This window comes from Catharus ustulatus, chromosome Z (genome assembly GCF_009819885.2).
Source record: "Catharus ustulatus isolate bCatUst1 chromosome Z, bCatUst1.pri.v2, whole genome shotgun sequence".
In the NCBI taxonomy this organism is placed as follows: domain Eukaryota; kingdom Metazoa; phylum Chordata; class Aves; order Passeriformes; family Turdidae; genus Catharus; species Catharus ustulatus.
In genome coordinates, this window is record NC_046262.2 from 52787912 (window position 1) to 52991068 (window position 203157).

Here is a 203157-nt window from a genome sequence, read left to right on the forward strand (position 1 = left end):
TTTTTATGGTTGGTTGGTTGGTTGGTTTTGGTTTTTCGTACAAACAAAACTTGGTTTGTTTAAAACGATTCCCCCAGATATTTTCAAGTATGACCTCATTTCTTTTGAATACTGTAGCAGATAAACAGGAATGTGGAAAAAACCCTTGATTCATTCTCTAGACATACTAAGCCTTGCTTACATGTAAGCAAGGGGTTTGCAAAAGTTTAGAGAGAAGAGCAATTTAAATCAACAAGTCCTTCTAGCAAAATGATGAGGAAAGTTCTGATGAAACTTTGCCAAAGTTTTCAGACTGAGACGTCACTTAGTCCAAACCACATGCTCACCCACACTTCACCACACCTATTTGAAATTAATGATGTATGTCAAATTTCACACGACCCAAGCTTCAGGACGTACAGTTTCTACACAATCCTAACTCTTCCTTTAGCACAAATGGAAGACTCAATCTGAAAACTGTAAAGAACTTTGAAACTGGAGGCTGGTTTATCATGGTGGGGATACAGCAAGCTCAGGAGGCACGGCAGCGGTCACAGCTTGCTCCTGTAACAAGAGGGGACAAGTAAGAACCCAAAAATATTTCTAAGATAATAAACTAGTCGTGAGGGCAGCGGCCGCTTCAGTTTAAGGATTAACAAGTGTACGTGTCCTACGGCTTTGGGCTCAGCCAGCCGGGTGCCGACGCCACCCCCGCTGCAAGGCAGCGCACAAGGCCGCGCCGCTTCCGCTTCCCGCTCGGCAGAGCCCAGCGCTTCAGGAACGGCCCGGGCACTTCCAGCGGGCCAGGCTCGGGATTCGCCCCCTGCCCCGCCGCTCATCACGTGCGACAGCCAGGAAAAAGCCCCAATGAAAGCGCTTTAACCCGTCTTTTGAGAGAGAGCTCCGGGGCGGGGCTGGGGCGGGAGTGGCCCCTCGGCGCCTGCGCGCGGTTTCGGTTCGTGCGGCGGCGGCGTGGGGAGCGCTCGGAGCGGGCCGGGTGCGGCGGTGCTTGCGGGGCCATGGCTCCCGTGCTGAACCTCAACAACGAGGTGAGATACTCGAGGCGCCGGTGGGAGCGGGCCGGGGGGGGCTGGGGCCGGGGTAAGGTCAGCGGCGGCGGGTTACCCTGCGAGCGAGCCGCCTCGGGACCGACGCTGCCCGCAGCCGGCGTGGCTGCCTGGAGCTCTAGGGAAGGCCCCAGGTGGATGCAGCCGTCCCTCGGCCTGGCGAACCGCATCCTGTCGTGCTGGAGCTCAGTTGTGACAAAAACAAACATCCCGTCGGCTGAAGTTAAGCTGCTTGTAGGTGGGTAGCCACGCGATTTCGACACGTGTGCCTCGCTGCGACATCCTGTCCCTGGGTGCTGCTCCATCGCGCCTACCCTGCTGTGTTCGTGTTCACATTGGGGTTTTACAGGTCATCTGGCGGACTCACTAAGGCCCCAGCTGCCTGTCTCCTGGATTGCAAAGACACTGCCCTAATTTCTTGAACATGGAGGGACTGAAAATGAAAAATTAATGGGTTACAGCTAACTCCTTGTTCTGTAAGAAGTTTGGTGTTTCATATTTATTTCAGGTTTTTTTTCTCTCTCTCTTTATGGCATGAATTCGGTTATGTGTGTTTCGCTTGTTTTGGTTACATACTTGCAACTCATTGTGCCCAATAAGCCTGTCACAGCTAAAGGAGCCTCTTTTTAGGTGTTGTACCAACAGCTTAGAATAGCTGGCAGTTCTGCTAAGCATGTGAGGTATGAGCACCTGCACTTGGCACTGTACACTTTCAGTATTCCTACATAATTAACAGCTCGATTGCAGTTACCAGCAAAACAAAAATTACTTTGTTTTAGGCATGTAGAAACTTGGAGAGGGGTGCAAAATAGTTTTCCTGGTCAAGAATTTAGTGAAGTGTAGCCTCTTCATCAGGAAGAATGTTTGATAGTACATAAAATTGAGGTAGTCTGTAGTTTTTGGTTCTTGCTGTTAACAGGTGTAAGGTCAGAATGAGTGATTTGACATTGAAATATACCTATAAATCACCAAGGAAAGAAGAGGGTGTTTCATCCCTTGTTGTAGTGTGGACTTCTTGTGATTGATGTTTCACCACAAAAACGCTAATATAACAAGGGATGAAAACAGAGGCATTATTTAACCGAGGAGTTCTTCAGAAAAAGAGTACAATAGGTTTCTGTACAAAAAATTGGAAGATTTCAGTAAGGTCACTGGGAATGTAATTTCATCTTATACTTCAAACATAACCTTCTCCTAAGAGGAAACCGAAAGTTCTGGAGGAGGTAGCTTTTACCAGTTTCTACAGAAAGTAAACACTGTAACAGTAGGTCCATCTGAGATGTAAGGTGGGGCAGAGACTGAAATACTGAATGCCATCTCTTCGAGAGGGACAGAATAGTGGTCTGGCTAAGAGCAGGATGGAGACCTAGCTTGAATAAATTATAAAGTTTTCCATTTCTGTGTGTATATCTTTTTGTAAGTGTCAGAGCTGTATTAACTAAAATCGGTGTTTAGTTATAAAATGTGAAATAAATTATTTTACCAATACCATGATATTTCTTATCTCCGTTAACAGATACCCTCTGTGTATTTGTTACAGAGGTGCCCTTGTAAAAAAGCATTTTAAGAGAAAAAAATCATATGTTCCTCTAATAAGAGATGAAATAGGGGAATTTTATTAGGACGATGTTTAAAGTAATAATTTTTTTAAAATGCATTCTATTAAATAATATTTCTTATGTATTCTTCCTATTTCCTAAGGAAAAGCAAATTACAAAGCAACTCTATTCTGTGCACCTTCAGCTTTTCGTAATCAGACAGTACTAGGGATTATGTGGGTTTTTCCTCATTAGGCCATATAAGTAGGAATGATGGTATTCCTTGCAGAGACAACTTTGTGACCCTTATATAGCTGGTAAACTTGTTTGCTGGATTTACAGGAGTCCAGTATCTGAAAGGGAGCCTACAGTAAGGCTGGAGAGAGACTTTTACGCATGTGGAGATAGTACAAGAGACAACAGCTATAAATTCAAAGAGAGTAGATTTAGATTAGATACTAGGGGGAAATTCTGTGCTGTGAGAGTGGTGAGACACTAGTGTGTGATGGCCTGTGATTATTTGGATGCCCTGTCTCTGGAGGTGTTTAAGGCCGTGTTAGATGCACTCTGGATGCGACCTGGTCCAGTGGGAGGTGTCCCTGCCCATTACAGCAAGCTTGAAACCAGGTTGTCTTTAAGGCCCCATTCAACCCAAACCATTCTTTGAAATTTTCTGATATTATATTTGCATATTTCTGGTTTCAATTCTAGCAAAAAAAGGCTTGTGCCATGTCCTTAAGAATCTTAAAGAATTCTAGGATGATGGATTTAAGTTTTTCTTACCAATTCATATTTTATTTACAGGAAGAACAAATATTCTTAAGATCAGTTTTTCTCAGTGATATAAATTGGCGCTTAAAGTTAATTGACCTTTATTTTAATTACTTACTGGTTTATGATTGATATTAGTAGCTAACAAATAGTTAACTTATAACAATAGTTATAAGTTATACTTGTTCTGTAGTGTCTACAGTAGTGTATATGTGCTTTGAAACTAGAGCACATTTAATTGCATGGTGATTGAATAATGATGATGAAGAAGAAAATCCTCCAGGGAATTGAGACAATTAGTGGGCTGTGATGCCTGTGTCCTTTCTGAGAGCTTTTGAACTCTGGCTAATTTCAGAGAAATTGGATAGGACTGGAGACCTCAAAAGTTGTTGGGCCTTGTGAGTTTTTAGATCATAATTTAGTTAAAGAATTGTAGCTCCATGGAACAATATTCTCCCAGCTGTTCTGATCTATAAAGAAAAAAGAACTAAAATGTTGTACTGTTTAGGTGACAGTATGAATGAGAGATTTAGAGTAACTGTATGATGTTAAGGACCTAGGGTGAAAAGAGGAAATTACAATTGTTGTGATGAGGTGAAATAAGATAGGAAATAATAAGAAACCAATCATAATCAATAATTCACAAATAATTAGTTTAGACTGATTTCATTTATCTTTCTTTTCATGAAAAGTTCTTTATAGCAATGTTAATGCTATAAGAAAACATCACACTATTTTCATGTTAACAAGTAGGACTTGTGCCAAAAGTATAAGAACATTTTCTTTTTTTTATCCAATTGAATATATACCTAGATAATAACAGAGAAAAAGCAAGGTCTTGGCAGAATCCACAGTCAGCAAGGTCCAGTGATCTTAGGAAGCCATCTTGCTGCTGGTAAATATGGTACAGTTTCAGTGTTTTTTCAGACTGCATGTCTGAAAAATTGAGATGGAAAAGGGTTAAGAAACACAACTTTTTTTGTAATTCGGGCATCGTATTACTGTATGGAATTGCTGCACTTTGATTACTATCCAAGGAAGAATTGTGTGGGGGAAGGAGAGAGGGTGGATGCAAAGAAAATAAAAAACGAAAAATTGGAGCAAAGTGAAACAGTGAAGGCTAGTGTTTTTAGGAAAGAAGAAAATGCAGTATTCTGACCATTTTTATACTCATTGCATTCATTGAAACTAAGGAAAACATAAGTCTTAGAATGAAATTTCAGTTTTACAGTTACATATTCACTGCATATGGTCTTACTTTTGGGGGTTTATCTGAATTAAGCCTAATTTTATTCTCCAATTGTACTTACTGTAACAAGCATGCAGGCTGAAGGAATCGTTTTAAAAACCTGTTGCTGTCTTGTTTCCTATTTTAAAAAGCTTTCTAAGAAATTTCAGGTGTCTTGCCACAGAATAGCTTTGAAAGTTAAGCTTTTCTGGAAACATTTGCTAGATGGCAGCACGTAATCGTCAACTACCATGGACAAGGGCAAGTTTAAAGGGGGATAGCTCATGTTTAGTGTGAAAAATTATCCTGTTGATCAGCAGTACACAAGAGTATGATACAGAAGCTATTGAATGGGAACCCTACAGATTTCTAGGGATTTTTTTCAGAACTTGTGCTTCTTAAATTATGTTGTTCGGTTTTTACAGTCATAATCTGCTATCAATATTATATTATTGCAACAAATACAACCTTATATATATACCCTCCTTTTTTTTTCTTTTATTTTTTTTTGAATGGTATTCTGTTTGCAGCTGCCTCAAGTAGCTATGCTGCAGAAAACTCATGAAGCTAATGAAATTATGTCTGTATACAGTGTTTAAAAAAATGTGTTCTGATGTGTACCTCCATGAATGCTGTAATGGCTAAAATTGGATATTAGTAAGGCATCATATTATATAAAGCAAATTCTTAGAGTTGAGCGTCGTTTCTGTCTGTGGCACGTGTGAAAAAAAATTTCCAAACTTGGTTGGATAATGAAATTTTGATATTAGGTGATTTTTTCTCCTAAGTTTGTAATAATTAATCACATGCGGCCAAAATAATTTTTTCTCTGTATTTAACAAAGCAACAAGTTTTAGATAATAAAAGCTGATGTCTGCATAAGGCTTGTCATCCACAACAGATGGATGACAACAAATTTTTTTTCCTAAAATCTAGGATCAAGATAAAATGAGAGAATGATGTGTATGCACATGTATTTTTTAGCCTGCCAAGCAAAGTGCAGAATTAAAATTTTTATGTAGGGAGCTTAGTAAGGAAGCTCAAGGTGATCAATTCCTTTCATAGTGTTTTGGGTCGCAGCACTTTGTATTAATACTCTACTGGCACCACTCAGCTCTTCTGTTCTTCAGCTTTAGGGCTGACATCCTGGCCTCAGATTTAGCTGGGCAGCAGTTTAGGTAATGGCACATGTAGAAAGCAGTCTGGACATGTGAATTAAGAATTTATGTTGGTGTATGGCAAAGTAAAGTATGAGTTGCTGATAATGAAAAAAATCAGAAGCCATGAGGAGTAACCTTAGGGAGAAGGACTGACATACAGTCTCTGGAAGTCCGAAACTGCAGTCTTGAGTTTTAGCTGTAGTTTAGTGATTATATAGAACTGTATATGTAATTATAGAATCTTCTATCACAGAAGTAAGTGTATATTTGGCAATGCTTATGTAAAGAATGAGTTGTCTTGGTGTAGCAAGGGTAGGTGTTGGAAAGGTAGGAAAGATTAGGGAGGTGGAAATTTGAGTGGGTCCTTCATTCTTCCTGAAACTAAATTGATTTCTGTAACCAAGAACTACCTCATGATTTTTGTAAGGTGCAATAAATGTGAAAGATCTGAGTATTTACCCATGGTAGTCCTTAGTGTATTATTATGTATTTCTAGTTTTTATGCAGTATGTCTGGCATCCTTGCATAAATATTTTTGAATTGATAATAAAATTAACTTAAAGTTTTTTAGTCTTTGAATGGTCACCATTTTTGCAAGAAGCATTCTGTACAAAGAGAGTTTAAGACTTCACTCTGGTATTTATTTGCAGTTACTTAAGATCTTCCTTATTTTCAGTGTTCTTCAGCATATTTATGACTAGCTTGTCACTCAGACGTGATGTACCTCTCTAAGAGATACGGTTATCCCTTTAGGATGACAAATTGGACATACAATTTAAAATCTTATTTATTCAAGTGTGGTTTTTTACACACATTTATTCTATAAAAACCAAGAGAGTTTTTAACATTGAAGTGCTTTTCATATAAGGCTTTTTGTGGAGAATTGCTTTGCAGTTCAGACAGATGACACCTGCCCCTGAAGAGGTGTGATTCTCCAACCATGGTTTTGAAAGCATCTGGACTTGCTGCTTCTCAATGGGGCTTCTCACTCACCCATTCTAACCACATGGTCTTGCCTCATTCTTCTGTGATTATGAGAAGTTTGTTGCTAGAGTAGTTTTCTACTACAGATTGATGGTGGCAGCATCTCACAAGTGAGTGGGAGCAGGATCTGAGATGAGTGGGATGGGCACAGACGTGGAGAGATGAACTATACCACCACAGTAACTGAGCTGATTTGGTTGGCTGATAGAGTTGTGCTGTTTATCATCTTGCATGTTTCTCTTTAAGTAGTGGTTTTCTGTGAAATTAACATAGGATTTGGGGAGGGTATTGAACCAGCAAAACCTAAAATAGTGTGATACATAATGTGCAGTTATGTTGTCTGGCATGTTTGTTACAGAAGTTAACTAGTGGTCAAGGTTGAAGGCAGGAGAATTAGAGAGTTCAAAGGGGATGCCAAAGGCACCCATTTATTTGTCTAACCTTGATAGCTTTACGTAATGAGTTCATGTGAGAGTAGTTAAAAATCAGCTTTAAAGAAGAACCTTAAAATTTCAGTGGTGTCTAGGTATACAGGTGCCTAGGATACTCTGTGCTCAGAATTGAAGCTGTGACTGGATATTGGAGCTGCCAAGATTGTGCCAACTTTATGACAAGATTATGACAAACGGACAATTTATGATCTTAAATACTTCCTTGAACCTGGTCATACAGTCTCTTACATGTCACTACATTTATATTTATTTTTTAGGGAAACGTGGCTAAAGGGGAAAAAATGGTCTCTTATCTGTTGCAAAAGAACAAGTTGCACTTCGGTAATAAGTAAAGGAAAATGTAATATTTGAATTGTATTTCCAATGGTAATTAAGAAATTAACACTTGGGCCTTTGTGGGCTTTCTTTAAAAATGCTTTTCACTATTGTGGGCAAGTTGATGTGAGCATTCAGGTTTTTAGTGTATTAGATCCAAAGATCCAAATGACTTCTGTTACCTGAGGTATGTTGTGATATTTTAAAGTGTATTACTAAACCTTCCTTATAGTGATGAAAAAGAATCCTAGATTAAAACTTTCAAAATAACACTGGGAGTGCTGCAGACACTACTGTGTCTGCACCGTTGTACAGATACTATTCGGAATACTGGGCAGCTAGTCCAGTGCAGTGATCCAGCATCTCATTGGAATAAAGTAGTTACCCCCCAAAGACTTATTTTTACACTATCTGCTGAACTGTGTGGTAATCGAGGAATCCCTTGGGGCAATTTGATACTTGTGTCTGCTCTCTTTGCCTAACGGGGGAAGTGAGACTTGAGGTGAGGCATCTGACCAGTTACCTGGTATTGGACTGAGCTCTGAAATGTCTTACTGCTCATAACTCAAAATACAATCTTGTCCTTTAAGGCATGAAGCTCTCTGATGGCGGAAAAATTTTAGTTTAATGGCTTACTTGTTATAAAACTTTCCAGTAATTGAGAAAGCTGATGTATAGGTTTCCTCAGTGTGAAGTGAGTTGAATCCTGTGAATCTCAATGACCAGCAGAGTGCACTAATCACAAATATTAACAAATACTGTTTCTGGGCTACTGTCTGGCAAAGAAGGGTGATTTTATGGAGTGAGGGGAGCCTGCTCATGTATTTCTCCAGTGGGAGCATTTCCGTAGGAAAAGTCCTTGACTGTGCTCCAAGGGCTGCTTATCCAGCAATTAGCATAAAATACATGAGCTCTCTGAAAGGAAAAACTGGAACTCAGAACTCTTCACTCCTGAGAAAATACTTTTTGTTGGTCTGTAGATATGTTCTCTTTTGCTATTTTCTCTGTGGTTTATGAGCTGTATTTCATCCAGCACCTATACAGTATGCTGGCCAAGCCATTTTCTTGAAGTAGAGGTATTTACCCTAGACTCCTACACTAGGTTTTTCAGTTCTGTTAAGTGCCCCAGCATCTAGACTGTTCCTCAGATGGTGGAGGACACCAGTTTTCATACTCTTCTGAGCTATCTGCTAATATGGTTCATATATATCACAGAGTCTCTGTCCCTTGATCAACTGAAACTGGCTTGAAGTTCATCTGTGTCCACTTCAGAATTATTCTTAAGGTTGAGTGGCTAGCTCTTGGATACTTTTGAAGAAGTATGGGTGTCTAGGATGCTTTGTGGTCAAATTGAAGCTGTAGATGACTATTGGCACTGCCAAAATCTGTGTATCCCTGGCTTGCACATGATCTTAAATACTTCCTTCACGTTCTCTTAAATGTCACTAAAGTCAGTCGTCTTGGAAAGGCATGTAAACAAGTTATGAGAACTGAGAAAAGATAAATTTCTGCACGATTCAAAACTAAATAGCTAATCTTTTCCATCAGTTCATTTCTTAGTATACTGGCAAATCACTACGTTTATTCTGTATATTACAAGTCTATGCAAAGTTGGAAAGCAAACACGGCTTTCTTTTTAAGCTCTGGAATACTTGGCAGCAGTTATTTTAGTTCTGTGGAAATGCATGTAAAAATTCTTGCATTAGTTGTGTTACTAATAAATAATTGTAGGCAGAACAGTTTCTTGAAGAAGAACATTGTGCTACATAGGGCTTGATTTCTGCTTGAAACAGTTCAAGTGTTAAATTGCTGACATTCTTTTACAGACCATGTAAATGTCCTAAGGAAAAAGTCTTTTGAAAGCTTATGAAATTTCCAAACTTATACTCTGTGAGATAAAATTCTGAGGAATTGTGGCTTTTTTTTTCCCTAGGAACTGTTCCAGCAGCTGTTTCTAAAGTTTCTGGAGTTGCCACATCATCAGTTTTACTAATATTAGCAGCAAATTCTGATCTCCTTGCTCCTCACAGAGATTTTTTTCAGCAGATTACTGAAGCAATTAACCATGGCTAACAACGCAGTATTTTTTACTTTGGACAGTATTGTATACAGCTGTTATCAGACTACTGTACTTGAGGACAGTAATGAAAACTTTTTCTTAGCTCAAGTGGTTTATATAAAGTGTGTGTGGTAGGCCACGTAGGCTAGTAAGATGCTCTCATAAAACAAAAACATCTGTGGTTCCTTGGTGTGGTAGTGTGCAATAATGAAAAAAACATGCAAACGGTCATGGGAAACTTAGTAACTTTTACTTTAAAGGAACTATGTGGTACTTGCAGTACACAGTGTAGTTTTTTTATTAAATGTAATTTATGACTATATATGCCTGAGTAAAACACAATTTTAAAATGGTTCTGTTACAGTAAATGTGCGTAATTGCTTACTGCTGTCCTTGCAGAGGTCTTTCATCAGCCTTTACATTGCTGGTGTGGAACTTGTTACTAAATGAAGAAGGGAGCAAGGCTGAAATGCGTGTAGAAGGGAAGATGTGGTGTTAGACTTTTTCGTAATAGAATTTGGAGGTTTGGGGGAGGAGATGTTCCTAGAAGGAGAATAGTAGTCAATTGTGAATTCATTGCAAATTGCTCATTGGTATGCAATGTTAAAATTCTTAACAGAGAGGTAAGGTGGCCAACTAAATTCAGTGACTCTTGAATGTCTTTCAAGTCATATAAAGTAAAGGGATTTAAAATTCTTGTACTGATTTTATATGAAAAGATTACCGTTATGTTATTTCCTTTGGAAAGAAGGGTTACAATGATACCTGTTTATTCTTATGGCATTTAATACCAAATGGCACTGTGCATAAAAATGAAGCTGAGGCAGATTGCTCTCTTCAGGTAGCTGGAAGGAGATTGTCCTGCTCCAGGTTGTGAGGTGGGGATTGGTCTCTTTTCCCAGGTAACAGGACAAGAGGAAATGGCATCAAGTATTGCCAGATTGTCTCTTAAGGAATATTTCTTCAACTAAAGGGTTGTCAAGCACTGCAACAGGATGCTCATGGTAGTGGTTGAGTCATCATTCCTGGAAGCATTTAAAGATGTGTGGGTGTGGCACTTAGGGACCTGGTTCAGTGGTTGGCTTGACCGTGTTTGGTTGATGGTTGGGCTTTATCGTCTTAAAGGTGTTTTTCAGTGAAAATGATTCTGTGGATGCTCTTTGCTGTTTTATGAGAAAACATGAAGTTGTGCACAGGTATGATAATGCAGGAAGAGATAAGTGGATAAAAGCTGTTTGCACAAGAACTTGGTAAGAACTGTTCTGAAGAGAAGGTGGTTCAGAGGAATGAATGGTGGATTTCATTCAGAGGCAGGTGTCACTGAGGAAATGCTGCAGAGGTTGTGAATAGTACAGGGGAGCATACCTGATCAGATAGGAATTCCGAATAGTATAAAACAAAAGGGCATTTAAGGTGATTGCTTGCTTGTGTGGGGGAGGTGAGAGGAAGGGAAGAGGGAAGGAAGGAGCTTGTAAGTACAGTAATTTCATTTTGGTCTGAACCCGGAAGTGCACCTTATACCCCGAAGTGCCTTATATATGGACAAAGTTCAGAAATTTGCCAATCTGGAAGTGCGAGCCTGCAGCAGCACCGAGCCGAGCACAACTGGCCCCGAGTGGGGCCAGGGCTGCCCCCCGCAGCAGCCCCAAGAGGGGCTAGGGCCAACCGCCCTGAGCCAAGCCAGTAAACCCCATGATCCTGAGAGTCTGTTACTAATTTGTTACTTTGTTGCACGTGGATCCTCACTGCAAAAAAAAAGTGCACGTTATACACCGGTGCGCCTTATATATGGACAAAATTTGGAAATTTACCAACACCCGGAAGTGCGCCTTATACTCCAGTGTGCATTATACTCCAGTGCACCTTATACTCATGAAACTACTGTATTTAAATATTAGAACAGACAAAAATGATGGGTGGGTGATGAGTTGTGTTGAACAAGATGAAATGAGGAGAGCTTTTAAGGACGGGAAGGGGGAAGTCAGTTTGGTAAGAAAACGCTAGAGACTGAAGAAGGTAGCAAGCTTCAGAAGAAGAATATCTTCCAACAGAGCCAGCACTTGGTGTGGAAGAGCAGTTATCAATGGCTAGACAATGAATGTACCACTGGCCAGACAGGTGAGAGTACAGTAATTTCACGAATACAAGCCGCACAGACTATAAGCCGCATCTCTGGGTGTTGGCAAACATTTCGTTCTTTGTCCATAAATAAGCCACACCTGAGTATAAGCCGCTCTGTCGTTCACAGTGAGGACCTGCGTGCAACAAAGTTGCCAATTAGTAACAGAACCGCGGCAGGGTGGGGTTTACTGGCTTGGCTCGGGCTGTGCAGGCTCGGCCCGCTCGGGGCTGCTGACGGGGCCAGGTGGCCCAGCCCGGCACTGCCGCTCTGGGGGGCCACTCGGGGCCGGCCGCCGCCTCTGGGCTCGCTCGCCCTGGCCCGTTGCTGCCCCGTGGTGGCAGGCAGGGACGGAGCCCCCCTCGCTCACACAGCGGCGGAGGCGGGCGGGGACAGAGCCCCCGCCTCCTCCCCGGGCCGCGGCGATGGCGGCGCGGGGCCCCCCCGTCTCTCCCTCGGGCTGCGGCAGAGGAGGGAAGGAGGGAGCTCTCCTGCCTGTCTCCCCGCCCCCCGTGCTGCCTGCAGGGAGCCAGGCTGCACCCATGGCGCAACAGAGTAACAATTTGTAACAATCGCGAAATGTCGGCTTTTACCGGCAGGTGCTCAGCTCGGCACCCTGGCTGGCACTTCTGAGGTTGTAAATGTCAGAAAATTATTCGCATATTAGCCGCTCCTGAGTATAAGCCGCATTTCCAGTGTGGGAGCAAAATTTTAGTCAAAATGGTGCGGCTTGTATTCGTGAAATTACTGTACTTGTTCTGTCACAACAAAGATGGTTTTGCAAGAACCTTTAAACATCACTCCAAGTTGTTAGTAAGTAATACTGGGATAACTGTGTACAAATCTCTTGTAGATTTGGCATTTTGGCAGCTAAATGCGAACAACTTGTGGAAAGGTATTTAAATTAATGAATAGATGTCAAACATCTGGCAGGGATATTTTAAGTGCTTTATTCCTTCTGCTTTTCATACTTGTCCTTTTCCCCAGTTTCTGTTGATGTCATGAAGAAACTTCTAGGAAGAATGCAGATAATTAGATTATTAGATTTTAGGGGCTTTTTTTTAAACACTGACTTTCCCATGTGTTTTGTGTTTATGAAAAATTCTCATCATTAAATAGTTTTGTTTTTTTTAAACTCATCTGAGGGAATAAGAAACACTAACTGGGGTAGCAAGGTGATTTTCCATTCCCACTAGCAAGAATTCTTCCCATCCTTCTGAAAATACTGAAGAGTAGTTTGTATGGTACTGCCACTTAATTTTTTTTTGTGTAAATCTATATCAATTGACTAAGAGAAAGTTCTCACAAAAAATACAAGTTATAGAGACATAATAATGGAAAGCACTTTGAGGGATGAGCAGTTTTTCTGTGGGAAGTAGGATAGTATTTCAGAGTTTATCAGGCCAATAATGCTGTGGCATGTTTAAAGCCAGTGGAAGTTTACCTCACATTCTGGTGATGTTCATAGTCTTTGGCTGAATACTCATCCTGTTTGGAAGTGTAAGTCAGAAAGATCTGTGATGCAAATTTGAATTTCCCTTATAGGAGGTTTTTATCAGAGTGTGTTTCCTGAGGCCATGTCTTTTGCTGGTCCCTGGCATACCCTAGGTCTGAACAGGGTTAGTGCTTGTACTCACTGGATGCATTTTAATACTTACTTTTTATAAGCATTTCAGACGTCTGTGCTAGGGGCACCATAAGACAGATGAAAAGTTGGACTTGTTAGTCTATTAGTAAAAGGAACCTCAAACTTCTTAAAATAATTTTAGGGTTGGTAGCATTTTTTTAATAGGACTGTTTTTTTAAGAAGGCAAAAGTATCAAATACTTTGAAAGTCATAAACCACAAACACATCTTTTCTGTTCCTTCCCTATTTTCTTGTTCTCTTTTCTTTTTTTAATGAAGGATTTTTTCTTCTAAAAGTGTGGATACTAAATCCTTATTATTTGTTTCTAATAGCTTTTTTTCCAGTGATAAGAAGAAAGAAGTTACTTCTCTTACCACAGTAAAATCAGTTACTTTCATAATGCAAGCTAAATGTACATTTATGGTCAATCTAAAATTGAGGGGTTTTTTTTATTTTTCAGATTTAGGAAGAAATGGAAGATTATTTAGTAGGTATTCCTCCAACTTCATTGCTCCTCTCCTGGTGCTGTTTTGTTTCATTTAATGAACTTAAAACCATTTTTCCTTAATTATTCCTTCATGCTGTATATTACTATATAATAATAACAACTATATAGACTATATAGTGACATTGAAGTATAAATTTTGAAATGGATGAGTCTTACAAAATGAGTGCTTGTATTGAATGGCATAATAATAGTAATAATAATGCATTTCCTGGTAATATTAACATACAAATAATATTTGTCAAATATTGCAATGCTGATGTTAGTTCACAACTCCTACATGGCTGCCGGTTTTCACAAAACGTGTAGGAGCTCTAGCATGTGATGATGTGTCAACCTTGATTTCAGTTTAATAAGCCCAAGAGTTACCAGAGATGGATACTGACAGGCAAACTTTGCTGACAAACCTAATTTTCTCAGAAACCAGGCTAACAAATATGATTTCAGATTACACAGTTTTGATGTTCTGCTCTTTCAGAATAGCTGAAGAAAGTTTCAACATAGTAGCACTCAAGACTTGGAGGTTTTTTGTGGTGATTTAGGAGGCCATACTACTGTTTATATTAGCACCTCAATCCCAAGCCAAAGCAGTCACACCACCAAACACAGCTCCAAATTGATACTGGAATCACTGAGGTTGAATTTCTGTATTTGTTATGGGGAAAGGTTCTTACCCAATTTTGAAACAATTTTCTTTTCATGATGGCAGTTTTACTCTACAGGTTTGTGTCATGTTTGTGACCTATATAATTAATGCAAAAAATTACACAGATTGTTTGTGAGTCATTGTAGTCAAGCTGTCACAATTCAGATTTAGCAAGTAATGTAGAGATTCATAATGTTACCTTGTGATCAGTGCTCTTTTCCAGCTGCTTTTTAGAGGTTCACCATTTGAAGAGGGGTAAAAGACCCCAGTGCACTTACTATTTATTCACATGTGTTCACCCTCATAATTCTTATGTTACTATTGCAGCTTCTGATGTTGCTCTCTTTCTGTAAAGTCAAAGCTTAAGGAGGCATGAAGTTCACATGTGACTTCTTAGCTAGAGCTGTGGTCTAATTAAGAAGTCTTAGACATCAAAGTCCATTGATTTGAGCTTGTCTGTATTGCATGCCTTGATCACATCCTCCTTCAACATTCCATGGAAATATTTTTAGCAGAATGATAGGTGGGGGTTTTCAAACTTCTATTCAGCTGATCAATTAAATACAGAGTTAGAAATTACCTTCAGATAGTCCTCTGTTTTGGAAAACAAGTTCTACTTCCATGTGGTTACATAAGCAATGATACTTATATGTAATATAGCATCATGAGGCTAGTTTATTAGAGTTATTTCTTATCTGGACGTTTACAACTGCTGATGTGTATTTAGGATTCAGAAATGTGTCTAGCCATCTCATGATCCTGGTTTGGACTTGAATGCTTTTTGAAGTACTGCATGGAGTCTGACTCCATCCAGTGAGACACTGACTTTGAAGCAGTAAATCCATTAAATTTGGTCTTTGGCAATGATCAAGTAATTCTAGGCTAGCCTTACTCCCTCCCATCTTAGATACTTGGAATTGCTTTTCAAAACCTTTTCTAGCATTTCTGAGTACTCACTGTGGTTTCCACTTGGAGAAATTGTGCTAGAAATGACAACTGTTCTCCATGCAGGAGGAAATAGAGTGCTATAGTGAATAAAGAAACCCATATTTCAGTGCTTCAATTGGGAAGGTACAAAGAAAGCAGTGTAGGAGACTCTGGAGGAAGAGTTTGACAGTAACTCACAAGGGGTGTGTGCATTTTTTCCTGTGAAGAAGGTGGAAATTTGCCCAAGTGGGCGGTGTGCTTTTTTTCATTCATCTTTAGCAAACCCCTTGGGAAACCTGACAGAGGCCTGAGAAGCTGCAGGTGTTTTCCTTTCGGTATGCTCCAGCTAGCAGTGGCATTTCTGCCTGCTTTGGGCAGCAGGGTGCAATAAAGAATTTAGCTCATGTTTCAAGAATTTTTGTATTTTCTGATAGTTGTATTGGGATAGAATTGAATCCACTTGATTCAGGTCTGTTCTCATGTAGCTGCCAATGGCAAAGGCAAGATTAACAACGTGTTAATGGCACAAACTGCCTGAAAAACTGTGTTCCTTAGCATGGTCTAAGTTATTGTAGTCTGATTTGTTGTGGTCCATCTCTCTCTTCTGTATGTTCTTACTTTGCTCTTTTGTACTGGAACTACCTAACCATTTAGGTGGCCGTAAGGGAAAACAGTTCAGGAAACTGATCTGGCTGAAAAATCATGTTGTTTTGGTTTTTTAATATATTATTTTTTGCAGTATATATTTGTATAAAAATGTTCCAGAACTGAACACTGATACTCTGCACAGACGTGTTTATCTTGTTTCTTGCTGCCTTTGCCACCCTATTTATATATTATGTTTTTATAATGCAAATGTATGAATCTGTATTAAGTCTTTCTGCCTATTTCATGTATATAAAATACATACTGTAATACAGGGGTTCCTTTTGTAAAAAAAGAAAAAAGGCATTTGGCAATTGCTAACTTTTCCTAAGAATCTAAAAATCATTAGATCTTTCAAACTGGCATTCCAGATAATAGAGAGAAATATTTGTAATGAAGTTCCAGAAACATTTTTTCGCTTAGATTATTCACTCAAAAGATTATGTACTATTGTTAGTTCTGGCTAATGTGTGATCCAACTGCAGGTGTTTCAAATTTTAAAACTCTGTGTTGCCAAATGACACCAAAAATTAACACTGAGAATACTCTGTTGCCATGGTAATTTCTTGGTTAGAAGACTGCCTAGCAACTATAAAGTGAAACCAATGCTTTTGATGTGCCCTAAAGTAAGGAAGGGAAAGATCAGTGAGAACTGACACTTAACTGCATTCTATGATTTGTTGGTAGATATTGGAGAGATCTTGAATATTCAACTTAAATGCATTTCAGTTTCTTCTTATTGTTTGGTGTGGGTTTTTTTTTTTAAGCTGGTTTTCTTGCTTTGATACTTGTTGATGTGTAATTTAAGCAATTTGTAAAAATTTTTTTAAATGACCACTATACAAAACACAAGTAATTTGGTGTATTTTTAGTGACTTCTGTTTCTACTTCAGCAGCACTGTTTGAACTTGAAGGAGTTCAAAAGTAAATATGTTACTGTGGTGAAATCTAAAAGCTGTGTACCTATGGGCATATATAAATAATTTTTCCTTTTGCTTTGAACCATTTGAGCCATCCTAGTAGATCAGGCTTGCATTTCAGCCTCCTAGGGTTCTCTTGGCATGGTGGGAATGTATAAGGACTGAAATATATCCTCCTGTACCTGCAATTTCATCTTTTTCCTGTCATTCATTTACTAGACTCATTAGCAATATGATAGGCTATATTTAAAGCAGACTCTTCCTGGACAGAATTAACAGCCTTGGTTCTTGATGGTTTCTCCCTGTTATCCCACTCTCAGGTGTGACCCTCATGTCAGATAAATCTGTTAGCCTGGAGAGTACAAGAAGAAACTGAAATGGAGAAACAAGCTTAGAATTACCCTCTTTTTTTCCGAGTGATAGAAAAGACATAAGAGACCTTATTGTAGCACAATTAATTTGGATGTGTCTACGTAAAATTACCGAACACTGCTTTAGGAACACCATCTTCAAATTGTAAAAGAAATATTTTTGCAGTTGTGTCTGCAGAATTGTCTTGTTGAAGATAGTGTTCATATAGGAGAGACCTTACCATGATGAGGGAGAGGCTGGAGGCCTCTGTTTAATGGATGGGTGTATGTCTGTTCAATGTTATGGATATTTCACAATGTTACAAAATCTTAAAGTTGCATTTTTTTTAACTAGATGAGGTTAAATTCAGTGTCCTTTCTTGAAGAGAACAGAATGATTTGTCTTTTCTGGTTGCTTGTACCAGAACTAGGACTAACTAGACTGTGTGCTGGCATAAAGCATAAGTGGATGAAGAAATTCTGGTCTGTCTAGTGCTGGTTGTTTAAGGATTTAATAATTTAAGTGCATTATTGGATCAGGACCAAAATATTCAGTACCTCATGGGCTGAAACCCAAGAAGAACAGTTGTATGTGTTTCAGACTGCTCTGAAGAAAAGGACATGTCCATCAGTTTATTGGCTTAAATGCATTTTGGATAGCTGGGGCTGACTAAGTTAACTTCTGTTAACTTTAGTTAAGAATTTAAGACATTCTAGGTCCTTCAGGTATTTTCATTTACAGTATTAACTTTTGTATGTGGCAATGTAAAAAAAACCCCAAAACTTTCCCTTCACAGTTGTTCTAGTATTTCAGTGTTTTTTGAATAAAATACATTCAAACCAAGCCATAGGCAGAAACATATTAGTGCTTCTCTTAATCAGTTGGATTTCTTTTTAAATAATGGTTTGATTTTGGGGGTTTTTTTGGTCAAGTACAGTTGATACTATAGTTCAGAGTAGACACGTACCTTTCTTGATACATCTACAAAAAATATAGTCACACTTTCCTTTATTTTTTCTAATTGGCTGAACACTAGCTTAGTTTGGAGTCATGTTGCTTGTACAGACCTCAAAACAAGTTTCAGAAGTGGCCAAGTATAACATTTTTTTCTAATGTAATGTTCATTTGAGAACTTTGCTGCTGTTGTCTTAAAAATGTGAAGGCAAATATCTTTGACTAGTCATGTGAATTTGAATGCATAATTGTACCTACACTGTCTTTTTATCCATGTTCCTTGACGTGTTTTTCTTGCTATCCCTAACATGAGGACTGTTTTGTAGTAATGCATGCTTTCAGAACCTAAACTAGACTTCTTGATGTTGTTTTATCTAAAAGTGCCTTGCATTTGTCTAAAAGAGACAACTATTTTCAAACAAGTTTTTTTGGAACAGCTTAATTATGTGAGAGGCTCTTAAAATAACTTTCTATTCTGTTGCATGTGTGTTTTGTCTTGTGTTACATTGTACGATTACAGTGTCCCGTTATTTTAAAAGGGATGATGTCTGTGATCAGAAGCTCTTTCCAGACAGTCTGCACTGATTTAGGAACTGATTCAATGCTTCCAAGACTTTTGTTAGTCAAAATTAATTTGTGACTATGAGTGAAATACCAGTGTCAACGGAACTATTTCATGAAAAAAAACCGAGAGAATACTTAGAGATCAGAGATACAATTTAGTTATCTTGTATCAGTTTCATTTTGGGCAGGAGAAGGGCTTGGACACGCTGAGGATTGGGAAGATCTGACTGAACTACCACACAAAAAAAACCCTAGGAATGTCTATTAACCCTTTGGAGCCAGGTATAACTCGTAATAGAAAGGCAGAGTAGTCTCAGCTTTGAATTTTGGGTTAAATACCATTCTTGTAATGTTTTTAAACACCCACTTGTTATTATTCACTAGAAATCACACTCCCGGTTTGATATGTACTCTCTGGTGTCTTTGTACTGTGTCAGTGGTACCTATCCATTAAAGTTGGGGCTGTTTTCATTGCCAGGTAAGTACTGGGAGCATTGTGCCAGGTATCACTTTAATGTAGGCTGTGCTTAAAACTGGCAATTCCTGTTACAATCTTCCTCAGTAATGTGCACTCCTTGGAAAAAGTGGGTTATAGGATGGTTTCTAGTTCTTGTCTGGCTTGTCACCTGCTGATCCCCTGCTGTGCTCTTTGTTTGCCCTTTCAAGAAAGGGCAGCAGCATCTACCACCTGCATATGGCTTGAAATGGTTTGTGTGCAGCTGGCTGGCACACATGCTTTGTGGCAGTGCTTACTGCAAGTGGCAGGCTCTTGGTTGATGGATGTCTCTCTTTGTGGAATACCATCAGTCATAGATTTTTTTAAATTTCATCTTTGTTTAGCATCAGTAGCTATATAAATACATTATTCTTTGAAAGGGCACAGTGCCAAATGGATGGTTTTTGTTCATAACCACAGCTTTTGAAATATGCTTATATGGATTCATGTTAGTGTATGTCACTACCTGGGCTTGTTTTTAAAAGTGAGTTAATTTTTTTTATGATTTCTTTTGTATTTAATTGTTATGTAGTATATATCTATTCTTACTTTGGTATTATCTGTTGTTAATAGTTTGTGAACACAGATGTTTGGTAGCATTAATGAGTAGAAATGGCTTAATTGTCTCATAAATAGTATTTCCCAACAAAATAAAGAAGTGTCTTCAACAAAGGAAAGCATCTCTTCTTTGTTCAAAGAAATCCTTGAAGTGGTTATTTCTACATACAGCTGCAGACTTCCTTAATTTCCAGGAATCCTAGATCCTATTGATAGAGAAAATTGTTTGGTTTGTGTTTTGCATATTTATAATTTTTCTTTTGTGCTTACTGTGACTGCTGAGTAGATTAAAAATCCTTATTGCTTAGTCTTAAAGCACAAAATCTGATCCTGACTTACACAGTAGCCTTTCTATGTTTCAGTGCAAAGAATTCTCCGTTTCTTACTGTCTTTTCTTGAATTATTAATAAAAAATACCTTATTATGAATAAATAAATTATTTTGAAAGTCATCACTCTTCTTGGGGAAGTTTTTCTTGGTTTGGTTTGGTTTAGTTGTTCTGGTGGTTTTTTTCTACTGATGGCAAAGTTGCCTCTCTTACTTGGTAGTAAAGAGACCAGGACCCACCCTGGTGGTCTGAGCCCCATTGTTTCAGGCACACTGTAAATCTGAAGCTTAACTTTCTTGATTTCTTTCCCAAAAAGCTGACTGCTTTCTTGAGAACGTTATGAGTACTTCCAAGAACAGAGTTGATGCATACTGTCCCGTGTGAAAGAAGTGACTGGATTACATAAATTGATATTCCTCGTCTGCCAAAGAGCGAATACCTTCCCTCATTCCTGCTGTCATGTCTATACAGCCTTCATTGGCTGGCAGCAGAGGAGGCTGAAGTTTGGCTCTTGTAGGCCGTGGAAACATGCTGTGTGTGCATTAATATTTCTACTAAAAAATACCTGACAAAATATTTTTGAGAGAAAGTTAAATATACTTCATGTACACAGTAACTAATATGTAAAGTATGAGTTCCTTAAATTCCAGTATGTTTCTAGCTTGTGGGTGTTTTTAGTGGTTATTAAAAAAGTAGAGAATAAAAAAACAATATGGAAACAACTCCCCTCCCCAGACATTCTGAGGCATACCCAGTTTGCATGTGACATTCCAAACTCATTGAACGTACATAATATCAAATATCAGCCAGAAGCTGCATTATTTTCTTTTTTTCCTTTTAGAAGATGTACTCTAGGGACCTGTGATAGTCTCATTCAGTGTCTTATAAAAAAGAAATACCTGTGTACCTTGATGGCAGATGGTGATGTTATGAGTTTCTTCCTTAGCATGTTAAAGACTTGCGCAGTGCTGCTTTGCAGCAGAAACTTGGCACTTGGTGTTTTTTACCATGTGTTTTCTGCTGTTACCTGAAGTAGAAATGCTTTTGTAGACCTGTGTGTACAGGTACGTTTACTAGGGTAACTATGGAAAGTACTTTGCTGTAACAAGTTTTGGAACGAGAGACAACTTGGTTGAATCAATAACCTAAGCTACAAACATAATCAGCTATGCAAAGTATGTGTTCTACTTTCCTTTTGCTTTTTTTAAATATCATCTTTATGGTCTCTGCACAGGGTGTGTATGAACTAGCCAGACTCCCATCACAAGTGTGATGTACTGCTTTGTGAGCTTTGAGGATTTTTTTGTTTGGTTTATAGTACTGACATTCCTCATTTACCTGACTAGGTAGTGCTATCATCAATCTCTCTTTTTGATGTTATCTCTGAGAAATTACAATAGAAATCTAATGTAAAAGAACTTTATTGAGAAAGAGGCGAAATTTCAACCTAATTTTGAGACTTATTCCTCTAGATGAAGTTAAGATAAATTTGGCTTTTGTTAGGAAGACAGATTTTTTTGTTTGTTTGTTTGTTTTAGTATTTCATGTTAATCTAAGTTCAACTGTTAAGTACAAAATTTTAATAGACATGATAAGATATATATGAATAAATAAGGAGGAAATTGAGTTGTAAATAAAAAGGGTCACTCCCTCTGTATCTCAAACATTCATCATTAGACAGCACCTGGGCTTAAGGTTTTCCATTATGGAATTTAATTGCAAAAGATTGGACAGTTTCCTTTGTTCATCCTATCCATCTAAAATAATAATGAGAATTCTCTTTCTTTGTTATTGGAGTGAGAATTAAGACCAAAATATCATTGCCAAACTTTTTTAAAACTGCCTACTTTAAATTTGATAACAGAGTACTGGGTAGGATGGCAAGTTGAGACAGACTGTAGTGAGTTAGAAATCACTTGGATTTTTGTTTTCAATGAAAATGAATTCAAATACATAAAGAGAATTTAATATCTCAAATTCTGTTCCATAATAAATAATGTTAATTTAAAAGTCTTAACACTTCAAGATGTTTCTTAATGAAAATACTTTTATGCACCAATAGACTTAATGTACTGCTGGTGTTTCACCGAGACAAAAATAAGTGAAGGCAAAAGGTGAGAATTTTCAAATCTCTAACTCAGTCTAGCTCTAAGAATAATATTAATGTATGGCTAGCTGGGAATGTCTTGTCTTCTGGTTTGACCTCAGACGCATTTTTAGACTGGTGGTAGCTCTCCCTCTGATGTTTATGGAAGCAATTTGATTTTAATGGAAATCTGAATTCATTTGAAATGGGATTTGGTTAGCAGGGAAATGCATTCTATTTTCAAAATAGTTCTCTTTGTTGAACTAATTTCTAAAATTTAAGTCAATGTAATGAATGTGTTGTATATGGAACGTAATCAAGGAAAACACTTTATAATGTCTTCCATATTTCTCACAGGTTGTGAAGATGAGAAAAGATGTGAAGAAGGCCAGAGTCCTCACTATTCGCAGACTAACCAGACACATCGGGAAATTAAAATCTAAAAAGTCAGTTTTGAATAATTGTGGGGTTTTGTGGTTTATAAATGAGGCAGTATTTTAATTGTTTTCACAAAGTGGAAAAATGGGAGAAAAATACACTACATTTAAAACTTAAGGCACTAAGACGTACATTCTATTTGTCTTTTACCATTTTAGACTAAAAATACTAACTAAAAAGACTTTCGTAAATAGAATTGGGGTTAATTTTTTTAAAAGGATTCAGTGTATTGGAAGGTAATCTGAGTCAGTTACAGAACCTTTTACAGCATGCCTGAAAATGTCAGATTTAATCTTTTAGATTTTTCTGCCATCAAATTTAAGTTGCACTAAGTTTTTTCACTGTAGATGTCTTCAGGATTGTGTAGCAAAAATACTTTGTTTGCATAGATAACAGGTAATTGATTTTTAGTAATTACCATTAATCAATTCTTATATCAACAGTTGAAACAGTATTTTGTAGGTTATTTTTAAAGATTACTGGCCTGAAATAACTTATCATGTGTCTTAGAGATGGTGTGAGTTACATCCGTTACTATGTTCATAGTGTAAATTGAGCATGATCTCACAATTTTAGCAAGTTGTCCAAAATAAGATGCAAACCCAATGAACTTCCATATTTAAATATTACAGATCTTAAAATATAATTGTATTTGAGACACTGATGTCACCTATTCTTGATTTGAATAGTAGTTTAGTATTTTCTAATACAGTAACATTTGTTTTTCACATTGTTCTGTGAAATCCTCAGTGTTTCCTCTGTTTTTGAGTACAGCAAAAGCATTAGGCTATGTTCAGCTCTTTGCTAAAAATGTTCATTTGCCAATAAGGGATTGTGTTTATGTATCATCTCATGATCTTTTTAAATTTTGCTACTTAGTACTGCCAGAGAGCAAATAATGTATTTAAAATGAGATTTTCTTAATAAATACAGACTTCACTTGCAGGGGTTCAGAAGACTTGAAATTAAAGAATCAAAAACGAGTTGAGAGATTAATAGAAGAAATCCATGCCATGAAGGTAATGCCATGTTTGGATAATTCAATATTAGAGAAAATTATTTAGTAACTAATAGCTTTATCTGTTTTCTGCGGCTGCATTACTGAAACTCTTAAGTATTTTCTGAGTAAGCTTGAACATTAACACAACTAACAAATTATGAGTATTTGCATTTGTCAAGGTGTTAAACAATTCAAGTCTTAAGCATTCCAGGCTAAACATGAGTTTGCTGAGCAGTGTGTGGTGTTGAGAGTTTTTTCTGTAACAGTTAAAGCTCAGAATTTAAAGCTCTTGTGCCGCTCAGGAGTATGGGGAGGCATTTTGTGTGTCTGGCAGGACAGTATCCTCTGTTTGCAGAACTGTCTGTTCTGCAAGCTCTAAATATCATGCCATTTGTATTTGGTTCTGTAATAGTTTCAAATTGTAGCTTCAAGGACTGGTTACTCTGGAGTCAGATCTTGTAATTTTCAGCCTTGCTGTTAATTGATACAGTGTTTATATCTTATATGTTATGACATCAAGAAAATGCTTCAGAAATTTTATAACTTCATAATGATTTGTGCTAATCTCTCTATTTTAGTTGATACTACATGAAATTATGTGTGGTGAAATGAGTTGTGCTCAAGCTCGATGATCAGAATACATAAGAGTTATGTATAGGTTGTGATAAATGTTTTCTCACAATATGACTTTTGATTGTTTCCTTGATAAGTGTAGTTGATAACTGTCACTCTTACTATTGTATGCTGTTCTGGGAGGTTTTTGTTTGTTTTTAACATTTCTGTCTTTCTTTCCTCAACCTTGCAGAGATCTTAGTCTTCAAAAAAAGCTAATAATAGGAAAGGCTTCATTGACCAATTTAGATGTGCTTTGTGTGAGATTGATCAGATAGAATCTAGCTTAATACTGCCAGTAAGAGTCTTCATAAACCAGTAAAGGGAAAAAGAAAATGAGCAGCACTGCTCAAACACCATGACAATAATATTGAGGCACTCTGCATTACTGATTTTCCATCAGTCTTAAACTTGGTCTTGTATTTTGCTCCTTTTCCTTTCTGTCCCTTTTTTTTCCTAATTTTATTTACAGTAATTTCATGACCATAAGGCGCACCGGACTATAAGGCGCACCTCCGGGAGTCGGCAAAATTCGCAACTTTGTACATTATATAAGGCACACCGGACTATAAGGCGCACTTTTTTTGTACAGCGAGGATCCACTGCCAGCTCCCCCCACACGGCTGACAGCTGCGGCCTGGCCTGCCACTATCGGCTGCAGCCCCGCTGGCCCGGCCTGCACCTGCCAGCTGTGGCACCACAGCCCCGCCTCCCCTTATCGGCTGCGGCCCCGCTGCCCCCAGCACCGCGGCCCCACCTGCCCCTATTAGCTATGGCCCTGCTGGCCCCGGCACCATGGCCCCGCAGGGCCGCCCTCGGCTCAGGGCTGTCCTCGGCTCAGGGCGGCACGGGGCCGCCCACTCCCTCCCTCCCCGCACAGCTTCTGCTGGCCGACGGCCGCCCAGTCCCGACCCCCGCCGCGTGGCCTGGCTCATGGCTCACACTTCTGGGTTGGCAAATTTCGCAACTTTGTACGTTATATAAGGCGCACCAGACTATAAGGCGCACTTCCGAGTTCGGACCAAAGTTTTCGTCAAAAGGGTGCACCATATAGTCGTGAAATTACTGTAAATTAATGCCAAGTATGTGTGTCTCAGTTTCTAGGTGAATGATGAAGTGGTCAGGTGTGCTGGAGCACTGAGCTCAGAAGCCCATGTTTTGTGGAGCTTTTGTGAGTGTTCTTGAGAGGGTTTCACTGCAGAATTTGTTCTGCATCCATTTACCTGGAGTCTTTGTTTTGTCCGCATTGTGCTTTTCATTCCAGGATTTGGCTCATGGAGATGTCTTAAAGCCTGCCTGCACTCAGGACTGTATTGGCCAAATACATTCAAGTGTTGCTTCAATTGGCATGAGTATGTAAAGGGCTTGTAAGTGGTAGCTTTAAGAGTGGTTGTCAGGGGAGAGTAGATTTGTAATCAAGAGAGGTGAAGGCAAATTTTGCTCTGAAATAGATTTTACAAAGGCAGCAGTCCTCAAAGTAAGCAGCTGAGAAGGAAAAACTCTCCTACTTCTTGGGTAGATAACTGGTAAATGCACTTGGTTATCTGAAATTTTAAGTGGTTTAATTTGATTTTATTGTTAAAAAAATGCACTGTTATATTAATATTTTAATAGGAAAAAGGTTGGTTACTTGGAGATTTTTAGACTAAAAATGCACACAAGTTGACACTTACTTGCTCTACAGTGTATTTGTTTCTTAGATGAAAGAAAAACTCCTGTTCCTTATGAATCACAACCTAAAAGGCATTGGTTGTTTACATATTTTTTCAACCACTGTTGATTTCTGGACTAACAGAGATTTTTAGAGTTGGCATAGAAATATTCCTCATTCAGCATGGAAAATGTAAAAAAGACAGCTTTCACACAAACTGGTAATGTTCTTTCAGATGAGTGGAAGATTCTATATTGGTGAAACCTCACTCCTAGCAACCTTTTGTCCTAAGCTGTTGATCATAAAGCTCATAAAAACATGTTCACGTAACTAAAATTATTAATTTGAGAATTTTAAGCAAAGATTGGTCACAATAGAAATAGAAAGTGATCTGTAAAGTTGCAGTTTAGATCAACTAAGGTTTGAGTTATTCTAGATTATTTAGCAGTTTCAGTGTGTGGATATCAAACACATGCCAGAGGAAATTCAAAATCCTTTCAAAATTGATGGGCTGTGTGCAGCATATAGCAATTTTTCATGTTCTGTTAACACCAAGAAGTTGTTAATGAACTTCTCCTCACATATAAGAAAAAATGTCTCTTTTCTCTTACTGAATGATTAGTCTTGAGGAGTTGCAAACTGCAAAGAGCAGTTCAATTGAAAAGACCAAAATCCAACAAAATAATTAAAGCAGCCGAAGTGATTTGGAGCCAGAAAATAGATATTGGACCAGAGTTCGATAGTACATGTACTTTCAGGATAAAAGATTTATTGAAGTGGTAACTTACAAGTTTTGGAAATTCTTTACTGGTTGGAGGCTTGAAGGTCTTCTGTAGGTTGAAGAAAGTAGTAAAATTTTTTTTCCAAGTTCTTCCCTGTTGCCCTAGTGTCATGGTTTGACACCTGACTAAGCACCAGGCACCCTCAAGAAAAACTGTTCGCTCATACTCCTCTGCTATAGTTGAGCAGAGGAGGGGGAAAGAAACTGGAGGGCTCATGAGTTGAAGATTAGGAGAAAACAATCCAGGAGCAAAACAGGCTCAAAACTTAAAAGGTATAAAGAAGAAAATTGTTAACAGAATTAAAAGAGGATAATCAGAACTGAAATAAATCTTTAGAACACATTTTTCTTCCCTTTGGCTTCTTCTTTGCCACTGACAATGCAGGGAATAGGGCATGGGAGTTTTGGTCAGTTTTTCACTCAAAATCTTCAGTTTGCTTAGGGAAAGAAGTCTCTTCTGCTATGCCATGGGATCCTTCCCATGGAAAACAGTTCTCTGTGAACTCTTCCAGCGAGGTTTCAAGTTTTCACAAGTAGCAGTACCGCCCAACCTGCATTAACATGAGTCTTTCCCACGGGCAAAATGGTTTTCCCAAACTATGTGGCATAGGTCATTGTAGTTCATGGGGTGTATGTAGTCTTTTAAGGATAAGTGCTCTAGTTTGGAAGGGTCCTCTTTTTCTGTCTCTGGAAGCAAGGGTCTGGTCCCTCTGTTTGGATTTCCTACTAGATTGCAGCTTTTCAGCATCCACCTGTTCCAGTGTCAGCACCTTTTCTCACAGGCTGCAGGTGAATCTCTGCATCCCCCCCAAGCACTTCATGATTTAAAGGAAAACTGTTGCATTATAGTAGTCACCGCAACTTGTAGAGGAATCTCAGCTCTGATGTTTGCAGCACCTCCTCTCTCTCCCTTCTTTCACCAGCCTTAGTGTTGCCATGTTGTTCTCCTCATGTGTCCTCACCTTTTCCTTTTCTCCAATTCAGAAGAAAATTGTTGTCCATAGGTTCATTTGTTCTCATGTTCTATCAATTGAAAGGTTCTTACAGGGTTTTGCAGCACTGAAAGGCTGATCCCATCTGGGCTCAGTATATTGGGAATTGCTCTCTATGCCCCTTGCTGTCAAGCCATGCCAGCACCATGCAGGCAGTGGTGGCCACTGTGGTGCTGGCACCATTCTGTGCCTCTTTTCATGCAGGGCACCAAAAAGGAGAGCCCGCTGCTGCCCCCTCTGCCCTTCTACTTGCAGCACTGCTGGCTAAGAGCAGCGAAGCAGGCAAAGTTCACTGCAAGCTGTGCCGAGTGGCATGCCACACGGCCCTGGCAGCCACTCACAACACTGGAATGGCCCTGATGCCTCCTCACCCCTTGGAAGAAGAGAATGGACTGCATGCATTTTTTTTCTTTCTTAAATATGTCGTGGCAGACACATTACCTGCTTCTCTAATTCGGTCAGCAACCCCTCTATCATCAGAGCCTTCAGGGATTGGCTCTGCTGGGCATAGCAGAAGCTTTGAGGAGCTTCTCAGAAGCCACCCCCAGTAAAAGCCGTTGTGTTAAACCAATGCACAAAGACATCACTTTCTAAACATCAGTCCTTTTTCTTCCATCATCAAGAACAGACCCAGACCTCCTTTCTCCTTATTATATATCCAGAAGAAAAATAAAAACTGCCTGAGGACTGTTGGCAGCAAAGTCTTTGAAAGGACTTTATGTATTCTGATGACCTCAGAAGGCATTATGGAGGATTCCATTTTACAGGGAATTTGTTTCAGTCTCGGGGAAGAAAGACTGCAGTTCTGCAACCTTGACACAGTTGTCTGTTTTACTGAAGTTTTTGATGCAATGGCTTAAGTATCTCTTACTCAGAAAAAAAAATCTAATGGTTTGAAATCCTAATGAGAGAATTCTTTGCTTTCTTAAGAATTACATTTCTCAGTTCAGCTGCCTGTAAACTCACAAACCTTTTGAGCCTGCAGCTCAACAGGATTTTCCTCAATGAAACAAATTTGGACTTTCAGCTACAAGATCTTTACTAACTGTGGTCTAATACAACAGGAAGGACAAAATGCTTGCTGTTACTAGCAGTTGTATCCCTAACTCTCAGGGATGCTATTTTCCTGTCCTCCAGTAAATTCTGAACAGACAGTGCTGACATAATATCACTTTAACACACTGTTTCCTAGGGGCGAGATGGTATAAGATGCTTTTACTTTTTAGTTTTAATAGAGTGTCCATGTCTCTTTTTAATATGCTCTACATAGTCACGCATGCACACTTCCGCATGTATATTGAAATCTATGAAATGTTGGTTCTGGGCTGTGTTGAAGAACCTTTTGTTACTTAAATTTGCAAGTAGTATATATTGTATTATTGTTAGAGAGACATTTAATTTTTTATTCTCTATATTTTAATTCTTAGAACTGAAGAATAAAAAAAGCCTTAACTGGAAAATACAATTAAAAGTGTCTCAAGCCTAACAATCAGAAGTAAACATTGTGAGAAATGAGAGCAGTTGCAAGTTCCAGCTACATGGATTCAGGAACTGGGTTAATTGTTTGCAGGAGTTCTCAAAGCTATTGGAATTCACTGGTTTTTGAGTTCTTCAGTTTTCATTTTTCCAAAACTGTATAAAATATCTATTCAACAATTCTTGAAAGATGGGGAAAAAGAATGGTATCCTTTCTAGTTCTCTACTATGGTACTACTTTTATGAAATACAAAATTGTTTTTACTTAGGGGTATTGCTTTACTTGTTTGTCAGGCTTGATGATACTATCAAAATGGACTAATTATCCATGGTAGAGTACTAGTTTCCATATTTAAGAAACTATTGTTTTTTTGAAAGTTTCTTGACAAAAAAATAATAGACTGTCTAGTGATTTCTTAGCAATATGTAGCTTATCTTGAGTTGGAATTTCTTGGCTGAAGTAAGATCTTAATATAATCATGGTTTCTTTCATGTGTCTAGGAGTACTTTTGCCTTTATCTTACAACAAAAACCTTGGCATTATGGAAGATGGTCTTATATCATGTTTGGAGGATGCCCATTAAGAAAATATGGGTAAAAGGCAGTTTGCAGTGCTTGAAGGAAAAACGCCTTCTATTTGTTATGAATGAGCAGCAGTTGGTTTCAATCATTTTCAAGTGTCTTGGAAAGATATGTTCTCTATCCTGAAATTTATCACTGGAGAAACGCATTAGTTAATACAATGAGGGTTTTTTGGTACACTTAAACCACAGTATTTATCACTAAATAGTGAATAGTGAATTTTGTACAAGAGATGCAGGAAAAAATAATGCTTTACAGTATTTTCTCTCTTATATTCTAGCAAGATCTTAACAAAAGTAGACTTAAATTTGAACTCCGTTATTAAGGTTTTGAAAGTCAAATTATTTTACTAATTTTTATTATTATTTATTTATTATTATTTTATTATTTATTTATTATTTTGAAGTTTGAAGGGTATTTTCACACTCATTGTCCTTGGAACAACAGTCATTCACTTTGCGCAAAGTAGTAGTGGTAAGGTTGAGAACAGTGCTGCATTAGTGATGAGCTTTGTAGTAGGTCAGCTTAAGGACTTTATAGGTCTTTCTCTTAGTATGACCCTTTTGTATGACATATTTATATCCGGGAATACCAGACTTTTTCGTAAATCTTCATGTTTTTTTCTAGCAGTACTGTTTCCTTCCTTGGTTCATGGTTTCAGCTTCTGTAACCTAGCTTTCAGTTAACATCTCACTGAAAAATTGTCTTAAGTCAGAATGGGAGTTAATGCTCTTTTTCTGCTCTTTTTCTGCTCTTTTTCTGCTCTTTTTCTGCTCTTTTTCTGCTCTTTTTCTGCTCTTTTTCTGCTCTTTTTCTGCTCTTTTTCTGCTCTTTTTCTGCTCTTTTTCTGCTCTTTTTCTGCTCTTTTTCTGCTCTTTTTCTGCTCTTTTTCTGCTCTTTTTCTGCTCTTTTTCTGCTCTTTTTCTGCTCTTTTTCTGCTCTTTTTCTGCTCTTTTTCTGCTCTTTTTCTGCTCTTTTTCTGCTCTTTTTCTGCTCTTTTTCTTTCTCCTAGCACATGTTTCCAGTAGTCTTGCATATTTTCTTGTAAAATAGGTAGCAAACATTCATCCTAATGTTACAGAATCTTTAACCTTCAAAAGTTTTTGTAAGAGTAGTGGGAAGTGCTTAAACTTCAGTATAGTCAGCCTAGAAACAGTCCTTGATGCTTCTCAACAAAAGGCAGAGGCAGGGGTTGTTCAGCTTTTGCAATGGTGTGAACCAGATGCCACATGTAGACCATTTCAAGGGGAGGAAGAAGGGGTAGAACTTAGTTATTCAGCCCTGCTTCAGTGGAGCAGTGCAGATCCTTGCTTTGGTGCATGTGTCTGACTTTATCTATGTATGATGCATTCATCTGCAGTAATGCAGGAAGCCTGGGGCTTTGATTTTGTGGCAGATACATCCACATGTGCATTGTGCAGGCACACATGTGCGAGGAGTCAGGTGCTATTAGGAAATACAGAAGCTTGCTGCTTGTGCTCTCAGCAGCACATTCTACTTTATCATTGGCAGTTCGTGGCTGTTCTGGACCATGCATGCCTTTTTGTTAAGCAAACTGCACAATAATTCAATGGCTATCTAAAATTATGTCAAGGTTGAAGTAAAAGCTCTCCCAAGTAGGGAACACAATGTAAAGACCACTCAACATAATGGAGAAGAAGGAGGTGTGGATAACACAGTGTGTTCCTGAGCCCAAACACAAGCAGGAGGTCCCCCGAAGGTAGAAGCAAGAACAGCCAACCTGTGAGGAATGTAGAAAACACTGTGCCTGAATGCACAGAGATGATGTTATTAAATACAAAACTGTTGGATTTTCAAGTAGTGAGGAATGTGAAGCTCTGCAGGAATGGATTCTGTAGGTACACTGAAGCAGAAGTAAAGCTAAAGGAAAATGCAAGTCCATAGCTCAGTGTGGAGATACGGTGAGCTATTTAATGTTCTTTTAAACTGATGAATAAGAAGGAGGAAAGAACACCTCATCAGGAGCCTACATAAATATGTCTCCTCTTGCATGGTAAAAATATATTGAATGAGCAATCTCAGCATGAGAAAGCTGTAGAATATGATGACTTTTTTTTTTTTTCTATATTGCAGGCATACACAAATATTTAGTTGTAAGAAGGAAAGAAAAATTAGTGTGGGATCTTGTGCTGTACAGTTTAAATTTGAAGCAAGAAAAGAGCTGACAGCCATTCTTACTGTTTTATTACATTATGATAGTAGAAGTTTTTTGGCTTTTATAACATACTGAAATACTGAACTGGATTACATAAAAAATGGGCTGCATTTCTTAAAAATAAAAGTCAGTAAAAATATCATCAACTTCATTTTGAAAACTTTATTGTTGACAAGATACTTAAATAGAAGCAGCTATCGTGTTTTTTTTTCTTATGCATTAGAGTCCTAGTTACAAAGTCCAAACAGATCACAAGGGCACCTGTTTGTTGGATTTGAGCTAACTTAAAAATATGGTTTGCAGATGAAGCTTTTTCTAATCAAGTCTTGCATAAGAATGTTACTATATTTTTTTTTGTAAGGATGCAGAATATTCCGTTTTCACTGTTTGAAAAAATAGGGCTTGCAGAAGAGACTTCATTTATTTTCTGAATTCTGTTTATTTTAATAAAGAGACAACCTTTGCAATATTATTAAAAAATAATGCAATTCCTATGCCTTTATGTGAAAATTGACCAGCGACAGCAAAACAAAACATCTGCTATTAATCAAACTAATAACAGAAGTGTCAACTTGTTTCTGCACTTATTTTGAAAATATTTGTGCATATTCAAAATGGATACTTTTTTTGTTGTTGACTTCTTTCATCATCCTAACGTGCATTTCATTTTACTAAATCAACTTGGGCCTTTTATTAAAGGTCTCTGTAATTCATGAGAACCTGAAAAAGAAAATAACATTTCTGTAAGTACTGCATACCTTTCTTTTGTATTTTGATCATCCTATGCTGAGGTGTAGTAGTTCATCAAGATAAGATGAATCTTGTGAGACTCAGAGGCAATTGTAATTAATTTCTTGCTATATACTAGCTGGTCTTTGTACTTAATTTATTCTGGAGAAGTGAAGAAATCTGCAGTAAACAGTGAATCTACTTAGTATGGTGGATCAATATTAAACTGTCTAAATTTCCTGAATCAACTGTCCTTTTTTGTCCTCTTTCTTCTGAAGAAATTTTCCATAGAAATTAGCTCTTTTGTTCTTAACAAATAGAAATTCTTCTTTAATACTAGGGTAAAGGTTTTATTCCTATTTCTTCTAATTGAACAGTTTGTGGTGGGAAGGGGGAAGAAATTGCAGTCAGTATCTTCATAGTCGCTTGGAAATTAATTAATTCAGTATGGCAACTGCAGCTGCTATGACTCGTTATTCCAACTGATCCTTCTGTGTGTAAAATCTTGTTTCCCCCATGGCTACCTCCTGCCTAAAGAAAAGAAAAATGATGAAGTCTGTTTGAGAATGTAATGCTAATGTAAATATGACTTCAGTGCTGGACGGATGTATTGGCACTTTTATTTAAGTGAGGATTTAGTGAACACGTGGATAAATAGTAAGAAGTACAATAATGGTACCTTTAGGAGATGAAAGTCATGCCTTGCAACTAAGTGGGAGTTCTTTGAAGGAGTAAATACAAAGTAAATATTGTTGATTAAGTCTGTATATTGTTTTGTATTTAAAAAAAAAGCCATTGTCCAGCTTTCACCAAAGCCTCTGGTGGTTTTATGTGATTTTAGTTGGGGTTTTTCTTTTTTTAGAGCTATTCATGAATATAAATTTTCTTTTTTTAGTCGTAGAGTTAAACATAGTAAGCAAAAGAGAAGAATAGATGCTTGGCTTTCGTAGTGTTGGAAAGCTAACAGCGGAGTTTTGTGCAGATCAGTGCTGGAAATGATTCAGAAAAAGTGAATGAATGACAGAGCTTGACGATTCCAGAATTTCTGGTAGTGAAGATACTAATACTAAAACACTGCAGAACTGATCAACTGGGCAACAGAATGACTGAAGAAATTCAATGGTGATAAATGCTAAGTAGTACTTGTTGTGGTGGTAAGAATTATATTTCCAGTAGTTAATTTTTACTGGATTGAAAGAAATTGGCTTTTGCCATACCACTAGGAGGTGGATGTTGGAGTTACCATAGATAACTGTGAAAATGCTAGATTGCTGTTTCTTGTCTTCAGACAGAAGAGATTCTCTTCCTATTTAAAATATTTATTTTACTGTATACTGCATAAATCATGTTTGTGTATGTAAAAACCAATCAAATAAACTAGTGAAAGTGTAAAGAAGAGTGTCAAGAATGATCAGATATGGCACAGCATCTATGTAATGTGTGACAAAATTGGGAGAGGATTTGCCAAGGATACAAGGTGTACTACCGATGTTGGAGTTTTACACAGGAGTTGTCCTGGATAGATATTGTGTACCAGTATTTTACTGAGGAGGTTTTAAAAGCTAGTTTGAAAATCTGCATATACTAAAAGCAAAACTTTTTTTGCATTTTGTTACAGTCTCTTCTTTACACCTTTACTCCTTAGCTTGGGCAAATCAGCATCAGGTTTGTCTTGCTGAAGTTTCAAGATCTCCCTAATTCATTTTTTAATCCGTGGAGCTTGAAGAAAGGAGTGGAGGAGAGGTGATTTTCCCGGAGACACTGCATATTGGGAATAGGAATGGAAACAAGAAGTTCTTTTTTTCTGCATAGTGCCTAATCTTTGAACTCTTATTGCCCTCTGGAAGATATCAAAGGGGTTGTGCAAATGAGGTCTGTGTATTCACGTGCTTCTGCTTCACACTGCGTGTCTCCGGGTTCTTCTGTCCTCACCGTTTGTTTGTTTCCGTCTCTTATTTCAAGCAGAAGGCGGCGGTTCTTAGGCGGGTCGCGCCCGTTAGCGGGTCGCTGTCTCGTATTTCGGGAATGCCGAGACACGCAGCCCGTCCTGTCGCTGGCTGCCTCGGCGGCGCCGTGCTGGCTCAGGGCGCTGCCGGGCGGGAGCGGCGCCAGGGGTGCGGCGCGCCCTCTGGTGGCGGCGGGCGGCGCTGCCGGCTCGGTGCCGCCGACAGGAGCCCGAGCCCAAACCCGAACCCGCGGCGCTTCCAGACAGCGCGGGGCACCTGGAAACGTGTTAACCCTCCGATCGCATGTGGCTGTTGTTTTAATATTCGGAAAGCGACGTGGAACAGACTGTGTCAGTACAGTGAAATTATGGTTTGCACTACACTGCAAGTGAGCGCTGTCGTTCAGAGCTAAGGGATGTTTGAAGCAAAAAGAATGCTCCAATAATGATGACTTTTGGCATCGTGCTTGCTGTGCTTCTAAACTTGTTTTGCTTCTCTTTATTTGTCATTTTTATGTGCTTGTAATTGTAGTTTATTTTCATAATACCTTCTACTTCTGGAATTGTCACATGATTGCAGACTTACTAATTGCTTTCTGTATGCTATAGTGAAAACTGCTCTCTGAATGTGACTACTGAATCAGATGTGAACCTCCAAAATGAAACAATTCATTTAATCTAATGGACAGAATAAAATGCCAAGTTCACAGTGTTCATCTCAGTAGACTGATGTAATTGTTGGCATTTGACTTGCATACCTCTTGAAATATTAAATTAGTTTATAAACGTGGCAGAAAAGAGCAGCCTATACTTGCCAAATAAAGTTTGGGTATTTTACAAGAGCTCAAACAATTAGCCATGTTAAGTGTTCTTTTGGAGAGTTGTATTTTTTTCATTTTGTTGTGTTATTAAAGTATGAATAAGTAGTCTTTTCCTCAGCTGCTTGTTCTGCTTTTAGAAGAGGTTATGCAGCATAGAGGAATGAGGGTATTTAACTAGAGGAATGTAACCATTTATGCAAAACTATATTTATAGGAATATGGCGTAGTTTTGTTAGATGGGTATTCTTTGTAACTTTAATTTTCCAGAGAACAATGAACCCAGAAAACTCTAAAATTTTGTATTGTGAAACTTACTAGATGAAAATTCACAGGTTGACACTGAATTTCACTTGGATCTAAACTGAGACAGCAATACTGTAGACATTTAGTAATGTTTAAAATTGGTGCCAGCAAAAACCTGACACCACTGTAGTTTACAAAAAGAACAATTGCTAGACAAGTTACCCTTGAAATACATTCTTACATTCCCAATGATTAATTGTTATTGTGGAGGGGGGTTTTTTTTGGTTTTTTGGTTTGGTTTGGTTTTTTGGTTTTTTTGACAGGTTAGGAATAGTTAATTCACATCAAAATCAATTGTCTTATGTTCATCTAAAGTGAGGTGTTTCTCAAGCTTCTGATTTTTTTGGGAAGGTTGTATTCTGGTAATTTCCTCTAGTAATGTCTTTGGTTTTGTTATTTTAAAATATAAATTAAATTCAACTGTTTTTTTCTTAATCTGTTTTATAGTATTTCTCTCAAAGTTGTTCTTTATCCAGCAAGGTTGAAAATTAATGATTTTAAGAAAGATTCCTTTTTTACTTTATATTAACATCAAAGACCAGTTAAAACAAAATTTAACAAAATTCAGTAGAACTTTTCAAAATAAAAGGCAGTTGATAAAACATGTAAAGTCATTGAAAATGCATTGAATGTCTTTGGTGCCTACTTCAAGAAAATTAGGAACTGTACAACCATTTCTTCTTTCACTTTTTTTTCTCTTTGTAATACAGACCTTAGATAATTTATGAATTAAAAAGTATAATTACTTTTGAACATCATTATAATCCTAAACCCAAGTGATACAGGGGACTATATTTAAATTATAATTACTTAACCTGCCTCCAAGTAAACAGAAAATATCTTCATTTCTACTGGATAAAACCTCTGTTTTCAATATATGGTGATACAAAACCAAGTCATCCAGTCAGGATGCTGGCAAAAGCTTTGTTGGCTACACCAGTGTAACAAACAAACAAAAAAAAATACCCATGGAATATATTTTTTTTGTGCTTTTGCTTTCTTGTAGTTGTCTGTCCTTTATGACACAGGTATGTACAGTAAAACTTGTCTTCCATGGAAAGCTACATCTCTACATATGTATATTTTTGGACATTTATCAGACTTGCTGCATTGAAGGCTAACTTCTTGAAGATTTTTAGTAAAAGAATATGTTGTTTCGGAATATGTGCAAACTTCTGAAATAGAGCTTGAAAAGCATTTAGTTTTTTATTTGGAATCTGTTAGTACTTATATGTCTTTGATAGTGAGGAACTTCCACAACATGCAGAGCATTGCTAGTTGGAAAGACATTCCTACCCCCATTGTAAAGTTCTGAGAATAAGGATTACATTAGTAATAAGCTGATTTGTTTTGTTTATATTAATTTTGAGTGCACACACACTTCTACAGACAGCCTTTACTTCACTATATTACATTATATTAGATAAAAAGGTCTTCCCAAAGACCATGGACCCTACAGTGGTTACTTACTGTCTTTTATGGTCTCTTACCACATGGTAGAGCCCTGTGTTTTTTGAAAAGATTTGCATATTAGCACCACTCAGATTCTGTGTCCTTCTGTAATTTAAAAAGCAAGAATTTATGAGTGAGTCACTAAAAAAATAATGAAAATAGCTCCCAAAAATAGATTCCTTTATTTTTTCTATCTGAAAGGTGTAGGCTCTGGCATAAATGTGTGCAAACATTGAAAATCCTAAATGTTGTCTTGCCAGGAAGAATGTCAAGTCAAACTGAATGAGGCAGAGAGATCTTTAACCTTAGTGTGAGTAAATTAGGCACACCTTATTTTTATTTCTTTTCCTGTGAACTTTGTAGCTGTTTCTGTCTTTGTCGAGTATTGAAAGTAAATGGGTTTAATGACATTTTATTTAAATCCAGCACTAACTGTGTAGTAGACACAGCAAGGCCCTTCCCTATGTGCTCTGCATGGATTGTTGTAACAGAGGGGAGCTGAGGTGTTGAAGTCTCCCTCAGGCCACATCCTCTGCCCTGAGCACCAAGTGTGGTTCACCCAAGAGCTCCAAGAACACATCCCCATTTCAGCTGCATGGGCCGCTGAGTGGGCTGATGCTTTCAGGATGGGTAAGTGCAGGTTTTTTCCCAATGAGAGTGAAAAAAAAAAACACCAAGAAAGTTTTTAGCATGGAGATACATAGGTATTTACGAGATTCATGAAGGATTGTAGTATTCTTAACAAATGACTGGGCGGTCTTCATAATTTTCTGTACGTCAGTCAGCACCATCCTGGACTTCCTGTCAGATCAATCTACCTCCCATGAGAATGTTACTGGCCCCCACTGGATTCTCACCTGTGGGTTGAAAACCTCAATCCTTCTCAGCAGGAAATTCTTGGTGAATGTGCAATGCTTGCACATCCACAGATGTGTCTGTTGTAAAAGGAGACTTGCTTTAGAAATGCAATGAATGCAACATCTTAATGATTACCCAATCTATTTCTTAGCACCAAGTAAAATAAGTTGATCATTTGAGCATTCTCATATTGTCATTCAACCAAGTGGTATAAATTGTTACTGGGAATTGTCACAGTCAGCAAAGCAGGAAAATCATTAAAACAAAAGTGAATGCTCAGATGAGAAATGTTTTACTGCAGAAGGAGCAGTTTCGAACAAGTAGCAAGTACATTGAGTTTACCTATCATCATAGGACAGTTAGGGAAATCTGGGAGAAATCAGTATGCCTCTCTGGAAGGATTTTATGTAATTCACAGGTGATGGGTAAAGATGAGAGTGATCTGGATTGCCTGGATTCCATTGAGGAAAAAACTAAAGCCAAATGGAAGATGAAATTTCAAGGGCTAAGGCTACAGACTCTTTGTCTAGGATTAGACTTCTCTTCTTCTGTGCAATATTACCAAGAGAGATACTGCTTCCCATTTTATTCCTGCTTTAAAAGTTGTAGTTAAAAAATGAGAGCAAATACAGAAAATACTTAGAGACCTTACATATCTTTGAACTTTTATTCTGTGCTACATGAAGTTCAGGACATCTAATTACTCAGAAAAGAGCTTGAGAGATGTTTTGCTAATAGCTCATGAAGACTGGCAGTAAGGCAGCTATCTAAAGTAGCTTAGCTTGGATTGTGGCAAAAATTAGGGATTTTATAATAAAGCAGGTATGTCGGTGTAGCACTGATTTGTTTAATAAGCTTGCTAATAAGTTTAAAGTACACTTAACTAGACAATGTCATATTTTACTTACCAGATCAATTTTTTGTTATTCTGTTTGTTAATTTTATCCAAATTCTTCTTCTGGTAGTACTGTTCATCTTGGCTGCACATCTGGTAAAACAGGGACTTGAAAAGATAGAGGTTTGGGATTTATTTTTTCTATTTTTTTGAATAGGCAGAGTGCCACTTACTTTGGTGTGGCGGTCCACTAATGTGACTTACACTGGAAATTCTTCTGTGTGTATTTAGGTCACAGCTACTGACAAGGGATTTGGATTTATAAAGTGCTAGGGGAAGAAATATCCGTTTTCTTCATAATCAGTTTGATAATAATCTGTTACAGCGCTGCATTTGTGGAAAACATGCCTTCATAAGTTAAACACATTTGTGCTCTTATAATGGATTTTGTTTCTTTTTGGAAACTGGATAAGCTTTCAGGTGAACCATGTCTGATTTATCTCACTACTTTGAAGATATCCCATTTTTGTGTGTTTTCACAATGGTAGTACTTACCCATAAGTCTAAGGCTACTTCTCTTCTGAATGAGTAAAATACTGAACTTCTAAAGACTATGGGGAGCAAATTGGTTTTGACAAGAAGACATACATACTGTGAGGGGAAAAAAGAGCTGAAAAATGTTCTGAAATTTTTTTCTCTTATACCTTTCTCCTCACTAAGCAACCTAGGAAAATAACAGAAAGTACCAAAATCAGACTGAACGCTCTGGAAAAATAGAAGAAACTTTATGAGAAAGTATTCTTAAACATAGGCTTAAGAGTAAAAATTACGATTATGTTTTAAAAACTGAAAGTGTATTAATGGGTAGCAAACTATAGCTGAGATTTCATCAGAAATATGACTTTTGGTAAAGATCATCTGTTTCTCTATACCCTGATTCTATTACTTATATTTTGTAGAAGTTTCACCACTTTAGGATGAAAGTCATCTTTTCATATGAAGGGCTTAAAACTTGTACAGCTAAGAAGATGCGAAAAAATAATGATGAAAAATAATGAATGTTATGATAAAGATAAAAAATAGTAGTCAAAACAAAATTGAAATCATGTTGTATTCAGTAGTCTGAGGACTCTTAAATTGCTTCCACAGGCCACTAGCAGACTGGGTTTTTTTCTGAGTCATCTAAAACTGCCTGAAACAGCATAGCTGGGAATACATATTGTGTTAAAAATCTTGCATTTCTGAAATGTGTTGAAGCCTCATTTGACAGTGAGTTTTTTTTGTTGTGCTGTCTTGCAGAGGCTATTCAATAAATAGTATTTCCATGCCTTTTAAATTAGAACCTCTGTCTTACTCAGCATCACTTGTATAAAATGTCATCTGAGCAGCCGCAATCAATGTAAACATGAAATCGTATTTTCACATACCATTTACGCTTGACATACGTCTCTTCCATATAGTCTTGTCTTTCTGTGTAAGACAGTTATGTTTTATTTAAAAAAAAAAAAAAAAATCCCAATATTGATGTTTTAAGTTCTGTGAGTACTGGGGAGAGCTCACTGCCTCCTGTGCACTGTTCAGAGATGAGTGCCTGCCCCACAGCTACCTCTTCCCTGTGCCCCAGTGCTCACTTTTCCAACTCAGGGTGGTCTTTGCCTGCCCATACTTATTTTTTCCACAGAGTGGTGTTTCAGTGTAACTTTGTATGCAGTGTTGGCTTTGTGTGCTATTACTAGTTCGGTTATCTCTATAGCTTGCAAGATGTCCACCACTAAAGTCTACCCTGTATTCCACCTCTCCATGGAGCTTGTCGGGTTTTTGTGTAACTGCCCTGATGATCTGTACAGCCACTCTACAGCTTCTTGTGTTATCTATCACAGCCAGCAATTTTCTTATGTCCAGTAGCTTTTCACATCCTGTTTATTTATCTTAATCTCAAGCCAAGGCCTGATCCTCTGCCTGCAACCTGGCAGGATCAAGCTGGCTGACAGATCAGTTCTGACATTGCTCCGGTGTCCACTGGAGCAGCTGCCTGGGCAGTGAATGACTGGAGGGGCATTGGTCCCACACTATTGGAAAAATTGAGTCAGGCTGGTGCTACTGCTGCCATTCCTTTTCCACCTCTTTCCAGTGTTATCTTGGCATTCCAGTGGCCATTGTGGGCTCTGCCTTGGCAGACAGCGGCACCATCATTGTGCTTTGTGTCATGTACATCAGCCTGCAGAGAGTCTTTCCTTCCTTGTGTCCCTGTCTCCAAAGGATTTCATGACAGAAGTGGAGATAGGGGTGCAGTCTGTAAGTGAAAGAAAATTATCTCTTCCATTGTTGCTTACTGCCCATTATCTGAGCCACTAATGCCAGTAGTGCTGGCAATATATTACCTCCAGTAGTTGTCTCTCTCCCACGAGAGAAAACTTGGTTTCTGCAGGGAAAGAAGGGTCTCTTGATCTCAGCAGTTTATTATCCCTCCATAGGCAGTCATTATATCAACACCTTTTAAGGTTTTGGCTTGGAGTATTTTTAGACATTTGGGAAATCAGGAATGATTTTCAAGGAGAAAGAGTATTTGCATTGATTGGTAGGAGGCCTTTGTCTATACTTCCCTAATCTGGGATTACTCTTTGCATACTTCATAAAGTAGTATATATATCTTTTTCCCTCTGAACTTTAGTATTCCTTGTTCATTGGAGCATAGGATCTCTCTTGGAAACCAACTGGCACAGGTTATAACACCAAGCATTAATATGATTGCAGAAAGCAGCTGTGAGAGTATCTGTGAGAGTACTTGGAAGGCAGTGAAAGTATTCTCCATTAGGGGCCTCCAGAAGTGGATTTTCTCAATGCTGGAGGGATAGAAAAGAAAACAGGAAGGGATAAAGAAAAACAGAGAGTAAAAAAGCTGGTGGGAGAAGGCATAAACAGACAGGGACAAAGACAAATCATCTCCACTCACTAATAATGGGCCATTAAAAAACTACTGATACTGCTCTGCAGAAGGCCAGCCTTGGCTTTGTAACTGATAAGGGACAACAGTAGGAACATGAGGATTTGGGGATATTGGGAGGACCTCTGAACTACACAAAACTTATTAAACAACACTTAGAGGGCATAATTGGGAGTGGGCATTTGAGGGGCCAATCTCAGCCAATTTTGGACAGTAAATGTACCTGACCAAGCACTGTGGCAGATCAGCACTGTCTGTTATCTTTATTTCTTTTCTTACCTGTTTGTAATCTCACTTCTTTGTTCCCTGCCTGCAAGTACTGTAAGGACTAGGTGCCAGCTACTGGGGGTATAGGGCAAGCAAAGGGAGTCAGAGTGCATAGCTGAGCTTCACTACCTGTCAGTTGGAAAACAACTGCAACATCTGTGGACCTGGGAGAGACACCTCCAGGTCTCTGGGCACACTGAGCTGGGCTGCACCATCAGGGCAAGAGGAATCCCGGACTGGTCTCAGAGATGCTGGAGAGGGCATCCATTTATAACATCCCTTCGCACAATTGGAAAGAGGGTTCCATGATAGATATTCAATGCTAAGGTTTTTCTTGTGAGTCAGGTGCATCTCAATGTTGAGAAAACTGTGCTGGGAAATATACCACTCTCTCCTTTTTCTATTTGATTGTCTGTTGCTGATCATTGATAGAGACAGAAAAAATATATTTATTACAGTAACTTTACTCATGTGACATTTACAAAACCAAAGTTCTCTAGAAGAACATTTAAGTCAAAAATTCTTAGTTTGCCTTAAATCTAGGAGAAGTGAAGGACATCATTTATAAATTTGGGGATTTAAGCCTGAACAGAAGGTTCTTGGCCTCATTCTATATCCTAGGGATTTCAGTGTGACTTTCATGACTTTAAATTCCAAAGTGTAATTCATTCTCCAGTATTATTTGTGATTCTGCACTGTCTTGGGAATTCTGCAGTGTTGTCATATCAAAATTAAACTGACCATTCTCATGGAGAGATGGCTGAAGTTTGTCTGCCTCTGCCCTGAACCCTGTTGCTGCATTTAAATCCTAAGGAGACAGGAAATAGGCAGCTTTATTTGGGATGATGATCATAGGAATTATATTTTGGGGTTTTTTTAATAAACCAACAGCTTGATTTAATGAATAATATTGGGTTCCAGAGCTTCATTCATAACCCCCAACCTCCTATATGACAGTAAACATGTCACTTAAACAACATGTCCTACTTTCACCATCTGTGAAACACTTTGGAAAGTCATGGAAAACTGACTCATAGGTCTTTTCCATCTCTATTAGGTCATCCTACTGTTCATCTGCCAGTAGAAGATTGTTTCCTACATCCACCAGTGTTTTTCCAGTGTGGATCGTGATTGGGCTTCCACTAGTATCTTTGGGAGATGATTTTGCAGATTTCTAGATCTCATTGTCAGGAAGCTCTTCTGACATTCACAGAAAGGAGGAGGCGGGGGTTGTTGTTGTTAATTTAACTAAGTTCTGTTACTTTTCCCCCATTATTATTGTTAACATAATAGGTAATTGTTTACAGTTAATAGATAATTGTTTGCAGTTTTAAGACGTATGGAATTCGTGCAGCACCTTAAAGGTCTAGATAAATTGCAAGTCTCTGAAAAATATCTTACCTATGCAAAGAAGCAAAACATAAGGTTTTGAGATGTAAGGTATGACCTTTTATAAGAAACCAAGCTACTTGTTTCTTCCTGAAATTATGTCTAAGGAGGTGTACAGACTGCTCCAGATTTAGGACAGAAAAGGGATAGAATATGGAATATGGAACTTAACAGTGGAGTAAAAATGAAGGTATTGGAATAGGTTTCAAGAATGCTTAAGCTGGGAAAGAAAGAAATTAACAAGTACAATGTAGTTGTTGAACATGAAAGCTATCAGAATAAGTAAATTACTTTGTACAGAATTTTAACTTTTCAAAATGTGTGAACATTATTTAGGTCTGGCATAAGAATAGTTAAACTGCTTTTAAAATGGCCATCTGGGAAACAACTGGTATGTAACATGATTTTTGGTTGCACTGCCTGACAAGGAAAATAATGTTCAGTTAATTCAGTTGATGAGGTTAATAGAGCATTTTGTAATACAACCTACATAAAGCATACGTCTTAAAATAGCAAGAAATCTGTCGTGGGGGCATGTTTCATAAAATATTCAGCTTTTAACAAAATCCACTCGTCCAGGATTTTCATTCCTCTATTTCAACTGTCAATGCAAATGTTTAAGTCCAGGAATGCAAACTGCATGTTCAGTCAGTCTCTTGAAAAAAATATTGTCTTCTTTTCTAATCTCAGCTTCATTTTCATTGTCTTTAACTTATATATTCATGTACATTGATAAGTTATGATGTAATTGCATCACAAGATAAGACAGGAATTTAAGACCTTCTAAGGTTTATTTGTAGTACAACAGTGTGGACAATTGAAATATTTCTGTGAATAAAACCACCCATTCTGCATACTTTGCTGTTGAATAATCCCCCTTGCCTCCAGCACCAGTATATACAGTCAGGTTATGTGTAAGGTAGTGTTTTGGAAAGTCAGTATAAATGTAGTGTTTACATACACTCAAAAAATTTTGCTACATAACAAACTGGTTTTCTTCCTTTAAGGGATTAGGGAGGTGCCGTGGTTAGAATGTTTGTAAGGAAGATGAGCCATAGAAAGACTTCATAAAATCTGATCATCTGAATAAACTTTTCTTTTGTCTACAGGAAATAAAACCAGATGAAGTTACCAGACTTGCTCTTAGGACAGAAGTTAATTTTGAAAGTGTCTGCAAAAAGGTAAGACTTACTGGCTTTTGTTTTCCTTCCCCTGCTTCTCTGAGTGTAAAAAGGTGGGTGCATGTGTAGGTTCAAGTACATGGATTTGACACAGTGTGTTCTGTTTGTTGCATTGTGTCTTCACTGTAGCTCTTCCTTTTCATGGGACGTATCTACAGAGAAATGAATAGCTGTCTAGTATGAATTGTCATTAGTCTGGTGGGCTAATCCCTAGTAATTGGAACAGAATACCAAGAAGCATAGTAGTGATTTCTTAGTCTTTATAAATAGATTTGTTATGTTTATGTAGTATATATGCATGATTCAATTAGTGTAAATAATCTAAGTAAGCTTTCAGCAACAGCTGGAAAAAGGTTCTCGATACTTTTAAATGCAGAGAGAAGTTTCCACATGAACAAAACATGACAAACATTAGCTTGAAATCAAAGAATAATTCTAACAACTCTCTGGCTCATTCATTTCAGTGTAATGTTTCTCTTGAAGCCTGCTGATGTAGAGTATAAAATATTAACTACCTAACTAGTGATGTCTGTAAAAGGTTAAATGAAGACATAGAAAGAATTATGAAGACACTCATTGAAAGGAGCAGCTGAGGCTGAGAGCAGTACCATTTTAAAGAACGTGCTACATTATTGATGCCAGAAAGCAATTCTGAGTTTAAAAATGTCAATACATTAAGTTTTATGGGTTTTTTAGCTTTATCCTTAATTCCTGTGGGTGGTCCACTGAGGAGGGCTGAAACCTGAAATGTTTATAGTACACAGGCTAAGTTTTAATGTAGAAGTGGGTCATTTACTCCTGTAATGGCATCATTAGTTTGTAATATTACTCTGCTGTTGCATATTGCAGTCATATCAGTGTGATGTAGTTCAGTTATTAGCATAGTGTGCAGCAAGCTTTTCAGTGTTTTATGTCAGCAAAATCAAGTTAATAGGAAAATAGAATAGGAATTTGGTGTTTCTGGAGAAGCGTTTGGGTAGAAACATCTTAACTGATTTCCTTTCTCTTAATGATAGAAGAGAGTAAGGAAAAGGTCACAGATGCAGTGATGTGAAGCTCAAAAGCATTCTTCTTTTAAATCTATTTGACCAGAATTTTCCAGACTGAAGATGAGGTAGTCAGAAAGTGGTTACTGTAATGTTAGAAATGGGGCAGACGTGAAGATTTTGAGTGTATGAGAACAGGTGGAGAGGGTTGAAGAGGGATGCTAAATTCAAACAGTGACATTTTGTCACTTAACCATAGGAGATTCTTCTGCCAAGATTTCGAATTCATCAGGCTTATGCTAATCTCATAAAGCGAAGGAGCACCAAAATGCAATTATTGATGCTATTTTTAAAGGAGTTTGTAGGTTTACCATTGGAATTTTATTTTCCAAAGTGGCAATTTTATTGGTGAGGATGCTTGAAGGAATATAACTAATCTTACTTTCACCCCATTTTTTTAATATATTCATAGTCACGACTGATGGTGTTCTTCTCATGTTTACTTTAAATCTTAAAATAGGCTTTAATTTAGTTTTAATTCTTGAAAACCTATAATGCAGGTATTGTTCTGGAATTGTTTTGGGGTTTTGATTTGTTGTTTGTGTTACAGTAATTTCACAACTCTAAGGTGCACCCTTTTGACTGAAATTTTGATTGAAACCCACAAGTGCACCTTATAATCCAGTGCACTTTATATATGGACAAAGTTCGAAAATTTTCCAACCTGGAAGTGCAAGCCAAGCGGTGAGCCAAGCTGCACAGCTCTGCATGGCTCGCACGATTCTGTTTCTTATTGGTCACTTTGTTGCACACAGATCCTCGCTGCAAAAAAAAAAAAAAAAAAGCGTCTTATATTCCAGTGCGCCTTATAGTCATGAAATTACTGTACTTTCTGCCGCTGGCCCTGTTTTTCAGGGAAATGGAAGTCTGTTATCTCACAGTTTTTAGTGGATGGAACATACATTTGAAATCAAGCTGATTAATGAATGAATGCTGATGCTTTTTTAAACCTGTAACGGGTTTTAACTTCACTACAGTAGAAGACAATGTACAATTGTGTGACAAGTGGTGGCTCTGCCATCATAACTTCATTGGTTGCTTTTGGTTAGCCATAGCGTATCCCCAGCTGATGAAGGCATCCCTTCTGTGCTTAAACAGAAGTTAGATCTCCAATATTTATTTCTTACTTTCCTGCAGTTAGTCATTAAACATGCAATAAAAAATATTTGATTTTCTATCCTTAGCAATATTCTGTAGTCTCATGAAATACAGACCACACTGTTTACCTTTTCATTAACTTGAATTTCAAAATATTTGAAGGAAAACATCCTGTGGCTGTTTTCATTTTCAGAATAGGTTTGTTTTCATTGACAAAAGGCGATCTGCTTTTAATTTACTGTGGAATGCTGAATATTAGTTTTGCATAGTGGTTATGCAGTGAAGATACTTTTTTAATTGCTTTTGCTTACTGAGCTTTTATGTTCCATTACTGCTTCCCAGCATTTTTCAGAATAAGCTAAGCATACTTCTCTATTTAAAAAGAGATTGCATATGTTTCAATCAGGTATAATAAAATTGTGCTAAGTGTTTAGCAAGTGGCAATTTGCTGGGATTTCTTACGCTTTAGATTTCAATATGACTGTATTGTTAATAAGCAGAGCAGATTTATCTAGTTGCAGGGAGTGTTGGCAAGAGTTACCAGTCCCATGACACGAGACTTTTTATAAAAGCATTACAAGAACCAGCAGGTGAACAATTCTTTGTGCATGTCTGCTGAAATATTTTTGATCCATCTGAATATTGTTGCAGCTGGCACCATTGTTACAAACAGGTGATAAATTCTGTTGTAAAAATTGTAATAAATGTTACCATGCAACTTTAACCAGGCTTTATATTGTTGGTTCTATTAACAGCTGTTGAAAAACAGAACCTGTATTTTGTAGGTTTTCTCCAAGTCCTTGTGCACTTTTTGTACCAAGTTTTGCGTTGTCTGCCACAAATTATATTTGACAGACATTAGTAAAGTTTCAAAAACATGTCACAGAGCTCATATTTTAAGCCTACATTTGCACATTTTGAGCTGTTGCACACAGCATGTATTCCTGCAATGTATGGGAAGCTTGATTCATCAGTGTTGTGCTCCAGGACGCTGAAATTATAAATTAGAAGCTAATCCCAATAATGCTGTTCATTACAAGCAGAAAACAAAACTGAACATTGGCCAAGTCTTAACTGTTATCTTCAACTTGTTGCTAACATAGATTTACGATAATCCAGATAGGTGCCATTAGGCGGGATAGATAAGTTAATATGTATTGATGTTTTTTCAAGTATTAGAAAATTATGTTTATAATCTGAGCTGTTTCCTCAGGAAAAGTGGACATTGGTCTGTCCACCTGCAAACACCTTCATCATAACCACAGTTGGTTTTGTTGCCCTTTGCTAAGAGATACTAACTTACTGTGGCATCTCATTTAGCTATTCTTCCAGTAAGTTTTTGGTGTATAGCTCATGAAGGAAAAGTCCCTGTGTTTTAAATACTTCAGAATGACAGAATTCCAGTATAATGGAACTCTACTACAAGCAGTGGTATGTCATCTTGCCTTAAGTCAAAATACTACTGATTTTTTCTAAAGAATAAACTCTATATGTTTCAAAATTCAGCAACTGTCTTATTTGGGGAGCAGGGTTGAAACAGAAATTAACTATTGTATTTTAGTTTGAGTGAAGAATAGAATACCGGTATACATAATTATCAGAAATTGAATTGGGCATGTGTTTCTGACTTACAGAACAGGCATTCACAGGTTATAAATACCACCCATATTTTTTGTTTCCAGATGCAATCTTCACATATCCTTAGGAGCGTGATATTCCCTTCTTTTATATTGATCTTAATCTCTGGTCTTTGAGAAGAATGTAATTTGTCCTATTAAGTCTTGTATTTCCCCCCATTGCTCAAATCGTGTTGTGTTTGAATCATGCAGATGCTTGTCTGCAAAGAGCATTCTACACAGCAAATTTTGAGTACAGTAATTTCACGACCATAAGGCGCACCGGACTATAAGGCGCACTTTTTTTTTTTTTTTTTTTTTTTTTTTTTTTTAAGCGAGGCTCCGCCCCCAGCTCCCCCCACGCGGTTGCTGGCCAAGGCCCTGCCCCAACCCGGCAGCCATTGGCCCCCGGGCCTGCCTGTATCCACCATTCCGTGCGGCGTCCCCGGTGCTGGAAAATGCCCGCCACCGCTCCGTGCAGCATCCCCGGGGCCGGGGAACGCCTGCCACCACTCCCTGCGGTGTCCCCAGGGCCGGGGAATGCCTGCCGCTCCGTGCGGCGTCCCCAGGGCCCCGCTGCTCCGGGAGTTCCCTGGTGCTCCAGGTGCCCCCATGCCGGCGGGATTGCCCCACGCCACCACTGCCCTGATTCCAGCGGCTTTCCCACCCTGCGCGGCGGCCGCGCTGATGCTAGCAGGTCCCCCCACGCGGAGCACCTCTCCCTTCACATCCTGACGCTGCTACGGGACACCTCTCCCCTCACAGCCAGGCACAGCCCCGCGGGGCTGTTCCCTCCTCACAGCCCCGGGGCCGTTCCCTCCTCACAGCCCGACACGGCCCCGCCAGACCACTCCCTCCTCACAGCCCGGCACGGCCCCGCGGGGCCACTCCCCCTCACAGCCCGGCACGGCCCCGCGGGGCCACTCCCCCTCACAGCCCGGCACGGCCCCGCGGGCCCACTCCCCCTCACAACCCAGCCCTGCTGCGGAGCCACTCCCCTCGCGGCTTGCACTTCCGGTTCGGCAAATTTTGCCACTCTGTCCATCAGATAAGGCGCACCGGACTATAAGGCGCACTTCCGGTTTTGGGGGAAAATTTTAGTCAAAAGGGTGCGCCTTATAGTCGTGAAATTACTGTATATTGTGATCCTCAGAGTTTTTGGCGGGGGAACATCCCTCTGAATCGCAAGGTTGCTGAAAAGCTTGACACAGTTTCTAATCATGCTGAGAAATTTTTTGTGGGACAGCAATGTAAGTCATTAGTAGCTTTGAGAAGCCTTTTTTCCTTTTTTTCTTTTCTTTTTTCCTAATTTAAGGGCTGGCAAGCTTATTTTGGATTGTTTCATGTACAGGGACCTACTTTGTCTTGTTTGGGATTTAAATGGAATTCAAAGATTTTAGAAACAGGATCTCAGGCACTTCATGAACAGCCATAGGGAGACATGCCAGGATTTAACTGAGGAATTGTGTACACAATATGAGTTTGATCATTTAAAATCTAAGCTGCCTCATGAAGACAACTAGGCTTAACGTGATTTGTAGGGTTGACATTAGTGCTGTGTATCTTCTGCTGCAGATATTTTTAACGGATGCCCAGATGGATATATTACACTTAGAAGTTCTGGGGTGAATTAATTTAATATCTATGGCATTTACCTATTGTTGTGGGCTGGGGGAGGTTTAGATTTTCCCATTATTATGTTAAACTAGCCGAGGTGGCTTCTCTTTTAGCCGTTTAAGTGCTCAAGACAAAAGGATGGCTGGGTGGGCCCAGATTTTCTTGATTGCTGAAAGTGGAGTGCTGCTTTTGTCCTTCGGCGGGTGGGGGGACACTGGCAGCTCACCAGCCGAACTCGAGGAGAGAGGTTGCTTTCTCCGTGGTGGGATCAGGCTCTTAGGACTCAGACTGATAAAACTTCCTGCTTCTGAGAACAACGCTGAGAACTGGGACGTCCACGGTGAGCAGAGTGTTTTCCTCACCCTTCTCCCCACCTGGGACGGCCGGTGCCACCTCGCTTCCCTGCTCCTGCAGCAGCCGCGACTGAGAGGCTGCCCTGCCCTGCTCCATTGGGACTGTGCGGACGAGGAGGGGCATCTGGAAAAAGGACGAGGAGGGGTGACTGGAAAAAGGGACTGAGACTGAGTTTCGTTCTGTTCTGTCACTGTTTTTTTCTTTCATATAGCTGGTGCTGTTTTTGTTTGTCTAGTAAATATATCAGTGAAGAACTGTTATTCCAAACCCATACCTTTTCACCTGAGAGTTCCTGAATTTCCTTTTCCTGGCAATACTGTCCCTTTAAACTAGGACAGATCTTGGCGCCCAACGTGGGGCAGACGAGGTTAAGGAATAACAGTTCTTCAGTTGCCTGAGATTGTCTTTTTGTGTGCTAGCAACATGTGGTCCAGCAACATGTGGGGGAAGAGCCCATTTCCATTGTTAGGGTGATGGGGGGATCACAGGAATTGTCTTTGCTGGAAGCTGAGGTGAACCTGACAGGGGAGGGGTGGCAGAAACATCCGATTGTAACTGGCCCAGAGGCTCCATGTATTCTAGGCATAGACTTTCTCAGGAGTCACTATTACAAAGCCCCAAAGGGATACAGATGGGCTTTTGGAATAGCTGCTGTAGCGGTAGAGGGCATTAAGCAGTTGAACACTTGCCTGGACTGTCAGAAAACCCATCTGCATTGGGACTCCTGAAGATGGAAGAGCAACAAGTGCCAATTGCCACCTCAACAGTGCACTGCCAGCAGTGCCAAACGAATCGAGATGCCGTGATCCCCATCCATAAGATGATCCGTGAGCTGGAGAGCCAAGGAGTGGTCAGCAAAACCCACTCACCCTTCAACAGCCCCGTCTGGCCTGTGCACAAATCTGAAGGGGAATAGAGATTGATTGGGACTATCGTGCACTAAATGAAGTGACTCCACCACTGAGCGCTGCCGTGCCGGACATGCTGGAGCTCCAGTACGAGCTGGAGTCCAAGGCAGCACAGTGGTATGCCACCATTGACATTGCCAACGCATTTTTCTCCATTCCCCCAGCAGCAGAGTGCAGGCCTCAGTTTGCTTTCACTTGGAGGGGCGTGCAGTACACCTGGAATCGTCTGCCCCAGAGGTGGAAACACAGCCCCACCAACTGCCATGGACTGATCCAGGCTGCACTGGAAACGGGTGAGGCTCCAGAACACCTTCAGTACATCGATGACATCATTGTGTGAGAAAACACGGCAGTGGAGGTATTTGAGAAAGGAGAAAAGATCATCCAGATTCTGCTGAGAGCTGGCTTTGCCTTTAAAAAGAGCAAAGTCAGAGGACCTGCCCGAGAGATCCAGTTCCTGGGAGTAAAGTGGCAAGATGGACGGCGCCAGATCCCCCCTGAGGTCATCAATAAGATCACCGCAATGTCTCCACCAACCAGCAAGAAGGAAACACAAGCTTTCCGAGATGCCATAGGCTTTTGGAGAACGCACGTTCCTGAGTACAGCCAGATTGTGAACCCTGTCTACCTGGTCACTCGTAAGAAGAATGATTTCCACTGGGGTGCTGAGCAGCAGCAAGCATTTGCCCAGATCAAGCAGGAGATCGCTCATGCAGTAGCCCCTGGCCCAGTCAGGACAGGACCAGAGGTAAAGAATGTGCTTTATTCTGCAGCCGGGAACCATGGTTTGTCCTGGAGCCTGTGGCAGAAGGTGCCTGATGAGACTCAAGGCCGACCTCTGAGATTCTGGAGCCAGAGCTACAGAGGGTCTGAAGCCAATTACACTCCCACAGAGAGGGAGATCTTGACTGCCTATGAAGGAGTGCAAGCTGCCTCAGAGGTGATTGGGACGGAAGCACAACTCCTCCTGGCACCCCAACTACCAGTGCTGGGGTGGATGTTCAAAGGAAAGGTTCCCTCTACCACCACGCCACCAACGCCACATGGAGCAAGTGGATTGCCCTCATCACGCAATGCGCCTGCATCGGAAACCCAAATCACCCTGGGATTTTGGAAATAATTACGAATTGGCCAGAAGGTGAAAATTTTTGTCTCGCCGATGACGAGGAGCAAGAACAAGTGAGCCGCGCTGAGGAAGACCCACCATATAACCAACTACCAGGAGATGAAACATGCTACACTCTTTTCACCGACGGCTCCTACCGCATCGTGGAGACGAACTGGAAGTGGAAAGCAGCCGTATGGAGCCCCACGCGACAGGTTGCACAAGCTACCGAAGGAGAAGGTGGATCAAGTCAACTTGCTGAAATCAAAACTGTTCAGCTGGCCCTGGACATTGCTGAAAGAGAGAAGTGGCCAAAGCTCTACCTTTATACTGATTCGTGGACGGTAGCCAATGCTCTGTGGGGTTGGCTGGAAAGGTGGAAAAAGGCAAACTGGCAACGTAGGGGAAAACCAATCTGGGCTGCTGATGAGTGGAAAGACATTGCCACCCGGGTAGAGAAGCTACCTGTGAAAGTTCGTCATGTGGATGCCCATGTCCCCAAGAGTCAGGCTAATGAGGAACACCGACACAATGAGCAGGTAGATCAGGCCTCAAAGATAGAGGTGTCAAAAATAGACTTGGATCGGCAACACAAGGGAGAATTGTTCCTGGCTCGATGGGCCCATGACGCCTCAGGTCATCAGGGCAGAGATGCCACGTATAAGTGGGCACGAGACCGAGGGGTGGATCTAACCATGGACAGTATCTCTCAAGTTATCCATGACTGTGAGACGTGCGCTGCCATCAAACAGGCCAAGCGGGCAAAGCCCCTCTGGTATGGTGGGCGTTGGTCCAAATATAAGTACGGGGAGGCCTGGCAGATTGACTACATCACACTGCCTCAGACCCGCCAAGGCAAGCGCTACGTGCTGACCATGGTGGAAGCCACCACCGGATGGTTGGAGACCTACCCTGTGCCTCATGCCACTGCCCGAAACACCATCCTGGGCCTTGAGAAACAGGTCCTTTGGAGGCATGGCACCCTTGAGAGAATTGAGTCAGACAACGGGACTCATTTCAAGAACAGCCTCATAAATAGCTGGGCTAGGGAACACGGCATTGAGTGGGTGTACCACATCCCCTACCATGCACCAGCAGCTGGGAAGGTCGAATGGTGCAATGGCCTGCTTAAAACCACCTTGAAGGCACTTGGTAGGGGGACTTTGAAGAACTGGGAAAGTAATCTACCAAAGGCCACATGGTTAGTGAATACCCGAGACTCCACTAACCGAGCAGGCCCTGCCCAATCTGAGTTCTTGGGAGCACCAGATGGGGATAAGGTTCCAGTGGTACACATGAGAGGTATGCTAGGGAAATCTGTTTGGGTGAACTCTCCCTCTAGCAAAGACAATCCTGTCCGTGGGGTGGTTTTTGCTCAAGGACCAGGTTGTACCTGGTGGGTGATGCAAAAGGATGGAGAAACCCAATGCATACCCCAAGGAGACCTTGTTCTAGGGTGAACTATCTATGATACTGTGTCTGTAACTGCATGTATGTATATAATTTAAAGGTTCTAATTTGATGTAGTATGTTAGCATGGAAAAAATTTGGGGTGGATAATGTTGTGGGCTGGGGGAGGTTTAGAAATTTTTCCCATTATTATGTTAAGCTAGCTGGGATGGCTCCCCTTTTAGCCGTTTAAGTGCTCAAGACAAAAGGATGGCTGGGAACTGGGACGCCCACGGTGAGCAGAGTGTTTTTCCTCACCCTTCTCCCACCTGGAACGGCTGGTGCCGCCTCGCTCCCCTGCTCCGCGACTGAGAGGCTGCCCTGCCCTGCTCCATCGGGACTGTGCGGATGAGGAGGGGCATCTGTGACTGGAAAAAGGGACTGAGACCGAGTTTTGTTCTGTCACTGTTTTTTTCTTTCATATAACTGATGCTGTTTTTGTTTGTCTAGTAAATATATCAGTAAAGAACTGTTATTCCAAACCCATACTTTTTTGCCTGAGAGTTCCTGAATTTCCTTTTCCTGGCAATACTGTCCCTTTAAACCAGGACACCTATATATATGGCTTAAATGAACTTGGGATGAGGAAACCAACCGAAATTCTAACAGTAATATGAAAGGGTTTTCTGTGATTTATTGAACAGGACTTTGACTTACTCACGTGTGAAAAGAACATTTCTGTTTCATCTCCCATACTTCTTGAATTCACTCGTTCTCTGGTATGGGGGTAAGGAAGTCCTTGGACAAAAAGGAAAGAGGTGAAAAAGTGTTTCAGCTCAGGACAGACAGGAAGAAGGAGGATGAAGTTACAAGGCTCAATATGTATTAACTTTATTTCTTTCAAAAGTGTTTCAATCACATTGTCAAAATAGCATTTGTCAGACTCATGTCCTTTTTAAATTATGCAGGTGGTGGCCCGCATAATTAAGTCTGTCAATTCACAGCCTCTCAGTCATAAGTAAACAAAAAAAGAGCAAGGGTGGAGTAGTCACAATGCTAATTTTGTTCTTTTTAGATTTATATTGAAAAAGTTTTTCACTCCAGGTTTTTCAGTATTTGAAAGGCAGTTTATGAAAAGCTGCACGCTTTGAGGCTTTAATTAACAGTGAATAATTAATTGGAGCAACGGGTGTCCCTGAATAACTCACTAGATGGATACAAGACATTGTTCTTGCTGAAGGGATATACATGACATTGTTCTACTACATGCACTTATTTATTAAGGAAATTTTAAACTTAGTACTCCTAATACTTTTGAACTTTGTGGCAGGAAAAGAAAGATGTAATTTCTGAATCAAGTAGAATTTTTGATTGAACACATCTATGTATATAGAGGAAGAGTCATCTGTAATTCCTAATTTTCAAAAATACAAGTGTTTCTCTTTCATTTGATCATCCTAAATGTACATTTATGATCTTTACCCTCATTTATTTTAAAAATGTACTTCCTAGTGGAAAATATCTAAACAAACCTCTCTGCATGCACTGTAGATTTAATCTGAGGAAATGTACTAAATCATAAAAAGGGCCCCTAAAAAGGGTCTTTTGCCTTTTAATTGGAGAGTTGCTGCTAGCTTCAAAGCCTTTGGATCAGACACAGAATAGTTGCTGTCTTTCGTTTGGGGTTTGGAGGATTTTTCCATAACCTCCTCCCTTCTCCTCCCCCCAGCCCTCCTGAATACACAAACATACTAATTAGGATAGATGTTATTATTGACATAAAACTTCTGTTTCTCTTGTTAGTGCCTTTAATAGTAGATTCTTATATATTTGGATTTTTAACATTGCTTTTAGAAATATTTTGTTTGCAGCACATAAGCCATAGAGGCAAGACTATTGTATGAATCAATTTTCTTTGTAATACTCATGTGATAGTCCATAAGTGTTGTGTAATATGCTTATCATGAATATGCTGTAATTTTGTGGTTTGATTTTGGCTATGTGGGGGCAAATGTCTGGTGTTTTTCAGGGACCCATGGAAAACTTCATTCTCCTTTTTATCTAAATTTTGGTTGTTACACTCTGATGATTTAATAGCCTACCTAGATTTCGTAGATAATCTCCCATCTCACTCCCCATCCCCTTCTCTGTAAGTATTCATTACTGGAAACATTATGTTATTTCCTTTTGCTCCAGAAGGAATGTATTGCCTTACTAGGTGTATGGATATTTCTATTCTCAAACAAGATGTTTATGCTGAAATAGTAAAATAATAATATACAAAAATTAGTAAAATAGTAAAATAATCATACACTATTTATTTTCTTACGTGTTTCCTACCTTCCTATCTTATTTCAGTATGAAACAATAGATACATAATTTTCTTATTAGATGCCAGATAGATATTTCTCTCTGTAATAAGTGCATCTGTCAACGTGTTATATTTTTTGGAAATGCATTGCATTAATTTAATAGTACAGTTTCCTGCATGACAGACTAAAATAATTGTATTTATTCTGGGCATCTGTGTTAGAATTGAGTTCTTTTTGTCCTGACTACTTTTACTCAGTTGAGTGGAAGTTACACTAAATGTATGAAGCCACAGTTTCCTGAGAATTTTCCATGTCAAACACCAGATGTTAGTGTTACACAGGAATGTCTGTGGTCTTCCTAAGATTACAGATGAAGTGAAGAATTTTGCATTCATTGATGAATATCACATTCAGGTGTAAATACCTTCTCTGTGTAATTAATTGTTCTTAGTTTTCCTGAAATTCCTCATCTCCAAATTTGATCACTTGAACTTCAGGCTGTTTAGCATGGCCTTTATATATGCCAGGCTATATTTTAGAGCCTAGAATCCATTGTAGTGGCTGCAACTGAAATTTTATGTCAGTATAAATGAGGTCTGTCAATCTACAAATCTCACTCCAGTCTCCTCCCCACCTACTTGGCTTTGCAGTTGTCCATCTGTCTGCTAGCCCAGCCAGTATCAATCCCTCCTCAGGCTTCCAGTGGGAGAGTACAGGGTTGTACTGGGTTCTGTCCATTTCACTCCCACCTTTGGTTAGCCATTCCTTCCCTGCACCACACTCTTCCCTAACTGTCTATGGAACAATTTGTAGATGTCTTCTCCAGTTGCCCCTCTGCATTCAAACTGGTCTGCTGTACATACTCCACTGTAGTACCACTGTTGGAGAGCAAGGATGCTAGACCAAAGCTGGCATCATCTTCAGCACCAGAGTAGCAATTGCAATTTTACAGAGCTCAGTTTAGCCACAGCTTTGCTTTTGTTCATTCTGGAAGGAGTCGTCTTGTAAGATCAGTATTGAAATAAACTGTTAGTAACTTTGGCAGTGTTTCAGAGATATTGTTTAACTCTGACACAAAAGGGCTGTCTCCTTTCAGATTTTAAATTACTAGTCCAAGAATCTTTCTACCACTCATTTATATTCCTGTGAGGCTGTATCTCATAATTTTGTTGCCTAGCTGAACAGTTCAAGTTTGCTAAAGTGCGATCTTGTCCCTAGACAAGGCTCAGACTCAGAAGTGGTGTGATTGCCTTTGATTTGAATGTGCTCTTTTCACTTACTTGATGTGCCAGACCAGAATGTGGGCAAGCATATAATAATTAAGAAAACTCAGAGGAAATTGATTGATGTTTTTGTGAGCGATACTTGGCTTGGTTCCCCAGGTAATTCAAACACAATAAATATGCTTGTGAGGATATAATAGATGAAAAGATGGGTGGGAAGAGCAGTGCTGTTAGAGTCAGATACACCTGTGGTAGTGGTGTCATGATGCATGGTGCTGCACATACACACTGCTGTTCGTAGTCAGTCCCAGAAAGCTTTATGTTACAGCACTCACAAAAAACAAGCAACTCGTAACTTTCATTTCTATTTTAAATGAGTATTTGAGTCATGTATGGTCAGTATCTTACTAGATATCAGCTGTCATGGGAATGATAGAAGAGAATATTAGAAGTAGTCTTGTTTCTATGCTTTCTTTGAAGAAAATAGAGGAAAAGTGGCATAACAGCAGGTATTGTGGTTGATTTGGCCACCTTTTGGTTTTATTTGGTTTGGTTTTTGTTGTTTTGGTTTTGGTTTTTTTTTATTAAAGGAAGGCCAAGTTACTGATGGCCACAATCTCCTTTTTCAGAATATTGTCCAGACTTACACACAATGCCTATGAGATAGAATATCAGTGCCCGGATGGCCAGGAAAAGCTGGACATGAAGGATGACCTGTGGCATAATCAAAATTGCACTGGGCACTTGGCACTGAAAAATTTAAAGGACATAAAAGAACATTTAAAAGCATGAGGGAAGGTTATATGCATGGAGGAACATCAAATTAACATTGACAGCCACAAGGGAGCATGTGGCTACTTTTCAGGATGTCTTTTACAGGCCAAGGACAGAGCAGCTTGATCCAGCAAGTAATGAAGGTAAATCAGACTGGCTACAGTTGGCTGACACCTCCAATACTAAGGTACAGGGAAAGAGCGTAAATTATGAATACTTCCACATTAACCCTTGCACTGAAAACAATAATGGCACGCAACTAGAATTCCTGACGTGTATCATCATCACTGGTAATACAGATACCCTTGTTCAAACAGGTCTCCAAGATACCTAATGCAATTTACCATCTTTATTGGGGTGTGATGTACACACATGAGAGTGGTACTTTTCTGTGAAGCGCTGTAGGTTAACAACTCTAAGGTATTGCCAGAAAAAAAAAGCACTTAGAAGTGTTTTAAATGTAAGTTCCAACTGTCACAAAAGTTTGATACCAGTAATGTACTGCAGGCCCCGGTGAGAATGGTAGTGGTGGACAGTGCTCAGTGAGAATACAGAAGCTACAAATTTAGGACAGATAATAAGAGTCAGTGGTCTCAGTTATTCTTAATTCTTTTGGGTAGTAAAAACAGAATCTTTGAATTGTATCTTTTATGTATCCATAGGGAAAGTAATCAGTTTGTAAAGCTGATCCGCATGAAGGAGCAGGGAGATGGATTTGTGCAACCAAATGACAAAGCAAAATGTTTCCTCTGTCTTGTCATCTATCTGTAAATCCTCTGAGAATTGGTACTCATTGAGCAATTTCAACCAAGGTTCATGTAGCTGGTTTTAATAGTATTAACTAACTTCCAACAGGAATGCTTTTTTTCGTGAGTATATGTATGTGAGAAATAAAGACCAGTGAATCCTGGAGGGGAAAATGGCCATGGTTTATTACATCTTGATCTTGTTTTGAGAAGCACAATACAGCTGGCACTCTTTGATAGCACGAATACACTCCTATCTAGAAGAAAAGTGCAGGAATACAATATAAGGTAGAATTTACATGAGTTTAAGTATTGTTGTGGTTATTTGCTTAAGAGAATTTTAAGTGTTAAGGTGTCTTTAATGTTATATAAACAAGTGTGATTACTTATATTAAAGACTAATAGTTCCTTGGGCATTATTAACTGGAAAAGCTCTTTCTTTGTAGTGTGACTCAGAATTGCATTACAAAATCAGAAAGAAAAAATCTGACATTCCTGATATTTCTGAAAATGAAAACCAGCTGCTGGTATTTTATACTCCTTTAATTTTTAAAAATGAAACTCTATCAGTCTTTCATTATATATCATGTAAAAATAAAGTACGTTATTCTGATTTCTTCCCATCTCTCTTATCCAGGTAAGTTTCTTAAGTGCCCAACTCAGTAATAAGAAATAGATACTTCTAAAAATCAAAAAACTAAACCAAAAGTTATGGACTTAAGCTGAAAGAGCCTGCTTATTAGGAAGCCCATCTATCTGTTGTTAACACTGGAAAACTAGGAGAAAAGTGCTAGAGCCACTGGTCCCTGAAACTGTAGATGTTCCTGAACTATTGGAATTCTTTTCTAAAAAAATTCTCATTTATTGGGATGCCAGTGAACGTAGCTGCTAAGGCCATCCATGTGAAAAGGTTATAGGCTGGTAAAATGACAGCATAAATGTACAACATGTTGCACGTCTCTGGCAATATTGGTAGGTAAAACAAAGTATGGGAAACTGGAGGTAACTAGTGACTTAACGGAAGTATGAGAACATTAAACTTCAAGTGATAATGGTCTAGTTTTTCTTGGGTTTGGAATTCAAATAACTGCCAAATGAGTGGTTCAGTGGTTGCACATTAGGGAAACAGCATGCCAAAGTAATAACGATATAATAGCCTAGAAGATGCATATAGTGAAATGCCTCTATAAAATCTGAACACCCAGGATTACCAGCCATTTTACATTCATTCTCTGCTGATGTGCTCAAGTAATACCTGAAATTACATGTGTATCTGACGTGTGTTTATCATTAGAGTAGGTCTCGAATGCATTAAGTCAATAGACTTAATGACGGAAAATCTACATTTTGGTGCCAGAGAACTGGCATGTTTATATCTGGTGTTTTAATAGTTTTTCAGTGAACTGAACTTGTATTTGCATTGTCTTTTTCAGAAAAAGTCTGAAAGACATATATTTAAAAAAAAAAAAGAGTCTGTTTTTAATCATACACGCAAATTGCAATGTGATATGCCAAGTGCTGTCTTGAGTAGCATATTAGAACCTGAACTAACCCTGGTTAGTGTGTGCAGTGCTTGTGAAGTCTTCTAAGTCATCTGTGCCTCCAAATCCCTGGCTCTCTCAGTTCATTCAACAGTGCTTTGAACAGAAGTACAGTAATTTCACGAATACAAGCCGCACCAATTTGACCAAAATTTTGGTGGAAACCCGGAAGTGCGGCCAATATTCCGGGGCGGCTAATACATTAACAAAATTCTAAAAGCTGCCAACACGGAAGTGAGAGCCCGCGGCAGCCCCAAGCCAAGCTGGAGCCCAGCCGGCCCCGGCAGAGGTGGGAAAGCCTGGCAGAGGCGGGGCCAGCAGTGCGGAGGGCGGGCGGCAGAGCCTGAGCCAGCAGGGCGGGGCAGGGGGGGCGGCAGAGCCCGGGCCAGCAGGGCGGGGGAGCCCGGGAGAACTGGGGCTAGCAGTGCAGGGGAGCATGGCAGAAGCAGGAAGGCCGGCGGGTGGGGCTGCCTGGCAGCGGGGGAAGCCCAGCAGAATCGGGGCCAGCAGCGTGGGGGAGCCCGGCGGTGTGGGGGCCTGCAGTGCCGGCCAGGGCGAGGAAACGCGGCGGCGGTGCAGACGGGAGGGGGCGGCCGGCGAGCCTGGCGGCAGCAGCCCGCCGGCAGGGCTAGCGAACGCGGCAGCGGGGCGAGCGGCGAGCCCTGTGGCGGCGGCGGCGGCAGCCCTGCCAGCCGGGCGAGCGAACGCGGCAGCGGGGCGGTGCTGACGGGAGAGGGGGGCCAGCGAGCCCGGCGGCGGCGGCAGCACCACCCGGCCAGCCCCGCCAAGCCGTGGCGCTGAGCTGGGCCACCCGGCCCCGTCGGCAACCATGAGCGGGCCGAGCCTGCCTGGCCCTGCCCCGAGCCAGTAAAGCCCGCTATGCCGCGATCCTGTTACTAATTGGCCAATTTGTGAAAGCTGCGCACGGATTCTCGCGACGAACGAAAGTGCGGCTAATATTCGGGGTGCGGCTTATCTATTGACAAAGACAGCAACATTGTCGAGGCACCGGGGGTGCGGCTTATAATCCGTGCGGCTTGTATTCGTGAAACTACTGTACATCTCTCCTGAGAGTTTTATCTGAAGACATTAACTTGACAATACTTTAATTATATATGGGTGTGTTCCCTGGTGGTGGTACTTGCAAATGGAAAGGCCTGAGCAAGACAAGGTTTGTCCACAGCGATAATTTTTTCCCTTTATATTCTAAATTATCTGAAATATACCTGATTTAAGTGACGCTTGTTTTTGAAACGTTGGCTGGTTTTGAAGGGTTACATCTGTTTTAAATTTGAAGAACTCAACTACGTCTATTTTCTCTGCTATAAACTTAAGTTCATATGTGCTTATACTTATGGTGCAGTATCGGGCTGCATCTGTCAAGTTGTAATTTGAGGTTTGAGCATCTGTTTTAAAGTGAAATATTGTAATACTGATAGTTGGGTACACAGTTTTGTCAGCTTATTGATGTCACAGGGAGAGTTGAGAGTATCTTAGTTCTGAAACTTCTTTGGTTCATCCAAACCAGAATATTTTGAACTTTTTGGCCCATTATAATAGTTTTAATAATACAGAGCTCATCCCTGTATTACCAATTTATTTGATACCATGAGCTGCATTCAGTCTTTGGAAAATCCCATGGTGCACAGCTGACTCATAGGAGTTCAGATGCATTCAGGTTAGTGAAGTCAGAGAATTCTGTTTACTGCTTGGTTTACAGCACTGCTTGAGTATTGTTAGTCTCCTTTGTGTTTCTGCTCTCTTTTCTATGACAAATAAGTATAAATGATATTTTAAAATTTTTTTCTAAAAAATGGTTCTTTCAGATTTCATTTTTATATTACCTAGCTAAACGCTCTGTTCAGAGTTAATAAACTGCTGCCTATTTTAGTTTTTCAGACCCTCATTCAAGATTGCCAATTACAAGAAATGATCTCAACTTCACATTTTTGTAAAAGTCAATTGTGATTTCAGATATGATATATAGTTGGTGTCCAACTTACTTTGTTTATGATGTTTTCTCCAAATTTAATTTTCTAAAGACTACCTGAATTTTGTGGCAAAGAACTTTCTCACAGCTGCTGCCTGTTACCCAAGTTGTGTTTTGTTTCTATTCCCCTGAATTACATCTTTTGTTTCAGGGTTTCTATTTCATCTTATTTTGCTTTCCAGTTTAATCTCTCAGTATGATTGTCTCTTGCCTTTTTGGGTTGGAATGTTTGCTTGGTTTTTTTTATGTGAGGTTTGAGTGGTTTTTTAGTACCAACTATACTCTCTCCCAAAATTGTTGATGCAATTTGACAAGGTCCATGTATTTTATAACAATACTGTGCCTCAGTTCTTCTAATATGAAAATATATGAAAGGCATATATTTTGTAGAAAGTTATATATTTTTTAAAAGCAAAACCATTTAGACTTTGTACTGCTATACTTTATGTGTTTTATTTTACATTTGTGTAAGTCATAACTTCATGTATTTTATCCTGGTCAATGCACAATTTAAGTTATATAATATTTTTTAGATCACTGATATTGGTTAATAATTTTTTTAGACTCTAACTTAGGGAACACTCTCTTAACTACTCTTTTCCACTTGGAATTTGTCCACAGTTTTCTATAGCGTAAAGTTATATTCAGCATTCTCCTAGGTTTTCTTAAAGGCCAGCAGTGGTTTTAATGTTGGTATGAATTAGACAATCACAACTTGGGGAGGAGTTGTCACAGTGCTCACTTTGTCCTCTTTCATAACCTTAAAAAGTTGTTTGTTTGTTTGTTTGTTTGTTTGTTTGTTTTAACATGCTCGTTGTTTGTGTGGGATGCCAAATTGAGGTGATTATGGACACATAGCCTTACAAGCCTTGGAAAAAATGATGAGTTAGAAGCGTTTGAATTTTCTCACAATCTTGATGTTTCCACTTATGCCTAGAATTGACCCCATTCTCATAAGGAAGTAATTAAGAATCCATGCCTACTTTAATCTTTACTTTTTTCTTCTGACTTTTCTTAATTGAAACAATCATAGGAATTGGTTTTTTGCATAAAGAGAAAATGGAAGGAAGTACAGAAGATTAAGTACATACTTGGGCAGGTCTGGGGTTTATGCCAGGCTCTGCTGTAGATCACTCTGATAGTTTAGGATGAAAGACTCCATTTTTCTTTGGCCATTTCCAAATCTGAAAAATAAGCATTTACTTCAACTTCTTTGCCTGGCTAAATTAATTGTGACAGGTTAGTCCAAAGAAACTCTATTGGTTCTTTTATACTCATATTAAATACGGTCACGTAACATCTGGAGAGTGGTAGGCTTTTTTAAGAGCCTGTGAATTTCTTAAAATGCTTAGATAGTAAGTATTTCTTATCATACCTATGGTAAAGAACAGCAAATCATCTATTTTTGTTTGAATCTATGACCTATTTGGAGCTCTTATTTTAAAAGAAGAGGAGGAATTTACACATCTTTTTGATAAAAGACAAACCAAAAAACAAGACAAGACAAACTTAATGTGGAAAGGAACATGAATCTAAGTGAACAAATCTCTTGGGAAAAGGATGGCTTTGGTTCAGACATTCAAATTAGTGCAATGTAAGTACCTTGGTAGTATTTAGAAGTGTCTCATGCTGTTCCCTGATGCTGGATTCAAGAGTCTGTGGTAGGCAGTGATAAGTTGAGTCAGTGTTGCTGCTGGCAGCCCAAGCTCAGATAGATTTTCCAGACTTCTGCCTTCTGCTGTGTGTAGTTTTACATATGAGCAAAAAGATTGTCCATGTTGCCATGCACCTCATGTTGCCATGGGTCTTTAGTTTCATAATATTCTTTATAATGTTTTATTTTGGGTTTGCATGGCAAGATTATGATAGATGGGTTATAGGGGTGGCTTTTATGAGAAGGGATCAGAAGCTTGCCTTGTGTCTGATGGAGCCAGTGCCGTCCAGCTCCAGGATGGACCCACCACTGCCAAGGCTGAGCCCTTCAGCAATGGTGGCAGCACCTGTGGGATAACAGAGTTTAAAAGGAATGGGGGGATGCACAGGAGCAATTGCAACCAGGAAAGAGAAGAGTGAGAATATGTAGGAGAAAGCCATGAAGAAGGAGGGGAGGAGGTGCATCAGGTATTGGAGCTGAGGAGGAATCAGCAGAAACAATGTGTGAACTGACCCACAGAACATTCCTTATTTCTCTGTGCCATTGGGGTGGAGGAAGTAAAGAAAATGGCAAGTGAAGTTGAGCCTGGGAAGAAGGGAGGAGTGGAAGGAAGGTGTTTTAAGATTAGTTTTTTAGTTCTCATGACCCTATTCTTATTTGATTGGCAGTAAATTGTATTAATACTGTTTTGCCCATTGTGGTACTTGGTTAGTGTTCTCTCCCCATCTGTATCTTGACCCATGAATCTTTCACTATGTTTTTTCTCCTTTGTTCTGCTGAGGAGGGGAGTGATAAAACATCTTCACTGGGCACCTGGCATCCAACCCAGGTCAACCCACCATGGCTTCAAGATAAGTCAAGTAAATATCCAAATACTTTCATGGTTGAATCACCATGATAAAAGAAAACAGTGCAAATTAATATAAACTATGGCAAGCATTGAAAAGAATAATAAACCAGTTTACTTGTGTATTTTGACTTTTTTAAGGAACTATTTCATGTTAATTCTATAGTTCTATCACAGAATATTGTCCTGATGAGTTTTTGCAAAGGTTTTAGATCTGTTAAGACATTTTTTAGCTCCAGTGCACCTTATACTTGTGAAATTACTGTAACTTCTGTAAGAACTTCTCACCTATTGTGCTATTAAGCTTTTTTAACTTTATAACATCTGTACAATCATTTTGAGGTTATGTTGAAAATAGTTAAAGCTTGAGTGAAAACAAAGTAGTAGATTATTATAAAAATGAGAAGTTTTGGCAGATGATGAGTAAATAATTTGTCATCATTTGTCATGATTAATGTGAGACACAGTCAACAACTAACCTCTTGCTGTCAGAAGCTAACAGACAGCAATGCTGCCATGATACCATGAACCACTTGCTTCCCATACCAAATGTAATGGCTGCAAATCATATGCTGTATGTCTTACAGACATAAAGCAAGAGGGAGAACTAGGTGCATTTCACTGTCAGAAACTAACTTCTCTCAAATTCTGTTCCAAAGTAGTATGAGGTCATGGTATGGACTTGGGTGGCAGCCATGATTTGGCACCTTCAACCACCCTGTGACTGCACATTAATCACATCTGCTGTTATGAAGGACAGCTGTAACTAGTTAGAGTTTTATAAAGTTTTTATAAAGAATGCATGGATTAACAGGTTTTCTAGTTGTTTTTTTTTTGATTTCTGCTGTTTTTTAATAGAGAGCTCTTCTCCCAAGCTGCTAAAAGGGTACTGCAATGATGTCTTGTTTTGGCCCAGAATAGGGTGTTACCGTTTTTATGCTTACTCTAGCTAATATTGACTCTTTCTTCTCCTTATCCTGCTTCTCCTTCTTCTTCTGACTCCTCCTCTGACTCTTCCTTCGTCTCTTTTTCCGACTCCTTTTCCAACTCAGACGACTCCTCCTCCAACTCCTCATTATTATTATTATTATTATTATTATTATTATTATTATTATTATTATTATTATTATTATTATTATTATTATTGAGATGTTAACATTTGAAATTAAACTGCATTTCTAGATAGTTTAGAAAATTGTATGACATTCTCCAAGGTTGGTTTCTGTGTCACTATTTTTGCCATATACTGCTTACTTCCCAGTGGGGTTTCTTACTGTCTCCATTTGAATGTCGTCATTTTAAATAACTGACTAATGACTGATGCAGAGCCACAAAGCATTACCAGTTTGGTAGCACTCTCTCCCATGTGAAACTCTAGTTGTTGTCCTTACAGTAATAACATTCTAATAACTTCTAATAACAGCCTTGTTTCTGATGAGATCTGTAACGAGGCAATTCCCTTTTGTGCAGAAATCAGTTGAAGAACAGAAGTATGACCTCTTTCCTATTTTTGATTATGACTATAGCAGAGATGGTACAGACAAAAGTAGTCTTGGAACAGAAACATTATTCAGAATAAAACCATGGTCAAAAGTCTACATTTCATGTTCTCAGATTAATCACAGGTTTCTGCTCTTTAATTCATCCTGAAGCTCTACTGTCTCAAGCATATTACCAAGGCATACCATTCAGCTCCTGCAATCCCATCTACCTTGAGACCATGAGACACTCAATTTCTCATTCTCACTTTATTACCTGCATTTTATGAAGCAGGTTATACCCACATGGCTTCTGCCTGATGTTTACATCACACTGATCCTTCTTTTTACTCTGTGGTGCCAGATCTCAGAACCATTACAAACTTCTGACCCCTGTTCCAGCACATCTCAAAACTTGCGTTGTGAATCTGCTTTCATCTTTGTAAGTTCGTAATGTCCGTTGTCTTCACAGTCATTGCCACTATTTGCCAAGATTGTTTCTCTTATGTGGGGTTTACATATGTGTTTGATAATATATGCTTTTAATAATATTTGCAGAAATAATGTATTATTTACCAAGATAAAGTGTTAGAGGAGACTGCCTTCAGATGGTTTAACCCCAGACAACACTAAGTGCCAGGCAGCTGCTCACTCACTCCTGAACCCATCAGCAGGATCAGGGGAGGGTAAAAGCTAGAAGACTCTTGGGCTGAGATAAAGCAAATAGAGAAAGCAAAAGCTGTGCACAACAGCAAAACAAAGCAATGAATTCAGTGCTTCTTGGGCCAGGCAGATATTTAGTCATCCCCAGGAGAGTAGGGCTCCATCAGACATGACAGTGAGTGATTTGGGAAGACAAACGCCATCACTCCAGAGTCCCCCCTATTCCTCCTTTTACCCCCACTTAGCACTGCTTTATGCACTGATCATTATATCAGACAGCCTGGAATATCCCTTGGGTCAGCTGGGGTCATCTGTCCCAGCTGTGTCTCCTCCCAGCCTCCCAGGCATCCACAGCTTCCTCACCAGCATGGAAATATAAAAGCAGCAAAGGTCTTGGTTTTGTGTAAGCCCTGCTCAGCAATAACAAAACCACCTCTGTATTACTATCCTTGTGTTCAACACAAATCTGAAACACATTCTCATACTAGCCACGATGAAGGAAATTAGCTCTACTCTGGCCTCAACCAGCACAATAACTTAAAATGTCTCACTGCGAAGTGTGACTATATACTGCTCTGTTGCTTTGTTAGCTTTCCAGTGCCTCATTTGCACACTGAAGAAGGAAGAACATTCCTGTAGAAAGTACTAGCACATTCTTGCATTAAAAAATTAGTAGTGCAAAATAATACAAGAAGTAGCAGGAGTGTGTCAGAATAAAGGTGTACAATTCTAGTATCTAACATCCAAGGGATGGGAAGGGGGGGGAAAAGTGTTCTTCCTTGTAAAGACAGTTGACATTTCTTTGTTAAGTTTTTTTTCTGTATTGTCTATATTTCTGTAATGTTTTATATACTGGCAAATACTTGAGGGAAAATAAATTGAGCATAGGCTGTGCCAAAAAAAACCCAAACCGAAGCAAAACCAAAAAACCTATGCACAGAAAAATGAGAAATTTGAGAGAATTTGAATATTGTGCGTTTGTTAGCTGATGAATACCAGTGTGAGTAGTGTTTGTGAAGTATTTTGCTCTAAGGAAAAACGTGTGGTTATTCCATATGGGTTGGCCTATATATGCTTAAAGCCTTTCTATAAATACTTGAATTAAAAGAGACCAGATGTTGCACAGAAGCTGCTCCTGCTGCATTCTGAACTTCATGGTATATTCTTTCAAAACCCACGGGAAGTAGCTGAGGGAAAAAGTGTATTAATTATGTTCAGAAATAGATTTTCCAGCTATAGGAAAATCTCCAAAGAAAATAGCATATGATCTTCAGAAATGTGAGCTTTCTGTCCCAAAAATCTGGTGGCAGCATGCAGCACTGTCACATGGGGATCAAAATTCAGATTTCAAGTTCTAAGAGCTAAGCTAGCCTGGAAATAAGCCTGTCAGTGGCCCTTGGAAATGGACCCATCTTTTGACCTGTCCCGTCTGGCCAGTTTCATAGTTCTATATACAGTCTTCAGAGGTAATATTTTTTCAGAACAATTTTTGACCTGAAGAAATAATGTTGTAGTAGCAGAGACTTGAGAGGAAAGAAAAGTGCTAGAATTCCCACATGATCTACACTTCAAACATGAAATGTGACTGACTATAGACTATGTTTTAAAAGCTCTAAAACTATGGCAAAAGAATTATAAAATGGGATTTGCTTTGCACTGGTTGAGGAAGAAGATTTATGGTTGACGAACTAATGAAATATTTTTGCATTTAGAAGTGCCGACAATGGTGTATTTGTAGTGCCTTCTTTTGCTCTGTTTCCTTCAGACCAAAGCACTGAGACTGACTGTCCTGCACTAGTAGTTGGTGGAAAGATGCCCTATCTGTCTTTATCCAATGAATATATAACAGTTTATAGTCAAGTGGTTCTGCTGGAAGAAAATGGGCATGCAAACAAGTAACATTCACCACCATTCACTTGTGAGGATCATGACAGCTGCTTTAAATGTGAATTGCTGATGTATTGGTTGTGGTGTGTCGTGGTAGTTTGACCCCAGACAGCAACTAAGCACCCAGCAGTTGCTCACTCACCCCACCCCTGCAGGATAGGGAGAGCATTCCAAGGGTAGAAGTCAGAAAAACTTCTTTCTTGGGACGAAGACTGTTCAAGGAGAGAATCAAAGCTGTATGTGCAAGGAAAGGAGAAGAAGGAATTTATTCACTGTTTATCAGCCCGCAGATGCTTAACCACATCCAGAGAGCAGGGCTTCACTTCACAGAATGGTTACTTGGGAAGCTAAATGTTATAATCACAAACATCTTCCCATAACTTTTTGTTACCTCAAGCTTTTATTGCTGAGCATGACTTGAAAAGGACTTTATGTCCTTTTGGTCCATTTGGATCAGCTATGCCAGGGGTGTTCCTTGCCTGTGGTAGGGCCAGAGCAAGAGAAGGCCTTGATGCAAGCACTGCTCAGCAGTAACTAAAACATTGATGTGTTATCAACTCTAAAATGTTTTAGTCACAATCCAAAACACAGCACCATCTTGTCTGCTGTGAAGCATGTTAACTCCATTTCAGGATAGAGCCAGTACCACTTCTACTCGTTGTTATCCACCAGGTAACACCTGTGGCTTGGGCTCCATCTGCTGCAGTGATTGCTGAGGACAGGAGAGGCAGCATGCTCTGTTGAGTTGATGGCGCCAAAATCAGCTCAGGTTGCGTCACAGTACACTCATCTGGTTCTTTATCAATATAATCATCTCTTCATTCTGGTGGCTTCTGCTGTGATGCTTCTGTAGCACAAAGCTGAAATCACAGAAACAATTGGAACATGTATCCATTGCAGTATGACTTTTGTATGACTTTTCTACTCTGTCCCAGAGAATTCCACTGCAGGCTTTAAGAAATCTTCCTGACAGAGGTGTGTTTTACAAATCTGTCAGACCTGCTTTTCCTCCTTTCAAAAAAAACATAAGAAGGAAAGAAGGAAACAAACAATCACACAGAAAATAAACAAAACAGAAGACAACTGTCTTCAGAAAAGTCTTACATACCTTTCATTTTGTTCTTCAAGCAGAGTGATGACAAGAACCTGAAAATGAGAGTTTTTACAACATGTCATATCTGTAATTTCCAGTATATAAAAGAGGAAGTCAGAATACAAGCAATTCCTTTTTTTGCTGTTGTTGCTTGTTTGTTTATTCTTGTTGTTGTTGTTGTTGTTGTTGAACTGAAGCAGGAAGATCATATTTCTTCTTTGAATCAGTTTGCAGAGTTCCAGTATTCTAATTTAAGGTTATTTGTCTGTCTGGTCAAGTTAGACCTTGCCTTTCAACATTTTACGTATATTCCTTCAATATCTGCTATGCCATTTTGCCAACTTTTATGGGATCAATACTCTAATTCTTGCAAGCTGTTGCATTCCTTCAAGCAGAATTCCTTCTACCAGTATAATGTTCTTTATTCAGTGAGTTTGTGATTTTACTTTTATGAAACAGTTAATGTAAAATCAGTGAATGATGTGTCTGGTATGTTCTAAAGAAAACATAAATCATGTTACCCCTCTTCAGTAGTTGAGAAATATCACATGTTGTGCATCTGCTACATTTCTGTTAGTGTTTGGGCAGCCAGATTTTAATGTATTTAGAATTGTAGTAATACATGAAAAATAAAATACTTGTTCCTGGTGAGAATTACATTAGTATGTGTTGTGGCATAATTGACAATCTGTACAAGTTAGCTGTTCTGTTGACTTCACACCTTTGAATTTTTCTTGTGCAGCCAAACTGTACTGCAGTTGAGCGAGCCATGGCAAGACTTGCAACACACCCCACCTTGAAGCCCAGATTTGTTGAACTTAAAGGTATGAAACATTTTATTGAATTTTTTATTATATTTTTTACCATATCTGTAGGTTACTGGAGTGTTACCTTGTTCATACATATTTGTGATGTGAACAAAAGTATAAAACCCATAAAAACTAAAAGCTTCTCTAATTAGCCGAGCTAGCTGCAGTGAACCAAGCCACAAACTTGAAACCGTTTATATGGCTTGAAGTTTATATGATTTTATATGTGACAGCTTACAATATTACATTTATTTAATACAGGGTGTTGAACAAACAGAGCTTATAATGGGAATTCTAAAAATCAAATAGATGTAATGGAGTATTTCTGAATTAGATAGGAACATAAATGCATCATTACAACTGGACTTTCAAAGGCATCTAAAAGGTTTTACAAGGTTTTTCCCTGAAAATTGTCCTCAGAATCCTTAGGGTATCTTTCCTGGCTATTTAGGCTTTCTTTTCTTCTCTTGAAACTGGAATTTTCCATCTAAGATTAATGTTTTAAAGGGTCAAGTCCTAGTAGTAATGTCACCAAGTTACTTCATTAATAACAGAGCCTATCAAACACCTGTTTAATTATATATGAAAAAATCAATATTAGTTTGCAATTTTACAAAGTAGTGCCCTAAGTGAACATGATTATCACCTGCAGATTATTTTTTGAAAAATAAGTTTACGTTTTAGCCCAAATTTCGTAGCGTATTTCATTGATAATATTATCAAGGATTTTCTTTCACCTTCATTAATACTGTGTTCTAAGATAACTCTTGTCCCATGTGTTTGGTAAATAATTCATAAGGACATTCAAACTGTGCTCAATACAACACATATAAGTTGCAAAAGTGTTCTATTATATGAAAATAACTTACGTAAATTCATGTGTAGCTGCAACAAAATATTTTTCTGCCTTCTGTACAGCTGCTGTTAAAGCTTTTAAGGATGCAAGAAAGAACCCAGACAAAGCCACTCCTATGAAAAAGGATCCATCAGAAGAACATCCTGAATCAGCACAACATTCCAATAGCAACTTGGATGGCCAAGCTTCTAAGCAGCCTCGAAAACAGCAAGAATGTGAACACAAAACAAAACCAGGCATGAAAATAGAAAATGACAAGGTGGTTGAAGAGATCTGTGAAAGTGAATCTGAGGAGAAGACTGTGGAAATGGAGAGAGCATATGCTCCAAAAGAACCTTTATTTCAGGCAGTAGAAATGCAAACAGTTGCTCAAAACAGAACAGGAAAGAAACTTGACTATCAAAAAAGGAAAGAAAATATGAGCATGAACAAATTAAATGCAATAAAAGAAATAACTGATGATAGTGACCAAGAGCATCCCAGTGAAAAGGAGTACTTTGATGATAGTACTGAAGAGAGGTTTTATAATGAATCATCAGATTCTGACAGTGACAGCAATGATGATTTCTTCATTGGCAAAGTGAAAAAAAAGAAAAAAACAGCAGCAGTTAATTTTTCTTCAACAAAAGAAAAAGGTAGCGTTCAGAAAAATGTAGTGAAGACAGAAAAGAGTGCAATGTCTGGGACAGCTCAAGATTTCATCATGGAAGAGAGAAAGCCACTTGCAAAAGCAAGCAAGCTGGAGTCAGTGTTCTGCAGTTCTTTGTCTACCACCAATCAGAAATCTCAGAACAGAAAAAGGTAAACCTTTTCCCTATGTTATGTTCTCCATTCTCTCCCTCCTTCATGGTAATGGAAATGTTTGTGATTTCTAGCAGTCTTTCCTAATCAAAGAGAATTTCAGTTCATTAAACCTTAGAACATTTTCACAGAAACTACTCTACAGTATTCTTAAGTTTCCTTAACAATGCATATTTTTTATATTCACAGATTTATGTATGGGATTCCTAAGTAGATCTACACCCAAATTCAATCACTTCTGCATACTTCCCTTTCTACTTTATTAGCACGAGTGGAGCAGTACTAAAGAAGCTTATATGTTATGTTTGAAAAGTTTTTGCATGAGTGTTTTGGTAGTGATGATTCTTTATTCACGGGTGTTTGTAGTCTTGCAATTTTATTGAAAAAGTCTAAATTTTTCTTTTTGTTTTTAGAAATACTAAAGACCAGCCTCTCAAAAATGAAAGAACAGGTATGTATTACTTAACTTGGTAAAATTAGGAGAGAAAAAGCATTATGAAATTTTGTTAGCTCTGCAGTCTATTCAGTATGTATTTGTTTATTTTCAAGTTTGTGGCAAATATTTTAACATTTGTTGTTGAAGTGGTCAAACCTCAGCTTTCATTTGAATCTGTAGATATTGTCTCTGCTATTTTCTGTTTTCTCATATTAGAAATACTTAAGATATGGTTTACAGTGGAAAGTGCTTTTCCTCTGTCAAGCAGTTAACATTACTTGTGCACAGGTAAGGGTACCAGATTGTTATTTCATAAGTAACTCCTTCAATAGCTCCGAATATGGAATATTTTATTCCATTTATATTCTGTGGTACCATTTTGGTGTTCATTGGGTTGAGGATATAATTCCAGTCATATTGAGTTACATTGTGTAACAGTCATTGGTTTAGTGTGAAGAAAAAATTCAGAATGTGCTGAATGTTTGTCTACACAAATTTTGAGTGTCATCAGTATTAATAAATCCTAACCATCTGCAGTCTACCAAATGTCAGTTTGCCAGGCTGCAAGATGAAGAAATCCTTCCTGTTGTGAATATTCAGATGACTGTGTTCCCCATGGCTCATTATGAAATTTTTGAAAATGCCTGCAATCCTAAGGTAGTTTGCGTACTTTTATGGAGGTTTCATGATGTAGTTAATGTTTTGTTTTGTACTTGCACAGGTTTTCTTAGAGATGAAACAAAGCTCAAGAAGAAACCACTTGCAAAAGCTTCAGGGGGTATTAAATGCAACAATAAGAAAGCGCAGTCGGAGCAGCCTCTTCATCCTTCATGGGAAGCAAGCAGGAGACGCAGAGAGCAAACGTCTCAAATTACAGCATTCCAGGGGAAAAAGATTAAATTTGATGACTAGACTGTATGTAAATGGAGGTCCAAAGAAAATTTTTTTGCAACTGCTGTTTGAACTTCTTTTTTGTACTGACCATATCCTTTGCAACTTGCAAAGTTGCAACTGGTATTATTTGCCATTTTGAAATATCAAGATTGTTTCATTCATTCTGTGTCCTGTCTGTTGATTAATGTAATGGCCATTTGGTGTTGGTTCATAAGTCCCATTATGTAGTGCCACCATTCATGAAACGTACCCTAAAGTGAATAAATGGTTTTAAGGAACATAATTTGTCCTGTAAGAATAGTACGGATTCTTTGAAGCGGGTTTGGAAGGCTTTTTTTCGTATGTAAAAAAATGTACTTTATGCGAGAATTTGGTTGTCAAAAGAAAGGTTCTACATATCATCTCAGCTGAGACAAAGTAAAAGATTTGTAAGCTTGAGACTTCATAAATTCATCAGTGTATTGGGTAGCTGGAAAAGTCAATCAGTTGTAAGCATAATATGAAAATTTCTGGAGAGAATAAAATATGCTTTTAAATTGTGATCTCTGTCCTCTGATTATACTGCCAATTTGAAGAACTTAAAAGGTGTCTTATTCTGGTAGATTTGTCTGGATTCTTCAACACGTGTGTCTTGCACTTTCTGAAAGAATGTGAAAACCTGAAAAAACTTTTTACACTAAGAAGCATCTGACTGTTAAGTGCCAGCCTGACATTGGGAGTTCATGTGATTGGGATATGACAAAAATGTTAATTGAATACTTCTTCAGGTGCTTTTCCTACCACCTACTTGAAAGAAATTCTGAACATGTAACTAATCTTTCATAGTGTTATTTATTTAAATATAGTTACCTTTCATTATCAAATTAATTCATAAACTTGGTAAATGGATTGTATTGTTGGACTCTACTATTCATGTAGCATTTTGAGATGCCTAAGGAAAGCCCTGCATCACCCCAAATGCCCATCTAACCTAGTATCTTTGAAAGTAGTCAGAAAGAGATGCTTTAAGGATAGAGGGAGCACACAGTGATGCATCATACAGCATCCACATCATGCAGCATCCATCTCCTCAAGCTTCCCGTTTCACAGCTCAAAGACATCTTGTGATATTGTAGCTTATGGTGTTTATCAGTTTCCTTTCTTCAGATTTGTCTGCTCTTAAATCCCTGCAAACTTGTAGAATATGTCATTCCTTAAGGTGTAGATGGCCTTCCCACATATTGCAGTCTGAAAAAACCCAGTCTATTTTTGTGTCAGCCAAAGCCAGCAGGCTCCTGGGCTGCATTAGAAAATGTTGCCAGCAGTATGAGGATTATTGCCCTGGACTAAGCACAGGTAATACTATGTTATGCGTCTCACCTTGTGTTAAGTTCTTGAAGACTAAACCTTCAAGTTGGTCTATTCTGTATTAATACTTAGGCATGGTTTGCCCCACTTAGTAAGGTTTTCTTTTCTATATACTGAACAAACGTCACTATGTGTAATACTGTATTTAATGGCATTGCCTCCCAAAGGAATGAGAAATTCAAACAACCTTCCATTTTGAAGTGGTTTTGTTGCTGTTATTTTCACTGTAACATATGGAACAGTATTTAAGGCCAGAAATTTCAACATTAAGCACAGAAATGTGTTTGTAGGGTTATATTTCACAGAAAAAGCTATGTATTTGCCTGCTTTCTACAAACTTCAAGATTTTCAGATGCATATATTTTTAAAGCTTTAAATAAAGTAAGTAAATAAATCCTAGATGAATGCCACACCAAACAAAGGTTTGGTATGTGACGTCGCTGCTTCCAGTATAAGGCAAGAGAAATGTCTTTTGGTAGATGTCAGCCGTAAACAGTTTTTCATGGATAGATTACCTTTCTTTTAGCAGATGAGCACCTTATTTAAGGATCAAAAACCTAAAGATTGCAAATAGTTTGGAAAAAAACATCAAGACTTTAAGGAGCCAATGTTGTAAAATGTTTTTTGCATGTGCTTAAAAGATCTAGGAGCATTGGTTTATCTTGGCATTTGAGCAAGTTTCTTACTGCATTATTGGAGCTGTAATTTGTGGCCACAGAATTCTCCCTGAAGGAAGCCTGACTTATCAAAACATCCCTTTTTTTTTTTTCCTTCAAAAATACTTGTGAGCTCTTACTTTAAAGAAAAGAAAAAAGATAACATACACTGAATATGAATGAAAGAAGAAAGATTAGGATACTGGCATTACTTCATATTTTAATGGGTTACTGCTACTTTGTGCTGGTGCTTAATGACTCACCTGGATCACAGCCTTAATATGTTATACAAATGAGTAGTGATGGTGGAGACTTGATAATATCTTTTATGTGTAACTAGGCAATTTATTTGTGAACTGATAAACCAAGTGAACTTGCCTGAAGGTTGTTGATAAAGTTTAGAATGTTTTCTCTTCATTGTAACGACATAACATGTTCAGCATATATGTGATTTTAACTTAACTCATATCTGTAGCACTGTTTAGACAGAGACCTCTCAAAAAATATTACCAATTTATTTTTACAGTGACATGGGAAGTTATTTTTTTCTGTGATGATTAGATTTTAAAATGTTGAGAGCCATGCTTTTCAGTTCAGCACCATACCATAGAAGAAATGTCTTTAGCCAGGTACATGCTGTCATATTCTACTAGGCTGCTTCATGTGCAGTTTTTTTTCACTTCAGGCTCACCAACAAACAATCTCAGATTTTTCAGCCTTATTTTAAGACAATTGCCACTAGTTTAAATGTGATTGGGTATTTTTAATAACAAACAGGTGTATTATTGATGGGACCATTTTGTAGACTTCCAAACAGGCGTAAATATTGCTTTGATCAGTTTTTATGGAATTATTACATCAGGAGAATGGGGCTTGAATGAAAATTCAGTTACAGCAATACTTTCTTGAGTGAAAGTGTTGAGCTGCTTTGTGAATGTAGACTAGTGGTGGATAATTTTGTGATACTAGCAGGAGATCTAATATAAAAACGAGATAGCAGAATGGGGTAGAAGGTAATTGGGAACTGGGAGATGCTTTATTTTTAATAGATTTGAATATACTTTCTGTAATTATCATATGCAATCTTTACTGCATTTTTGTATTTTCACAGATTCTGGTCCACTCCAGGTTCTGTGCTCTAGGAACAGCACTTGGAGAACTTCTCAGTTTGAAGCTCTTAGCTCTAATAAGTAGTAGGATAGGAAACACTTTAAATAGAGAGACATTACACAAAGTGGTTAAAATCTGAAACAATTCTACATTTATTTTATAAATTTTAAAAGATGTTACATTGGTTTTGTCTCCATTTACATGAAGCCAGGAGTGCCAATTAGTTGAAATTTAGGTGTTTGATGACTTAGAACAAGTCTCCAAGGTTTTTAACCATGCTCTTCTGTAATAGTCCCTCAGTGAAGGGACAAGAGATGCTTCACAGCTCAAGACTGTTTCATCAGTTTAGCATACAGATTGAAGAGGCAGCAGGACACTGGCTTGTACATAGAGAAGGTAAAAAACAGGATAAAATATGCTTGGAGTAACTGCATGTGTAATATGTTAGTCAATTTTCTACAGTACATAGACTTCCTACCATGTACTGCTCAAGTGTTCTTTCTATGAGGGCATAGTATTTGGAGCAGAAATTCTGAAAGTGCTTTCTAAGTTCCTGTTTGTACCAAGATAGGTATGGTAAGAAAATTTTGTGTCTAGATGAACTATATGCCTCCTCCTGTTAAGCCTTGGCATGTTAATTCTTTGTAGTGTAGTATGACGGGTAATTTATCATGCCTTGAATTTTTTTATTTCTTGTTTCTACCTTGGCATTTTTTCTGAGACCATGCCAGCAATACAGAATTTTTGTAATTTTCATGTAGAGATAACAACTTTAACTGAAGCCTTTTCACTGAGAGATGAATCTGGCCTGTGCAGTAAGTGTAATACTTCAACAAGTAGAACGCTTGAAACATTTTATTCAAGTCATTTTCACATAAACTTGCAACCATAATATGGGCATGTAACACAAGAATATGAAAGTGCAATGAGGAATACAAAGCTAGTGCCTGAATATTATAAATTAGAGCTCTTCAGATAAAGATGCAAAGTTACTGAAATTAAGACTTCTTGAAAAAAAGTGAAGGAAATAATGAAAAGTCTTCAAGAAAGTTGCAAAAATAAGTGGTGTTTCACTGTATCTGTAGCATTTAGTTGCATAATAAAAACCTCCCAATTACATACTCTTTGGTTTTAATTCAAGTTACAATCTTGCAGCACCTTTTAGGATTTGGAGAAAATGAAAATGCCTTTTTGGCATAATTCTGAGACACAGGATAAACCACCTTTCAATGTCTCATTAATGAAAACTACCCTGCTGGTTTTGAATGAGCACACTGCAAACAATGCATGAATGACAATAGGAAGGTACATTTGATATGTGCATTCATTCTGGAGCAGAGAAAAAAAACAAGTAGACTTCCTAACACAAAAACGTCATCTACACAGTATTTTGGTTCCACTGATGACCAGTCTGTCATTTTTGTTACACTTTTGTCTAGAAATACACCAATATCAAATGTATTTCAGGATTAAAAAAAAATACATAACAAACCCTTCCTCTAATGAGCCTGACACACATTATGTTCCTTATGTGCAATTCTTAAATAAAGATTTTAAATGTGGGAGATTATTGTTTCACACACATTTGTACGTTCTGAGTTTTCAGAAGAAATTGAGCAAATTCATAGTAGGAATCTTAATTTAAATCTGGTTTTGCTCCCACTGAGACCAATGTCAGTATGCTTTTCAAAGACAAGGGAATAAGCCCGATATTTGGTAAAATGGAATCCAAATATCATTTGCTGTAAAAATAAAAGCTTTTACAAAAAGAATTTTAAAAAATGCTTTTGAACAAAAATGCACATCATCCCAAAACCATATTCCAGTATGCAAAAAGTAATGTGTCAAATCTGCAGAGCCAAGATACTGAAAATATTGGTTGGTGCTCCCCTATTTAGAACTACTTCTACACATGCTATATAATAAACACTTCTACTTCTACTGCCGTGTGATTTACTATAGTTAGACAGGGTTGAAGTCACATTCCTTCATTTTTTTTAATCCTAAAATCCCTTGTTTTTCTGTTCATGTCTTAGGCAATTTTTGTGCTATTGTACATCAACGTCATGTTGCTTAACACACATTTCAAAACAAATACAATATTTTGCTACGGAAGAAAAAGCTACATTTTCGTAGCTCCAATATCCCCAATATTCAAAGTTACAGCATTCAACACCTTTCCAAATGAGGCCATTCCCACTTGTTCCACCTACACAGATGCTCCAGGCCCTCTGGCCCCTTGCTGACTTCAGTGGAGTTCTGCAAGTAGTTTGGGCACAGACATGTGAGCAGGTGAGTGTGTCATGAGCGAAGTGTCCCTCCGCTTCCTGCGGCTGCTCCATCAGTTAGTGCTCTCATATCCCACATCCAGCATCAGGCACCATGAGGTATGAGCACACCACCTCTTCCCAGGAAGCAGCCCATGCCCACAGCCTGGCTTCCATTCAGTAGCTTTTGTGTCCTTTGCCCAAGCTGCTCTCAGGACTTTGACCCCAGTTTTGACCTAAGTCTATAAGAAAGGTGAATGCGCTTGCATCCCTTAACACCTCTTAAACTTAAAAACTCTTTGGGCTGAGATTTCAGAAGCCTAGACTTTAAACAGGCCCTCATTTTTGCAGATGTATGTAACAAATGGTTTTCTCATAAATCGAGTTTCCAAATTTTGCTTCTGTTCATTGCCCATACTGGTTACAGATTGCCAAAATGGATCTTGCAGCAAACAGAAAGGGACCTGCAGGTGTAAATCATGTAATTCATGTAATTCTGCACCCTCTCCCACTAATCACCAAATTGCTGATTCTCAGGTCCTTTTTAAGTTCTAATTGTGCAAATTTGTAACCAAGTTATGATTAAGGTGGAAATAAACTTAAATAAATGTACTCAAGAACAGCTTGAAGGATATTATAATTCATCAAACTTCCAAATTAAATCCATAGGGTTCTAATGCATAAAATATTTCCAGATACTGCCTGAAATATTCTCAATAGTGATAATAAAACCTCTCCATACTCCTCAGATTTTTCATTTTTAACTATATTGAATAGCACATTTTTTCCTTTTTTTTTTTTTTAATTTATTGAGCTTCCAATATTTCATTAGGTGTTTTGAACTGCTGATCAAATTTAATGAATATTTTCAGGTCCCATTATTCCAAAAGTAGATTCTTCATTTTACATGATCAGAAATCTTCTGAAAAAAAAACGCCAGATCCCCTTGTGATATGTCATTTCACAGTTTAAAACAAAAATCACAGCTACTGTAGCTTACAGCAGGGTACACTGCAAAAGCAAAATAATTTGGGGATGGGAGGAGGAGTAGTATACCCAGCACCAGTTAAGCAGTTCAGCAAAAACATTAATTTGGGCTGGAAGTTTTTTCCCCTTAACAATGTTGCATTTGGTTCCTGAACAGCCTAAAGTAGGATGTTAAATACACTGACTTTTGCTCTTCTTCTCTATATAGTATATTTTCAACTTTGTTATTTTGAATACTGAGATATACATTTAAAGTCAACTACAGTACTTAAGGGGGAAGCAGGTAGTAGATTTTCTTCACGCTAAAAATACTTTGTAAGAGATTCTGACCTACTTCAGTTTGTGGTGCCACCTGAGTTAATTGCCTACATTATTTTGATGGTTAACCTGCTCAAGTTAGATGTTTTTCACAGATGACCACATCAGGGACTCTTCATCATCTCCAAGAGCCCATTTCTTGACAGGTATCTTTTATCCACATCCAGTTTGCACAAGTTTCTTAAAAGTCCCACCTTGAAAAATTTCTTGGACATATAAAGGTGGGTAAGCTTTTTAATTAATTTTCACAGATGAAAGGTGTATTTCAAAACCCCATCTGTTTTTCTTTCAAGAAAATGGAAAAATTTCTAATGTATTAAAAATGTAAACATAACTTTTCTTTCAGGGGTATAACTGATATATATAATATATATGTATTTCTCTGCTATATGTTAATATTCCTTGAAAACTGAACATACTTCTCTCTTTCATATCAATGTGTCCTAGAAAGAATTTTTAATGGTACTGTAACATTACTCTTAATCTGTTTTTCATATGGTATTTTCTGAGATAGCTGACATTAGTACTTTCTCTTGAGTTTTATTTAATTCATTTTGCATACATTTTTCTACCTTTTAAAATATGTTCCACTCACTCACCAGTAATATTCCCACTGAAGTCTATCATCAAGTAAACTCCAAATTTGAAGGAGCTAAGAAATGGTCCCGTGTTTTTATGAATGAGTTAGATTATCAAAAATTAAAATATCTCTACATGAAGCACCAGTTTCACACATTTCAATAGCAATACAAGTAATGCCAATTGAGATTCTTAAAATCCAGTTAAGTTTTGGTTGAGAAGCAGCAGAAGTGCTTCAAAGTCACATAAGGTGTGTGGGTGTATCTGTGTGTGTTCTGTAGTTTTGTCTCTATAGTGTTTGCATCCTAGTGAAGTTTGTATAACGATACTTCAGTTCAAAACATTTGGCACCATCACATCGATTTCTTGCATCTTTCTCAGTATCTGTTGAAAGAGGAGAAATAATTTTATGCAGGTGAGCAGGCACGCACAGGAAGTGCTAAATATGCACTTGTCAGCCAATAGTAACAAACATTTTGTTCCTACCCCTGCATGAACATGAGAAATACAAAGTGCATGTACATATCCATATATCCATATATCCATATATCCGTATATCCATATATAAATATGGGATGTTAGCCTGGAGGAGAGGAGGCTGAGGGATATCTCTTCTCCCGTGTAACCAATCAGACAGGATGAGAGGAAATGGCCTCAAGGGATGGTTTAGATGGAGTATCAGGGGAAACTTTTTCACATAAAGGGCTGTAAAGAATTAGAGCAGAATACGCAGAGAAGTGGTGGGGTCGCTATCCCGGGAAGTGTTCAGCAGCTGTATGAATTTGGCACTTTGGAACATGGTTTAACCGCGAGCATGGTGGTGATCCAAGGTTGGTCGCTGGACTTCATGATCTGAAAGGTCTTTTCCAACCTTAACTGTTATATTATTCTATGCATTCAGTAAGATTTTCAGAGGTAAGATGGGGAGACCAGAAGTTAAAAGTGTGAAACAAAGTTTGCCTCATTTAACTACTGATTTCCTAATGCAAAGTGAGGAATTAATATTTTACAGGGCAATTAAGCAAGTCACATTAATTCAGTCTATTTATTTCACTGATAGTGTTATAGAAGACTACACTGGTCATCTGCTTTACTTTTCATTTACTGCTCTGGAATTTGTTTCATATGAACCTCTACACAATGTTAATATGCACTCCTTATACAATCCAAATGAAGTCTCTTGATAAATATTTCATATGAGCAACTAACACAGTATTCTGAGAGCTGCTTACCCTGTGTTACAGAAGACTGCTTTTTCTCTGTGTTTTTCACAGATACTAATGTATAGTAGATCTACCAATTTGCCTTTTTGGAGGAAAAAATGTAAAAAATGCAAAATTTTGGCTTTGTTTAAACTTTTAAAGAGCAAAAACTGTAAATGGAGGGTATGTGAAAGAACTGTTTCAGGGAGGGTGGCTGCTGTGTAAGCAGCAGCAGCAGCAGCGAGGTAGCATGCATGTGTGGGATTTTGCAGAATGTCTTAAAGAGCACTGTAGCTGCTCAGTTGCGTATGCATGGTGTAAAAGAATATTGAACGATCCTAGAAAGGTCTTAGTGCAAGTACAAAGAAGGTGTGTGAGCCAGAGATCATCATCTAGCAGACCAGAGAGGAGCAGCAGGTTTGAAGATGTTACATATGTGAGGGCAAAATGCCCACAAATTTTGAAATTCCCAAAACCCACAAAAGAACATACAAAGAGCGGGGAACAGTGACAGAAAAAACAGCAGTGGGGAGGCACTCACGGTGAAATTGTGCAGCCAGAGGCATAGGCATGGTGGCCCGTGTAGCGGATGTCGCAGCGGACTATGTTGTTGGAGTAATCGGATTCAGGCACCAGGTAGCTTGGATTTACGCTCACCTGGAAGGGAGAAAGCACAGTGCTGTCTGCTGCAAAAAAACTCCCCAAAACCCCCAAACTTCCCCATTCCCAATATGCTTACCTTCAGAATGTAATTTCCAGGTTTTACATCAGTAATGTCAATCCACTGGCAATCTATGTCAGCATTGTACGTGTCGTAGCAGCCAGGGCTCAGACCCTTAAGAATGAAGTCAAGATGGATATAAAGAAAGACTGATCTTTAGAAACAGTGACATTCTAGACATTAGGGACACTTAGACTGAAGTTCACTTAACTATCACAGTTCACTTAGAAAATTAACTTAGAAAATGAGTCTTATTTTTAGTCGGCATTTTATTTTATTAAACCTAAGTCTAACATACCACTTTTATAGACTGAGCTTTATTACTACTGGATAAAAAACACCTATAATATTGACAGTTGTTTATCTGTCAGGTGTGGGAACCCAGGACATACCTTTGGATGTCCTGGATGGCTTGAGACCCTGGCAGGGGGCTCAGAAGCCTTGACACAGTGCCCAGAGCCCCTGTGCCCTTGATTTTAGCCCCTGAGAAAAATTACCACCTTTGCATGAAGAATTAAAGTCACAAAAAAAAAGTAGAGTATAAGTTAGTTTATCAAAAGGTGAAAAAGTAGAATTTTAAGATGTTTAGAATAAGGGTCTAGGATTAAGATGGAGGAACCTGGGAGTGTTCTGTTCTTCTTTCTCCTTAATCCTAGCATCCATCTTTTGGGTGATGTTGGCACTTTTAGATTGGTTTAGAGTAGAACTAGACTGTACAATATAGGTGATAGGTATTGGAAGATAATTGTAAATAACGTTTACATAGTTTATAGTATAAAAAGATAATACCGCCCTGAAGGCAGGCAGTGTGCCTGGGGCTGACCTGCTGAACAGATGTCATCTAGTCAGGGAAAGAACTTTTAGATTAGATAAAATAAATAACTTCTGGAAACCACAGAAGATGTCTCCAGACTCTTTCTCCGGTGCTCGGACTGGAACACAGAGACTCTCAACATGCACAGGTGGTTGTCTCGAGCTCCTGAGACACCACTGACCATAGTTAGATATCTGTATTTTCCTATAATCACTTGTTACAGTACTCCTTTCATGTAAAAACTGTTGGTGTTGTTATTTCCTGTTGTTTACATAGGATCAGAATACAATAAAAATTGACAAAAGACTGGAGGTAAGTATTTATAAATGTCAAGTGAATATCTTCTGAGGTCACGAGTACAGACAGACTTGATCACCATGTTGGAACCTCTCTCTACCCTTAGGAATGATGCAGTTTTTTGCTATGGATGTAGCCTGTCCAAGTGTCATCTTTGAATATAGGGTTAAAGGCCATTTTCACATTGACGTTTGCATGGAAATGGTTCCTCTTCAGGCAAACAGTGACACAAGAATCTGAGGGAACTGAAAATGTAGCCTTTATTCCAGATGTACCTTTCTGAAAAATTCTTTGTTGTTTGGAACATTAGTAAGAATCCCCACATATGAATGTTTTGGTTGTTCAAATCTAGTGTCTTTAGCTGTGGCAAATACAGATTGCTCCAGGCAGAGCTGATCTGAGTGCATAAAACCCAAGTCCTGCAGGAATTCCCTCTTGACCCAGCTGGTGATCAGCTCAGACTCTCGCATGTTTGTGCCAAGTCTGAGGCTGGAGGAAAGTTTTACAGTCCAATTACAAACCCCTGAAATATGGGCTTCCAGTGGAAATGCTGACACAGCCGTTGATTCTAGTGACACAAATACTCCAGCTGTAAAATATGTATGTTCCTTAGTTAGATGTCATAGTCTACAGAAGTAAAAAAGGTATTTATAAAACCTCTTCAAAGCCTCTGTGTATTGCAGATCATTCATTATAGTTAAAATTCAAATGTGGACACGTCAGCCAGTGAAATATAGCTGTCATTTCTCTGTGACAGAATAACTACCTTCTAGATTAAAAGCTGCAGAATAAGGGATACAAGTTTATGTGTACGTGTGGCTACACTGAGTTAAACCACAGATCCATCAAAGCTCCGTGTCACGTCTCTGACAATGGTCAGCAGCAGATGCTTAACAAGAAAAGAACATAAGTAATGAGATGTGTAATGTCAGGCAAATTTCTTCCACCAGGCATTTAAATGTATTTAAGGCACAGGGTACCATCAGATTTTTGTGTTTAATAATATTCGTTACTTTGTCTAAATTCTTCTTGAGCCCATGGGGATTTCTGCTCTCTGCAACATCCAATGGCAAGGAATTTAACACTTCATTCATATGTCCAAAGAGCACTCCTCTCTGTTTTAAAGCTGTTGCCTGACACATCTTAAGTTCATATATTGTCAGAAACATAACAATTGTCAGTAAATATCAATCATTTCCTCTTTCAATCCACAACCAGTCAAGTTTTGGTCTTACTTCTGGTTTTCCAGATGGAATAGTCTATGAAATCTCTTATCCATACTATACTGCTGATTAACCTTGTTCTGCTGGGGTTGCTGGTTAGGATTTTTTAAGCTTTTCTTTAGCAGTTCTCAGAGGTGGTGATGCAATATTCCAGCATTTGTCTATCCTAATGGTATGTTCCATTTTCCATGTTCCCCTAATAAGCCCTGGCACCTGGCTTCACGTTTGTACGTGGCCCATCATGACATCCACACAGCTGCCATTCTCTTTAACTGCCTCCCGCTGCATAGGCACAGAACAATTCTCTGAGATCCCCATGCCAGACTACCAGCCAGCAGCTGCAGGTGTCAATGGATTTCAGCACCTTACAGCTTCAGACTGCAAGGGAGGGAACACCAGCTACAAACTCTGACACCAGCCAAGGATGTCAGTTTGGGGAGATGAGCATTGGGAACAGCTTCTTTACTGGTTGTCCTGAGTGCTCTTAGCAAGCCTGACCAGTCCTACTGCCATGAGAACTCATGCTGTGTTTTAATATAGTTGAGTTACCAGTGATGCTACTACTGGTGAGTGTCACTGCCCTTTAATAAGAAACCCACAGTCAACAGCACATGGGTGAATTATAAGTCTCCAGGTTAGTATTCTGGTCTCTTTAATGGGGAATTCCAGAAGCTAATTGGGGCATCAGACAATTTAGGGTATCGAGTGATTGGCAGTTATCCAAATACAAACTAGGGAGGGGAAAGACGCTTGGTTGTCTCCAAAGCAGCTCCTACCTGTGTGTGTGCTGTGCATGCATAACGCCTGTAATATCCATAATCACAGGAAGTATCTTCAAGGCAGAAACTTGCTTTGTGTCCTTCAGCAACTTTTCTATGTGAGCTCGCATCCAACAAGTCATAGTGGCTGAATTCATCCATGCTGTGATAATGTCTGTTAAACCATAGATACATCATTAGAGATGGATCAAACATTATCAATAACATTTTCACATTCCTATTTGATCTACATCCTGTTAAATCTGGACAAATTTTATTTACTACCCAAAACTTGTGTGTTAGTATACTTTTCTACTACTGACCACTCAATTATTTTCATTACTCTAATTTTCAAGTACTACATGTCATCATCTCTAAATAAACAACAGGTTTTAATTTCGTACAGGAAAGATTCCATAGCAGCACTGTTTTTCCAAAATTTTCTGTTTCACCTGTTTTCCAATAAAAATAGCAAGTATTGAGTAGTTCATATTTGAATTGAACATCTTATAAGTGACTTTAACCAGAGTTTTGCTAGGAATGCTTACCTTGCATACTATAAATTCCATGAAAGTTTGCTACTTGCTAGCAAAACCCCAACAATTTGGTTTCACATTTCCATGGCCCCCAGAGAATGTAATACATTTTTAACATTGTTGAAGACAAAATCTGCATAAAGAAATCAGTTTCTGTGTACAGGCAATGCAATTTTCATTCAATATCAACTATTTTTGCAGTCTGTACTTAATGCTGTCTCTGCTTCAGAAGTGTGTATGCTTTTGATTTGGGCAAAGTGATGTATTTTTCTTGCTTTCACACAAAGTGACTTCTTGCTCTTATTGTGGAGTTTTAACACCACATATTCTTGCAATTTCACTTTTTCTGAATGTATGGGAAAATAAGCTATGTATTTTCTATCTGCATTATGTCTTTGCAGCATTTGGCTGCCATTATTTTTGAATGCTTTCAGCTCAAGAGGTAGGTGAAAAAGGCCTAATTAAACAAAATTCAAATGTATTAGAAAAACAAAGCAGCACAGAAGTCTCACTAGCAGGCACATCCAGAACACTGAAACAGGCCCACAGATGATGATGACTAACATTGAGCTAGCCAAAGGAATTGGCAGTTAGAGTTCATTTCCAAATGAGCTTGCTTCGCTGTTATGGAAATGATCACGAGAGTTGCATATTTTTTAGGCAGTGTATTTTCTGTCCAAGAACTGAATCAACATCAGAGATACTTTGCATCTGGACAGTGATAGCTGGGCTATTGTGGCACAATAAGAAACTGTTTTTCTACAAATGGAAAACTTCAACTAATCTCTACCCGTTTCATGCATTTATGCAGTTGTTCATATGCATCCTATCATGCAGTTTGTAAGTGTGAGGGTTGGGGGATTTTTGTTATTGGTGAAGATGGGTTTTTTTTTCAGGGATAGAGGTTAACTAAAGCATTTGTGAAGGTTTTTTTGTTAGGTTTGATTTAGTTTTAGCTTTTTGATGCTTGCAAGATTTATAAACTGATAATATGAGTCTTTTTTGAAAGACTTTGTTCTAATGATACTGATTTTTCATTCAATGCCTCATTCAAAATCTCTGAGTCTAGAGAGAAATATTCCATTGGCTCAGAGGCCTTCAGATCAAGCCCACATTGCATGCCATTTTTAAAAGAGATTAGGTTATCATTTATGTACCTGTAGCAGCAGAGTTGTATTTTAAGTAAGGTGGAAGTAATTGTTCTGAGTAATTAGTATTTTGTAACTGCTCCTGCTGAGAAGTAGCAAAAATTGGAACAAGCCTGCAAACTCCCGCATATGAGTTTTCTGGAAAGGTACAAGTTTGCAGTGTTACCTGCTCCCAAAATGTTGAAAATGTTCTTGCTGTGTTTCCAGCAAGGTAATAGCAATGTTACTATGTCAAAATATCATCATATATATATATATATATATATATATATATATATAATTGATAATGGGATCAGTCAACTCAGTAGCTTTCCTTTTCCAAATTGATCAGACCATTCCTTGTGAAGAACTAGCTCATTAAATTCAGTTCAGGAAGCATGGGTCACTGTTTAAAATTTTAGGGAATATGCTAGTAAATGTACATTTTAGGTTTCTATTTATTTCAGCGTGGTTGGGACTTCTATTTACTGATTACACTTAAATGTAAGTGGACTACGTGTAAAATAAAATTACAAAGTGCTACTGTAAAATCTCATTTCAGACTTGTATTTATATTTAATCTACACATTTTAAGAGTTGCATACATATGGATAAGTTGTGTATCAATCTTTGTTTCATGTGTCTGTATAAAGAGTAATTACCACTACATACAAAGAGTAATTACCACTACATAAAATTAATCAGCTAGTAAAAGGCTAAAGTTTCCCCATGGCTTCTCTCTGCTTCTCTTTAGTTTCAGAAGATGTCCCCTTTGTAAGGGACAATTTGTTAGTGAAAAGCATAATTAGAAGATGCCATACTGAGCACGTCACTCACTGGTGACAGCTGTGCCACTCCCATGAATAACGGGGTCTGCTGGGCAGAAAATCCGATGTGCCTTGATTTTTCACTCTTTGGGGGAATCTCAGGAGCACCCGGTTGTCATAGTCTCTAACATCTGCTCGGTAAGCTGAACTGCAGTGATGCAAATCAAAGAAAACACAGGAAAAAGCCATAAATATGCAAGAAATACTAGGGAAAATGCTTTATATTGTCTCAGAAGAAACTGATAGCAGAGATCTTTTCAGGCCCCATAACGCCTCCTGCATTGGAGATTCACATAGGAGTTCCATATGATGTGGAAACGCCTGGTGTCAGACCAAGACCTGAGTGAGATTCAGATCTGGTTTTAATTTTCTGAATGGAACTTTGACCACTGCCTGACTCTGTCTATGAAGAAGATCACTGTTGAGCTGTAAAATTACTCTGGTACCAAAAAACATAATTTTATTAGTTGCTGTTAACCAAAATAATCCCCTATGTATGCAAGATCACACAACAGATGTTTGATTTGGTTGTAAAAAAACCTCTAATATGTATATGAATCAGGCTGTGTTTTCATTTTCCTATTATCTACACTCTTTTAAATACTGGAATATTTTAATCAACTGACAGTCATCAAGAACACTTCAATGAGTCTTCACTGTGAAGCTAGCAAAAAAAAAAAAACTGCTTCTTATGTCATGTTTTCTTTTTTCTGCATGTGAAGAGCAAGCATGACCCTGAAACAGACTGACAAAAATAAATGATGCTAGTAAATAAATAAATAAATAAATAAATCTGTTTTGCAAGATAAGGTATCAAACAAGTTAAAATGGTTAAAAACAGCCATGTTGATTTCTTTCCAAACAAAACAGGAAAAATCCCTCTTTGCCAACTGGACAAGACCTAACTTCATAACAAAGCTGTTATTTCAACCCCTTAAGAGACTCAGAAGCACTTTTCATAGGGATATTAGTTTTAGGAGACATTAAAGGGCATAGGCCCAGAAACAATTAGCTTATTATAATCTTAATACTAAATTGTGCTGGTTATGAATAGGATTTTTGTTGCTTGGTTTTTATTTCTTTTTTTTTTAATGAAGTAACATATGATCTTGTAGGAGTAGAGAAGGAAGATGAAAATCAACAGATTCAAGTGGTTTTCCAGGTGCCTCCATTTCACAAAATTCAGAAATGTTCAAGTGAGCCTGACAATAGAAACATGTAACACAACTTTTCACAGGGTATAGGTTCTTTAGGAGATCTGCAGTTTGTCTCTCTAATATGCCAGGACTGATGCTTTCTGATGTGCATACTCTACCATCTGCCACAAACTTGGAAGGAGCTAACAAAGGGCTGTGTTTCCTTTACCCCTCCTCTTCACCCTTCTTCACTCTTCACCGTATTCACAAGTGGCAACACGGGCACGGCAACCCACAGCAAGTGGGCAAAATCTTGGGACGATTCCTACCTTGCCAAGCAGTTCTCCTCGGCTGCACATCTCAAGTTATACATGGACATCCTCTGGACATATGTGGACGCCTGGATGTAATAGGGATCCGGGACTAAGTCAGGGAGACCTGCAGTTCATCAAACCAACCACATAACAGCAAGATCAACCCAGGACACGTTTGCAAATATTTGGCTACCATCCCAGTCGTTAGGAGCCGTCGTTTTGCCACGGACCACTGCTCTCCGTTAACCTCGCATTCCCCTTTGCTCAGGCTTGTTCCAAACACCCCAGCGCAGTCAGGACGCCCGTACCCCGCGGTTCCGGCAGCTCGCCCCTCTCCCGGACGCGGGGACCGGGCTGCCCGGGCAGGTTTTGCCCCGAGCGAGGGCCGGGCAGGGCCGGCAGCCCCCGCAGCTCCTCCCGCCGGGACCGGCGTGCGCGGAGCGAGCCGGGGCCGGGGCAGGGGAGGGACGGGCGGAGGGGAGGGAGGGCTCTTACCGTACTGGAAGTAGCCGGTGCCATAGCCGGGTCTGTACCTGCTGCCCTGGCGAGGCCTCTCGTAGGTGTCGTAGTAGTTGTAGTAGGGGTTATCGTCCGTGTACTTGTAGGGGTTGTAGGGGTCGTCTCCTACCATGACATCTTCCCGGCCGGGCCTGAAGCTGCTCAGGGGCGGCAGACTGCCGGCCCCGGTGCTGCTCCCGTTGCCGTCGGTGCCGGTGCCGCCGGCGGGGCTGGGTCGTGGCGCGCCAGAAGAGGCGCTCCGGGCCGCAGAGGTGGCGGCCGCGGGGCTGCGACCCCCGGAGGGAGCCTGGTAGCCGGCCTGGAACCAGTGCCGAGCGCCGGAGCCGGCCCGGCTGGCGGCGGGCTGGGTCTGGGGCTGTGCGGCGGCGGAGGCGGCGGGGCGGGCGGCTCTCCGCGGCTGCACCGTGCCGTTGTTCCGCAGCAGCAGGATAGGGCTGCCCGCCGCCTCGGCCGCCTGCCTGCGCCGCGGGGGCTGGTACTGCGAGCCCAGGCTGAGCAGGCTGTACACCTGCCCGTTGTTCTCCCACTGGATCCGCTGCCTCCAGGCGGCGGGGGGCGGCGGGGGATCGCGGCGCGGCGGCTGCTGCTGCTGGCAGCCGGCGGGGCAGAGGCAGCTCCAGTAGATGCACGCGTGAAGCTGGGCGAGCAGGAGCCCCGGCGGCGCGAAGCGCATCTTCTCCTTTTTCGTGGGCGCCGGAGGGTAGAGAGATACGGACGAAACCGGGAGGGGAGGGGGGATGAGAGGAGAGCGAGGGGCGCTTTTCCTGCTCGGGATGGAGCGGGGGGGCGGAACGGGGCGGCCGCGGGGTGCGGGCTGCGCCTCTGGAAGCTCGGGCGGGCAGCGGGGTCTCAGGCTCTGCGGCACCCGGGAGGTGCCATCGGGCAGGTCGGGCCGTCGGAAAGGAAACCCGGCCCGGGGGAGGCGGCGAGAGCGGCTTTTCTTCTCCCTGGTATTTATAGGCGAGGGGATGCGAATGGGAGCCGGAGCAAACAATCAGCCTCTCATCGTCCTCCGGCCCGCGCTGGTGTCTGGAGCGAGGGAAGGAGGAGGAGGAGGAGAGACCAGGGACTTTAAACTTGCTGGCACGCTCGCAAAGTTACACAAGCCCCGCTGGCTGGGCTGGCTGCACCCCCGCCATTTGTTCACGTAATGCGGCTGGAAACGTGCGGCCCTGACAGTTCCCCCCACGGCCGCCCCCCGCCCGCCCCGCGCGGGGGTGGCTCGGGGGAACGGGAATGGGAATGGGGGGAACGGGAACGGGGCGGCTCGGGGAGAACGGGAATGGGAACGGGGGGAACGAAGGAACGGGAATGGGGTAACGCGAATGAGAACGGGGGAAACGGGAATGGGGCGGCTCAGGGGGAACGGGAGCGGGGTGAACGGGAATGGGGTAACGGGAATAGGAACGGGGGGAACGGGAACGGGGCGGCTCGGGCCGGCGCGGCGGCGGGGGTCCCCATCCTCCATCCCTCCCTCCCTCCCTGCCCTGCCTTCGTCCCTTCCTCCCCCCGCGCCCCGAGCCGCGCCGAGCCGTGCCGAGCCTGCGGCGGGCGGGCGCGCTCAGACACACGTAGGCTGCCAGAGCATGCCGTGGGGCAGCGCCAAAGTATGCAAAGGAAAAATGCTATTAGCTCATCAGCGTTGGAGAGACTAGAAACGGGGTGGCGGGGAGGGGGAAGGGGCCGCTGGCGAGAGAGGAAACATGTTTCTGGAAAATGTGCTGGCCGGCACATCTCCCGGGCTGGAGCAGCTGCTGGTGACCATCTCAGCTCTGAGTAACAGTCGGATCCCCTTAACGACCTCTTAATTGGGAGAAAACCTCCATCAAATAAACTCTTAACTATTGACTTTTGGGTTTTGTGCATATGAGTCACACGAGAAATATATTGGCGATGCTTCTCCCGGAGTAAGTTTTCATTGAAAAGTGAAATTTCACATGGGAGAGGCTTAGCCCCATCACCAGAACAAATAAACCTGGTTTGGGTAGTGTCTCCCCAAAACTGTGCTGGGGACGAGGAGCAGGCTGTGGCCCAAAAGTCTCTCCCTTCCTTCCTGCTTTTACAAGAGTTCATCAAGGCTGTGTTTTGAAAAGTACAATCACCCAGTAAGGCAAATGAATTAAGGTCCATGGATTTCAGCCAAAACTTCTTTTGGGTGTATTTTTCCAAAGGCTGTTTGCTTATGAATCCTTGCAAAGGAATTGAGGGGAATACACAGAAGTTCTCTCTCACTGAAAGTTTGGTGGTGAGAATATTGAAGTGAATCTTGTCAGTAATGATCAGCCTGGGCTGGAGGTTTTCACCTTACTCAGGTAGATTCAAAGCACCCTTGGACCACTGTCAGGTCCACTTGTTCCTGGTGAGGTGGATATTGTGACTGGATTTTGATGTTTTAAATACAGTCCTCCAGTCATTAGTCGTGCTGTAGTTTATTTTAATTGCATATTACTTTAAATGGTGCACACCTAGTAATAGAAAACTAGCAACATGTGGTCCCACTTGGTGGCTAGGATAGATGGTGAATGCTGATTTACACTGCTATAGGATTTTTAGTTGCAGTGCTCACCTTTAAAGTACTTTCACCACCCTGCAATCTGCAGTGCCACCCTGCATGTGTCAAAGGTCCCCCAGTGGGCAGGGGGTCATTGGCTCTGACCATGCTGCTCACCACGCCAGGCTTGCGTGAATTGTAAAAATTGTAAAAAATGGTCAGTCTGGAGAACACTGAGGAGTACAGGGTGCTTGTGCTCCAGAGACCGCAAAGCTCTCTTACTTGAGAACATATCCAATCACCAAGTGGGTGCTTGTTACGATTGCTAGCCAGCACCAGGATGGAGGGGGGCATCTGCTGGACTGGGCCCACAGCCAGAACAGTAACTGATGCCTTTCCACAAGCGGGCTGTGTGTGCTAGTTTGGGCAGTCTGCTGCAGAGGTGGTTTGGTCTGGGTTCTTTTATTCATCGTATTTGCAGGCTGCTCATCCCCCATGATCTTTCTCATTGTGGCTTTGAAAATATTATTCTCCATTTAAACGTTTGCCTGGAACAATCAGTGATTAAGGCTGAGTAAAGCGGAAAGGTTGAAGATAGGGAAAATGCAACACTGAAGGAATGAGGTTTCTGTCTTTTTACTCTTCCTCTAAACCTTACTAATGTTACAAACAGCAGGTTGTTGCCCAATGTGTGATATTAGACAATGTTTCCACAGAGTGGGATTCCAGCCATTTTTTTCTTATGTCTGATTAAGTTACTATTTTTCATGAAACTGAAGAAAGCATATTTGAGGCCAGTATTCTCACCCATCTATCAGCCATTCACACTGTCTGCCATTATTTCCATAGCAGAAGTTTCATTTGTTAATTAATTTAGTGTTCATAATGCCTGAAAAGCATTATTAGCATCCCTGGAGGGTCATGTCCTTCCCTTAGCATTATGTGCCTGTATCCATTTGTACTTTCCTTTCCCCACAGGTTACCTAATTACACCAGGTTTTTGCATCATGGGTCTGAAAAGACCATCAGAAAGCTCTGCAACCTGAAGTGTGGAGGTGAGAATTTCTCTAATACTTTAAAAAGACTTATAAGCAAGTCAGGTACTGCTTTAAAATGGCTCTAAAAATTAATTTAGTTACTTAAGCATTTGCTTACCCCTTTCCTTTTTGTCTGGAATGACTGGTATGCCTGGATACTTCTTGCACCAGGAACTTCTGATTTTTGAATAAAGTGTATATCAAGTGAGAAATAAAATCTTCCTTCACTTAAAATTGAGGCTAATAAAAGCAGATGTCAGTAAATAATTGCAGTAACACCTCAAAACCTGGTATCAGGTAGTAATTTATATTTAAATTTACATTTACTTGTAAGGTTGTAGCAGTCCTCATTCAGATGTTACAAATAGAAAAATGTCTCCAATGGCATTAGTAGTGTTTGGAGTTATCTTAATGTGTACACTACTGCCAAACTGATAATTCAGTTTTGAATCTTGAAAATGGAAAAATATTAACCTGTACACCACAAAAATCAACAAAAATACCCCAAACAGAACCAAAGCTATTTCAATTTGGCATGTCTTAATCCATGTCCTAAGACGCACATTTTAGGTTTCTTTAATCTTACTATTTCATATGTATGAAGAAAGTATGATATTGTAAAAAAGGGCAAGCAATTTCAAATATAAGTCTACATCAATCACATTATTTGTTACTTTTAATATTATTTTTAAAATATCAGCTCCGTAGTTATGGGTTGGATAATTAATGTTCTTTAGTCATAAACTGGTATGCTTAGCTAGGGTCACACGCATAAAACAAGAAATATAAATAATGCTGTAAAATCCTAATAGGAAACTAGAAAACTTAATATGTGTTAAGCACATTTATAAACTGATATCTTTCCATTTGGGATTGAAGGGTTGTTTGTTGAGGAGTCTACAAGAAAAATCTTGAAAAGTAGTGGCTGGTTTCAACTGTTTCTACCTGGGAAATATTCAGTGTACTAATCTGATTTATGCTTGAATACACAAACAACTTATTCTGATTCTTCTGTTTGCATAAACACTGAGTTGCAACTAGATTATTGAAATTTATCTTATTTTGTAGATCTTACTTGTAATATTTTTGCATTCAAATATTAAAAATTGTATAATTTTGTTGCACACCAGAATACTGCGGATTTTTCTCAAGCATATTGTACAGAAGGTCCAGGTATCTTTATTTAGGAAGTCACTTGTAAGTCAATTGGATTAAAAGGTTCCTAATTATCATGAATTCTTCTAAATAATTAGGATTAAGATGTAAAGGTATTCTTTACAGTATGTGAACTTTACCAGAAACTAAGAACACTGAGCACTTTCAGATTCAGCTCTGTAATGAGATTTTTTTAACCAAACCAACTTAATTAGAGACGAGAGTTATAGAGTTGTTCTGACATCGGTAGTCTTTAGAGCAGACAGTTATTATTTTTACAAAAGTTAGTCTTCTAGTTAAATTTAGCTACCCTTTGTATGTCTGATTTTGAAGTCTCTAATCAGGCAACTTTCCACTACCATAAATCAAATAAACTAAACTTTCAGACCTTTTTTTTCTGCTCTGAGCTTGTAAAGGAATAAGCAGATTTTTGTTGATTCAATGAATTTGTCAATTTGTTGAAAAAAGAAAATTACAGTAATTTCACGAATACAAGCCGCACCATTTTGACTAAGATTTTGCTCCTAAACCGGAAATGCGGCTAATAAACAGGAGCGGCTAATATGTGAATAATTTTCTGACATTTACAACTTCAGAAGTGCCTGCCAGAGTGCCCACCCGAGCAGCTGCAAAGTCGGCATTTTGCGATTGTTACAAATCGCTACTCTGTTGCACCACGGGTGGAGCCTGGCTGCCTGCAGGCAGCACGGGGGGCGGGGAGAGAGGAGGGAGAGCTCTTTCCTTCCCTCCTCTGCCGCAGCCCTGGGAGAGACGGGGGGACCCCGCGCCGCCATTGCTGCCGCTCTGGGAGGAGGGGGGGAACCCGGGCCGCCCCTGCTGCGGCTCGGGGAGACGGTGGGGGGCTTCATGCCCGCCCGCCGCCGCGGGAGCGGGGGGGGCTCCGTCCCTGCCTGCCACCACAGGGCAGCGGCGGGCCGTGGTGACCGAGCCCAGTGGCAGCGGCGGCTGGCCCCCAGTGGCCCCGCCTAGCGGCAGCGCCAGGCTGGGCTACCTGGCCCCGTCAGCAGCCCCTAGCGGGCCGAGCCTGCACAGCCCAAGCCAAGCCAGTAAACCCCGCCCTGCCGCCGTTCTGTTACTATTTGGCAACTTTGTTGTACGTGGGTCCTCGCTGCGAACGACAGAACGGCTTATACTCAGGTGCGGCTTATTTATGGACAAAAAACAAAATACTTGCCAACACCCAGAGATGTGGCTTATACTCAGTGCAGCTTGTATTCGTGAATTTACTGTATTATAATTTTATTAGTAGGTAATGTTCTCGATTCAAAATTAACAGCCAAAATTCCACCTGTCCCTTATATAATATTTTGGGTTTATCTATCTGCATTACAATACCAGTTTGTGGTTGCTTTATTTTGTACACCATGGGTACAACTGCTGAACTGCAAATATCTGCACCAGATGAAGTAAATTAATCATACTTGTCTATCTCTTCAGGATCTGCCAGCTTGATCAGAAAAAGCAGCTACAGAACCTGAGACAGCTGTTGCCCTTTTCTTGTATAGTGAGGGCTGAAGACAAAGCCTTCTGATACCAGTGGATTTTTTTTTTTTTCTGTCAAATCAGTGGTTTACAATGAGGTCTTAATAGCAGTATTTCTTAAGCCTATTTATGTGTTGCTAAAGCTGAACATGCGTGATTTCACAGGATGCAGTTATGTGGTTTCTTTCTTGAATGTAGATTTCAAAAGAGCATAGTGAATATTAAACAAAAAGCCGTTCACTTCTTGAATTTATAATGTGTTCCATCTCTGTATATTTTTTCTAATTTTCCTATTTTTTTTCTGTCTTCCACGTTTTCTATAAAAGCGAGATTTCAAAAAATGTGAGATAAATAGACAAATATGCACTTCCTGCAAATTTGGTCAAAGATTCGAAAATCCACCAAAGCTTATTCTTTTCTTATAAGTAAGCATCTGTAATGAAAGCTTCCCTAGCTATTTTCTATGTAGTATTCATTGCAGTGGTATGCAGGTTGTCTGATGACGCATTCAAAGGAACAGAAATCCAAGACACTCAGACTGAAGAGCCCATTATCTGTGCATTAACACCTGTGAGATGTACTAGAGTTAGCTTCATTTAGCAAGGTCAATAAAATTCAGATTAGATAAAATTCAGATTAGATTAGTACAGTGCATGGGTAAACAGTGCCCTATTACTTAGGAAGTTCAGTCCTGCATTGTCTCCACAAGCTGAACACGTACTGAAGGACTGCCTTCCATCTCAGCCACAAACACCTGATTTTATTGAAACTTATGAATCCTTAGGAGAGGTTACTGTGGGAAACACAAGCTGGGCTGAACAGTTCGATACACAGGCACATCTTTGTTGTGGCAGTGCTCCAAAACGAGTCTTCCCTTCTGCATATTTTGCACAAAAGCATGAGAACCCCTCTAGTGAATCCAAACTGAGGAAGGCTTGAGAGAATAATTAGTTTTGAATCGAGACATTCACGAGATTGAGATTATGAACATCCTATAGGAAGGGAGAGAACTGGATACCTTTCCAAATCAGCCATTTTCCTTCCATCTTCAGCAGGGGAGGAGTCCCTGCTGATCATTCACAAAGAGGAACACTGCCCAACATAATGAAAGAACAGAACACGTCAGCAGAAATTTTGGAACATGATTTTCCTATGCATCTCATCAAATACTCTCCCAAAACTTGGATCAGATGGTTTTTTAATAGCATCTTTGTCTTCATCCCTGAGATTGAGTGGCCATCACAGGGACTGTAGCGTTACTTGTGGAATTTCAATGCCTGATGGAAAAATGCCAGAGAAAATGCCAGTTTCAAATCCCAAGGTGAATTTTTGTAACTGATATTAGAAAAAAACCTGATCTTATACTTACAAGGCTCAATTAAAACAGTGACCAGTATTGCCATTCATAATGCGAATGTATAAAAACTGATGATGACAAATAAAGAACTGCCAGAAGAACTCCAGTATCTCTCTGTCTAGGATTTTAATTGTCTGCTACTTTGTTTTCACTGGGGAATACGTACACAGGAAAACACAAGCAACCCCCCTGCACCTTCGCATTAGAGAGAAAGTTTAAAGGCATCAAGGACATTAGAAATAAACTTTGCCTCTTGCATTCAAAAAGAGAATAGAAATAGTTGAATGGTCCAACATCTCCACAGTGAGATCTTCTTCTAGCAGGACACAGAAATCTGACAAAGGTCTTCTGATGAGAGAGGCAGGTTTTGACTTGTGAGTTGTATTAGCCAAGCTCCTATAGAAAAACAGTATTGTTTAGGCATCCCTCCTGATTATCTGCAGGAGTGCTTTGCTGTACATTTTTTGATGTCAAAATGGAAATACCTGATCACAGGCAGGATGTTTCTAAAAAAAAATACATTTACAACTCAGTCTCGGTTCCTAGCATGGTATTGGCAAGCTTTTATCAAACACAATAGATGTTTGATATTATTAACAGCTATTGGTTCTATTTTGCTTACCAGACAACTATGTTCAGAAAGTTTCATATGTAAACTCTGAAAAAGGTTTTCTGTGTGGATTACATAAACATGTGAGGTGCTGGATGATCTGTCGAGGCATGTGGATTACAGAGAGTTAATCAGAGGCAGCCAGCATGGCTTCACCAGGAGCAAAATCCATAGAGCTGCCATCAACAGCTCGGTGGTGATCAGTAACAAAGGGTGTCCCTGAAGGGTCCATATTTAGACCAGTAGTGCTCAATACCTTTCTTAATGACGCAGACACTGGGATTGAAAGCATCCTGGAAAAGTTTCCTGAGTGGTGTAGTTTTCTTTTCTGGAGAGAAGGGATAGAACATGCACTTTCAGGCCTAAAAGACAACTGGATCCTGGGCAATTCTGCTCCTCTCCTCTGCTGTCCCTGAGATCCCAGCTGGAGTACTGTGTCCAGCTCTGGGGTCCTCATCAGAAGAAAGACATGGACCTGTTGGAGCAGGTCCAGAGGAGGACACAAAAATGATCAGAGTGCTGGAGGACTTTCAGGCTGAGAGAGTTGGGCTTTTTCAGCCTGGACAACTGAAGGCTCCAGGGAGGACATCTAGCAGCTTTCTGGTCTATAGAGATGGCTTGTAATGAAGATGGAGGGAGGCTTTTTACTGAAGCCTGTACCAACAGAACAAGGAGGAATGTTTTTAAACTGAAAGCAAGTAGATATGGGTTAGATACAAGGAAGAAATTTTTTCACAGTGCTGGTGGTGAGGCATGGAAAGAGGCTGCCCAGACAAGCTGAGGGTTCCCCATTGCTGGAAGCATTCAAGGCCGGATTGGATAGGCTTGGAGCAGCCTGGTCAGGTGAAAGTGTCCCTGCCCATATCAGGTCAGTTGGAACTTGACAATCTTTGAAGGTGCCCTCCAATCCAAGCTATCATGTGAGTCTGTGAAAGCAGACATATTTTCAATCCTAAGACAAACCAGCACACATTCAACAGTAGAGATATACCAGTTTGCCTAACATGATGGTCTGGACTGGTGAGCATTTCTTGGCTTCTGATCATTCCTTTGTCTAGGCATAACTAATTAAACTATTTTAGGAAGACTGAAGTAAGTAGTATCTAATTGAATAAGTCTTGGGAAAAACTGACTTTATTTATTTACCTTCCTTATAAGATGAAGAGAACACTAAACCTATTGAGAAATTGTTTGTTGTTCAGATTCTCATCCTATCAAGTACAAGATCTTGGTTCTGTTATCTTTCCTTCTCGCTACTCTTTTTTTTCCTCAATTGTTATGTCCCATTTTCCCCAGGGTAGGGACCATGGCTTCCTATATGTCAGCTCAGTGATGCTCACAGTAGGGCACTCAGTCTGTCTATTACTTTTGGCCACTGTTGCAATATGAAGAGCAGCCCTGAATACAGAATGCTGCATTGAACAAATGAGACTTTTAGAACATGTGAAAACCCTAATGCAGCTGTGTGTGTTATTGAACAGAGTTGACACTCAGCAATTCTGACTCAAATAAAACACCCATGGTGGTTTTCCCTTTGGTCTAAATTTCATCATAATATTTTGTCTTACATACCAATATTATGAACTCTTTTACTATTCTTCTTTATAGTAGATCCTTTTTGAAATACATTCCTTATCTAATCCCTATTTTCATCCACACATAATTATCAGATTTTGCTTTAGATATTCTCAGTTATTGGGGAAATTTTTTTGAAGTAAAACATTAAGTCATGCAGTTAGATTGAAAGGAATGTTTATAAAAATATGTTGAAGGTATATGAGGGCAATGACTGCAATATTTGCTTTACCAACTAAGAGTAGAAGAAAAGTATATATTTAGAAAGAACTTGTTTGACTTTAATGAGCTGAAATAAAGTTGATGTTAAATACTTTTTTCCCTCACAGTGAACAGACTCAAGCAGCTCCTAATCGAAGACCATTCTTTGAGGACAAGCTCAGAACCTGTATGGTAGGCCAAGCTGATTTCACTAGGTTTATTTTGAGTTGAGGTCTCACACAGTAATTGTTTTAAACTGGTCTTATGGGTGTCATTTCAAAGCATTCAAGATTATCTCAACATTCGATGTCAGGTAGTCAAACTCTGTGAAAAGAGGTACTTTATTCAAAAGTGTGTGCATTCAGCTGTACACTGCAGTGACAGGGGTGGCTGCTGCCTTTGAAGAGCAAAGTGAAGCCCCTTCTCCCTCTCTCCAGCTGACCTGTGTGTCCTTGTGCTGTGTCTGGGTGGTGTGACAGCCTCAGGTCAGTACTGGGCCCACGAGAAGACAGAAAATGGGCTGAGGCAGGCCACAGACAGCAGCCCTGGCTCTGGTGCACCACTGACTTCTCTATGGCATGGAAAGCACTGGGGAAAAGCTGTGGTTTCGCACAGTGGCTGGGTTTGTATGAATTATCTGCGTGCTTACATGGAAGCATGATGTGAGGACATGAGATGGGGAAAAACAGGAACAACTGAACCCTTTACTTATTCTTCCCAGGAAATCAACAGTTAAACCCTCAGTGCTTTTTCTTCCGGTCTGGTTTTACCATGATAATTTTTTTCTGTACTACAGAAACTGCTATAGGCCTGCTGTAGGTATCATATCAGCAGAAGAGACCATGTAGAAAGATAGAACCCGATTAAGCATTGGCAGGTTTAAGAAGCAAAGATGCTGCTTGAGGAGAATGAATGTCTGACTCCAGAAGCAGATGTTTCCCCCACAGACATGAAAGGAATATGATAAGTCTGGATTCCCTTTAAAAGTTTTGTGGATAATAGTTCTAGTGAAAAACTCCCATGGAAATTAATTGAGTTACACCAGCATGAGACTTTGCAGCTGAGAGCAGACATTTAACATGTTTTTATGTGTCCTGTGATGGACTTTGAAAGCAATGAAGATTGTTTCAGGTACTGTATTTTCCACTTACTTCACAGAATCATATAATCACAGAATGAGCTGAGTTGGAAGGGACCCACAAGGATCATCAAGTCCAGCTCCTGGCCCTGCACAGGACACCCCAAGAGTCACACCATGTGCCTGAGAGCATTGTCCATACACTTCCTGAGCTCTGTCAGGCTGGTGCTGTGACCACTTCCCTGGGGAGCCTGTTCAGTGCCCAGCCACTCTCTGGGTAAAGAACTTTTCCTGATAGCCAACTTGAACCTCCCCTGACACAACTCCAGGCCATTCTCTTGAGTCTTGTCACTGTCACCACAGAGCAGGGATCAGTGCCTGCCCCTCCTGCTCCCCTCACAAGGAAGTTGTGACTGCACTGAGGTCTCCCCTCAGTCTCCTCCAGGCTGAGCAGACCAAGTGCCCTCAGCCACTCCTCACACGGCTTCCCCTCCAAACCCTTCACCATCCTCATGGCCCTGCTTTGGGCACTCTCTAAGAGCTCAATGTCTTTTTTGTGTTGTGGTGCTCAAAACTATTTCTTGTAGGTTTTGGATTGGCTTTGGATTCTGCTTCCCATTAAATCTATAATGGTTAGTAGCACAATTCTGGTGTAAAACTTCGGTTAATTTAAGTTTAAATGTATAGGAAGTCAAACCAGAGCACAATCTAAAAGTCCTGAGTTAAGAATAGCAAGGTACAATATTTCTCAAACTACTACTTGCCTTTCCATCATTGCTGCACTCTCCTTTCAGGTTAGTATTTGCCAAACACTGAAAACCAGCAAGAAGAAACTTTGGTTTGCATCATGTCATGAAAGATTCAAAAGCAGGTCACAGAAATCTCTACCATGACTGATCTTTGCACTGAGGAAGAGCACGTTAACTCTGTTGAAGTAATGTAAATGAGCAGTGGTGGACAGAAAGAAAATGAAATATTCTTTTACAGAAATCCCTAGGGAAATCTCTAAGTAAGATTATATGTGTTAGAATTTGGATTTACAAAATTTTAAAGCCAAGAAGGACCTGTACAGTCTGATCTTCTGCATAACACAAGCAATGGAATTTCACCCAGTAATTTCTGCATAAAGATCATAATTATCTGAACTAAGATATCTTTTTTAGAAAGGCAGTCTTGAATTAAAGAGGTCAAATGATAGAGAACACACCACAGCCCCAAGTCAGCTGATGCAATACTCTTTTCCCTTCTCTACAAAACAAACTATGCCTTTTTCATAATTTGAACACCTCCACTGAAGTTGTCATTCAGACCAGCACTTGTACTAAGAAAACATCTGTTAACACAAGCATGAATGAAAATGTTTTAAGCATGAAAAATGTTGACTAGGGAATTAAGAAAAAGAAAGCAAAGTTCTGTTGACTGTTCTTTTCCCCTCATTTTTATAAGGTCCCTCACTTTTCCCTCCTGGCTGCTGCTTTATGAGGGAGGAGCAGATTTTAGGTGAAGAGCTGCAGCAGCTTTGAAACACCTTTCAAAATGACCCCGCCATTATCTGGTTTTTGGAGGGACTGTCCTTCCCTGGGTTCCTAACTGAGAAAGGGGCACATTGCTGTAAAGGAAGTTTTGGATGCAGGCTCTGGTGTGCTGAAAATGTTTTTATCTAACTTTATATTCTTTCTGCCAAATGATGGAGTGCTACTGGGCTAAGAAAGCTACTGCTAACAGTCAGCTGGGAGGAAAAGATCCACTTATCTCCCAGAAGCATTTTGGGAAGTTTTCATATCCACGCACATGAAGACAGTGTGATGTCTTTTTCGCAAGGAGTCATCAAACACATTAATTAGGAGAAATTGCAAAGTCTTCTCTTGCTACCTGGCTTCTGCTTGCTGAACACAGAGATCAGCATTAGTACTGCATCATTTGAAAAAAATCCAAATTCCTTCACCATTCAAAATTCAGGACACAATTAAAAATGTAGTTTATAAAACTACATTTAGTATTCACATTGTAATCAAAAGGCATACTGGAGGGGAGGGACTTCTCAAAAAAAGCCTGGTACTGGGGGACCTCCTCATGTTTAATCTGCACATCATGATGTGCAGCTTTTGCCCAGGCTTTAAGATGTCAGGTAAACTATATCCCATACCTGAATAAACTGACCAGGTTCCTTTCTCTGGGGTCAAAAGATAGCAGAGGCCAGAAACACCAGGTTTCCACTGTGGTTAGTGTGACCCAGGCAGTCTTGTCCTGCCTGTGCAGTCCCACGGAGTCCTGTGCACCTGCCTGTTGCACCTCCACCTCTATGTGGCAAAACCCTTACTGAAAAGTACTTCTCGAAAAAAAGCTTGCAAATAAAAATAGAGATTACTGGTACATTCCTTCCTGTTCTTTTGAATCTTTGGTGGCTATAAAGCATCTGGAAAGCATCTCTTATCCTAGGTTTTAAAATGCCTCTGAGAAAAATTTGCCTTCATTTTTATTTTGTTCCCTATGGCAGCACCTCAACTGTAAAAATAATACTCTTATAATAAAAAAATTTGTCTTCTTGAAGAATATAAGATGTAATTCAGTCATTTTCTGTGATCAAAAAAATGGTTATGTTGTTCTTCATATCCTGTGAAACCATGTTTTTATAAACAGGTATTTAAAATGGATTATGTCAGAAGGACGTTCCAAGTAGTGAGCAAACCATGTAGGTTAAGTGTGAGAAAACAATATCCTGGAGAAACATGAACTCAACTTATTTGAACCCATAAAAAACTAAGCACTGAGGTTAAACCATAAAATGTGGTGGGCAATTTCTCACTGCAGTAAACCACTAGACTATTAGGTATGCAGGCAATATGTGTTTGTTTGCTCCCGTGGATACTAAAAGTATTCTGAATTCCTCAGGACTTTAAATATTATGTTATAAAATATTAAACCAATACCTCTAGGACAAAAACAGAATCCAACACATGCCACCTAAATTACTAAGGTTGAAAAATAAAAAATCAGGACTTGAGCTTCAGAAGAATATTTTTCTGGTGGAGCACATTTCCACTTCAGCTATAAAAAGCCTCCAGTTTAAACCCCTGCACTTGTTTATACCTGAGAATAATGATATACCTTATTCATTTGCTTTTGGAGAGGGTTATTTTTGTTTCTGCTGAAGCAACTTTGTATTTTTTAATTTTTTTTTTATTACAGCATCTTTGAAGTTAACAGTTACCCTGTCTTCTTAAACTAAGAAAATTATGTGCCTCAATCCAGCAGGACAATTTATTGTTGTTTATGTCTGCAGTGGACTTAACAGCAACACATAGAGCAGCAAGCATTTTTTTTCCTGGGGAAACCAAACAAATGCTGTCCTCCTTTTGTTAATGAACACATAGATTTTTCAGAGTTCACCAAAAGTTAAACTTCCTGAGAGTGACTAAAATGAACTAAATAGGTTTCTTAAAAAGAATATGTGCTGGGAAAGAAGAAAGTTAAGAGTGCATTCATGTGAAGACTGTTTTGAAAGCAATTTCTTAGGACAGATCTTTTTCAATGGGTTTTCCACTTCTAAATATTGATCATTGGGGTGGGATTTTTTGTTGTTCTCTAATGCAAATTTCTGTGGCATTAATTCTGGGATTTTTTCCAGTTAAACACATTCTTCCATTTAGCGCAAGAGGAAATTCTCAGCAACAGCTCTGAACTGTTTTTTATTTTACCAAGATGGATGAGGAAACCTTTGGTTTGTTTTGAGAGACCCTTAGACCTATCGTGTGCAATGTGGCCATATTTAACCCCAGAACTGCAGCTTCTTCAGGGACAGTGATGGTGCAAATACATATTTATCCCTTGATAAAAAAAAAAAAAAGGCATACCATTCAGTAACCTGGGCCTTCTAGCTATCAGCAATATTCTGTGTGCTCATTGCCCTCTCCTGGTTTCCTCTGGTAAGTTTTCAGGTTTAATATATCCAAAAAGGGTTTCTTAAGAACATCAAGCACTCCTTGGACAGATTTTTTGCCTTTCCCAGTCAAAGGCATCACTCATGAACACATTTTTTCAGGTAGCACAAACTACTTCTCCTCTCTTCAGGGCGCAGGTACCAGGCTAAGACATTTCACTGGAGCCGCACCTGTGAGGTCTTTGCGCCATGTGCTGCTGCAGCACCTGTCTGCAACACCAACATCGGGCCATGCAGGTAATTCTTGATTTTTATTTTTGTTAAGAAAAGCTTTCGGTAACAGCCTGCCTTAAATACTTGAGCAAAAGGAAGCTGTTGTGAGATCATAGCTCTTTTCAGGTAGGGATTCCTCAGAGGGCAGAGGTGTCTGTTTCTTCATGAAACATATGAAGCCCGGTCTCAGCAGCTTGCCCAGGTCAGTGCCCAGACTGGTTCTGCGCATAACCAGGGATGAAGACCCCACTTGCTTCATGGGCCTGTTCAATTGTTTCACAACCCTTGCAGTAGAAAAAAAAAATTTTAATTAAGTTTCCCGTGTTTTAATTTGGTGAGGTTTTTCCTTAGAATATGACCTTTCATTTCATAGAGATAAAAACTGATGTGTTCAGAGGAACAACACAAATTAAAAGCCATGACTGGTGCAGAGAAGGGGAATAGGGAGAAATTTTTTTAGTACTAAAAAATATGACCATTGTCAAGTTTACACTAAAGTGTAATGTTTTTACACTAGCATATAATTACCTTAAGAAGTTGCTCCTTCTGAGTAATGAAGAGGGCACAATGCTATCATACTTCTACACACATTTCTTTTGTGTGTGTGTATGTTATGTATGCATATGTGCATGTATAAAATGTAAATACAATCAGTACGTTTCATTCAGAAAGTTTTTCTCTGACCTGCTGTCCTGTTCCTATGAAATGAGAATGCAGAGGTAGTAAGAGGCTTTGAAGGCCCACACCTGAGGGAAGACTCTCCCAGGCATGGAAATGTGACAGTGCCTTCAAGGGCAGCTTCATAATGGTCACATTGGCAGTAAGCCAAGGGGTGTTACTGAGATACAGTAGTGAATCATCCCACACTTTCCTCCTTTGAATAGCAAGACCCTGTGTTTTACGATGCAAAATCAGCATTTTTAATTTATCAAATCTCCAGTCATTTGCTCTGTTAGAAAACTTGCATGAACATCTACAATTACATAAGTAAAGCTTTGGGTATCACAAATTCATACATTCTCATGAACTTGCAGGTGCAGTGTTGTTGTGAAAGTCAAAATATTTGGACATTCCTGACATTTCACCTTTTCTTTAGCTATGTTATGTATTAATCAACATTTGAAGATAATTCCATTCAGATCCCAAATTGTCCAGGACGTATGTTGGTGGTTCCAGGACCTCCCAGGAGTAAGAAAAGTCTTTTAACTTCTGATGGGATGAGACTTTAAACTGACTGTTTAGACTAAAGAATTTGTCTAAAATAACTTCATAGCACTCCCAAAATACTCTGTCTGCCAGATTTAACAGACACTCTGGTAGGTTTGAGTGGAAATGTCCACATCCTGGAATCTGGCTTTTATATAACATGGTAGCACTAACACAGGTTAGAACTTTTGGTTGTCCTACAGCTAGAGATACACAGTGACTGTTAGCATACTAGCCACAAGGCATCAGATCCTCTGTTGTTCTAGGTAGTAGCCAGAGTATAAACGAGGTTATATCATGTGTCATGTACAGGGAGTGCTTATTTAAGGCACACCAGTGTCTTTGGGTTCAAGGTGAGAATGGTTTGTGGTTTAAATTGAAAATAGCTGCTCCAGCAGTGGTTATGTGTAGATTATTTGTTATGTGACTACATGCTTCAGACCAACCCAAATTCATGACAAACTACATGACTCTTATGGAGATTTAACGCATGAAAATGGTTAAAAAAGTATGTATTACTTTGTCTTTCCTTTAGTAAATCTTCAGGAATACACCTAGCACCAGATCCAGAGCCCTCTTACACACCTCTGGGGATGGCAAATCCTTCACCTCCCAGATTGTGCAGGCTTCACTGATCTCCCCGTCACCAATTTCCATCTCAGGGAGATGGGCATCTTGAGGACAACTGGTTTTGATATTGAAGCAAAGAAGGCTTTAAGCTCCTTTGCCTTTTCCTCATACCTGTCACTACAGTACTCTCTGTTATCAATAGATGACAGAGACTCTCCTTGAGCCTTCTTTTGCTGCTAATGTATTTATAATAACTTTTTTCTTATCTTTAATTGTAGCTGCCAAATTAAATTCCAGTTGAGTTTTGGCCCTTCTAATCTTCTCCTTATATGACCTCAGGATGTCCTTACAGTTCTCCCAAACTAATTGGCCCCCTTACAGACATGGTAGATTCTCTTTTTCCCCCTAAGTGCTAGCCTACCTTCTCTGTTTAACCAGGCTGGTCTTTTTTCCCCTGACAACTTTCTACACATTTGGACAGCCTGCTCCTGAGTATTTAACAGTTCCTTTCACCCAGCCTTTCTGGACTCCTTCATTATTCAGGACTGATTTTTGCTACTCTCCTTATAGCTCTAGGGCCATATGTGTGAGTAAGACCAACTAATTTGATTTTTCAAGTAGTAGCATCAAATTAATATTCAGGTGGAGATTTTCAACATACTTTTAAAATAAATTTTTACAGAATTTTGTACTCTAGGTTCATACAAGAGAATAGTTGAGAAGAGATATCTTAAATGTAGTCCAGAAGAAGGCAGACAATATATGGTCAGCTCTCTGACTCCATGGAAGTATACAGCTGTAAAGCACTGCACTGTATGGTGATTACAGCCTAGTGGGTGAGAGCCTTCTTTTGGGCCAGTGCTAACTAACCCTGTTGTCCAGCACAAAGGTAGGAAGTGCTGTGTTGTTCAAGGTACAGCATGTTACGTGAGTTGAGGGGAGAATTAAGGTTTAAATAACTTGCAACCATTATATGTTGAGAAGTGTTCAAGAAAGAAAGGATGTTAGCCTTGGCATAAAAGCCAAGTGATAATGTGAATGAGTAACTACACCCACATAAATTCCCCTTTATACTTGCATCATACTCATTGATGCAAACAACTATTTATAACTTATTTTCCCATCAAAGTAACATGTCTATAATAATAAATTACTTATAATGTATAAACAGACAAACATAATTTTACAAAGCTGATGTGATGGTAGTATTTGTATTTCACTAAGTCTTCACTTAAAGTATTCACTTCAAACAAGTATTCCTAAATTACCACCAAAATCATTCAATTCAAATAAATAAGTTAGAAGAATAGTGTATTTAACTCTCAATTACCTCATGAAATGTCCTCAGTCCAAATTAAATTCAAGAACTTTTACGTAGTTGAAACCCAACAAAACTTTATATAAAGCTTTAATTATACCTGTAAATGGTACTAAGATTTTTCTGGAACTGCAGTCAGTCTGACGGTCTGTGATTTCTCATCAAGGTGATTCTATGCTCCTGGCTCAAAATACAAATTTGCTCTGAACTGTTCATCTTTCTGGGGGCATAATTTATTGCATATTTAATGGTTTTCCATCACTTATTTTTTCTACTTATTGCTACTCTTTGCAATAATACACTCCAAGTATGCATCTCTGTTAAGCCATTCTATCAGCCTCTATCAACTTTGTCCCAGCTAAATGGACATGATTTTTGATTCCCACAATTTGACAATGAAGGCTGCCACAGCTGGTGGCTCTGCCATTCCAGACTTTTAGTCAATAAGAACCACTTCCAAAATACAAACAAAAGTAGTATTCACTTCAGTGGCCTGCCTAATTTAACAGGAAGGGAACGTTATTCCCAAATATCATTGCAATTTAGAGTCAAAGTAAAGCTGAGCTATTATTTGTGAAGCACACACTGATTTCAGCTGGATGTAAAAGATGAGTCGCTAGATCTACAAGGATGAGATGGGAAATTCTCCAGCAAGCAATATGAAGCAAGAAATGTTGGAGCACACAGTCTTGCACATAGCTGTCATTTGTAACCTCATTTTAGGACAGGACATGATGCTGTATATGTATGGCTAAGTTTCACTTCTTCCCTTGCATAAGGGAAAAAGAGGTAAACTAGACAAAAACAGGAAAACCAGAAAAAATGAGATGCTTAGCTTTTATTAAAGTAGGTGTCATTTTACATCTAAAATAAGTGAATAAATCTTAGAGTTCCCCCAGCCTACTCCTAGAGGAGGACTGACAGGTCATGGCCTAGACAAGAGGTCCATGTGATGGGTGAGAGACTGCCTGAATGCACCAAGGGGGTGCTGGCAAATAGTTCCTTTTAAACCCAGAACACTGGCACAGTGATGTCCCCCAAGGATCAATACTGGCGCCAATGCCTAGTTTAATAGCTCTGTAAGTCACTAAGGAGATGGCACCAGATGTAACCTGAAAAGGCTTGCTGATGATTCTAAACTAAGTGGGGATGGAGACACTTTGGAAGAAAGAGCCTCCCCTCAGGAACCATAGAATCACAGAACATGCCAAGCTGGAAGGGACCCATCAGGATCATTGATGTCTAATTCCTGGGCCTACATAGGACACCCCAAGAGTCACACCATGTGTGTGAGAGCATTGTCCACATTATTCTTGATCTCTGTCAGGCTGAGATTTCCCTGGGGGGGCCTGTTCCATTAACCACACACCCTTTGGGTGAAGAATCTAAACCTCCCCTGAGGTTTAGATTTCATGTCACTCTCTTGAGTCCTGTCACTGTCACCACAGAGCAGGGATCAGTGCCTGCCCCTCCTGTTCCCCTCACAAGGAAGTTGTGACTGCACTGAGGTCTCCCCTCAGTCTCCTCCAGGCTGAGCAGACCAAGTGCCCTCAGCCACTCCTCACACGGCTTCCCCTCCAAACCCTTCACCATCCTCATGGCCCTGCTTTGGGCACTCTCTAACAGCTCAATGTCTTTTTTGTGTTGTGACGCCCAGACCTGCCCCCAGCATTCCAGATCTGTACAGGCTGGAAGAATAGGGTAACGATAATCTTATGGACTTCAACAGAGACAAGTGTAAGGTTTGGCACCTGGAAAAACATAATCCATGAGTGCAGCAGGGGCTGGAATCTACCCAGCTAAGGAGCTGCTCTGTGGAAAGGGACTTCAATATTTTTGGACAACAACTGAGCAACAAGCTCAGTGAACAGCCCTGCTGTGGCAGAGAAAGCCAGTGGGATGCCAGGCTGCATCAACAAGGACCCCACCAGTAGAGACAGAGGAGTCATTGTCTCACTCTGCTCAGCACTCATCAGGTTACACGTGGAATACTGTGTTCAATTTTGGCCCCTGCCATACAAAACAAAAGACATGGATAGGCTGAAGAGAGTGCAGAGAAGGGACACAATGAACCAGCAAGCCTGCCAGAAAAGACTTAGGGAAGACCTAATCTGTGTGTCCCAGTATTTAAAGGGTGGCTACAAAGAAAATTGAAACGCCCTTTGCACAAGGAGTCATATGGAAAAGATATGGGACAATTGGTATAAGTTACTCCTGGGGATATTCTGTTTAGACAGTAGAGGAAAGTTTTTCACAATGAGAACAATAAGCCATTGGATTAATCTCCCCAGGAAAGTCATGAATTCCCCAGCACAATTGAGGAATTTGGCAAACATGGTGCTGGGTCATCTTGTCTACGCTGTGCTTTTACCAGGAAAATTGGGCCAGATGATCCTTGAGCTCCCCTTCCAATCTTATATGATCATTCTATACAATAGACAGTAATTCAGTTACTAAGTAAAACAACTACTTAGCAATTTAATTATTTCTATGTATATTATTTCTGTGTTAGGGTTTCAGCAAGAGCTGACGGCACAAAAAGACCTGACCTAAGGAATCATCATTGTATTTTACTGAAGAAATTATTTTGATTGTAAACATCCTGCCGAAACAGACAAATAGTAACTCTATTGTTATGAAATTTAAAAGATTGACAGCCATACAAATTGTCTTGTCCTACTCCAGAAGAATTCATAGCATTTTCTCAATCTCAATCTCAATCTCAATCTCAATCTTGCTCAATCTGTCTCTGTCCTGACCTTCAGGCCCTCTATAAAACTGAATTAAAATAGTTTTCACTTGATCCTTTGCATCTCTCCTTGTGTGCTGATAAGTACTAAAAATGGGAGAGATTTTATTTTATATATACATTGAGTGACCACATACAAATCATGGGTCAGCAGGAAACTGTCAGACAAGTTTCTCTAGGACAGCACCATGCTAGAAACATATTGGCTACACATAGCCTCTTTTTAAAAAAATATCTTTTTCTCATTGCCACCTGTCAATATTTTTGCTCTTCTGTTTTGAGAAATATTGGGTTCTAAAAAGGCAAGAAAAAAGCAGACTAGGAAAAATAAATATCTCCTAGAATCAAATACATGAGAACTGGAAACCTCTTCCTCTGAAAACATTAAAGTGCTTCAAAAAGGCAATTAAATGTGAAAGCATTTCCTTGTTTACTTCATCATACTTCAGGATCCAGAGCAGCCACAATTTTTTCACATTGAATATGCAATTTTTAACTTTCATAAGTTTCCCAATTGCAGATTTTTCTGTTTTACTGCCCATATGATACACTGCATTTTACTGCTTATAACTTGTGTAAAGCTCAGGCTATTTAGTATTACAGGGCTGACACAGGAAGGATTGCTGACACTAAGAATTCAGACCTTGTTTTAAAATCTGCGGTTTCTGTAGTTGCCTTCAGAATTCCTTTCTTTAAAGCATTCATTACAGGTGTAATATTAAACAGATGCCTATTTTTCTGTAATGTGTTGTAGCAGCTTGGATCAAACACACAACTACCACTGTCCTAAACAGATTGCTTTTTTCAGCCAAGATCTGACACCACAAATAACTTCCCATGCCTAAAATGCTGTTATTACTTCATTAGTCCTTTTTATTTTAACTCCAAGTTCCTCCCAGCTTTGGTATCCCAGTAAAAAAATGGAGGGATCTTGTATGATACAGATTTACTGGCTAAGTTATAGGCAGGTGAATATTCTTTGAGCCTATCCCCATTCATGCACCTATGCATGGGGTTTGTTGGTTGGTTTTTTTGCTAAAGATCTGTGCATCTGTGACCGTCTGAAATGCCTCATAATGTCTGGAGTGTACATGTTTTTAGGTTCCCCTTCTTCATATCCAAGTTCTTCCTCTTCATGCTCTCTGTTTTCCTTTTATCATCACTCTCTTCTTTTACACAAGCACACAGACAGACAACTGGCTGATAAAATTTGTTTGGATGATTAAATTGCTGTAGGTACAGTACTTCCTTTCTGTTTAATCTTCCCACCTGGTTGAACCTATAAGTTTTCATAATGTTTTCTGGAAGCTGAGAGAGGGAAGGAGAGCAATGAAATTTCCTGGGGGAAAAAAAGAGTGAGAGGAGTATCTTTGCAGATCTTCAACACTTACGCCACATTCCAATCACAAATTTTTGTCACTTTGCCTTGAGTGATATGACAAAACAAGTATTATGGCAGGCACTTCTTTGTACAGTTAGGAAATACAATATCGGAACTGTGTCCAAGCAAGGTTTGGGAGCAGTCTCTGCAAGACGAGATCAGAGGCTGCCCCATACTGGCCACAGCTGCTCAAGCCAGCTCCAGTGGATCCACCACAGGACTTGGCTGAGCCCTTCAGCCATGTTGGTGTGTCTTGTTTTAAAAAGGGGAGAAAAAGCCATAAAATAAGAAGGAGAGAACAAAAAGAGTGAGAAGCAGCACAGGGAAAAAACAAGGTCAGACAAGGAGAAAGAGATCCTTCACAGCAGAGCAGAAATTCCCTGAAGACCATAAAAAACCCATGTTGGAACAGTTTTATCCTGAAGAATTGGAGTCCATGAAGAATGCCCCCACAGGAGCATGGGAAGAGTGTGAAGAAGAAGGAGCAACTGGGCGGGAGTTTGCTGTGTATTTACTGCAGCCCCTGCTGTGCAACTCAAGGTGGGATAGAGGACTCAGGAGTGAAGGAGTCAGGCTGGGCCTTGGAATGGAGGGTAGGAGAGTTGTTCCACTGATTGTCTTTGTAACTCACCATCTGAACCTATTTTAATTGAAAAGAAAAGAAAGTTATTTTCCCCAAGTATGTTCTCCCCATGACAGCAACTGGTGTGCAATTTCCTATCTTTATCTCAACCAGTGAACTTTCTCAACCCACTTTTTCTCCAATTCTGCTGGAGAGGGCTGGTGAGGAGCTGGGTGGGACTTTGGCTGCTAGCCAGAGCTAGCCCACCACAATGCATTACTGTGTTATGGTGGCAGGCAGAGGTCACAGTTGCCATTAGACAAGGAATGACCCTTGACTGTAAAGATTATGCAGGAAGACCACCCTGGAGCAAGACCCAGAATTCCTGTGACACCAGCTTGTGAATCAGTTACACGGTCACCAGTTTCTCTGATGCTCCAAAACACATGTCACTGGGGTAAAATGAAACCCTGACATAAAGAAAACACACACTCTTAATTGGTACCTTGTATAACAAGTAATTACTGATGTACATTGCTGCTTTCAGAAAACTGGTCTCCATGGACTTTCTGTGGTGAGACGCTATAGCCAGGATAACATTGGCAGCTATGAGCACTCATCAGTTTAAAAATCAGTACAGAAAGAATCCCTTATCTTAAACTTCCTTTAGTCAATAGCAGAACACCCCAATAAAATTTCACTCCACTGAGATCATGATAATGGAAGTGAAGGCTGGATTTGAAGAGTATTTCAGGGTTATGTAGTAACTCAAAACGCCTCTGCATTGTCAACTAATTTTCAGCTGTCTTTACATCCTTAAGACAAAAGAAAAAAAAAAAAAGAAAAGGACCAGAGACGCTGAAACTTAAACATAAACAGTGGCATTCTTCCCATGCCCACCCTGCCGTTCAGCTTGTCCTCAGGAACAGGTTTTCCTTTCCTTAACATAAAATGGAATTCAATGCAGCTTTAACAGAATCTTCTTAAAGCACCAAAGAAAGATGAATGTCTCATACTGGGTTTGTTTCCTTGGATTTAATGTTTTTAATTAAAAGAAAACAAAACTCAAAAGTTTATGCTTAAAGCTTCATTCTAGGTGTATTCAAAGTGCATGCCCTCAACAGCTGGGGATGAAAACAATTTTATCTTACGGGGCACTGGGTAGGCAGCCTGTGTTGCTACTTGTCTGGGAATAGTTTTGCACTCAGGAAATCTGTCCATCAACTTTAGTAATGATCTGTGTTTAATCTTCTGGAAAACAAAACAAGCTCAGATATCTTATGCTTCGCATCTTTACTACAGGTGTATCAGCATGAAAACTTTATTTTTTTTTCAGTGAGTATTTGTTGTTCCAGAGATATCCTTGCTGCGTACTAATGCCCTATTTTCATGTGAGGTTGCAAGTTCATGACACTGGGATGTTTTTCTTAACTTTCACTGTGATAGTAAAAACACCTACATCTCAGCTCAAACATGTAAATCATTATTTGTCTGAGTAGTGGCAAGCAGTTTTGTTCTAATATTTCATAGTAAAAAAGTTTAAAAATGCACAATGAAATATATGTAAAATCATTTTGTTTATCCAGCTGGACCAGGCCTTTGTTAGAAATTGTTTGAAGTAGATGGATACTGATGTAATTTTGGAAAATGCATTAAACAGGCAAAAAATGTTTTTCTTTTATTATAAGTCAATACCAGGAGGAAAGGAAATACAGTAAAATTTGCCGCAAGCAGTCTCTCAGGGGAACAACAAAAATTGACTGCTTAATGGACATGGCCTTCTAATAAATTCAGACAAGAATTTATTGAATTTTTTGGGGATATGCAGAGCGTGTTTGCAGACAAAGAAGTCTAATAATGTTTGTATTTCATGTAGATTTATATGTAATTTTATTAAGAAGAATGTTTAGTCATAACAGCAGTCTGTCTCTTAATAATCAACAGTTTGATTCAGTAATTCTTCTTTAACAAAAAAAATCTTGCATAGAGAAATGTGCTGAAATACATGGTTTCCCATCTGATTAGTTACTGTTTTCTAAATGTGTTTGTTATTGAACCTTCAGTACTTTTCTCTTGAATACTCTTTCCACAGGAGGTTGCTTGAAGGGACTGATAGGGTCTCTGCTTGTACTTTGAATAGACAAGTGTTTTCCAAAACAGGAAGATGTTTTGTTAAGCAATGCTGAGGTCAGACATGAAATGACAGTGGCTTCTGACTGACTGGCTTTATGTGGTTGAGGACATCTGGACTCTATTCTTGATGAGAAGATGAAGTGATAACCTACATAAAACTTTTCCTTGAGGAGTACTGCCAGGAACTATCATGTTGCACTCTGTAGGATAAATTACTCAAAGAAACAGAGAATAATCACTCCTTTGATCTGTTTATAACATAAAATATGTTTGTATTGTTGACACTCTCTGTAGTGTCACTGTATATGCCAGTGTCCCCTATGATGCCTGGGAGGATTACACTTCCAGAGAACCTCATCAAAGAGACATCAGATTTCACAGTTCTGGTCAGGCAGACAGTTGCACAGGAGGATGGTTACTCATTATTGTCAGCCATTTAATATTTTATTAATGGCATCATATCACTGTCATCCACAAGTTTCAAGTGAGAAGGGAGTCCCTGCATACCCTGGTCATAGCAGAGAGAAGACATGTCCTGTCAAGTTCACAGTTTGGGTGTGAGATTAAAGACAAAAGGTACAAGTGGAGAACTCTTGTCAGAGAAAGATGTTGCTCTTAAAACTCCACCTTATCTGAGCGCGTGAGAATCATTGCTTTTAATGAAAAGCTAAATAACTCCTGATCCCAGGAGTCTGCTGAATCTGGCCTGTGGGCTCACTGTATGCCTGCAAAATTCTGAAGCAATAGGGAGAACGAAATGTTGGCCTTTGGTCTAATTTACACCCAGTGAATCTGGGACTACTCTTATACCTCCCTTACCAGCCAACAAAGAGTGCTTGTCCACTCTTTAGATAAAAAAAGTATTAAAGGATGATACAAGTAATGTAGCTTTAGTGTATATCCTCTTATATATAAGAGGTCAGCACTGATATTGTGATAGAGTTAAATCCACAATTTCAGACCATCTCATCACACTGAGATAACAAAAATGGCACCATTTACAGAAATAAATTATTTTCAAATTCTTGCCTCCAGCAAGGAATTACCCTCTGTAAAAGCAATGATGATGGTTTCTGCGCAGCTTATTCTATAGGCAGATCACAGTCTCAACATTTAATAAATGTGATGTTTAATTGTGAGGCTTAGCTGCTTTTTATCAGAGAGTACATGAAAGGAGGAAAAAGGCAGATATTTAACAAGAGCTGATTGGGAATGGGGGAGGTAGGAGAGAAGTGGCAGGGAGTTATGGTTCAGTGTTGCTTTATACATTAATGAGGCATGTTTGTTACACTGTTTTTTATTTCAAGCAAGCTCTCATTCCACTATTCTGTTTACGACCATGCAGCTATAGGATTACATATAGGGAAGCCAGACTGTGAAAAGTCAGAAATCAACTGTGAAAAGATTATGAAAACTGGATGTAATACAAAACTGAAGTAACATGAGAAAGGCACTCCTAAGAAACAGCATGAAACCCATAGTGCCATTCATTAAGTGCCTCGAGTGGAGTGCAACAGTTTGCCTTATGGAGGATATAGTCCACGACTTCTAACTTGGTAATTTCCCTTTAAGGATCAGATAAACAAAAATGTCAATGACCTTGGCAACATGACCTGAGTGTCTTAGTTTCACTAGGATGAACTGTTCTTGGAAAAAATTCTCCCCTGTCTGAGTCACAACCAGGTTTTTCCTTCTGGAGTAGGAATGTGTGCTGTTCTTCCCCCTGCTCCCTTCCCAGCTAGCAACGCAGGCAAATTCCAGCTCACTAGTCTGGCATTTCAATTTCTGTAGGGTCTTCTCATGTTATGCCAGTGTAGAAGCTTTCACATTTTTTGTAACATTCTTTTGAAACAGAACTCCTCCAAAGAACCTTGCTAGAGTCCAGTGACTGAACTTTAAAAAGGATGGGGTTTTGTCTTTGTTCACAAAGTGTGCAAAAGTAAATTTCATTTTCTGTGGCATATTAGAGAGGCCTGTGAGCAGTGACTGCAAAATTTATTACAGTGGCAGGGATATTCATGGCAGGAACAAGGTGATGGACACCATACCAATTAATCATTAATTATATTGAAAAGGTATTTTTAACTTCAATTGAACAAAAAAACCCAAAAATGTAAGCATTCTTCAGACCAACTGCATTTAGTAATTTATTTTGGTTTTTTTTCTGTCACTCTTTCCACAGGCATATAGACTGCCCATCCAGGAAACAAATCATGCAAGTTGTTCACAGGTTTTTGAGACAGTGAATGCCAATAGCAGTGCTTTTAATCATTATTGAAGTATCTAGAGCATTCAGTGATATGCAGGGTGCAGATCTGATACCTTCCTTGGATCATGGGAGTTATGGTTTGAACATTCTGAAGCGAAGAAGAGAGGCCTGCTCAGCAAACCAGGAAATACTGAGGTGGCTGGGCTCCCAAACCCCCTGGCCTGATGCTTCTTTGTTACAGAAGCTGATAAGGCTCACCTCCAAGCCTCCAAGAGTCCTTCTCTCCCAGCAGCTGCCAATGTATTTTGAGAACAGCAGGTTGTCCTTGTGCTAAGACACTGATGTGACAAGTACGTTCAATCATTTTCCTGCATCACGCTGATTTTTACTGGGGTTTCCAGCCTCTTAGTCTAACCTTTAGTAACACCATTTTCTCGAAAACAAAGAAACCATTCTCTGGCATGAGACCATTTTGCATTACACCACTTTTAAATAGTTATTAATGGCAGTACTCCAGCCAAAAATAATTATGGTGAATTCTTCATTATCTGATGGAAAAAAACAAACATAGCAGAAAAACATGGATGATGCAAGTACCAGGAGCAGTCATGAAACCAGTTCTCACAAGACCAGCCAGATTTAGGAGTATCCCTTCACTTTACCCCCTGACAGTCCAAGTTGGAGGAGTAGTGCAGTCATTCATGCAGAGCACCTGACCTTAACTGATCTTTAAGTGCACCGCATTTCAACAGAGCTAACAAGTTTTCTAGGAATACAGAGTGTTCTGCAGCACAGTAGGAGCCAGATGATGCCTGATATGGCATGTACACAAGTGCATAAAATCTGCTGGTGTGGTGCTGGCAAAGTAGAGCCTGTTGGATGCAGTTTCAGAGGGTTCCACAGTACTGGTTTGGTGTGTGCTGCGCAGAGACAACAAATTTGGCTCTCTAGTGAGATAAACCCAGTCCAAACTTACACTACACTCTGCATAAACTGCACTTTGCCCAAAGATAATAGCCCAAGGAGACTGGATGGGTTCTTGCAGAGCCAGCATTGTCTTGTCTTCTGTGACACAATCATTGGTACAAATCCATTACCGACAAATAGTCAAGTGGGAAATATACAGAGAAATATGTTATGCTTGTGGCACTTGATTTCTTGATATTTGCTGTCTTGCCACCTGCAAGGGGGATATGAAAGTCAAACAGCACTGTGCTGTCCATGAAACCTTGACACAATGTGATTGCTCTCTTACTACCTATTACAACATCCTTAAGCATCTTGCAGGCAAATCAACAAGAGTCTTCTACTGGTAACACCTGCAAAGAGAATTAGAGGAGGTGAAAAGGAAAAAGCAAGCATGAAAGGATGATACAAGTAATGTAGCTTTTGTGTATATCCAAAACTGCCAAACTTCTAAAGTAGATACACTATCTTCAGCAGTCAAAGATCTCACATTTTATTGATAGACTCAAAACTTTTAATCGTGGTATTGTAGTGATATTATAACTGATGCCAAGTGAATGACAGCATAAGCCCTATTCTGACTTCTGAAAACATACTGAAGTTGAAATGCAAATGTGCCATAGCATTTTTATAGTTGAAAACTACCTATTACAAAATGGTTGTTAATATTTTTGTTCTTTGTAACGTAGGCAACCTCAAGAAGGCCCTCAGTGAGGTCTGAGCTACACTTCAAGTTTATTCTGTAACACAGTTTAAGAAAAAGCAAATTCAGCATTTGCCATTAACAAAAAAATGTAAAACAAAGTATGGAGACAGGATTTGCAAAATTTTCAGCTGTATTTCCAATCACTGTTGTAAACTTCTGAATTATTTCACCATGCAATGTTCATTAAAAATAACCTCATATGCCCTCTTTAATCTGTATTGACAGCATTCAAATCACAGAGCACAGTGAAATTACAATAAAATGGCTGAGCAAACAATTCATATTCTCAGTTGTCAGAAAACAAAAGGATTGAGAATAATCTTGATTTTTTTCCTAATTATTTCCTTAAAAAAAAATGGTTTAATGTATATGCAATATCTTCCTTTTATTTTCTGAATCAGGTAACAAAAATTTCACTCTTCTAAAGGCTCACAAAAGCTCCTGCTAATTCTGGTAACATCAAAAAGTCCTGTTAACATACAGCCAGAAGCAGAGCATAGAAATTTGTTGTAGAACTAAGGATGAGAAGAACTAAAAGAAACATGCTGTCCATACAGCTTATGAACAATTCAATAAAAGGCAACTATAAATTCCTGTCTGGTGTGTCTAGATAATACCACAGGTACCCTCAGCCAAGTACGAAAAAAAGCAGAGCAAACAAACAAAATACCCAAACTGCCTACAAAATTAAGTGAAATACTGTTGTAAATCCTTTATTTTGTTACTAATATTGTTACTAATATTTCTGTTTGTTTCTCCCTCCTGCAGCTCTTGGCAAACACTGAACTTAAAGTATTTGGAAAAGCAGTCTGTTCTTCCCCCCCATCTGTGCCTTTTCTTAACCTCAAAATCATTAAGCATTGTGGTCCTTGCTGAAATCCTGTTTACCAGTGTTGCTTTGTTACGTGGGTATTTTCAAATTTTCAAAGGAACTTTTTGTTCCTACAGAATGAAGTCTCTTCATGTCATGCTGCAGCCAAGATAGCCAAGGTGCTGATAGCCCCCTGCAGTGAAAGAACATGAGGAGAGTGAAAACTAGGGGAAACAGAGCAGTCTTTTCACTGTCAACATTTATTTAAATGCAATCATGAAACTTGGCTGTTCCTTGGGCCATGTGGTGTCTGCCCATTCTGCAGGGTGGGGCTGGAATTGCTGCTGGCATGAAGTTGTTTGGCCTCTTATTTTCATAACCCTTCAGAGCCACACAGGGGGAAAACAAGAGACTACATAAGTACATTTGAGGGCTAAATGTTTGTCTGGCATGCTTGTATGACGCAGGACATGGAAGGGCTGAGGAAATTCTCTGAGCTTAGGGAATGTGAGGTGAGCTGCATAGTTTGATATGCAGACAGATAGCTGAAGAGATACAGAAGGCGAAAATACTCGAAAAGGTACACAAAGGGGTCAATATGTGGGGATTAATGTTAGAGGAGAAAAGAGGTGAAAGATTGTCTCTGTTGTCTTCCATTATAATGAATTGAAATCCAATAAATAGCAAGAAGATTAATGGGACTCCCCCTTCCACAGGAAAGGGATACATACCCCTTCATTTCATTCAGCTCTCTGATTTTATGAAGCATTTTGTGGATGCTTTTATTTCCCCACAGAATCTCTGGTTTCTACTGCAGTAATCTTAGCCCTTATCTCTTCATAAAACTAGCCTGTATCTTTCCCTCACTTCCTTTCAGGTACCCTCCTTGTGCTTAGCCAAATTGTCATGCTGCTCTGATCAGGCTGCAAAGAGGAGTGTGGCTGCTGCTGCTCCTGCTTCCCACCAACAGGAGGGATGACTTTAGCAGGTGATAGCAATTGGAAATGGCTCCCATGCTTTGTCTTCAACTCCTCCGCTTCTCCTCAGCAGCAAAAACTGACTACAAAATAATGAGAAGGATAGGAAAGCCTAGAGAACTTGAAGCCTGTGGTGATTATCTAGAGAAGCTGAGGAAAATCTAAAAGATGATTCAGAGGAACTAGAAGAAATACTGGAGGAGAACTGGAAGTGTTTTTCACAAGAGCAAATTAGGAGATCAACACAGTGCTTGCAAGCTATAAGTTACTCACATATATTGAATAGTAAATCTGTATATGGGCTTGCATAAAACAAGCAATTGAAAGAGTATCACAGACAAAGATGGATGATAGGTGTAGTTGTTTGGGGACATAAACATAAAACTGAAATAGGTAAGTGGCTTAGAAAGGAGAGAGAAAATGCTCAAACAGTGCAGCTGGGCAATGAAGACAAAGGGTGAGCATGCTGAAAAGAGTAATGAGAGAGAAAGCAAACTGAGGGAAAAGAGAAAGATGATGAAGAAGGAAGTTGGCACCAGCAGGTTTGCTATAGTACAAAACATTAGCAAAGTCTAGTGCTAGGAGGACAAAGAGTAGAAAAACAACAAAAAAAGTAAAAGACAAAGGAAGATTGAAATATGGGAAAGGAAAGAGGAAGCAGACAGAAGAAAGGGAGATAGTGACCAATGTGACAGTGACAGGTTCTTTCATTTACTATTAATACAAAGGGTCTGCTCATCTTGCAAAGTGGCCACTCTGCTTCTCACACCCAGATTTTGCTTGGTCTCTTTCAGAACATAAATCCAGGTTTGCAGGAGAGACTCAGTGGATGTTTGACATGTTTGGTACCTGATGCATTGACAGACTGCACATGAGAGGCCTTCAAGTATTTTCAGACCCATCTGAAGACTGGAGAACCTTTGACCTTTTTCACTCCTTGCTTGAGTGCAGAGAGATTTTAAAGTCTGTGTCCCATTTATAATGTGCAGCTGTTGTTTTAGTGACATCTTGGCTTAGAAGTATGGGATAAAAACTGATCTAAGTGTGGTTCTCGGCTTTTTTTGGATGTAGTTAAATTCTGGATCTTGCCTGTGAAAGACTTTTAAGGAAGAACTGGAAATCAGTCCTTTCTTCTGGCATTATTTCTGGCTTTTTTATTTCCAGTGGAGCAAATGGAGGGAAAAAGAGGATGGGGAATCACTTCCAGCTCTTCTGCATGGAGATCCATTTTCATGGGGCTATGGTGACAAAATAGGAAGAAAGAGGCTGGTAGAATAAAAAAATAAATTTTTTAGCATGTAAATGCAAAAAGAAATGGTAAGGGTTTAAGTCACAGAGGCTCAAATCCCTGTGGGGGCCACTTAGGAAGAATTACTTGACTCATAGATTTTAGAGCCAGAAGGGATCAACAGATTGTTAGTTTGACCTACTGTGTAACACGGCCATAGTATTTTATCCAACTAATTTTGCAGCTACCCTAAAGCCTGTATTTCCTGAAGTCAGGTGGGCTTGATATGGAGATTTTAAGGGCTGAAGAACTCAATGCATGTTAACAGTTTCTCCTCTGGTGGTTTATTCCTTCTTGTTTAAAATAGGTTGATCTTATATTTTACCTTATACAGTTCAGCCTCTTTTTCATTTTTATTTTTGTTGTTGTTGCTGTTAAGCTTTTTCTACTTTGTTGGAAGACTTCACTATCTATTATGTTCTTGATGTGAAAGACGCTTATGAAATGAAAAGTGTACGCTAGATACAAAAGATATGTGAAAAAAAAAAGGGCATCCAGGTAGCAGTAATATGAGTGACTGGAATGGGGAACATCTGTTGCAAGAAAATTGTCTCATCCTGAATTATACCATCTGTATGTAGCTGGGCTTCCCTGCAGCTGATGCACTGCTGTTCCAATTTGCATCTAGGTACTGATGCTGCGGCACAAGCTCACTGATGGCTAAGAAACTGTGACAACAGGGTAAAGGGGGCTGCACTGGAGACAAGGTGATTCCAGCTCTTGGGACAGCTTTGGGCAGTGGTGGCTGCCTATGTAGGATATAATAAGAAGGGAAAGAGCACGAAATGGCAGACTGTGTGAGGCTGCAATGAGTCAGCCACTCCAAGGGGGCTGGAAGAGATGTATAGTCTGTATAAAGGAGCCCTGAGCTGCCCTGAGCTGGAGGCAAGGAGTTCAGGTTTCTGCAAATCCAATTCCTCTGATATTCTTGGCAGGCAGGGGAGGAAATTCACAGCAGAGAGCTCTGGTGTGTGTGGAGTGATGATTCTCGGGCTGCCTTCTGGGAAGGCAGGCCAATAAACGTGGCTACCATGTCCTGCAACAACAGTCCTGAAGAGGGAGCATAAACTAATAGCAGTGTACAGAGCAATATAATATGCATCCTTTGTGATGGATTGAGAAATGTAAGACTAATGGCTACAGCACTGCACAATCATTGACAGGAATAGTTCACATATAAATGTCTTTAATAATCAGTGGTTTGGTTATTAAGTCAAACCTTCTTGCCAAGAGAGAGAAATTCAATGCGCTAATTAAATTCTTTCTTTCCAGAAGATTTTTTTTTGAGAAGTTCATACTTTTATAATCTTCATGCTGCCAATTATTCTTCCATTACTTCTTCTAAATACTGGGTTTGTTCTTTTTCTATCCAAACGCAAGAGTCCTTCCTCCTTCTTACTGCATTTCAGAGTTTCAAAATTCTTTCTCAGAATTTCTCTTTCTCTTGTTAAAGACACTAATTCAGAAGACCTGACATTTTTCCACCATTCTTTGTTACTGACAAGTATTATCAAAGGTATTGTAGGAGTATAATTAATTGCGAGATAAACACAGTTCTGGTGACAAAAGCCCTAGGTATTTTCAGGTGGTCACACGGGGGAATGTCGTTAACATTGTGTAATTTGCTTGGAGTAGTCCAGCCTTGGAATGTGTGGCAGTATTTCACTTCGTGAAAAATGATTGTTGCTTCAGCTGCAGCCATATCCATCTTCCTGGGAAAGCTTCCAGCTTCAAAGGGAAATCTGGTTGTACATGTTTGAACTGTGTTCTTAGCTGCAACATAATCTTTTCTGCCTTCTGGTTGTCCATTGGAAATGGTAATGAAAACAAGGCATGTGTTTCTTTCAGTCTCTGTGTTGCCTTTCTCTTCTTCAAGAAAGAAAAGTTACTGAACACAGAGGGTAATTAATTTAATGACATTCTTTCAGATGCTTTGAAGATATGCTCTGAGGGAAGGTCTGCATGCTAATCTGTAAAGTAAAGCAAAAGGGTGGCACCTAACAAGGCAATGTCAAAAAAAAAATACATTGGTCTCCTAAGTAATGTCTTCACAACAACTAAATCATATTAAACATAGACTGATTTCAGGGCTGAATAGTCAAGTTCTTAAATCTTCAGTTACCAAAACATGTTGTCATAGGAAAATCTTCAGTGGAGCTAATATTACTGCTTTGCACACAAGAGAAAAGAAATACTGGTAATGGGAAAGACATACAACAAATGTTTCCAAATGTTGAGAAAAGCAATCCTGAAAGTAAAAATAATGTATAATGAAACAGACTTCCCTCATTTGTTTTCTCTCCATGAGCAAATGAGCTATAATAAATAGTAAAAATAAAGAAGTCCTAGCAATTGATGACCTCTCACCTTTACCCCATCCAAGCTACTTTTTGAGGCATTTTTCATACTCTTGATTTATTTATTGTTCCTCTGCTGCTTCCAAGTTGACCTTCAGATAAGATCCCACCCAGAGTTTTGGAGGAAGCAAAATAGGGCAGCAGAAGCAAAAGAGTTATTAGTTGGAATGACAGTTATAAAAATATGTGCAAAGTAATTATATCAGGGCTGCTTCTGTCTTGCTGGGATACAAATATTTTTATTGATGTTTGTCTCAGGCCCTTTGGGAAATTATCAGACACATTGATATCCTATGGTAAGTTTCCCATGGCTTCTCTATGACCCTTCCTGTTGTTCCAGGGTGCCCTAATTGCACATGTACAAGAAATGTAAATTACTTCATATAATAAAGCCAGTTCTAGGGAGTATCTTGTCCACTATATAATGGAGTCTGGCTTGAAGAAGATACACAGTGTAAATCAATTAATTTCTGCTGTTCTTCTTTCTCTGGTAAAAGTAATTCCTGTGTTTTTTGTTTGCATTCTATCCAGTCAGCAAGAGTTGATAATGGAGTATGGAAAAGCTACAAACTAGAAGAGATTAAATGCCATTTTGTATCGTTTTATTTAACACAGAGATTTCTACCAGTCAGCTGCAGTAAACCACATGTATGGCACATGTAATATAGAAAACATTTTTCAGGGTTATCCATTTTTGCTTTTTCAAATACCTGAACATCTACACACATACAAGCATACATACACACACACACACACACACATACATACATACATACATACATACATACATACATACATACATACATACATAATATGCCAATCAGAAACTCAGCTGGAACTTTCTCACCAAGTTTTAATATATTGTTGGTATGTATTTTAACAAAAAATTACCAAGTTTTATATTCATAGTAACTTATTAAAAATCAATCTATTTTATTGACGGTACTTGTAACAGAAAATGTATTCCATCACCTCGACGACAACTTTGTTAAAGATTTGGGGTGGGCTTTTAAATTGGAGTAGAAGTATTGTTTTGTTTGTTCCTCATTTCTAATGATCTGAAAACACTTTTATTAATTTAAACAAAAAAAAAGCAAGATGTTGGGGTATTTTTCCTAAATCTTGTACTGTGATTATTTCCTTGTAATTTCAAACCTTTGAGTTGACATCTAAGACAGCTCATTGGAAACAACATTCTTACCTGTCTACCACCTGAAATCATACCATGGAGAAAAATATTTTTTATTTTCTGAAGATGCATAGGTCAATGTAGGTTGACCTATGTTTACAACATGCAAACATACTTTTATTTCTATTTATAAACTTTCTGTTAGATCTGTGAGGCAAAGGGTAACTTTAATCTTAGCACTTACCAGATTTTGACTCTGTAACCGTACTATTATTCTTTAGTATTTATTTATCTGTCCATACAATGATCAGTTTTGTAACCTCAAATAACTTGAAACTAACAGTCTTGGGTGACAGAATCAGTGATGAAGGTGAAATAATTTTTTCTTGTATTTTTCGTGGCATCAAAGAATTCTGCAAATAATGCTAAAAAGAGGGTCTGCATCTTAATTCTGTCAAAAGGTGGGAGCACTGTGTCACGCTGACAATAAATGTAGTGCAATACAAATTGTGTTTAACCCCTAAGGGAAAGTGCAGGTTAAATGTCATTTGCTTTTGATCCAGGTGCTATTCATTTGATGAACACCCTTTGCCATACCCAGCATGAAGCTGAATTAACAGCTGGGCTTCCTGGTGCTGCAGTGTCAAAAGGCCTTGCTGCTATCACTTTCCTTCTTCTGACGTTCTGCAATGCAACATGTTCTCATCAGACAGCCTGATTTTACTTCTCTGAAAGCTTTTTGTAAATATAATTTTGGGTCTCAGGCCTGGGAATTCACCTGGTTGAAGGACATGATGCTGTAAAAAGCTTGTTTGACAGGTTTGCTTCAGCTGCCTTCACCAGCACACCAGGCATGCCGAAAATTTCAAACGGGTACTAGAATTTGTTTGCAGCAGATTCCTGTTGCTTAGCAGAACACTTGCTCTTGGCATGGCCCTACACAAACGATGCCTGTTGTGCATTTTAAGTTTTCACTAAGTGACAATTGAAGTTTGTTATGAAGAAAGGGGCAGCATGAAAGCAGCTCTTGGCACTGCCACCAGAGAACGCTTGCCATGGGAATGTTTGAACGACTCGTGTTGTCTTGCAGTAATTATTTATAATTGTTTCTGTAAGAATGAATTTCCAAGGAAAATATGAAGCTTGCAAAAGTTAAATTTGGAAAAGCGTTGAAAACAGTCTGGCCGAAAAGTGTGAACTTTTGCATGAGAAGAATGCCTACGTGGGAGATGGATTTAGGACCCCTCAAACTTATCCTTCTCTGCTGCGTGGACTTCACAGCGATGCCATTTGTCCCTACTCACCTAGGCAAGAGGCGAAAGGGATGGAGAGAGGGGTCCCTGCGCAAGGATGCAGAGCCTGAGAGGAATCACTTCCCACAGAATACTGGCTGGTGTTCAGCTGATCAGACGTTCCCCTCAGCCGCCACCAAAGCCAGAGTTCTGCAAAATCCCGGGGGCTCCGCCGCCCCTCAGCCCCAGCGAGCCGGGGGCGGGGCCGCCCGTCCCGCTGACTGACAGCTGCACTGGCCAATCGGCGCCGGCGGCGGGGATTTGTACGCGGTGTGGCGTTGCCGTGGTAACGGCGGAGCGGTAACGGCAGAACGGCCTGGCCGCACAGGGCATGAGCCCCTTCCCTCCCTCCTTCCCTCTTTCTCTCCTTCCCTCCCTCCCTCCTTCCCTCTTTCCCTCCTTCCCTCCCTCCTTCCCTCTTTCTCTCCTTCCCTCCCTCCTTCCCTCTTTCCCTCCTTCTCTCCCTCCCTCCCTCCTTCCTTCCTCCTTCCTTCCCTCCTTCCCTCTTTCCCTCCTTCCCTCTTTCCCTCCTTCCCTCCCTCCCTCCCTCCAGAGCGAGCACACCGAGCCGCGGGGCAACAGCGGCCTTAGGGGACATGAGGGAATTTTGATCCAAGCGGAGGTAATAGTCATCTAGGAGGACATGAAAAATTAGATGCCATCCACGGTCTCAGGAGACTTGGATGTGAATTAGCCTGTGAACTCTTTTTTTCGGGCAATGAGGTGGAAGAATGGTTGGGTGAGGAGGAACCATGCTTTTCCTTCTCTCCCGAAGTCCAAGCCACTCTTCTGCCTGGCCAACAGGCACGGAATCCTCTGAGCTCACAACTCACTTTTGCTTGTTTTCACCTGATTTTCCTGTGAAGATGGTACTGACAACGTGCCTGGCCTGAGTCTCAGTCAGCCAAGGTTTAAATAATGCAGTGCGTCCTGTCCTCATCCAACTAAAACAAGGCTTTCCCTGAGTACCAGATGGTCAGATTCCTGCAGAGGTCAGGAGCACGGTTGTAAATAAGAAGAAAGGTCAATCAACAAAGATTTGTGTCACTTTCTACCCTTAGACCAGCTAGCTGGTGATACATTAATTTGTATTAGTGCTTACTGTCAAGATAATGCATTTGTTCTCTGGAATTTGTTTCTGCACAGGTTTGCCTGGCCTGGCAAAAATGGTGCATGAGCATTTACCACGTCAGATGCTCTGACTTCTTGGTTCCTCACTCTTCTCGGGGACTGGACTAAGTTCATTTATGTGTGTGTTTTAAGGGGCAGAAGAATAAAATTGCAGTACTCATGGCCAACAATATGGACACTGAAAGGTAGAAAGGCAGCCCTACCTGGCACATAATTGCTGATTGTCCTATATAATAAATTATCTCTTTCAGTTCTGTTCCTGGAAAATATGTGATACATAATAATAATGACAAGCTTTGCTAAAAAGCCATTTTGTTTTGCTTCATTTTGTTTTGTTTGGAAAACACAACAGAAACAGAAATCTTTGCTGTCCAAGTGGTTTATCTTAAAGCTTACTGCAAAATTTATTCCTAAGGCACTGTAATTGAACTGATCATTCAAAGTACAAACTAATACCATTTCCTTCACTACAAATTTATATATTTTACTAAAATTTATTTTTCTATCTACTTAGCTCCATATGACATTGATCTGTAATAGAATGCAGTGGTTTATAAACAGGTGAAATTACTGCTGCACAGTAGGGAGCTCAGACCTGGTTTCTTTTTAAGCCACGTTATCTGGGGATATTTCAGGCTTATATACCATGTGTATTTTTGTTGGCACATGGAATTTAATCCTGTTCACTAGAGAATTATATGACAGAAAACAGAATTTCCTGTTCACTAAAGAATTGTAAGACAGACAATGTGGATCAATGCTTCAAATACAAAGTGAGAAAAAGATGATCATTAAACACAAGTTACATAATCATCATGACCCAGGGGTAGCAGGTAAAATTTGATGACCTTTATCCATCATGTCCTCTCTCACCAGCTGTAAATCACTGTTGATTTAATGTGGAGGAGAAAAACAGTAATGAGTAGAGGAATTATGCTTTTAAGGTGTTTTACAAACAAGAGCCTCCAGAATGAGTGCTCTAGTGCTGTTAAGGCTCTTTCTGGACATGATGAATGTTTTGATAGCTCTCCTAGCACACTGTTTTCTGTAACATATTTAGTAGGTAGCCCTTCCCTTTTTGTGTCACTGTATCATGAGTGTTCTGCAAAGTATTAGGATGTGCTGCATTATTCATGCAAAACACAATGAGTATTTAATAATGTCTTAGTTTTTTCAACATTTCACAAAATAATTTGAATGTCCAGAGTTTTACTTTTCTAGACATTTTCCTCTTAAAATAATTTAATCTGCTGCTCTAGATTCCCTTAGTTTCTCTTCTGCTGTTGTAGCTCTCTGCTCATTATTTAGTTTTCATGTTTTAGTAGCTGGTCTGTCTTACTGAGTGTAGTAATTTCCATGGTAATCAGATTATCTATTTGAGTATCCTGTTCATAACAAAAGTACCAAAAACTTTAGTTATGGAATCATTTATCAGCAGAAGCACTTTTTTGTATTCAGAGAAATCAATCTATTAAGATTGATTTACATTGTAAAAGAAAAAAAACCCTTTAGATTACTTTTCCCTGTATAATGTAACTGTGTTCAGGTTATTGGGAAAAGTGTGTTTCCATCACTGAATCACTTTACAGTTCCAGTGACAGGCTCTCAACACATGTACAGTGTCATCCTTCTTCTGATTTCCACTGACTTGTGTCAGTTTGTACAAGCTGACATTCTTGGCTTTTATTCTTTTTGTTTCAGACTCATAACTGAATATGCATTTATGCATCTATCTGTTTTTTTCTCCATAAGGATGAGCCTACTTTGTTGAAATAGTTGCATAGTCACCATCCAGATCCCTGTGACAAAAACCCTGATTCTGCACATATGAGTTCCAGAAATGGAAATGCTGAACAAGGATACTTGAGCTAGAAGCTAGTACAGGTAGCTCACTTTGAGCTGTGTAAGCATACTTGCTTCAGTGTCTGCTTTCTCTCGTACCTCCACGCTGTGGGCAGGGTTAACATACCTTATCTGTCCATCATTTGATGCATATCTCATATGCTATATAGGATTTGCAGGGTAGATATCACAGATATATGCCAGTAACTAAAGATGATTAAGAATGTGATATGTAAGTATCCCCATAATCACTCTGGGATTATATCTGCTGATTTTTGCACAAGAATAAGTGTAGTGTGCTAATAGAGCTAATTAAATAAAATAAATCTAATTACTGCATAATTGTATGTAGGGTCTTCTTAAATGCCAAGTATACACTGGTTGCTCTTGATACCAGGGACTTTGTGATTGATCCGTAAAGTTTTAGGTAGGAAGATAATCAGATTCAAAGAAAGACCTGGTAATTTCATTGGTCACAGGAAAATTGAGAAAAGCATTGACTAAGTTGATTGTCTCAATACAAAGAACACCTTAAATACTTCTGCATAAGAATTGTATAGAAATCTCTGGGTTTTGTATTTTCTTTATCTTATATTGTAATGGACCTTTGCACATACATGCAGCCCCAGGCTCAGAGACATGATTTCTCTCCTGTGTAAGTCATACAAGGTACATCTTTGAGGAAACTGCCAGTTTTGTCTAACCAACACTTTAAACAATGAGAAAAATGTTCACTAGAAGATTCCCAGACAGTTCTATCCTGTTTGTAAATATCAGAACACAATGGCTTTTTAACTTGGCCTGTTTGGTTTTGAGTATTCTTGTCCTGTTGTCCTGTCTGGTTGCATCCACTCTAAACAGAGGCATAACTACCACCCTCTGGGCTGCAGATCACATGGGGAAAAAGGTCTATATGCACCTAATACTGCTGCAACAAGCTCCACACTTGGGTGTTTCTGAATGTGCGTTGCTCCTCAGGCATTTAAGCCAGGCTGCTGTGATACAAGATGTTACAGACTAACAAAGTCTTGAAGCTAACAGAAGTGAGGTATATGCCAATATTTGTACGCTTGGAGCTTGCAAGTGCTTTCTTGAGAGAGGAGGATGCATAAAAACATGGATCATGCTCAGCTGTGGCATGATGAAGCATCTTGTCACAGTAAACTTCAGATTTTCTACATCTCAATGGTATTTAAATTCCAGAAAATAATAGATTATTCTTTTTATATGACTGAAGGAAATGATTAGTCTCTAGGACTAGCCAAAGGAGATTTCTTCAGCCAGAAACTGTGAAGAGACTGTAGTGCTGAGCTGGAAAAATGTGAGGTTTTTAATATGTGGTTAATTTGCTAAAAATATTGTTGGAAATATAAAAAGTGTTTTTTCCTTTTATCTTTCAGTGGAAAACAGATCCAACAGTAAGATACTACAAATTGTCCAATATTTTTGTCCAGCTTATGTTTGAGTACTTTGTCTTAACGGATTTCTAAAATTATTTATAATTAAGCAATATAAAACATTTAGCACAAGAAAAAATAAAGCTTCAGATGTTGGTTTAATTTCATTTGCTTTCCCTTAAAGAACAATGAGAAGCCTCATAGAAAACATTTTATTTGGAAAGAGCCTGAAGCAGTGCTTCCTGGCACTCAACAGAGGGTGTCAATTTGGTTCTTTCTGACACCTCTTTTATATGTAAATATGTGAACCCAGGAAAGTAGAAAAAAAAGACTTAGCTTTATCTTGACTGTAATGTTAGGGATCAGCCTTAGAAATTCCTGTGACTGAACTGACTCTGTATTGGGGTGCTAGAAAATCTAAATTTAATTTCCTTCTTTTTCAGACTTGCTGTGTTATGCTTGGCAGATCACTCATTTCATCTCTATATATCTTATATCCTCTTGTACTGAGTTCTCTCCTTTGTCTATTTATACAATCCAGCCCAGACTAAAAAACGAGGATCTCTGGGTGTCCTTGTAGTACAAGAAGATTCTGCTTGCTGCTTCTCACTTAAAGCTATTTGAGACATTTCCAATTTATATAACAGTAAAGTTAAGTATTACAGGTAAAATATTTTCTTTTTGGATGCTTGTGAATTTAATCCAATGTGACCTTATTAGATGACCCACATAACAACTTGGTGTCACAAACAGAAAGCTTATGGTTCCAAGCACTACATGACTGACAGGCAGAATAAGTATACAACATTGAGTGTAGTACTGAAGAAAGGGAAAACAAAGGGAAAACTCAGAGTGAAGTGTGGTTTTACATAAACGAGGGTTCACGCAACCAAGAGTTCTTGAATCCAAGACAATGAATGAACTAGTTCCTTTCTGCAAGCTAAAATTAGTCCATTCTTATTTTGGCACTGACAACCTGATCTGTAGCTGAGCTTCTGCCAGGCTTTTGTATTTGCCACCATTTTGGGCCCATATGGTTTCCTCTCCATTTATGTGTCTCTAGCATTTCATCCTCTCCCTCAAGCAAATCAACTCATGCAGACATTCTCATAAATCTGTTATGGGAATCCTGGTTTTTGTAAGCACTCTACAATTATACATATCCTCTCCAAGGAGTCTCCTGAATTTAAGGCACTGTCACCTGTCCTTCTTAGTTTTATCAAACACTTAAAAAAATATCATAGTAAGTGGCTCCTATTGGTTACTTTGCTTGTTTATGGTCTTCCTGGAAATTGCCTCTGCTTTTAGATAAAGCCAAGCATGTCCAAGGGGAATTTTTTTGAAATTGTCTTGGCTTTTAGATGGAGTCAAACATGTCTAGGAGGTTTATGGGGTATTTTTGACATGTAAGCTTGAAAGCTCTTTGGTTTAGCTCTGTGTTCATTTGGTGCAAGGATTTATCTTTCTGTGCTAGCAGAATAGAACAGTGACAGTAAACCAGCCATGCAGATTAAATAGAACTTACAGTCTGATACAGCTACACATGGAAAGGCTGTGATACTAGTCAGCATCTTTAAACTACAAAAATAGATTCCCCAGATACTCACAACTGTTCCTGTATTTTGTCCATTGAATAAGCGTGGTTATGTCATGGTGGTAGGGAGCTTCATGCAATGTGTTCTTCCATAAGGTAAATTAGGGGTTTTTTTATAGCTGGGAGGTCTCCATGTGAAATTCTAGCTAAGTCAAAAGCAGTAGTGTTGAGGATTCATTGGAAACAGCCAGTTTAATTCCTCAGCTAACACAAGCATGTTTTGTTCAATTCAGTCAAGGAATCCAGGCTTATAAAATGACTTTATAATGGTTTTTGAGGAATTGTTTACATGAGAGAATCAAGAGAGATGAAAAACAGAGAGGGTTGCTCTTCAGAAATGGGCTGCGTACAGGAAATAGGAAACGTATGTGTCAACTTTGCTTCCAAGTTCCAACACTGACATGAAACAAGACATAATGAAGGTTGTTTCTGGGAAGAAGTGTCTGCTTCTATAGGTTGAATCACACATGCTGGCTAACAGAAGGCAGCATAAGTGAAACATTATTAATAATGCTGTTGCACTGGTTGATAATGCTATTGCTGCTGTTGTTGCAATAATGTTATTGTTGCAATGATTAGATGAAGTTTAAAAACTGTGTGCAAGAGTTCCTGTTCCTGTTCCCACTTGAGGACAAGAAAATGATAGATGTATTGAGCTGTTTGTGCTCTCGTAATTCTGTTCTATTTTAGTTAGGTTGATGCTCTTTTCCTGATTCTAAACTAGCCATAGAATTTCATTTGCTTTTAATGACACTGAATTTCTCCACAAGTTGTAAATGACCTGTCACTGCAGTTCATGAAATTGTTTTTAAATATTATCCTCAGTGGAATTGCAGAGGAGAGAAAGGTTTTCCCATAGCTATATGCAATGATCAACTGTACCTTCCTGCTATATTAAAACATGTTGCAACATTTAAAAAAAAAAAAACAACCAAACATAAGAAAGTTTTATGTTTCGAATTGTTAAATCCCAGTCCTGATTTACTTCCACATCTTTACCACTGAGCTTGAGAGAAGATTTGAACTGCTCATGTGCTTTTTCGTTTCACACTGAATTTATAAGAAGTTTCCAAATAATAACAGTCAACTTGGCATGAATAAATGTAGACCAAATGGTGTAATCCCCACAAGGAAACATCATTCTCTTATGAAGTATTTACAACAGAAAGCTTGGAAATCCAACAATAGGTTATATTGTTAATAGTTGTTTATAGCATCTTTTATTGACTGATTAATTCCTAATGGCAACAGATTTAGTCACCTAACATTCTTCATATGGCAGGCAGTTCAGTGTTAGCTGTTGCTTTAAGAATCCTCTCAGGTACAAGAAAGTTTCATTCTGACATAAATCAATAAATAGGACATAAATAGGGCCTTGCAAAGTTCAGAAGTTCCTGCAATGTTACTGAACTTTCTGATGCTCCCTTCCTGTGACCTGCCAATAACCCTTATCTCCCCTGCCTTCATGACCCTTTAATGTTTCCCTGGCCCTCCATTCCCTTCATCCTCCTAAAGAGCTTGGCTATTTCCCAACTTGGATTCATCCAATGGGCCACCCTCCTTGGAAACTCTCCCAGTCTTTGAAACAGTCTTGCAGTAGCGTAAATACTAGTTTGCACATTTAAATATCACATAATGCTGAACCTATTTTTTTGGCATCTGAAATAAAAATTCCAGTGCTATAGTTTTGTGTAACCATCAGCATACAGTATATGCACCTGATACACCTGATAGCTTCAGACATTACCCTGTTTTTCAGCAGACTGCAGTTATCTAATACAGTTGTGGACTAGGTATTAACTTTGAATGCACAAAGTATGATGCACAAAGAATTTTATTTTTAACAGCTAACTACAACATCCTTGCTCACAGAGATTTGTTCCAGTACAAATCACAGACTGGGTCTGATGGCCTTCACATTTTCCAGTTTGCCTACAAATAAATATGAGCTTCACAGGAAATTTTTGTAAAATAATAAAGTATGCCAAGTGTCCCAGAAATATGCAGCTTTGTGAATATAAGCAAGCAGTGTCAATACAGTAATCTAAACATTTTTGTGTGCCTGGCAAAAGGATGACTACTCACATGAACCTGGTGACAACTTGTTTTTTCACTGCTGCCCCTGTACTTAAGGTACCTCCTAGAATATTTGTAAGAGACTAAAATGAGCTCAGTTGCTTCTCAGTGACGCAGACAAAGTTTAAATTTGTAATCTCAAAGGTAATGACAAAACTGTGTCATTGCACTTGGGTATAATAAAAGTCATCCTGTGGGTTCAGAGGTAGGAGAGATAAAGGTGAAAAGGCTGTTGAGTGGGAGCAAAGTCTTCAATGATGGCATGGCAAAAAAGCAGTATAAAGATCCAGGTTGGATGCATGCAGCAGAGGAAGTGAATCAAGACACCAAGACAACCAGTGTGGATATGTTTGTGTGTTAGGAATCCCCTACAAGTTTGGAGAGATTGAGATGAATCTGGAGTATTCAATAATAGCAAGATGACTTTAGCCAGATACTTCTTCTATTACGGATAAAGTAGACTGTCCTTGGCAGTTACTTATCTATGCAATGTGCTAGTTTGGTTTTTTATTTTTCCATGCAATTAAAACAGTAGCTTCCACCATACACGTATGGTCTGAATTATATTTTCTAATCCTTGGAGGACCAGCACAAAATATTGTAAGAAATTAACATTTAAGGGATAAAGCACAAATTTATCTGTTTACAGTGGTAGACTGGACATTGAAAAAGTGAAACATATTTAGTACTGTCTGGAGACTAAACAAATGCAGTGCTCTTTCTCTCATCCAGCATGTGCTTCAGCCCCCAAAGTACCTCAGTAAGCCTTATTGAAAAACCTGCTTCATTTTATTAATAACTCTCTTGTACTGGAAGAATCAAGACTGGTCAGAGAGTGTGAAACTCCACAAATGCTCACTGGAATCATTTTCCTTTCTGACTGTCCCTTTGTAGATTGGACATTGACATCTCTCTACTGAGGGATTTTTTTCTTATGTCTCTGGAGATGGGGAAATGATGCTTAAGTATCAACTTCAAAGGCTTATAAATTGAAGACTACCAGAAATACCAGTTCTATCAGTAACTGAAAATAAAGCATATTGGTTATACCACTATACCAAACCACTTGCATGTTATCAGCTTCAGTTTGTGCAAAGTTACCTTCTCTCGTGTCCTTCATGATTTTACATCCCCTGGGACCAGAATTTAAGATTTACATTGTTCAGCTGATCACTGTGGATAAGAATATATTTGATGTTATTTATCTGCTATTTGAAAATATGACAGATGTGCCTTGTGATAAACCAGGGGTTGGTAACCTCAACCAGAGAGAACACATTTATTAATTTGTACTAATTTCATTTGTTTCAGGGTCATGTAAGAACAAAAGACAAAAGGAAAACACAGAGAAACCCTCTTTTTCTACTGAAACTGCCATTAGGTTCAGTGTTCCAGCTCTGAAGTCCCTAATATATTTTGGCTCATGAAAATGGATTAAGAACATGTAGAATCATTCTGAATAACAGACTTAAGCTCTTTGTGTGTAGGAGAGGGAGAAGTTTCCTGAAATGTGATACTCTTCATGGAAACAAATATCAACAAAAAGAATGTGAACGTTTAGTATTCTATCAAGTGCTGAAGAAGCCCCTATTAGTATCTCTAGCATGTTGCCTTTTAGAGCAAGTTTCACCATCTCATGTCCCAGAATTTTTCCCAAAGTAGTACATCTAGAAGCTGGATCCCAGAAAAGGTGACCAAGCACTGCAATAGTATCACAAGAGTCAAATTCTTCAGCCATGTCTCAAACACCCTTGCCAAGAAGACTTCCCTTCAAGGTCTGCTACATCTGTGGCAGAGAATTTGGGTCACATTCTATTGCTATACACGAACCTAAGTGCCTGCAGAGGTGGCATATCGAGAACAATCAGCTACCAAAGCACCTTAGAAGACCAGAGCCCCGGAAACCTGAGGTCCTGACTGGTACTGGTTCCTATACACTTGCAGATGAAAATGAAGCAGCTTATTATAGTGCTCAAGCCCAGCTTGTGCCCTGCAGAAACTGCGGCCGAACTTTTTTTCCCGACCGTCTCCCAGTGCATGAACGGTGTTGCAAAGGAGGTAGCAGTGGTGTGAGGCCACCAAGATCTGGAACTGGCTCAGCACGTGCTGATCCATCTCAGGGCCATCAGGGAACGAGCAGGGGTGCACCAGCTCTATCAGACCAGGTAAATTGCTAAGCATATGCTGTGTGAAAGGGCATGGATGCACCTTGATGCTTGCCACTCCAGGGGACATTGGCTTGCCATCAAATTTAAAATCACTTTTCTTTGGAAGGAACTTTTAGTTCCATGCAAATGTTTCTGTGATAAACAGAGAATAAAGGAAAGGGAAATACTGGAAAGGGAATAAGGGAAACTACTTATTCCTATTTATTTTGATTTTCCTTTTGAATGGGAGCAGTTGGGTTCTCTGTTGTCCTTTAAGAGCTATATCCCAGAGAGGGACCACTGCTTGATATGGTTCCCTAGGAGATTCTATTGAGCAGCTTAGGCAAGGTTTGGATGTCGTATGTTTTAGGAGATTTAGGTATTTTTATTTAGTTAACGTAAAATGCAATGTTTCATTGTCCTGCAAGCATCCAACATTTCAAAACATGATTTTCATATTGTACTGTTATTCTCAACCTTGGCATGCAACATGAGTTTACTGAGGACTGCATGTTCAAAGGCAGCAGTTCTGGATATAACAACAACAAAATAAATAAGCCTGCACATTTTTTTCCACTGAATTTGATTCAGGATCCAAGAATAAAGAAGCTGATTCACATTATCCAAAAGCTACACAGAGTTTTGGAAAATGGGATTTTTTTTCTGCATTTGTTTCTGCACAAGTTGTCTTTTGGCCAGGAGTTTTGTAAGATAGATATCTAAATTTAGGCCCAGTGTCCAAATTAAATGGCCCTTTTTTTTTTTATTTTCAAATGCGGGTTGGAATGGTGATTGCCTACATTACTTTTGAAAATAGGATTTAGCTCTCTCGGTCACCAAAGGAATGCAATACTATGCAGAGCCTTTCTTAAGATGCTTTAGAAAGCAAAGTATGTAACATTTTAGTTTACTAGCTGAGTAAAATTAAGATAATAGCATTACCCTAGCTCACATGAGACTAAAGACTTCATGAGCCCTTTTTTTATTATGCTCTATGTGACCACTAATTGATATATTTGGCAAATTAGGGTTCACTCCTCAGGTCTTTCATCAGCAAATTTTACATAATCCACAAGCAGTTCAAAGCATTTATAGCTATAGAAAAAGTGGTACTGTTTACACTACATTGTGCTCTTTCCCAAAGAACTGTCATTGCTCTAAAGGTGATTGTCCAAGGAAGGGCATGGGTGTGAAGCAGAAAGTTTAATGTATCACACATAATTCTGTAGTTTAAAAAAGAGAGGTTGAGAGCCATTTTCTATAGTTATGATATCATAACAAAAAAAAAAAAAAAGAAAAAAAAGAAAAAATGAAAAAAGAAGTTTGGAGTGTGGTTTGGCACTGACAGTGACTCTGTAAAAAATGTTACCCTCTTGCACAACAGATCTGCTCCCTTTGTGGATTCACTCACATCTGTTGACTTGTTGAACAACAACATTATTACCACTTTTTACTTCTGTGAGCTCTGCAGAGCCGAAGTTAAATCTATTAAAATCTGTTCTTCCTTCTGTGCAAACAACAGGTTTCCTCATTTACTTCCAAGCAGCTTCAGTTCATCAGTTGCAGCAGAGTTAATAAGGTTGTACACCTTGAAGTTTGTAATTGACTTTGAGGGACTTCATTATTAACAACGACTTTCAGGAAGGAATGATGGATTTTACCTCTCTGAGGTCTATTACTGTATTATTTTTAGAGCTGTTCTTTAGTACAGAATTGTGCGTTAAAGGCAGAGGTGGGATGGGAAGATTCAAAGAAATATCCTGTGATCGAAGGAGTTCTTCAGGACTTGCAGACAGCTTATAAGAAGTTGTCAAAGGATGCCACTTTCCTGTAGGTTTAAATTCTCTGTGAGAGGATCTTCATTTCCAGTTGAACATTTTGAAAGGTCCACACATTGAAGGATGTGGAAAAGCACTAAGCTTATGGAATTATTGCAGATTAGTTATGAACAGGGGCTAAAGTCTTCCTCTTTTTCTAGCATATGGTTTTAATTATGCTAACCTTACCAGCAACTCAGCTGCTTATTAATTCTGTTAAAAAATAGTGCTTCACTAGTGGTGGAGTGAAATGGCTACTGTTTTGATCCTGGCTGGAAAGCATTTGGGGCAATCTCTGTCTGATCTAATAGACTTACTCACTGTGACAATGAATTATTTAGGTACTTGCTTAAAGTCCTGGTTCAGCAGAACATCAGAGGAAAGTAATAACTGAAAACAACCACCCAGCCCTTATGAAAGTGTATTTAAGAGATGTAGTGCTACTGTCAAATAAACATATGCAATGAAAGAGGTCCTAAATGAAAAAGCTGGATTTTCCTCATTTTCAAAACGAAGTTCTGACTGGTTTAGTGGACCCCGTGTAAAGCGCATTTTAACTTTACATCTGCAAGCACTTCTCCCTGTATGCCTCTGCCTATATGCTAAAGGGGAGTTCTCTCCCCTGTAGTAACTGTGGCATCAATTAGGCCAATATCATAACTGACAAATTCTCAGTTCTGCATTAAATGTCTTTAGAAGTGGAGACTGAACAGCCTCTGTAAGCTCTCTTTCAGTACCTGTCATTGCTCTCAGACTCATTGAACACATTTGAATTAGTCATGTCTGGCTGTTTAAAACAACAGCCTATGCTTAGGGACTCTCAAGGGTCACATCAGCTCAGAAAATCTGCTTTGGATTCTGCTGTGATACCCCAAACAATGGAAGTGGTGTCTGCAGCTACTGAAACTCAGACTTGCACTAAAACAGAGTCTGTGTTCTATTGTTTCATAGACAAAAATATGTGATACATGTAAGTGAGCATCAATAACTTGCTGTGTGTATATGAGTAATGGGGTTTTTCACAATAGATAACATTGATCTTAAAAGCCTATTAGATGGTGCTGCCATCTGCTGTTTTCTTCTTATCTGATTAAGTACCTAAAAAGATTTCACTGATCCTTCTTTGCTGAATTGTAATGCATTTTAACACAGTGTGAGTCTTGAAAACTTGTGTAGCAAGAACTTTAATGTTGGATTTTGCTCTAGCATAAAGCCATGTAGCATCTTGGTAAAGGGAAGACTTCTGCAGGTGCATTATAATTCTAATGAAGGTGGAAAGTCAATGATGAGCTTTTTTTTTTGTCTCATTGCATGGTTTGAGCACCTTCTTGGAATACTGACAAATACGTTTGCAAATACAGATATTTAGATGAGAATGGACAGTGAATGGATGGTGTGAATGAAACTTACTGAGTATTATCATTGGGAATGACTGAGCTTCCTTCCTTTGCTTGTACATGAATGCCATATCAACTGTACTGACTTAGATTTAAAAGAAAGCACATCAGGAGAAAAAAATAAATATTTCATGCTTCCAGTGGAGTAGTATTTTTAATTATATGCATTACAGTAGTTTCACGAATACAAGCCGCACGGATTATAAGCCGCACCCCCGGTGCCTCGACAATGTTGCTGTCTTTGTCAATAGATAAGCCGCACCCCGAATATTAGCCGCACTTTCGTTCGTCGCGAGAATCCGTGCGCAGCTTTCACAAATTGGCCAATTAGTAACAGGATCGCGGCATAGCGGGCTTTACTGGCTCGGGGCGGGGCCAGGCAGGCTCGGCCCGCTCATGGTTGCCGACGGGGCCGGGTGGCCCAGCTCAGCGCCACGGCTCGGCGGGGCTGGTCGGGTGGTGCTGCCGCCGCCGCCGGGCTCGCTGGCCCCCCTCTCCCGTCAGCACCGCCCCGCTGCCGCGTTCGCTCGCCCGGCTGGCAGGGCTGCCGCCGCCGGGCTCGCCGCCCGCCCCGCTGCCGCTTTCGCTCGCCCCGCTGCCGCTTTCGCTCGCCCTGCGCCGCGCCTTGCGAGCGCCGCGCCCGCCCCGCCCCGCGGCGCTTTCGCGAGCGGCGGCGCTTTCGCGAGCCGAGCGGCGCTTTCGCGAGCGCCGCTTTCGCTCGCCCCGCCGGCAGGGCTGCTGCCGCTGCCACCAGGCTCGCCGGCCGCCCCCTCCCGTCTGCACCGCCGCCGCGTTTCCTCGCCCTGGCCGGCACTGCAGGCCCCCGCACCGCCGGGCTCCCCCACACTGCTGGCCCCGATTCTGCTGGGCTTCCCCCGCTGCCAGGCAGCCCCACCCGCCGGCCTTCCTGCTTCTGCCATGCTCCCCTGCACTGCTAGCCCCAGTTCTCCCGGGCTCCCCCGCCCTGCTGGCTCAGGCTCTGCCGCCCGCCCCCCACACTGCTGGCCCCTTCTCTGCCAGGCTTTCCCACCTCTGCCGGGGCCGGCCGGGCTCCAGCTTGGCTTGGGGCTGCCGCGGGCTCTCACTTCCGTGTTGGCAGCTTTTAGAATTTTGTTAATAGATTAGCCGCCCCGGAATATTAGCCGCACTTCCGGGTTTCCACCAAAATTTTGGTCAAATTGGTGCGGCTTGTATTCGTGAAATTACTGTATCTTGCAGAATTACCCTGCTGTTCAAGGAACTTTCCTACACAGGCATATGATCCTAACAGGACTGCTGTTGTGTCTGTCTCAAAGATTTGGCGGGCTGTGATGTGCAGCTTTGGATAGTCATGAGAACCATGCTATACCTTGTCCAAGATCCTTATGCAACATGCCTTTTACTTGGGAGAGACGATTGTGAGGAAAGGGCTGCTTTCATACATAGAATGTTGCTGCTAAGTGCTTGTACCAATCTTTTCCTGAGCCTCTAATCCTTGGGCAATTCAGGTCTATGACAAGAGCTCCGCCCTAGAGCAGAATGCTGCACCTCTTCCCATTAAAATACATGGATAATTAAACAAGTAAGAAGGACAGAGGTGAGTGCAGTCCTGGATGATAAATATTTATGTCGGGGAGTTTGGGATTCAGTCTTATTGTGTGTACTTAAGAAGAAATAAAAAGCTTTGTGCAGTATGGAAGGATTTGACCTCATGTAACACCATAACATCAGCCTGGGGCTAACCTTAAGTAATGTCAGGTCTATTGAAAATACATAGTTGCATAGCCCTCTGAGCTAAATAACTTCATTCATAGTCACGCAGACATACTTAGCAGTCTTGGAGTAAAAAAGAAAATACTGAGACACCAGAGGAAAGCCTAACTACACTGTTAGGTATTTGTAGGTATTTTTATAATAACACACATCCTCAGGAACAGACCTTCCCTACAATCCTTTTTGAAAGTTAAAAACAAAGCAGTGAACAGACAGCCTAGCCACTGGCCTGTGAGTAGTTTGGTTTGGAAAATTGCGGTGTTTCCAAAAATAGTTTAGTTTCAAACTGCAGGCCTCCAGATGTGACATTTGGGATAGGCACACTGAAAATAAAAAAGAAATGAAGGGTAAATATCATCAGCTGTAGAAAGTCCAAGTAAAGCTTATCATATCTTGGATTCCACAGTTAAAAAAAGAAAAATCTGTTACTACCAATTTTTAGGCTAATGTCTTTCAGGTTTCAAACATGTGTGCAGACAAGAATTTGTATATATAATTGTATGTGTGGTGATGGGTCAATCTCAGTATTTTTCTGGCCTCAAAATAATTCTATTGTAAGAGTGACCTGATTCCTTTTAATTAATTCTGCTTTCTCCTATTGTTTCTGTACCATTTTTAATTACGGAAATTGCAAATGACAGACATTTCTACTTGAAAAGATTTCTGCATTTGTACTAGGATTTCTTTTTCCTATTCTGTTGAGAGAAGAGTCCCTATAAACTGAATGTAAATCAAATTGCATTTTCCTAGTTCACAGCCAATAAGTGACCATTTAAATGAATGGCAGGAACCCAGCTAATGAGAACTTGTGGGGAAAATGTGCTCCCAGTGATTTTACACCTAACATTTTTTTAAGAAACCATTTCTAAAATATTATAACCGTACCCTCAGCAGGCATGCACACTAAAAAGAGTTCTCTGATCTCAGGAGTTTAGATTGTAGTATTCTTATCTAAAGCTCTCCAGAGCTTACAAATAAATATATAGTGTCTTCAGAATACTTTATATCCCAACCCAAATTCTTACTTCAAAATCACACAAGTTATAGCTCACAACTTGAAGAAGTAGGTGAAATTTGATAATGGAAATTATAAGGTGTTTTTAAAACAGCTGTTGGTGTATTCATCTAAAAAATAGAAAAATAAGGTTGTATTTTTACATATATTAGAAAATACGCTTTTATAAAGTACTGTGTTCTTGAAGATAGCAAGGAAATTCCATTTGAAAGTCAGGAGGATGAAAATCTCCTTGGAGAGCCCATCTTTGGATGTTATATTTCAAGACATTGTGAGAACTTTCCAGATGAAGTCCAACTTTTCCCAGAAAAAAACACTTTATTAGAGTAGTATTACTTTCATGTAAGTGAGGTTACACGTGTGATTCAGGAAGGCAATCTTATGCAGATTGTTCACTAATGACATTTTCAGACTGTAACATAAATATGAAAAGAGCTGCCCAGAATTTCATGAACACATTGATGGGCTGACAGAAAGAGTCATAAATACGGGAACAGGTTATGCTTTGTCTTACACAGCAGCAGAGGAAAGAATGAAACCCCCACCACTCTTGAGTGAGAAAGGTTTCCTGTATTTGGTCTGGCATGGCTGTCTGTGAGGAGGGCAGAGAATAGCTCATCTCTTACTGGTATTCTGCAGTCAGAAGTGTAGGAAGTGCTGGCAGTTGTGAGACCCATCTGTGTGTCTCAAAGTTCTTCTCTACAGCATGTTTTTGTCCTACTTCCTGGAGCACGGCTCGTACTGACACCACACCTAGCCAAAGACGCGCCTAAGGCCACAGCTGAGTCCATAATCTGCAATACCACAGTAATTATACATTTTTGAGCCTTAGATTACATATTTATGAGGTTTGGGGTTGAGGAATTTTTTTCTTCTGTTGTTGAGCTGTTTTCTCTGAGAACAAAAGCAGACCTTCAGTGTGGAAACAATGACTTCCTTAGAGTCCAGCTCTGCCCTTGCTGCAGTCACTGGCAAAGTTCACTTCCTATTTCGGCCCTCATCCTGAAATATCCTGGATTACTTTCAATCTTTGAAGGCCAAGAATTCCACCAGCTAAGTGATCTGGGGCAAAAGTGGCCTAAAGAACCTCTTGGGAGAGCTGCCCTTGTGGTCTAGCTTAAGAGAGATACTAAGGCTTGACACAGTGCTTTGAGCTGTCTTCTGGTGCAAAAATAGAGTCTCTCTCTTACTGTACTCGAGATCAAGAGTTCAGCTGATGAAGCTTTTGTTGCTAATTTCCATTTTACTTCTGCTTGGTAAGTAAAAAATGGCTTCAACCATTTAAGATGGATGCTGCATTTCAATCTAATGAAGCAGAGATATTGTTTTTGCATGTGAAGAACTTGGAAGGTATGAAAATAAAAGATATGAAACTTAACACAGCTAAGTACGGATTAGTCACACACATGAATTTTCAGCCCAGCATCTGCAGAAGAAATCTGCCTGTTCCAGGTGCCCAGTTAGTGAGGCAGTATCTCTTACAAGCCTCAGGACTGATTCCAAACAAAACCAGGCTCAAACTAACAGTTACACAGATTTCACAGATATCAGGTTCCTTATCTAAATAACTGTTTTCATACAAAGTCATTCTGAGTCAAAATCAATATTGAAAACAATCTTTCTTCTCCTTCACCATTGTTATTTGCAGGCAAAAGTGGTAAGACGGCCACCAACAGTGATTTGTTACATATGTGGCCGTGAGTATGGAACAAAATCTATTAGTATACATGAGCCGCAATGCCTGAAGAAGTGGCACCAGGAGAATGACAACCTCCCCAAGCACCTGAGAAGGCCAGAACCCCAAAAGCCTGAAGTCAGAACCGTGCAAGGTAAGCCACAGACCAAATTAAAAGAGATGAGCAAAAAAGTGGGAAGAATTTAAAAAGACACTTTAAAGCAATAAGTAAACAGTTTGCAACTACTTTGTTCTCTTTGTAAGTTTAGTTACAAAACTTTGTTTTATGCTTTCCTTCAAAGCATCCATGGAAGTAAAAGTAGTCATTACCTATGGAACACGCCTCCTAGGACATTCCTCTGTGTGTGCCACTGTGTCCTGAATCAAAACACAAATAGATTAGCCACCTATTTCACAGCTACATTACTATTTTTTTGACTTTTTTAAACACTGTTGACAAGCCTGTTGTAAAACGAGTAAAACCATCCAAGAATAGCGTGCAGACATGACACAGAATCATTAAAATTAAATACCCTCAGGCAACATAGGTGTAGATCTTCAGCCAGATTCTTCTTCTACAGTCAACAGCCTGTAGATGTTATTGATCCCCATTTTATTTACAAGTCTGAGAAGCTTCCATTGTGAGACAGTGTAATATAAACACTGTGGAGAAAAAATATATGTAGTACAAAGTAAACAGTTTCTTTTTGCCAACTGTACATGTTTATGCTCTGGGTTCTGTTTTCTAAGATTCCACTTCTTCAAATCCATGAACACTGATGATCCCCACACCCACAAAGATGGGCTGTCATATGTATCCCAGGGTCGTATGTTCACAAATTCCTATCCATGCTTTGCCTGGAAGTTGTTCCCAGGACTTCCCTATTCCCACATAAAGTTATTTCACCTTTCCTGCTGGAAGTTTTCCCTGGCCCTACCAGCTGGTCTGAGCTACTTTGGGCTAAGTTTGGACCACTTCCTCACAGGCATTTAATTCACACACTTTTTTTTTTGTATTCCCCACAACTTCCCTCAGCTTCCCATAATGTCTGGAAAAGTAGACAAAGTCTCCTACAACTCACTTGTGAAAGAGTCATACACTAGATCAGTTTACAGCAGTACAAAGAAATATGTCCTCAGAAGACATTCAGAAGAGAGCAGGATCACTGAGAACACTAACCAGATGTTCAAAATAATAATCAAAGTTCAAATAATATTAAACCGGAACTTGGTTAACAGATGCCAAGTGGCATAGTTGAATCTGCAGTAAAAGATGTGTTCAAAAGACATCTTCATTGTATTTGCTTTTTTAGATGTTAAGCACTATTTAATTATTACACATTGTGTGGTAAAACAGATGGAGAAAATGAGAATTCCATGTGAAAAAGGAGGATGCAAAAGGCAAATCAGGTTATTTTGAAATACACTATTCTTATTTTGAAGGAGTGGAAGCAGAAAGACAACCACTCTTTGAGAAAACAATCTAGCAGAAGGCTCCCAGATATGAATCAGAAAGTTGTCTCATTTACTCAATGAGTCATATCAGGCGCCTCGCATCTCCTGTGAGGTGTGTGCCTGTGGTTCCTCTGGGGATACTGACCTGCTTCCAGCATCTGTCCCTAAATGCCTGCTGATGCAAGCCTGATCAGTTCTGTAGCTTGAGCTAAAATTGTTATTCCCCCTGCAGCTGCCTCATACTCCTGGCCTTGAGAAAATAATCTCAGAGTTGTTCTTTTACCATAAGACTTACTCTTGATCATGTGTATAACTGACCTTCAGACCACATGCATGTACTGCATGTCTCACAGTTTCTCAGCTCAGGGGGGAGGGATTACCCCTGTTGTTGAATGAAATAGAAAATGTTCCAAAAAAGCTCAGAAATATTAGCTGCTTACATAAAACTTTTTATAACTTACATAAATCTTTTTCTGAAAACTCAAGTGTCACGGGAAGACAACCACTGCCCTCATTACACGGTGTTTTGTTTGTGGAATGCCTAACACATGCCTGCAAGGAGAAGAAAGTCATCTCTCTTTCTCCCTCTTCTTCTTTTTTTTTTTTTTTTCAATCTTCCATAAACTTTCCAAAGTACAGAAAATACACATTCATTTCCTGCAAGCAAAGGGAATATGTGTCTCAGCCAAGAAAAGAAACACTACTTGGTTGCTCTTCTAACAAAAAGAACATTAGGAACAGGCATATTAAGAGATCTAAGGCTTATTGTGGTTATGTGAACCATTGGATATGAATCATATTAAAATTGTATGGGCCTTTAATGAAGAGCTCTATCATGTGCCAATGACAGAAACCATGGAATATTTTTAAATGCACAAATCCTTTTTATTTTAAAAACTGTCCACTGCTAACAGTTCAAAGAAAAAAAGCCAGATTTTAAAATATTTTCTATATTGTCATACGAAATGAGAAGGATGAAGCAAATACGTCTTCAATTTGAGCCATGTGGATTTTTTTCTGCATGCACTTCAAATGAAAATCCTTAAGATCTAAATCCAGGTATTAAGCAACCTGCCTGGCCTTTTTGCAAATCAGTTTGAAACAACATTATGTGAAAATCCATTTCAAGATAAAAATAAGCAAGATTTATTTTTTTACCCAAATTAAATCTTGAAAACACATTTGAGTGTTTGAAAAATGCTCCTGAGTTTTCAGAGCAGCCATTCTTCCCACAGTGGAAAATAACTGAGGATAAGGCTGGATTAGTGTTTAGATGACAATAGATGCATCAGTGCAATGACCCCACAGGAAGTTGTGGCTTAAAAGTACTGTAGGTTTTGTCTGTTAGGCTTTAGGCTTATCTAAGATTTACTCCACTTTTTAGTATAACTCACACAGACTCCAACAGGAAGAAAATTGGGCCCCTTATCCAGAGCAGTATAAAGAGCATATTCTCAAGTACGATATGGTCCCACCCATAGCCATGGTCAGATAACATATGCTTGTTAAACAGAGCTTGAAGCAAAGCCAAAAAGTGAATTTGCTGATAATAGTATGTATGCAAAGATGTTAACAATTAGCTGAGAATGCAGATCATAACACACAGCATGACGTTTTCTCTGTACTCTCCTGCAATACAAAATGATTCAGTTTGAAGTTACTTTAATTCAACCCCTGGGACAAAAAACATAACCTTTTTAATATATTTTTTACTCTTTTGCTTCTTTCTTTTTCATTTGCAAAAGCAATATGGTTTGGTTAAACTGAAAGGCTCAGTCAACAGGTATTTCCTGAAAATATTTTCCATAAAGAGTTGAATGTGGGTCTCCAGAATGAAAGCTGATACTTTCTTTCTCTAATTTTCCAGCCAAAGGTTTCTATGATCTTGATGCTTTAAATGAGGCTGCCTGGACCAGCGCCCAAGCCCAGCTAGTTCCATGTGATATTTGTGGGCGTACTTTTCTTCCAGACAGACTGATTGTCCACCAGAGGTCCTGTAAACCAAAACCTGCAAAGTGAAGTGGATGAACACACATGCATTCAAATGCATGTCTGCTCACAAATATACAGACAGACAGACACATTTATCTTAAGCTAAATAAAGTGTGTGTGTGTGTGAGTGAGTGTGTGTGTGTGTGTGTGTGTGTGTGTGTGTGTACCTTCCAGACACACCATAAAAGAAATAAAATTCATCTGGAGAGACATGGTCACCAAAACTTTATTGTGTATTGATATGACGTGCTCCAAAAGTCTCCACAGTAAAAATCAGTAGTTGCTACTAAAGTGTGAAGTCAAGTACAGAAAATTAGCTCTTTGAACATTTTGCTTATTCTCTTTCAAGGACTTGCTGCTTGCTGGTTAGTGTAAAGACCTTTAGCTGAACTTGACTAATCAGAGAAACCAAGTAGCTCCTTTAAGTTTGTTCATTTTTGTTTGGGTTTTCCAGGTTTTTTGTTTGGAGCTCTCCTGGTTTAGGGCAAATTTGGGAGAAAACCTCTGAATGGGGTCCCTTTAGCAAACAGATTTAAGCAGTTCTAATTGGTTTGGGAAAACATTTCTTCAGAGAGAAGTGGAAAAAACCCCTGCCTATTTAACAGTAAAACACTTCCCAGCACAAAAATGAGCAATACTAAACAGCAAAACTTCTCACTGCTCTGGAGATGACAAATTCAGAACAGTCCCTTCCGTGGGTGCAGCCTGGCTCACTCAGGCTGTTCTCAGCCCCTCCGGCGCTGGGAAATGCCACGGCCCAGGCCAGGCCCAGTGGGCCACAGGTGTGAGATCCCAGGGCTCTTCTGGGTTTTCAGTCCAGAGCAGGTTCAAACAGGTCCACGAAAAAGGGTGAAAAACCACAGTCCAGGGAGCTTCTTTGCCTCAGCTAACCCAAACTAACCAAGAGCAAAGGAGAGCTCTCTCCTGCTGTCCACTGCAGACATCACAGTCTGTGTGAAGGATGCAGGGGAGCAAGTGCAGTCTCTGATAACAAACTCTTCTCTCCCCCTTCACTCCTGGAATGAGTCTTGAAGCTGCAGAGCTCAATATTCAACACCAACAGAACAGACGACTGGGGATATAAGCATCCTAAAGTCACTCCAAGACATTCTACCCCTTATCTCTATATTGTCAGCTTACTACAATATTTAATATATATTTTCTAAATCAATAAACATATACACTATACATATATATATATATACACAGTATACAGCTAAATACAAACAATAACAGTGACATTCAATAGTAATATTTACATGTAGTTCTTACTTAACAAGTAGATTTCCATGAGGTGCACACCATGTCATTCTAACTTGCTGCATTATCCACCATGTGTAACCTGGTCTCTGAGCAAAGACAATCCCACAAATGAGTTTGCCTGTACTTGAGGCAGAATTGATTCAAACTGTCTTTTCTAAAAAACCTCTGACCACTGGGACTTTGTTACTGTCTGCTGTATGCAGGGATTCAGATTGGGCAGGGCCTGTTCAGTTGGTGGAGCCTCAGGTGTTAACTAGCCAGGTGGCTGTTCTTAATTCTTGAAAGATCCCCCACCCAAGGCTTTCAAGGTGTTTTTTAATAGTTTATTGTACCTCTCTACTTTGCCTACAGCTGGTGCATGGTAGGACACATGGTACACCCAATCAGTGCCATGTTCCCTAACCCAGGTATTGATAAGGCTGTTCTTGAAATGTGTCTCATTGTCTGACTCAATTCTCTCAAGGGTACCATGCCTCCAAAGGACCTGTTTTTCAAGGCCCAGGATGGTGTTCCGAGCAGTGGCATGAGGCACAGGGTAGGTCTCCAACCATCCAGTGGTGGCTTCCACCATGGTCAGCACGTAGCGCTTGCCTTGGCGGGTCTGAGGCAGTGTGATGTAGTCAATCTGCCAGGCCTCCCCGTACTTATATTTGGACCAACACCCACCATACCAGAGAGGCTTCACTCGCTTGGCCTGTTTGATGGCAGCGCACGTCTCACAGTCATGGATGACTTGAGAGATACTGTCCATGGTTAGATCCACCCCTCGGTCTTGTGCCCACTTATACGTGGCGTCTCTGCCCTGATGACCTGAGGCATCATGGGCCCATTGAGCCAGGAACAATTCTCCCTTGTGTTGCCAATCTACAGTAAATTCACGAATACAAGCCGCACTGAGTATAAGCCGCATCGCTGGGTGTTGGCAAGCATTTTGTTTTTGTCCATAAATAAGCCGCTCTGTGTTTGCAGCGAGGACCCGCGTGCAACAAAGTTGCCAAATAGTAACAGAACCGCGGTAGGGCGGGGTTTACTGGCTCAGCTCGGGCCACGAGGGCTCGGGGCTGCCGACAGGGCTGGGTGGCCCAGCTCGGCACTGCCGCTCAGCAGAGCCGCTCGGGGCCGGCTGCTGCCACCACTGGGCTCACTCCCCCCAGCCCGGCGCTGCCCCGCGGCGGCAGGGGGGGCACAGAGCCCGCCGGGACCTGCGGCGGCCATGGGAGCCGGGGATGTAGCCTGCCTGCTCCTGTGGCAGCGGCATGCGGGGATGGGAGCCCCCCGAGCCGCGGGGCCAAGCGGAGAGAGCTGCCCCGCCTTCCCCCGAGCCACGGGGCCAAGCAGGAGAGAGCCCCTGCCTCCTCCGAGCCGCGGGGCCAGCAGGAGAGAGCTACCCCGCCATCTCCAGAGCCACGGGGCCAGCAGGAGGGAGCTGCCCCGCCTTCCCCACCCCCTGTGCTGCCTGCACAGAGCAGCTCCACCCACCACGCAACAGAGTATCAATTTGTAACAACCGCGTAAATGCAGGGTTTTACTGGCAGGAGCTCGACTTTGCAGTTTGCACTGACTTGGTTTGCACTCCCAGTGTTGAAAATGTCAGAAAATTATTCACATATTGGCCGCACCTGAATATTAGCCGCATTCCCGGTATGGGAGCAAAATTTTGGTCAAAACAGTGCGGCTTGTATTCGTGAAATTACTGTAAGTCTGTCTTTTATACCTCTAGCTATGCAGCCTGATCTACCTGCTTATATTATTTTGGTGCTCCTCATTAGCCCAACTCTTGGAGACATGGGCATTCACATGATAGACTTTCACAGGTAGCTTTTCTACCTGAGTGGCAATGTCTTTCCACTCATCAGCAGCCCCCACTGGTTTTCCTCTGTGCTGCCAGTTAGCCTTTTTTCACTTTTCTAGTTAATCCCACAGAGCATTGGCTACCATACATGAATCAGTACAGAGGTAAAGCTTTGGCCACTTCTCTCTTTCAGCAATGTCCAGGGCCAGCTAAACAGCTTTGAGCTCAGCAAGTTGACTTGATCCACCTTCTTCTTCGGTAGCTTGTGCAACCTGCCGTGTGGGGCTCCATACGGCTGCTTTCCACTTCCAGTTCGTCTCCACGATGCGGCAGGAACCATTGGTGAAAAGAGTGTAGCATGCTTCATCTGCTGGAGGTTGTATGGTGGGGCTTCTTTAGCACATGCTACTTGTTCCTTTTTGTCAGTGAGACTAAAGTTTTTGCCTTCGGAACAATTTGTAATTACTTCCAAAATCTCAGGGCAATTCAATTCTCTAATACAAGCAAGCTGTGTGATGAGAGAAATCCACTTGCTCCATGTGGCATGGGTGGCATGGTGAGTAGAGGGAACCTTTCCTTTAAACATCCACTCAAGCACAAGTCAGGGTGCCAGGTGGAGTTGTGCTTCTGTGCCGATTACCTTTGAGGTAGCTTGAATTCCTTCATAAGCAGCCAAGATTTTTTTTTCTCCACAGGAGTGTAGTTGGCTTCAGACCCTCTGTAACTTTGACTCTAAAATCCCAGTGGCCGACTTTGAGTCTCCTCAGGCACCTTCTGCCAAAGGCTCCAGGACAGACCATGGGTCTCAACAATAGAGTAGAGCGTATTTTTATACCTGGTGCTGTCCTAACTGGACCAAGGGCTACTGCATGAGTGATTTCCTGCTTAATCTGGGCGAAGGCTTGCTGCTGCTCAGCACCCCAGTGGAAATCGTTCTTCTGGTGGGTGACCAGGTAGAGAGGGCTCACAATCTGACTGTACTCAGGAATGTGCATTCTCCAAAAGCCTATGGCAGCTAGGAAAGCTTGCGTTTCCCTCTTGCTGGTTGGTGGAGACATTGTGGTGATCCTGTTGATGACATCAGTGGGAATCTGACGCCGTGCATCTTGCTACTTTACTCCCAGGAACTGGATCTCTTGGGCAGGTCCTTGACTTTGCTTTTCTTGATGGTGAAGCCAGTTCCCAGCAAAATCTGGATGATCTTCTCTCCTTTCTCAAATACCTCCATTGCCATGTTCCCCCACGCAATGATGTCATCGATGTATTGCAGGTGTTCTGGAGCTTCACCCTTTTCCAGTGCAGCCTGGATCAGTCCATGGCAGATGGTGGGGCTGTGTTTCCACCCCTGGGGCAGACGATTCCAGGTGTACTGCACACCCCTCCAGGTGAAAGCAAACTGAGGCCTGCACTCTGCTGCTAGAGGAATGGAGAAAAATGCACTAGCAATGTCAATGGTGGCATACCACTGTGCTGCCTTGGACTCCAGCTCGTACTGGAGTTCCAGCATGTCCGGCATGGCAGCATTCAGCGTTGGAGTCACTTCATTCAGTGCACGATAGTCCACAGTCAATCTCCATTCTCCATCAGACTTGCGCACAGGCCAGATGAGGCTGTTGAAGGGTGAGTGGGTTTTGCTGACCACTCCTTGGCTCTCCAGCTCACGGATTATCTTGTGGATGGGGATTACAGCATCTCGAGTTGTTTTGTACTGTCAGCAGTGCACTGTTGAGGTGGCAATTGGAACCTGTTGCTCGTTCACCTGCAGGAGTGTCTTGGTTTGAAAAGACAGGTGTATGCCAGGGAAGAGCAAGGCCTTCCTTCAAAATGGAGCCAATAAATACCTCCCTCTAAATTAGTACAATTTTGGTATTAAGGGGCTCTCAGGCAAAGATATGAGGATAGGAATAACAGTTTTTTACTAGTATATATATATAACAAGGCAAACAGAGCAACAACTATGAAACAAACAGGAACACAGTAACAGTTCTTTTGGTTGTGGACACCTTTCCCCTGTGGTGTAGTTACTGTCCCAGTTGGCAGTGAGTGCCAGCTGGCTCCTAGTGAGCAGGGGGAGATGCAGCAATCCCATGTGGCTGCAGGGGTGCTGGGGGTGATGGCAGCTGTGTCCCAGATGGAAAGGGTGGAGGAGAGACTCGGCTCATGTGTCTTCGGAGTGTCGGTCCTGGTGCTCCAACAAGTTGCTTGAGAATGGCAGGCTGAAGCAGGAGAGCGTCCTAGCAGGGATGTGGGGTCCAACACCAGAATACCAGAAAAAGGTGGCTCCCAGTGTTGGGATGGCAGGCGGGATGGGGTGGGGGTAGCAGCTGCAGCCTTCCTCCTCCGACTCCAAGAGCAAGCGCGTGAGCAACTGCCTCCCAACCTTCTTTTACCTACCTCAAATCTTCTATACATCCCCCTCACGCCCCTTCCTTACACCCTCTGAAAGAAACTCCCAAAAGAGCAGGGAGGGTCTCCCTCCCACCATCTCAAGGTCTCAAGGACCCAGCCATCCATGTCCCTTAGCATGGCAATGGAAAGAAATTCTACAGGCAGAGGGGAAAGGAAAACAAGGAGTCTCACTGCAGATGGGTTCTTTCACAGTCCAGGCAAGGTGTTTAATCACTTCATGACCTCTGCCTCTACAGTTATTTCAAAGCAGTTATTCCAAAAGCCCACCTGAGTCTCTTTAGGTCTTTGAAATACCCATTTCAGAGGAAGTCTGTGTCCAAAATATGTGGAGCCTTTGAGCCCGTCACAATAGTGTGTTTCTTCTACATATTTCTAGTCAGGCTCACCTCAGCTTCCACCAAAGTAAAATCCTGTAATCTCCCTGTCATGGCAGCAATAGAAACAGATTCTATCCCCACATGTCTTGATGGGATTAGTGGGCACTGTGAACCAGTGTTGACCAAAGCCTCATATTCTTGTGGTTCAGATGTGCCAGGTCAATGAATCCACACAGTCCAAAATATATGGTTTTCTCCAGCTTCTACCTGGCTAGAGGCAGGATACCTCTAATCCTGGTTATTCTTCTTTCCCTGAGCATATGTGTTGGAGGTTCCTTCAAATGGATTGGACATGTCATTGTCATCATACCTGGCAGTTTGGCTACAGGCTACTGGAGCTGCTTCCTTTTTGGTGTAACTTCCTCTCTGCATCTCACTGTTTTGCAATTTAAGCACTCATTTTGCTAGAGCAACAATAGATTTTTCATTCCACCTCTTTATGGTCTCTCAACAATCACATAGGAAAAACCACAGCTCAGCTTGTGGGATGTATCTTCTCTCCCCATCTGGGGTATGTCTATGTGGGAAGGAAAGGGGAAGGGAAGGGAAGGGAAGGGAAGGGAAGGGAAGGGAAGGGAAGGGAAGGGAAGGGAAGGGAAGGGAAGGGAAGGGAAGGGAAGGGAAGGGAAGGGAAGGGAAGGGAAGGGAAGGGAAGGGAAGGGAAGGGAAGGGAAGGGAAGGGAAGGGAAGGGAAGGGAAGGGAAGGGAAGGGAAGGGAAGGGAAGGGAAGGGAAGGGAAGGGAAGGGAAGGGAAGGGAAGGGAAGGGGAGGGAAGGGAAGGGGAGGGAAGGGAAGGCTTGGCTTATCCCCTGCTCCTCCTCTAACAAACTGGGTGCGATTACTAATAAACGCCCAGTGCCACCCCTCCTCCTTTTTGCTGCGAGAAGGTATGTGGCCTGAGGACAGAAGAACAGGGGCACTAGTTTGTGATTGCTAGACTGGCTCCTAGGAGCTGCTGGCTGGCAACACATACTGTGAGTCCCTGAGGCTATTCTAAGTCACACCAAGTGCTGGCCCACTGACGAGTGGTTTGGTAGTTGGAGGATTATGGATGTCATACAATCTCATCTGTGTGTCCTCTCTTCCTCTTCTTGGAATACTCTCTTTTCTTGGATATTGGACATAAACATTTTTTGGCTACATCTGCCTCCATAGGTTGTCAAGATGCACTATATCCACTTCAAGAGCAAAAATATATTTTAAAGAATTTAAGTCACTGCAGTATTTGGCATTAAAAATTCAGCTCTGCCTCTTCATGGGATTCACATATTGGAGTCCCTGTGTCGTTCTGAAAGTTGGACTTAGTGACTTGATAATTTTAAATCTGTGAGAGATTTCACCTAGAACACTTTTTTTGTGTTTCATTGCCAGCTCTACACTGGTATAATTTTTGGTTTCTGAAAATTTTCCCCAAAAAGCAGTAAAGTTTGTCACATGAGCTGAATGTCGAACAATAAAAAAGTACCAATATTAAGTTTACATTGTGTCTTACCCAGAAATACAACTGGGGGGAGTTCCTGAAGCCATAAGCCTGGCATATGTTTTCCACATCATCTTTTATAAAGAGCAATGAGGATCTGGCAAATTAGGAACTGTCTCTGCTAGTAGGTGATTGCTGCTGAGTTCTGAATTTAACGTGGGACTTGAGAAATGGTGAGCCTGACCACCATTTCAAGTCGGCATTGGGCTGTGAGGGCTGATGGCCGATAACAGAGCATGCAGAAGCTCAGCTGGAGCCAACAGCCCTCAGAAAGATCTCAAGGGCTGCAGCATTCCCTTCCCTCCACAACTTCATGGGAACAATGATTTCCAAAATACGTAGAAATATAAAAATCATTGACCTAGTGCATATTGTTCCATTTAAGACTGTAACTCACATCCCAAGGTTACTCTGTCACAAGCTTGGCTGCTGAGCTCAGCAGTTCTGTTGTGTGTGCCAATGATGATGACAAATAGTTCAAAGCACACTTTGTTTACTGGGAGAAGCACTGAAGTGCCTTCATGTTTTGCTCTCAACAGAGTTAAAATGAGATCTTATGAGCATTTCTCATTGCCTGGCATATATCAATTTGACTTTTTTTGCAGAAGAGGAAAAGGAAATGAGAAATTGAGCTGCTTTGCTTCCTTTGTTTCCATACTTGAGTAATTTGCCATTTAACCTTATCTCATCCACTGTTGGCTCAATGTTATTTCCAGCTGAACCCCATGTTTCCTACTGCTGCAGCATATTTAAAAAGCTGAAAAATATCTTCTGGTGCTTAAAAACCAGTGACATTTCATCTAGTTTCCCACGATTGTGCTGATAGCAGCTAAAACTATTCCTGGACAAAATATACAGAAAGTTAGGACATGGATTGAAAAGCAAAGTTCAATCACATTAAACAAATGAGCATGCACATTCCAATCATAAATAAAAGCCAGGACTTATGTTTTAGTTCAGCCATTTGAACCTACCAATTTCAAATAAAAAAAATTAGGCATTTTATAAAAGCAATTCAGAAGATCATAGTCAAGCTAGAAGAGTTAAATTGCAGACTTGGAAAATTGCGCATTAATTAAAGAATCCATAACTGCAGCTAAGTATTATATGTAAAGTGCTACAATTTATAGAGTTGGGAATGTCACAGTTACCATACAAACTTCAAAAGGTCCTTCATCTTTAAGGACATGAGTTAAAAATGCCTAATAGGCCTCAACAAGACAGTTTCATAGATCCTTCTTCTTAAAGACTATTAAGAATGAACAAACCACAACTTGAGGAACAAAAACATCTGTAAATGTAACGTCAGTTTCTAATTAAGAGCAGTGAGCACTTATATGGATCTGTGAATTCCTTTTGCAGACCACAGAAAGGATATAGCACCATATAGAAATGATCTTTTCAGTATTGACTACTGACAGTTTTAAGCTTTAGTCTAAGATTTGTAAATATGATCCTGTACTCACTGAAACAAATCCTACAGTTGTTGCGGTGCATGTTTATTTTATTTGGCCCATTAAGGTTGTTATAATGGTTTATTCTTATGTACCCCTGTGTTTTCCCCCAGCTGGTTTGTCCCTAAGTTGTATCAGCCCCTGATACTGCCCTGTATGGCATTCCCCACCCCTTGTTCCAGTCCCTTCTCTGTCCATTATTGTAACCCTGCCCCTTGTTCCAGTATCTTCCTTGTCAGTCCCACCCTGGGCCAATCCCTGGTTGTTCCACCCCTTTGGAAATCCCCTGATACTCAATGCCCCATTGGCCCATGTGACCCTTTCTCCTCCTGCTTCCCTCATTGCTTTGTGCTTTGTAAGATCCTGCCCTTCACTCCTCCCCCAAGAATCCCTTATTGGTTGATTGTTTGTATCCACTCCCAGTTCTGCCACTGTATTTAACACTGGGCACAAGAGTGCTCAGGGCTTTTTGCCTCTGAATGTGCCAACGTTGATAAGTCTTGTTGGATCCTCAGCAGCTGAGGGTTTCCCTTTCCTCCTTTGCCTGACCCCAGAGGCTGACCACATTGCTAATCAAGTACCTCAAGAGGTTTCGCCAGGCCTAAAACTACAGGCAGTTCCCCACACCTGGCGTGGTGCCGGTGTGTCCCCATTGAGCTCGCCTGGGCTCCGGCAGCTGTGTCATACAGTAATGTACGAATATAGGATGATCAGATGCTGACACATACGTATGTCTCAATCAAATTAAGTAACGCATTTCTTTATGATGGCATACAAACTTTCAAAGCCTGTGTTTGCTGGCCTGGTTTGGAGGACAGGTGTCTGCTAAGAAAGACACAAGTCTCTTTTTGAAATGGAAAATGTAAACCCTCTCCCTCCAAATTACTATAATTTTGAATGTAAGGGGTTTGCAGGCAAAAATATGGGAATAGGAATAACAGTTTTTTACTAGAAAAATTAAAACAGAAATACAGTATCACAAGGAACAAGCCCAAAACGCTAAGAGTACAACCTGACACCCTGTCAGGCAGGGTGTTGGTAGCAGTCCAATTCAATGGTGGCTGCAGTCCTCCTGCAGTGACAGATGTGTTTCAGTTGAAGCAGTGGTCCTGTAGAAGGGTGCAGTTTTCCTCAGAAGGTCCAGTGATGCTATGGAAAGGTCCGGTTTTCCTCTGGAGTCCAGTGGAAAAAAGGGCTACCTTGGTGTTCAAAATTCCGTTTTTTATCTAAGTAGGAAAGGCTTCGCTCCTTCCCCTGACTGAAGCATCTCCTAATGGGATGATGTAATTTTATCAGTCATACAGTGGGACTCAATGGGCCATTAGCAGAAGATACATCCCTAGAGGAAGCATGGGTTGTGAAAAGATAAAGAACACTGCTCCATCTGTTTTTAAAGATGGCCCATTAGCAGAATATCTCCCATGGAGATCACTGCCCCACCTCGTCTCAACAGATGGTGATAGAATAGATACTTCTGATCACATCCTGTAGTGTAACCTAAAACATTTGCTTAACAGTAGAATTTCATAGTTGAGAATTTTGCTTTTACTACCTAGCTCACAGAGCTGGTCCATGGAGAAGGAATTCTAGGCAGTGTTTTGTTTGAATTAGTATTTTATTTTAGGGTCGTGTGATTAGTTTTGCTTCACTCAGCGGGGGTAAGGCTTCTGAATTCTGTATTTTTGAACCTGTCAACTACAGTGGATACAAATTGTGGAGAAATAAATTCCTAAACGTGTTTTTATGATATCACCCAGTTAATCACTGTTGTTAATAGTATTAATTAATTACTGAATGTTTAATTACTGTTGTTAATGTCCTTAGATCACTTCTTCGTTATTTGTTAATATTCTTAACTATTTATCGCCAGCAAGGTAAGATTTTAAGTGTTGATTGTCACTTACCTTGTACCTCTATTTCTTTTTCCGCTGGGTATCGCTTCCGTTACTTCCCAAAGGGGATATTAATAACTGGGAAGAAAATAGCGCCCAAGCCCTCTAATAGCATCCAGTGGTAAGAACCCTGGAACAACTAGCCCATATGAAACCAAGGACTAAAAATGATACTCCTAAGCTGGGAAAACAGTAAAGAATATCGGATCACCAACCAGAGCTTTTGGCCTCATCGCCATGACCAGAACAGCACATGATTGGCATGACACCCCTAAACCAAGAGCCAGCAAGTGTTTTCCCAGGGACTCCTGTGAGGATGGAAGCCCCAGCCTCTGTCATGTTGCAAAGCTGAACTCCTCTGTGTCATCCACGGGAGTAGCGGTGGTGTGTGCGACTACTTGGGCTCTGCACTCGGAGCTGACCTTAATAAAGGCGTTCAAAGGAGCTGGTCTTCTGGCCCATTCTTAACAGCTTGGGGGCTTGTCCGAAGCTGACTCATCCACGATAGCCACTCCCAAAGAGGACCGGGGATGGGACGGCTGCCCGCCCTATTGAGCCTCCAGGGACAGGTGGCTACCCTGGACTGGAGGTCAGCCTGGGACCAGAGGCGCAGGAGCACCAGGAATTGGCAAGAGACAAGTGGCAGGAGTAGGAGGTGAGTGAGTGAGGTGTGAACGATACAGGGGCTGGTAGCTTAAACCCCTGAAGTAAGTGTGGACCTCCTATTACCGCGGTTCCAGACTCCCATGAGAGTGCAAGTTGGGAATGGAAGGAAGCACGAAGAGGCCTAACAATGCCCAGAGGAATGAGTGAGGCACCTCCTAGGGGGATAGAGAGGGTCCCCCCACTCCAGGTGTGCAGAGAAGATTAGTGTTTGAGTGGCATGCAGAAGGGGGTAGGCCCCTCCCACATGGCTAAAGCGGCCTAGGTGACTCCCTGCATGCGGAGGGCCTAGCTGTGGAGTGAGTTGCCCACATTCCCTGAAAGGTACAGAGGTTCCTACCAGGTTTTACAGGGTGTCCCCAGGCACTTCTGACACCGAGTGTCCACAATGGCTCCCACTTCCCAAGGTCAGACCAGACATGCTGAGAAGTGGTATGTTGTCGCAGTTCCAGGAAGGAGGCTGTAAACCCGCTGCCCAGAGCACAGGGGTGGAGAGTCCAGGCACTGAGTGATGGGCAAGACGAGCATCACACACACGCATGCATCCCTTTAGTTGATCCATCCCGGTTCGGTTGGGGAGGGGTGGCTAAGCTGGGTAGAAGGCAAAGGGGTGGGGGAGCAGGCCCCACTGGGGTTACTCTCTGGGTAACATGGAACGTACCCCTGAGTACAAATAAACTAGGAAGGAGGATGGCAGTAGGGACAGGACGGTTCTTGCCTCAGTACGGGAGGCTAGACAGGGGAGGTCCTGAGGGAACTTTAGTGCTAGGGACCCCGTCTGCGTCGACAAGGGTGCTCACAGTCCCTCTGGGGGGCAAGGTGTGAGGGTATGTAAAGGGTTCAGTCAATAGGACCGACCCCAAAGGCCCAGTAGAGGTCTTAGGCCAAGATAGAGGAAAAGGGATTTCCTAATAGGTCTATCTGAGTCAAGCAGTACCCAATATCCCCAGAGGGTAGGGAAGGAATAGCACCAGTAATCGAACATTTATTGGAAGACGGTATCTTAGAGCCATGCATGTCTCCCTGTAACATTGCCATACCGGCAGTTAAGAAGGCAGAAGGCAAATACAAGAAAATACAGAAGGCAAACAGTTCAGGACCTAAGAGAAGTAAACCAAAGAACCATTACTAGGCATCCTGTGGTATCCAACCCCTCTACTCTCTTAAGCCAAATCCTAAGAGAACACACCTGGTTTACAATCATGGACCATTTTGGGCATGCCCTTTAGCAGAAGTATGCGGAGACTGGTTTGCATTTGAGTGGGAGTATCCTGATAGCAAAAGGAAATAATAGTTAAGATGGACACACCTACCCCAAGGATTTACAGAGTCTCCAAACATCTTCAGGCAGGCATTAAAAGAATTATTGGAATAAATTCTACAGAGAATAAATTCTATAGTATGTAGATGATTTGTTATAATCTGGTGAAGAACCGAGCAAAGTCAAGGTGACCAGTACTCGACTCCTAAATTTCTTAGGTACAAAAGGCCTAAAAGTGTCCTGAGACAAATTACGATTTGTGGAATCAGAAGTCACTTATCTAAGCCACATAACTGAAGAAGGGTATAAGAAGCTAAGCCCTGAAAAAATCTCAGGCATCTTACCTATACCAGCACCCAAAACCAAAAGAGATACAAGAAAACTCTTAGGTGTGTTTGGGTATTGGAAACTCTGGTTAGATCAGTATACCCAAAGTGTCAAATTTCTCTATGATAAATTAGTAGACCCTGAACCTGTGAGATGGACAGCTAAAAGATCTAAAGGATAAGTTATGCTCAGCACCTGTCCTGAGTCTGCCTGACCTTAAGAAGGACTATAACTTGTTTATAAATACAGAAGGGGGAATTGCATATGGGGTGCTAACCCAAGAGGGGGGTTGTGGTGCAGAAAGCCAATAGCCTGCCTTTCAAAGCTATTAGATCCAGTAGCTAGAGGGTGGCCAACCTGTCTCCAAGCAATTGGTGCAGCAGCTATCCTAATAGAAGAGACACAGAAATTAACTCTAGAGAGGAGAGTTAGAAGTCATACACTGCCATGATCTTAAAATAATCCTAAACCTAAGAACCCAGCAATGGCTGACAGACTCTAGAATATTAAAGTATGAAATCATCTTAATGAATACTGATTATCTAGAACTGGTCACCTCTAAATCCAGCAAAGTTTCTCTCCAGAGAACCCTTACCTGAGTTAGAACATGACTGTCTAGAACTTGTAAACTTAGAAACTAAAGTAAGGGAAGACCTAGAGGATATATATGTCTGCCTTACAAAAAAATACTATTCGTTGATGGGTCCTCTAGAGTAGTAGAGGGGAAAAGAACTTCAGGATATGCCATAGTCGCAGAGGGAGAGAACATGGAAATTGTAGGAAAAGGAAAATTGCCTTCCAACTGGTCAGCCCAGTGCTGCAAAGTTTATGCATTAAAAAGGGGATTAGATGTACTAGAAGGAGACCAAGGAACTATCTATACTGACTCATGATATGCATTTAGGATTGTCACACCTTTGGAAAAGTTTGGGAGGAGTGCGGGTACTTAAATTCAAAAGGAAAGAACCTAGTGCATAAGGAATTAATAAAATCAGTATTACAATCCCTGCCTAAGCCAGCAGAAATAGCGGTAGTTCATATAGAGGTAGAGAGGAGATAGCTTTGAAGGGGGAAGAAAGCAGCTAGCTGATCGGATGGCTAAAGAAGCAGCTTTAGATTCAGGGGAACCAGTTGAAGATCCTCAAGCTAAATGAAACACCAGGTGAAAAGGAGAGAAAAGAAGAGCCAATATTTAATGAGAAAGAATTAAAAGCAATGAAAGAACTAGGAATGCATCAAGGGAAGCAGCTGACATCTGATGGATGCAGGTTTTTAAATAGGGCTCTTGCCTGAAAAATGCTAACAGAAATCCATGGATTAACCCATTGGGACATCCAAGGATTAAGCAACCACTTTTAAAGGGAAAATCTCTGTATAGGGGTATATGAGCAAAAGCAGAAACTAGAGGATGCATGATTTGTCAAAATGTAGACTGAAAAGTAATGAGAAGGAGCGCACCTGGGGAAAGGGAGCTAGCCCCTAAGACCATTCCAAAATATCCAGATAGATTTCTCCAAGATGCTCCCTGTGCAAAAATACAAACATTTGTTAATAATAGTCGATCACCTCACCCACTGGGTAGAAGTTTTCCCAATTAGAAAAGAAACAGCAGAAGTCGTTGCAAAAATAATTTTAGATCATTCCCCGGTACGGGCTGGTCAATAACATTGACTCAGACAGAGGACCACACCTTGTTGCCCAAGCTTTACACAAAGTAATTGATGCCATGGGGATGAAAGGGAAGCTACACACCCCATGGCATCCCCAGAGCTTTGGAAGGGTGGAGAGGATGAATGGATAGCAGAAACTCAAATGAACTGGCTCAAGTGTTTACCCCTTGCCCTCCTATGAGTCAGAACAAGACCTCAGTCAGACATAGGGTTTCCCCCTATGAGATGATGTTTGGGGTCCCTTTCCCAATAACCCCATGCAGCTGAGGAAATTGTCTAGAAGGGGAAACAACAACCTGAAAATACTTAGAAACCATTGGGAAGATACTAGAGAGTCTTAGGAAAAAAGGGTATCTTCCCCAGACCTCTCTCCTTGACACTGACGTACACCAGATTAGCCCTGGGGATTGGGTACTAATCAAATAATGGAATAACACTCCATTAACCCCCCAATTTGAGGGTCACTTCCAGGGTTTACTCATCACACACACCACAGTGCGAACACAAGAAGGAGGCTGGACTCACATCACCTGAGTCAAAGGACCAGTGCTACCCCCTGACTAGACCGGGCAGTGTTAGCTACAAATCCTCCTGAGTGGGTTTGCAATTCCAGGTTCAGGAGACCTCAAAGAAACTTTTACAAGAAAGCCAAAGGTCAGTTAAAGATCACTACAGACCGACAAACCAGTTATGAAATATGTTAAAGATTGATACACTAGTTACAGAGTTGATACACTAGTTAAAGAGTTCTAGTAGTTGTTGTTGAGATTTGCAATTATTGTTGTAAGTTCATGACAGTTTGATAGATATTTCCAGAGTTTTCAAGTTAGTCAAAGTCCTTACTGGTAACAGAAGTCATACTATTCTTAAGAATTAGGACACCTCTCTCAAAAATCCCAACTTCAATGCAGACTAAATTTCCTACAGAGTGTTTCCTAAGAGCCACTAAATTAAAAAAGAAGTGGGGAATAAAGGAAATATTCTGTTACCCTCCCCAGAGAATTCTCCAGTCTGAGGAGGCAAGACCGGGTGAGTGAGTGAAGTCCACCAACTGAAAGTGGCTCATACCAAACTCTTGGGAGGGCTAACATTGGTCCTGCTTGTAGGTAGCACCATAGAGAATAGAAAAACTTCATGTACTAAGTGTTATCACCTTCTCTCTAAAAGGGGAAATCTCAGGTCTCTAATAAGAGTCCATACCAACTTAAACCCCAGCTGTTTTAACCACTCCCTGATTTGACAGCCACCTGTCAAAAAGATGGGAAAGTTTATTGGATTGCAAAAAACACAGCCTCATTAGGCAGCGCTTGCTTGGGGAATGCTCTGTAGGAAAGGCCTAGTTCTGCTTCAAACATGACGCCAACCAAGAAGGATTAATAGACCTAGTAAAAGAAAAACAACTAACAGCAGTAACCAAAGTAAAAGATGACTTAGAAATACCCCTCGGGGAAAAGCTATTCATAGATTTAGTTGAGAGAACCAGTAAAGACTTAAATTTAACCAACTGCTGGGTTTGCAGAAATACTCAAATGACAGAAATTTGGCCTTGAGAAGGGATTAGTCTAGGACCACTAGCGATTTTAAGATGGAAACATGTCACATTACAAACTGGCTTGTACTGGGCATCTGAATTGGCCAAATATGGGAAAAGCAGGTCTGGTGGGACAGACAGCCCTCCAGGGACCAGGGATAAGACAGAATCGGAAACAGACAGAATTTGGACCTATGGTTCCTGCCTGGGCTGCAGAGGCTATTGGTCAAAGGAGACTGGCCAGCCGGACTTTAGACCAATCAGAGGAGTTTAGAGAGAATCATTTAGGAGGTTATAAAAAGAGTTGTTGAGAATAATAAAGAGCATTTGGTCAAAAGAATCACGGTGCCTGTGGGTCTCTCTTGGCAGGGCTCTGGTACCAAAAGCAGTAATTGGTGACAGCCCACGTGACATCGGAAAAGCCATACCTGTGGTAAGCAGGGGTAGAAAAAAAACCCATCCGAAAAAATAGAGATGGTGGGAGTCTAGCCTTAGAGTTAGGGAATTTATGCCCTAAGAGGCAGGGAAATCAACTGGCCGTCGAGCCAGGGAAAAGCCCAAAGAGGCAAAAGAAGGTGGCAAAGGCAGGAACGTCCAGAGACTTTAGAAAACAAGTCCAGAGGCTTGAAGAAAATTTTGGCCTCAAGCCAGGAAATGTATGGGAGGATACATTTTTACAGAAAAGCATCCAATAGTCCAGGTATCGAAGATATTTCTAGAAGAATGGGAATTTAATTATTTGGAGCAACAACTCTTTGATTTAATATCATGGATAAATAGCAAAGGGATAGAACTAACTAATGAAACTGCATTTAAAATAAATAATTGGATTAAATTGGAGAACAAATATTAAATGCTGCTTTAAAAGATGATAAAAATGCAATTAATGCTTCAAAAGCTTGGAGAATTATCTTAAAGTTGCTAAAAGAGATAAAAGCCGATTTGTCTAGCAGCAGCATGGAAGAAAATTTACCTACTTTATGTGGAGAGATCTTGCTGACAAGTAAATCCTTAGTAGCTGGCTCAGAGACCCCTAATCCATCCAAAACTGCTACTGGGGGGAATGGGGAGGGGGTGGGGTGAGGAAAATTCTAAAGATGGCCCTGACCATGTGGCAGCTGGTGGGGAAAAGGAAACCAAGCCTTCCTTGAGGGGCGTGGCATAGCCCCTGGGCCAGCCCTGGTGGGAGAGTTACTTTCTGCTCTAACCCAACCCTGGTGGGTGGTTCCCCCGGTCACGGCCCAGCCTCAGAGGGGTGGGATCCTGAGTCCAGCCCAGGCTGAAAAAGAAGGCGTGGTTCTGCCCCGAATCACCATGGAAACCCCTGCCCATAACTGCCCAGAGAAGGAAATCCTCGATTACATTACTGTAGGAATCCTACCGAGGAGCACCTTGAGAAGCCCACTGGAACCACCGAAGTTCCGAAAACCTCTTCAGTTCTGAAAACTCCTAGCTTAAATTCTACTGCAATAGTTTCTTTGTATCAGAAGCTGAGATTGAAACAGCTGGAAGAGGTCACAGCACAGAAGAACACTCAAGACATTCAGGAAAAGGATACAAGTCACCCTAATATTACAACAATGCCAGCAGCAACTCCAGCGCTATCTGATCCTGCTGCGATCTCCGAAGCCAGTGAGGCAGCAACCACACTTTCAAATTCATTTACATCTCCAACTGAAAACTGTAAGTTTTTAAGGGAAGAGGGAGAAAAACTTCTTAGTTTAACACCCAGTGTCCATGGGGACAGGGAAATTTCTCCCTAGGAGATAAACATTTACCTTTCATTAAGCTATGGAGGGGAGAAACACAAAAAGGGAATGTTTGCAACCAAGTAGCATTTCCAAACAGCCCCAGTCACACCAAAAGCCACCATCTCAAGTATGGGGTGGGACTCAAATACCTACACAAATCAGAATGTGGGAAAAAACCCCTGAAACATACCCACCAAGCAAAAAGCAGCAAGAAAAGAATTATCAAAATAAAGCTTCATAGAAACAGTAACAAGCAAGTCAACATAAAAAGATACCACCAGACACACAGAAAAGCTAGAACACAGCGACAGAAAATAAACTATCTTCTCCACATATGTAGCAGGATGTTAACTTGCCTCATGTCTTAAGATAGTGAAAATAATAATTGGAAAACTTAAAGACACCAACTCAAGCGATGTAAACAACAAGCGTTCCCTCTTAGCAAAGGTCAACAGCTACTTTACCCATCTCTAATCTAAACTTGTCAAAGCCTGTATATTTTGCAAACTTTACTAAGTTAATATTTGCCTTGTTAACTTGTTCTCTTACACTTGCTGAAAACATGTCTTATCAGTGCAGCAAATACATGTTTGGTTTTAAAATACAATAGAAAAAAATATTTTACCTAGTCTAATATTTCAGCCCTGGCCAAGTTGGAATATTGGCTAAGCAAAAGAAATGTTTACTGTCAAAGCCTTCTCAGTCTATTTCAATTGTGGCCAGATTGGAATTTGACTGACAAACGGAGAAAATTATAAAATCCAGATATTTCTGAGTTAAAACTGAAAACAAGTAATTTGGACTAACTGATTTAGCCTTGCAAAACCTAAAATCTTTTCCTTTGGAATAAACATGAAGAGTCTTATCTGGAGAAGATTCTTGTAAGTTACCATTTAAAGGAAAATTCTTGAACAATATTAAACACTAAAATTGGATTGTAAAATATCAACAACTATTTTCACCTGTTCTAATTTCAAAAAACAAAGAAAGGGGGAGAAAGGACAATTGGAAACATTTATGTTCTTAATTGAAATAGTCTTAAGCTAAATGGTCTATTGGTTAAATAAAACAAAGGAGAGTAAGGAAAAAAAGAAAGATGTATGTTCTTATTAGAAATGGTTTAAAGTTATATGGTATTTTGCTTATAAAACATTAATGGTTTTGAACTGAATGGTTCGTGCTTAATGTTGAATTGGAACATTATAATTACTAAGTAATTGAACCTGTAATATGAGTAATAGAGATAGTACATGTCTCAGAAATTGCTGATAACTGACACTTTAGATTTCAGTGACTTAGCACATGTCAGTGATCAAAATGAGGATATATCTTCTACACTTGCTTGTGAAGATAACAACAAGAAGAGACACCAGAACTTAGACAGGACCCCTGGGTTCACAGAGCAAGAAAAGCTGGGATGTATAAAAAGTGCACAAGAGCAGATCCCAGTTCACCTGTCACAAAACCAAGTTGATCTCCTACTTCAGAGTTGAAGGACACTGAAATAACAGAGTTATACAAAATATTTTCCTGTTTACAAATTGTTTTGCTAAGTTGAAATTTTGCACAGTTCTAAAGTTAAATGTTCTAAGTTATAATTCTATTGTTAAAAGACCAAATCGCTCCTGAACATAAGCACTGCAGCCTCAGATATATGGAATCCATCACCAACTAAGGAAAACAAATTTAGTTAAAATTGAATTTATGCTGTCAATGTCATCTTGCATGCAAAGGATCCTTGTAGTTAAGATAATGAAGAACAAGCTGCATATTTGCATTTTCTAAATTTTTTTTGAATTAATAAAAAAGAAACTGTGAATTGTCACAGTACAAACTGGCTTGTACTGGGCATCTGAATTGGCCAAATATGGGAAAAGCAGGTCTGGTAGGACAGACAGCCCTCCAGGGACCAGGGATAGGACAGAATCGGAAACAGAGACAGGATTTGGACCTATGGTTTCTGCCTGGGCAGCAGAGGCTATTGGTCAAAGGAGGCTGGACAGCCAGACTTTAGACCAATCACAGGAGCTTAGAGAGAATCATTTAGGAGGTTATAAAAAGAGTTGTTTAGTACAATAAATTTGGTCAAAAGAATCATGGGTGCCTGTGTGTCTCTCTTGGCGGGGCTCTAGTACCAAAAGCAACAGAAACAAGTAGAAGAAAAACCTCAAATCCCAGGGCAAAGAAGAAAAGAGCAGCAATGGCAGTTGAAGTCAAAGGTCATTGGTGAAGAATGTATTTTGAGGACAGGGAAGAAGTATAAGACTCTAGTAGGAAAAATGGCATGTGAAAGATACCTGCTAACAAAGGATTTAAGCACGAAGTGGATTCCTTGAGAGCCAAATCAATACTGGTCCGTTGGAAAGAAAGAAAAAGGGTACATTTACCACAAGGTAAATAAATGAATGTGCTGAAAAAGAAATAAACCCCTTCTGGGTAATAAGAAAATTGTCCAAATATTGGGAATATCCCTCAGAAATAAGGGATGCATTTTGGGAAGCCCCTGAATACTTAGTTTGGATTTGTGGATGCACAGAATATACCAATCTCCCAGGAGACTGGGCAGGGAATTGTACCATAGGTATCACTAAACCCGCCTTCTTCCTACTCCCAAAAGAATCAGGGTCAAATCTGGGAGTGCCACTATACAATGATTTAAAAAGAACTAATGGAAAGAGGAGAAATATGATTGACATGAGGAGTACCCAAAAATGGAAAGGAAAAATCTGGACCCCAGAATAGATAATTAAAACTTACGGCCAGCAACCTGGGCCCAAGACCGTACCCCAATTTATAAGCTCAATAGAATTATCCAACCCAAAACAGTGCTAGAAATTGTTTTATAACAAAACAGCTCTTGCCCTTGACCACATCAATGACCAATTAAACCAGACAAGAGTAGTTTTCAAATTCAGCTTGTTGTAGATTATGTATTAGCTGATGAAGGAGGAGTATGTGGCAAATTTAATTCCACAGAATGCTGCTTGAAGATTGATGATAAAAGTGGAGTATTCAGAAACATCTCTAAAGAAATACGCAGAATAGCGTATGTCGGTACCCAAGAGTAGACTCCCCTAGTAGACACTAGTTGGTGAGATGACTTCTGGTCCTTCAAAGGAAAGTGGTGGAAGAAAGCAGCTTTTATTCTAGTTGGTGCATTAACGAGTTTACTGTTTCTACCCTGCCTACTCCCTTACTTGGTCTGAGTGGTAACTTCCGCAATCCAAGTCAGTGTACAAATCCCAGGAATAAACAATCAGAGATAAACTAGAATTATGATGGTAGAGAGCTGAGAATAAGAACATAAAACCACCAAAAAGGTTTACGACCAATACCAAAAATTAAAGAAATTTCAAGAATCAGAAACCACAAATTGCTATGGGCCTGATACCAATCAAAAAGATAGAAGGGGGATATTATGGAGAAATAAATCCCTACGCATGAGTTCTTATGATATCAAGTCCAACTGCCTATCCCGTTAATCACTGTTAATAGTATCAATTACTGAATGTTAAATTACTCATTGTTAATGTTTTTACATCACCTCTTTGTTAATTGTTCATGTTCTTAACTGTTTATCCCCAAAGAGTTAAGATACTGATTGCCACTTACCTTGTGCCTGTATCCCTTTTTCCATTGGGTATCACTTCCGTTACTTCCCAAAGGGGACATTAGTAACTGAGAAGAAAACAGCTCTCAAGGTTATATGTAAATTAGAAGACATCTAATACCATCCAGAGAGAAGAAGCCGTAGAACAACTAGCAAATATTAAACCAAAGACTAAAAATGACATTTCTTGTGGAGGCCAGTGGCCCACCTGAGAAAAAACCAGCCTCCCTCCCCTGGAGGGAATGCCCTTAGGAACTCCCTCTCCAAATTGGTTAAGAAAAGTTACTCCCAGCATGCCTCCTTGTTTCATGTAGGTTGTTTACACCCCATTGGCCCTTCCCCCCTTCTACCACTCCTGCCCCCTCAGTTCATTTGCTGGTTGCTCTACCCCACTCCCTTCCCTATCTTCCCTATATAAACCCTGCTCCCTCAGATCCCTTGAGCTAGTTCATCCCTGGTTCCCTCTGCAAAAGAAGACTAATAAACTTCGCCTTGGATCACCATACACTGCTCCCGTCCCTTCCTCCAACGTCGGCCAAAGCGGGGACTCACAAAAGAGCTGATCACTCCACCCAGAAGTGAGGACGTGCCTGTGCCTCTAGGTCATCCCTTTCAGGATGATTCCCCAGAAGGTCACGGCACTCTATCATCACTCTCTGCCGCAACAGCTGGTGCCCGAACAGGGACCTCTATTAGGAAGTCCCTGGGGAAGCGTCTCCTGTGGCTTCAGCTGCAGGATTCAAGTTGCTCTTGGGTTAGCTGACTCCCCAAGGAGGGCTCCTCACGTTCTAGTGTGGGCCATTTGAGGGGTAACCTTCAGAACACCATCTTTGAAGACCGGTCAACGGCCTGATGACCTCCCCAGCAGTGTTGCGTTGACCAGCAGGCTTCAGTAGGCCTGAAGAGAAAAAGTGAGTTTAAGATCTCGGGGTCTTTTCCTTTCTGTTCTCTCTTTTACTCCTGGGTGGGGAATTGGAGCTTTGAGGATGGGCAGTCATCCTAAGCTCAGCCCTCCTCAATGGGACATTTATCTCCAAGTTCTGGGCACCCTTCTCATGGGAAATTTTAAATTTTTGAAAGGGAATTTAAAATATTTGTCCATCGGGTTCTCAAACATTTTCCTAATACAGACTGTAATTCTGTTCTTTCCAGTTCCTTTTGAGATGATGTGGCGAGAAAGTTGTACAGTATTCAGTCAAGTGGAGATCTTTCTGCTGCAAAATTTTTTCGTTTCATATGATTGTAAAAGCTACTGGATTATCGGGGAATGGTTTGGGTAATGTGTTGGGTCTCTCATTAAAAACCCCTTCCCTTCCTCCCTCTCCCTGTATTCCCAAAACCTCTTCCCTGCCTGAGGGGTGATCGGTGGGTAGTAATCATTGTGATGCACAGGGTTGCTTCCGACTTGCTGACACCTCCCGATCCCCTCTCTCCCCTTACCAGGGTGGCACTGGCTATGCTGCTCTGGACCTTTCCCCCAGCCTCCTACCTATGCCCATTTACTCAGCCTTATCTCCTGTTGTTACCCCAAAAAATAGTGCCGGTAACGTGGCCAGCCCCTCCATTTTGCCTCCCTCATATCCCAGTTTTCCTGCTCTACCACCCCAAAATGTCTGTGCTCCTGCCTCTCCTCCACGTCTTCCCACATCTCCCATCATGCCTAGCTCCTCCCCGTCCCCATCCCCTGCATCAATGGGTGTAACCACATCAGGACCCTCCCCTTCAATCGGGAAACCCCTCCCTGTCACAGACCCCATCCGCTCCCCTCCTGCAGTTGTCTCCTTCCCTGCTGCCCAGCTCACTTTTGGTTCCGGTGTTGTGGGAACCGGAAGTCACCCTGGCAGGGACCGGAAGAAGGCCATCTTGGCCTCCACTGCCACCCACCATTCGGCATAACCTGTCAACCCAGAAATGTCTTGCCCTGTGAGCAAACGCCCTCCCTCCATCTTCCTTGGAGAATGAGAGTAGCGACTCCTCGGACTCAGATTCTCACCCCGAGTCCAAGGATTGCTGGGCAAAGACCCAAAAGGAAGACAACTGGGAGGGAGACTGGGAATTTGCAAGCAACATTACAGCCTTCCCAGTTATCCGTAAGAAGACAAAAAGGGCACTATCTTACACATTAAGGGAGCCTCTTCTCTATAGGGAACTGAAAGATCTATGTAGAGCAGCAAAGGAGCATGGTCGGAGTTCATTCTATTTTAAAAACCTTTTGGAAGCCACCTTCTCTGCTCATGTTTTGGTCCCCCACAACATAAAAAATACTGTGCACTCTCTCCTTATGCCAACTGAATGCATGCTGTGGGACAGGCGCTGGAAAATACATCTAATAACCCTATCTGATGCCTACTCAAAGGATGCTAACAGACTGAATTTTACAGTAGAACTAGCAGGAGAAGGTAACTTCCAAAAACCCACTGACCAAGCCAGCTATTATCAGAAACCACGCTGCAGGATATAGCCATCGCAGTAAAAATATCTTTATTTCTCACCCCAGACAATTCTCTTCCAACACAAAACTTTGCTGATATCAAACATGGGGCAAAAGAGTAATTCATAGAGTTTGTAGATAGACTAAAGTTTGCACTCGAAAAACAAATCAAAAGTTCCGAAGGACGGAAAGAAGTGTTAAAAAAAATTGCTATGGCAAACGCAAACCCAGAGTGCAAAGCAATCTTAAGGTCACTACCTCTGGACTCTGAGCTTACTAATGAACAAATGGTTGAGGCCTGTACAAGGCACACCTCCACTGAAAACACTGTGGTGCAGGCTGTTGCAAAAGGTATTGCACTTGGGGTAGCAGAAGCCTTTGCAGTGATTGCTGCAAAAGACAATCATAGGTGCTTTTGTTGGGGGAACCTGGTCATTTCTTAAAGGACTGCCCGGATGGGACAGCAATACAGGAAGTTGTTACTGTAACTCGTGGCATCAACAATTGTCTCGCTGGCAGCATTCAGGAAACTCACAGCGGAGCGTGGAACATCCTTGCACGACGACATCAAATCAGAAGCCATTTCACTCTGCTCCACCCACCATCGCAGAACAACGGGAGGATTGACCACCAGCCTCAACAGCTCTAAAGATTCTAGCCTACATCCAAGTGACCTCACATATGGAGCGATTCAGGTGGGAACACAGCACCAGCTGGTAAGCGCACCTACCAGCCACTTTGTGGACGAATGTGTTTTTAGAATTCCAACAGGAAAATATGGGCCACCAGATAACTCCTCGAGATATTTCTATTATTGGAGACATTATACACGGACTAGACAATTTTCATGTTTTCCTGGAAGTGCAAACCATAGGCCTAGCCGATGAAATCCTCGTCTTTGCTGCACTGACAGACCATTCGAATTACACCAGGGAACACCTATCGCCCAGGCCTTTCTTCTACACAGAAATTATTTGGAGCAGGTTTTTCTCAACCCAACTATCATGTGGGCCCAAATTGTAGGTTCTGACAAACCAGTTATTGAGTGTAACATATTCTGCAAGGGAGAAAAGATCCTCTGTCCAGGGATGATGGACACCAGAGCGGACGTTACCATCATCGCCTGTTCCAGATGGTCATCAAACTGGGAACTGCAACCTCTAGCAGGAGGGATCTGAGGAACTGGAGGAGTTGCAGTTTCCATGATGAGCAAACACAATACAAAAGTGGAAGGTCCTGAGGAGAAAATCATATGGCAACCATCAACCCATATGTAGTAAGGGAACCTATCACTCTTTGGGGCAGGGTCCTCCTATCCCAATGGGAGGCTTCCATCCATATTCCCAATAGGGAGTTTTAGTTGGGGCCACTGTTCAGCATGTAACACCCATTGTCTCCCAACTCACCTAGAAACAAGACCATCCGGTGTGGGTCAACCAATGGCCCCTCTCTAAGGAAAAATTTTGCACCCTGGAAACCCTCGTGAAGGAGCAGCTTTCCAAGGGCCACATCACTGAAACCAACAGCCCTTGAAATTCCCCTGTCTTTGTCCTCAAAAAACCTGGCAAGAACAAGTGGAGGCTTCTCCATGACCTCAGAAAAATCAATAAGGTCATTGAAGATATGGGTCCTCTGCAACCTGGTTTGCCCTCTCCCTCCATGCTGCCTCGAAATTGGAAACTAGCCATTATTGTTATCAAGGACTGCTTTAACATGCCCCTCCATCCTCAAGACGCTCCCAAGTTTCCATTCTCAGTTCCTTCCTTCAATAGACAAGCCCCTTTAAAATGTTACCACTGGCTTGTCTTACCACAAGGCATGACAAACTTGCTAACCATATGCCAGTGGTACATTGCCTGCACTCTGTCGCCCATCAGGAAACTGTTTCCTGAAGCAATCATTCTCCATTATATGGACGATATCCTTTTTTGTGCACCTGACCAGACCTACCTAAACGTGACTCTGAAAAAGACTATCCAAGTCATCATCAAATTAGCAGGCTTTGAAATTAGCCAGAATAAAATCCAGTTTACTAGCCCATGGACCTACCTCAGACTCCGGATTCAAGAGTTCACCATTGTGCCCTAGCAGCTGGCCATCCAAAATGACCTGAAAACCCTGTGAGACCTCTTCCAACTCTGTGGGTCCATCAACTGGGTATGTCCTCTACTAGGGATCAGAACAGAAGACCTCGCCCCACTGTTTAACCTCCTTCGTGGCAGCGAGGACCTTGACTTGCTACACACACTCATACCCGAAGCCTGGGAATCCATCCAAAAGCTTCAAGAAGCCCTGTCAATCGTGTCAAGCCCATAGATATGAACTGAGCCTATCTTTCCAGTTCACCACTCTAGGTAAGGCCCCCTGGTTTCATGAGCTCATTCTTCAGTGGGATACCCAATGAAAAGACCCTCTGATTATCCTGGAACGGGTTTTCCGACATCACCAGCCAACCAAAACTATAACTATGCCCCAGGAACTGATGGTAGATTTAAAAAAAAAAGTTAGGGCTCGTTTCCATTCACATGCACGTGTGAATTCACACGCATTATCCTACCATTGGCCACCACTGGGGATTTGGAGAATTTACTTTAATCCAACAAGAACCTCCAGTTCGCCTTAGATAGCTACTCAGGCCAAACTTCAATCCATCTGCTTAGTCACAAATTGTTTAAATCAGTCTTTGATTTGGTCCTAAAACTGACACAAAGTAAAACACTTCTCAGAGCCCTGACCATTTTTACTGATGACTCTGGGTCTTCCCACAAGTCAGTAATGACGTGAAAAGATCCCAAGACTCAGAAATGGGAGTCTGATGTCCAGGTGGTCAAAGGGTGACCACAAATTGCTGAACTAGCAGCCATCATCACAGCCTTTGAAAAATTCCAACAACCTATAAATGTAGTCACTGATTCAGCCTACGTTGCTGGCGTAGCCATGAGGGCAGAACATTCTCTTTTAAAGGAAGTCTCCAATCCAAACTGATATAAGTTGCTTTCTAAATTAATTTATCTCATCTCCTACAGAAAAGAACCCTACCATATAATGCATGTGAGGTCACACACCAATCTCCCAGGAGCCATCGCCAATGGAAACAGAAGACCGGATGCTTTAGCCATGCCTACTGAAACTGCAAACCTGCCAGACATTTTTGCTCAAGCAAAGATGTCCAATGCTTTCTACCATCAGAATGTCCCTGCCTTAATGAGAATGTTCCATCTCACAAGAGAACAAGCCAGAGCCATCATGGCCACCTGTCCCAACTGCCAATCTTACCAATACCCTTCTTTAGGATCTGGGGTTAACCCCAGAGGTTTAAATAGCTGCCAAATATGGCAAACTGATGCAACCCATTTCTCAGTGTTTGAGAGAACAAAATATTTATCTGTAGACACTTTCTCAGGTGCAGAGTTTGCTTCCACCCATGCAGGAGAAGACACTGCACATACCATCAAGCATTTTCTCCTAGTATTTGCCACCTTAGGGGTCCCAAATGAAATAAAAACAGATAATGGCCCTGCTTACACTTCTGGCAAATTAAGGGGCATTTTAAACCAATGGGGAGTTAAGTACACCACAGGCATCCCACATAATCCCACAGTACAGTCAAAGGACCCATGACACTATCAAGCAAGTCCTCGATCAGCAGTGGGGAGGGACAGAGACCATGTCCCCAACTGAAATACTCTGTAAGGCTCTGTACATAATAAATTTCTTAAACTGTTCCTTCTCTGAGCCGACTCCCCCCGTGCTCTGACACTTCTCAAATTCAGTCTGAGCTAAGCTGAGCTGACTCCCCCTGTGCTCTGACACTTCTCAAATTCAGTCTGAGCTAAGCTCAAGGAGAAGCCACCGGTGCTGATCACGGACCCTCAAACCCAGCAAATATCAGGACTTTTCCCTTGATTACCTGGGGGAGGGGATATGCCTGTGTGTCAGCACTATCTGGCCCAAAATGGCTCCCAAGAAAATGTATAAAAGCGTATTTAGAACTGACAAACACCACAACTGCCAACAGTAATAAAGTCTCCTCTAAGTCTAATACTGCAGAATCTCAAGACCGGAAACGAGCTGCCTGAAGCACCAAGTCAGCAGCAGCCGAATTGTCCTGTCACCAGGTCACAAACAGAAAAAGGCTCAGAAACTGGACAAGAAATAGGCCAAACCTCAGGCTAAACAATAGCCTAGCAGCAGCTGCTTCATTCCTCACAATCCCCCAATAAACCCTAATAAACTCAGCAAACCCACTTACCTTTGTATCTCCCCTCCTCTAGCTATTCCCCCTTCCTACACCAAGTCATTTTCTTTACCTACCTCCAGTTTTTAAAGAAAAATATAGTAAAAAGGGGGTGATAAGGAAACAGAAACATAAAAGATAGTCCCTTCCTGTGAACTAATAATTTTGTTTATATTTCCTAGCCCAGTCCCATCCCCATCCAAGATGAAGGTCACCCACCTTGCTGCTGTCCTTGCAAATGCATGGATGCTTCTCACCACACAACGTACACTCGGCTGGATTGTCCCGCAGGCCAGTCAAAATATATGGGTCACTCTAGTAAAGTCCCTCCAGCAACAAGACCTGTTGTGCCTGTTCATGAGCTCCATTAATGACCCACTCTCAGCTTGCTTGGTAGAGATTCCCTTCATGCCCGGTGATGGCCCTTCTTTGGAGAAGTTGCCCAGAACAGCAGGCACCTGGTAACAGTGGCTTCACTGGGAAGGGAAAAGGCAGCCGCAAGCACTTCTGCCCTCCCAGGGAGAACCCCAAGTATTGTATTTATTGGGGTCTGTCAAGACCAGCGAATGCGTTAACTTTTATTTTTGGAATCCTTCCTCCTGGTCCCAGGACATTTACCCAACCAAAAATATCTACAATTTGGCTAATTGGTGTACAGTAATTTCACGACTATAAGGTGCACCCTTTTGACTAAAATTTTGGCCTGAACCCGGATGTGCGCCTTATATAATGTACAAAGTTGCGAAATTTGCCAACCTGGAAGTGCGAGCTGTGAGCTGAACTGCAAGGGGAGGCAGGACTGGGCAGCCCCCGTCAGCAGAAGCCACGCAGGAAGGGAGGGAGTGGGCAGCCCTGCGCTGCCCAGAGCCAAGGGCGGCCCCGCCCTGCGCCTCCCAAGCTGAGGGTGGCCCCGAGCCGAGGGCGGCCCCACAGGGCCGCAGTGCCGGGACTGGCAGGGCCACATCTGATAGGGGGCAGCGGGACCGCAGCCGATGGCAGCAGGAGGGGCCGGCTGGCCGCAGCTGATAGAGGCAGGCAGAGCAAGGGGGGCCACGGCCAGCACGGGCAGGCCGGGCCACGGCTGGCAGGGGCAGGCGGGGCCGCAGCCGTCACCCATGTTGGGGGAGCCAGCGGTGGATCCTCGCTGCAAAAAAAAAGTGCGCCTTAAAGTCCGGCGCGCCTTATGGTCATGAAATTACTGTAATCACACTGCAGAAACACAACCCAAAACTTCTGCCTCCTTCTAAAACTTCCTAAAGGTGTCTTCCTTATTTGTGAAGACTGAGCTTAAGCAGGAATCCCCTCCCGCCTCCAAGGTGGTCCATGCACACTTGACCGACTCACTGCTCTCACCCCAAACCCAACACTTCTCCAAGACTGGAAGAACAAAAATGAATTGGCATGCAAAAGGAGATCACCCACACAATTTGATGAAAATTGTGATCCCACCATTGTTAATTGGTCCAAAGGCAAGAGATGTGCATCATTATTCCTCCCGTGGGTGGTAGCTGCAAAGTCTCTAGTGATCTTAGTCACTTGAGATGCTGGCTTAGTAAGCAGGCCAGCACAATATCAAAAGTACAGTAATTTCACGATTACAAGCCACACATGATTATAAGCCGCATGTCCGGGTGTTGGCAACATTTCGTTCTTTGTCCATACATAAGCCACTCTGTCGTTCACAGTGAGGACCTGCATGCAACAATGTTGCCAATTAGTAACAGAATCGCGGGGTGGCAGGGTTTACTGGCTCTGCTTGGGTTGTAAGGGCTCAGCCCGCTCAGGGCTGCCGCTCGGCGGGGCCGCTTGGGGCCGGCCGCTGCTGCCACTGGGTTCGCTCGCCCTGACCCAGCGCTGCCCCGCGGTGGCAGGCAGGTACGGAGCCCCCCGCCCCTTCCCACGGTGGGAGGCAGGCATGGAGCTCCCCCGCCCACTCCCGCTCCCGCAGCGTTGGTCGGAGGCGGGCACGGAGCACCCCTGCCTCCCCGCCGGGCTGCGGGGCTGGCAGGAGGGAGCCCCCCGCCTCCTCCTCGCACTGCCAGCCCACAGCCCACCTCCACCTGCCAAGTAACCAATTTGTAACAATTGCGCAATCCCGGGTTTTACTGGCAGGTGCTCGGCTCAGCACCTTGGCTTCCACTTCTGGGGTTGGAAATTTCAGAAATTTTTTCACATATTAGCCGTCCTGAGTGTAAGCCACATTTCCGGGGTGGGATCAAAATTTTAGTCAAAATGGTGCGGCTTATAATCGGGAAATTACTGTACTCAGTGACTTTCTCTGAGACAGGGAAACCACCAGGCACACCACTCTACAAAATCAGGCGGCTATTGATTTTCTCCTCTTGGTCCTTGGACAGGGCTGCCAAGAATTTGAAGGACTCTGTTGCCTCAATTTCTAGTTGCATGTAGAATCCATCTCAAAAAGCATCCAACTGCTTAAGGAACAGGTCGAACAAATCCAGACTGAAGAAAAGATGGTTTTAATGACTTTCTTGGACAATGGAGACTTAAAGGGTGGGGGCCTTCCTTAGTTAAGAGTGTTCTATGGATTTTTGTTACCATCCTCGTTGGGTTACTCATGTTCTATTTCATGCATTGCCCCAAAAAGGCAGTTGGAGAGGCCTTCTTAGTGAATACAGAAAGGGGAGTTGTGGAGGCTGATGGCCCACCTGAGAAAGAACCTGCCTCTCTCCCCTGGAGGGAATGCCCTTAGGCACTCCCTCTTCAAAATGGTTAAGTTGCTCCCAGCATGCCTCCCTGTTTCATTTCAAGATTGTTTGCACCCCATTGGCCCTTCCCCCCTTGTACTGCACCTGCACCCTCAGTTCATTCACTGGTTGCTCTACCCCGCTCCTTATCTTCCCTATATAAACCCTGCTCCCTCAGACCCCTTGAGCTAGTTCATCCCTGGTTCTCTCTGAGAAAAGACTAATATAAACTTCACCTTGGATCACCATACACGGCTCCTGTCCCTTTCTCCAGCGCCAGCTGAAGCAGGGACTCACAAAACAGCTGATCACGCCACCCAGAAGCAAGAACATGACTGTACCTCTAGGACATCCTTTTCAGGATACTTCCCCAGAAGATTACATCGCTCTCCGCCACAACAACTCCTAAGCCAGGAAAACAGTAAAGAGTATCAGATCACCAACCAGAGCTTTTCGCCTTGTCACTGTGACCTGAACAGCACTCGATGGGCATGACACCCCTAGGCGAGGAGCCAGCAAGTGTCTTCCTAGGGACTCTTGTGAGGATGGAAGCCCCAGCTCTGTCATGTGGCAAAGCTGAACTCCTCCTCCTGTGTCATCCACGGGAACAGTGGCAGTGTGGAGGACCCCTTGGGCTCTGCACTCAGAGCTGACCTTAATAAAGGTGTTAAAAGAAGTTGGTCTCCTGGTTCATTCTTAACAAAGTCCACCAAAAAAACAAAACCTACAAGCCTGGAAAGCCCTCCAAGAAGTTCGCTGTGGGACTGTCTAAATTCTTGCATGCTGTTACTGTTTATTCAAGTATTGTCTACTCTGTAGCATGCAAGGATAAGGTACTCCTCCTAAACATATATTTCTTTTAAAAACTTTTGTTTTCAGTTGAAGAAGGAACTTTATAGTCTTCCTAGAGTTGACAACAGAGCAGGAAAATGTACCTGACAAGTATAACTCCAGGAGGTCAGGTTGTTCAGCTTCTCTAAAAAACCTTAAGTGCCTCACGGATAGCCTGTACATACCCAGATTAAAAAGACTTCTTTCCAGAAGAAAACTACCGAAAAATTTCCAAGCAGGAATTTGTTCCTAGTGAAACTCAGAAGTAAGAAGCCTGGAACTTGCATACAGTTCATTGAGATTTTCAGTAGATTGTCTGTGGCAGGATTTTTAGAAACAAAATTAAAAAAAAAAAAAAAGAAGCATAAGAAGCATAGATACAAGTCCAATATGAATAAACTTAGGCTAGCCTTATATTACAGTATAGTCTGTAGAACACTGGACTCTAGCATTCTTCCGGATTATCATAAAATACAGTAATTGACATATTTTTCAGGACAGAGAACAATTTGCAGAAGTCTAAGAAAATAACTACAAGTAACTAGTGGTAGCTCTGTTTTAGGTATTCAAGAATTCAATGGTAGCAAACAGAAAAAACTGAAAGAACAAAACTATTCCATTTGAAGTTGCTTTAATTCAACCCCTGGGACAAAAAAAACCTAGTCTTTTTTATATTTTTTTTACTCTTTTGCTTCATTCTTTTCTTTTTCATTTGCAAAAGCAATATGGTTTGGTTAAACTGAAAGGCTCAGTCAACAGGTATTTCCTGAAAATATTTTCCATAAAGAGTTGAATGTGGGTCTCCAGAATGAAAGCTGATACTTTCTTTCTCTAATTTTCCAGCCAAAGGTTTCTATGATCTTGATGCTTTAAATGAGGCTGCCTGGACCAGCGCCCAAGCCTAGCTAGTTCCATGTGATATTTCCACACAGACTGATCGTTCAGAGGACCTATAAACCAAAACATGTAAAGTGAAGTGGATGCAACACACACGTACGTATACAAATGCATGTCGGCTCACAGATACAGAGACAGACACACACACACATTTATCCTAAGCTAAATAAAGTGTGTGCACATGAACACACAGACATGCTATATGCATATATGAGAGAAATAAAATTCATCTGGAGAGACATGGTCACTGAAACTTGATTGTGTAACGGTATTATGTGCTCCAAAAGCCTTCAGAGTAAAAATCAGCAGTTACTACTAAAGTGTGAACTCAAATACAGAAAATTAGTTCTTTGAAAATTTTGCTTGTTCTCTTTCAAAGACTCTGGTTAGTGCAAGGCCATTTAACATATGCAGCAGTTCTCTACTAGTTCACATTACTAAAGAGAGAAAAAGTGTTCAGGAAGTATTTTGCTTGCTGCAGATTTTTTTGTCACCAATTTGTTCGCCATTGCTCGCATCTATACGCCAATTATGCTGCATCATCTTGTAGGTTACATTGCAAAAAAACGTAACTAAATGATGGCTGCACTGAGACAGTTGATTACAGCTGGAAACTGATACAGTCTCACAGTCGCAGACACAGCGCACTACAGTATGCGTACGACAACAGAAGTGGCTAAAACATTAAGCACAGAAGAGACGTAAATTATTCTATTTAACAAGGTTCACATACTTACTGTTACCCTGTGTTTGTAGTATTAGATATAGCACTGTAGGAAAACAGCCCCCCTATTCAGCATGTCAAATACATTTTTGTCCTGTCTTGTAAGTAAGTACTTTCTTATGTGGCAGGAGTGATGAAACATGGACCTTAAAAATAGATTTATTTGCATTTTAACAAAAACCAGTTCGGACAGGTAATTTTCTGAAAAGGGGTTTGGGGATTAGTGAGAAGTAGTCTGTTGGAACCACAAGCACATTAACACTGATAATTTTGGTTTTTATTCTTTTTCTGTGGCTCTCTGTTCATTAAATTTTAGATTATTAGTAACCCCATATCTGGAAGAGGCACTTGAAAAACAGTAAGCTTGCTGAGCTGTCTTGTGTGCTTGTGAAGCCACGAAGCCCAGCAGGTGGCAATATAAGCACTTCTTGTAATTTGACATATTTGAACTCTTGTAATCCAATAGCACTATGATTCAGTATTTCATAGTATTGATTAATCACACACATGAATTTTCAGCCCATCATCTGCAGAAGAAATCTGCCTGTTCCAGGTGCCCAGTTAGTGAGGCAGTATCTCTTACAAGCCTCAGGACTGATTCCAAACAAAACCAGACTCAAAAGAACAGTTACACAGATTTCACAGATATCAGGTTCCTTATCTATGTGACTGTTTTCATACAAAGTCATTCTGATTCAAAATCAATATTGAAAACAATCTTTCTTCTCCTTCACCATTGTTATTTGCAGGCAAAAGTGGTAAGACGGCCACCAACAGTGATTTGTTACATATGTGGCCGTGAGTATGGAACAAAATCTATTAGTATACATGAGCTGCAATGCCTGAAGAAGTGGCACCAGGAGAATGACAACCTCCCCAAGCACCTGAGAAGGCCAGAACCCCAAAAGCCTGAAGTCAGAACCGTGCAAGGTAAGCCACAGACCAAATTAAGAGAGATGAGCAAGAAAGTGGGAAGAATTTAAAAAGACACTTTAATAAGTAAACAGTTTGCAACTACTTTGTTCTCTTTGTAAGTTTAGTTACAAAACCTTGTTTTAAGCTTTCCTTCAAGGCATCCATGGAAGTAAAAGTAGTCATTACCTATGGAACATGCCTCCTAGGACATTCCCCTGTGTGTACCACTGTGTCCTGAATCAAAACACAAATTGATTAGCCGCCTACTTCACAGCTACACTACTATTTTTTTGACTTTTTTAAACACTGTAGACAGGTCTGTCTTAAAACGAGCAAAACCACCCAAGAATAACGTGCAGACATGATACAGAATCATTAAAATTAAATACCCTCAGGCAACATAGGTGTAGATCTTCAGCCAGATTCTTCTTCTACAGTCAACAGCCTGTAAATGTTATTGATCCCCTTTTTATTTACAAGTCTGAGAAGTTTTAATTGGAGACAGTGTGGAGAAAAAATATATGTAGTACAAAGTAAACAGTTTCTTTTTGCCAACTGAACATGTTTATGCTCTGGGTTCTGTTTTCTAAGATTCCACTTCTTCAAATCCATGAACACTGATGATCCCCACACCCACAGAGATGGGCTGTCATATGTATCCCAGGGTCGTATGTTCACAAATTCCTATCCATGCTTTGCCTGGAAGTTGTTCCCAGGACTTCCCTATTCCCACATAAAGTTATTCCACCTTTCCTGCTGGAAGCTTTCCCTGGCTCTGCCAGCTGGTCTGAGCTACTTTGGGCTAAGTTTGGACCACTTCCTCACAGGCATTTAATCACACACTTTTTTTTTTTTTGTATTCCCCACAACTTCCCTTAGCTTCCCACAATGTACATGTAGTATTCTATCAAGTGCTGAAAAAGCCTCTGTTACTATCTCTAGCATCTCGACTTTAGAGCAAGTTTCAACATCTGTTGTGCCAGATCTTCACAGAATTTTTCCTGAAGTAGTACATCTAGAAGCTGGATCCCAGAAAAGGTCATAGTATCACAACAGTCAAATTCTTCAGCCATGTCTCAAACACCCTTGCCAAGAAGACTTCCCTTCAAGGTCTGCTACATCTGTGGCAGAGAATTTGGGTCACGTTCTATTGCTATACATGAACCTAAGTGCCTGCAGAGGCGACATATCGAGAACAATCAGTTACCAAAGCACCTTAGAAGACCAGAGCCCCGGAAACCTGAGGTCCTGACTGGTACTGGTTCCTACACAAATTAAAATGAAGTAGCTTATTATAGTGCTCAAGCCCTGCAGAAACTGTGGCCGAACCTTTTTTCCCGACTGTCTCCCAGTGCATGAACGGTGTTACAAAGGAGGTAGCAGTGGTGCGAGGCCACCAAGATCTGGAACTGGCTCAGCACGTGCTGATCCATCTCAGGGCCATCAGGGAACGAGCAGGGGTGCACCAGCTCTATCAGACCAGGTAAGTTGCAAAGCATACGCTATGTGAAAGGGCATGGATGCACCTTGATGCTTGCCACTCCAGGGGACATTGGCTTGCCATCAAATTTAAAATCACTTTCCTTTGGAAGGAACTTTTAGCTCCATGCAAATATTTCTGTGATAAACAGAGAATAAAGGAAAGGGAAATACTGGAAAGGGAATAAGGGAAACTACTTATTCCTATTTATTTTGATTTTCCTTTTGAATGGGAGCAGTTGGGTTCTCTGTTGTCTTTTAAGAGCTACATCCATGAGAAAGCCCATTGCTTGATATGGTTCCCTAGGAGATTCTATTGAGCAGCTTAGGCAAGGTTTGGATGTCGTATGTTTTAGGAGATTTAGGTACAGTAATTTCACGACTATAAGGCGCACCAGATTATAAAGCGCACCCTTTTTTTGCAGCAAGCACCCACGCACAACAAAGTAACCAATAAGAAACGGAATTGTGCAAACCCCGCTGAGCCGCGTGGCCCCGCCCCGGCAAATCCACGCGGCCTCCTCCCCAGCCCTGCCAAGCCGCGTGGCCCCCTCCTGGTCCCCCCCCAGCCCCGTCGAGCCACACGGCCCCGCCCTGACCCCGTTGAGCTGCGCAGCTCCACCCTGGCCAAGTTGCGCAGCCCCGTGCAGCTCGGTTTGCTGCTCACACTTCCGGGTTGGCGAATTTCCGAACTTTGTGCCTATATCTGGATTATAAGGCGCACTTCCGGGTTTCAATCAACATTTTAGGCTTTAAAGTGCAACTTATAGTCATGAAATTACTGTATTTTTATTTAGTTAACGTGAAATGCAATGTTTCATTTTTCTGCAAGCAGGAGTGCAAGTGAATTGTAGTGGACATGAAGTTTTCTTCCAGGCTTCTGGGTACTGAAGTAACTGGAGAATACCCCAGACTGAAACTGAGAACCAAAAGTGCTGGAGAGCCTCCAGGAACTCCACACAGGCTGCTAAGGCATCTGACAGACTTTGCACTTTGCACTAGCACTCTTCAGGGCTCTCCAAGTACTTTAAAGCCACCTCTTAGTTCAGGCTTACAGCCTTTGCCAGGAAAGGCTCATTACCATTACTCTAATGCTGGTGAAATTGATGGCTGTAGTGCAACATTACAGATCAGTCCTGTTTTCCTCTGCTCACTCTAACCTCCAAGAAACAGACCCTGACTCAGTAGTTTGCTAGGAACTTGAAGTTTGCTGGAAACCTCAGCTTCTGAACTATACCAGGTAATGTTGAAGTAAACATCAATATTTAATGTTGTAAAGCATTTCTAGAGTAAGTCAGATGCAGATAGACCAATATGACTACGTAAAATCTTTGGCATTTTCTGTAGTACTGATGAGGAACAGGTCTTCGTAAATGCATTCCCAAATGGATTTTGGAGAACAGAACTGGTTGCTTCTGCTCATAGTAGTACTGTTGCTTGAGAAAACTGTTGAGTAACCTGGTCAATGCCAGGTCTTTTATTCCTCAGTAATATTTCTCTAATACGTGCTACGCATATTTCTGTCTCGCATCTGGAGTGAAAGATGCACACACCACAGACCAGTTATGTATGAAGGAGAAGACACTCCCAGCATTCCTCCTGATTCTCAGAGGCCCCTGCTCAAGAAGGAATCCTTCAATAATTTCTTGAAGCACCATGTGCCAAGGAACCTTATGCTGCATGAAAACAGTTCAGAGGATGCTATAAACATGCTCATCTGACACGCTACACAGTATTTTCTTAACATTTAGATACTTAGTTTTCTGGTATAATATTTGCTCTTTTGGCTCTAATTATGTTTTTTATTTTGTTTCCTATTTTAATTTTTTGTTTTCAAAAAATAATTTAAAAAAAAAGGAAAAAAGAAAGAAACCCCAAAATGTGCTTAAGCCCAGTCACAGCCCTATTCACACATGGGGCTCAGAGAAGGTCACTGCCTGCCTTCTGACCAGGCTGTACCTGTAGAGGGTTTTCAAGTTAGGATTTGTCCCCAGAGGCAACACCAGCAACCTTAGCAGGTTGCTTCTGCTGGCTGTGACAAGAGCTGAGGTACTGTCAGTTAGAGAGATGAAGATCATTTCCTTTCTAAGTCAGCCTGACTGACAGACTCATGAGAAGAGATCACAGACTGACAAGTCTCAGCACTGTGTCACAGTGCTACTCATGGTCTGTGACTCCTTAGCCTTGGGGCCCAGCCTTCAGACACAGACCCACCACAAGGAAGAAAAGCACCAGGGCTCTGGCACACCACCACCATCTGGGTTTGATGAAAACAACTCCGAGGCAAGGCCACCCATTAAGCGTTGGGCACCAGCACCACCCTCTCCCCAGTTATTCAACATTACATGGACCGTCAGCTTGCAGGCAGGAGCCCCATGCCTGGGAGGATGCATCTTGCCCAACGAGCTTTGACCTGGGGCAAGAGAGGTGGGAGGTACTTGTGAGAAGAAGCATTTATGGGAGTTGCTGGGGTGGAACATGGGAACATGGGAACTGTCAGCACTTTCTAGCCCTTTCCCACATCACTCCTCCCTGCTGTGTACCACCCAGAGGCTACTCAGAAAAGCTTACTGGCTTAGTGGCAGCTTCCCAGGCCTAGAATTGCCACCACTGTGCCACTACCTGGCTTCCCCCATCACTGAGTAATGCAGATGGTCACAATTTCCATTGTGTGCTAGTTTCCCTGACAGCCTGCCAGGTGTCCACAGCCTGCTGCAGACCTGGCACACATGGGAGATTCACACTGATCAGTCACAAAGGATTGGATCAACATCTCTATGAGATCTGGATTCCCAAGTTTTGAAATGTATTGAAGGATTATAATGATCCTTAGGTTACTTTTCTTAAGAAATGGAAATACACATCATGCTCATTAATGTAGGGCCAAGTCGGCTCAGGTCTCTTGCTGCCCCAAGCTACATTTGTTTGAAAACCTGCCTGATGAAAATAAAAGATGTACTAGTCACAAGAGTGAAAAGATAAGCTTTTTGGATTCTAACATTTTATTTCCTTCAAGCTGTTCTCTTTTTTTTCTCCTCTGTTTTCAATTGTTTTCTATATGACATGGCTGCCGGAGCCCAGGCGAGCTCAATGGGGACACACTGGCACCATGCCAGGTGTGGGGAACTGCCTGTAGTTTTAGGCCTGGCGAAACCTCTTGAGATGCTTGCTTAGCAATGTGGTCAGCCTCTGGGGTCAGGCAAAGGAGATCCAACAAGACAGCAACACTGGCAGATTCAGAGGCAAAAAGCCCTGAGCACTTCTGTGCCCAGTATTAAATACAGTGGCAGAACTGGGGATGGATACAAACAATCAACCAGTAAGGGATTCTTGGGGGAGGAGTGAAGGGCAGGATCTTACAAAGCACAAAGCAATGAGGGAAGCAGGAGGAGAAAGGGTCACATGGGCCAATGGGGCATTGAGTATCAGGGGATTTTCAAAGGGGTGGAACAACCAGGGATTGGCTCAGGGTGGGACTGACAAGGAAGATACTGGAACAAGGGGCAGGGTTACAATAATGGACAGAGAAGGGACTGGAACAAGGGGTGGGGAATGCCATACAGGGCAGTATCAGGGGCTGATACGACTTAGGGAAGAAATTGTTCTGTGCATGATTCAGACTTTGGCTGAATCCATGCATTTTGTCAAAGGCAGAAGACCACAGTCACCTTTGGAATATTGATTAATTGTAACCACCAGGCTGTCTTTCCGGTGCAGGTGGTGCATTGTTGAATCGTGTGTTTATTCTCCCAAAGTATCTAACTTACTAGACTTGCAGACTTCTCAGTCTTTATGAAGTGTTCTGTAACAAGGAAGAAATTAATCGTCAAAATCAGTAATGGGCCACAGAAGTCAAATCTAGACTGGCTCATTGTGAGAGCTGTGGCTGGGCCAGAAGGTTATAAGGTTTCAGCTCATCTAATTACTATGGAGAAAAAACAGAGTGGGGGAAGATGTTTGGCATCTGCCATGCCTGCAGGTGCTCAGCACCAACTTAGGTAGGGCCCAGTTTGAGTACACACATGTGAAAAAGAAATTGGACTATTCCCTGCACATGCATGCAGGATTACAGAGAACAGCAGGAATAGCATTTACAGAATCCTTCTGACCTTGAATTCACCTCATCCTTTTTCAATACATAAACTACTGTAAATATCAGATGTGACATACTGCAGTTTGATGCAAGCCAGTACAAAATTGCATTTAAAGAAGCACCTCCTCTTTTAGCAACTGGGTAGAATGAAATATGACCCAATTTCCACTGTTTCTTGCATGCACCAGGTATTTTCTACAAAGTCTCTGTTACTATTAGAAACACAGCATATTTTGTGCAGTAATGACGGAGAAAAAGCTTGATTTGTACAGAAGAGAGCAGATTTTTATCCTGGTAGTGCAACTCACCTCAGTACCTATAGGAAACTGCAAGCTGAGTATTATTTTAAAGGCTGGACAAGAGCCACATTTAAAAGTGAAAAACAACCTCCCCTAATTTCTGCCTCATTTCCTTACTGAAGAGTGGCATGGAAGATCTGGTTCCTATGTATTAGAACACAGGGAGGGCCACTGAAGGTCACCACAGATGCCGCTTCCAAGATTATAGACACAGATGTATTAAGATGCTGAGCATGTACAAAGAGAACCCTGAACCTGGTTGTGGAGGACAACATGCTAGATTCCTGGATGATTATCTACATAGAAGAAGTAACTGCTAGATGGTATGTTGACTGCCAGCAACCCTCCTATATTCCCTTCCTCTACAGTATCTCAGGATGCCAGGAGGAGCAGCTGCAGCTCTTGAAGGCGGACGTATTAACCAGCACCACTTCTGAGATCCATCCCAGTTTTCAAAACTAAGAATGGCCAGCCTCTGTCTCCATGCCAGAGTCTCCCTTAGGGGGATGATGTTTCCCTTGCTCACCAGGTGTCTGAAGAACTAACATCCTCTTTGATCTGCTGCATCCACCAGTACCTCAGTTTCAGCTGGGTTTCTTTTCTCACCACACACGTCAGTCAAACTCTGTGTCTCCATGTGTGTTTGTGATGGCCCAACACAGGAACAGAGTCTGAAGGTCAGGTGGAGACAAAAGATCGGACTGTAAAATCTGAAAGTGATTCCGAAAAAGTCATCCTTTTCTTCCACAAGAATTAACTATACGTGACCTAATCAGTAAAAAATACATTTTTGAACAAGACCTATGCTCTTATGTGGAGAGAAATACTTATAACTGGACTCAGCAGAAGATTTCCTGAAGAAAGAACACAACTACAAATATAATGGGCAATGTCAGAGTTTTACAAGTGGTAACTAGCTAAATATTTTACAAAGGATCAACAGAGAGAGATTGGATATTAAGAATACTGAATTGTGGGTTAGCTTTTGCCAAACACTTGTTTTTTATCTTTGTTCATATCACAAGCTCCGAATTCCAATCTTCCATTATTCCAAATTGGAATAGTTCTCCAATATTGTTTTGCGAACAGTAATAAAAAGGTGCAGGTACTGTGCATCACAAATGTAATTTATACCTGTCAGGTATATGGAAAAATTTACATTAAATACTTTGAAATTCACAGAAGTATTACTTTCTGTTCTGTATTGCATGCCTGAAAAATATTTTAAATTTAAAAAAAAATTGTTTTTATTGGTTGCTAAAAGCCAGTAAATAGTTAAAGAGCAAATCACCCAACTTCCAGACTTTATAGTTATACCCCTGCAAGCAAGCCAATATACAAAGTAGTGTGCCTCTATGAGTTTGTGGGAAAAAAAAGGTAGGGAAAGAACAGGAAGAACCAAAGACTACTCCAGAAGTGATCTAAGGAGTTGAAATACGTATGGAAGGCTTTTTTTTTTTTTTTTTCCCAGCGTGTCCAAGACTGTTTGTTGTATAGCTCATTTTCTACATTTTCATAAAGTATGAAATCTGTTCGCAATTCTGGGTGCAACACAGATGTGTCATTGTTTGAAAGCTTGATATATGGTACCAGGAAACACCACAGGGATGGATTTTATCAAAAAATGGGCTGGGCAAACCTGGCAAGTTGAAAGGTATCAGTAGCCAAAAGACTATAATTCCCCGGTGGTTTCATTTTTACAATACCAGCTCCATTTTATTTTTGCTCAGTTAGAGCATGAGCTATATGTTGTTGCTGGAAGGAGGCACTCTGCTTTAAAACAAGGACAAAATCTTGTGACAAGCAACAAAAGACTATTCGCTGATGTCTGATGTTGATCAGACTCCAGAGGGTCTATCTCAGCTGTATCACTAGTGTGCCATGGAGTGCTTCAGTTTCCAAGTGGGATACTGCTACTGAGCTTTCCCAATTATGTTATTTCTCTGTCTCAGGCATGCACTTCAGTGAGGGGATTGCAGAAGTTCAGTTTACAGTGCTGTTGTTAGTCACAAAGCATAACAAAGTAAAGAGTAACTGCTTTCGTATGTCACTGAAATGACCTTTTCCTTGCTTTAGGGCCTTGGATTTTGTCTTTGTGTCCGCTGTGCCTTTGTGTAAATTTGTGTAAAGTCTTTGTAGCAAAAAGCCCCTAAAGCTAAAATCCTGACCCTGGAAGCCAAAACAAAAATTGGCATTGATTTTGGTACAGGCAAAAGATTCTGGGACATTTACCTGACATAGTTCTTTAAATGAGTTGAACTATATTAATTGATTACCCTCTGAATGGTAGAATCCTCAGTCTTTTTATCAGGAAAGTAGCCATTATTTTCTTCTGTGGCATGGAATTGCAAAACAGTCTTGGCTCATTACACACACACACAAAAAAAAAAAGTTATGATGTGTTAGCAATAAATGCCTAAGTGAAGCAACTCTAGATTTTCAAAGCAATAACCATATTATTCTGCTTTTTCTTGTAGATCCAAATTTTTCGTATCTTTTCAACATGTCTTTTAAAAATTGCTGTACTTATATTAACTCTAAAAGACAATTTATTTAGATTGATGATGTAATGATGTAATTGATGATGTAATTTTTAAAATCTAAAAGGAAAATAATAATAATAATGATAATAGTAATAATAATACTAGAATAATTCATTCCTTTGAGCCATGATTTAAAATTTTAACAGCATAAATTCACCTATACTTTTCAAATCAAATAAAATTTCATGCTTTTTTGTTTATTAGAAAAGGATGAGTTCCACTAATTGTTCTCTGGCCTTTTATGCAAGAGATTTTTCAGTACCTTTGATCATTCTTCATTTCTTTATTGCCTAATGTATTTCATGTACATTAGTCTTCTCTCCTTCATGGCAGAAGAATAAAGCAAGTGGTGATGCTGCACAGTTATAATCCCTTAAGTGCTTTGTAATAAAACACAAACAAGAGTCACTGTTGTGTGAAAAAAATGTAAAATACTGGTCTGTGCAAAAATTGTTTTGTGGCACAATAAGACGTTTCAAAAAGAACATTTTTAAAAAGCAAGAAAATAAAAGAGGTGGTGAAAGATTATCTCATTATTCTCCTGATGCACCAGTGCCCTGCATAACTCATGCCACCCTTTAAAATGCAGCTCTGATTTAATCCCATTTATTGGGATTTTTTATATGCCTAATTTGCCAGTGCATATAGGAACTGCTTTTATTAAAGGGTTGGGAAAGAAAAGACTTTCTGTCTTATTTTCTTTTTATGTTTATATTGTGCTTACGCTGTCTTGGAATGTTTCTCCAAAGCATACTTGTTTCCAAAGGATAATGGCACTGGGCTCTTCCCTCGGTGAAGTGGGCAAACTAAACAATGCAATTTTCAAGGAAGCAGCCTAAATAAAAATAAAAATAAAAATAAAAATAAAAATACAAACATTATGTGCAAAGTACCTGAATTCACTGTTCAGTCCTCCTGACTAAATGTTCTTTCTGATTAGAATTTATGCCCACTGAGACCTTAGTTTTGCAGTGCTCTGCATGTGTTCAGGCACCAGCCCACCAACAAACATCACAGCAGAAGTCACAACATTCTTTTTCTCCATATGCAGTATTGTTCACCTACATTAATCTGTCACATTTGAAACACTTAATTTACAGTGTATGAATAGAAGGTTTTGTTATAGCAACTAATGTCTGCATGTTGAAAGCTTTCAAATACCAATGATACAAAAAAATAAGTCACAGAAATAAGAAGTTTTTTCACCTGCACTTTGAAACCAGTTCCAATGCTGCTAGATGAGAACTTACATAACTGCTGTGACTCTCATTTAAGCTACAAATCATACGCAACTACCTTTACCCCAGCTACTGGCTTCTTCTTGAGTGTCAGTGCCATTTTGTGTGAACAGAATCAGGCTTGCTGTACAAGACAGGTAAATTCTGTCTTGCAGTTTCTGTATATCAAAGAACTGACACAAAATACTTCTAAAGCTGCTATAGCTTATGGCAGAAACCCACATTCTGGTAGTTCAAAATAATAATCAAGATTTGATGTCATCACAGCCTGTTTGAGCCTGAAATTAATACAACTGAAAAGAGGGCAAATATGTATTGAGTTTCCTTGCAGTATAACAAACACACACGCAAAAACACCTTCATCTTGGCAATTGATTTTTCAAAGCCTATTTCGTGCCTAAAACCAAACCAAAGCCAAAACTCACACTTGTCAGAAACAATGTACTTTCATTTTGGAATACTTTAAAAAAATAATAAAACAGGAAATGACAGGCTGGGCAGGCTGACAGCAACCCTTTTTCATGGCAATTCATTTAGAGAAAATAGATCAAGACTTGCCAGTTCCAGATTCAGTCACATTGTCTGCCTTTAGGGATGTAAACAGTTCCCTTTAGTGCATTCCAGCCACCATGCAATCCAATACCTGGGAAGTCTGGAAATGGGCTTGTGAACTGTTTTATTTTAAAGTCTTCCACTTTGTATAATGCACAAAATAGTTCTTGGAAGACACAAGGGTTTCCTCCCAAGAGAATGTTAAAGGCATTCATCAATGCAAAGAGCATCTGCATCCTCCTTTGCAAAAAAAGCATTTCATGCAACATGAATAATCTCTCATAGAAGCAGAGGAACTTTCTTGTTTGTCTAATCCTTTCTGAAGTGACCCCAAATTCAAATCTATTTGCAGCCTCAATAGCGTCAAGCTGAACTTGTCAATCATTTCAAGATAAGCTCTATCATATTTAATGGAAAAGGATGGTACTGCTCACTTAATATCACACTATTTAGATTGTGACACTGCAACCACTGATGTAATCTTCAAATTTGGCCTGCTACTCATTAAAATCAGTAGGATGCTGGATATTCATCAGCAGGACAGCAAACCTTGGAAATGGGGAGTAAAAAAAGGATAGAAAAATACTTTACTTTCTTGTTGTTTTTTTTTTTTCTGATTTTGCATGAACTCAGACAATAGTTGAAATCATATGTTTTTAGTTTCAAATTTTTATTATTAAATATGCACTGACTAGATAAAGTGGATGTCCAAAATGTCCATCTTGTCCCTCATTTCCTGAGTGCAGTGCTTCATTAGGGCTAACATAAGAGCCAGAACATCAGCTTAGCGCTTCTTTCTTTCAACACAAAGGAAAATATTTAGCATCTTGATTAAGCCCTGCCTGCCAGCCATGCCCATTTGGGAGGCTGAATCACACCATGGTTAGTGGGACAGCTGGAAGCCTGAGACACAGAGCACAGCACAGAGCTTCTGGGCAAGGGAGGAGCCAGAGATCAGAAAGAGCTGCACTGAGGATCATGAGCCCTCATTAAGCTGGTGGGCCCAAGGAACGCCTTCCACCCTTCCCTCCCTGCCAGTAATAACTGAATCTGACAGAGCCAGAGAAGTCAGAACAAGTCTTCCTGATGGCCTCCTGTACCTGGTTTTAGGAGGTAAGGGATCTCAGGGCAAAGGAATATCTCGGTGTTCCAGCAGGAATTTGTTGCTGTTGGTGCATGCTTGCCATACCACCTGATACAAAGGATAATTAATGTAGTTTTTCCTTAATTTTGAACGCATTTTGCGCATACGGTAGAGAAAGACAACTCTTAATCTCCTTGTACAATTTCCAAAATCCAGCAGGATCAATTATATCCATTGGAAGCAGAGCCTCTGCCATTGACACTTGCCTGCGGCTTCTTTGGATGTCGTACATTTGGATCTGACACATCTGTGGAGCCATTAGCGGTGAGTGCCTTTCATGAGACGTTGCCTTTGATATTTTTATCATACTGTCCAGACATTATATCATGAGAGCACTGTCAGTGTGGTGCTCTGATAAAGTATGACAAGAGTTTTTCCATAGTGTAGCTGAAACTGTCACAAGAAATAGCTTAGCATGGGTGGTATGTGAGGGCATGCAGCTTGTGTGCTGGGGGAGTTGTTTAAAGTAGTGAAAAGCATAATTTTGTAGTAAGAACCAAGGGACTTAATCTGCATTTCTTTTATTGTTGCCAATGTCAGCTTCTTTTATCCAAAGAGATTAAAATATGCTCTTAAGTGCCTGCAAAGCCCTGGAATGTGTGGTTTACAGCAGTATTAAGAACTGACCTATAATTACAAATAGATATGGCACTAGTAATTTATTTGGTAAGCTTCTGAATTGCTGACTGTTTCATTCCTTCTTATAGATTGAATTTAGGTTGTACAAAAAGCAGGCAAAGCAGGAGGTCATGGTTTCCCCCCACCTCTCCTTCCCCAAGGAACTCAAACAAAGCATGTTATTTCTGGATCTAGTCTGGGTCTGAATGTTTTCTTTCCTTCAGAATCCATGGCACCAATGCATCCACAGCTCTGTGCAACCCAAGCTGAAGCTGGTCAGTTGTTTCTTATATGACACTCTTAGTGACAAGGGTTGTCCACTTTATAACAATGGTCTCTGCAGATAAAGCAACAGGTCAACATGGAGACTTTACAGTGATTGGAAATAGCTTATAGACACCACATTGCTGCACAAACCCTACTGTAGAAAGCCTTGCGACCTTTGCAAGTGGTGGCACTCATTGCTTTCCTTGTGCCAAGTGAAAAGACTTTGGCAGAGGCCAGTCAACAGAAAACTGAGGCCTTTGTCTTTACGATAAATTTTATATACTTGTCACTCATGTAAGTCTGAAAGGTACCCATCACTTAAGAACAGAGAACTAGCCCTCAAAATATGGCTTAAAGAGTGAAACTGTAAATTCTGTCTTACATTGATGAGCTGGTAAATGATTTTGTGGCTATTGTTCTAAGTCAGCTCTTCAGTTTTTAAAAATAAATCAAACTTTTGGTAGTATATCAGACATTAAGAAGTGAAATCTACTGTTATTTTTATCCTGTGTGTTGACCTACTTACTTAAGCAGTGATATATTCCGAACTGGAATATCCAAAATTAAGTATTACAGCAACGGAAGAAAACTAAGCCAAAGTGCAGCCCTGTGTCAAGAAAGCATAATTTGAGAATTTCGGGTTTAAGAGTTAAATAAGAATTCTTAATGTCAGTCCTAAATAATGAAGGAGATTGTTTCAGGATCGGCATTTTGGAAAGAGTCAGTAATAGCTGGATCAGTTGCTTGCTCTTGTGCTCTTCTGTCACTTCCTTCTTCATGTCCTCATAATTCATGAAATTACCTTAGCTGAAGCTCTGACTCCTTCAAAATAACTTTTTAACATAAAAATTCATCTGTAATGAATATTATGACAGGAAACATGGTAGTTAAACTGCACAATATGTTTTAAATAGTGTTTACTGTAAAGTAAGTGTTGTGATGCTGTATGCTAAAGATAGCAGCTGGAAACTGAAGATGTTCCTAACACTTGCTGGAGAGAAAGCTGGAAGTGTGTCTTCCTACACAGGTGCAAGCCCCACTGCCTGTGCCCCAACAGCCAGATGGTGATGGGCCTCTTCCCATCTGGAAGTGATTTCAGTACTGATAGTCAAGTGCTGTAATTCAGTAGGGCCTGCTGAGACTTTTGCTGAAGGGCAAATGTGCTACATCATGCCCACTGCAATGCCAAGGCATTGTAGCTTCAGCCAGCCCGTAGCAGCCTCTCACACAGGCATGATCTCACAGTCATACTCAGAAACTGAGCTCTAATTGTGCCACTCTTTTGATGTATTTAAGAAATTGCAACTAATTCCATCACAGATTTTCCCATTAATGCCTTTTAATGAGAAATTAACGGCAACAAAAAAATAGTTCAATTTGATGTTTTTTTGTTATAAATAAATAATGGAGAGTATCCAGAAGAAGCAGAAGACAAACTTTATCATCTTTTCTTCAAGGATAAAAAGGAGCATGACAATCTCTACAGGAAAAAAAAATCACAATAAAATTATAAATGGGGAAGTAACAGAAGAGATTTAACTTGCAAAGAAAACTTGTTGTTGAAGACTTCTAGAAGACAAAATATTTTGGTTCTGATATATGGAAGAGCTTTACTCATTCCAGTTACAGGCAGGAAGCAAAACTAGGTGACAGAAAAAGAGAATAAATCTCCATGCCTCAGTTAAGTCTTATTCCCCATGCCAAAGGGTAGCACACAAACAGCAGTGTGGATATTTTTATCTCCATACTGTCCAACCTTGGTTTGAGTTCTTCTATAATGCATTTCTAATTTGGTATCTTTTCCTTCATTTTGCTGCCCATTTTGCCTGTAGTCTGCTTACTTCGGCTGGTTAGCCCTTCAGTCTTCTCTACCATCCTGTGCACAGAGTCTTTCTTCCCTAGTCTGTAACAACCTACTTGTTTACTGCTTCCTCCATGGATTTCTCACTTTGAATCAAATTTCACCAAGAGTACAAGAGAAAAATACAAGTGACTTTTTGGATAATGTTGCTGGATATTTATAGTTTCAGAAAAACTGAATGCAAAGGACAGGTGAACTTTCCATGGTATTTTCATGGTGGTTTTGTTTTCCTGAGGCGTACCAGTTTGCAGTGATAAAAGAAAGTATGAAAATCCTGTGCTTGGAATCCGTTAATACATTGAGGCATATCAATGTTTCAGGAGGGAAGTTGGGGGAGTGAATAAATTTGTTCCTTTTCCCATTTCTAGTCATCTCCAGTGACTATGTGCAATGCACCCAACCATTAGGGCCTTCAAATATTTCAGCTCATCATGGAATACAGAGAAGAAGAGCTTGCATTTGCTCTTCTTACGTAAAAGCAAAAGTCATTGCTGTAAACACTGGTTTGATGTACTGTCCTTTATTTACCACAGAAATTCCTTTAGTTAAATGAGTGTACTTGCATGTTCAAGCATCAGCTGATAGATCTAATTCTTGCCCTACTTTTTAGAATGTTAGTCTCCGTGACTGACTACCTTATGTGATAAAATTTTCATGAATTAGACTTCAAGGATTATAACTCAGAAAAACACAGACTTATAAAGGTGTTCTTTCATGCATAAGGAGAAAGGTTTATCCAGTTTAATCCTCTCTTTGCACAGCTAATACTATTACTATGGCATGGGTCCCTAATACTTCTGTAGCTAAAAATCAGCATTTGTCCAACACTCATCTCGTTGAACAGCACTCACCTATTCTTTTACGCCTCTTAAATTTCATAAGGATATATGTTTTAAATAATTTGCTTTGACTAAACAAGACCTGTAGGTATTTATACCTCTAGTTGTGTGGGATTGTATGCTGTTTTATGTAGATTGAAAATATGCCATAATATCAAAAACATGAAAAAAAAAAAACCCAAACAAACTCAAACCAACCAAAAAACAACCACAAAAAACCCCGAAAACCCAGTGGTGTTTCCTTGGTTTTTAACAATGACACATTGGTGGAATAAATAAGTGTGTATTCCCATCAACCGCATTTTTTTCCACATTTGTTTTTCCACATAATTTCTTCCATAAATCTAAGAGGAAATAAATGAGCCTAGGCTTATTCCACTCTGAAATAGAGCATTGTTCTAAAGACTATCTGGATAGCAGAATGGAGAGACCTGATCCTACAGGAGTAACCTGAAATCTAACCCCATTACTACAAACCTGAACATATCTTACTTTAAACAGTGGCAACAGCTTAATTTCAGAAGTATAGAACCATATGAAATAAAACTGTTTTGTTGTTTTGTTTTTTTTTATTTTAGTAGATTTTGCACTCTTTAATTCCCTCAGAAAGAGCTGAACTTTATGCGTCTGTTTCACAGAATATGCAAAAAGCAAGCACAGGTTAAGGGCCAAATGAGTTGACTTTTGCAACATGGAAATACTACATCTTTCAAAACTCTGACCCCAGTGAAGCCAGGGGAAATTTTTGGTTTTTTTTCTTTTCACCAGAGCCAGAATTACAATCTGTGTGGGATCTTTCAGCACTTCAACAAACTACTCAGAATCCTGTACATCTTCTTAAAATATATATGAGAAAGAGAAGCATGCTGAAAAGGATTGCTTTAACTTAGTTAAGCCACTTCTCTTAATCATAGATTTACTGACAGTGTGCTATTTACTCTGAAGAACAATGTGACACCAACTCAACAAGAATTAGCAACATAAAATTACTAGTAGATAGTTCTTGAGACATTGAATTGATGCTATCCAGCGTAGAAGTTGGAGCTATTACTGTATGTTTCACCCAATAAAAAAAGTCAAAAACGAACAACAAACAACAAACCGATTATTCCATTATCCCATTATCTTAAAGCACAGAAATATTCCAACAGGGTCAACTGAAATTCTCCAACTGGTAGATGGCAGATGAAGAAAACTCAAAGATATCTATTATGTCAGTATCACATTTTCCTTGAAATCTTAAAAATAGTGAGGTCTCTGTAATCAACCATACCTTAGACCATAAACCTTCATCCACTTAGCTAATGGAATGGTTTTTCTGTGTATCATTATGTTCACAATATATGTAATACCTTCTGTACTTCTGACTGTTTATGTTGGAAATCTAGTTTGACTCTAACTGTGATATATACTGCTTTCTAATGAACATGAATATGTAAGCATACAATGAATTCGTCATGTCTGTTGTTGATGGAGTAGCTAATGGAAAAATTGAAGTAGGTTAGAAATTAAATTAATTCTTCTGCAGGATGCGCATCAAATATCCTACTTCCCTAGCACATTTAGCCTAAGCCATTCTGCAATCAGAATGAAGTAGAAACTCAGCTCTAAGCGGCTTGTCTAAGTTTTCATTTCTTGCTATAGTGTTGTGACTCTGACTGTGAGGGAAAAGGCAGGATAAATATGGCATAAAAATATGGCAAGGCAGAATTCCATAAATTATACATCAAAATGAAAGGAGCTAAAATAGGAGAAGGAGATACAAGATGGATGATAAATAGATCATGTATATTAGAGAAATTATCAGGGAAATTAGGTGTGGCAAATAAATTTTTGTTTCCTTTCAATGCCAACTATCTGTGTAGTTGTGTTGGGTCAGATGGGATTATTTTGCTCATTAGCGTTTTCCTGATAATACTTTTACTAAGGATTTTGTAAAAAATTTCAATTATTTATTCCATAGAGGAGAGTGACGTAAACTAGGAAAAGAAAATAAAAGGCAGCAAATAATGCAAACAGAAGGGATACGTCAAGTCAAGGATATTAAATCTAAAACAGCAGCTGGCTGAGACAAGCAGCTGGCTGACATTTGGCAAGGAGAAGAACAATACCAAAAATAAGCATCTCACTGCTGGGTCAGGATTACTTCATATTCAACTGCATGAAATATTTTACCATTTCCTTTAAATCAGTAAGGGAAAAATCATCCAGCAATGCACGACTTCTACTATTTCTATGCAATGTCACAGCAGGTGATTGGCAACAACCTGACACTGGCAACAGTTGGATTTTCATGTAGACAAACAACCAAATAAATACGTGGAAGAATTCTTCTACCTGATAAATGTCAGTTTGTTGCCTGCACGGATACTGCTCCCAGTTATTGCCAACAAAAGATACTCCATGTCCTGGGGCATCAGGCACAGCATCAACAGATGTGGGAGGGAGGGGATTGTCCTGCTCTGCTCTGAGCTGGAGCAGCCTCAGCTCCAGTGCTGGGGGCAGGTCTGGGTGCCACAACACAAAACAGACATTGAGCTGTTAGAGAGTGCCCAAAGCAGGGCCATGAGGATGGTGAAGGGTTTGGAGGGGAAGCCATGTGAGGAGCGGCTGAGGGCACTTGGTCTGCTCAGCCTGGAGGAGACTGAGGGGAGACCTCAGTGCAGTCACAACTTCCTTGTGAGGGGAACAGGAGGGGCAGGCACTGATCCCTGCTCTGTGGTGAGCAGTGACAGGACTCAAGAGAATGGCCTGAAACTCTGTCAGGGGAAGTTTAGGTTTGAGATCAGGAAAATGTCTTTCAGCCAGAGAGTGGCTGGGCACTGAACAGGCTCCCCAGGGAAGTGGTGACAGCACCAGCCTGACAGAGATCAAGAAGTGTTTGGACACTGCTCTCAGGCACGTGGTGTGATTTTGGAGGTTATCCTCTGCAGGTCTAGCAGCTGGACTTGATGATCCTTATGGATTCCTTTCAACTCAAGATATTCTAGAATTCTGTGAATACATTTTATAATTACTCCATATGGCCTGAAATCCCTTGAAGGAATTTCTGTTGCACTTTTTCTGGTCTGACCTATTTTCTCTCTGAATCTGCTGACCCTCTTATATGCCATAATCAAATTCTCACCCACTCACACTGGACTCAGAAAAATCCTTTTCTAAATGTTTTGTATTTTTCTCATTGTGCCTTCCTTTTCCTGCTTTCAGGTGTCCTTCCACTTTCTTGTTTTAACCTGTGTTTGCAAAAAAATTGTGAAGTCAGTCTGTAATCTTGACAGATTCTGAGACTGCAAATTCCACAGCTTTGCTTAAATGGTGTGGCTTCAAACAGAGATGCAGGATTTTGGGACACATCAATGTCAGATCACAATTACTCTTGTTTCATCTGTTTTATCCTTGAAGTTCACAAAGCCTTTTTAGCTAAGTCACAGCTACCTGTATGATCTCCAGTGCATGAATTTCTACTTACATTTTGTTTCTGCTGATACCATCCTTAAGTGGAAGAACTTACCTTAGACCCTTAGGTCAGGTTTTAAACTTTGTGTTTTCATGCTTTACTATCTAAAATAGACATCCAAAAAGCAATAGCTGGCCAAAAAAAAATCAAAACCAAAAACAACCCTTAGGATTTTTGGCTGGCCAGGAAACAGCTTGTTTTGGCTAACAGAGGATGACCCATGATCCTGTGAGCCTTCAGGCTTCATAACTGCAATGTACCATACCTGGCCCAGGATAGTCTCCCAAAAAGTGAGGGATGTGATAGACTATTGCTGTACAAATTCTGACAGTACTGATAGGGCATCTGACTGGTTTTTGGGTTAAACTCTAATTTTTGGTGCAGATTGTCTGAGATGTTAAATTTGGGCTTGTCAATCTCATAAAGGGGTGTGAGGGAAGGAAAGGTGAATAGCTTGGTCCTCATGTTGATCCAAGGCCAGATCCCAAACTATTTCAAGTGATCAAAAGGCATTTCTAAACTATACCAGCTGGAGGAAACATCTGCCAAGTTTGCATATCCTAGCGCAGTCATGCCAGCTTTCAGTTCTTGGATTGGGAGGACAAATTGTATGTAAGGAAACACCTAGAGGCTAATACAAGGCTTCCTTGGAAATTAGGAAATTCTGTTCTGGTAGATTATGAGTTTCAAACCTCTTGGTGATCCTCTCTTGCTGCTAAGAGTGTAAAAGAAGGAGATGATGTAATTTCACATCTTCATTTTCCAAGCTCCCAAGAGGCTAAGTATTCTGGATTCTAAGTATTTTTTTCTCATTATGCAGGCACACCACAATAACAACCAGCATCTAGAACAATGGAGCTGCCACAAAGCGCAGAGGCTGGTGCTTGCATGGTGGCCTGTGAGTGGGAAACATGCTGCCAAAAGAGACTCAAATAAATCTGTCTTCTTCTGGAGAAAAAAAATACTGGAACCTGTTTCTTTGCCATTTCAAATAACAATAATATATCAAGGGAAAAGACAAAAAAGAAAGAGGAGGAGAAACAGAAACAGCTGGAGAAAAGAGAAAAATAACTCAAGTGTAGTACACAATACTAGTAGGATAAATACAATAGGAATACCATGCAAGATGTGTTATCATTGGCTACTATTATCCTCCTTATGACATACTGGAAGGAAGAAAATAAAAGATCAGAGTTGGAATCTTCACGGGTGTAAATCAACATCATTCTTCTTTGATTGGAAAAGTTATGACAATTTAGAACAGCTGTTATTTGGCCCATATTGTTTTTCAACTTTTTTCTGGTCTTATTTTTGTAAATCACAGCAATGATCACGGGACAGAGGATGGATTGACAATACGATCTGTGAATCCCGTGGGACATGACTGCTGTTTCGAATTTTAAAGCCTTTTGAATGCTTAATACAATGCTATTTGAATAACTAACAAAGTTTTCTTTGGCAGAAACCCTATTTGGTATCAGAAAAACTAAATTATGACTTCAAATGATAATTACCGAATTGTGTTATTGCTGGTTCTTAACTGCACGTGTGAGTGTTGGGAGAGGAAAAAGTTGATTCCTGTGCTATTGACCATGTGGGGACAACTGGTATTTCAGGTTCAGAGGGTAGCCTGAGTTCAGAGGGATTTAGTTTAGACTTCAGTTCAGCTTGTGCTTTGAAAACATGGTTAAGTCAGCTTGAAGATTCACAAGACATTTCCCCTTTTTCCAGTAGGAATGTATTGTAATATGTAAAAATCTTTAACTCTAAATGTTAATTATGGTAAAGGAAAGCAGAATTCTCCCATGTTTTTCTTTGTTCACAGAACTATTTCTGTGAACAGTCTTACAGATG

The 203157-nt window shown here is 40.5% G+C and overlaps 3 protein-coding genes across 5 annotated transcripts; 2 read left to right on the top strand and 1 right to left on the bottom strand.

Moving 5' to 3' along the window:
- Positions 1 to 709: 709 nt before the first annotated feature.
- Positions 710 to 74390, top strand: SRFBP1 (serum response factor binding protein 1). Its single transcript, XM_033084733.2, has 8 exons — positions 710 to 1028; positions 22637 to 22725; positions 23664 to 23736; positions 44640 to 44711; positions 70795 to 70876; positions 71780 to 72518; positions 72932 to 72969; positions 73676 to 74390. The coding sequence occupies exons 1-8, from the start codon at positions 999 to 1001 to the stop codon at positions 73864 to 73866; spliced, it is 1314 nt and encodes a 437-aa protein (XP_032940624.1). The 5' UTR covers positions 710 to 998; the 3' UTR covers positions 73867 to 74390.
- A 3410-nt stretch (positions 74391 to 77800) lies between these two features.
- LOX (lysyl oxidase) lies at positions 77801 to 91283 on the bottom strand. Of its 2 annotated transcripts, XM_042780141.1 has the most exons (7): positions 90563 to 90794; positions 90083 to 90191; positions 88628 to 88765; positions 86146 to 86302; positions 83054 to 83149; positions 82856 to 82971; positions 77801 to 81496 (listed from the first exon to the last, which is right to left on the bottom strand). In XM_042780141.1, the coding sequence occupies exons 1-7, from the start codon at positions 90696 to 90698 to the stop codon at positions 81490 to 81492; spliced, it is 759 nt and encodes a 252-aa protein (XP_042636075.1). In that variant the 5' UTR covers positions 90699 to 90794; the 3' UTR covers positions 77801 to 81489. The 2 variants fall into 2 exon arrangements, with proteins under 2 accessions (XP_042636075.1, XP_032940622.1); XM_033084731.1 differs by lacking the exon at positions 77801 to 81496 and having other exon boundaries at positions 82852 to 82971; positions 90563 to 91283.
- Positions 91284 to 91306: 23 nt separating this feature from the next.
- Positions 91307 to 148818, top strand: LOC117010353 (zinc finger protein 474). 2 transcript variants are annotated; one of them, XM_042780142.1, is made up of 6 exons: positions 91307 to 91733; positions 94056 to 94132; positions 105665 to 105770; positions 136752 to 137605; positions 145217 to 145397; positions 148566 to 148818. In XM_042780142.1, exons 4-6 carry the CDS (start codon positions 137177 to 137179, stop codon positions 148715 to 148717), a joined length of 762 nt encoding a protein of 253 aa, XP_042636076.1. In that variant the 5' UTR covers positions 91307 to 91733; positions 94056 to 94132; positions 105665 to 105770; positions 136752 to 137176; the 3' UTR covers positions 148718 to 148818. The 2 variants fall into 2 exon arrangements, 1 of the variants encoding a protein (XP_042636076.1); XR_006163152.1 differs by lacking the exons at positions 91307 to 91733; positions 105665 to 105770; positions 136752 to 137605; positions 145217 to 145397; positions 148566 to 148818 and adding an exon at positions 96728 to 98230 and having other exon boundaries at positions 92146 to 94132.
- Positions 148819 to 203157: the final 54339 nt, after the last annotated feature.

Excerpts from the sequence above, each read along its gene's own strand:
- SRFBP1 (XM_033084733.2), top strand. The coding sequence starts at position 999 with ATGGCTCCCGTGCTGAACCTCAACAACGAG. Across the intron at positions 44,712-70,794 it reads TTGAAAGTGTCTGCAAAAAG|CCAAACTGTACTGCAGTTGA; the intron begins GTAAGACTTACT and ends TTTCTTGTGCAG. Across the intron at positions 72,970-73,675 it reads TCTCAAAAATGAAAGAACAG|GTTTTCTTAGAGATGAAACA; the intron begins GTATGTATTACT and ends GTACTTGCACAG.
- LOX (XM_033084731.1), bottom strand. The coding sequence starts at position 91,259 with ATGCGCTTCGCGCCGCCGGGGCTCCTGCTCGCCCAGCTTCACGCGTGC. Across the intron at positions 90,192-90,562 it reads CACCGGCTACTTCCAGTACG|GTCTCCCTGACTTAGTCCCG; the intron begins GTAAGAGCCCTC and ends GATGAACTGCAG. Across the intron at positions 88,766-90,082 it reads GAGGAGAACTGCTTGGCAAG|TTCAGCTTACCGAGCAGATG; the intron begins GTAGGAATCGTC and ends GCATCACTGCAG.
- LOC117010353 (XM_042780142.1), top strand. The coding sequence starts at position 137,177 with ATGTCTCAAACACCCTTGCCAAGAAGACTTCCCTTCAAGGTCTGCTAC. Across the intron at positions 137,606-145,216 it reads CACCAGCTCTATCAGACCAG|GCAAAAGTGGTAAGACGGCC; the intron begins GTAAATTGCTAA and ends TGTTATTTGCAG. Across the intron at positions 145,398-148,565 it reads TGAAGTCAGAACCGTGCAAG|CCAAAGGTTTCTATGATCTT; the intron begins GTAAGCCACAGA and ends CTAATTTTCCAG.